The 288358-nt window shown below is 46.7% G+C and overlaps 5 protein-coding genes across 9 annotated transcripts; 3 read left to right on the top strand and 2 right to left on the bottom strand.

Annotated features, from left to right (window-relative positions):
* The first annotated feature begins 46881 nt into the window (after positions 1–46881).
* Positions 46882–64348, top strand: LOC114223057 (pancreatic triacylglycerol lipase). 3 transcript variants are annotated; one of them, XM_088019778.1, is made up of 13 exons: positions 46897–46942; positions 48114–48268; positions 53159–53281; positions 55247–55381; positions 56145–56256; positions 57467–57586; positions 57703–57822; positions 58317–58435; positions 60558–60687; positions 62219–62327; positions 62909–63073; positions 64181–64183; positions 64285–64348. In XM_088019778.1, the coding sequence occupies exons 1-13, from the start codon at positions 46897–46899 to the stop codon at positions 64346–64348; spliced, it is 1401 nt and encodes a 466-aa protein (XP_087875904.1). The 3 variants fall into 3 exon arrangements, with proteins under 3 accessions (XP_027977572.1, XP_087875904.1, XP_027977571.1); XM_028121771.2 differs by lacking the exon at positions 64181–64183 and having other exon boundaries at positions 46882–46942; XM_028121770.2 differs by lacking the exon at positions 64181–64183 and having other exon boundaries at positions 48114–48283.
* Positions 64349–75576: 11228 nt separating this feature from the next.
* LOC114223038 (inactive pancreatic lipase-related protein 1) lies at positions 75577–90781 on the top strand. The gene is made up of 12 exons (XM_028121741.2): positions 75577–75625; positions 76229–76383; positions 76903–77028; positions 78869–79003; positions 80317–80425; positions 82061–82180; positions 82280–82399; positions 83681–83799; positions 84574–84703; positions 86588–86696; positions 87273–87440; positions 90718–90781. Exons 1-12 carry the CDS (start codon positions 75577–75579, stop codon positions 90779–90781), a joined length of 1404 nt encoding a protein of 467 aa, XP_027977542.1.
* A 7994-nt stretch (positions 90782–98775) lies between these two features.
* LOC114223089 (pancreatic lipase-related protein 2) lies at positions 98776–116908 on the top strand. 2 transcript variants are annotated; one of them, XM_088019771.1, is made up of 13 exons: positions 98788–98860; positions 101449–101603; positions 102393–102518; positions 103501–103635; positions 104383–104494; positions 105947–106066; positions 107228–107347; positions 109501–109623; positions 110702–110703; positions 111578–111707; positions 113259–113370; positions 114294–114461; positions 116845–116908. In XM_088019771.1, the coding sequence occupies exons 1-13, from the start codon at positions 98812–98814 to the stop codon at positions 116906–116908; spliced, it is 1416 nt and encodes a 471-aa protein (XP_087875897.1). In that variant the 5' UTR covers positions 98788–98811. The 2 variants fall into 2 exon arrangements, with proteins under 2 accessions (XP_027977615.2, XP_087875897.1); XM_028121814.2 differs by lacking the exon at positions 110702–110703 and having other exon boundaries at positions 98776–98860; positions 109501–109619.
* Positions 116909–127894: 10986 nt separating this feature from the next.
* Positions 127895–132691, bottom strand: SPMIP5 (sperm microtubule inner protein 5). Its single transcript, XM_028121721.2, has 5 exons — positions 132637–132691; positions 130376–130594; positions 128782–128968; positions 128162–128262; positions 127895–128040 (listed from the first exon to the last, which is right to left on the bottom strand). Exons 1-5 carry the CDS (start codon positions 132689–132691, stop codon positions 127895–127897), a joined length of 708 nt encoding a protein of 235 aa, XP_027977522.1.
* Positions 132692–139035: 6344 nt separating this feature from the next.
* On the bottom strand, positions 139036–277285 carry HSPA12A (heat shock protein family A (Hsp70) member 12A). Of its 2 annotated transcripts, XM_088019824.1 has the most exons (14): positions 277198–277285; positions 225834–225842; positions 198624–198644; positions 169650–169735; positions 168080–168207; positions 164346–164532; positions 162189–162293; positions 157341–157457; positions 149403–149574; positions 145599–145685; positions 144914–145018; positions 143552–143810; positions 140574–140677; positions 139036–139673 (listed from the first exon to the last, which is right to left on the bottom strand). In XM_088019824.1, exons 1-14 carry the CDS (start codon positions 277283–277285, stop codon positions 139036–139038), a joined length of 2106 nt encoding a protein of 701 aa, XP_087875950.1. The 2 variants fall into 2 exon arrangements, with proteins under 2 accessions (XP_087875950.1, XP_027977573.2); XM_028121772.2 differs by lacking the exons at positions 198624–198644; positions 225834–225842.
* Positions 277286–288358: the final 11073 nt, after the last annotated feature.

Genomic DNA, 288358 nt, shown 5'->3' with positions numbered 1-288358 from the left:
AGTAAGGACCTGGGGATTCATTCCAAGGACGTTGAGAAAACAGTGGAAGATTCTGAGCATCTCCCATAAGTTAGTTCCCTAATAGAACAACTTTACCCTTCACGTTTGCAGAGCTGTTGGCTAAAGATGTCCCAAGTTTGGTGAATAGGCTTGCCATTAACTGACGTGAGCTTTGTAATCTTGTGTGGGTTTTTTTTTTCTTTTGCCTTAAAATTCCTATTGGGTGTTTTATTTCTTCTTCTTCTGAAGAGTGACTTCATGTAACTCCTTTCCTTTCCTAAATGCTTTGTTTCTGAGTCATGTTTTCCCCACGTAACCCACAGGCCTTAGCAGGATCCCTGCGCTCAGAAAGGGGAACTGCCTGCCCCCTGTTGGCAGCTGCGACTGGTGGGGACCTGAGCCGGGCAAGGATGACACGGTCGGGCTAGCCAGAGATGTGATATGCTGCCAGAGGACAGGTTTTGGTGCAAGTCCAAGCAGCCCACCCGTGGCGTTCGAGGGCCTCTCTGTGCTGGCAGAGAGGCAGCTTCAGTTTCACAGAAATGGTCTCCAGGGATGCAGGCAGCCAGGGTAAATCTGCACTGGGATTTAGGGTTTCGCCTGACCCCAGGCTGCGGGGGAATCACACTTTCCTTAGACATGATAAATAACAACAGTCATATTTGAGTGCTGTACCAAATCATGAACTTCAGGTAAGTTAGGGACAGCAAATGGAAAGGAATTTTTTTTCTAATATAGAATAGCTCCTTGCAAGATACGAGGGTTATGTACAAATATTATTTCTTCAGAAATATTTGTAACTATTGCCCAGAACATTAAGGATGTTTGTAGCCCAGTAGGAGATTTTTTTTTTTACTTGAACTTTTAATGGACTTTAAGGGGAAATCAGTGAATAATGAAATACTGAAATACTCTAAAGTACTTTTCTACTGGGAAATGAATGGCACTCTAGAGGCCTGAATAAATCATTACAGCTAATAAAATTTCCTGATATTGCCTCTAGTGGATTTGCGCCAGGAATATTGAATTTGTACAGATTTATACTGTCAAATAAGGTCAGTCTATATAAAAGAATGCTGTTTAGCCAGCATTTGGGCACCATAAATTTAGACTATTCATTATGTAACCACATCTGCGGTGAGTGCCCTTTGTAGCTTTCCGATGAGATTGGAGAGTAGAAAGCTTATATTGCTAGTAATGCTTGTCACTGCCAGTAAGGGAAGGCACTACAGGATTCCTTCCCAGGCGGTGGGACTCAAGACTCTGTCTTCAGTCACTGAGGGCTTTCGTATTTTTTCTTGTCAAAATGATATCTCATTTGAATTTGCATTTTTTATTACCATATTTTATTATTGTATTTTATATGTTTTGCATTTTATAGATAATTTTCATTATATTTTATATATGTTTTTAACTTCTGAATATCCTGTTTGTGTGCTTTGCCTATGTTATCTGTATGGTTTGTCTTTTCCTTATTGATTTGTAAAAACTCTTTGCATAACATATCAGGGGTATTAATGTTTTTGTCTGACACACGTAGTGCAGATTTTTTTCCCCAAGTTGTGTTTTGTATTTTGCCTGTTTTACATACTGTGGGGATATTTTTAATTTTTATGCATTCTCAGATTTGGTACAAGAGATGAGGTTAGAATTAGCTTTCCCTTTTTTTCTCAAATCACTCACTAATTATCTAAAATTCATCATTTTCTATTGATTTAATGACACCTTTATATTTGATTATATTTCAGTAGATACCTAGATCTAATGCTACATTCTCTACTCTGTTCTATTTGTTTGTTTATTTTAGTTTCTCAGACTTGGCATTTTGACACTTTGGGGCCAGATTATTCTTTATTTGGGGCCAGATTATTGTTGGAGGTGGGAGAAAGAGGGTGTCCTGTGCACTGTGTGCATTGTCCCCGCCCTCTACAGATGACAGTAACATATTGTCCCTCCATTGTAACAATCAAAAATGTCCCCAGACATTTGAGGGGCAAAATTGCCCCAGATAGAGAACACTGTTCTATTTCTAACCCAGTGCTTCATTATTTTATTGACTGGAGCTTTAGAGTGTATTTTAGTCTCAGCTAGGGCAAGCTCACCCCTCCACCTTCTTTTTAGAATTTCTGTTTAAACTCCAGAACTTGGAATCACTTAGAGAATTAACAGAAAAATCCTGCTATGAAAATTAAATTGTATATCAGTAAGTTTGTTGTGGAAAAAAAAAAATCTGTCAGGACTTTATTGGATGTGATTTTAACTCAGATGTGATATGATGAGAATGGATGTCCTTCATGACATGCTGCCGTCCTCTTCAAAACTTATCTCCACCGAATTGGGTGTTTTATGAACCCTTAGTAGAGTCCTTACGGTTTTCTTTGTAAAGGTAGAGCCTTGCCTAATGGTTAATATCCTGATTCTGCTGTGTCCTCTGAATGACCTTGGGAAGCTCCTGAACCTTCCTGAAGCTCAGTTTTTTCCACCACAAGATGGTTATAACAACACCTACTCATATTTTGCTTTGAGGATTAAGTGATAATGTAAAAAGCCCCCCACCCTCAGCTGGTATTTGTTCATAGATGTATTAGGGTTCCTAGATATGTTGTGTCTTATTGATTTTGAGTGGAATCTCTTCTTTCATGATATTGTTTCCATTAAAAAGAATCCGTTGTTTTTGCATGTAAATTCCGACTGACCACCTTACAGAACCGTCTTACTGTTTTCAATGATTTTTTTTCATAAATATAGTGATAACATCTAGAAATAAGGGAATACTGCCTCTCTCCTTCCCAGCTGGTATACTGCTTGTTATTAGATTTTTGCATTATTTAGCACTTTCAGAACAATACAAATTATAATAAATAATGAGCATACTTGTCTTATCTAGTATAATTGAGAATATTCGTAGCCCTTCATCATTAAGCATTGGCTCCTGAGACGTATCACTGGTGCGTTAAGGAAGTAGCTTTCTATTCTTACTTTCTAAAGTGTTATTAATTGGATGCTATTAATCAAAAGGTATAAAATTTCAGTTATGCAAAATGAATGATCTGCTGTACAACTTTGTGCCTGTAGATAAGCATCTGTATTGTACACTTAGATCTCATGTAAAGTGTTCTTGCCACAATAAAATAAAAATAAAATTAATAGACCAAATATTGGGGGGGATGCCTGGGTGGCTCAGTCAGTGAGGCGTCTGCCCTGGGCTTAGGTCATGATCCCAGGGTCCTGGGATCAAGCCCCACATGGGGCTCCCTGCACAGCGGGGAGTCTGAAATAAATAAAATCTTTTTTTAAAAAAGAGAGAACAAATACTGAATGAAAGGATAGACAAAGAAACCAATGAAACAAAAGACACAGACCCATTCAAATATGAAAACTGCAGATGCAGACCAGTGGGAACAGATTGGATCTTTCAACGAACAGGACATTGATGATACACTCGAAGTGAGCATCATACTATACTTTTAAAAAAAATCAATTCTAGGTGGATTAAATACTTAAATTTAAAAGGAAGAACCATAAAACAATTAGAAGACAGTGTTAAATATCTTTATAACTTCTGAATTTAAAAGGATTTCTTTGAAAAAATATAAAAATAACTATGTCATAAAGGGAAAAATATATATATTCAATTACACTAAAATAGAAAGAATTTCCTGTTCATGAAAAGAAAACATAAAGAAAATAAAAAGCCCACAATCTCATGCCTGGGAGAGTATATTGCAACATGTATAACTGACAAGCTGTTTATATCCAGAGTATGTAAGGGAAGCTTGCAAATAAAAAAGAGAAAAATAACCCAATAAAAAACAATCAAGAGACACTTTTCAGAGGAAGAAACTCAAATACAAAAAAAAAAAAAAAAAGAAGCTCAATATCACTGATAATTGAGAAAATGCTCATTGAAACCACTAGGCTGTTTTATTGCCAACAGATTGGCGAAAATGTAAAAATCTGATAACCTCGAATTATAGGAGGCTGTGGAACAACGAGAACAGTTACATAGTTGCTGAAGGAAATGTACATTGGAACAATCTCTTTGGAAGTAATTGACACTATCCAATAAAGACAAAGAACAAAGGACTTGGGGTGCCTGGGTGGCTCAGTTGGTTAAGCATCTGCCTTTGGCTCAGGTTATGATCCCAGGGTCCTGTGTTCAAGTCCCACATCAGGCTCCCTGCTCAGCAGGGAGTCTGCTTCTCTCGCTCTCAAATAAATAAATAAATAAAACATTTACAAAAAAATAAAGAACAAAAGACCTTACAACCTATCGAGTCCACTCCTAGATGGGTAATCTAAAAAAAACCTTACATAATTGCACAGGATTGCATATGTTCATAGCAACAATTTTCATAATACCAAAACTCGATATAATCCAGATATCAATAAAGAGCAAGATGGATAAATTAATTGTGGTGAAATCATGTAATAGAATATCATACAGGGCACCTGGGTGGCTCAGTCCTTAACCGTCTGCCTTCGCCTCAGGTCATGATCCCACGGTCCTGGGACTAAATCCCGGGTCTGGATCCCTGCTCAGCGGGGAGTCTGCTTCTCCCTTTGCCTCTTCCCACCCCACCCTCCGCTTATGCTCTCTCCCTCCCTCTCTCTTGCAAAAATGGAAGGATGAAATCTTAAAAAAAAAAAAAGAGTATCATATGATGGTGAAAACTGAATAAAAGGGACACAAAACATGGATGAATTTTTGAAACATGATGTTGGGTGAACAAAACCACATCACTGAAGAATGCATACAGTATGATTGCCCTTATAGAAAGTCAAAACTATGCAACACGAAACAGTATATCTTTGGGAGACAAACACATACTGTGTTTCAAACACACAAAGCTTAAAGCAAAGCAGAGGAAGGATAAGTTTAGATGTGTGGCCACCTCTGATGGGGGAGGGAAGAGGGGAATAGGGGAGGGTCATGCAGGGGATTTGTCCTATGCCTTCAATTGCATGGTAGATACAAGGGTGTTTACTCATACACACATTCAACAAATATTTCTTTGGCATCACAGAGATGGCAGTGAACAAAATAGACATTTTGTCCTTTGGAGCTGACTTCTGGTGCTTGGAGATAGGCAACAAATACAATTAATAAATAATATATGTTATATAGTGATAAATGCTAAGGGATTTTTAAAATGAAGCACAGAAGAAGTGTCGACTGGGGTAAGTGTTGAAATTGTGTGCAGCTGGCCAGGGATGGGCTCCCTGTGGAGGTGGCATTTGGGTGAAACCCAGCCCTGGGGCCGTGTGGGAAAGGGGAGGGGCAGGCGGAGGAGGGACAGAGTCTGAGAGGGAGCAGTCAGCAGGAAGTCGGGGGCAGGGGAGGGGGGGCGCTGGAGCCCAGCCATCAGGGAATAGGAGGCAAGGTCAGAGGGGAGGATCGTGGTGAACACTGGTTTTCCTGTGATGTGAGGGAGATGTGACACTAAAGGGAGTTTTTGAGCAAAGGATGAACAGACATTTGATCATGACTCTTTATACCATATACACATCCTGTAACTATTCTGTGACAATTCAGTATTAATTTTTCAAAAAGCAATTTAAGGCCTAAAGTGAGTCTCTCTCTCGCTCGCTCGCTCGCTCGCTCTCTCCGTTTTATAGGGAAATAGGTGAATATATCATTTAAATGTTCCAATTAGTAAATATGCTTGGAACACAATTATAAGTAGGAAAGGCTGCTGTGGGGATTCGATGCTGTGTTTTCTAAACGGCAGTCGAGAGATGCTGCACAGACTCACCTTCACGACAAGCCCAGACTTCGTCTCTGGCTGTGGCTGAGAGGTTGGCTGGAGGCTCGCTGACTCAATGCCTTGAAGAATTAGGACATTGATTCTTAGAAGTTTCTGTTCTCTGAGGTTCTAACCCAGTTTTGAGATAACAAGAGCTCATTAAAATCCCAGTGTACGATTTTATAGGCAGCTGGTGGGACGAGTCCCACTGTACCAGGTAACTGATTCCCTCTATCCATAAAATCAGTTGTTACCAGAACTAGTCCTTTCCTCCACCTTGTCAGTACCAGCAGTCACTCACCAAGCCTCTTGATCACTCATTATACACAAAGTTCTCTGCCCTTCTATTCATCTTGCTTTCTCATTCACATACCTCATGCCTCATCTGGGCACTGAATCATCTTTCCTAGTGACATGTAATCCGGACTCAGTGGCACCGACTTTCTAATGTACAGTGAGTCCCCACACCTATCTGCAGGGAGCTTAGGAGCCGTTAGACACCTAACACAGAATCTCAGATTCTCCTCCAGAGATCTTTCCTGACTCTTTCTTCCTCTAGATCGAATTTTCCAAATTGATTCTCAGCTTTCTCTCACCTGATCTCATCGGGTAACCCTGTAATTTACTCTTCCCTTAGGCTTTAACCACAACTCCTTTGGTTAGCTCACTTTTTCTTCTTCGTTATTGTTGAGAGGTCCATTGGCTAGGCATGCTTATTCTAACACCACTTTTTCTAAAATAACTGAATTATCTTGCTGGGTGCAGAGGTGTCTTTATTTTCTGTTTCTGAGTTTGCTGTGGGTTAGACAAGCTGTTCACAGAAAAAATATGTGGGCAGGTAATTTTTAGTGTTTGGCAGACTCTCCTAACAGGCTCTATGGTAACAAAGCTTGTTCAACCATAAGCACATATATACTCAGAATTGTGGAATGAAAAAAAGCACACACACACATTAAAAGAGTGACTTATTTAAACATCAATTACCCAGATTTCAAGATAAATTTTATATGTATGTTTATGAACTTCCCTCAGGTGTTATTCATATAAGCTTTTAAAATGGTTAAAATTGGGGGCACCTGGGTGGCTCAGATGGTTAAGCACCTGCCTTTGGCTTAGGTCATGATCTCAGGCTCCTGGGATCGAGTCCCACATCTGGCTCCTTGCTTAGCAAGGAGGCTTCTTCTCCCTCTGCCTGCCACTCCCCCTGCTTGTACTCTCCCTCTCTCTCTCTCTGGCGAATAAATAAATAAAATCTTTAAAAAAATAAATTAAATAAAATGGTTAAAATTGGAAACATATCCTTCGACCCTTCTCTCTTTTCTTACTCTTTTTCTGTGGAACTCTAGGCAAAAGGAAACATTTACCTATTAAATGTCATTTATACTCTAGCATGACATGTAGAATTTCCTAGAACTGTCTGGTGAGTTTGAAAAATGTGTTGTGTTCAATGAGATATTACAAATGGTCTTTTAAGCATATAAAATTGATTTCCTACCTATCTATCTATATTTAAATCAAATTTAAATATATCATGCCTCTGAGTTTTCTGAGTCATATTTACTTAAAAATACACTGTTAAACATCTTTGAGGATTTTTAGGTATAATTTACATATAGTAAAATGTACATATTTTAAATGTTTGATGCATTTTTATGTATACTGTGTAACCTTTACTCAGATCAAGATGTAAAATGTTTCCATCACCCCAGAGAGCTCCCTCGTGGCCCTTACCCTCAGCCTGCCCCCACATAAAGGTAATCACCTCTCTGACTTTATCACCGTAACGTAGTTTTCCCTGTTCTTGACCTTCCTGTAATAGGAATCATACAATAGTTTTACAAGTGTTTTTAAATTTTTAAAACTTAAATTATTAAGTAGAATTACCATATGATCCAGCAATTCCACTTCTATATACCCAAAGAAATCGAAAGAAGAAGCTTAAATGGAGATTTTTCAACCCACGTTCATAGCAGCACTATTCACGATAGTTAAAATGTAGAACCCAAGTGCCCACTGATGGATAAAGGGATAAGCAAAACATGGCATATACACAGAATAGACTATTACTCAGCCTTAAAAGTGGAGGAAATTCTAGCACATGCCACGACGTAGATAAAACTTGAGGACCTTATACTAAGTAAAATAAGCCAGTTACCAGAGGACAAATATTGTATGATTCCATTTATACAAGGTACCTAGAGTAGTCAAACTCCTAGAGATGGAAAGTAGAGTGGTTGTTGCCAGAGACTGTGGGAGGGGAAAGTGTGGTTATTATTAAACGGACACAGAGTTTCAGGTTAGCGACATGAAAAAAGTTCTGTGGGTGGATGGGAGTGATGGCTGCACAACAATGTGAATGTCACTTCATGTCACTCCATGTCACTGAACCGTATATTTAAGAATGGTTAAGATGGTAAATTTTATGTCATGTGTGTATTACCACGATTTTTAAGTTGAATTCTTTCAGTTATTTTTCCATTTTTTTAAAGCTAGATTCAACTTTTTTTTAGTCTTTTTGTAGATGCTGCTTTTGGCTGTAATGACAGATAAATACAAATCCTGTGTTAAAAGAGATGTCATACAAAAGTTTTTGTAAAGTGATAAAATCATATGCTTTGAAATTACACAATAGGTAAAATTTTGGGTATGCCAAATATTTTTCCTTTGATACCTATATCATAAAATAGTTTTAGAATCTTAAAATTCACACATTGTCTTGTTCAAGAGTGCACTCACATCCAGGATACCTCCAGCTCAAGCCATCAGGGAAAAGCTCAGCTTTTCATTTTACGTATAAAATGAAAGACTCCTGGGAAGCTTAAGTTCTCCGTCTAGGGTCTAAACCAAAAGAAACTGAAAACCAATATGACTCCTCCCTCTGAATTAATGGTCATGGCCACCAGCCTTGAGTAGGAAAAAAAGTCTGAAAGTATGACTAACCTGAGAAATGGCAGGGATAAGATACATTTTTACTTAGAAAAGAGCATTGTTGCCATTGATATTGAAGTGAATTGTTGACACATTTCTTTGGATATTTGGTTGTGAATTGTCGCTGAGGGAAACGAAATGCCTGCTACAGACTTTTTAAAAATTGTTTATTTCATTGTAGTAAGAACATTTAACATGAGATCTTTTTATTTATTTTTTTTTTTTGACACAGCGAGAGAGGGAGCACAAGCAGGGGGGAGCGGCAGGCAGAGGGAGAAGCAGACTCCCCACTGAGCAGGGAGCCTGATGTGGGACTCGATCCCAGGACGCTGGGATCATGGCCTGAGCCGAAGGCAGATGCTTAACCGACTGAGCCACCCAGGCGCCCTTAACATGAGATCTTAACATGAGATCTCTCTTAACAAAATTTTAACTCCACACAACAGTTGACTCTGGGTACAACATTGTACAGCACATCTCTAGAGTCCATTCATCTTACTTAACTGAAACTGTATGCTCCTTGATTAGTAACTCCCCATTTCCCTCCCCTGGGTGCTGGCAACCAACCACCATTCTACTCTCTGTTTCTACAAATTTGACTATTTCAGATACCTCAAATAAGTGGATTCCTGCATTATTTGTCCTTCTGCAACTGGCTTATTTCACTTAGCTGAATGTCCTCAAGGTTCATCCACATTGCCACATATTACAGAATGTCCTTCTTTTTAAAGGCTGAATAATATTCCATTGTAGGTATACGTCACACTTTCTTTATTCATTCATCTGACAATGGACAGTCAACTCAATAGCATAAAAACAAATAACCAGATTTTAAAATGGGCTAAGGACTTGAATAGATAATTCCCCAAAGAAGACATACAAATGACTAACAGGTACATTAAACAGGCACATTAAGAATCTAGATAGTTTCAGATAGTGAAATTTGCATGTTTGGTGACCTTTAGAATCAGTAAGCCCAAATATAATTTATAAATTTAATTTTAATTGGTATATTACATTGGTGTTATTCTTATTTCCCTGTGTAATAAATATATTCTATTATTAATGGCTTTTTTCTATGAAATGGGGATTTTAGTAGCATTTGCCTCATAGGGCTATTTTAAAAATCAACTTTGTTATAAGACTTACTATTTAAAATACTGCACCTATTTAAAGTGTACAGTTTGATGAGTTCTGATAATTATATAAGCTGACGAAACCACCACCATAATTAAGGTATACCCCAAAATTTCCTCTTGCCCCCACTCTGGCTCCAGGCAACCCTTAATTTTCTTTTTGTGCAAAAAGATTAATTTATATTTTCTAGAATTTTAGATAAATAAGACAGTATATATCCTTTTGCATCTGGCTTCTTTCACTCAGCATGATGATTTTGAGATCCATCCATATAGCGTTGCATGCATCAGTTGGCCACTCCTCTACATTGTCGGATATTATTTCATTGAATGGATATGCCCCATTTTGTTTATCTATTTATCTTTTGGACATTTAGGTTTTTCCAAGTTTGGCTATTGGGAAGAAAGACGCTATGAACACTCATGTACAAGTTTTTATATGAACACATGTTTTCATTTTTCTTGAGTAAATACCTTGGAATAGAATGACTGTGTCAGGGAGGTATATGTTTAACTTTAAGAAACTGATTCTGTATTTTCCCTAAGTGGTGATATCTTATTACGTTCCTACCAGCAGTGTATTTTCCAGTTTCTCCATATTCTTGTCAACACTTCGTATTGTCAGTCTTTTCAATTTTAGCCAATCTGAAGGATGTAGTGGTATCTTATTATCTTAATTTGCATTATGCTAATATGTTTAAGAGTATAAAGAAAATTATGTCATAATGAATGAACATAGAAGAAATCACAACATGGAAATAAAAACTATAAAAAGGAATTAATTAGAAATTCCAGCATGAAAACATAAAATATGTGAGATTAAAAATTCCACAGATGAGCTTAATAGAAGATTGATGATAACAGAAGAATGCAAAGATAGATTAACAGAAATTATCCAATCTTAAGAACAGAGAAAAATATTGAAAAAAATAATAAAGAACAAAGCTTGAGGGACCCGTGGAACAATAACAGAAGGCTAACATACTTATTATAATTGGAGTTTTAAAGGAAGAGACGAAACAGATGACACAGAACAAATATTTTAAGACATAATGACTGCAAAATTCCCAAATTTGGTAAAAGACATACATTTACAGAATCAACATGCTCAGCAAACTCCAGGAAGGATAAATACAAAAAAAAAAAAAAAAAAAAACAACCCACACCTGGGCACCAAACACTCAAACTGCTAAAAACCAAAGATAAAGAGAACTCTTGAAAGCAGCCAGAGAAAGACAATATATTACATATGATTTAAACGGCTACTCACTTCTTGGCAGAAACCATAAGAGCCAGAAAAAAAAAATAAAATGTCTTTAAAGTGGTAAAGGAAAAAGGCATCCAACCAATATCTATCTCCAGCAAAATATCCTTCAAGAACAAAGTGAAATAAAGTCATTTTCAGATCAAAAACAAACAAAGGGAATGTGTGCCCACTCCCAGTACTACAGGATATGCCAAAGAAAGTTTATCAGGCTGTGGGAAAAGGATCCCAAAAGGAACTGGGAATGAAGCACGCTGGAAACGGTAAATATGTGGGCAAATAAAAAAGATGACCTTTACTCTTCATTTTTTAAAACTTTGTGACTTGATTTTAATAGTCTTGTGAGATATGAAATGTTACAGAGATGTAATAGGACGACTCTGGTGTAAAGGATATATATATGTCATCTAGATATAGTATACATATATATATAAGCATATAGTGCATGTATGTATGTGTATACATACACTGGGATATATAGGTCCCTAGAACAACCACTAAAAATATAACATGCAGAAGTATAGTTAAAAAACAGTAGGGGCTCCTGGGTGGCTCAGTCATTGAGCATCTGCCCTCAGCTCAGGTCATGATCCCAGGGTCCTGGGATCGAGCCCCACATCGGGCTCCTTGATCAGTGGGAAGTGGGCTCCCTCTCCCTCTGCCTCTATCCCTGCTCATGCTCTCTCTCTGTATCTCTCTGTATCAAATGAATAAATTTTTAAATTTTTTTTAAAAAAGAAGAGATTTCAAGGAATAAAGAGGCATTTGACAGGAGAGAAGTGACGAAAACCATAGTATTTACCTAATGATCAGCCCAAAAGTCATGGGATGTGGGGCCTTTTTCCAGGACTTGAGAATCAGAAGGACAGTTATTTATTCTAGGCAGATACAGATACAGGTAGATTGAATAGAGAATATCATTTACTGGAGAAGAATGGGGAAAAGCCTGGGACTGGGGCCAGGAGGCTGGCATCTCATCCAGACAGCACTCTGGCCCTTGATTTCTACAATTTCAGTAAAATGAAGAATGTTAGAGATTATTTCTAAGATTGTTTCCTTAAAAAAAATTTGTAATGAAATTAGAGTATTTCTAAAATAATTATTTTGTTAGGTTTTTAAAATTTGCCATCCAGCACTAACATTGTAAGATTCTGTTTTTTATTATGCTTTATGACATTCTCCTCTGACCGTAGACTTCCAGCTTACAAAGCTTTCATTGAATATCTGTATGGTTTCATGTAAAATAACTTTCCATTAATATACAGTAATGGTAGAGATTCAAAAGCTTTTTGATTTTTTGTAATGGACTTTTCATCATGAAAAAAATCCTTTTTCACGTCTCTTCAATATATTTAGTTGAGGGGCCCTCTAGTGGAAGAATCTGCATACAGCGCTATAAGAGTTACTGCTTAGAAGTTTTATAACCTATCATGCTGCATTTTGTATATTAAAAAATAAAATATCTATGCCTATATTACAATAAAATGCTCAAGATTCAAGTCACTAGATTAAACTTCTAGTTTGGATTCAAATTTAAAATATAATGAGAGAGTACATATATTGGATTGTAACACTTACATTTTCTTCTATCCCAGTTAGTTTTTATTGCCTTTAGATTAACAATGTATGTGAGAAGGGGGGGCGGAGCAAGATGGCAGAGAAGTAGGAGACCTGGATTTCCTCCGGTCCCAGGAATTCAGCTGAATAGGGACCATTCTGAACACCTACGAACTCAACAGGAGATCAAAGAAAAGAATAGCAACAACTCTCTGAACATAAAAGTGACCACTTACTGGAAGGTAGGACGTGCGGAGAAGTGAATCCGAGGCGATATTCGGGAGGATAGATGGCGGAGGAGGGGGCCTCTGTTGGCTGCTTCTGAGGCAAGTACTAGAGCCTCAGAGCCCAAAATCGGAAATTGTAGAAGTCGGCTCCGCTGAGGGACGTCGCTGCAGTGGCTAAGCAGGGGCTGGAACCCTCGCGGGACAGTGTGGTCTCAGGACCCTCGGGGTCACAGAAAGACCAGGGGTGTCTGAGTGCAGCAGAGCTCCCAGGCATCAGAGCGGGGAAGCCGGCTGCAGAGACGGAGCCAAGACGCGGGCTCTCAGCTCGGGGTTGCCATAAACTGTGATCCGCGGCCCAGTCGGGCCACGGCTCCTCCAGCAGGGACCCAACAAGCGGCAGATCCGGGGAGACTCCCCTTCCTCCCCCGGGAGGAGCGGCGCGGGAGCGCACCGCAGGGATCTGCTGGGTTTGGAGACTCCACACGGGGTCGGGTGCCAGAGATAGAAACGCTCGGTCACAGGCCGGGGGAGCACGGAGTGCGCCCGGAGACCAGGGAGATGGGAGTGACTGCTTTTCTCTGGGGGCGCACTGAGGAGCGGGGCCCCGAGTTCTCGGCTCCTCCAGGCGGAGATTGGGAGGCCACCATTTTCACCCTGGTCCTCCAAAGCTGTACCGAGAGCTTGCAGGGAACAAAAGCTCCCGAGACCAAACCCGAGCAGCTTGCTTAGCCCGGACCGACAAGGGCAGGACACTTCCGCCTCCGGCAAAGACATTTGGGAACCACGGCAACAGGCTCCTCCCCCAGAAGATCAGCACGAACAGCCAGCAAGCCAAGACCAAGTTTACCGATCAAGGAGAACGGGAGAACTCCAGCGCTAGGGGAATACTGCACATAGAATTCATGGCTCTTTAGTCGTTCAAAGTTAATTTTTTTTAATTGTTTTTTTTTCTTTTTCCCTTTTTCAACCAACATCTTACCAATCCCTTTTTTAAAAAAAACTATTTTTCATTTTTAGAGTCATATTCTATCCCTTCATAGTAGTTACCCTTATTTTTGGCATATATATGTAAGTTGTTCTCTCTTTAAAATTTTGAGATACAGTTTCTTCTAATATATCAAGATATACCCTAAATCTCTAGTGTATAGCTTTGTTCTGTCTCCTGCCTGATCACATTCTCTCCCTTTTTTTTTTTCTTTCTTTCTTTTATCCTCTTCTTTCTTTTTTCAAGCACCTTATCAATTTCTTTTTTAAAATGTTTTATAATTTTCATCTTTAAGGTCATATTCCATCCCTTCATTGTATCAACCCTTATTTTGTACACATATAAGTCTTTCTTTCTTTAAAATTTTAGGAGGCACTTTCTTCTAACAGACCAAAATACACCCAAAATATACTGTGTGGCAGTGATCTATGCACCAGCCTGATCATATTTGATCATATTCTGTTTTTTTGTTGTTGTTGTTCTGTTCTTGTTTGTTTTTATCTTTTTCTTTTTTTTCCTTCTTTTTCTTTCTTTCCCTTTCTTTTCCCCTGGTTTCAGGTCTTTTCTGATTTGTTTAGAGTATATTTTCTGGGGACGTTGTTACCCTGTTAGCATTTTGTTCTCTCATTCATCTATTCTTCTCTGGACAAAATGACAAGATGAAAAAAATCACCTCAACAAAAAGAACAAGAGGTAGTACCATCTGCCAGGGACCTACTCAATACGGACATTAGTGCGATGTTGGACCTAGAGTTCAGAATCATGATGTGAAAGATACTAGCTGGGCTTGAAAAAAGCATGGAAGTTATTAGAGAAAGCCTTCCTGGAGAAATAAAAGAACTAAAATCTAACCAAGTCGAAATCAAAAAGGCTATTAATGAGGTGCAATAAACAATGGGGGCACTAACTGCTAGGATAAATGAGGCAGAAGAGAGAATCAGTGATATAGAAGACCAAATGATGGAAAATAAAGGAGCTGAGAAAAAGAGAGACAAACAACTACAGGATCACGAGGGCAGAATTCGAGAGATAAGTGACACCATAAGACGAAACAACATTAGAATAATTGGGATCCCAGAAGAAGAAGAAAGAGAGAGAGGGGCAGAAGATATATTGGAGCAAATTATAGCAGAGAACTTCCCTAATGTGGGGAAGGAAACAGGCATCAAAATCCAGGAGGCACAGAGAACCCCTCTCAAAATCAATAAAAATAGGTCAACACCCCGACATCTAAGAGTAAAACTTACGAGTCTCAGAGACAAAGAGGAAATCTTGAAAGCAGCTCGGGAGAAGAGATATGTAACCTACAATGGTAGAAATATTAGATTGGCAACAGATCTATCCACAGAGACCTGGCAGGCCAGAAAGCACTGGCAAGATATCTTCAGAGCACTAAATGAGAAAAATATGCAGCCAAGAAGACTATATCCAGCTAGGCTGGCATTGAAAATAGAAGGAGAGATAAAAAGCTTCCGGGACAAACAAAAACTAAAGGGATTTGCAAACACGAAACCAGCCCTCCAAGAAATATTGAAAGGGGTCCTCTAAGCAAAGAGAGAGCCTAAAAGCAGCATAGACCAGAAAGGAACACAGACAATATACGGTAACAGTCACCTTACAGGCAATACAATGGCACTAAATTCATACCTTTCAATAGTTACCCTGAATGTAAATGGGCTAAATACCCCAATCAAAAGACACAGGCTATCAGATTGGATTAAAAAACAAGACCCATCCATATGCTGTCTGCAAGAGACTCATTTTAGACCCAAAGACACCCCCACATTGAAAGTGAGGGTGTGGAAAACCATTTACCATGCTAATGGACACCAAAAGAAAGCTGGGGTGGCAATCCTTATTTCAGACAAATTAGATTTTAAAACAAGGACTGTAATAAGAGATGAGGAAGGACACTATATCCTACTTAAAGGGTCTATCCAACAAGAAGATCTAACAATTGTAAATATCTATGCCCCTAACATGGGAGCAGCCAATTATATAAGGCAATTAATAACAAAAGCAAAGAAACACATTGACAACAATACAGTAATAGTGGGGGACTTTAACGCCCCCCTCACTGAATGGACAGATCATCTAAGCAAAAGATCAACAAGGAAATAAAGACTTTAAATGACACACTGGACCAAATGGACTTCACAGAGATATTCAGAACATTCCATCCCAGAGCACCAGAATACACATTCTTCTCTAGTGCCCATGGAACATTCTCCAGAATCGATCACATCCTAGGTCACAAATCAGGTCTCAACTGGTACCAAAAGATTGGGCTTATTCCTGGCATATTTTCAGACCACACTGCTTTGAAACTAGAACTCAATCACAAGAGGAAAGTCGGAAAGCACTCCAATACATCGAGGCTAAAGAGCATCCTACTAAAGAATGAATGGGTCAACCAGGAAATCAAAGAAGAATTTAAAAAATTCATGGAAACCAATGAAAATGAAAACACAACTGTTCAAAATCTTTGGGATGCAGCAAAGGCAGTCCTGAGAGGAAAGTATATAGCAATACAAGCCTTTCTCAAGAAACAAGAAAGGTCTCAAATACACAACCTAACCCTACACCTAAAGGAGCTGGAGAAAGAACAGCAAATAAAGCCTAAACCCAGCAGGAGAAGAGAAATAATAAAGATCAGAGCAGAAATCAATGAACTAGAAACCAAAAGAACAGTAGAACAGATCAACAAAACTAGGAGCTGGTTCTTGGAAAGAATTAACAAGATTGATGAACCCCTGGCCAGACTTATCAAAAAGAAAAGAGAAATGACCCAAATCAACAAAATCATGAATGAAAGAGGAGAGATCACCACCAACACCAAAGAAATACAAACAATTATAAGAACATAGTATGAGCAACTCTATGCCAGCAAATTAGATAACCTGGATGAAATAGATGCATTCCTAGAGATGTATCAACTACCAAAATTGAACCCGGAAGAAATAGAAAACCTGAACACACCTATAACCACTAAGGAAAATCAAAAATGTCCCAACAAACAAAAGTCCAGGGCCAGATGGCTTCCCAGGGGAATTCTACCAAACACTTCAAGAAGAATTAATCCCTATTCTCCTGAAACTGTTCCAAAAAATAGAAATGGAAGGAAAACTTCCAAACTCATTTTATGAGGCCAGCATTACCTTGATCCCAAAACCAGACAAAGACCCCATCAAAAAGGAGAATTACAGACCAATATCCTTGATGAACATGGATGCAAAAATTCTCACCCAAATACTAGCCAATAGGATCCAACAGTATATTAAAAGGATTATTCACCATGACCATGTGGGATTTATCCCTGGGCTGCAAGGTTGGTTCAACATCCACAAATCAATCAATGTGATACAATATATTAAGAAAAGAAAGAACAAGAATCATATGATCCTCTCAATAGATGCAGAAAAAGCATTTGACAAAGAACAGCATCCTTTCTTGATCAAAACTCTTCATAGTATAGGGATAGAGGGTACATACCTCAATATCATAAAAGCCATTTTGAAAAACCTACAGCAAATATCATTCTCAATGGGGAAAAGCTGAGAGCTTTCCCCCTAAGATCAGGAACGCGGCATGGATGTCCACTATCACCACTGCTATTCAACATAGTATTGGAAGTCCTAGCCACAGCAATCAGACAACAAAAAGAAATCAGAGGGATCCAAATCTCCAAGGAGGAAGTCAAACTTTCACTGTTTGCAGATGATATGATATTTTATGTGGAAAACCCAAAAGACTCCACCCCAAAACTGCTAGAACTCATACAGGAATTCAGTAAAGTAGCAGGATATAAAATCAATGCACAGAAATCAGTGGCATTCCTATACACCAACAACAAGACAGAAGAGAGACAAATTAAGGGGTCGATCCCATTTACAATTGCACCCAAAACCATAAGATACCTAGGAAAAAATCTAACTAAAGAGGCAAAGGATTTGTACTCAGAAAACTATAAAATATGAAAGACACAAAGAAATGGAAAAACGTTCCATGCTCATGGATGGGAAGAACAAACATTGTGAAGATGTCAGTGCTACCTAGAGCAATGTACACATTCAATGCAATCCCCATCAAAATACCATCCACTTTTTTCAAAGAAATGGAACAAATAATCCTAAAATTTGTATGGAACCAGAAGAGACCCCGAATGGCCAGAGGAATGTTGAAAAAGAAAAGCAAAGCTGGTGGCATCACAATTCCGGACTTCCAGCTCTATTACAAAGCTGTCATCATCAAGACAGTATGGTACTGGCACAAAAACAGACACATCGATCAATGGAACAGAATAGAGAGCCCAGAAATGGACCCTGAACTCTATGGTCAACTAATTTTTGACAAAGCAGGATAGAATATCTGACGGAAAAAAGACAGTCTCTTCAACAAATGGTGCTGGGAAAATTGGACAGGCACATGCAGAAGAATGAAACTGGACCATTTCCTTACACCACACACAAAAATAGACTCCAAATGGTTGAAAGACCTAAACGTGAGACAGGAGTCCATCAAAATCCTAAAGGAGAACACAGGCAGCAACCTCTTCAACCTCAGCTGTAGCAACTTCTTCCTAGAAACATCACCAAAGGCAAGGGAAGCAAGGGCAAAAATGAACTATTGGGATTTCATCAAGATCAAAAGCTTTTGCATAGCAAAGGAAACAGTCCACAAAACCAAAAGACAACCGACAGAATGGGAGAAAATATTTGCAAATGACACATCAGATAAAGGACTAGTATCCAAAATCTATAAAGAACTTATCAAACTCAACACCCAAAGAACAAATAATCCAATCAAGAAATGGGCAGAAGACATGAACAGACATTTTTACAAAGAAGACATCCAAATGGCCAACAGACACACGAAATAGTGCTCAACATCGCTCAGCATCAGGGAAATCCAAATCAAAACCTCAATGAGATACCACCTCACACCAGTCAGAATGGCTAAAATTAACTAGTCAGGAAATGACAGATGTTGGCGGGGATGCGGAGAAAGGGGAACCCTCCTACACTGTTGGTGGGAATGCAAGCTGGTGCAACCACTCTGAAAAACTGTTTGGAGGTTCCTCAAACAGTTGAAAATAGAGCTGCCATACGATCCAGCAATTGCACTACTGGGTATTTACCCCAAAGATACAAATGTAGGGATCCGAAGGGGTACATGCACCCCAATGTTTGTAGCAGCAATGTCCACAATAGCCAAACTGTGGAAAGAGCCAAGATGTCCATCGACAGATGAATGGAGAAAGAAAATATGGTATATATACGCAATGGAATATTATGCAGCCATCAAAAGGAATGAGATCTTGCCATTTGCAACAATGTGGTTGGAACTGGAGGGTGTTATGCTGAGTGAAATAAGTCAATCAGAGAAAGACATGTATCATATGACCTCACTGATATGAGGAATTCTTAATCTCAGGAAGCAAACTGAGTTGCTGGAGTGGTGGGGGGGTGGGAGGGATGGGGTGGCTGGGTGCTAGACCCTGGGGAGGGTATGTGCTATGGTGAGCACTGTGAATTGTGCAAGACTGTTCAATCACAGATCTGTACCTCTGAAACACATAATGCAACATATGTTAAGAAAAAAGAAAAAGAAGAAGATAGCAGGAGGGGAAGAATGAAGGGGAGTAAGTCAGAGGGGGAGACGAACCATGAGAGACGATGGACTCTGAAAAACAAACTGAGGGTTCTAGAGGGGAGGGGGGTGGGGGGATGGGTTAGCTTGGCAATGGGTATTAAAGAGGGCACATTCTGCGTGGAGCACTGGGTGTTATGCACAAACAATGAATCATGGAACACTACATCAAAAACTAATGATGTAATGTATGGCGATTAACATAACAATAAATATAAAGAAAAAAAAACAATGTATGTGAGAATGTATAAAATAGAGAAAACATTATTTTATGCCAGAATACGTATTAAAAGAGGAGGCACTTGGGTCCTGAATGATTTCCCTCTTTCCTAGAGCTCCTGCATTTTCAGGTGAAGTTGAACACATCTGCATGGACCACAGAGAAAGCCCAGGAAGGAAATAAACTCAGGTCCCACAGAGTGGCCATGGAAGCTGATATGAACTTTTTGCTGGTGTTGATCAGGTAAATGTCTCCAGATTCGAAAGACCCCACATGCTCTGTTCTCCAGAATTTGTTCTAAAACAATTACATCAGTGGGATAATGGATATAGATGCTCTACCCTTAACTAAGCAGAAGAGTACTGTGAATGACAAATAATTTAAACTTCAGTCAGGGGCGCCTGGGGTGGCTCAGTCAGTTAAGTGTCTGCCTTTGGCTCAGGTCATGATCCCAGGATCCTGGGATCGAGCCCCACATCGGCCTCCTTGCTCAGCAGGGAGCCTGCTTCTCCCTCTCCCTCTGCCTGCTACTCCCCCTGCTTGTGCTCTCTCTCTGTCAAATAAATAAAATCTTAAAAAAAAATTTCATTCAGAAGCCAGTTTGACTTCATTTGCTAGTCAATTCTGCTTTTAAAAAGAAAATTTATGTGAAACAATTTAATCAAGCAATTACTCTGGTCTTTAACCTGAATTTCATCCACTATTAGTTTTAATTTTAAGAACTTGATATAATTCATCCAAAATATCAAATTGGTTGTGCTATAGATAACCTCATGGGGTGAATGAACAGCTAAACTTACTTAGACATGAAAAGCATCTTGGGCTTACCTTTCATGGGGTTAAGTAATTACCTTCATTATTAATTTTTAATGCATTTTTTTCTAGTTGCAAGTTCCTAAAATGACTCATTATTAAATTAACTCCTTTTCATAGAGGGGCAAGATCATGACTCCTGACAATTAATTACCTGAAGGGTTCGATGTACTCTTATTTTCTTACATAACTATAAAGTCGTGGCTAATGAAAATTTAGAATGCTTTCTTATCTTCCCTAAGTGGGCCCAAATCCCACTGTTTCTCTTTAGATGTTATTGTCATGTTGTCTTGACAAATCAAGATGCCAGGGTTCCATTATATACACATTTTATTGCTGACTCATTCTGGAACATTCTGGAGCAGTTTACTCTCCCAGAGTGGGCACTCCTCTCCTGAGATTCACATCACTGGAGACTCTTGGGATCCCACTTCCCTGGGGAGGCTGTAAAGATGGAGCCATAAGGCAAATTGCAGCTTGACTATCCTGCAACCCTTGGTAGGACAGGCAACACATTTAAGAGAGAACTTCAGATAGTTACACATTAGCCTGGAAGAGCAGTTCCCACTGGCTTGGGGTCCTAAACCGCATGATTAGAAATTCCGTGTTGAGAGGTTAGGAATAAGCACGATTTTCCTTTTTTATTGATACAACCTTGGAGTTGGCAGATCATGTTCCACATACATTTTACCTGAGACTCAAAAGTCAGTCATCAGGTGATTCTGTGACCTCATTCAGGAGGTTCTGGTTCAAGAAGGTGACATAGGAAACCCTGAACTCACTCACCTCCCCTCATGGACACACCAAATCTACAGGTGCATATGGAGCAGTTCCCTCTGAAAGATATCCAGAAACTAGCTGAACAACTCCTACACACTGGGGGAATGAGAAAAAACCCACATGGAGACAAATCTTGGCATACGCTCAACAACTGTGAGCCACTTAGAACAAAGAAGCAATTTGGATTAGCACGAAGGTTTGAGGAACAACCAAATGCTAAGGCCCAGCTGAACGAGAAAGCTCATCTCCACTCTGGTCAAGACTGGGAGAGGTTAACTGTTTTGTCTAATGCACAGAAACCAACAGAGAGTCAAGGAAATTTAAAAAACAACAACAACAGCAAACAAACAAACAAAAAAAATTAAAATGAGTATGTTTCAAACAAAAGAACAAGATAAAACCCCAGAAATAGACCTTCATGAAACAGAGATAAGTGATTTACCTGATAGAGAGACCTCATTCACATCCATGTTCATTCAGTTGGCCTTTCCCAATCTCCCAGTTTCATGCTGCAAAGTAAGTGGAGTTAACCTTGGGTAGCTCAAAATTGTATAACTAAGGACAGCCATGTTCAATTGCAAGCACTCATTGAGGCAGACCCGCCATGAGGTAGTGTCCATTTTTCAACCGTAGTCACGGAAGGATGTCAGACTCTCCAGGTCATATTTGCTGGATAATCAGTTGAACCTCAGGTGGGCTGCATCTCAAGGCCTGGGATGGTCCTATTGCCTTGATGATGCACAATGTCTACTTTGTATTCAAACCCTGTAGATTCACATGGGTGCTAGCTGGTTCCACATTCCCAAATAGATGAGGGGCATCTCAGGAAACACCAACCATCTCCCTGTAACTTCCTCTCTGTGTGACTTTCATCAATACTTAAGGAAATCTGGTTGTATTCAAATGTCCTAGAAGAGATATTTGGTATTTGGAATTTCCAGCAGGTTTATTTGCTGGAGAGTTCTCCATCACAGTTGAGCTGTTTTTACAGTGCCAGAATCTCCCACCATTTGGCAGGATCTTAGCAATTCCCCAGGAAGCAGCTGGTCCTTAGAGCCAGGCATCCCGAAGTATTTGCAACAATTGCCATTTGTTGAGCTTATTCTGTGCCAGAAACTGTGCATTATTTTGTATACTCCCCACAATAACTCTGCAATGAAGTTACCATCATTGTTTCCATTTTACAGAGGATACAAAACAAGTGTGAAGACGTTGAACCATATTCTGAGGATTTCTTCTGACCACAAACGGCAACCTGGGAAATTTCACCTCAGTAAAAGGCAGGGGAGGTGGAGTTTCTCTTGTCCCATATTTAGACCCACTGTAAAGCTGGTGCTTATGTGAACTTTCATTTTCTCAAAGGCAATGAGTCTACGCATTTAACACCTTGGTATTAACATGATGTGTCAATATTTGTTTAAGGATTGGATCTGAGTATGAGACTGAGAGAGTATGAAGATGCCATTGATGCGGTATTTGTCCATGCAGTTTCCATCATCTCCAAATGGATGAAACTTGGCCCCAGTTTCCAAAAGTGATCAGCTATTATTTGTTTTTGGTTGGCAGTTTATGAACTTCATCTTCTCCCTTTTAAAGTATATCAGGTAGGGGGACGAGCTAAATTAGGGCCATCCAGATGAGCATTTCTCAAACTTGAACATGCACACAAAATCTCCTGCAGATCCTGTTACATTGCAGATTCTCCTTCAGCAGGTACAGGTGGCTTTTGCATTCCTAACTCATTAGCTCCCAGGTGATGCTCTTGCTGCTCCATGGACCACACTTTGAAGAGCAGGAATCTAGATTTCTTCCAAATGGAGGAAAACAAATATCATGTGCAAAAAGAATTCTCTCTTGCCCCTGCAGACAGAGTCTGGGACCATAAAACCATCACGTGTATAGACCAATTTCCCTGGGAACAGTTATGTTTTGTCAAGCTTGTTAAATATTTGATATTATCTAGTTCTTATTTTTTGAATGCAATAGAACTTCAAATATTATTCCAAAGACTGCCAGTGCTCTGTGAGGATTCTACTAGGGCGAGCGAGGAAAGATAAAACTGTTGGAGAACTCATGTCTGGAATTAATCCAGATTATCCATTGAGTTAGATTCATCTAAAGGAATCTTTTTCTAAATTTTTTTATGCCTTCTCCTATGATCTAACTACTCAAAACAGCTTCTGGGAACTAAAAAGTGAACCACAAGGCACAGATTATCCTTCACAACTATAATATGTCTCTCAATATGATTCAGATCTAACCAACAGTAATCTATCCCATTGCTAATTCCTGATCAGGATACTAACTAGAAAAAAAAAGTCATTAATATGCAATCAAATCTGATTTCATAAGTGAAGTAATGGTGTGCAAGCACTTAAAAGTGGTTTTTCTAGTGGCATTCTCAACCCAGATAGTTTTGCAGGATATTTTTGCCCTTCCTGCAATATTTAATCAAGAAATGTATTTGTCATAACATGGAAGTGACTAAGGAATGATATCACCCATAAAAAATTGGATATTATTTCCAGTAATTCTTATGACTCATGCAATTTTCTCATACATTTAAGAAATACTTTACATAACTGCTTATCCAGGAAAGGATATTTTAGAGAAAGTGTAATTTAATTTAACTTTAAACTCTATTTAATTTAACTTCAATTATCCAAATGACTGCCTCACCTGAAATGTTTTCATCTATGTGTTTAGTACTTTCTAGACAAAGTTATAGTCATCATATAAATGAAGAAAAGTAATTGGCTTAATTATCTGGTAGTGTGTTAACTGTGATTTTCCTTATGTACTATTAATTATTTGTCAATTATTTCTTATAATCAAGTTTTAAAATACGTATATATTTAATCAATCTCAGACTTGACGATATGTGTCATTCACAATTAAAATATCAAATTATGTGTTAAGTATGTGGTATTAATCAGAGGTGAGATCTGGCTTAGAGGAAGAAAAGGTATTGAGTTAATGAGAAGAAATAAAATAGTAAATTCTGTAAAGCATTAGAGAAATACAAATAAAACAGGAAAAGTTCATCAGGATAACAATAATAATAATAATATCTATTAAGGGCCTACTATGTGCCAGACCCCATTCTACATGTTTACCTGTCTTGTCTCATTTATTCTTCACAGGAACCCAATGAGGTAGGTTCTAGAACATTCCTATTTTACAGATGAAGAAGCTAAGATACAAAGACATAGGCACCAAGTCTAAGATCACATCAGCACACAGTAGTGTTGGGATCCACACCTATGAAATCTGCTTTCTGAGCCCATATATTCACCACAGAAGTGTAGACTGTTTTGCGTTTAGACCAGGTTTGTGTTTAGACCTGCAAATTGTGGCCCACAGGCCAAATCTGTCCTGCCACCTTCAGCCTGTAAACTGGGAACGGTTTTTACAATTAAAAAAAAAAAATCTGAAGAAAAGTGATATTTTTGTGACACATGAAAGTTGTATGAAATTAAAATTTTAGTGCCCATAAAGTTTTATTGGAACGCAAACGCATTCATTTGTTTCCATATTGCCTATGGTGGTTGTCATTTTTTTTAACAGCCAAGTTGAGTAGTAGCAATGGACACTATCTGACCCACAAAGCCGAAGGTATTTACCACCTCACCTGGCCCTTTATAGAGAAAACATTTACCAACCCTTGCTGTGGACTGCAAGAGTGAAGAAAACTAAGAACACAGAATTTGAGCAAATGCCACAGAGGATCCATCCAAATTGAGTAAGTATGAGCCACTCAAGATTACCAAGCAATGGGAGCCTCACCTCATGAACATGAGAGTGAATGAGAAAAACCACATGCAGTTAAGTAAATAGCAATCATAAGCAGAGAAATGGGTATCTAGCCTGCTCTTTCTAGGGTGGAACTGTGGGAAGGAGTTTGGGAGAGGTCTGGGCAACAGGAAGGGATAAGATCAGGAAGGGCAGAACTGTGCCCCCAATTTTCTGGTTATAGCACAAATCTGCTATTTTCTCCCACTGATTTGGTCAAAACCAGAGCCAATAAATCAAGGAAGGACAAAAATCTCATCTTCCTATTGCCATGATTACCTAGAAGGGATTTGCAACTGGAGGCCTGCAGAGATCTTCCCCAGGGTCTGGGTTAGGGGTAGGGGGGTTATAAATGGCCTTGGTGGAGCAGGGGTGCAGCCAGCCCAGGCTGGGTGGGAGGAGGGCAGAGAGGCCCCCTTGTGTGTTAAAGAAACCATAAACCCGTGTGCTCTTGCTATAAAGCGGCAGTGTTGCTGAAAAACTGTGTCTTGAGTGGGTAATTGTCTTTCAAGAGATTGTGTTTTCTAGCATTATTACAATCACTCCCAAATAGAGATTACTTGATGATATTGCAATTCCTGGAGAAGGTGAGTTACCAAAGATTTATTTATTTTCATTAGCCATGCTGGTATATTTGTGCTGTGACCTGTGAAGAGGGTCAGGCCAATTATCAAAATACCAGAGATGCCAGTCATGTTGTTCATGATTTCCAAAATACTGTCTCAAATGATTAAGTTCTGTATAATTATGAAAGATATCCTCTATAGTGTCATGTACATACACAAAATCATGTCTGTCAAGAGTGGGAAAATGATCAGTGTATGTATCATCAGTTTGGAAAACGTAGCAGGATTAGGGGTCTAAACTACTAGAATGATCCAAAAGTGAATGTCTTTATATTAAAGTTAGTTTTGATTAGTTTATAAGCCTTTCTTTTCAGAATAGATTGTGAAATACCTGGAAGTTGTGCTGAGAAAATCCAGATGTCTGTGCCCGCAGGTGGTGGGGACAGCTAAGGAAATACAGTTTAGCATAATCTGGGCATCCCTCTGGAAGGTAGTCAACTCCACCAATCCAGGACATTACACCAGTATTTCCCAAACTTGTGTGTGTATCACAGTTACCAGGAGAAGTTCTTAAAAGTACAGATTCTTTAATACCATCCCTGAAAAGTCTAATTCTGTAGGTTTAGGGTACATCCCAGAAACCCAAACTTTTGTAATGTTCCTCAGGACTTGAAGCTACTGGTTTATGCCTCTGTTATTTTCCCAAGTACCTTACTGCATAATCTACAGAAAACCACGTGTGGGCCAGATTTTTCCCTAACTCTTTGGAGAAATCAGTCATAATAGCCTCAAAAAGTAATCATCACCAATAAAGTACCAATAGCATCAAAGAGAAACTCCCCAACTCCTAGTCAGAGAGGACGGAGATTCCACCTTCAGTATATGAAGCCTATAAGAATAATGTGTCCCCCATTCACCAAAGATGCCCCCATCCTCATCCTCAGAACCTGTGAATAGGTCATGTTAAATGGCAAAGGAGAATCAAGGTTGCAGATGGGATTAACATTGCTAATCAGATGACTTTAAAATAGGGACATTATTCTGGATTATACAGGTTGGCCCAATGTAATCACCAGAGTCCTTAAAAGTGGAAAAGGGAGATAGAAGAGGAAGAACCAGAGAGATGATGTCATGAGAGGGACTTGGCTCCACATGGCTAACTTTGAAGATGGAAGGAGGCCGCACACCAAGGAACGTGGGTGCCCTAGAAGCTAGAAAAGATAAGGAAATAGATTCTTCCCTAGAATCCCCAGAAGGAACACAGCCCTGCCAGCATCTTGATCTTTTGAATTTCAGAAGTGTAAGATAGTAAATTTGTACTGTGTTAAGCACCTGAATTTGTGGCAACAACAACAGTAAACTAAGACAAACCCTTTAGCCTTTAGAGCTGCAGTAAATAACCAGCTTAATGTGGGATGGGCAAGCACAAAGCAGATTGCTGCCTCTCTGTGCACCCAACCCAGAACCCACATTGTTCATTCATTTTAATTCTCTTTCCATTGACCTTAAATGTGACTCCAGAATCTTCCTCACCCCAGGGCTCCAGATAGTCACTACCAGCTGATTATAGCAGACACACAAATTAAAATCTATTGCTATCCTTGGCTTAATACCTGTTGTAACTATGATCTCTAAAGCAGTTTACGTTGTCAGAGAAATGGATGTAAGTTGTATGTATCTCTCCCAATTTCCAAAAAAGTCTACGGTAGATGCTGATAATGTTCACGAATACACAAACGCACAATGTTCTTGGAGTTAATGGCAGGAAGTTGATTAATTCGTTAATTCAGTGAGGACGTATGAAGTGTTAACCATGTACCAGGCCCTAGTGTAGATATTGGGGAGCTAAAGTTGAAAATATAGATACAACCCCTCTCTAATTCAGTGTTTCTCAAAGTGTGGTCCATCAGATAGAACACAGATGGTGAATCAGTCAGCTAGTAGTGCATAAAAACCATTCCCAAATTCAGTGACTTAAAAGGCAGTTATGATTGCTTCATGGATCAACTGGACAGTTCTGGTGATCTGGACTAGGTTTGGCAGCTCTTGCTTGGTCTCACACATGTGTCTGCAGTCAGTCGGCAGGTCAGCAGAGTGCTGGCTAGTTTAGGATGGCCTCATCTGCTTTGGCTGTCTTCCACATGATCTCTCATCCCCCTGCAAGCTAGCCTGGCCTTATTGATCTGAGACTCTGATGGGTTCAAGGAAATGAATGAAAGCAAGGCCTCTTCAGGCCTAAACTCAGGGCTAAAAAACTGTTGTTTTTACCACTTCTATTGGCCGAAGCAAATCACAAGACCAGCCTAAATTCAAAGGTGGATAGACTCTACCTCTTAATGGAAGGAACTAAAAAGTCATGTTTCAAAAGTCTTGGATGGAATTAAGTATAGGACATCGGGACCATTTTTGTAATCGATCTAGTTGGTTTGTCAGTTTCAGTACAGAATGTAATAAAACAATTTGTTCACCTATCTTTGACAAATCTGAGGTGTAAAATCTGTTAGAATTCTGCAGAAATTCCTTTTTCCTTTTTCTTTAAAAGATTTTATTTATTTAAGGGGTGCCTGGGTGGCTCAGTCAGTTAAGCAGCTGCCTTCGGCTCAGATCATGATCTCGGGGTCCTGGGATCAAGCCCCACGTCCAGCTCCCTGCTAATCAAGGAATCTGCTTCTCCTCCCTCTGCCTGCCACTCCCCCTGCTTGTGCTCTCTCTCTTTCTGTCAAATAAATAAAATATTTTTAAAAAATATTTTATTTATTTGAGAGATTGAGTGTGAGTGAGCATGGGCAGGGAAGGGGCAGAGGAGAGAGAGAGAATCTCAAGCAGATTCCACACTGACTGCAGAGCCTGATGCAGGGCTTGATCCCATGACCCTGAGATCATGACCTGAGCAGATATCAAGAGTCAGACACTTAACCAACTGAGCCACCCAGGTGCCCCTCCTTTCCCTTATTAATAACTGTGGCCAAATGTGGTGCAGGTGGCACCTGCATTTTGCCTCAGCACCGTTTCCTTGCCAGAGAATAATTCTTCTAAGTTAATGTGTTTTCACATCATTTGTGTTAAATTCTCTTTTTATTTCATTCCTATTCTGTTCAATTATATTCTCATTTTCACACACACACACACACACACACACACACATACACACACCAAAAAAAGGATCAATAGCTCAAAAGTGGTTCATTGAACTGAAAAGGCAGTGATGAGTATAGTGACACAAGTACCATAGTTCTGAATAAACTCATAAAGCTAAATAGTAGACAAGACTCCAGTAAGAATCTCATACATGAATCTCAAGCTCTTGGAACAAAGGTGTGACAATGTGATGGTGCCATTAGGGTTACAATGATGATCAAAAAACTTGGATTGTACTAGATCAGCATTCATTTGTCCTGTACACCCTGACCTTCAGTCTGCAGCGGGATTAGCATGAATATTTTGCCCAAAGCAGAATTGATATTGTTGCTGTTTTCATATTTTCAAATAATACATTGGTATGTTCAAATAAATAAACTGTTTTTTCTCCCCAGAACAAGTAAAAATTAATGCCTTCCAGGATGAAATCAGTTAACTTTGCCACAAAAGGCAGAAACCAACTCCAGACTCTTCAGGCATTATTTAAAATTGCATTTCTTGGTAGCAAAAGCTGTTTCAAATCACACAATTACAGAGGAGGCTGTAAAACCAACAAGCAGCCACAATAATAACAATACATGTAATTTTTGGAGAGAAAACAAAGAATGAGCTATCAGCCAGATCCCCTTATCAGAAGACATTGTTAGATGTTACATAGTATCAGCAGCAAACTATGTGAAATTATTATTCTGAGCATGCTGGAGACATGTTTCACGTTACAGTTGGACGGCCTCCCTTGTGTGCAGAGCAAGAATTGGTTCCGGGCATGCGTGGCACAAGGAAGAATGCTTTACACATTTTTTTGCCTAGTTTATCATTGAGTTTCCACATAGTGGTTATTTTGTAAATTGTAACACAGACCAAAAAAATTCGCTGGAGTAAGGGAGGACAGAATACCGCAGCGTTGATAGCAGGGGAGGGTGTGGTTCTCAAGCTGTCAAAGGTAGCACCTCCACTCCCAGCCCCACTTGGCTCACATGCAGTCTTCACCATCTTAGTTAATCCAACTCCAGCTTAGTTAATCCAACTCCAGCTGCTCAAGTCAAAATTTTGGAGTCATTCTTAATTCATTTCCATTTCCCATACTCCCATCCAAATCCTATCAGTTCTACCTTCTAAATATATCTTGAATCTGGGCAAGTCTCACTATTTCAATTGCTGATATGAGATGGTTCTGAGACCCAGACTTATGGGTCCTATTCATCACCAGATCTATGGGACCCAGACCTACTCCTCCCCAGGACCTATGCCAGTAACTAGGAAGCATGCACCTGTATAGGAGACATGCAGACAGTAACTGCCTAACTACTGAAAGATGCACGAATGAATTACCAGAATCAAAATATGGAGAGTATGTTAACTGACAGAATCATCTGGTTCACAGCCACATTTCATAAGATTTAAATCAACAAATAGTTTCTGAGCACTTGTTATGGGCCAGGCATGTAAATTTTTTTTGATGTTATTGAAGTATAATTTACATACAAGAAAATGCACCCATTTTGAGTACAGTTCAATTAGCTGTTTCAGTACCATTTGCTGAAAAGACTGTCTTTGCTCCATTGTATTTCCTTTTTCCTTTATCAAAGATCAGTTGACTGTATTTTCGTGGGTCTATTTCTGGGCTCTCTATTGTTTCATTGATCTATGTGTATATTCTTTTGCCAAGATAACACTATCTTGATTATTATACCTTTGTAGTAAGTCTTGAAGTAGAGTAGTGTCAGTACTGCATCTTTGTTCTCCTTCAATATTGTGTTGGCTATTCTGCATCTTTTGCCTCTCTCTATATACTTTAGAATTGGTTTGTCAATATCCACAAGTTTCTGGAATTTTGACTGGGATTGAGTTGAATTAATAGATCACATTAGGAAGAGCCAACAATACTGGGTCACCCTATCCATGAGCATAGACTATCTCCCTATTTATTTATTTAGTTCTTTTTCGCTTTTGTCCATCAGAGCTTTGTAGTTTTCCTCATATAGATGTCTTTTGAAGAGCAGTGTTTTTCATTTTCATGAGGTCCAGTTTATCTATTTTTTTCTTTTTTTTATTATGTTATGTTAGACACCATACATTACATCATTAGTTTTTGATGTAGTGTTCCATGATTCATTGTTTGCGTATAACACCCAGTGCTCCACGCAGAACGTGCCCTCCTTAATACCCATCACCAGGCTAACCCATCCCCCCACCCCCCTCCCCTCTAGAACCCTCTGTCTGTTTTTCAGAGTCCATCGTCTCTCATGGTTCATCTCCCCCTCCGATTCCCCCCCTTCATTCTTCCCCTCCTGCTATCTTCTTTTTTTTTTTAAACATATAATGTATTATTTGTTTCAGAGGTACAGGTCTGTGATTCAACAGTCTTACACAATTCACAGCGCTCACCATAACACATACCCTCCCCAATGTCTATCACCCAGCCACCCCATCCCTCCCACCCCCCACCACTCCAGAAACCCTCAGTTTGTTTCCTGAGATTAAGAATTCCTCATATCAGTGAGGTCATATGATACATGTCTTTCTCTGATTGATTTATTTCACTCAGCATAATACCCTCCAGTTCCATCCACGTTGTTGCAAATGGCAAGATTTCATTCCTTTTGATGGCCGCATAATATTCCATTGTATATATATACCACATCTTCTTTATCCATTCATCCGTCGATGGACATCTTGACTCTTTCCACAGTTTGGCTATTGTGGACATTGCTGCTATAAACATCGGAGTGCACGTATCCCTTTGGATCCCTACATTTGTATCTTTGGGGTAAATACCCAGTAGTGCAATTGCTGGATCATATGGTAGCCCTATTTTCAACTTTTTGAGGAACCTCCATACTGTTTATCTATTTTTTTAATAGATATTTCCTGGCTAAGACATCTTTACCGACCCCATGGTAGTAACAATTTTTTTCTTATGTTTTCTATCAAAGGGTTTTAATTTTAGCTTTTGCATTTAGGTCTAGCTCTCAGCACTTAATTTTGTTGTTGTTGTTGCTTTTTATTTTTTTTTAAGTAATCTCTACAACTGACACGAGGCTCGAATGCATGACCCCAAGATCAAGAGTTGCATGCTCTATTGACTGAGCCAGTCAGGCGCCCCTCTCAGCACTTTAAATAAGCCATTTCACTGCAGGGCTCGCTTGTTTCAGAGATAAGTCTGTAGTCATTCTTATCTTTGTTTTCTCTATATATGATGTGTGTTTTTTCCCCCTCTGCCTTTAAGATTTTTTTTTTATCATTGGGTTTCAGCAATTTTACTACAATGTGCCTTTGTGTGTTTTTCACTGATTTGCAGTTTGGGATTATAGCTTCTTAGATATGTGGGCTCTTTTTTTAAAACCAATATTGGAGGGGGCGGAGCAAGATGGCAGAGGAGTAGGAGACCTGGATTTCGTCTGGTCTCAGGAATTCAGCTGAATAGGGATCAAACCATTCTGAACACCTATGAACTCAACAGGAGATCGAAGAGGAGAGTAGCAACAACTCTCTGAACAGAGAAGCGACCACTTACTGGAAAGTAGGACGGGTGGAGAAGTGAATCCCAGGCAATATTCAGGAGGATAGACGGCGGGGGAGGGGGCCTCCGTCGGCCGTTCTGGCAAGTGCTAGAGCTGCGGAGCACAAAATCGGACCTTTTAGAACCCGGCCCCGCGGAGGGACGTCGCTGCAGTGGCTAAGCGGGGAGTGGAAACCTCGCGGTACAGTGTGGTCTTAGGACCCTCAGGGTCACAGAAAGACCGGGGGTGCCTGAGTGCGGCAGAGCTCCCAGGTGTCAGAGCGGGGAAGCCGGCTGCAGAGACGGAGCCGAGGCGCGGGCTCTCAGCTCGGGGTTGCCATAAACTGTGATCCGCGGCCCAGTCGGGCCACTGCTCCTCCAGCAGGGACCCAACAAGCGGCAGAGCCGGGGAGACTCCCCTTCCTCCCCCGGGAGGAGTGGCGCAGGAGCGCACTGCAGGGATCTGCTGGGTTTGGAGACTCCACCTGGGGTCGGTTGCCAGAGATACAAATGCTGGGGCACAGGCCGGGTGAGCACGGAGTGCGGCCAGAGACCGGGGACACGGGAGTGACTGCTTTTCTCTGGGGTCTCACTGAGGAGCGGGGCCCCGAGTTCTCAGCTCCTCCGGGTGGAGATTGGGAGGCCACCATTTTCCCCCTGGTCCTCCAAAGCTGTACCGAGAGTTTGCACGGAACAAAAGCTCTTGAGAGCAAACCCGAGCAGCTTGCTTAGCCCGGACCAACAAGGGCGGGGCAATTCAGCCTCCGGCAAAGACATTTGGAAACCATGGCAATGGGCCCCTCCCCCAGAAGATCAGCACCAACAGCCAGCAAAACAAGACCAACTTTACCGATCAAAGAGAACGGGAGAACTCCAGTGCTAGGGGAATACGGCACATAGAATTCATGGCTTTTTTTTACCATGATTCATTAGTTCACCAAAGTTAATTTTTTTAACTGTTTTTTTTTAATTTTTCTTTTTCCCTTTTTCAACCAATATCTTATCAATCCCTTTTAAAAAAAAATTTTTTTTTTTCATTTTTAGAGTCATATTTTATCCCTTCATAGTAGTTACCCTTATTTTGGGCATATATATATAAGTTGTTCTCTCTTTAAAATTTTGAGATACAGTTTCTTCTAACAGATCAAAATATACCCTAAATCTCTAGTGTATGGCTTTGTTCTAGTCTCCTGCCTGATCACATTCTCTCCCTTTTTTCTTTTTTTTTTTAATCTCCTTCTTTCTTTTTTCAAACAACTTATCTTATCAATTCCTTTTATAAAATGTTTTATAATTTTCATCTTTGCAGTCATCTTCCATCCCTTCATTGTATCAACCCTTATTTTGTACATATATGTCTTTCTTCCTTTAAAATTTTAGGAGGCACGTTTTTCTAACAGACCAAAATACGCCCAAAATCTAGTGTGTGGCACTGATCTATGCACTAGCCTGATCATATTTGATCATATTCTGCTTTTTTTGTATTGTTCTGTTTTTGTTTTTATTTTTTTTTCTTTTTTTTTTCCTCTTTCTTTTTTCTTTCTTTCCCTTTCTTTTCCCTTGGTTTCAGGTCTTTTCTGATTTGTATACAGTATATTTGCTGGAGACATTGTTAACCTGTTAGCATTTTGTTCTCTCATTCATCTATTCTCCTCTGGACAAAATGACAAGACGAAAAAAATCACCTCAGCAAAAAGAACAAGAGGTAGTACCGTCAGCCAGGGACCTACTCATACGGACATTAGTACAAGGTCGGACCTAGAATTCAGAATCATGATTTTAGAGATACTAGCTGGGCTTGAAAAAAGCGTGGAAGTTATTAGAGAAACCCTTCCTGGAGAAATAAAAGAACTAAAATCTAACCAAGCTGAAATCAAAAAGGCTATTGATGAGGTGCAATAAACAATGGGGGCACTAACCGCTAGGATAAATGAGGCAGAAAAGAGAATCAGTGATATAGAAGACCAAATGATGGAAAATAAAGAGGCTGAGGAAAAGAGAGATAAACAACTACAGGATCACGAGGGCAGAATTCGAGAGATAAGTGATACGATAAGACGAAACAACATTAGAATAATTGGGATCCCAGAAGAAGAAGAAAGAGAGAGAGGGACAGAAGGTATATTGGAGCAAATAATAGCAGAGAACTTCCCTAATGTGAGGAAGGAAACAGGCATCAAAATCCAGGAGGCACAGAGAACCCCTCTCAAAATCAATAATAATAGGTCAACACCCCGACATCTAAGAGTAAAACTTACGAGTCTCAGAGACAAAGAGAAAATCCTGAAAGCAGGTCGGGAGAAGAGATATGTAACCTACAATGGTAGAAATATTAGATTGGCAACAGATCTATCCACAGAGACCTGGCAGGCCAGAGAGGACTAGCAAGATATCTTCAGAGCACTAAACGAGAAAAATATGCAGCCAAGAATACTATATCCAGCTAGGCTGTCATTGAAAATAGAAAGAGAGATAAAAAGCTTCCAGAAAAAACAAAAACTAAAGGAATTTGCAAACACCAAACCAGCCCTCCAAGAAACATTGAAAGGGGTCCTCTAAGCAAAGAGAGAGCCTAAAAGCAGCATAGATCAGAAAGGAACACAGACAATATACAGTAACGGTCACCTTATAGGCAATACAATAGCACTAAATTCATACCGTTCAATAGTTACCCTAAATGTAAATGGGCTAAATACCCCAATCAAAAGACACAGGCTATCAGATTGGATTAAAAAACAAGACCCATCCATATGCTGTCTGCAAGAGACTCATTTTAGACCCAAAGACACCCTCACATTGAAAGTGAGGGGGTGGAAAACCATTTACCATGCTAATGGACACCAAAAGAAAGCTGGGGTGGCAATCCTTATATCAGACAAATTAGATTTTAAAACAAAGACTATAATAAGAGATGAAGAAGGACACTATATCCTACTTAAAGGGTCTATCCAACAAGAAGATCTAACAATTGTAAATATCTATGCCCCGAACATGGGAGCAGCCAATCATATAAGGCAATTAATAACAAAAGCAAAGAAACACATTGACAACAATACAGTAATAGTGGGGGACTTTAACGCCCCCCGTCACTGAAATGGACAGATCATCTAAGCAAAAGATCAAAAAGGAAATAAAGACTTTAAATGACACACTGGACCAAATGGACTTCACAGACATATTCAGAACATTCCATCCCAAAGCAACGGAATACACATTCTTCTCTAGTGCCCATGGAACATTCTCCAGAATAGATCACATCCTAGGTCACAAATCAGGTCTCAACCAGTACCAAAACATTGGGATTATTCCTGGCATATTTTCAGACCACAATGCTTTGAAACTAGAACTCAATCACAAGAGGAAAGTCGGAAAGCACTCCAGTACATCGAGGCTAAAGAGCATCCTACTAAAGAATGAATGGGTCAACCAGGAAATTAAAGAAGAATTAAAAAAATTCATGGAAACCAATGAAAATGAAAACACAACTGTTCAAAATCTTTGGGATGCAGCAAAGGCAGTCCTGAGAGGAAAGTATATAGCAATACAAGCCTTTCTCAAGAAACAAGAAAGGTCTCAAATACACAACCTAACCCTACACCTAAAGGAGCTGGAGAAAGAACAGCAAATAAAGCCTAAACCCAGCAGGAGAAGAGAAATAATAAAGATCAGAGCAGAAATCAATGAACTAGAAACCAAAAGAACAGTAGAACAGATCAACGAAACTAGGAGCTGGTTCTTTGAAAGAATTAACAAGATTGATGAACCCCTGGCCAGACTTATCAAAAAGAAAAGAGAAATGGCCCAAATCAACAAAATCATGAATGAAAGAGGAGAGATCACCACCAACACCAAAGAAATACAAACAATTATAAGAACATATTATGAGCAACTCTATGCCAGCAAATTAGATAACCTGGAAGAAACGGGTGCATTCCTAGAGATGTATCAACTACCAAAATTGAACCAGGAAGAAATAGAAAACCTGAACAGACCTATAGCCACTAAGGAAATTGAAGCAGTCATCAAAAATCTCCCAACAAACAAAAGCCCGGGGCCAGATGGCTTCCCAGGGGAATTCTATCAGACATTTAAAGAAGAGTGAATACCTATTCTCCTGAAACTGTTCCAAAAAATAAAATGGAAGGAAAACTTCCAAACTCATTTTATGAGGCCAGCATTACGTTGATCCCAAAACCAGACAAAGACCCCATCAAAAAGGAGAATTACAGACCAATATCCTTGATGAACATGGATGCAAAAATTCTCACCCAAATACTAGCCAATAGAATCCAACAGTACATTAAAAGGATTATTCACCCTGACCAAGTGGGATTTATCCCTGGGCTGCAAGGATGGTTCAACATCCGCAAATCAATCAACGTGATACAATACATAACAAAAGAAAGAACAAGAATCATATGATCCCCTCAATAGATGCAGAAAAAGCATTTGACAAAGTACAGCATCCTTTCTTGATCAAAACTCTTCAGAGTATAGGGATAGAGGGTACATACCTCAATATCATAAAAGCCATTTTGAAAAACCTACAGCGAATATCATTCTCAATGGGGAAAAGCTGAGAGCTTTTCCCCTAAGGTCAGGAACGTGGCAGGGATGTCCACTCTCACCACTGCTATTCAACATAGTATTAGAAGTCCTAGCCACAGCAATCAGACAACAAAAATCAAAGGCATCCAAATCGGCAAAGAGGAAGTCAAACTCTCACTCTTTGCAGATGATATGATACTGTATGTGGAAAACCCAAAAGACTCCACCCCAAAACTGCTAGAACTCATACAGGAATTCAGTAAAGTGGCAGGATAGAAAATCAATGCACAGAAATCAGTGGCATTCCTATACACCAACAACAAGACAGAAGAGAGACAAATCAAGGAGTCGATCCCATTTACAATTGCACCCAAAACCATAAGATACCTAGGAATAAATTTAACCAAAGAGGCAAAGGATCTGTACTCAGAAAAGTATAAAATACTCATGAAAGAAATTGAAGAAGACACAAAGAAATGGAAAAATGTTCCATGCTCATGGATTGGGAGAACAAACATTGTGAAGATGTCAATGCTACCTAGAGCAATCTACACATTCAATGCAATCCCCATCAAAATACCATCCACTTTTTTCAAAGAAATGGAACAAATAATCCTAAAATTTGTATGGAACCAGAAGAGACCCCGAATAGCCAGGAATCTTGAAAAAGAAAAGCAAAGCTGGCGGCATCACAATTCCGGACTTCCAGCTCTATTACAAAGCTGTCATCATCAAGACAGTATGGTACTGGCACAAAAACAGACATATCGATCAATGGAACAGAATCGAGAGCCCAGAAATGGACCCTCAACTCTATGGTCAACTTATCTTTGACAAAGCAGGAAAGAATGTCCAATGGAATAAAGACAGTCTCTTCAACAAATGGGGTTGGGAAAATTGGACAGCCACATGCAGAAGAATGAAACTGGACCATTTCCTTACACCACACACAAAAATAGACTCCAGATGGTTGAAAGACCTAAATGTGAGACAGGAGTCCATCAAAATCCTAAAGGAGAACACAGGCAGCAACCTCTTCAACCTCAGCCACAGCAACTTCTTCCTAGAAACATCACCAAAGGCAAGGGAAGCAAGGGCAAAAATGAACTATTGGGATTTCATCAAGATCAAAAGCTTTCGCACAGCAAAGGAAACAGTCCACAAAACCAAAAGACAACCGACAGAATGGGAGAAAATATTTGCAAATGACATATCAGATAAAGGGCTAGTATCCAAAATCTATAAAGAACTTATCAAACTCAACACCCAAAGAACAAATAATCCAATCAAGAAATGGGCAGAAGACATGAACAGACATTTTTCCAAAGAAGACATCCAAATGGCCAACAGACACATGAAAAAGTGCTCAACATCGCTCGGCATCAGGGAAATCCAAATCAAAACCTCAATGAGATACCACCTCACACCAGTCAGAATGGCTAAAATTAACAAGTCAGGAAATGACAGATGTTGGCGGGGATGTGGAGAAAGGGGAACCCTCCTACAGTGTTGGTGGGAATGCAAGCTGGTGCAACCCCTCCGGAAAACAGTACGGAGGTTCCTCAAACAGTTGAAAATAGAGCTACCATACGGTCCAGCAATTGCACTACTGGGTATTTACCCCAAAGATACAAATGTAGGGATCCAAAGGGGTACATGCACCCCAATGTTTGTAGCAGCAATGTCCACAATAGCCAAACTGTGGAAAGAGCCAAGATGTCCATCGACAGATGAATGGATAAAGAAGAGGTGGTATATATACACAATGGAATATTATGCAGCCATCCAAAGGAATGAGATCTTGCCATTTGCAACGACGTGGATGGAACTGGAGGGTGTTATGCTGAGTGAAATAAGTCAATCAGAGAAAGACATGTATCATATGACCTCACTGATATGAGGAATTCTTAATCTCAGGAAGCAAACTGAGTGTTGCTGGAGTGGTGGGGGTTGGGAGGGATGGGGTGGCTGGGTGATAGACATTGGGGAGGGCATGTGCTATGGTGAGCGCTGTGAATTGTGCAAGACTGTCGAATCACAGATCTGTACTTCTGAAACAAATAATGCAACATATGTTAAGAAGAAAGAAAAAGAAGATAGCAGGAGGGGAAGAATGAAGGGGAGTAAGTCAGCGGGGGAGACGAACCATGAGAGACGATGGACTCTGAAAAACAAACTGAGGGTTCTAGAGGGGAGGAGGGTAGGGGGATGGGTTAGCCTGGTGATGGGTATTAAAGAGTGCACATTCTGCATGGAGCACTGGGTGTTATGCACAAACAATGAATCATGGAACACTACATCAAAAACTAATGATGTAATATATGGTGATTAACATAACAATAAAAAATTTAAAAAATAAAATAAAAAAATAAAAAAACCAATATTGGAAATTTTCAGCCATTATTTCTTCAAATATTTTACTTAACACCTGCTCCAGGAATCCAGTTATTTGTACATTCTACTGCTTATTATTTTACCGCAGATCACTGAGGCTCTTCCTCTCTCTGTACTTCAATTCGGATAGTTTCTATTGCCATGTCTTCAGTTTACTGATCTTTCCTTGGCAGTGTATAATCGGATATTAAATTCATGCTTTAACTCATTGTGTCCATGCTTTCCTTTGAATCTTAAATATATTAACTATACTAGCTATTTTAAAGTTCTTATCTGCTAATTTTATCATCTCTATCAGTCCTGGAGCTCTTTTTATTAACTGATGAGTCATATTTTTCTGCTTCTTTGCATGTTAATAATTTGAGATTAGATGCCAGGCATTTGCAATTTTTACATTATCGAGTTCATTGCTGTCTTCTATTAAAGAGAATTGTAGGAGTTTATATTTATTTATTTATTTACTTTTAGTTAAGGGGGCAGGCAGTTAACTCACTTGCAGATCAGCTTGATCTTTTTCAAGTTTGTTCTTATGTTTTGTTAAACTAGGTTGGGATTAGCTTTTATTCTTGGGCTAGGTTAGCCCTCCTCCTAAAGCATGGCCTTTGGGGGTTATCTGTGAATGCCTGGATTGTTCAATGAAATCTCTTACTCCACTGGGCTGAGTGTCTCTCAGTTGTGTGGGAACTCCAGGAGTTGTTCGGTTGATAAATTTTCTCACTTGTTGGTTGTTCCCCATTAATGGTTACTTGATCAGCCCCGTGGAATTGGACTCTTTACATTCACAGCTCAGCATTCATCCTAAGACTCAGGTGGACCCTATGCCCATTTCTGAAACTCTTCCTCTTCATAGTTTCCTCCTCTCCAGTACTCTGCTCTGTAAATCCTAACCACTTTAACCTCCCTGAACACTGATCTCTATTTCCTCAGCTCGGTGAGTCCTCCTTGCTCTGCTTGGAATCTCCCTCCTTGTGCTGGGGCCCAGGAAATGCCTCTGGAAAATATATCTGGAGTGACTAGAGGTCTCACCTCATTTATTTCCCTTTTTTTTCATTTATTGCTATCTTTTACTACTTATGGCCCAATCTATGAAAATCATTGCTTTATATGTTTGTCTAGTCTTTCAATTATTTATGATAAATGGGCAGATCTGATTCCAGTTGCTCCATTATGACTAGAAGTTAGAAGTCCCTCAGCTTACAATTTTTGAAATGGACCCTGCTACTTGTCTTACAAGATTGGTTATGAAATACACATGTGTATTTGTCTCTGGTTTTGCCTGCCTCTCTATGAGGATCCTCAGATCATTTCCAGTAGTTAGTTTCATCTCCAAAATATGTTAGGTATAGAACAAAAAGGTTTTGTTTTTGTTGTTGTTTTGGGGGTTTTTTGTTTGCTTGCTCTCTTTTTCCCCCTTTCATCACAGGTCCCAGTATCCAAGCTATGATCTCTGGGTCTCCTGAATTTTGCATTTCTATTTGCTCTCTTCCTGTTCGATGACATCTGGAATATCATGCTATTCTATTCTAAGTACCCTATAATTAGATACCATTCAAAAGTTCTTGAGAGTTTATATCATGAAAGGAGTTTAGAGTAGCCGGAAAATGGGCCAAATGTATATGCAATAAGGTTATAAACCTCAGAGAAGCTAACCAGATCTTTAAAGGCTTATTTGTGATGTTAGGAGTAAATATGATCTAGAATTGTGTTATCCAGTATAATAGGTACTAGCCGCATGCCACATGTTGAAATGATAATATTTTAAGTATTTTAGATTAAACAAATTATGAAAATATATTTCATCCATTTTTTTTAAGATTTTATTTATTCATGTGAGAGAAAGGGAGCACAAGCAGTGGGAGAGGCAGAGGGAGAGGAAGAAGCCGACTCCCCACTGAGCTCTGAGCCCAACATGGGGCTTGATCCCGGACCTGGAGATCATGACCTGAGCCGAAAACTTGATGAAGTTTTAGAATATAAGTGAGGTCCAGAGCCGAAGACCAAGAAAGAATTCTTGAGACGTCCCTGGTGCAAAAAAAGGTGATTTTATCAAAGCACAGGGACAGGCCCCGGGGGCAGAAAGAGCTGCTGCTCTGGAGTTGTGGGGGGTGGCTGATTATATACTCAGGAGCTGGGGAGGTGAGAACAAAGGGGGTGTTCAGAGGGCTGTCATATGCTACAGACTCTCAGGATACTAGAGGCCTGGTTACTGTCAAGCCAAGGCTGTTTTCCCCTCTAATGAGGCACTAACATGAAGACAGCTGGGAGCTTCCTGGAGGGATGTTACATTCCTCCTATCACACGTCCTTGTCAATGGGCTTTAGGTTTAGAAGAAATTCAGTTTTATCTACATTTCCTTCCGGAAGCTATTGCTAAGGCTTTTGTAAGTAAACTGAGGGAGACTCCTGTCCTGCAAGACTGTGATCTCTATCAGTTAACCATTTGTTTTTCCTTTAGGGCAGCCTGGAGTGCCTGAGCAATGTTACACATACCACAATGGGGGGACGGGGTGTAGGGTACCAGCTTCTGCTTTGTCCTCAGCGAGCTTTCTGCTCTCTCATCAATCTGAGCCACCCAGGCACCCCCCCTTTTTTTTCACTTTTTAAAATGTGGCTTACAATATATTCCTACTGGGCAGTGCTGACCTAGAAAGCACAAAGTAGGGGAAAGGGAGTGGGGTTTTAAGAAGGACAATAGTTTGGCTAGTCTGCATCTGAAACATGACTGTCAAGCAGTGTGTAGAAGAGAGACAAAAGATGGGACAGTCTGAGGGCAAAGAAAACAATTAGAAGACTGCTGTGATGACCCATGAAAGAACTGATTATCATATTCAATGTTACAAAAGTTGTATTTCTATTTGATAAAGTTGCCATTTGCTGCATTAGTCGCATGGAAGCAAAGTACAAATAAAATACGTTATCCAAAATATATGTGAGTGACTTTGTTTTGGAAAGCAGATACCCAGTCTTACACATGTGTATATACACACACATATTAACACCTCCTGCTGTGTCCATTCCTGACCATTTTTTGGATCAACTCTAGGCTAACACAGCCTGGGAGAATTTGAACTTCTATGGATTCACACAAACAAGTAATCTGGAGCTGGTAGAAATAGAAAGAATGTGGGTCTGCTTATTTAGGTCTGCTTACTTTGGTCTGCTAATTACCAATCTTGTGACCCTTTGCTTAAACTCTCTTGAGTCTCCCTACTTTCATAAGAAAAATAGCTAAAGCTTCCACAGGTTCTATGGGAGATTAAAGGAAAAAACTTTAAAAGGATGTAAAACTAAACAATTAAAACTGTAGGTACGCTATAAAACTGTAGGTACGCTTGCTATTCTATGCCACAAAGTAAACCATCTTCATGCATATTGGAGGAGGGTTGACTATAATTTCACTCCCTTGGGTCTGCATGAACGAAGCCTCCTTGCACTTGGCAAGATGGTTGTTCTGGATGGCGTGAGACATTCTTCTTCTGCTCAGAGCAGTTTGGCATCCTCAGGTGAGCATGTTCTCCTTTCCATTGACGGCTCTGGCAGTAGGCTGAACCGGATAAGGAAGGATAGGACGGGCTGTCTGAAGGTTAAGTAAACGAGACCCCGCTCAGCTAAGGTGCTGGCTATCTGGCCACACAGATGTCTTGGGGCTTTTCTTTCCCTCAGTTGAGTTGGGTATCACAAAGTTTTCAGACTCGGAGCCTAAGCATATGGCAATATTTAACTCCTCTGCAAATATTGCTACTGGATTAGAAACTTCCAAGTTTGATATTTTTATTTTTAAATGTCCAAGGTTTTAGAGTCAAAGTTGAGTCAATGTTAGGTAATGCCCTGCTGAATTCAAGAGACATGAGATTATTTTTCTGTGAGAGTCCACTTTCAATGCCATGGGATACCTGGGGGAGGAATGCCAAATCTCTATCATCCTTTACAGGGCCCACCTCCTAGCCCACAATCCTGAGACATAAGGGTAACAAAAGCTGATGGAAAGCAGAGTTTGGGTGATACCTCCAACCCACCCATCTGCAGCACTTGAGAATTTCCTATGTATTCAGCACACTGAACTGCTCCAACTACACTTAAGTCGTGTCTGGGAGCCCAGGCAATACTGAGTGAATTTTCATTAAACCTTGGGGTATTATGTGGCTTCAGATTGCTTGTAAAACAATGGTCACCATCAAGGACTAAACTGAAAAAAGCCCATTAGAATTAAAATTCTACAAAAACAGAGTGAAGAATTTAGCAATTACTTTTTATAATTCAAGAACTAGCTGGAAAGGGGATTTTTTTTTAATATGCTAGAAGCTTTATTGGGCTTTGATCTAGTTGTCCTGGGGAACCCTGATTTTGTTTTATTTTATTTTATTATTTTTTTATTATGTCATGTTAGTCACCATACAGTACTGCATTAGTTTTTGATGTAGTTGTTCCATGATTCACTGTTTGTGCGTAACACCCAGTGCTCATTGCAGTACATGCCCTCCTTACTACCCATCACTGGACTAACCCATCCCCCCACCCCCCTCCCCTCTAAAACCCTCAGTTTGTTTCCCGGAGTCCATAGTCTCTCATGGTTCATATCCCCCTCTGATACCGCCCCCCTCCATTTTCCCCTTCCTTCTCCTAATGTCCTCCATGCTCTTCCTTAGGTTCTACAAATAAGTGAAACCATATGATAATTGACTTTCTCTGCTTAACTTATTTCACTTAGCATAATCTCCTCCAGTTCCATCCATGTCGATGCAAATGGTGGGTATTCATCCCTTCTGATGGCTGAGTAATATTCCATTGTATATATGGACCACATCTTCCTTATCCACTCATCTGTTGAAGGGCATCTCGGCTCCTTCCACAGTTTGGCTACGGTGGAGCTTGCTGCAGAAAGGGGATTTTTAAAACCAAAAATTAGAAAAAAATCTGTCAAAGTATTAATTTTATGCATGTATACCAATCAAATCTCATGGTAAAAGGTACAGTCAAGGATTCAATGCTTGGTACGGAACTGTTCTTAAAAGCAGGAGAAATCATTGTACAACAAAATAATCTCCCTTGGTTAAGTTAATGCTAGTTGTTATAACTCTGAAACATCAGTGGCTTAAAACAATAGGAACTTATTTCTTGCTCATGTAAATTTCCAAAGGGATGTTTGTGGTTCATGGGTGGCTTTCCTCTAAACAGAGAAACCAGATTCCTCCCATCCTGTGGCTCGCCAGCTTCCATGCATGGCCTTCAAGGTCACTCTATTTGTCTACTTCAAGCCATGGAAGGTAAGGTACATGGAGGATCATGTGTGGGTTTATGTGAACAGGACTGGAACTGGTGCACATCTGTGCACTTGCGTCTCATTGCCCAGAAGTTGCTTAGGAGGCCCATCTTCCGGCAAAGATCGGGTAATAGAGCCTAGTGCTATTCCCTGTAGGAAGAGGCCAGCAATCTCTGTCACATAGTCTAGAAGTTCCTAGATCATGTGTTAGTGATCTCAAGGAAGCAATATGGTTCATAAAATTTTACAAACCAGCTCAAGAGTTTAGCCAGATTGAATTTAAGTGAAGAGCTGGTATGATCGACTGCTGATTATATATAATGCCTTCACGGTTTGGGAAATTGAAACTTCCCCAAACACTCTAAAATTTCAACCTATTTCAGTTTGTAAAATAATTCCCCCATGAACTCTATCTAGTCTCACTTTCAGAATTGGTGACTGTTCGTCCTAACTCTATAATCTATATTGAATAAAGGTGACCCAAATTATGGATTAAATTTTATACTATCTAAAATGCCAATCTGGAAATTTGGTGTGAATTATTTAGTAATTCACCAAGAATATAGTTTACTTCATAGTAAAACCCAGAGTTTGGCGCACTCTTTTTTTTTTTTTTAAGTTTATTTGCTTGCTTGTTTCGAGTAAAAACAGGTTCAAAAAATTGTAATTTTCTGTGTAGACAATTGTTCTGGAACAATTATTCAAACTAAATTGCTTTTCATATTCATTTCCTCAGTTTTTCATTCATCACACAGACATGTGTTAAGGACCGGCTTTGTACCAGGTGGGCTCCACACTGAGGAGGCACAACAAGGCCCAGAGAATTCCACCCTTCTCAAAGTTTGTGGCCCACAACTGAGTGTGATGAGTGTCAAATGAAAGAAGTTCAAAAGAGAGGTGTTCTCAGGGGGGAGAAGGAAACCAACTTAATCAGGGCTGGAGAAGAGTCCCTAAGGAAGGGATCAAATGCTGAGACAAGAAGGATTTGGCGGGGGTTTGGCTTGACTCCCATCCGTGGACTCCCTTCCTGGTGTCTTCTGTCCTGATTTTAACATCTCCTTGCCCAACTTTTTTGAACTTCCCTCATACACAAATAATTTCATTGCTTTTTTTCTGTACCTATAAACTTTGTCAGGGAACTAAATTATTCTTTGACCATTTTTGACCTGCAAACGTGGCAATTTCATGGGATTCAACTTATATCTGTGATGGTATCAGGCTGAATGGCTCCAATCTCTTAAAATTATGGTATCCCATTACAGTGGTTTTAAAATTTATCTTAAGCAATCTGTCACCAACTGAAAACATTTCAGTTCTTTTCTATCAGATGCCTCTCTTCCAGGTTATTTTTCCCAGACCATTTTTTTTCCAAGTTGAATTTTATTTTTCTCTCTTATTCCTAATTTTATTTGATGGTGAGGTCACCAATTCTACCTTTTTGCTCTTGGAAGTACCCCCAACTCCTTTTATCAGTTCATTTATTCTTTTCTCCCTGTTATTGTTAATAAACTAGTTCCATAGACTATCAAAATAAAATATCAACAACTTTCCTAAAAGGAATGAACCCTTTTGAAGAATGGTTTCTAAGTTTATGCTTTGAGGGTAAGGCAAGGTTATACGAAAACTGCTCAAGCTGGTAAGGTTTTAATATTTGTTTTCAAGACTGCTGTTATCAAATCTGTGAAAACAATTTAGTTTCACACATATCCACACAGCAGCACGGAGAATTGTAAACTAAAAAAAAGGGGGGCAGACTAGAATCCTTCACTACAATGAAATTATGGTGATTCTGAGCATGATGTAATCTCATCAGAAGAGAATAGTCTGTATGAACACTTTTTTCTTTAAAGATTTTATTTACTTATTTGACAGAGAGAGACAGCGAGAGAGGGAACACAAGCGGGGGAGTGGGAGAGGGAGAAGCAGGCTTCCCACAGAGCAGGGAGCCCGATGCGGGGCTCGATCCCAGGACCCCGGGATCATGACCTGAGCTGAAGGCAGACGCTTAACGACTGAGCCACCCAGGTGCCCCTGTATGAACCCTTTTCTCATCTTCCCCCAAGTACTGTGGGAAACTTGACCTACTCTATCAATCTTAGTTTATTTATGATTAAAATTAGAAATGCGCACTTGGAACGTCCTCTCTTTTCATGCCACTTTTCCATGGAACTTCTCAAAGAGATAAGGTTTACTTATAAAAGGACCTGTAAGGCACTATCTGGTTGTGTGTGGAACCTGATGGAACTGCCACAGTGAGTCAGGAACATGTTTTCCAAGCCTAATTTACTAGAATTTATCAATTTTCCCCCAGAGGTTTAACTGAACTTGAATTATGCCAATTTTTTAAAAACATATTTAGTCAGACTCAATAATATTTTTTGCTTTATTTAGATGCTGCTAATCTGGACACTATCACTGCTGCTGGGAACAGTAGTAGGTAAGAAAAGATATTTATGTAGTGCTAGAAGAGATTTCCTGTTCAGAAAGTTTATGATGGCTGAATTCAAGCCACTATGGCATAAGGAGTAGAGCAAAAAAGATGCATGATGGAGAGCACAGGCACTTGGAGTAAGGTTGCTAGATAAAATCTAAGATACTCAGTTAAATTTGAACTTCAGATAAACAAATATTTCAGATAATCAATGAATACGTGACAAAGTTATACTAAAAAGTATTCATTGTGTATCAGAAACTCACATTTGACTTTTATTTTCATTTGCTAATCTAGCAACCCTGGCTTGGAATCACATGTGGAAGTTGAACCTTGTTTCCACCAGCCACAGGTGTATTACCCTGAGCAAAATTCTTAACCTCTCTGTGCTTCACTATCTTCATCTGTGAAATGGGCATATAATACCACCCTTAATACAGGATAATTGTGAGACTTACATAGGACAAGTCCTGTAAATCGTCTTGTGTGGCCCCTGGCACATGATAACTTTTGAGAATGCCGCCCCCACAACAGCTACTACTCCCACTCCTTCTATTAATCTAGACTTTATCGTCCTGGACATCCCTTGCTTTGTGTTGTTCTTTTATAGGTTAACATTCAAGCATAGAGTTGTGTCAAACCATGGATTTTCTGTTTGATTATTCATGAGCAGCTTCTTCATCACGGGAATCCAGAATGCTCCTCAAACATAGGTCAGAGACCTAAATACTCAGCGGGGTAGAGTTATAAAGTTTTGGCATTTGCATGAAACTTAAGCTCTCTACCCAAAGCCCAACACCAGAAGATGGCTGCAAAGAATTGAAAACCTCACCCCTCTCTATTGAGGCCTGGGGACACAAGGCTGCTCTTTTCTTGGGTGCCAGTGGCCCAAGGAAGACATCTGCATTGAGAAGCCAAACTGGGTCCCGGCATGGGACTGGACAGAGACACGAAGGGAGTCAGGTGGTCGTACTTTTAGAAATGAGGAGCAGAAGCCTGTCTTTAGCTGGGACACTGAAGCTGTTTTGTGAGTACATCTATAGGAAGATGTCTGGGTATGCAGAGGAAGTAAATATCCCATAAAATGTAATTTAACTCATATTTTGGCAGAGAGACCATTAAAAAAAGAGCATTCTGACTAAACTAACATCCTTGAAACACTTCTGGGTGATTACAGGAAAAGAAGTCTGCTTCCCAAGACTTGGCTGCTTTAGTGATGACACCCCATGGGCAGGAATTGCGCAAAGACCCCTCAAAATACTGCCCTGGGTTCCAGAAGATGTCAATACCCACTTCTTCCTATACACTAATGAGAACCCGGATAACTATCAAGTAAGAGAACTCATTGTTTTCGGAACTAAGTCCTATCCGTTTTATGTAATAAGAATACTAAATTTTTAAGTTTTCTGAAGAGAACAAATTAGTGGAATTTTCATCTTTGTAGACTTTTGGGGCAGTGAGGTTAAGTATTATTTTATGTAACTTGTTTATAGAATGTCCATTAACTTGATATTATTCTCTTTTTGTTTTAATTTAGATTCACTTTATTTTCTATTGAAGAATGATTGACATAAAATATGGTACTAGTTTCAGGTGTACAACATAGTGATTAAATATATAAAACCATTGTGAAATGGTCACCACAATAAGTCTAGTTACCATGTCACTATACAAAGTTGTTACAATATTATTGGCTATATTCCTTATGCTATACATTACATCTTCCTGTCTTATTTATCTTATAACTGGAAGATTGTACCTCTTAATCCCCTTCACTTATTTCATCCCTACCCCCACCTCCATCCTCTCTGGCTACCATTTCAGTTTGCTCCCTGTATCTTTAAGTCTTGTTTTGTTTTGTTTATTCGTTTGTCTTTTTTTTTTTAGATTCACATATAAGTAAAATCATATGGTATTTGTCCTATCTGACTTATTTCACTTAGCATAATACTCTCTAAGTCCACCCATGTTGTCATGAATGGCAAACTTTCATTCTTTTTTATGGCTGAGTTATATATATATATATATATATATATGTATGTATTTTACACATCTTTATTCATTTCATTTATCAGTGGACATTTAGGTTGCTTCCATATCTTGGCTATTGTAAATAATACTGCAATGAACATAGGGGTGCAAATTTCTATTCAAATTAGCATTTTCATTTTTTTCAGATAAAAACCTAGAAGTGGAATTGCTGGATCATATGGTAGTTCTATTTTTAATTTTTTGAGGAATATCCATTCCATTTTTTATTGGTGATTTCACCAATTTACATTCCCACCAACAGTGCACGAGGGTTCCCCTTTTTCCGTATGCTCAACAACACTTGTTAATTCTTATTTTTGATAATAGCCATTCTGACAGGTGTGAGGTGGTATCTCACTATGGTTTTGATTTGCATTTCCTGATGAGAGATGTTGAGCATCTTTTCATGTGCCTTTTGGCATTTGTATATCATTTTGGAAAAACATCTAACCAGATCCTCCTCCCATTATTTTATCTGACTGTTTTTTTGATATTGAGTTTTATGTGTTCTTTATGTATTTTGGATGTTAACCCTTTATTAAATATATCATTCGCAAATATCTTCTGCCGTTCAGTAGATTGCCTTTCATTTTTGTCGATGGTTTCCTTTGCTGTACAAAAGATTTTAGTTTTATGTAGTCCCATTTGTTTATGTTTGCTTTCGTTGTTCTTGTCTGAAAAACATTGCTAAGCAAAAAATATTGCTAAGACCAATGTCAAAAAACTTACAGCCTACGTTTTCTTCTAGAAGTTCTATGGTTTCAGGCCTTACGTTTTGTCTTTACTGTTTTATTTTTGTATATGGTGTAAGAGTGTTCCAGTTTCATTCTTTTACTTGTGGCTGTCCAACACCATTTATTGAAGAGCCTGTCTTTGCCCACTGTATATTCTTGCCTCCTTTGTTTTAGATTAGTTAACCATATAAGTGTGGGTTTATTTCTGGGCTTTCTATTTTGTTCCATTGATCAATGTTTCTGTATTTGTGCCAGTGCCGTATTGTTTTGATTACTATAGCTTTGTAGTATAGTTCAAAATTGAGAGCATGCTACGTACAGCTTTGTTCTTTTTTTTTCTTCAATCTTCAATATTGTTTTGGCTACTCAGGATCTTTGGTGGTTCCATACAAATTTTAGGATTATTGTTCTAGTTCTATGAAAAGTGTCATTGATGTTTTTATAAGGATTACATTGAATTTGTGTAGCATTGAATTGCTTTGGGTAGCATGAACATTTTAATAATATTAATTCCTCTAATCAATGAGCAAGGTAATCTTTTCATTTATTTATGTTGCCTTCAATTTCTTTCATCAGTGTCATAGTTTTCAGAAGATAGGTCTTTCACTTCCTTGGTTAAATTTATTCCTAGGTATTTTATTCTTTTTGATGCAATTACAAATGAGATTATTTTCTTAATGTCTCTTTCTGCTAGTTCATTATTACTATATAGGAATGCAACAGATTTCTGTATATTGATTTTGTATCCTGCCACTTACTGAATTAATTTTTTAGTTCTAGTAGATTTTTAGTGGAGGCTTTAGGGTTTTTGATATATAGTATCCTGTCAGCTGCAAATAGTGACAGTTGTATTTCTTCTTTTCCAATTTGGATGACTTTTATTTCGTTTTTCTTGCCTAACTGCTGTGGCTAGGATTTCCAATACTATGTTGAATAAAAGTGGAAAGAGCGGGCATCCTTGTTTTGTTCCAGATCTTAGAAAAATAAAAGCCTTCAGCTTTCACTGTTGAGTATGCTTTGAACTGTGGATTTGTCATATACATCTTTTATTATGTTGAGGTACAACTCCTCTATGTCCAATTTATTGAGGTTTTATCATAAATGGATATTGAATTTTGTCAAATGCTTTTTCTGCATCCATTGAGATGATCATATGATTTTTATTCTTCGTTTTGTTAATGGGGTATATCACACTGATTGATATGTGGATATTGAGCCATCCTTGGATCCCTGGAAAAAAGCCCACCTGACCATAATACATGATCCTTTTAATGTATTGTTGAGTTCAGTTTGTTGGTATTTTGTTGAAGATTTTTACATCTATGTTTATCAGGAATATTGGCCTGTAATATTTTTGTAGTGTTTGTCTAGTTTTAGTATTAGAATAATGCTAACCTCATAGAAGGAGTTTAGAAGCATTCTTTCCTCTTCAGGTTTTTGGAATAGTTTGAGAAAGATTTCTTTAAACGTTTGGTAGAATTCACCTGTGAATCTGTCTGGTCCTGGACTTTTGTTTGCTGGGAGTATAATTACTGATTCAATCTCCTTACTAGCAATCAATCTGTTCAGATTTCATATTTCTTTCTGATTTAGTCTTGAAAGATCAGTCTCCTGGGATCCTTTGTATTTCTGTGGTATCAGCTGTAACTTCTTTTTCATTTTTCATTTTACTTATTGGCCCTCTCTGTTTTTTTCTTAATGAGTCTGGCTAAAGGTTTATCAATTTTATTTACCTTTCAGAGAAATAGTTCTTAGTTTTATTGATATTTTCTATTGCTTTTTTAAGTCTCTATTGCATTTATTTCCACTCTGATCTTTATTATTTCCTTCCTTCTACTAACTTTGGGCTCTATTTATTCTTCTTTTTCTAGCTCCTTTAGGTATGAGGTTAGATTGTTTATTTGAGTTTTTTCTTATTTCTTGATATGGGCCTGTATCACTGTAAACTTCCCTCTTAGAACTACTTTTGCTGTGTCCCATAGATTTTTGAACATTGCATTTACATTTTTATTTATCTCAAGATATTGATTTAACTACATCTTTGATTTCTTCCTTGACCCATTGGTTGTTTAATAGCATATAGTTTAGTCTCCACGTGTTTGTGTTTTTTCCACTTTTCTTCGTGTAGTTGATTTTTGGTTTCATACCAGTGTGGTCAGAAAATATGTTTGATATGATTTCAATCTGTTTAACTCTATCGAGGATTGTTTTGTGGCCTAACATTTGACTTATTCTGGAGAATGTCCATGTGCACTTGAAAAGAATGTGTATTCTGCTGTTTAGGGATAGAATATTCTGTAAATATATGTTAGTCCATCTGTTCTAATGTGTTATTTAAAACCACTCTTTCCTTATTGATTTTCTATTGGGAGATCTATCCATTGACGTAAACACGGTGTTAAAGCTCCCTGCTATTATTGTATTACTGTCAATTTCTCCCTTAGCATCTATTAATATTTGTTTTATATAACTAGGTGTTTCTATGTTGAGTGCATAAATATTTACAAGTGTTATATCTTTTTATTGGATAGATCCTTTATCTTTATGTAAAGTCCTTCTTTGTTTCTTATTATAGCCTTTGTTTTAAAGTCTATTTTGTCTGATATAAGTATTGCTACTCCAGCTTTCTTTTTGTTTCTATTTACTTAAAATATTTTTTTCCAGGGGCACCTGGGTGGCTTATTTGTTAAGCATCTGCCTTTGGCTCAGGTCATGATCCTAGGGTCCTGGGATCGAGCCCTGCATTAGGATCCCTGCTCCATGGGAAGCCTGTTTTTCCCTCTCTCACTCCCCCTGATTGTGTTCCCTCTCTTGCTGTGTCTCTCTCTGTCAAAAAATAAATTAAAAATCTTAAATAAATAAATAAGTAAAATAAAGTATCTTTTTCCATCCCTTCATTTTTACTCTACATGTGTCTTTAGACCTGAAATGATCTAAAATGATCCAGTAGACAGCATATAGATTGGTCTTGTTTTTTTTATCCATTTAGCTACCCTTTGTCTTGATTGGAACTTAATATCATTTTTATCCTACCTCTATGTTGCCATTTGATAAACATTCTGAATATAGTTATATATATGTATACATATATATAAACTCTCCCAATATTATATATAATCTCCCAACATTTTATATGTGTGTATGTGTGTGTATACAATTTACACACACACACACACACACACACACACACACACACACAAAACCTTCCATTGTTTGGAGACAAGACCCCCTACATCAATATTATAGCAGACATTTATCCTGAGTAGAGCAACTGCAGAAATGTTATGATGTCTGAAACTTGATGATCGCAAATAGCTTGCCTGTAATAGGAGAATCCTTAGTCACAAGGATCTCAAGTCTTGATGGTGTTCTCCTACCTGCCATAACCCTCCATGTACAAATGGTTCTATTGGACATATGAGAAACTTGACATTGAACACTTTTCTTCCCCAAATAGGAACTTATTGCAGACCCATCAACTATCGCAAACTCCAATTTCAGAACAGATAGAAAAACCCGCTTTATTATTCATGGATTCATAGACAAGGGAGAAGAAAAGTGGTTGGCCAATATATGCAAGGTGAGACATGGTAATCAATTAAGGGAAGGTTGTTTCCAGAGTGATGATTAACAATGGGGAAGGCACAGGCTGCAACCAATCAGGACAAATGCCAGCCACCATGACACCGGAGGATCACCTGACTCTCCTGGGATTTCACAGGGAGGTCCAAGAGGTGGTAGGGTGTGGAGGGGAACTGGGACAGTCAGGGCAGCAAGATTGGCAAGCATTTGGTGGCTCTGGGTAGTGGTTATTTAATAACTAATGCAGAGGTATTTCAAAATTTTAACAACAGATGTTGCCATACTGATGCAACATTAGTTGTGTTTTCAATAACATTTGATTTTTTCAATAGGTTTTAATTTCTATGTGAAGAACTAAGATAACTTACTTTGCCCAAATTGTTTTGCTCTGATTTTCACTTGCTACTCTTTGATTTCCTATGGTAGCAATATCTAGGAAAACCGTGTAGGTTTTCATTTTTGACTTGTCTTGTTTCAACTATAGTGATCCAATTTTCTTTAATTTGCCTTCGGCTATGTGCCCCATGATAATGAAGAATTAAAAGACAGAAAATCAAATAGAACATGTTTTCCTAGCAACTGCTAGTGCTTGAGAACATTATCCTTGATTCATCTATTCACCAAGCGTTAGTGGCCTGCATGGCACACAGATGCAGTCATTCCTTCAGAGTTGGAAAAACAACACACAAAGGTCCTCCTAAACACTTTTAATTTCAGGCCTGTCTATGACTCATGCCGAAGGCTGTATTGAATCAACTCTAGAAACTATCCACTGATTCTGAAGACAGCCAAAATAAATAGGTTTAACTTCACAAGTTTAAAAATAATCAGCAAAACCCTAACTTATCTTCTAAAATATTCTAAGCTGATGATTATTAGGGGGAGGGTAGGAATAGATTTTTATAGAACAATGAAAGAAAAAGACAAAGTGGTTCTTAGGTCAAAGGGAATGTAAATTTTTAGATATGTGTACACAATTTATTTCTGAAATCCCCAAAGTAGATTTGTTTTTCTTGCATGATTTGGCTTTGACAACATGGTTACTTTATGACAGAGAAACAAATGGATTAACCTAGAAGGTTAAAGGTCCTAGACTCTAGTACTGACTCTATCCTTAGCTAACCATGACATTAGCAAATCATTTTCCCTTTTCGGAGATTTCTATTTGTAAAGTAAAAGAATTGGAGATGATTCCTAAGATTGCTTCATTCTTCTAAAAGTTTTCTTGGAAAAAAGGTGAGGATGTATAAACATACACCCAAACAAACAAAATTCCTGCCAGATCTAACATTCATGAATCTATCACTGACCCGCATCAGACAAAGCTTCCAGTACATATCTGGTAGGTTATGCTTTTATGTGAAGTAACTCATCAGTAATGTACAATAAAATATGTTCATCTAAAAGCTTTGATTAGTCTTAGTCTTTCCATCATGGAAAAGCTTACCCATTTACCTCCAGTATATTTATTTAAGGAAGTCCTAACATAGCCTTTCATTTATTCATTCATCCAATAAATATTTATTGAATACCTACTATGTGCCAGGACCACTTTGAGGCACTGCGGATACAGCAGTGAACAAAACAGACAAGGTCCTGGGGTGCATTCTAGTATGAGACAATGTAGGACATTGACATTAATGATGCTTTAATGAGACAATCCACTGTACCCCATTTTATACATCTCTCCCTGCAACAAATGTGTATGCCTCTGTTACAGTAGATATCCCAAGAATCCAGTTCCCATTATGGCCAAACCCTCAATTTGGAGCCAATGTTAAACTTTAAAAGGAATTTCATATCCATAACAGACTAGAAGTTTTGTTCATTGTTGTAGGGTTAAAAATAAGCTTGATATTATTGTATAGGTCGTGAAGGAAATTTATCCCCATTCTCAAATGTCTAATTATTAATTAATAAATATCCTGAATTCTTTACCTGTTTATTGTGTCTGTTCCATCAGAACCTATTCACAGTGGAAAGTGTGAACTGCATCTGTGTGGACTGGAAAAGTGGCTCCCGAACCGGTTACACGCAGGCCTCACAGAACATCCGGATTGTCGGGGCAGAAGTGGCATATTTTGTTCAGGTTCTTCAGGTAACTACCTCTAGGTTGTATAAAAGTCCATGTCCATTGCTCTCTAGATTCTCTTTAAGAAAAAAAATTGCTGTAGGAATGATAATTGCTAAAGACATTCCTCTACTGGGATTTGGCTTTCCCTGTGGTTGAAAAGAAAAACGCAAAATCAATCAATCAATCAATCAATCTAGATTTGGGCTTCATCAATATGCCTCTTTAAGTCAAAACACTAGTTTTTTTAAGTGATGTTACTCAAGCAACCAAGTAGGTTGTTTCTACTGAATTCCATCAGTATCCCTTTAATTTTACCATCTATTAAAACAAGTCGGTGTGATAATGTCAACCTCAAGATGAAAACTACCTTGTTTTTGTTTTTGTTTTTAATTTTTTTAACAGAAGCACGACGACACCAAGCTAACCTGCTTTGGTAACTAAAACCTTAAAAAAATGTTAACCAAGAATGTGCTTACATAATTGCTTTCATTATTATCTGCTAACCCATATATTTGCTTCACCACCTCTGGGTAACAATTCCTCATACGCAGCAAGGGTTCCTCTACATAGTAAAACAACAAAAGAGAGCCCAACTTCCACCAGCTTAAACATTAGACCATTGCCATTTTCTATGATAACTGAAAAAAAAAAAAAAGTCATGAAAATCAGTTGCTTTGAAGGGACAGCATATCTTCTTAAGACTCACATTTTGCGAGGATCTCCTTCTATGGCCATCTTGAAGTTCGCAATATTAGGAAACATTCTGAAGAAATTTTCTTTCCAACAGTCAGCCTTTGAGTACTCGCCTTCCGATGTCCACATCATTGGCCACAGCCTGGGCTCGCACGCAGCTGGGGAGGCAGGAAGGAGGACCAATGGGACTGTTGGACGAATCACAGGTTGGTCAAAACAGTGAACACAGAAAAGCTGGACTCAGTGTAGCCCAAACGGGGTCTACGAGGCTGGAAACTTGGCATTTGCTGAATTGGGCCACATGACCAGAAATCAGTATGTTCTGAGACCTTATGAATTTTTTGCTGATATTGATCTTTGGCCTACAGAGCCCTGTTTAACATATATATATGTTAACATATATGTAAATATTGCATATGACTAAAATTTTAATTAAGAACATCAGGAGATCTATTTTCCTGTTGTCAGGCATTCACAAAGGACAAGTTTCATGAATAGAATAAATGGCATAAATAACAGAATAAATAATAAATAGAATTAAACCCAAGGAACTCAAAAATGCATAATTAATTATATTCTGCTTCAATAGCAATTGATAATTAGCCCAATCCTCATTGACCACAAGCCAAGAGTTGCAGGGGACAGGTGGTCAGTCCAGGCTAACCAATTCTGCATGCTTTGGTTAGATAAAAAAATAGCATTTCGCAAATCTTAGACTGGTTGCATTTGGCCAGTGGGGTCACGTGTTGTATACTCAGGCCCTAAAACAACATTGCAACTTTATAGGAAACCCTTCGCTATCCTGGATCTGAGAGGTGACTATTTCAGGGAGCAACCACACTCCTCTTCCATCATCCTACTCTGTCTCTGAACTTTTGATTTTCTTTTTGATACTTTGGATAAACTGGTCACATTTGGGTTGGTGGGAGCATCTGGATGTCTAGCCTTAATTTGCTGGCGAGAACATTCTTTCTCATAATCCGTGCATGTTTACAAGGGCCTGCTCAGCCAGGCACTCTGCAGAGCTGAGGTCCTGGTGACCATGAAAACCAAAGTCCTTGCCCTTACAGGATTTTACCTTAGAATGGGGACTCTTTTTTTATCCCAACCAGCTCTTAGGAGTCTCCCAGAATCTGTCTCTTTCCTTAGAACTGCTGTTAGTGACCAGGATTGTCCCAGGGGCTAAACATCCATAAGTAGAGCCAAATTCCATGGTTTGAGGAAAATTCACTACAATGCAAATAGAAAATTAGACACAGAAAATGTAAGAAAATGATAAGGTTGGGAAGAACTAGCTTATCTCTTTCTAGGCATAAGTCATGGTTCCCGCCAATGCTTGCACTTGGGTAGGTAATTAATAAAGAAAGGTCAGTGTGGATGTACACTGATATTAACATGACATTCTATTTACTTTAGGGTTGGATCCAGCTGAACCTTGCTTTGAGGGCACGCCCGAATTAGTCCGATTGGACCCCAGTGATGCCCAGTTTGTGGATGTAATTCACACAGACGCTTCCCCTATAATCCCCAACTTGGGTGAGTTCTTCAATTCATCTTCTGCGAGTATTTTTTGAGTCCATATATCAGAGTGTTTTAGAGTGTTTTGAGTCTATACATCAACATCAACTTTCTCATATTTTAATATTCCTCAGGGTTTGGAATGAGTCAAACTGTAGGCCACCTAGATTTCTTTCCAAATGGAGGAAAAGAAATGCCCGGATGTCAGAAGAACATTCTCTCTCAGATTGTTGACATAGATGGGATCTGGGAAGGTAAAACCATTATGTGCATGAAGAGATTTTCTTAGGGAAAAATCCGTGTTTCATTTTTTGCTAAACTCGCTAAATATTTTGGTACAGATCTCACATTTTCTACAACAAAGGACTTTTAACCCAAAATATAGACTTTTCACTGGGGACAGTAGGCCTGAGGAGACTGTAGAAAGAAAATGTAGTTGTAAGTCAACTTTCCAAGGATCTAATTTGGGGAATGGATTACTAAATTGTACTTATATCTATATGGACCAATATCTTCCTTCTAAAGTTATTTTTCCATTTAATTTAGCTATGGCATTACTATTAAAATCTAATAGTATTTCACTTGTAACTGCATCACAAATCATAAATACACTTCAGAGATGATTTTGTTCTGTGACCACCATGAGTTCACACTAATTAGAAAAATCTATTCAACAACCATGTTCTAATTATGATATTAACTTGGAAAAATAAAACCGGTTGCTGATGTGTACTGTCTGATTTCAAAGGGACTCGTGACTTTGTGGCCTGTAATCACTTAAGAAGCTACAAATATTACTCTGATAGCATCCTCAACCCTGATGGCTTTGCTGGATTCCCTTGTGCCTCTTACAATGTTTTCACTGCAGTAAGTAGACTCCACTTTGTACCTAAAGAATTTTGTGACCATCACTTCTCATGATGGGTGTAGTTCCCTGTATATGACATGCATTCAGCGAAAGTCACCGTATGACTGCCACATTATTTATACTTTTAATTATACATATTTTTATTTTTTAATTGAAGTATAGTTGACATACATATTTATCGTAATAGTGATGAGGCATTGGAGAACTTTAGAGAAATGGTCTTGTATACTAAGATGTCCCATGTCTACCTTGTTCTCTATCACTTCAGTATGTATCGCAAATGTTCAAACTTGTTTTAGAAATAATTATAACTAAAAAAAAAAGTCTGTGAAATCTGAGCTATGGCTACAGGATGCTGATAAATATAGAAAACTTGTCTTAAATACTGAACCTATAAAACTATATCATTATGTGCATGTGGATATTTCTGTGCAATCTTATAATTGCCAAGTTTTGTTTGTTTGCTTGCTTGGTTTTGAGTTTTCATCTTGTTTGGTATTCACTAGGTATCTGGGTTAGGACCCTTAAAGGTGATCTTGAAAATGATATATCTATTGCCTATTAATTTTTATTGCTCTTCCTTTCACTATAATTTTTTTCAAATAAAAGTATGCAACCTATGTCATTTAATAAATAAAATTTTAAGTAACATACCAGGTGAAGTCATAATTATCAAGATGTATAACTTAGTGCTAAAGAGAGAGAATCTGAAACCTGATTTCACCTGATTAAATAGTTGAATGATTTGGACAAAATATTTAACCTCATTCGAAGGCAGTTTTTTTCATTTCTAAATGTAAATAATAATGGTAGACTCCACTGGTTTGGCAGGAGGATTTAATGAGATGATATGTTTTAGTTCCTTAGCTCAGAATCTAAAATATAATAATTAGCATTCAACAACTGTTGGCTATATGTGGGGGGGGATGCATAGTTTATTCACAGTACAGCTTGTGTACAAACAAGATCACCATCCCCTTTCTTTGGTTTAACTTTATTTTTATTGTGCTTCCAAATCCCCAATCTCTAGGTAATGGGGAAAATAAGCGAAGAAACTTTAGGTTTCGTTCAGTTAAAATTTAGTCTGATTCAGTAATATAAACAGTCCTTTTAGGTGATGCTCAGACACTTTTATAAGAAAAAGTTCTCAGTTTTGCATATTTCTCGGCCTTTGGACCCCTTCATCCTCTTCTCTCCAAGCTGGTATTGGGCACAGTGATCATGGGGTGGTGGTCAGTGTGTGTGTAGGGCAGAGGGGAGGACTTGAGGGCCTGCATTATTGATGGATGTGCTGCTCGTGTCTGCAGATAATCTCTAGGCACATCTGCTCTTCTGGCTTGGCCAACCTCCCCATATAGCTCTGGCCATTTCTCTCTGACTGGCTCAGTCTCTCCTTAGCTTTTGCTGGATGCAGACCCTGAGACTTGGCCCAGTCCCCATCTGGTTCATTGATCCAAAAGTCTGCCCCTTGCCTCTAATATGGAGCAGGATTGCCCCACTCTGTTTTTCCCTCTTCCTCTCTTCTTCCCATAATTCCTGGCCCAGAAAGAGGACATTTTCCTAAGTGATATATATATATATTCTCCACACCAACCACACAGCTAAGACTTAAGGACCACTTGGGGCATTATCTGTTCACATTGGGAGAATTCTGAGATCTGATTCCTTCAGACCTTAATATGCTAAAGCAGGAGCTAAAAATTTTGAGAAAAACCTGACTCTTAATGGATCCTATTTTGCATATCAGAGCTGATTATCACCCCTTGCTCTTTCTTTTGCAATCTTTCTAAAAAAAAAATTCTAACCACCTGTAGGCAAATGGATGTCTTGAGTAACTTACAGAGGCAAAAGAGAGAAGATTAAAATATATGTATAAATATATATTTAAATTCCCTTTTCGTGTGATTTTTATATTTTTGTTCATATTGTGTTTTTTCACAGTCAAATTTGTCTTCGTAACTAATGAAATGCATTTTTCCCCTTTGCTGAAACACTATGAAAGTCGTCTTTTGCCATCACGACAGAATTGGCTTTAGAATATTTGAGCTGCCGCAACAGGTGGAAAAAGATGATATGCTATTAAAAGAGTGTCCTCATTCATCATTTGTTAATTTCCCCTAGAACAAGTGCTTCCCCTGCCCAAGTGAAGGCTGCCCACAGATGGGTCATTATGCTGACAGATTTCCTGGAAAAACAAACGGAGTGAACCAGATATTTTATTTAAATACTGGTGATGCCAGCAATTTTGCCCGTAAGTCTCTATTATATTTGCCTTAAATTCATAATGCTATGTATTTTATCATGTTCCATGAAAATGCGTGAAATTGCTCTGTCTGTACAAAAGTTGTAAACACTCCTTCCCAACATGGAAAATTTTTCAAAAGCCATCGTGCTCAATGTAACTCTGGCTAATTGGAGTAACAGAGCAGAATTGGGGGGCCTGAACTGACAATGATAGAAAAATTAATTTCTTCATATTTGATTCTGGTGCTGAATTCAGGAGGTTTCTTCTGCTCCAGACTCTTCCAATTCAGTCAGAAGTTTCACTAAAGCAAAATTCTGAGGTTTTTGTACAAGCAGAAAAGTAATCCAGGAGAGAGATGGCAGAGGCTATGGGAATGGTAGGGAGTTGACAGATTTAAGAGCTGTTTACGGCTGTAGACTCCATGGGTGATAAGAATTAGAGGGTGCAGGGATGATGAGGCATATTCCTTCCTGGGTCAGAGGAAGAAAACTATTTAGACTGGAGTCAGTGGGTTTGGTTGCATTGTAAAAACTAAAGCCAGGTTTTATTCCCTCCTCAGTTTGGCCCAGGTTAGCTCTAAATGGCATCAACTGCTAGTTAACTATTGACTAGTACCACAAAGTGGTTACCATAACTTAATACATTTCCAAAGGCAAGGTAAAGCTGAATTACAGAATTTTTTTAAATAAATGTAGACAATTTAGACAAAAAGACAACAGGACTCTAAAATGTGATGACCTATGAAAATAGTAAATTGAGGGTACGCCTGGGTGGCTCAGTCAGTTAAGCATTTGATTTCGGTCATGATCTCGGGGTCCTGGGATCAAGCCCCACTTTAGGCTCCCTGCTCAGCGGGGGTCTTCTTGTCCTTCTGTCCTTTCCCCCACTTGTGCTCTTTCTCTCTCTAAATTAAATAAATAAAATCTTAAAAAAAAGAAGAAAATAGTAAATTGGTGAAAATGTCATACTCTACCCTTTTCTTTTTTCCTTTTTTTTAGATTTTATTTATTTATTTCATTTTAGAGAGCGAGAGAGAGAGAGAGAGAGAGAGAGAGAGTGCGCAAGCTGGGGAGGGGCAGAGGCAGAGGGAGAGAGAGAATCCCTAAGCAGACTCCACGCTGAGCACAGAGCCAGACACAGGGCTTGATCTCATGACCGTGAGATCATGACCTGAGCCAAAACCAAGAGTTGGAGGCTTAACCAACCAGGCCACCCTGGTGCCCCTTTCCTACTTTCTTTTAAGATAAAATTCTTATAATATTCAAAAATAAATTGTTGGGTTAAAGAAATTAGAAGCAAAATATATGACTTATATATATTACTCGACATCTATTGACTTTGGAAAGATTCTCTGCTCCTCCCCTGGCCCCACGCCTATCTTCTGAACATTTAGATAAAGTAGACTATTTGATTAGAAGAACAACCAATCCTATATATAAATTACTCAAAATTCAGCAGCAGTGGCATCCAATTTAGCCTGTTTTTAGCAAGTCTTCTCTACAAGCTGACAGTTTGCAACTCTCTTCCCCCTGTGCAGGTTGGAGGTATAAGGTAACTGTCACACTGTCTGGGAAGAAGGTTAGAGGACATGTGCTAATTTCTTTGTATGGAAATAAAGGAAATTCTAAACAGTATGAAATTTTCAAGTGAGTAAAATATTACCCTACACTTCTTAAATGTTGGAATCCTTTGCATATATAATGCATGTTATGGACATAAGCGTTTATTCGTAACTATATGGGAGTACAGTACCATCACACGTCATTCCAAGGAAGAGATCGTTTCATCTTGCACCTTAGTACATTTCAGAATTCTGTTCCTGAATTTTTTCTCTGCTATTTCCTGAGAAAACCACTGATGTTTGTTTTGATGCATGGCATCTGATTTATAATCAGTAAATAATTATTCTGCCCAGAAAACAACAGGGAAAAGATGATATGATGATGTCATCATTTATTAAGTTGTGGGAGGCTTATGACTAAAACATATTTGAAGTTTTATTAAAGTAAGGATGACTTTAAAGTCATATGAGTTATTGTTGGCAAATGACCTGCAACTGAGTTGGCATCCATGTCTGCATTTATTTAATACCCTAGAATGGCAAAGGTACTGTCAGTCGTCTTACTAGAGGTGCATCATAAGCTCATTTTAGAAACATATATGTATATATTTATATGTATATTTTTGTATGTTCACGTATATTTTCATTAACTTCTTAACTCCCAAGGGGCACTCTCCAACCACACAGCACTCGTTCCAATGAATTTGACTCTGATGTGGATGTTGGAGATTTGCAGAAGGTTAAATTTATTTGGTACAACAAAGTGATCAACCCAACTCTACCCAGAGTGGGAGCATCCCAGATCATGGTGGAAAGAAACGATGGAAAAGTGTAAGTAATAAAAATCCAAAGAGACTTGCAATACTGAGTCACCCATGCTATTCCCACTGGAAGTCTACTTCAGGTTCACTCTCTGACAGTGGTTCTCCTAAGCCATGGTCACAATGGCTTCCTAGTACCTTCTGTTTCTTTAAAAAAGAGCAGAACTTTCAGGGAATAACTTTGAGAGATCTGTAGATGAGTATGTCATTTCATGAAAGTAAAGTGTTAATTGAGAATCTGGCTTCGTGACCCTATGGTGAAAAGAGTGATTTCATTCAGCAGCTATGCCTTGTGTTGTGTGTCTGACAGCAGGTCACTGGTTGCCTGGGGGGAGGGGAGATGGGCGAGGTCAAGAAGGAGAGATGGAAGGAATAGGAGAGTAATTTGGGGTAACGGGTATGTTTACTCTCTTGATGGTGGTGGGATGGAGGTACTATTCTTGTCTCTTAATTAGAGATAATTAAATGAAAACTCAGTGCCATAATTCGTAGGTAAGAAATTTGACTCCAGCAAGTTCTTAACTCCCACAAAACAAATTTAGTTCACCTTTATTCATATATAGATCATGTGTGCCCTTCATTTCTTGTGTCCTTTATCAGTAGTAGTGTTTAACCTTTAATGTTCTATTTGCGAGTCTGCCAGCCATCAGACCACAGGGAGGGAAATGAAGATGAAAAGAAGAGAGCACCTTCTGAGCACCTTTTATGTGCCAGGCCCTTTGCATATGCTTATATATGTTATTAAAGAAAATTAGCTCCCAAGCAAACTAAGTTTTGTTCAATCTTAATGAGTAATGTTAGTCATTTCAATTCCATTATTGAATTGAGTAACAGTGCTTAGTGAATGTAACACCAGGACCTCAGAAATTTCCCTCAGGCTGATTTTTTATCATGCTGCTGACCCTATTCTTCCTCAATTGCATTGATTGACAATGCACCAAGTTCTTAGTAGGTGCTTTAGGATATGACAAATGAACACTCCCTGTCCTTAGGGGCGTCCAGTGACCCTTCCTCACTCGGCTATACACAGGTATGAAAGAACATTGGGAAGGAGAATGCAGTCCTTTATACAGAAGAGGTTTGTGTTCCTTTGGCCAATGTCTGGTCTCCGGCACAGGGAGTGGTTCTCGCTCAGACTGGGGAGAGGAGAGGCTGTTTTTATGCTCAAAGCACCAGCAGTGCACTAGGAAAGGCTGACTTTCTGTTGTTTTTTCTCTGCAGGTTCAACTTCTGTAGTCAAGAAACCGTGAGGGAAGATACTTTGCTCACTCTTACCCCATGTTAGGAGTCACTGACATGTGACCACTGCATATCGTACTGCTAATAAAATCTAGTAGTGAAGCAATCCATTCCTTGGTTATCATGTCTTTTTTCTCCATGGCTCTTTTGGATAAGGTGATTAAAATCCAAAATTTGGAGTTGGTCTGAAGAAACACAAATGACTGATGAAGTTTGCTACATATTACATGGCATTGGAGCTTGAGAAAATTCTTTACTTGGCACTGACATCATGCCCTTTGCTAATCTTACTGGTGTCATCCAGATCAGTTAAGGCAGACTTCCGGATGCAAGATGACCTGCTCCTGGGATGCGCACATGGCAAGTGCCAGCCTTTGCCACTTTCCCGTACTCTTTATGGTCTGTGTCTGCTCCTAAATAGACATCTCAGGAAAGCCGACAAATAAGGAGACAAGGACAGAGCAGATCCAATGCTTTCTGACCAGTCTCCTTGCTCCCAGTAGGGTCCCCTCAAGCCTCTCTCCTCTCTGCAGCCTTTTTAATCTTTCTAAAGCCCAAATCCAAGATCCTCCCCCACGGTCCCCAGGAAAGAATCCACATCCTTCACTGAGCCTTGCGAGGCCCTCTTACCTAATTTTGAACCGAGGACTCTAGCATCATCTTTCACCACATTCTAGAAATCTACATGCTAGCACCGCCCCCAAAAGGGCCCTGATCTCAGATGTTGCTAGAACTTTGCACAAACTCTTCCACTCCCTAGGATGTTCTTTCTCTTGTCTTCCTGCCTGCTGAACTCCTCCTGATTCTTAAATCTGTGTGTAGACATCATTTCTTGCAGGAAACCTTTCTTCACCTCCATTTCCACACCCCCTAAGACTGGATGAGAGGCTCCTCCACTGCATTAGCGTTGCATCCAGAACTTCCTCCATCTCAGAACTTCTTTCTGTAGGTTGGAATTGCTTGTTTACTTGTCTGCATATCTCTCCTTAAGGGGTTTACGAGTTGTATGTGGCTGGCAAATGCCTGGCATGGAGTAGGAGACCAAATAAATATCTTTTCAATGACCATCCCACTAATGGAAAGAATGCATGACTTCACTAGAGTCAAGTATTTAAAATTAGGTCATGTCCCATTCCTAATATCCTAAAAGAGAAAAAGCCATCCGTGCTAGGTCTTGAAAGGTGGGTGGAGATTTGCCAAGAGGACATGGCAGGAAGGGCACTCCAGAAAGAGGGAACAGCGCAGGCAAAGCCACAGAGCCGTGAAAATGCTTTTCATTTTGTGTTTCACCGAAGTATATACAAGTTGATCAATGCATGAAGATGCTCTGGGCACCATTAATCTGTATTAATCAGGATGCTTCCACATGAACCGAAAGCTCTAATTCAAAGTGGCTTAAACAACAAGGAATGTTATGGTTCACATGATTGGAAGGCCCAGAAGTGGGGAAGCTTCAGGTTTTGTTGATTCAACAACTTGAGGACCTCTTCAAGAGCCACTCTTTTCCTGCTCCCATGCTCTCTTGTCTATGGTGTCTAATGGTTTTATACCAAGGCTGGCTCCTCTCCCAATTAAAGAAGGGCTGTCTACCACAATTAAGACTATTCAGACCTTCTCTTTCACATTCAGTAAGAGACAAAACGTGTATTTCCCTCCCCGTCTTCCCAAACAAAACCCCTGAGACTCATTCTGATTGGCCTGTGGCCTGAGAAAGGGAACGTGCCCATTGGCTTACCCCAGTCAGGGTACACTCCTGGACAAGGTATGAAGCATCTGCAACACACATGGACCCTGTGTGTGGAGGAAGAATGAATATTTGAATGAAAGGAAGGACTCCTGGGGCTTTGGCTGGAGCAACTAGAAGGATGGAGATACCAATGAAATGGGGACTGGGTTGGGAGGAACAGATTTGAGGAGGGAGGCCAGGTTTAGTCATGCCAAATTTGAGATGCTCATCGGACATACAACTGCCATGTCAAGTGAGAAGTTAAATATACGAGCACAGAGCTGAGGGTAGAGGTCTGGGTTACACGTGTCAACTTTGGTGTCTTCAGGGTGTACATGAAATTTTTTGAAGCCCCGAATTTCCCTGTAAAGAGATTAGCACAATGCTTAATACATATTGAGTGCTTAATAAATGTTTTTAATTATAATTATTATGAATTCCTCTTGGAACTTTTCTATAACACACTAATAATGATGAATAGCGAATAGTGAAACAAATGAATAAAAAGATTGTCTGCAAATTTACTCAAGTAACAAGGTGGAACAAAGGGTCTTAAAAGAATTTAATCTTTAAAGATACATCTGTGACAAACCCTTTTGTTAGGAAGGATACCATTTTCATCATAATGGAGCCATTTTTAAGTTGCTCTAATTGTTTTAAATGAATTGTTTACTCAGATCATTTACCTATTTCTGATCTCAGAAAATTTTTAGGAAATATTCTTATTTCTAGAGGCCCAACTCAGATTTTTTCTTCCCTTTAGGCAGGAGTTCTAGATCCATTTGGAAGGATGAGCCAGTCCATGTATAAATGATTCACTTTGAGCATGTGATTTTTGACCTGTTTCTTGCTGGACTTTATTTCTTTTTTTTTTTTCAAGGTTGGATGTTAAGAGCTGATTGCATCAACTCTGCAGTTCAGCCTGCTACTCTGACAGCGTCCTTCAGAAGGCAACTGACTGCCCCTCTATATTGTTTTTGTTTTTCCTAACATATGCATTACGCTTACAGTGCACCAGGCATGATTCTAAGTGTTTTATGCATATTACTCTTTTAATTCTGACAACACACTATAAAGTAGGTGTTCTTATTATCCCCATTTTCAGGGGAAGTCGCTGAAGCACAAAGAGGTTATTATACAACTTTCCCCAGGTCATGGGCTATTTCCTAGTGGACCTAGGTTTTCCCAAGGGCATCGTGATGGAAAATTTTTCATGTGCCCCTCTCGGTCTGCTGGATGACTCCGTGGCCTTTGCCCAACCTCACCATTCCTGCTCCAGGATGCTAGGATTCATCACTGTGTTGTGTAACAGCTGCTGAGGTCCAAGACTCTGCAAAGGTATTTCTTCTTCTCTCAAATCCCCCTAGGACTTTTGTGCACATATGCATGTGTGTGCACATGCATGCATGTGCACGCATGCACAGGCACACACACACATACACACACATGTTATAATCATGTGTGGGAAAGGTGAGAGAAATATCAAAAGTGGACCCCTCACATGCTAGCAAGTAAAAAATTAAGTGTTTTTGCCTACTACCTAAGCATCTACTGCCTTGAACTTCCAAGGGTTTATACGAACATTCAGTGCAGATAATAGGGTGAATGCTTGCCTAAATGGAGACAGACTAGGGGAGGGTGTTGCATGGTGATAAATTACCTGGTACTTCCGGAACAGGTGAATTCACCCAAATAAAAATCTATTTCCTAACCCTTGGGAGACCCAACTTGTACCACTGGACACAGCAGTGCTACCTCAAGAGCTCTGAGAATTTCAGAGTCTCTGACCTCACGGCAACTGCAGGTTTGACCTACTGCTCCTCCAGGACCCTCACTGTGGCTCATCTCCTAGGGCTGTCACATTGTCTCTGCTCTCACCTTGATTCTCCTCTCCCCTAATTTATATAAGCCACTTATGTGGTGGTAAGTTCTGGAAGGTTTGGGGAGCTGGAGGGGTGTTACTTTTGAAGCAACACGAGCAACCTGCCCCTGGAAACCCCTCATGGGTCACTTTTCTGCAGGCTCCACATCCGCCATGCTGCCTAAAAATGGCCTCTCAACTTCCCTAATCCCCTCTCTGATTTTTACCCCACTCCCAAACTCCTGATCCTGCCTTGTGCAGAGAGACTTAGCGATGCCTTGGTTTTCTAGTATTGGAGACCATATCTTTGGTGTCTCATCTCCTCCAGCCAAAGTGGATCTCGGTGGAATGTTTTCCTAAATAAAGGCAGTCCTGCCCTAAAAGGAACTCTGACTCCAACTGTTACGATAATGATTTCCTGCCTCTACTATTTAGATATCATTTAAATCCAAACTGATTCATGTTCCCTCCTCAAAAGACTCAAAATGATTCTTTTTAGCTTGAGACACCAAGATAACAGTCACAAAAATTAGCAGAGAAGAAGGGAATCCACTCTGTGGTATGAATTACATAAATTTACACCCAACAAACAGTTCACTTCAGCGCACATGCACGCGTGCACACACACACACACACACACACACACACACACACCCACATACACACCCTCTAAGTAATAAATCATATTCAGGTCTAGTGTAGGTTGCATGTAAGGTTGACTAAAGTACACTTGAGACTTTAACCAGGGGCGGCTGAACAGTCTCTAGTTCTAGCCTGAACTTTTCTCTCTCAACTGCTTGTCCTTGTCTGTTTCTATGCCTGTGTCTTCTGAGAAGCAGACCCCACGTTGGGATCAGGCACACAAAGAATTTATTCAGGGAAATGTCTGTGAAGAATAAAAGAGGAGAAAGCAAGAGTAGATAGGGAGAACCATCAGACTGCAATGCAGGTCTAACACCGTGAGAGGAGAAAGGGAAGGAAAGATTGGGTTGAAAGAGTCTCAGACCTCAGCAAAGTTCTGAGGAAGTCTTGACCACGTTCATGGAGAGTCCCCAAGTGAAGGTGGCCCTTTGCAGGAATCCTACTTCGGGCAGGAGTGGATGGGCTCTGGTCCCTTTGCCGTGCTCAGTCACTGGCTGGGGGCAGCTGGTGGAAGTGTGGCCTCTGCATGAGTGCCGTGGTGGGTCCAACGGGTGGCGTCTGGGTGGTCCGTCACCTCTGCTCCAACAGTGGGTTCTCTTAAAAGGATCTGAGTGGCACATCTCTGTGGCCACCACAGGGTCCTACCTCGTTCCTCTCCAGTTTTCTCTGGAAGTGATGCCAGTTTGGTCCCTTCCTCGTTAGAACTGAAATTAAGTATATTACTTAATTTAACAAACATTCATGGAATCTCCATGACCATATTCCAGACATTGCTCTTGGCACTAAGGATGTGAAATAAATAATACATTCCTCACTCTCCCAAGAGCTTAGGGTCTGGTGAAGGAACTGGACAGGGAAACGGTTATGAAGCAGTCTCAGAAGTATCAGGTACTTTGAGAAGACTGAGGAGTTGGCCTTTACTTTGGGGAGAGAGGTTGAGGGAAGGGGTAGGACAGAGAAAGGCTTCATAAAGTAGGTAACACAGGGGGTCCGGACTTTGGGGCCTAATGTTCCCCAGGTGGCACCAGGGTCTGTGTGGCCTCAGACTTTTCCTTGTTAACCAGCCCACATGAATGGACAGGCTCTACCAATGGCTTTGGGAAGGACTCAGGAAGTCTGAGCTACACTCAACAGCTGAGTTCACATCCCACGGATAGGTCATCTCTGATAGAAAAAAAAGAAAAAGTCCAGAGTTGACTGATGGTAAGGCAAAGTCATACACCCACACCCACTTCCATTACAACGCCACACAGGGACAAATCCTTCCAGTACAAGGCATATTTAGAAACGTGGTTCCGTTGAATGTGTGTGAGTGTCCAGCCTATGGGAAAGACTTAGAAAACAGCTTTCACAGGACAACAACCTCTTTGGACTTAAAGGGCTCTGAAAACCAAGTTTGCACCAACCCCACTCTTACCCCCAAATTCAGAAGATTGTTCTCTTACAAGATGACAGGTGTCTGTATATTCTGAACTTGACATTGGAGGAGAAAACAAGGACTGAGCTGACTGGCTGGAGGAAAGCAGCTACTTGGCTCCATCTGGACAACTGGACATGGCAGGTGACGGCTCGCAGCTTCAGTCTCTACTTTGTGAGCTTCCAGGAGCCATGCACAATGGAGACAGGATAGCTGTCTAGTAGAAATGAAGTCATAGTTTCCAAAGAAATCCATCCATCCGTGTACATATGAATCCTGCCCAATTCCCTGAAGCTAACTGAGATAGAAGTTCACTCAGTATATTTCCGTTGTCACTATGATTTAAAGAAATCTTTCTATCTGCTGCAGAATGAATTAATTAGCTTAAAATACTTTAAAGACTTACCTCCATCTCGCAAGGGGATTAGTCCAGTTTAATCCCCCAGGACATTTACTGAGAGCCAGTGCCTTAGAGCAGTGTCTATTGACGGATGGGGGAGTTTCCTCGCTGTCTTAAAAGAATACACCCTCATCCGATGCTGTGTGCCCAAGAATGGCACCAGTGAGCTCAACGAGAACTGTTCTCTCCGAATCCCTGGTCTGGCCGAGCTGGGTTCTTGAACTGCTTACCTACTGCTGCATAAGACACCATCACCAAACTCGATGGCTTTAAACAGTAAGCATATATTGGTGCTCACAAATCTCCAGGTTAGCTGGGTGCTTCTTCTCTTCTTGGCTGCATTCGCTGGCGTGCCTTTGATCAGAGTGGGTTGAATCATCAGTGCTGCTAATCTTGTCTGGGTCTCTGGGTTGAATGGCTTTGAGCTGATCCAAGATGTTGCTGCCATCACATTGAATGACAAATCAAGTCACACATCTGGCCCAGTTACAAGTATGGGGAAATAGACTCCAGTTGTTGATGGGCAGAGCTGCAAGATCACCTGCGAAGGGCATGGATGTGGGAGGGGGAGGGGGTGAAGAGCTGGGGTCGTTTTCACCATCCATCTCACCATCCCCAACTTCTTTGTCTGCCCCACAGAAGTCTGGCGGCAGGTCAGGGGTCAGAAGGGTTTTCTTAGCAATGGGTCAGGCTGACCTTGTCTCTGAACTTCTCATACTGCCTTGACCTCACTGCTGTTGTCAGAAGTCCTTTTTGGTTCACTCGCTTTTGACTTTTGCAGAAAGCAGAGTGGTCCAGTACCGTTCGCTTTGTTTTGAACAAACCAATGCTGATGAACACAGGGCTGCCTCTTCTTATCTTAAAACAACACAATGGTCCTGATCAGGTTTTCTGATCAGGGAATCCAGGCTCCACAGTCATCATTCACTCTTGATAATTCATAAGAATCATGACTGTAAGGCGTGACAAGCACAAACAATACTTTTAAAGAAATCTCCCATCGACCGTCACTGAGCCACCAACTGCGCTTTTGTACAAAATGAGAGTCAGATGATTTAAGATTGTTATTTTATTTTAGGATTGTTATTTTATTACTGTTATTTTATTACTGTAGATTGTTATTTTATTTTATTACTTACAGTGGTTGCCCATCTCACAACTTCACCTCCGTGTCTGGGTGCACAGGGATGAGTCCCCTTGGGCAGGCACACCCAACAGGATCCATATCCCATTGCTCATTAATCAAGGGACAGACAGCTTCTGACCTAACCAAGCCAATTGTCTGGTAAATAAAAATTCTGGGCTGAGATGCACATAGCCTGCAGCAGTATCAGGTCCAAGGCAGAGGGGATCTGAGCACAACCTGCTGAGGTCTCTAGGGTGGTCCCATTTGGGAGGTTTCCCTACATCTCATGGTTTAACAACTTCATGGATTCCATGAGATGCCGCAATATTCTTCCAGTAAATATCTCCTTTAAAAAAAATTTAGCTAGTCAGAATTGATTTCTGTTGCTTAAAGCCAAAAGAACCATCACTAGCATACTTCTAAAAGTTGACTGTTGAAATAGCTCATGGTCTCTACTTCACTATTATTTCAACAATCGGGTGGGGAGAGTTGCCAACATACACAGGGATTTCGGGTAATGAAACCTGGGGCAGCAACCTCTATCAACATGTTAAATGTACATATCTTTTAACCCCTAAATTCCACTTATAGGAATTTATCCCACAGATACACCGTCCTTCCAGCTGACAAATGTGTAAGAATATTCACTAAGGTATTGTTTTTAATAGTAAAAGATTGAAAACAATCAAATGTTCATCAGAAGAGGATTGACAATTATCCAAATATCAGAATACTGTGCAGCTGGAAAAAATACTGGCGCAGATCTATAGGCACTGATAAGGAATGATTTTCAGGACCATAGTTAATTTTTCAGCATCAGGTTGCAAAATAAGTGTGTAATATATACTAACCATTTATATTTTTATTTATTTATCTTTATCTTTATTTTTTATTTTTTTAAGGATTTTTATTTATTTATTCATGAGAGACAGAGAGAGAGAGAGAGAGAGGCAGAGGGAGAAGCAGGCTCCCAAGGAGCAGGGAGACTGATGTGGGACTCGATCCCAGGACTCTGGGATCATGACCTGAGCTGAAGGCAGATGCTTAACCATCTGAGCCACCCAGGTGCCCTATCTTTATTTTCAAAGATTTAGTTATTTATTTGAGAGAGAGAGAGAGAACATGTGCACATGGGTGGGGGCGGAGGGGGGATGGTGTGTGCTGGGGCACAGGGAGAGGGAGAGAATCCTAAACAGACTCCCTGCTGAGCGTGGAGCCCACTGCGGCCCATGATCTCAAGACCCTGAGATCATGACTGAGCTGAAACCGAGAGTTGGATGCTTAACCGACTGAGCTCCCCCCAGGCCCCCCAACCATTTATATTTTTAAGTAAAATATAGTATGTATATACATATCTCTGGAAGGACACACAAAGAGCTGGTAAAAGAACCATTTTAACTTTGTACCATATCAGATGTATAGGAGCATGCATTCATTACCCATTTACAAACATGAGTGAAATACAGTTTTTTAAGAAAGAAAACTACTCTCTGAATGCCCATGTCCCTATCTTCCAGGGTCGGGAGCCCACACGCACTGTCACCACCAGAACCCCATGGCTGCTGCAGATTAAACCCTCCTGTCCTGCTTGGAGGATTTCGCCATCAACTCTGATCACCCTGAGGCAGTGCCTTCCCTTGGGGTAAGCATGGAACCCATAGATGAACTGGCAGTGAGGTGAGCTGAGGGTGAACAGGCTTGCGGGCCTGACCCCCCAGGAAAATCATGGCAGATCATGTGATGACTGTTATCCCTAAATCTAATCAGATACTTCCATTCTGCCTGCTCTTCAGAAGGTCAACATCTCTTTCTTTCCCCTCCTTTAAACAGTGTCCTATCTCCCTTCCCCAGCCCTGAAATGCACTCTCAGAATAAGGGTAAAATTCCAAAGAATTCCATTCATGTGTACATTCATCCTTTCATTAATTCAGAACCACTTCAGTGTCAGGCATGGTTTTAGAGGCTGGAGGTATAGCAGCGACCCAAACAGATGGGGTCTCTGTCCCTCTGTCCTTAGGGAATTGCATTCCATGGTGAGAAAAGTGTGATTGTAAAAAAAAATAAATAAACAGATAAACAAGATAGATAATTATAACCCTTGACAAGTGATCCGAAGGAAACACATAAGGTGTTAGGGAACTGGGGTCTGAGGTCTGGGGTCTGGTAGGGGGCTGGCAGTGAATGGGTTTCAGGGGTGCTCAGCAGTGGCCTCACTAAAAAGAGGTGACATTTAAACTCACTGTTGAATGACAAGAAGGAGCCAGCCCAGTGAAAGTCTAGGAAGGAGAGTTTTAGGATGTGGGGACAGTAAGTGCAAAGTCCCTGAGGCAGGAAAGGATTTGGCATTTTTGATGGTGGCCAATGAGGCCAATGTGGAGGGTAAAGAAAAGAGGTCCAAGAGGCAGACAAGGTCATCTGACATCACCTACCAACAAATTTACCTACTCATCCACCATTAGATTACCATGAATCTCTTCACCGCAATGTCAAAAAAAAGCGTAAATGCCTTTGACTTCACCACAGTCTATAAATTGCTCCAGCACCTTCCTAGACCACATGAACAGACTTCCAAAGTTTAAATATCTCATCACTTAGGTCACCCATACAGCTCAAGTCTGCCCCTGCAGGGGAAAATTTATTTTCTCTTTCAACTGTTCTCTGTCAGTGTCTCCCCTCCTCTCTGTGTTGACCCTCAACAACTCTGATAGACAACTTGCTCAGATTAACTGAATGTTCGGCAAGTCCGCATTTCACTCTGTTTGGTCTGAATGCAAATCCCATCTTGTCACTGATTTCCTGGGTGACTTTATCAGCATGAAGCAATTTACTTGTCTCTCTGTGCCTCAGTTTCCACACCCATAAAGGGGGGCAAATAATGGTACTCACTTCATGGGGTTGTTGAAGATGTAAATTAGGTAATATGTGCCCAGTGCTCTGACTGCACCCAGGAAGCCTCAGTGACTATTGGTTGCTATTCTTTATGACCCCAGGGGAAGTCTTTTGCATTTCAACAGGAAGGCTGTCTTCCAGAATTTTGGTTATTCGGGAAGAGCGTGAACTTTGATGTTCAGGCTATCTAACTTGGGGGGGTGCAATGGGGCACCGGTGGTGTTTGCCATGTGAAGGCTTATCTGTCTGTGGTGTGAACTGGCCAGGCTACTCACAGATGCATGGGTCAGTGGGTCATTCATGAGGGCCTCGCAGGGGCCTGATCTCATAGGACAGGTGTGCAACCTTCAGAGAGTCTGGGAAAATTCCACAGACGTGACGTGACCTGATGACATGGACTTTTAGAGGCTCCTGAGCTTAGCTCTTCAAAATTTTAGTAGGATAATAGAATAACTGCTCTTGTTTTAAACCATTATGTTTTACGCTGATTCATTACCTGCCAATTGATCACTGGAACAGGTAGTTAATGGAGGATTATGTTTTAGGCTATTGTGGGGTTTGCTGAGTCTCCTCCAAAGCTCATGTGCTCAGGTATTAGACTACTAGAGAGACAGAGAGCATTAGAGAGACAGACAGACAGACTGAGAGAGGAGATTTTCTTGATTAGAACTTTCAGCTACTTGGGGGACATTTCCGTCTATTCTAGGTGAAAAATACTACCCTCCATTATTAGAATTTGCTGCTGTGTCCTTACTGGGTTGTGTGAACTACTCGGTGATAAAATAGAAAATGAGAAAGTGGGGCCCACTTGGCTCCTAATTACATGCACAGGTACATAGGTACAAAGGTAGGGAACTTTCACCCCCTTTGAATGAAGCATTCTTTCATCTTCCCAGACTTGTGGGAAGATTTGACTGCTATAATTAGCCTTGTTTTGTGTGTTTGTGCAGATTACAACATTAAGTGCACACAGCATATTCCATCATCAGCTGCTATTCCCTTGAAGCGGGCTCCAAATGATAAGGCTCCAGTATAAAAAGAAGGCTTGGGCCCTTGACCAAGAGACAGGGAAGGCCTGGAACATCCCACAGGGTAAGTCCCCTTTACCGTCCTCCCAGCAGGGGTCGAAACACATATCCTGGAATTCCCGAGAGTCTGTGCTCATTGCTCTGGTAGCGTTTGGTGAGGCTGAGAATGTCCGAATTTATTGCAGATGGTGAGCATCTGGACAATCGCGATTTTTCTTCTGGGAGCAGTCGAAGGTAGGAAGAAACATCACACCTGCCCCAGGGAAGGGCTTAAATGCAGCATCTCAGCACTGGCCAGAGAAAGCCCAACCCGTGGCAGGGCAGGGCTTTCAGTGGTTCCAGACAACCCTGAGGGCCCCTCGCCAGAGGAGGGCGAGGCAGCGGGGGAGGGGGGGGCGGTGGGAGGCTGACCTGCTGCCTGAGAGAGCAGGCACTTCGAGCGGGACCCACTTCAGAGCATCACCGCACTGGCCGGTCTTCATGACCAGGTGCTCTAGGCTAGACTTCTCTAGGTAAAGCATTAAACACCCACCTGGGCTAACATACTGACTTATCAGTGTGCATTATCCCCTTAGTCAAATAAATAGATCTGGAGAGCTGGGGATGGGAGCTTCTAAGTTCTGATGGTGGTTCTGAGCAGCTGCACAGCTGGGGTCTCTGTGGGTTCAGTGGCACCGGTCCCAGATCAGAAGGTGGCACTGGGGAGAGGCAGGGTGTCTCCATTGTCTTCAGACCATTGTCTTCAGACCTCTAGGCAGGAGAGTGAGGACCGGAGCAGCTGTGACCTCCCAGAGCCTGGGAAGCTGAGCCGTGAGCAGATTCATCCTTTCTCTACAGCAAAGGAAGTTTGCTATGAACAAATCGGATGCTTTACTGACTCGGAGCCCTGGGCGGGGACTGCAATCAGGCCCCTGAAAGTTCTCCCCTGGAGCCCAGAGAAAATCGGCACCCGCTTCCTGCTCTACACCAACAAGAACCCAAACAACTTTCAAGTGAGACCTCTGTCATTTTAGTGTCCTTGTGACTGGGGGAGGGGTTGCGCCCACCCCGCAGACTAGAAGTTCCTTGTCTCCCTGTACCCTCCTCCCCTACCACGCTCTGTTGCGCCTTATCCCTCCAGCTGCTCCCCGGGCCTAGCCAGACCTGGATAGAGTAGGTCCTCTGTAAAATGTTGGCTCGAGTGAATAAATTGTTCACATTTGCCAGAACCTCTAACTGGTTATGGGATTCTGGTCTGGGGCCAAGAGCTTGCCATCTACCAAGAACCCTATGAAAGGTAAGACTGTGAGCTGTAATCCAGCCCCAGTGGAGGTAGTAATTCCTGACTGGATGTGGGTGAGTTGGGGGCAAGGGCAGGCAGGAAAAGGAGAGTCGGGGCGGGCTTCCTAGAAGAGGTGGCTTTTGTGCTAAGCTTGGAAAGATCATGGCATTGAGACAGGAGAGATGGGGAAGGAGAAGCTGGCCCGAATGACTGGGCTGCAAAATAATGCAAAATTCTGCTTTTGTCACAGACTCTCCTTCCCTCTGATCCATCAACGATTGAGGCGTCAAATTTTCAAACAGACAAGAAGACCCGGGTCATCATCCACGGCTTCATAGACAAGGGAGAAGAGGCCTGGCTGCTGGGCATGTGCCAGGTAGGGGCCGGCTCCCAGTCCTGTGGTCTGCCTCCCCCTGCCCGCTGACACCCCCGCCCTTTCAGCGAGCGCAGCAGATCAGCTTGAAAACACGAAATCCCTACATATCCCTACATAAGAGATTATCTTTACGCAATTAAAATGCCCCTCTTTGCAAAAATAAGAATTGACTTTCACAGGACCACATCCATGGCCTGAAGCGGTGGCATTTGCTGTGCAGGCACACATGTCCACGATCTTCTGGCAAAATCAAGGCCAAAGATCTGCTTTCGTTTTGAGTGAGGGCATCTGGTTTGCCTGTAACTGAAGGAATTATGTTCTTTTCGTTCATCCCTGAGATGATGTGTTGCTACAACCATTTATTTGACAAATGGAGAACTTACGGTGGACCAGGAGACCAAATGGCAGAAGAGAAAGTGCCAAAACTATATGTAAGACAGCGTCTACTGGTTAGAAGGACAGACAACAGAAGAACACACACACACACACACACGCACACACACGTGCGCACACTCTGCACAGGCACCCACACACAAGTACGTAACATGCCATCATCCTTTCCTTTGATGTGTACACTGATGCAACCTATTTTTCTGACACCTAAGAATGTACCCTAGCAACCTGCCTTCCCCACACACATTATTAATTCCCACCTATAATGCTAACAGGGAAAGTTACAAACCTAGAAAATGAAAGTCATTCTGCAGTTGGCCTTGATTTACCAGGCATTTAGCTCTTGCCATCTCGCCTTTCCCATCATTAATAAGTATCTTTTTTTTTAAAGATTTTATTTATTTACTGGGGGGGAAGGGGCAGAAGGAGAGAATCCCAGGCCGACTCTGCACTGAGCACGGAGCCCCACGTGGGGCTCGATCTCACGACCCTGAGATCATGGCCTGAGCCGAAACCAAGAGTCGGTTGCTCAACTGACTGAGCCATGACCACCCAGGGGCCCCTCATGAATACGTATCTTAGTGGATAAATCGTAAGTGGGTATTGTTTACACCCCAAATTCCTCCGGTTGGTAAGAGAATCCTCAGGGTTGCTTTAAAAATAAAGGTCCTGAGAAACAGCTCTTGGTCTCTCTGTGTGTGTGATCACACTTATTAGGATCACATATGTGAAAAAATCTATTTTTCTGATTTAACTAAAATGTGAATTTTAAGTTCATAGTACCATTTTAAACTCAAGCTGGTCGCATGCACTGCCTGGCAAGACGGTCTAAGGATATACCAGTTTCTTTGACATCCTGGAAGAAGTTTTCCATTCAGAATTCTTCAATCTCTTTTAAGTCAGTGCAGTTTTGTTTTTCCAATATCTGCTGTATGTGTTTCCTCCATGAAATACTGTGCCATCTTGACCGTAAAAACTTTAGTAAATGCCCAGCAGCCTGGGGTGAAGGCAAGGCCAGTTATTGGCAGCATTGCCACTAGGCCAAGAAGATGGCTAGAGGTCAAATCCACAAGGTCATTTAGACCTTTGCCACCAGAGTGCACTTGACACCTTTTACCTCTTCAAAATGGGGTTCTTCTAATGATGCCACTGTTTCCCCACGACCTAATCAGCTTCGCTGAATTTGGTCAAAGAAAATCAGGGAATGGCCAGCTTTTAATTAATCGATAAGCTAGAGAGGGAATGGATTTGCCTTTCCTGTAGCGAGCACTCCAAGGGCTAATTCCCAACTGACAGCAGGATTCCTAACACAGCCTAGTGTGTCTCAGTGGCCAACAAGGAAAAGACCCAACGACCAATAATAACTCTTAGCAACCACTTCAGAGCCCTGGTTGGATGTGGTTTCACGTGCCCCTATGATAACATTCTGGCGTCTCTCCAACACCAGAACATGTTCAAGGTCGAGGAGGTGAACTGCATCTGCGTGGACTGGAAGAAAGGTTCCCAAACCACGTACACACAGGCCGCCAACAACGTGCAAGTGGTGGGCGCGCAGGTGGCCCAGTTGCTCGGCATACTCTCGGTGAGTCCGCCGGCTGGGCTGCTGCTGAGGCAGGCAGCGCCCACTGGTCTCTGTTGGCTAAAGATGCAGCTGGGAGTTAGATATTTAAAAAAGAAATAGAAAGAGTTGGTATTGGTCTCAGAATCTTACTTCTAACACTGAAATGTGCCTTAATAATGACACGGCAGTGGAAGAAAAGTCCGTAATGGCTAACACTTAGCAGGTGGGGACTTTTATTATCATCTTCCATTGACAGATATGAAAACTAAGCCCCCAAAAGATCAAAGGATTTGCCCCCCCAAGCATAGCATGGGCGAATACAAGAGCTGCCTAGCGCCCGGGGGCCCCCCACTACACCAGGCCCTCTCTCCGTGGGACAAACACGACATTGCCAGGGAGAGTCACATGGAACCAAAGGGGAAGCATTTCCCTGTTGATGGTCCTATTGGTGTCCGAGAATTTCGTTTGTCACAATCAATTCCGTTGTTTTTATCTACCCTGCTCTTCCATTTTGGCTACTTCTTTAAGTCTTTAATCCTTTCAGTGAAGTCACTAACTCTTCATGACTCTGTTCTATACCAAATAAAGGCCCCAGCCATTTCTGTCTTAGAGTTAAGGGGTCTACAGAAGATCCGGTTGTTTCTAACTACTTCTGCCCCCCTACAAAAATTAAAACCAGTGGTGTTTGTTCTGGAGGCACTGAAGATCAACGAATGAGTACAAATGGGTGAACACCTCTGAGCTCCACGTGTGCAGACCCTCATAGCTTTATGTCGTTTGTTTGTTCTCCAGTATTGGGGGGGGGCGGAGGGCACAGTGTCAGGAGCTCTGCTAAGAGGTCAGGAGGATGCACCCCAGCCGTGAAGAAGCTCACGGTGAAGACTTACAGTGACGACAGAGTATGGTCAGGGTTCTAATGGGGGGACTACAGGGCTTAATGGGAGCGCATGGCGGGGGGGCAGCTAACCCAGGCGGGGGGAGGGGGCTGGGGGAGTGATTAAGGATGTCCACCAGGGAGAGACATTTACGTAGAGAGCTGATGTCTAGGCTATTTTGACGTGAGCTGGGCAAGCGGTTGCGGAGTGGGCGGCAAGACCCAAAGATGAGAGAATATGACGTATCTGGGGCCTGAAAGTTCCGCCTAGGGTTTGGCTAGAATCTAGAAAAATGAATGTTGAGTCAGGAAAGTTCTGAGGGCCTTGTAATGACTTTGGGCTTGATCCCGAGGATGGTGGGAGCCATAGAAGGTTTTCAGTAGAGGAGTCCCATTAGGTTTGCATGGTACAAAAACCACAGCACAAAAATGTTCTGAAAATACAATCTTCCCTCTCCAGGCAAACTACAGCTACTCATCTTCCCAAGTCCACCTCATCGGCCACAGCCTGGGAGCCCACGTGGCTGGAGAGGCAGGGAAGAGGACTCCAGGCCTGGGCAGGATTACAGGTAAGGCCTGAGGGGCAGGGCCCCAGGTTTCATCCCCAGTACCCCCAGAACGTGGTGCAAGCCTACAATCCAGCTAGAAGCTGGCCCGAAGTAGTCTGTCCCCTCGGCTGTGGTAGAGCTGGTGAGAGCCTGCACAGGACATTTCAGGAAGCCCCCAAGAGGCCCATCTTTGTGGAAGGAGAAGTAGTGCTTTTGTTTCCCCTTGTTTCCCCTTGCTTCTTCCACTTCTGTCCCCACCCTTCCTCTCTAGATCCATGTTTCCTGGCAGTGTGGGTCATTCAGCAGAACTGAGCACCCAGGAAAATGGAGAGGAAAGCTAGTGTGAACCTGAGCAAACACAATTAAGAGTCCACACTGTTAGTCCCTTCCCCCGTCTCTTTCAAGTCAAGGGCAGAATGGCACCTGAAAGTCATACACTTCCTGGTAGAGGAAACCCAGCCACCAGATCATTCTTTTAACCCAAGCAAAGCCTCTAATGTATAATAACAGCAACAAAATATATCTATATAATACCATCATAATAATATAATGCTATTATCATTATTATAGGAGGCATAGATGAAGTGACTACTTATCCCAAATGCTATGCCAAGTGCTTTACATTTCCTCATTTAATTCTCAGAACTGAAGAAACAAGCTCAGGAAATTGGATAACCGGCCCCAAGTCATGCAATGATTCAGGAGTGGAGCTGAGATTCAAACCCAGTTCTGCTGTCATGTGGCTCAAGCAAGCCTCTACTTTATAGGAGCTCTCCCTTTTATTTTCAGTAGACAATTACATTCATGCCTCTTCAGCTGCTCTGGCCAGACTGCCAAAGAGCTATTGACAAATTCAGGAGCCCAGCCAAGAAGGAGGATATAACAATAATCAGTATTTTACTTATACGCCCATGATGATATGCCAGGCACTGTGCTAAAACCTGTATATCTTATCTCATTTAATCTTAGTATAACCATGTTATTACCTGGATTTTATAAATGGGGAAACTGAGGCACACAAAAAAAGGTTGCATGATTGGCCCGAGGTCATGCCACTTGCCCGAGAAATAGCTGAGTAGGGATTTAGAGCCAGGTTGCCTAGTTCCAGAATCTGTGTTCTTGATTATGATACCATATTACTTTGTCCCTTTTTTTCTTTAAACTTGTGAAGAGGAAAAGAATGGTAAAGAAGAAAGATCTGCAAGTAAACGGGAGAAAATAATGTGGGGGAAAAAATCCTTGGTCAGACAAATTTAAATCTCTTGGCTCACCTGCCCTTCTTTTTTTTTTTTATTAACATATAAAGTATTATTTGTTTCAGGGGTACATGTCTGTGATTCATCAGTTTTATACAATTCACAGCGCTCAAATAGCACATACCTGCCCCAATGTCCATCACCCAGCCACCTCATCCTTCCCACCCCCCTCCACTCCAGCAACCTGCCCTTCTTTATCCATGCACTGGAGCCCTCTTCTGAGGAGCAACATTGAAACTCTCTGTCCCTATATGCAATACACAGGGCCATGGCACTGCATGACTTCAGAGTATGGCATCCCTTGGGTTGAGCAATGCGTAGCCTGAGCAACTGTACACCGTGGTCCTGCTGGTACCTACGGCCAGGTCTTTTGGTCTGCAGCACTGGTCATCTCTTTTAGGGTTGGATCCTGTAGAAGCAAGTTTCCAGGGTACTCCTGAAGAGGTTCGGCTCGATCCCACCGATGCTGACTTTGTCGATGTGATTCATACAGATGCAGCTCCCCTGATCCCATTCCTGGGTGAGCCCAATGATGCTTTAGCTGCAAGCCTGTGCCATTGTGTTTTAACCAAGGGAGCCCGCTATGGTGAAAAGCTCATTGCTGTCCCAAACATTTCAGGTTTTGGAACAAGCCAACTGTTGGGTCACCTTGACTTCTTCCCCAATGGAGGAGAGGAAATGCCAGGATGTGCGAAGAACCCCCTGTCCCAGATCGTGGACCTAGATGGCATTTGGGAAGGTAAAGCCAGAGCAGGGCATCACGTCCCGGCTGTACAAGTGACAACGAATGACAAAACTGTTGCTTAAAGCGTTAACTCCAGCAAACAATTGGTAGCTACTTAATGAAGGAAAGAAATACCATGAAAGCAAACATCCTGGCTCTAAGAGAATTTTTCTGCCAATTCTCCCTTGGGAGTCAGTGATACCGTTCAAGCGCATGTAACTGGCTTCAATTCTGTAGCCAAAATGAGAATATTCCCCAGTCGTTTCCACGGCAAAGTCATTTGCACAATGGGAGTCACTACTCCTTTATGTTGGGTCAGGATGAGAAACGATCACCGGTAGGGAAGGCTACACTGAGACTGTGCTGTTCCAGGCACGGAGTCTATATCTGATGAGGTCAAAAGGACAATGGGTAAGTGAACTTTTCAGCCCAAGTCATCACTTGGCACCACACAGGTTTAAACTTTTAGTGGTCTGACCGTATCTAAGGAGTATAGATTTTTATTGAATTTGATCAAAATAGCTCAGCACGTATGGATGCCATCAAAGCAGATATTAAGAATGCAGATTTATGTGTTTGTCTCTTACAGCCTTCTGAGGGTGTACATGAATAGGGTTGCTTAAGCTCTCCATCAGTAATGGTCAAGCAAGTTCGGGTCACGTCTAGCAGGTGTGCTGTGACCTCTGTCCCTTGACAGGAGATATGGGGGCCAAGGAAGGTTATCAGGAAAGGCAAGAAGCTATGCAAGAGAGAAAAGAGCCACCTAAAGCTACTCGACTCTCCTTTTTATTCACCTAAACACAGCTTGGAACTATCCTAAATGTCTTTGCCCTAGCTTTGTCATGTCCGAGAGGTCACGTCACATCTGGCTGTGTCTTCAAGGACCTCCAGCCAGCCTGGTGCCTGGGACACAGGATGGCACAATAGTTAGAGGCAAGGGCCCAAGCACCAGATGGGCTCGGGTTTAATCCCCAGTCCTGCCCCTTCCTCGCTATAATCTGTACATCTGAGGCTGTAATTTGTATATCATTCTGTACTTAGGAATGGTATGGTACCCACGCCCTAGAAAGGCGAGGATTATAGGAACAATGCACGTGGAGTACTCAGAACATTGCATGGCACACAGAAATCTGCCTCTTTATGTTAACTGTCATTTCTTTTGGACTTACCTTAAATTTATCTCACCTTAAATTTCTGAAAATGTGGTCCCACTTTGGAACCTCTCCACTTGGAGAGAGAGAAGTTGTTGGTCCCCAACCTGACCACCTATGCAGACTTCCTCCTTTCTTTCTCCAGGAACTCGGGACTTTGTGGCTTGCAATCACCTGAGAAGTTACAAGTATTACTCAGAGAGCATCCTCAACCCTGTTGGGTTTGCTTCGTACCCCTGCGCTAACTACAGGGCCTTTGAGTCTGTAAGCGATCATCCCTCCTTGAGTCGCTCTGGGGGATGGTGGTTGTCCTGCTGTGTTGGAAATTTGCAGTTTCTGACCATCCCTTACTTCCTTTGGACTGCCCCTCGGAGTTTATGGTCCTGGGAAGCAGAGGGGAAAAAAATTTTAGGCAGGCGGTGGCTAAAATTCTAGATAAGTCATGTGGGTGAGGAAGACGCTGGGAAATCAGAAGACCCATCATTTCAATGATCTAGAAAGGTTTCCTGCAAAAGGCAGTGTTTGAATCTGGCTTGGAAAATCATAGATTTTAGGAGGAAGAGAAGGGGTGCACATTTCTGCCAAGGGCAGAGCAAGGACAGAAGAACGTATGAGAGAAGAATTCATACACCAGAGAGAAGGAAAGGTGGATGCTCGGGTTCTAGATGCCAGGCTGGGGGGTTGGGCTTCTGAAATTGACTGCAGCGTATTTACACCACGGAAATTGGCAAATGCTGCACTCTCGCTCTCGGGGCTTTTTGTCCCAGAGTTGGCTGTTGATCATTCACCAGCACATCACGTGATAGGAGGTGTCATTGATCTAACCTGAGGCCCAGGCATCAGTATATCCTGATGGCATGTACATCAGTCTTGGGAGATCCTGTCCTGGGTGAAAGTCAGCTAGAAATCATCTGTCCCAGTCTCCCTCCTGTTACAGGTGAGGGAAGTCAGGCTGTAGGAGAATTGCCCCCCGAGATGTGTGGGTCAGAAAGAGACCAGTTCACACCTTACAGCTAGATCTCTCTCTCTTCTCCTTAGAACAAGTGCTTCCCCTGCCCAGATCAAGGGTGCCCCCAGATGGGCCACTACGCTGATAAATTTGCCAGCAAGACAAGTGGCGAGCCGCAGAAATTCTTCCTGAACACAGGAGACTCCAGCAATTTTGCTCGTAAGTTGTATTTTGCCCCTGCTCACCCACGTCAAGGAAGTTGAGCTTCTGTTAGACAAGAGGGGCTTGGCCCTAACCTGAACTACTTGGGAGCACATTCTATCGTAGTGAAAGGACACATCTGCCCAAACAATCCCATTTAAGACTCAGCTAAGGACTTGGAAAGAGTCTGCTTTTCTTCCATTTTGTGACAATAACATGAAATGAATAGAAGCATAAATGATGGGATAGTAGCCACTTGCACGTCTCTGCGGCAATTTTTATACCCCTGAATTTTTACCATTCCACAGTCCATTGTTCTTTTTATTTTGAAGACCCTGTCATGCACATCCGTTCTTCTATTCATTCATCAAACATTTATTTGGGACCAGCTCTTTGCTGGGCTGGGCCCCTTAAGAGGCCCAGTTCCTATTTCTCTGTCCCTCTGTCCCTGATGCCCCTGGCAAGGGTCCCTCTCTGGTGAAGGGTGGGTGGGAATCAGGAAGGGGTGATTTCTCCCAAAAATCTGCTGAATCACCTAGGTCATAGGGTAGAGATCAGGACACGGTTGGGCCACTTTGTGCCAACCTGTCTTGTGACAGTTCCCTAAGAAGTTGCCCTGTAAAAAAGACACTGTTTTTCTATAAAGACATAAATATAACATCTGCCTTATCTAGGTTTTGAAGTCAGGTTTATTGAGGTACAATTTATATACAGCAAAATTCACTACCCTCTGTGGTACAGAGTTCTTTGAGTTTTGATAGATGAAGAACCATGTAACCATCTCTGCAATCAAGATGTAGAACACTATCACTCTACATATTTTTAAAAAGGACACTGGTTAATCAGTCCTTCTACTGTTGTAGGGACGCATGAAATGCTGGCCCATATTTCAAAACAAGAAATTAAGCATGCAAAAACCACATATTCATTCCTCAACCAACACTTACTTATGAGCCACAGACTATGCTAGACACTGGGGATGCAGGGATGAGAGAGACAGTCTATGCATGAAATGTATAGACCCCAGCAGAGAAGGCGGGACTGAGCGAGCAGCTACACTCGGCCTGGGTGCGGCAGGTCACTGCTGTGGCACCGTGGGACCGAGGACCTGACTCTGAAAGGGACAAGGGCAATCTCTCTGAGGATGTGAAAGCCGAGTAGGAGTGAGGCAAGCGGTGTGTGTTGTTTATGTACATATGTGTGTACGTGTGTGGGTGTGTGCATGTGTGTGTACGCTTGTGTGCATGTGTTTATGAGTGTGTGCGTGTGCGCTCAGTGTGGTTATATGTGTGTAGGTTGTGTGCATGCGTGCTCACGGGCACTGAGACAGCACTGCAGGTATAGGTCTGGGTAACAACTGAGCCCTGCTCTCTGCTGGCCCCCACTTGGACCACTGGGGCTGCATAGATGTGACACAGACCTGTTGTCACAGGACGGCACTCTTGAGCCACCTTTCCAAAGATGGGAACAAGCCCTTGTCCCTTCTCTTTTCATCTCGTCTCCTAGTGTGGTCCCTCTAGAGCAGAGCTGTCCAACAGAAATTTCTGCCATGATGGAAATGTTCTCTGTTGTCCAATACAGTAGGGGGTAGCCACATGTGGCAATTTAGCACTTGCAATGTGGCTAATAAGACTGAGGAATTAATTTTTGATCTTATTTAATTTGCATTTAAATTTAAGCAGCCACGTGTAGGTAGTGGCCCCTTTCTTGGGCAGCGCGGGTCGAGAGGGTACCCTGCTAGAGACGTCCTTCTCCTTACAGGCTGGTTTGAGTTGTACCTTAACAGGTAGGATTTCTTATACTTTGATGTCTTAGTGTAAGGGGGGTGGGGACAGGATTCTGAAATTTGGTTTAGCTGTTTTGTGCATGAATAAATTGAACTCTTTTCTATCCCCTGTGCAGGCTGGAGATACGGGGTTTCTCTAACACTGTCTGGAAGAACAGCCACCGGTCAGGTCAAAGTTGCTTTGTTTGGAAGTAAGGGAAATACTCATCAATTTGATGTCTTCAGGTGAGTTTCCTTTTTTAGCATCATATCTCACTGGCTGATATACACAGCCTTCAAATCCATGTACCTAAATGCTTATCATCTTTTTATCAATTGATTTTAAATTATTTACTTTATGGGGTAAAGTCAATTTCAGACTTCTGCTGACAATTTTCTTTTCTCAATTATAAATCCAGGCATTTAGTTTTTTCTCTTTCAGTAGATCCATTTTTACAAGGATATATCTAATATTACCCCCCCACCGATGTCATGTTTCCTGATTAGCATAGAAACACAAGCTTGTTGGGTTAAACGAAGTGGATAACTTATTACTATACAAATAATTCTTCCAGAAAAAAATAATAATAGGAAGGAATTATATAGTTTTCTATAAGAAAATTTTGAGTAGAAATTAACTTGAGTTTGAGAAAACAATATTCAAATAATAGTGTGAGGCTGCTGGTGTATAACTGGCTTCTCCATTTCTTCATCCATTATTTGAGAATTAATTTTTGAGAACTGATCACATCAATCTCGAGTAGAAAAAAGTGGTTTGGCCTTATCTGTCATTAGAGCTTGTTTCTATCTCTTTATTTCAAGGGGGATTCTCAAACCAGGCTCTACCCATTCCAATGAGTTTGATGCAAAGCTTGATGTTGGAACAATTGAAAAAGTCAAGTTCCTCTGGAATAACAACGTGGTAAACCCAACCTTCCCCAGAGTGGGTGCAGCCAAGATCACCGTGCAAAAGGGAGATGAGAAAACAGTGTATGTATATCTTTGCTGCCTTGTGCCTAAGGATGTTGGTAAAGATGGGTGCTTGTAATGGAAACTTGCCCCAGAAAGTTAGTCGTGGTTCAGCCAGGAAAGCCAAGACAATCTACTCGTCTGGTGCCCTTTCTTTGCGGGCAAGCAATTGACAGACTGCATAAAGCTTTTCTATTGGGTGTTCTCAGCCCTATCCCAGAAGGATATAGATGGTATCACCGTGCCTTCAAGGAAAGATAAGGAGGAAAAATGAGAAAGAGAAGAAGGAAATAATGTCTGATGGCACAAGCTTATAAATATGAGCTAGAAAGTAGCTACGTCTTAAAGAGGGGAAGATCATGAAATTTCAGGATAATTTAAAAAAGCAATTTTAGCAAAAGATATAAAATCTGAGATAGGACAAGGGAGGGCTGAGGTAACAATCCTTGCAGAATCTTTATCCCGACTTTCAGTGTCCTTTACTGTAGCAGCTGGAGGGATGTGGGCATAGTGACCTGAGGGGGTCAGAGTGATAGTCCCCCAAGGCTGGGACCACAACTGTGGTCAGTAGAGCCCTCCTGGGGTGGCTTTGCAGAAGGGGATCCTGGGAACGTGATCACTGATGGTCTTGAGGTTTGGGAAGTTCGGTGAGGTTACTCGACTCGGACCCCAGAGAATGTGACTCCCCCAGGCAGGGAGGGTGGGTTGGCAGACTTCACAGTCCGATCTCAGGCTGAATGACCCCTGTAGGGTCCTCCCTATCCCTGTGAGTCAGGGAGGACAGAGGGACTGGTCCAGCCAGGTGGTCAGCTGCAAAAGGATCTCTCAGCTAGAGCAGAGCACTAAGGAAGCTGGTGGAGAGCCCTCTGAAGGCTCCAAGTGCACCCAGGACCTCCCTGCCCACCCTCATCGGAAGACAATGCGCCTCTAAAGTGAGTTCCCAGGGCCCCATTAGGAAGTGGACCGTAGCCTGGATCCTGGGACTGTGTGGCTAAAAAGGTGTCAGAAGAGGATGGTATCATTAGAACCTTAAAAACACCCAGTGTTTCCAGGAGATGACTTGCTCACAGGCAGATTTGAAGAAGGAAACAGATACAAGACCAAATCAGTCAGGGTATTGTACTTTCCAGGTTTTCTGAGGAAAGGCCATGACTTTCTGCACTTTCTAGAAATGGAACAGAATGTACTCAAGGCCAGCCCTAAAGCCCTGAGTCCATCAGTTCCCACCTGAACCCTCCAGTGGCCTGAATCCCTGAGTCCCTTCCTTCCCCTGCCTGTGTCAAGCGCAGAGGAAATCTACCTTAAGAGAAGCTAATGTTGGACATCAGATTTTTATTTTTTTATTTTTTATTTTTTTCAAAAATTTTATTTCTTTATTTCTTTATTATTTATTTGAGAGAGAGAGAGAATGAGAGATAGAGAGCACGAGAGGGAAGAGGGTCAGAGGGAGAAGCAGACTCCCTGCCGAGCAGGGAGCCCGATGCGGGACTAGATCCAGGGACTCCAGGATCATGACCTGAGCTGAAGGCAGTAGCCCAACCAACTGAGCCACCCAGGCGCCCAGACGTGAGATTTTTAGAATATAGTTAGATCAAAACAGCATCAAACATCACAAACTAGTTTAGGGGTAAAAAAAAAGCTGAATTTGTCAAATTACTCAAATTTTTTGATGTTAGGAAAACAGCCAGTAAGTAACATTTTTAAAAAATCAACATCATCATGGGGAGGCTATGGAAAAATCAAGATTTCAGTCCAAGCACTTCTTGGACACCCTTCAAATTCTTCTCGTTGCTCCATTAGGATTGCAAATCCCATTAAGGAGCCTGCTGACTAGAATTCCTCCCGAATGACGTGGCTTCAAAGGAAAAATGTGGTTCTCCCTCTCTTGGTTTCTCCCCCACCCCCAGCATCTTCTTCCCACCTTCCTCTCTGACTTTATTAAGTACCTACTGTATGCCTGGCAAATGGTGGGGGATGCAAAGGCAGTGCCTGCTCTTGAAGGGTTTGCGTGTTAGCTGTTGAGCACCATTGGACCTAAGGTTCACATGAAAGGTCAAATGACAGAAGAAAGAACTCACCAGAGGGGCCCAAAGAGCGTGGCTAGAGAAGACGGCAGAGAGCCAGGGGGCCAGGGCAGGCCATGATGGAGGGGGAAGGGGGCCACGAGGATCTCCCAGGCTGAGGGATTTCCACTGGGAAGGACGTGAGCGGGGGCAATGGGCTTGGGGTGTGAGGGGCAGGGAGCCCCGAACACAGGTGGCAGGGCTCAAGGTGCTGGGAGAACTGGAAGTGAGTTTGGAGATAGAGTCAGGGCAGTAAGGAAAGACAAGTGGAATACAAAGGGACCATGGTGAAGATGAGGGAGCAAACCCAGCAAAGCCTCAGAGATCAAAGGCAGGGAGGCCCAAGAAGCTCGTGGTTCTTGGAATAACAGGCATGACAGCCACTTATATCCGCATTGGGTTGTTTGGTGTTTTTTTTTTTTTTTTTTTAATCTTTCATACATTTTTACATTGACTGTCATGACATGTTGCATTAGTAACATGGGATTCTCATCAATCATGGGAGGGAACAGTGCCTTCTTCTACAAATGGAGACACTGATGCTCAGAGTAACTAGCCCCGTGTCACCCCTGGAAGGCAGGGAGTGGGGAGCCCAAAGGGAAAGAACCACTGATTCCAGGTGTGGAAGGCAAGGTCAAGGGAGGCTTGAAGCATCAGACCTGCCTTTGCACCTTGGTTCCTCCACTTACTGAGAGCCCTCTGCGCCTCAGCTTCCTCTCCTGTTACGTGCGACTCGCAGTAACACCTCCTCACACATGGCTTGTGAGGATGAAGTCTGCCCAGGTGAGTCAGCCCCATCGCCCACAGTGAGTAGGAGCTCAATCTACTGTCGCTTTTAGAAGGTTGAATCCCGTCTCCAGAAGGGCTTGGTCCAGAGAGAGCCCATCTGCAAACCAGGCTGCTGTGTTCAAGAAGGGCGCACGGGTACTTGTGGAGAAGGAGGCCAGCGAGAGGTCCAGGTGCTGCCTCAAGGCCTGACGGTCCTGTCAGACTGAGGTTGCAGAGACCAGGGCCACTGTGAGCAACACCCACAGGGCACCTTGTCACAGACACCAGCCACCTGTCTCACGGAAGTTCAAGCTCCCATCGGTTTTCCAGGGACTGGTTGAAGCTACAACCCCTCATTGAGTTGTGTTCCCCTCATTCCTTGTGAATTGGAAATCAGCCATGACCATTTCTTAACAGCCCAAAACCCCACTGCCCAACACTTACAAGACTCTCACTGCTGTCTGCAGGTACAACTTCTGCAGCGAAAGCACTGTGAAGGAGGACGTTCTGCTCACCCTCATGCCCTGTTAATGTCCAGGCACCATCCGGCCACGGTGTTAACAGCAATAAAAACTTCTGATGCATCGACCCACTCACAACCTCTGTCACTGATGTCAGCTGCCCCTGTGGGGACATTTGGGGGTAGCTCATTTAAATAAGTCTTGAGTGTTTCCAGATGTTTGGGTTTCTTACCACTGACTTCTGACCATGCACCCCCTTCTTTCCAACTTCCGTGGGCCTCGCGTTCACTGTCTGCTCCTCACCTCAGGGGTATGGCATAGAACAACTAGAGGATGGGCGTTTGGGGGCCTCAGCAGAGGCTTTAGCCCTGTCCCTCATCTTATAGGTGAGGAGGACACGGAGACCCAGAGAGGGGGAGGTAGCTGTCCAGGCACAGAGTGAATCGGGATCCCTTGGGGGCTGCAGGTCCATGCCCCTGACTCTGATCAGTCACCCTGAGGGATTATGGAAAGGCCATGCTGCGACGTGGCCTCCTTGTGGTGATGGAGCTACTCGGCAGCCCCGCCTCTTGGTGAGGTCTAAGATGCCCCAGCATCCAGAGATGGCATATTTGCTGAACACTGACAGACTTCCAGACCCCACTCTTCCTGGGCCCCAGCAGGTGCCATCTCAGGGCAGGGCTCAGCACGGAGGAGGGATGGCTTCTGAGAGGAGTGCCTGGGCACGCCCCCGCTGAGGAGGGATTTCTCGGTCATCCAATCAGCTGGGCCACTGGGGAGCGCTCAGCCAATCAGACCTTGCCATGAGCCCCACCCACACCGGAGAAGGTATCCTTCAAAGTGGCCCAACCTATCCCATAATCATTCCCTGGAGCTTTTGCAGGACCAGGAAGGTCACACCACCTCCCCTGAGTGACTCCCTTTTTGGTCACCAGACCTCACAACCCATCACGACAGTTTCGGTGCCTTGGCCTCTGTTCCTCACCATTGGTGATACATCAAGCTCTGATTGAGCTTCAAACTTGAATGTGACTGGACTCGAGATTGTTCCTTGAAAGCAGATGTTGGGGTAAGGATAAAAGGAGCGACTGCAGTCAGGGTCCCACGGTGAAGGGCACAAGGTGAGCGCTCAATCACAGTGGTAATGAGGAGGGTTTTGAAGATGACAGCAGTGGTAGGGGGATGTGCAGGACCTTGGGTAGGGGCACCGAGCAGGAGAACACGAAGCCTGGGGCTGAGGCCCCTTTGTCACAATTTTGCCCAGCACTGGGCCTTGAACCCACACCCTGAACAAGGCAACACCATGTTGGCAGAGAGCTCAATTAGTGGAATGTAGACTCTGCAAACACCACCAAAGGCCAACTCTGTGCCAGCTTCTAGAAGCTGAGGAAGCAGAAGACTTGGATTCAGTCCTGGAGGTATGCACAGTAGTGGGGAGCCCAGCACCTAGATAAACACCACCATGCCACCTGATAGTGCAAAAAGCAAGCAGGTCCCAGGACAGGGTGGTCCAGGAGCAGGAGGAGCAAGATGAGGAAGGCTCCGGGGAGCTGTTGGTTCTACGCCCAGGTTTGCAGGAAGATGGCCTATTGAGACTGCAGGCTGGGAGGTCAGCTAAGAGGGGGAGGCCTTGCAGCTATGCAGAGAAGAGGTGATGAGGATCATACAAGGGTGGCAAGTGGAACCTCACACCCACGGAGTGGGTGGGCCTTTTGGTTGGCCATGAGAGAGCCCTTCTTCTTGGTCAAGGACAGCTTGCTTCTCCTGCTCCCCAGACTGACAGAAATGGCCAAAGACTTGGGGGAAAAGTATTTTAAAACAAAGAGGAAACCGAGAAAAAGTATGCAGTACAGAGGGAGGAAGCCAGTTGGGGAGAATCCTCAAGGCTGTGGACCACATCATGAGCACTCAGCCCAGGCGCTGCCCGGAGCCACAGGAGACCTGGGGTGACCTGGGTCCCACCTGCAGCTACAGTGGTGGCCATATGCTCCAGGGGCAGGGGAGCAGGTGATGAAGACCCCAGCTGGAGTGGGGCAAGGCCCCAGCTCTCTCCTCCCAAGTCCTTTTCCTCAAATATGTGTCCTATTATCAGATACACAGCTGGGAAAAAAAACTCCCCGGAAGGCAGAGAGCAGCAGGTTCCAAGATCCCTGCTGTGCATTTTGGCTACTTATGAGTACAGTTGTGGGGCATCTGCTTCCTGACACCATGGGGGAGACCAAGCTCAGCCCCATAGATCTGTAACCCAAACATACCATCCCGGGAAGATAGGGAGTTTGGGGCTCTCTGTAGTTACCTGGGGGTCCACCCACAGTGTCCATGTGGCCCAGGCCATATCTGGCCCACTTTCCAGATTTCAGGGACTTCTTGGGGCCAGTTTGATTGGGCTTCTTTTGTTGTTGTTGTTGTTTTATTGTTTATATAACAAAAGTGGTGCAGTGGGGTGATGAAAATCGGTCATATTCACATTCAGTTTATTGGCATAAAGCTCAGAGGACATTCAGTCTGGTTGGGAGCAAGGGAAAAGGCACTGAGCTAACAGTCAGGAGTCCAGTCAAGCCACCTTCCAGTCAAGGAGGCCTTGAACAAGGGGTTTCTGTAGAGGCTGTTTTAGGACCACAGGCTTCAGCAATGGAAACTTGATCAAGACACAAGGGCTCACAGCGCCCCCTGAGCTGAACGCACACAGGCTCATTAAGCGACCCGCTTCGTGATAGCTGTAGGCCCTAACTGACCAATTACAACCGGGCACAGTTCCTAAGATTATCCCAAAAAAGGGACCATTCCATTGCTCCCCACCCCCTCTCGCTCTGCCCTATAACCACGGCCCCTCGCCGCCGCCTCGCGGTGTCGGTCTCTCCTTTGCTGTCCTATCCTTCATTCCCTTGCAGTGTATTCAGTAAACTTTTTGTCCTGCCTTGCGTGAGTTCTTTCATGCCTGCCCCGCTGTCCCCAACCAACGGGGACGCCCCACATTTGGCGGTCTCCCCAACCGATCGGAGAGGCGCACCATTTCCACCCGTAAGATGGAGGCCACAGCCCAGAGCCCTGCCTTCCTGGTACTGTTGTCTTAGGGGTCTAACCAGAGAATCAACAGCACCACAGGAATGCAGGCTCTGTCCTGAAGTCAGGGCGCTGCGAAGTGAGCGAGGCAACCTAAGGAATGTGGCCGCCGTCGGCCCCAGACTCAAGAGCTACCAGAAGGCTGCAAGCACGTCCCCAGGCCCTGCATGCACACGCTCTGTCCCTGGAGCCTCCATGGACTCCAGCGGGGGCCAAGGCCCGGCCATCCTAGCTGCAAACCAGATTCACCTGCGCTCACTTGGGACCTGGGAAAAGGGAGGTGGGGGTCATCCCAGGCCCCACCCTAACTGGGAATGATCGCAGGCCCAAGCATTTGGTGTTTTTTTTTATAAAGCTCTCAGGTGATTCTCACATGCAGCCTGTAAAACTCCACCCTGACACAGTAGTTTCATGATACATATGAGTCTCTGGTCGGCTCCCAGGGCTCCGGGCATATACTCTTCTCTGAGAATTTATTAATTTTGTGTTTTTATTTTTTAAAGATTATTTACTTATTTATTTATCTGAGAGAGAGTGCACAAGCAGCGGGGAGGGGCAGAGACAGAGGGAGAAGCAAGCTCCCTGCTGAGCAGGGAGCCCGGTGTGGGGCTCGATCCCAGGACCCTGAGATCATGACCTGAGCCGAAGGCAGCCGCTTAACCGACTGAGCCACCCAGGTGCCCCTTGTGTTTTTATTTTGATGAGAGTCTAGTTTTTTAACCAGTTATAGAGACCAAGTTTTCTTTGTTGTAGTCATTTGCAGCAAGACCTTGGCTGCCTGAGTTGATGTGCAATGAAATGAGGTTGAGGGAATGTTCCAGGGATTTGTGAGAACCTTTAGCGAGGGTGACATCCCTGCATTTATTTACTCAGGTCTGAGTATGATTTGGGTCTGAAAATATGGGAGAGACATCCAGCTTCCCGGCTTTGAGAGCAGCGTTTGTCCCCAGACCTGGAGTGGGGGAGCATCTGCGCCCTGAGAGCGGTGGAGGACGGCCTGGGGGGGACCTGGGGGTCCCTGGGAGCGGGGGATACAGAGCCATCCCTGACAGGGGAGCCACGGGTGCAGGAGCTCAGAAGAGGACACAAGCAGGTCCGTTCCAGAACCGTGAGCCCTTCCATCTAAGCAAGTGCAGGGTGGGAAGGCAGTGTGGGGAGCCGCGGGAACCGCGCTGGGCAGAGGCCCCTTGGTGGCCATGCTAGTCTGCTCCGGCTGCCCTCACGAAGTACCACAGTACCGCGCCCTGCAACCACAGAAACTCCTCTCCTGGTTCTGGAGGCTACAGGTGCAACCAAGGTGTTGCAGCGTTGCTTCCTCGCAGGAGCCGTGAGGGGAGAATCTGTTCATGCCTCCTTCCTTAGGGCGGTTGCCGGCACTCTTCGTGTTTCTTGGCTTGCAGAAACTGCACCCCAATCTTCTGCATGTTCACACAGCGTTCTTCCTGTGTGTCTGCATCTTTCTGTCCAAATTTCCCCTTTTGGCAAGGACAGCAGTCCTATTGGATTAGGACTCACCCTAACTCCCTCATTTATCTCTGTCAAGATCCTATTTCCAAATAAGGTCATATTCTGAGGTTCTGGGGGTTAGGACTCCAACAAATCTTGTAGTGAGGGACATAGTTCAACCCACAACCTCGTATAGCCGGCTTTGGAGTTTGGACTCTGCTAAATTCTGACCCCTGTCCACCAGATACCCCCAAGTTATTCTCTTTACATACAGCCCAAATAACATAACCAGCATACAAGTTCCTCGGTGTGCTTTTTCTTCTTCCTAGTGCCTTGGATCATTTGAAATTTTATGTATTTACCTGTGGGCTATCAGTGCCTGTGCCCCATGGGGCCATCAGTCCCGGTCCCATGAGGGCAGGGAAGGAGCATGTTCTGTTCACTGTTGTACCCTCAAGGCTGGAAGGGCATCCAGCATGTCGTAGCCACACACAAATGAGCATGAGTGAGTGAGAGAACACATCAAACATGCCGCTGAAGGCAACAAGGAGCCACCCACGGGATCAAAGCCCGGAGGAAGCTGGGGGAGGCCACAGGGAGGGGAGATGCTTTGGCCTAGAGAGAAGGGAGAGCAGCTGCTGAAGGGCAGGGGGAATGTAGGGGAGGGGACAGATAAAAGTGGTGCTGAAGGAGAGGAGAGCAGTGTCAACAGACCTCAGGCTGTACAAGGAGGAGCCAAGCTTTCCCCTTCCCTGGGCAGCTGCTCTACCAGCTGGACGGTTCTCCCAGGCCCTGACCCTGGTGCCTGCCAACACGTGGACAAGAAATGTCTTTTCCCACAGGTGCTGGCCTTCCCTTCCTTCCCAGGGCAGACAGCTGGCAGAATGTTAGAACCTCAGAACCTCAGGGCCCCAGAGAGGAGAGGGGGGCTGCGCTGACCTGTTTTGGGCCACCCTCCCAAAGAGACCGATCAGGCTCAAGGATGCTTGGGAGCACCCAGTAGGGTCGGCCCTCAGCCACTGGTGACTGTGGAAGGGGTGCCCAGCCCCCCTGGGGCGGCAGCTTGGTGCAGGGAATATGTCCCTAAATTGAGAAATAAGTGCAGATATTGCCCAACCACGGCACAGAAGAGAGGGAGCCTGGGAAGAAATACTCCAACCTCTCTCTCCTCCTACCCTCTGATCTCCCTATGGTGCCTCCAACTGGCTCAACCCAACCAGAAGGCCAAAGGCATATAGCCTAGAGGGAGACGACCCATAGAGCAGGGCACAGAGCAGGGAAGAGATGGCAGGAGAGATCTGGAAGTTATCCAGCCCAACAACCCAGTGAGTCATTAGCTTCCAATGTCCCATTCTTTCATCCAGCAAATGTTTATTGATTATCCCATAACTACCAGATACTGTGCTAGGCTCTAGAGGCAGAAATGCCTATACAGAACTTGACCCTGCCATCAAGGCAAGATCCAAACAAATAATCATGGAAATATAATTACCAACTGGGATACATGCTATGAAAAAAAAAAAAAAAGGACAGTGATAGATGTAAAGAAAGGTCTGGTTCTGCTTTGGACATTGAAGAAGGCATCTTTGAGGATGTGACACTGAAGGGGAGCCCTGAGGGACAACTGATTGGGAAAGAGTGAGGGTCACGTGTTTCAGGAAGAAACAGAATATGCAAAGACCCCGAGATGGACGATTTCAGGAGAGACAGCACATGACCAGCACGCGTGGAGCTGAGCAAGACTCAAGGTGAGGAAGGGAAGGGGAGCAAGGTCCAGGTGGCCTTAGGGCCATGGTAAGGCGTTTGGGTTTTCTCAAGAGTAATGGGCAGCCACGCTGGTGCCATATCAGGGGTCTCAGGCTTCCATTCAGTCTAATGTCATTCCAGGCTCCTCAGTGGGGTCTTTTATGAGCCTTGGATCTGACCTCCTCTCTAAGCTGCTGGACACCTCCAGAGGCAACATCAAGCTCTGGGGGTCACTGAGGCACAGGCATCCCTGTGATGCTTCATCATCACCTTACTTTTTCCAAAAACTTCTCTGAAGCCGACTCAAGATACGGAAGTTCAGTCCTCAGATTCCCTCAGCTCTGCACTGCTTACCTCAGAGTTCTCAGAAGGCAGTGTCACCAAAAAAGAGCCATTTTTCTACATTCTTTCTAAACCTTCAGGAAATTGCTAGCAACCTCAGTGGTTCTGGGATTGGTCCAAGGGTAGGAGTGGAACGTGGAATAATTAGACCTCTCATCCAACTGCCAGTGGGACTCTATGGGCTCAGTCACTTTGGGAGAGTGTTTGGCAGCATCTCCTAGAGCTAAGTACACACACACCACAGAAACGGGCAGTTCTACCCCCGGGTATAAGCCTGAGAGAAATGACTGTGTGTGTCTACCTAAAAACTGGATCCAGACTAGAACGTTTCTAGCAGCATCGTTCATCATAGTCCCGAACTAGAAGGAACTCACATGTCCACCAGTGTAAGAATGGATAACCCCACTGTGATATATTCACACAGAAATAAATCAGTTTAACACAGTAATAAAAAGCTGATAAAAAGTAATTAAAAGTAATAAGGTAACCAATTAAAGTAAGTAACCAATTACTTAAACATGTAGCAACATGGATGAATCTCAAAATCGGGTCGTGGGAAAGAAGCAAGACCTTAAGGCGCACACACTGTATAATTCCATTTATAAGCAATTCTAGAACAGATCAAACTAATCCACGGTGATAGAAATCAAAGCACTGGTGTGGGCATGATGCTAAAAGATCATGAGAGAAACTTCTGCCTGCTGGAAACGTCTTATATGTTGATCTGGGCCACTAACATGGGAGGACACATCTGTCAAAGCTCATTACACTGTACTTTAAACTTAAGATTGATGCACTGGGGTATATCTAAATTATGTGTCAATTAAAAAAAAAAAATGGCAGGGCGGCACCTGGCTGTTCATTCAGGTCCTCCTCTCAGCAGTGAAGGAATGACCTTCTTATCTCCAGGTCAAAGTACAGACGATTCAGCTCAGAAACCGTCTTAATATAAAGACTATGTTTCTAAACAAAGCCAGAGCCGAGCCGTGTTCCTTTTCTTCTTTTGAGCGTCTCGGTCATACGGCCAAGCTGGTGGGACGTGTGGATGTGTTTATGTGATACGTGTTCGTGAGAACCGAAGTTCGAAGCACGCAAGGGCACAGCCCTAGCTAGCCTCCCCTTCCTCTCCTCTCGGGAGGCCAAAGGGGAGGGCCGGGTATAAGAGCCACAGCCAACCCGCCAGGCTGTTAGAGAACTTTCTCGTGATGCACAGTAAGTCTCGGCCCCCGTGGGGCAGCTTGGTGGCACTGGGGCTGCCAGAGGGATGTGGCCCCGGGGAGGGGGGAGGGGGGGAGCGCCCTGCGGCGGGGAGATCCAGACACTGGGGTTCTCAGAACAGTGTTTGGGGGGGCGGGGGGAGGCCTCAGCCTCAGGGGGAGCCCCAGAGGGCCCAGGTGCTGGGCTTTGGGTTCCACACACTGTGTGCTCTGTCTGGGCTCGGCTACCGCCAGCCTCGTACCTGTGCCCAGGGGTGTCTGTGTGTCTGTGTTTTCATCCACGTAGATGCTGCCTTCCTGGACCATCGGCCTTCTCCTGCTGGCCACTGTCAGAGGTGAGGACGCTGTTACCCTCCCTTTGGGGAGAGAGTGACAGTGCCTGGGTGGGCCTTTGGGTGAGGCCGCTAGAGACATTATCGCCATGATTACGGCCGTCATGAATAACAGCATTACCATTATTTCAAGGAAAGCAACTGCCATCCTTCAGGGAGGGGTGACTCTGTGGCAATGGGCTTGACACGGATGATCCCGGGTAATCCTCCTGCTCTGTCCTGTTCCTCCTGCAAAGGCTTCTAGGGGCGGTGAGGCGGCTGGCAGAGGTGACAGCAGCTGGGGCAGGGGGAGGCGACTTCGGCAGGCCCCCCACACCCTCGGTCCCTCGAGTGGCCAAGCCCATGTCCGCAGACTAATGTCACAGAGATGACACTGTGTGACAGGCCGGCCAAATGAACCCACCCTCCTGCCCATGGCCCCCACTGTCTCTCCTCACATGGTCTTTGTCTCCCCAGCCCCGATCAGTCCCTCTCCTCTGGCCTCTGTTCAGATTCAGATACAGATACCAAGGTCTACTCGCCCTCAAACAGAAATAACCTCCCTGACCGCCGCAGTCCCCTGGAGCCTCCGGCCTGCTTACTTCCCATCACCCCCACCCCCGCAGAGGCGTGACGCACACCCTTGCTGCCTCACTTCCTCCCATCAGGCAGAACCCCTCACTGCCTGGCTTGGCCCCCCCAAACCCTGCTGGAGCATGCTTCCCGCAACAACAGACATGGTCTCCTCGGGTCCCCACTGCGGCTTACTTCCGCACCCAGACTCACCCGCCTCGTCTCCTTGGCTTGTCCCCAGGCCCCCTCTGGGCCTCCCATTCCAGCCATGGAGCGAGACCTGGCTCCCGACAGCAGTCCGGGGTGGACATGGCTGCATCTCAGGCCTCTCTGGCCCCTCTGGTCTCCTTTGCTGGTCTGCTGCCTCCTCCTGCCCCAGACTTGGGCAGCCCCCAGAAGTCACTCCCAGGCAACCCCACCTTTCTTTCTCTACTTTGGGGCTTCCTCCTTGCCTAGCCTCTGGCCCCCCACCCTTCTGAATTCCAGGACCTCCCACCATGCCTCAAACTCACTTGTCCCAAACCAGGCTCAGACATCACCTCCTACCCCCCTCTCCCACCTCTGCCTTAATTTCCACTGTCATCGGGGGTTAGGACACCTGTGACCTCCCCAGGCTCCCTGCCCCTGCACTGCCCCACCCCACACCCCCGCCTCTCCCAGGCTTCCCTCCTCTGAGTCACCTACACTAGGCTCTGCAGAACACCTTCATGAAGCAGGGTCCCCACACCACTCACCGGCTCAACGCCCTCCAGCACTTCCCCACTCTCCCCCAACAGCCCAGGTGTCTTAACCTGGTCCCCAAGTCCCTGCATTTGCCACCGAGGCAAGCGTTACTTTAGTCCCCCCGCTTCCAGAGTGAATTCCCCTCCCTCGTTACTCCTTCCCTGTTAGATTTCCTCTCTCTCTCAAGACGGGGTTTGACCCCGATCTGTCCCAGCCTCTCCTCAGCACCTGGCTGTATTCCCAATTAAACTCCACAGGTTCAAATCCTGGCTCCACTGCTGGCCGTCCCCTGGGCAGCTTACTCTGTCTCTCTGTGCCTCAGTTTCCTCATCTGTAAAATGGGTGTAATAATACAACCTCCTTCCTCGCGGGGCTGTTCTGAGTCTTCAGTGGGACAATACTGGTAAAGTGGTATCTGGCGCACAGTAAACAAGTATTAACTATCACCAGTTTTTGAATGAACGGCCAGCATTTAGCACCAGCACTTTAGGAGCTGAGAAAGCCTAAGACAGAGACCCACTGCAATCCTCCAGATATGATTATGTCACCCTCAGTGACAATTTCTTACAGAAATGTGCATGTTGTAGGCAGAGAAAGGAGTGACATTTATGGTTATGTGCATCATCAGGGGCATGGGTTGAGCCCCTACTACATATAGTATGATGCAACAATAAATCATCCCTGTTCTTTAAAAAATTCACCTTTTAAGAACAACAGGGAAAATCTGAAATAGCAGAGAATAATTTGGCGTAAAAATGTGTGTAAAAGGATGACATGAAGTTATGTGCATTGGACGAATACCCACAAATGCCTACTTCGTGCACGGCCGGTGGTGGATGTTATGGAGAGGTCAAGGGGAATCAAGAGGCACCATGCCACAGGTTTTCACATTTGGATAATTACCTGATGCTTGATGAATATACGTCCAAGGCCGTCTGGGAGTTTCCTGGGAGAAGTAGTTTTAAGGCAGAAGGGTCCCAGGAATTCTCAGTGATTCCCCGACTTGGCCAGATGATAAGGGTTAAACAGCATTAAATGTGCGATTCCCAGCACCCCATCCTAGGGAGTGAGGTGAATCAGAATCTCTGAGGGAGGGGCCTGGGATTGTGTAGACTCCACACACATAGTCACTCCCAGCCCCCAGGTGATTCCTATCACCACAGAAGTTTGGGGAACAATGGCTGGCAAAGGTAAAGACCAGTGTTGGCCATAGCCAGGCCTGGGCTCCCCCCGAAGAATCCTCTTGTGTAGCCGAGAATACAATGCTCCTTTCCAGAACCTCACAAGTGCCCTGCTCATTGCTCTTCCTGCCCCAGGAAAGGAAATCTGTTATGGACATCTTGGCTGCTTTTCCAATGAAAAGCCATGGTGCGGGACCCTTCAGCGGCCTTTAAAGTTATTTCCCTGGGATCCCAAAGACGTTGACACCCGCTTTCTCCTGTACACAAATGAAAATCCGAACAACTTCCAAGTAAGAGTGGGTGTGGAAACACTGCACGGTGGGTGGATTTGGGTGCCCACGCTGGAGCCTTCACATGGTTGTCTAAAGAAAAAATGCACTGCCTTGGAACTTTGCAGATGATGCTTCCTCACCAGTGTTAGACCTGGAGCCAACTTAGCTCTCCGGATCACAGACCACTATGCATAGCTTAATGAAATCTCTGGATGCCCAACCCAGAAACTATCACATCCACACACACACCCATGCACAGACCTTCAGAAGCTTCCCAGCTGCAGTAGCCTGTTCCTGGGAAAGTATGAGCAGCATTTATGGAGAAGCCCAGGCCTGGCATTCCCTGGAAGGGTCTGTCTTCTTCCTGCGCCAGGCAGGGTTGGGAGAGAAGCCCCTCAACGGGATGGAAATGGGGAAACTATGAATCCTTCCTGAGGAGCTAGAAGACAGATAGGAAGAAGGGAAACTTAGCCTCCAGAGACAAAAGGTGGGGACCCTCGGGGCACCCTTCAGTTCCCAGAAGGCCTACCAGGTGGAAGCAGGACAGGCTTCCTGCTGGTGGTCAGAAGTGACCAAGAAGGACATGCTCAGAATCCAAGCAGCTCCCAGCTCCAGTCCCTGAGAGGTTTCAGAAAGCTGGTGTCTATCTATAGGTCCCTGAGGTCACCCACTGTGAGGTTCTAGGGGACAAATGCCCTGCTCCCAGCTCCCAGCTGGGAGTTTGCTTGGACGCGGCTATGGTGCTGTTTTTACTTTGTGATCCTTCTTCAGGCATTTTGCCTAGCACTTTTTTTGTAATTAAACCAGCTGATCACTGCCACTGATCTAGCCACGGTCGAGGCTTCCAACTTCCAACTAGACCGCAAGACACGCTTCATCATCCACGGCTTCATAGACAAGGGGGAAGAGAACTGGCTGATAGACATGTGCAAGGTAAGGGCCCCCCCCACCCCCCACACCTAGCCACTCCAGATGGAGATCAGCACCCAGCACCCAGATTCAAACCCCGCAGCCCCAGTGTCCCTGAGGCTGGGAAAGGTAATACTCAGGGAAAGAACTGTCCTTTGCGAAACCACCAAGGAAAGCATGGGTTCCCAGGGCGTCCATTGTCAAGTTCTCCCAACCCAACAACTTCTGGCCAGCCAGCTCCTCTTGAGGCCGAAAAGAACCAGAGTCCAGTCAGAAAATTCCAGAGGTAGAGACTAGAGCAAATTTCCTGACATTTTTCTTTGATGCTTTATGTAAAACCCTTGGGTGACAGGAAAGCACTTAAATTTACCTTCTAGAGCTTTGCTATCCAATAGACCATTCTGTGCTGATGGGAATGTTTTGTATCTGCACTATCCAAATCAGGAGCTAGGGTCAGACTAGAACACCCAGAGTATTGTTGGGAACATAAAAGCAGCACTACCCAGGGCTTCAACTATCTAGTGTAGAGGTCCACAAACTTTTCCTGTAGAGAACCAGGTAGCAGATACTTTAGCATCTGTGTTCAATTTGGGTCATATGGTTTCAACTCAACTCTGTTTTAGCTCAGAAGCAGAGAGAAACAGTAAGTAGACAAATGGGTGTGGCTTGTTCCAAGAAAACTTTATCTATAAAAGCAGGTGGATTTGGCCCTACCTTGATAGTCTGATAACCCCTGATCTAGTAAGTGATCTTTTTGATCTGGGTGTGTCACTAAGTATCCTTGAGACCTTACACAAATCATTTAATCCATTCTGGGCCTCAGTTTCCACATCTGTTAAGTGAGGATAAGCATACCCAGTCAATAGTGATGTGGCAGAAGTGTGGACAAGTGCAAGGAATCAGGCTCTGGCACAACTAGCACTGACGGGTGTGAATGCCTATCTCTGGAGTGTACAATCTGTGGCTGTTGATAAATTGGTTTCTCCCTCTTGCTTGTCTTCCCCAGAAAATGTTTAAGGTGGAGAAGGTGAATTGCATCTGCGTGGACTGGAAACGCGGGGCCAAGACAAAATATACCCAAGCCGTCCACAACATTCGCGTTGTGGGAGCAGAGATAGCTTTCTTCATACAAAATCTGTCGGTAAAACCCTGCCTGGGCCACATCCTGTGGGTGGCAGGCAGGGAGGAGAGAGGGGGGCACCCAAGCACCACCTTCCTCATACCTAAGATGCAGCCTAAGGACCCCCCGGGGCTGGGACAGGGCCTGGAAGCCCAAGGAGGGCCTTTTCTAAGGTGAAGTTGCCCCTTTCCTTCCTCCTGAATTGTCCCGAAGACTCCTACTTATGGGACGCGAGGCAAATTAACCTCTCTGAGGCTCAGTTTCCCCTTCTGAAAGAAAGCCTTCCCTGTAGGCTCTTCTGGGAATTCCAGAGCACGCTGGGCTGCCAGCTAGTCTCAGGCCAGATGAGTCTTCATTCTCACACAGCCCAGGACGGAAGGCCCCTTACAGCCTTCTAGAAGGTCTATTCTGGAGAATCCCAGAGCCAGGCCCACTACCCACGCTCTCCCAGGGATCGGGGACGTGGCCCTGCGGCGGGGTGCGGGTGGCAGCAGGCAGCGCACGTCGGTCCCCTCCCGGGGAAGCCTGCAGTTGACTCGGTGGCCGCTGGTCAGCACTGTTGCCCCGCTCACGAGCCGGCCCGCGGGCCACGCAGAGGGCCGTGCCGGGTCGCATGGTCCCAGGCGGCGTCCTGGAATGGGGGGGGGGGGGCGGGGCTCCTCGCGAGTTTCCAGCCCGAGTCCCGTCCGCATCCCCGAGCCCCGCGCCCGCGCGCATCCCCTCCCCCCGACCCCCGCCGGCGGGACCTGACGCGCCATCCGTCCGCAGACCGTGCTGGGCTACAGCCCGGAGGACGTGCACCTCATCGGCCACAGCCTGGGCGCGCACGCGGCGGCCGAGGCGGGCAGGAGGCTGGGCGGCCACGCGGGCAGGATCACAGGTGCGCAGCGCGCGGCCCCGACTGGGTGCGGGCGGCCGGGGTGAGACGGGAGCGCGGCCCACGCAGGAGCCCCGGCCGCGCGCACCCCCCACCGCCAGCGGGAGGGGGGTGTAGGTGGTGCTCCCACTGGAATCAGAAAGTCAACTGTCCGTGTTTTCATGTGTATTAGAAAATACCTGATTGTAAATAAAAATACATTTATTTTTTAAAAAGAAAACTATAACTAGAATATTAAGTGCCTGACTTCAGGGTTATTATTGCAGGCGTAATATAATAATAATATAACTGATTTTTTAAAATTAATTCATCCGTTCCACAAATACGAGTGCTGTGCCATGCGCAGGCAGAGAATGAGAAGTGGCCACCTGAAACCTGCCACATCGGAGGTGCTCAGTAAATACTGAATAAATGAATGAGTCACTTGGCAAAAATGAACGAATACAAGACAGACACAGACAACTATTTATTTTGTGCCGGCAAATCAGCATGTGGCTTTGGCAAACAGTTCAATTCACCATGTAATGAATTGTCTCCTTTGCTCCCGGCGCTGTGCCGGTGTTGGGGGACGGATAAGGGGATCATAGTTCATGTTTCTGTAGAGGTTTTCAGTTTGCAAAGTCCTTTCTCTTCCACCTTTTCATGGGGGTTTCACAATAACCCTGTAAGAGAGTGGTTGTTATTCCCACCATTCGGACAAGGAAACTGAAGCTCAGAGGGGCAGGTGTTTGACCTTGAGCAGAAAACCAGGGCTAAATATAGGTGCCTGAGTCCCAGGTGCCCGGTGAGTTCCACCCTCTGCCTCTCTTCAAAGGTGAAGTGGCCACAGCACATTTCAGGAGATCCACAGTCTAGTCCAGGAGGCAGACGATTAAGTAGGCAAGTCAATTCAGAGCCAAATTAATTAAGCACAAAATAATCCTATACAATGTGGGTTGTGTGCGATGAGAAAGGAGAGGCTAAGTTTTCCCTGAGGAGGTGGTGTTTGAGCCCGGTGTTGGAGAGAAGAGATTTATTAGGGGAGGATGTGGGGAAGTGAGCAGTGGGTGGGGGTAGCGTAAGCAGCCAGAGGAGACAGACGGCGTAGGGACAGGGGACTGGGTGGAGCTGGGCAAGGCCAGGGACCTTGCAGTCTTGGAGAGAGCTGTGGCCAAATAATAACAGGTGAAGGTAAAAAGATCAAAGGAGATGAGGGGGCAAGAGGGTGCCCTAGATCCTGCTCAGAGTCAGGCACTGGGGACTTCTGGATGTTTGTTGACAGTGACCCCACTTCTAGCCTTTCTGTCTCAACTTCTCTCTCCTGAGCAGACCGGGAGCTACGGGCCAATTCCCCAAATCACGGCTGCTGAGGTCTGGGACTCTTGGCCCAGAAATCCCCATGGATTTTGTGGGTAGAGGGTTTAGAGCCTGGTTTGTCTTAGAGTGTGGTGTAACTACCCACCTCCCCCATTTCAGGACTGGACCCCGCACAGCCGTGCTTCCAGGGCACATCTGAGGAGGTTCGGCTGGACCCATCTGATGCCATGTTTGTGGATGTGATTCACACGGATTCGGCTCCCATCATCCCCTTCCTAGGTGGGTTCCCCACTGCACCTCCCAGTGACCAGCTGTGACTGATGGCAGTGGGTCCAGGTGCACGCCACACGCATACCGTGAGGCTAACCACAGGAATACCTCCGGCACCAGCCACAGACAAACAGGCAGTACAGTGCCAGTGGGATCGGCCTGCCTGCTGGCCCAGGTAGAACCAAAAACACTTCTACATCCTGGAAGGCTGTCATCAGTCTTCAAATCTTTAGTCCTTTCAATCTGCCAATATCCAGAGGGACAGTTAAAGTTCTTATTGATGTTTGACCTGTACCGGCAAAATGCAAAAGTTAACTTTTGAATTTTTTTTTTTTTTACTTCTTTTGTCAAAGCTATGGTTACAGTTTGTTTTGTTGGAGATGAAATACATCCTTTTATCTATTTCTTCTAAAGTCAGTGTTCTTTTTTCATTATATTCTTATGCAACCACTCATGAAACGTGCCAGTGAAAGCATGTTTTTAATGAAAATTATATCACTTATTGAGTGTTTACCATGCGCTGCTTTGAACATTTTGTACACATCAGCTCATTAATCGTAACAACCCTAAAAAGTGGGTATTATTATTACGATTTCACTGCCAGAGGGAAGTGAGGCTCCACAAGGTCAAGGCCAAGTAATTGCCCAACATGACAGAGTCTATAGGTAGAAGCAGGTTGTGATCACAGGTCTATATGCTTCAAAAACCAAAACTCCTACCATTGTGCCGGCCTCTCAATATAGCAACATAACGGAATGTGGTCTCAGCATAACAATATAAGATAGAAGTAAAAATTTTTAAATGAATACGGTAAAAAAAATTTCACAGTCCTGATACGTATCTGCTGGTACAGAGTGGTGTCAGGGCATGATGGTACTGCTCAGGGTCTCCCCAAGACAGACATATACATACAATACGCCTGTGTGCATGCTCACCCAGAGCCCACCTTCCCTCTTATCCCTCTTCCTGTGTGCTCTCTTCCCTTCTTGTCTTGCCAAGTGCCCATTTCTGAGCACTTTCTGCAGAGCCACAGACAGGGTGGCTAGGCCGAGGAGAGAATTTGCCAAGAAGGTTCTTGCTGTGGTTGGAAGGAGCTGAACGCTGTCTGTGACCACAACCTAACATTGGGACCACTCACCTCCCTGCTCCCCTCTGCTTACAATATTTCAGGTTTTGGAATGAGCCAAAAGGTGGGCCATCTAGATTTCTATCCAAACGGAGGAAAGCAAATGCCTGGATGTCAGAAAAATATCCTTTCAACCATCATTGACATAGATGGCCTATGGGAAGGTACGTAAGTTAGAGAAGCAAGACAGCTGCTGTTCCACTTGGGGAGAAATGGTGCGTACTCTGTGCCAGGCATTTCCACAACAATGACATGAGGTCTTTACTCTCATCAGCCCCATTTTACAGACAAGGAAACTGGGTCAGTACAGTTATAAAACTTGCCCAAGGCTACCCTAGATTTAAGCCCAACTTCTGGCTGCAGAGCCCCGACCTCGTGCCCCTTCCTGCACCATCGTCCGCTTGGCAGGATGCTGAGGCAGGAGGGGACCAGCCCACTGGCAAAGACCCACCTTGGGCTTTGGCCCTCCGTCCTCCGTGCCTGTTCTTTGAAGGACTGCTCGCTGGGTATAAACAAAGATCTGAGTGGCTTAGACTTTCTTGCCATTTGCTGTGGTCAGGTTCTAGGCACAGAAAGGAGTTGAGCTGGTAGGAAGACAAAGAGGGGGACATGTTCTGCGGATTTGGAGAGAGTGGGCTGGAAGCAGGAGGCCTGGGCCCTGGGGGATGAGCCTTGTGTGGACTTCCGTTCATCTGAGGGGGCAGGCTCAGTGCCTCTAATAGGAAGTGACCTAAAGCATCATCTGGGCTCGCTGCCCTTGTTCTGACCTTCGGCTACTTTGGTCGCCCAGCCCTGAAACCAGGCTTCACTGCCCTCCCTGAGAGTCTGTGATCATTTCATTTTAGGATTTATTTGTCCGAGCTGGGAGTTCCCCGAAGCCAAGAACTGTGTTGGGGATCTCCCAGACGCACTGGGGTCTAGCCCAAAGCAAGCACCCGTGCAAGTCCGTTACACAGGGCTCAGTGACCTTCGGTGGCATTTTTATATTCCATATGTTGATGTTAAAGAGCAGGGTTGCTGAAGCCACAGGCGATATCCACTGACAGTATGTGGTGCTTTAACCTCCTCTGGGCTCAGCGCCAAGTTACTCCGGGGAAGACGCAACTGTTCAGCTCCCTGGGAGACCACCAGAGTCACAGGGAGGGCTGTCCCCTCCCAGAAGTGCCGAGCAGGCCACACAAAATGGGAGCCCGGGTTTAATTAAAAAGACCGTTTAGACTGAAGAAGCCCATGAACACTGCGGTGTGTGGGGACCGTGTGGAGCTCTGAGTTACCCAGGCTGAGCAGAGGACAGTGAAAGCTTCGTGCTCCTGTAGGGTGGGAATCCCAGGGCAGCAGTTTTGGACGAAAGAAACAATTCAATTTGAAACAAGTTCTGTTGTCTGGAGATGAGCGTTGGTGTGGGGCACACGGAACCAGCTTCTGCAGGAAGTTTCTGGGCTGGGGGGCAGGTAGAGCCCAGAGCTGTGGGGAGCTAATCCCACCGCTGCTTCCCAGTGTGCGTTTCTCCCTGGGCGGGGAATGAAGCCACCAGACCCCCACCCCCGAAGGGACCCCCAGCTACGTCTGATGTTGCCGGGGATCACTTCGTAGGAAGTTTTGTACCCAGTAGCTGGAGAAGTGAGAAAACAATTTTCCAAACGAGGACTTCGGGTTAAAGAAAAAGATGGTGAGTAAAATGCAGTGACAGAGTGGCCAGAGGCCACAGTAATTGTACTGGCCATTGCTTTTACCTTGTGCCTGGAATGGTAGGAAAGAAAGAGTTCTCAGCCTGGGGCCAAAGGCACAGGCGAGCCTGCTTCACTCAAAAGGCCTGTCCGGCGTGTCCAGCTCGCAAACTGAGGCCCAGCCTGCAGGCAGAACGCAACCCACAGCAGTATGTGATTGGCCTTCACAGTGACTATTTAAAAGTGGGAATGTACTGCTATCATTTGAGCATGGAAAGATTTTCATGGAAAAGTCAAGATGCTAGCTACTCGTGAAAAATCAGAGCAAGTAATCTGGGCCTTTACCATGCAACGACTGGCTGGACCGTGTAGGGTCCCCTTAAAGGCTGTTGCTGTCCCCACCCCATCCCTCCCCTCTCCGCATATACATTTCTTACTGCCCCCTGCATGGCCCCCAGCCCCCATCATTCCTTCACATTACATGCCCGGCCCCAGATTTCCCCCTCGTGCCTACGTATGTCCAAGTCAGTCAGATATTTCAGATTGTGCCCTGACACCCATCTTGGAGGGGACTCCTCGATCGGTCAGAGTGGTTCAGCCTTCAAAAGTGAAATGCGTCCTGTGAGCTCCCGTGGCCTTTGCTTCCTCAGGAACCCGAGATTTTGTGGCTTGCAATCACCTAAGGAGCTACAAGTATTACTCAAGCAGCATCCTCAGCCCCGACGGCTTCCTGGGCTACCCGTGTGCCTCCTACAATGAGTTTCAGGAGGTAGGTCACACCAGGGCCGGGGGAAGATGCTGGTGGCCCTGTGGGCAGTGGGGGTTTTGTCCCTGTCGCTTGGCACAGAGCAGAGCTGTAAACTCATGAGGAACGGGAGGAGGGACCAGACATGCTGAGCCTCAGCGAGACCTTCTCCCAGAAGCAGGGTGGGACCTCACCGCTGGGCCTTCCCTAGATCCCAACTTTTTATTCTAGAAGATTCCCAATCTGCACAGGAGCCACAAGAAGGACGCATCGATTGTTAACATGTAAATGTGTGCATATGTATAGTTTTCTTCTACATTATATGAAAGCAAACTCAAGACTTTACTCATAAATACATTCATCTCCTGAGAACAAGATCATTTTCCTATAGAACAATGTTCAAGAAAGTTAACATTGATACACTAATATTTTCTAAAATATAGTTCATATTCAAACTTCTCCAAATATCCAATGTCCTCTAGAGCTGTCTTTTTCTTTCTTTCATTCACCCTCTCTCTCTTCCTCCCTCCCTTTCTTCTCTTTTCTGCCTCTCTCCCTCCCTTCCTTTCTTCCCTTCTTTTTCCTGCGTTGCATTATTTTTATCTCCTTTAATTTCTCTCTCTCTCTCTCTCTCTTTTTTATTTTTGAGAGAGAGAGAGAGTGCACATGCGCAGGCAGGGAGGGGAGAGAGGGAGAGAGAATTTTAAGCAGGCTCCACACCCAGCATGGAGTCCAACATGGGGCTCGATCTCATGACCCTGAGATCATGCCCTGAGCTAAAACCAAGAGTCAGACACTCAACTGACTAAGCCACCCAGGACCTCCCTTTCTAGGCGCCTTTAATCCAGAACAGCTCTACATCTTTCACTGGTCTTCCAAGACATTGACGGTTATAAGGATTCCAGACCAAATGTTTCATAGAAGAGCCCACAATCTGAATTTGTCTGGTTATTTCTTCATGATTCACTGGGTGTTATCGAGTCCTCAGTGTATCACAACCAGAGACATTGGCATTCATTTAGTGACACTTTGTCTTATTATTTGATGACTTACAGTTTGATTACTTGTTTAAGATTAAAAAAATCTGCCAGATTTCTCCACTATAGAAGTCCCATTTCCCCTAAGTGATCTCTGAGGTGATATCGTTCCGAAACAACAAACCAGTGTGAAGGGTTGGGCTTCTTACCTGAATCAATTAGCACTTTGGAGTTGCAAACGTTTGAAGCTTCAAAATATTTTTTTCTCAAAAGTAAAAATAAAAGTATATTTATACTCCTGCGTTTTCCTTTCAAAATTGATTTCGACCTTAATGTTCTCGGGTTGAGAGACACTCCAGCACTTGTCTTGTGCTTTCCAAATTGCAAAATAGCTCTGCATATCATGGAAGATGGATTTGGTGAGAGCAAAGAACAGAAGACCAGTGACACCATAGTATAAAAAGTTATTCTGATCTGAACAGAGCAAACCACCTCCCCCATCCCCAACTAATGAGCTGCCATTTGGGAAGCATCACACAGGGATCAATTATATAATTCACATGAAAGTGAAGATGGTCATAGACCTTCTCTTCCTCTGCTCTTTTGAATTAACTTATTTGTCCCATTTATTCCTCCTGGAAGATGTCTTGCATTTCCCTTCCATATTTTAAAATCATTGCTTCCTGGATATGACTTGTCTACCCAACTATACTCCAAGTTTTCTGGGTACTTCTTTGGGTACGTAGCAGGGCTTCATACAGTTTTGTGCATGATTCTGAGGATGAATGCATGGATGCATGGGTAGATGAATGCATGCGTGTCAGTGAAGGGGTGGGAGGATGGATGGACAGTTCAGTGGGCAGGTAGATGAGCGGACGGATGGGGATAGATGGGTGCATGGGTAGATAAACAGGAATATGGATGGGAAGGTGAGTGATTCCGTGAGTGACTGAGTGAGTCAGTCAAAGCCCACCACTAACAAGCAAATTATGTCTTTTTCACTAGAATAGCTGTTTCCCTTGTCCAGCTGAAGGATGCCCCCAAATGGGGCACTACGCTGACCAATTTGTGGGGAAAACCAGTGCTGTGGGACAAACCTTTTTCCTGAACACAGGAGACAGTGGTAACTTTACTCGTAAGTTTCCATTTTACTCATTTAAAAACTCTTGCAAATAATTTGGAAGGTGTATCAGCCTAATTAGTCAGGACCCCTGCTAGCAACTGACAGAAACTCAACTCCAGCCAGTTTAGCTGTAATAGAAGGTCACTATTTAACCAATAATCCTGATCAATGGAGTGAAGTACAGTGATTGGCACAGGCTGGTCACATTTTCATGCACCCCGGTACCGGAAAGGGTGAATCCATTAACAGAAGAAGAGGGTCATGTGGGGCAAAGCCACTGTAAGTCAAGAGGTCATGCCCATGATTATCTGTCATACAGATAATATAGTCTCCCTACACAATCAACGCATGCATACGCGTGCGCACGCACACACACACACACAGTGTTTGTGTTGTTGTTTTGCCCAGCTTCTCACCAAAAAAGTACAAGATAGTAAAATCATCAAGATTCATTTGTCATAAGTAATAATACATGGTGGCTAAGTAGAAGAGTGTTATTTTCCAAGGGAGTGATAAATTAAAATATACATATGTATAGCACTTTACAAAACACTTGTCACATGTAGTATCTCATGTAATCCTTACAATAGTTATGATGGAAGATAGCAGTTTGGCAGTATCTATAATGTCTCATGTGCTTATTTCTTCAACCCAGTCATTCCACTTCTCAGACGTACCTCAGGACAATGCTTGCATAAGAAGGTGTGCTCAAGGATGTGCACTGCAGCATTGTTTTTAATACCAAAAGTTTAGTGAGGAGAAACCTAGATGCCCACCAACTGGTAAACAACCCATACTGTATTAACCATTAAAAGCAAGGAGATAGTTCTGTGTACTGAAGAGAGAAATCCTCTATAGTAAGTGAAAAGGCAAATGACCAAAAAACCACGTATTGATACAACAAATGCAACACAACATGTATCAGTCAGGGTCCCAACAGGAAAGAAAACTCAATTGAAGTGGTTCAAATGAAGAGACTTTATTGAAAGGTCTACTTTGAGAGGTGTGGGCAAGGTTAAAGGAACAAACAAGGGACGCTGAGGCACCCAGAATCTGGTGGCTGTGGGCTCCTGGAGTGACACGTTATCATAGAGGGGGGAGTTACTGCCAGACGTCTGGTACTGGAGCCAGGAGGCAGCAGGGGAGCATGAGAGATGGGTCCCCCTCTTTCCTCCTGTCTTCCGATCTCCTGCACACATCTCTTACCAGCTGAACTCAACTGAACGCCAGTGGCAAGATCCCTGGTGGGGGTGGCCTTCCAGAACACAGGGTAGGAGAGAGAAGGGTGGTAAATCAGTCTGGAGTGAGGATGGGTGGAGACAATAGAGAATAATAGTGCATCCTATCTGTGGAAGGGGAAAAAAGCCTGGATATTCTTTTATAAACTTATATAAGTGTATGTACGAATGCTCAGAGAAAGCTCTAGATTAGGGTTTCTCTACCTTGGCACCATTGACATTTCAGGCTGGGGATTCCAAGCTAGGAGCAAGAATCCTTCCATGGGATGATTTTTTTTTTTTCAACGAGATGAGTTCATTGAACTGATTATATGTCTTTGGACAGGTTGGAGATACAGGGTGTCGGTCACACTGGCTGGAAAAAAGAAAACGAGAGGGTACTTCAGGATTGCTTTGTATGGACGTAACGGAAACTCAAAACAATATGAAATTTTCAAGTAAGTTTGACAGTAAAGTGAAATGGTCAGACTTTTCATCATAGAGTATTCATAAGAGATTGGGTATAAAATGATCTATAAATCTGGCCATCTACTCTATAGAGAGCCATTGAATCCTAAAATGTCAGAGCTGGAGGAAAATCTTAGCATCTGATCCAGTCATCCCATTTTACAGATGAGAAGAGTGAGGCCCAGAGGGGGAATTCACTATTTAAAATCAAATATGCACTAACTTCTTTTGGAATGTCCAATTCTGACTTCGGTTTTATGGATATCAAATTCTCCTTCAGTGACGCACGTTTATGTGGCAATTCCCCCAACACGTGGCCTCTCTACCCCCCAAAACAGGCATCCCTAGCTTCTTGTTGCTGTGGTGGTAGCCTCAGCACCTAGCTTTTGCTGGGCAGAGGAGGTACTTGGTAAATGTGTGTTGGATGAACTGTAACTGTGCTGTAAAATTATATTCTGTTTTTTGTCCTTTTACATAAACGTGTTATGTTTATGTAAACATGTTTATGTAAGCATGTTAACATGCTTTTCATGTTAAGTTAAAGCTCTTTGACGACTTTCCATACCCCATATGAAATCCTAACAGAAGACCTCTGCTGAGCCACATGCATCTTTAAACATAAGACATTACATTAGTTAGTCTTGTAGTGTAATTATAGGGTTAATATGCCTCCCCAAATATTTGATTTCCCCTAAGGACAAATTAAAACAGTAGAAATCTAGAGTCCTATATTTTTTTGCAGATGTGTGCTTCACAAATACATTTGTGTTTTAGCAGCCCCTGGACGAACATGAAGTCGTTCAAGGTATTTGCAGAAAACCTACAACGGCATTGTTTAGGGAAACAATCGATTGCTATCATCCTTTGTATTCATATATCCAGCTGATGTAACATTCTATGTCTGTGTTTTCAGAGGATCCCTCCAACCACGTGCAAGTCATATGCGTGACATTGACGTGGACCTCAATGTTGGAAAAATCCAGAAGGTTAAGTTCCTCTGGAACAACCATGTGATAAATCTTTTCCGGCCCAAGCTGGGGGCTTCGCAAATCACAGTGCAAAGCGGTGAAAATGGGACCGAGTGCGTATCTCTTGTTCCACCTATATCTTAGTATCTGTACTTACCTATCAAGCTGTCTATCCATCCATCCATCCATCCATCCATCCAGTCACCCACTTACCCATCTATGTAACTATTTACCCGTGCATTCATCCAACCCTTTCTGTCCATCCACTTAACCACTCACCTATCCATTTATCCATCAGCCATCTATCCAGTCTTCTGGCCATCCAGCCATTATCTGCTCAACTATTCATCTCAACTCCCCATCTGTCCATCTGATTTACTTTGAAAAATCAAATATCATTTTCCTTCCACCAAATTCAACTTGGCAGGAGCAAGGCATCAGTTACTTGAGAAACAGGTAAACATGAGACTGTTTTACCTCACACACTAAGGACAATACCTAGGCAGAACTTGTAGGAAATCGCTAAGTTAATTCCAGTTGGGGTGCAGTTATTAATGTAAACTGGTTTGTTTGGAGACTATGGCATGAAAAGGATAGAAACTGGGTTGGGATCTCGCTCATAGGGGCATTCTCTTCTCATTCAAGGGAACAGAATCTTACTTGGTTGGGGCTGGGAGAGGATAGAACTGTATTTAAAATACTGAAAGAAGAAGTCCACCCTCAAAGAAGATCATCATAAATAACAGGCTGTTAGGGTCTGAAGGAAACCTAGATATCCCCCCTCAACTGCTCTCATTTTAAGATGAGGAAAGTGAGACATGGAGAGTCGTGCAACTTGTCTAAGATTACAGAGGGAAGCTAGAGAGAAGAATCCTAAACCTCAAAATGTGTTCAAAAACACACATCAAGACCTTGCTCAGCCGCACCATTTAACTGTGCTGGCCGTCAAACCATACTATTCCCAATTCCTCCGCATGTTGTTGGAAGGACCAGATGTCACTCTGGCTGTGCCCTTCCTTTGTATACTCAAGAGCAGAGCACAAGCATAAAGTGCAACCCAGACTTGGGCCCAGGTCCTCTGACAGCCAATCTGGTCCTCCTGCCATGGGGCCTGTCCCGCTCACACAGCCAGACGTGGAGCTGAGGATCTGGCAGGCCTGGTGGTGGGACGCATTGTGGAAGTGTCTGGATTTCAGAGTCATGAGGTGGGGGTTGGGTGGAGTCATTGTTTTCAAGTACAGTAGGGCCGACACACGATATTTTGCAAGTACCAAAGTCATCCCCTCACATAAGGGATCCCTCATCAAGGAGCTACATTCTGAAGCTGAGCCCTGAGGGAGGGCTGGGTGGTCAACCATCCTCCTCTAGCCAGAGATACCACCAGGGGTGCCCTGCATCTCATGTCTGGGTATCTGCCCCAACCCAACCAGGCTTTACCCCTCAGGAGTGACAACCCTTCCCAGTCTTTTTTTTTTTTTAACATCTTTATTGAGATGCTAAAAAAATGGTATTCCCATACCATACAATTCACCCATGTAAAGTATGTAATTCAGTGACTTCTAGTATATTCACTGAGTTTACAATCATCTATGCAATTTTAGAACATTTCCTTACCCCAAAAGGAAACCCCACACTCATTAGCCATCACCCGCTCATCTCCCTATCCCTTTGCCCAGCCCTAGGCAACCACGAGTCTATTTTCTGTCTCTAGATTTTCCTGCTCTGGACATTCCGTACACATGGAACCAGATAATATCTAGTCCTCTGTGCCTGGCTTTTTTCATAGCACAATGTCTGCAAGGCTCCTCCATGTGGTAGCCTGTATCATTCCTTCTTATTCATTCCTTTTTATTGCCAAATAAGATCATATAGATAGACCACATTTTAGTTATCCATTCGTCAGTTGGCAGACATTTGGGTTGTTTCCACTTTGGGGCTTTTATGAATACTGTTGCTTGTATTCAAGTTTTCATGTGGACATACGTTTTCATTTCTCTTGGGTATGTAGGAGCAGAAGGGCTGGATCGTAGGAGAACTTTAGGTTTCACTTTTAGAAGAACTGCCAGACTGTTTTTCCAGGGTGGCTGCCACATTTTATGTTCCTAGAAGTGGTGTATGAAGAACATTCATGATCTTGACTCTATAGGGAAAGTCCCCTCTGGGCAGGCTAGGGTGCCCCTGGGAAGGCATTGCCAGGCCCGCAGCTGCAGGCCCATCAGAGACTCTCTTGGTTTTGGGAAAAAAAGAAAAAAGAAAAAAAAAAAAAATCCTTGGCCTAACACAGCTGATTCACTCTCAGCTCATTAAGAAGTTACAGGAGAGGAGGATGTTCTTTGGTTTTGCTTAGTAAGAATCACCTGGGCTCTGCTTGGTGTAGCAGAGCCTTTCAGTCAAAGAGATCTGAATTCCAGGGGCCTGGCTAACTGCTGTTTGCTCATCTGAGGTCCCATTTCCATAAGCAAATGAGTCTCATGCTGAAAATGCTTTCTTCCACAGGTCTAATTTTTGTAGCAGTGACACGGTCCAAGAAGATGTGTTACAGTCTCTTTACCCTTGTTAAAAATGTGGTCATCTCTCTTGTATCTTTGCCATAATAAATTTTTTAATGCCCTTGGTTTGACGTTGAGGTGTTAAGTTTGGCATTCTCTGTGTTCTGAAGTCACATTTCAGAAATGATTTGTGGGACTGGAGCCAAGTTTGATCAGAGGTAATGCCTGAAAGCTCCTACCGGTCCTCCCCTGCCACCATCTCTCTCTTTCAGGGCACGTTGTGGGGCCTGTTCGAACGTATTTTATTTCCTTAGGCAATGAATTTCTCTCATATTTGATAAAGTCATCATTGCTCCCATGTGTTGCCCACCCAGCTTTTAACATGCTAGGGGAAGAAGCAGACCCCACGCAAGAACAGCCTCTCACAGGACTCAGAGCAGTCATTACTTAGATTAAAGCCTGTCCGTGGCGTGAAGGAAGAGGGGCTTAAAAAAATTAATACATGCGCGTGGTGCAAAATGCAAAAGATCCAGGAGAGTATTCTTACACAAGGTATGTCTCTGTCCGCCCTCACCCTCCAAGTCTCTGGTTCCTCTTCCCAGAGACAACCAGAGTTTTGTTTTTTTTTTTTGTCCCCAGAAATATTCAACTTGTACACTCAGGTGTGGCCATCTCATAGAGCCAGCCCCAGCCCCACCATTTTTATTTCAGAGAAATGGTAGCAATAGGTACCATTCTCACTTTGCTTTTTGCACTATCGATAAATTGGATATTATTCTCTAATGGTACAGAAAGAGCCTCTTCATCCTTCCTACAGCTTCATAGATTCCACTGAGGAGGGCTTGTGGTGTGGTTGTCTCTGCTACTGGACATAGACGTGTTTTCCAAAATTTCCCCATCATGAATATTCATGCAACTACTATCCTTTATGATTGTTTTACATTGTAAAAATTTGCCCAATAAATGTTTAAGATAGATTTCCTTTGGTCAGGATTGCCAAATTGCCTTCTGTAGCCAATATACCAACTTACACTCCAACCGACTTCATGACATGGCGGACCCATGCCAAATTGCCAGCCTTATAGGCCAAGAAGCCAAATACTGGTAATTTCATACGGTTCCTTCTAACAGGAGGGCGCGTCGTACCTTTTCCAGCACAGTGAATTGTCTAATCATTTTTTAATTTGGTAGGTTAAAGTGTTGTTCCCTAAATTGTAATTTGTGTTTGTTTTACTATGAATGAGGGTGAACATCATTGCTTAATGGCCCTTTGTCTTTCTCTGTAAATCGTCCAAATTGTTTGCCAAGTCTAGGCATTTTTTTCATCTCATTTTTACTTTAAAGGGCACTTTAAAATTAAGAAATTGGAATATTCTGTCAAATGCAAATATTTTCCCCAAGTTATCCTTCTCCCTGGGAGGCAATGGTAAGTGAGTTGAAGGGCCTGGGGATCTCCTCACAGGGCCTGGACCCGGCTCCTACCTGGAAAGTTCTGCGGGTGCCGTAATCCAAGGGGCTGCCCGGAAGGATCGAGCCACCTGAACTCACACTAGGTTAAGGCCAGGTGGTTCAGCCAGGCCCAGGTTTCCCTCCCAAGCCAGATACGGGCCTGTATGGTCTTCTTCCCGAGGCCACTGAGCAGGCAGAGTCTGTGCCCAGGTCCTGGGGTTTTCGGTGCCACCCAGGCAGAGCAGTGGGGGCCTGTGTGGAACTCAGCTGGCCTGGCCTTCTGGCCACATGTGGCCTCCCACGCCCCCTGGCCAGCCTGCCCACTTGTTCCTGGGACCCCAGTGAGTGGAAGGCTGGTGACAGGTAGCAGGTGTTACTTTTGGGGCCTGAGGCATGGTGGCATGGGGTACAGGAGTCGGGCAGGAGTTGGGGTATTTACTGTTCAATTCTTAGAATCCAGAAACAGCTCTAGTTAGCAATTCTGGGACCGGCGTCGTGACAGAGCACTGCAGGTGATTCATCCCGAGATTCCAAGAATGAGAGCAGAAGGAGCTCTCCCTCCCCTCTCCAGGGATGCCTCGAATTTATAGCAGAACAGCAGTGCTCGGGCTCAGCACCCGGGGGGGCGTTTCTTTACTAGCCTTTTCTCTTTGTATTTTCGACATTCTTTTCTTGAAACCCTATCCAGCATTTAAAATCTTGCCCTAATGTGATGAAATAGGTCCATATCTGAGACCTATGAGGCTCCCTAGATCTTAATAAAGCTACAAATTCTAGAACAGAGGTTCTCAGCCCTGGCTGTATATCAGAATTGACCGGGTAGCTTTAAAAGAAACCCCACGTCCAGGCCACACCCTAGGGGAGCTAGAGGGTGGAGCCCAACACCAGTACCCTTAAAGCTCCCCTGGAGATGAACAGTCAGGGTTGAGAACTACTATGTATGTTCCCTTCTAAGGGTGCGCAAGGACACTTGCTAATCTTTTACCACTTCTCACCCTGTGATATTGGGCTGTTCAGGAGGGCAGAGGTGGCTTCGAATCCTGGTGTCCTGCCTTTCTACCCGAACTACCTGGGCTGGTTACTTCCTACCTCCAACCTCAGCGCTTCCCCGGGAATAACAGTAGCCCTCGGGTACAGGGTGGCTGGGACGATGAAACAAGATAAACCATGCAAAACCCTCAGTGCAGTGCCTGATGCGTGACAGACAGCCAATAAATGAAGCGGGGCAGACAGGCGGGCCTGAGTTATTCACAGAGACACCACGACCAAGATTAAAGACAAGTGCAGCCTCGGAAAAGGTATTTGAAGTGGACACAACAGAGAATTAGTATCCAGCATACCTAATAAAAAGGACAGCCTAATAGAAAAATGGACAAAGGGACGCGAGCAGGCAACGCACAAAGGAAGATCCGAATAATAAATATTTGAGTTACCAGGGCGCCTAGGTTGTTCAGTAGGTTGAGCGGTTGAGCGTTGGACTTAGTTTCGGCTTAGGTCATGATCTCAGGCTCCTGAGATTGAGCTCCACATGGCGTTCCATGCTCAGGGCAGAGTCTGCTTGTCCCTCTCCCTCCCCCTGCGCTCTCTCTCTTGAATAAATAAAATAAAATCTTTAAAAAATAAAAAAAAATTAAAAAAAATAAATGTTTGAGTTACCTTTGCCAGTAACGAGCAGAATATAAATGAAATTAACAACATGACATTTGTACCCATCAGACGTTTTTAGCAATAAAAAAGAAATGAAGGGTCCATATATAGCAATATGGGTAGATCCCCCAAATGTCCTGTTGGGGAGAAAAGCAAATGTTGGGAAGATACCATTTAGATAGAGAAATTACCATTTATGTACATTATTATTCCCCAAATACTGCTACCCACTGCATATGCACTACAAAATATCAAAACATGGGCATTCAGAATCCTTCCTTTTTTTTTTTTTAATTTATGAGAGAGAGCGGGAAAGCACGGGCAGGGGAAGAGGAAGAAGCAGGCTCCCCACTGAGCAGGGAGCTCGATGAGGGGCTCAATCCCAGGACACTGGGATCATGACCTGAGCCGAAGGCAGATGCTTAACCGACCGAGCCACCCAGGCGCCCCCCAGAATCCTTCCTTATCAGTAATGTCATTTATTTTTTGTTACAATAGGATGCAAAGCAACTATGACAAAAAGTTCGTCTTTGCTAATTCCACATGGTGGTCACAGAGGTGTTTGTCAATGCTATTTTTTATAGTTTTAATTTTGTATCCAATTTTAAAAGAAAAAGGAGAGAGAGGTTTACAATATTTTGGAGTTCAGAACCTGTGGCTGGTTCGGAGGGGTTGCTCCGGTGAGAGGTGACTGAGTGGTTTCTGGGACCCCAAGACGGTTCCATGTCTGTATTTGCATTCAAATCCTGATTTATCAGCCACTGTTCCCCGAGACACACAGCAAGAGCCTCCCTCCCTCCCTCCTGCATCTGTCACATCAAAACCCTCCATCTTCAGCCTCTGACAGTCTTGCCACTCGTCCCCAGTGTCATGCCCGTCATGCCTGGACCAAATGGCACTACCGAAGAGGACAAAACCCAGGACCTGGGCAACAGCCTGCCAGAGCCAGCAGAGACCACAGTTGGAAAGACAGCTTTATTTCTTAGCATTTACCTGCCCCCGGCACAAACCACGTAATTACTACAAAGATCTCACTGAATCAAGATTTAATGGTAAGAAAAATGCGATACAAAGCCCTCCATTAAGAACCAGGCGCCTTCATCTTGTCTTCTCAGCCTCCGTGGGGGAAAAATAATGAATACTTTACAAAGCTATTTTGTAACATGTTATGTTAAATGAACAACAAATTACTTTTTCTTTTACCAGCTTTTAATGCTAATAGTCCCATTTATTCCTGACCTTCAGATATATGAGCTATTTTAAATGACAACGTAAAGAGTTCTTGTTTGAAAACGCAAGCTACTTTAGACTGCATATTATTACTTCTAAGTATAGCGTACGGCAGCATCACGCACTGATATCTAACTGGTATATATTTCAGTTGACATTTATTGTTCTCCTGCATATGTGTCAAATTTCTTAATGATGACTCTGACAAAGGCATAGAGCTTCGTATATATAAATTACATTTGCTACCATATAATCAATGTTATCTATTTGTGACAAATCATGTTCAAAATAAAAATTGAATTGATCTGTCTGTTATTTTAATATTGTACCGCTCACAGCAAGCCTTTGATTGAATCTTAAACACTTTAATGTTCTATTTTTGTTTCAGGCAGATCAGAAATGGGGTTTGCACTATTCTCAAAGCTAAAACAATCTGTAAAACAACAAAATCAAATTTCAAAAAGCATCTTTGTTTTCCAGCCACAGGAGTAAATTTGGTGAAGCTATCATTACAGGGTACACAACTTAGCGACCAAAGCCTCACACGCACGTTTAATTTCTGTGCATCTATTTCATCTAAATTAGATTTTAACTGTAATGCAGGGTACGAAAAGCCTCTGCCAGGCCTTTGTCTCTACCTTTTCTGTTGACCCATTGCAGGCTTCCTCCCAGCTAATCTGAGCTCCACATTACCTCGCCCTGCTCCATTTTGGCAGTGGGTTTGGATGATGGTCTGTGTCCTGGGAGCACGGCGGTTCTGTTTCCCGGAGCCCCCAAAGGGGTCTCTCTTAAAAGGGCACCTGCTTGACCCAAATTACTTATGAGATGCATCACTTATGACTAGCTCCTGGCTAGCAACATCCCCTTGGGTTAACTCGTTGTTTAGGGCAGGGGGTGGCAAATGGGGGCCGGTGGGCCACCTGTGTTTTTAAGGCCCTCCAGCAAAGAAGAATTTCTTCTGTGAATTCTTACACATTTTAAAATGTTTTTTTACGAAAATCAAAAGGAGAATACTATTCTGTGACGTGTGAAAATTATATGAACTTAACATTTCAATGCCTATAAATAAAGTTTGATGGGAACTCAGCCACACTTGCTCATTTACATATTGTCTGAAGCTGCTTTCCTGCTAAGATGGCAGAACTGAGTATTTGCGACAGAGACCAGATGGCCCAGAAGCCTAAAAAATTGACTATCTGGCCCTTTAGAGAGAAAGTCTTCAAACCTTGTTTTAGAAGGAAGGGCCTTAGTAATTTACGTCTTTATTAAAAGGGTTGTCACCTTCAGGGCGGGAGGCTGAGGGAGCGTTCAAATAAAAAGCTGCGTTCGCAACAATCAATTTCATAGAAAGCTTTATAGACGCATTGGCTGAAAGGTCCTCAAAATGTTAGATAAAAGAAGTTAGATAAAATGAGGGGAAAAAGGACAACCAAGGAAATAAAACAACCCCAACCTTCACCAAACCACAGATGTGATCAATGTGTACACAAATTATAAAATAAGTCCAAAATGCCCTTAGACAAATGGGTTGAAAAATAAGCAATCACCAAAATTGTGTTGAGTTTAAGCAAATGGGAGTGGCTTTGGGTCAAATGGTATTAAGCCAGAGGTCTGTTAGCACCTGCCAGTCACCCAGACCCGGGAGCCGGGGTCTGAGATGATGGAAGAAGGCAGGGAGTGCCTCAGCCAGATCGAGAGGCCTGGGGAGAGTTGCCCTTGGTGTGACCTTCAGGAGAACACATACCAGAAACAAGGCCTAAAGGACCTTAGGGTTGGGTGTTCGGCCCCTTCAGGTCATGGGATGCCTGGTGCCCCTTCCTGATGGTACCCCTGGCTGGTCGGGGAAGGTGGGGTATATGCTCCCTCTCAGCCTTCAGAGAATCCAAATAAATCTGGTTTGAATCCAGGTATGAACACCGGCTTTTGTGGGGGACACATGAGCCTCCTTTGGGGGAGCCTATTGTTGGAAGACTGATGGTGGCTGGTGTACCCCATTCTCTCCCCGCCCCCCAAGGCCACCTCCATCAGCAGAGAAAGAGGCTTTCAGGGAGAAGGCAGGTGGGGACTCTGCCTGCTGGGTCTTCCCATCTAATGCTGGCTCACATTGTAGAGTGCTGATTCTGGGCTGGGCACCAGGGGAAACTCTGGGTATTTGTTGGGGGAGAAGTAATCTGCTTGAGGAACTCAGAGGGCCTTTGGGAAAAGAGCCAAGACCCTAGCTCTTGAAACTCTCGGGGTGGGAGAGAGAGTCTGATGAGCAAGGCCTAGAACAGGGCAGGGGATGAGGGCCTCCAGTCTCTGGCCTTAATCCAACCTCTCAACTTCTGCTTTTGGTGGTGGTGGTCCTTTCTAGAGCCTTCAGTTCAGGTAAGGGCAGCCTCTGAGTCTTGTGCCAGCAAAATGCCAGGCCATGCCCTTTGTGAGCATGATTTATTTAATCCTCTCAAATAACCTCACGACAAGGCATCATCATTGTATAACAGGAAACTGGGGCTCAGAGTGGGTGAGATTCTCACGCCAGATCACACAGCAGTCCCATGGCACAAACCAGTGTGAATTCCCCTGCAGCACCCAGCTCTCAACATCCTGAACTTCATCATACCAACTCTGTCGCATTTAGTGTACTTTTGGGTTTCTCATTAATCCTCTCATCTCTGACCTCAGACTGCCTGGGTTCAAGTTCTGGGTCTGCCATTTACTGGCTGTGTGACCCTGAGCAAAGTGCCTCAGTTGGTTCATCCATAAGACGAAAATGTTCGTAATAAAGAATACTAATTAAATAAGCTATTCCAGGTAAAGGACTTAGACCAGAGCCTGACATAAGCAAGCACATTAGCAACTGCTGCGGGTTTTATTATTGGTCAGTGATGCCTGATCTGCGTCGCTTCTGAGGTAGAATCCCCGGGAGAAACATACGTTGGTAAAGAGTACTTCATTAGTGGCCAGGGGCCCTGGGTGCTGGACCATTTTGTGTTAATGATTCACCGTGTGGGCTCAGAGACATAACGCCCCCATCCCCAACCCATGTCGGCAACATTCCTGGGTCCCTTTGCCCCAGTTAATTGACAATAACAATATTTCCTGAGCACGTGGGGGCCAGATTTACCTGCCTAATCTCTGTATTCTCATAACCAACTGGGCTCCCGAGTGAGCTGTTTTGTTATCTTCATTTTACAAAGTAGGAACTTGAGGCTCAGAGAGGTTAAGGAAAGCATCCAGAGTCACACAGCCAGAAAAAACACAGAGTTGAGATCTGAATTCAAGGAGTCTGCCTCCTGGCCACAGGCTTCACAGTTGTGCTGGAGCAAAGTTAAAGCTGTGACTGAGATCAGGTTTAGAGGCAGCCCGTCATGACTCTGTGGGCTGGGGAGTCTGGACAAGAAACCAGACAGCCCCTCCCAACAGCCTGCCCTCGGGGGATTCTCACACAGGAAGATAAAGAATTGACCACAAAAGAGCCCTTCAGTGCTAGGGAAGCCAAAGTATCCCTGACAAAAGGCCCCGTTGTCATAAGCAAATGCACAAACCCTCACCCTCAATTTGTTTCTTCACGTCTCCAGACCCAGGGACATTTGTCTTATCAGGTAATGGAATTGTTTTTAGTGGCAAGAATGAGCTCATTACGGATGCAGCTTGTGCTAATAATGATAATGTGCTCGGCAGCGAAACCACCTCTCTGCTTCCCCCGACAGACGGACGACGCTCCAGAAATTACAGGCTAGGGAGAAACAGAGAGGGTAAAGATTAAGGAAAAGAAATACAGTGGGGGACCGCTTCCACAAAAGGAGTTGCAGATTTGTACATTGAACTTTGTGATCTTAATCATGAAGTTGTAGAATTAGATACTATGAAACCATTTTTAATGGCGTTATTCAATTTTGTTACCTGTCACTGGGTTGTTGTTTTTTGCTTTTGTTTTAGAGTTCAAGCCAATTTTCAAAGGCGGTACCAACTGATTTAGTCGGTGACTTAAACACTGATGCGCAATAGGATCTCATGAACAAGATCGAGATGAGAGCACCTTGCAAGGAAGCATTTCCATCCTGGCCACCCCTTAATTTCACGGGCAAAGAGCTCAACAACCTTGAGTCCAGAGCAGTCATCTACAAATTCTGTGGGTTTGGGAAAGGCGGCCAGGCAGAAACGGCTTCCACCTCTCTCACTAACGAGGGGTCAGCAGAGCCGTGGCAGGCTGGACCACCTGTCCCCGGCGGCGGGGGACCCATCGATCTCCTGCTTTCCTTAAGGATGGAGGCGGGTGTGGGGCAGGGTGGGGGGAGTCATTCTCCCAGGGTCTTAACAAAGTTGGAAAAAATCTTAACTATATTCACTGAGGTTTGTCCCAGTCCTTTGAACAAGATGCCAGCTACCTTCTATTAAGACATGGCTTTTTTCCTGTAAACATATGATCTCAAGAAGATTAAAATACCTAAAATAAAGATTTTTTTAAGGTAACTTTTTTTTCGTGATTATGAAAACAATACCTGTGGGCTGTGGAAAATTGGAAAGCACTCAAGCAAGAAAATAAAAATAACTAATGATATACCATCATCCAAATAACCACGGGTAGCATTATGGGCTAGTGTCCTCTCCCCTCCCCGCTCTGTTTTAAAAAATGAAAAACAGAATCATAGTGTGTGTGTGTGGGTGGGTACACATGGGTTTGCTGTTATTGCACAGTTTTATGGCCTGTTTTTCATGTCCTATATTATAAATATTTGTCCATAACAGTTATTCTTCTATCACATTACTGTTTGGTAATAGGGATAGATTGTAATCCCAAGTCCTGTGGGGTTTGGGTTGCTGCTTTGTTTTGTATGACAATTCCCCTGTACACACATCCTTGGTTGTTTCCCTGGACAAGGAAACCTATCTGGGCCAGGGCCCCTCTGGCTGTCTGGTGAAATATGCAGGCCTCTTCTCACAATAACCGTTTTTATTTTATTTTTTTTAAAGATTTTTTTATTTATTTATTCGAGAGAGAATGAGAGAGAGCATGAGAGGGAAGAGGGTCAGAAGGGAAGCAGACTCCCCGCTGACCAGGGAGCCCGATGTGGGACTCGATCCCGGGACTCCAGGATCATGACCTGAGCTGAAGGCAGTCGCCTAACCAACAGAGCCACCCAGGCGCCCACAATAAACGTTTTTAAATGCAGAAAGCAAAATACACGACATTACAAGGGAAACTAATTATATTGAACTATGATCAAAGTATTAAATAGGACAATTTTATGAACTAATCATGTGTTTATACATAGATTGAAGAGCAATATGTTAGGGTGTAGATATGGTCGCGCTAATAACTACATAATTATAAAGTAGTGATCAACACTAACATTACGTTAAGCTGTATGTAACAAAAGTCATGGTCCGAACGGACCCGTGGCTTCTATTAGGCCAAGGTGACAGGTACGGACGGCTGTGGTCTGTTGCGTAAATGAAGGGAATACTAAATCACACTTGGAGGTTTGTAAAAACAAAGAGGTAACTCCTTTCTCATCAAAGTTCTTTATACTCATCGGAGTTAAAGATTTGACACCTGATTTTTCTGCCCAGGGAACCCCAGTGAAAATTCCCGCCCTGTGCAAGACTCCCAGGAGTCGAGGGCATTGTATCGTTTCGGCTCTGCCCGTTATTGAGCCTTTGGATGCCTGCACCGGTCTCTCAGCTCCGGGAGCTGCATTCGATGTCTTCTGAGGGCCAGTGGATGCAGAGCGAGGGCAGAGAGAGTGCCTGTTAGTGGCGACAAGTATTAGCCAGCGCTATGGGCCGAATTGTGTCCCCACAAAACGCCATGTTGAAGTCCTAAGCCCCAGTACCTCAGACTAGGACTTCTTTGGAAAGGGGCTCATTGCAGGTATAATGAGCTAAGTTTAGACACGCTCATCCTGGAAAAGGGTGGACCCTAATCCAGGGTGACTGGCATCCTTATAAGAAGACAGCCATGTGAAGACACAGAGACACAGAGGGGACGTCATGTGACCATAAAGACAGGGATTGTAGTTATGCACCAAGGAAGGCGGAGGATTGCCAGCAAGCCACCAGGAGCTGGAAAGAGGCAAGGACGGATTCTCCCTCAAGGAAGGATTACGTTTCTGAGGAAGCCTGGCCCTATTAACACCTTGAATTTGGATTTCTAGCTTCCAGAACACTCCTGTGTTCTAGCAATATACTTCTGTTGTCTTATGGCGTCCAGTTTGAGGTCCCGTTACAGCATTTGTACAGTGGAACAAATACGTCTCATGTGTGCCAGTTGGGGTCTCCTGAGGAGGGGGACTCTGAAACACCAGGGTGGGGTAGGCATGGCATCGTGCCAGTGTTGGGAACTGCCACGTCAGGACCCAAGATGGCCGACAGGGACCGCTGCTTAGAGGGCTGGGCTAGGGCTACCTAAGAGCCTGATCCAGGTGCACAACACTACCTCAAGGTAAGGAAGAGAGTGGCCTCACCCTGGCTCTTCTCAAGGTCAGCGCAACCTAGAAACCCGTCGCCTATAGAAACCTTCAGCATGCTGAGAAGTAGCCTCCTTATTCCCACACAGTGAAAGGTCTTTATCATTAATGACATGCTATTGCCAAACAGACAGGGTGCGGGTGGCCATCGAAAGGATTCTTAGGTTTTGAAATTTCCCTAGTGCCTGTTGGATGTCGGTGAGGGGCTGGTTCTCATGCAAGAAGGGTGAGCTTCTGAGTCCCCCTTTAAGTTCACCTCTCCCTGGGAGGCTGTCTGCATCAGCTTTCTGCATACTTTGCTGAGGACAGTGGCTCAAGATAAATCTTCCCGTTGCACGACATATTTGTCCTTTGGGCACAGCCACACGTCACTGGAGGTCTGGGGTCCTCTGTCAGGGGTCTTCCGTGGCCAAGACAGCTCCCACCTGGAAGAGAAACCATCCTGACCAGTTGCAGGCTGATGGCCCAGCTAAGCAGGGAGGCTACTGCAAACATTTCATCCCCTTTTTGAAAGTAGTGGGAAAGAAAGAAAGAGCACTCCCTTACCTGGGAGAGAAAAATCCGGATATCTGGGCAGCTGCCCTCCATACTGCAAAACTTCTGGAGAAGGGGCAGAAGGAGGTTGTGTGGACCCAACTCCATATATTCTAAAGGACAAAAGTCATAGGCTTACTCCTCTTTTTAATAATAAAGAGAAGAAATTTAATCTATGTAGGTCCTGTGTGAGCACAGCAGGTTACTTTCCAATCCTGACGATTTATCCTAAACTTAAAGGATTATCGTATCTCCATTTTGCAGAAGGGAAAACTGAGGCCAAAGAGCTGCCCTCTGCAGGGCCATACCATGCCCCTCCCTCAGTGCCCTCGGGCCTTAGGTTGCCGCCAGGACAGGTGGCCCTGTGGGTTTTTACTCCCGGCTTCTCCCTGCAAACCAGCAAAGACCACAAGCAGGGCTTCTGGAGAATGCTGGGTGAGGTGGGATGGGGAGTGGAGGGTGCCTGCTTACCGTGAAGGCCCTGCTATTACCAACAAGGCCCCTTCTGTACAACAAACCAGACAAAAAAAGCAGCCCTAGAGCTGGGATGGGGCATCTGCGAAGGCCCTGGCCCAGCATCTGCTCTGGCCCTGGTTCTTGTCACCTGCGGCTGCGCCCCACACCGGACTCACTCCTCAAATGGCTTCAGGTGTGCCCTCTTGGCCTGCTCCATGATGCCCAGGAAGTCCCTGTAGCAGTTTCTGGCCATGACAGCATACCGCGTGGCGCAGCCCAATTCGGTGACCCTGGCTCTCGGGAGGTAGCCAGCCCAGCCAGGGATCGGGGGCTCCTGGAAAGGTTTCTTTCTGTTTTTGCATTCTGTAAAAAGATACCATGCTCCCTGAGGGCTTTGAGAGGCCACACAGTGGGTGGTGCTCCCCAGGTAGCTGGCACCCCAACAGTTACCCCGGTGAACCCCTACGCCTCTAGAGGCCCTAAGAGCAGCTACCCCTGGTTGGTTGATTCTGTGTGCCAGGCACCTTGGTAGGGGCTTTACAAACACCCTCTGAGTTCCTGCTCTCATTCACTGTGAGGGGCTGACACCATTCTTGCCTCTGCCTTATGGAACAGGACACGGAGACCTTAAAGAGGTTAAGAGAGAGTCTTGGCCAAGGTCACATGACAAGGAAGTGGTAGGGCCAGGCTTCAAACCTGCGTCTGAGTCTCAAGTTTTTTCTCTTCAACAGATCCTGCTCCTCTCTCAGATTAATAAAAAAGCTTCACACATTGCTCTTTTACAGTCTACAGAAAAGAAGCAGGAGAAGCATCCAGGTCAGAAGAAAATACATCAGACTCAGCCCCAGGAATCTGCTTTCAGGTCATGAAATTGACCTGGCCCAATTTCCCACTGGTGAGATGAAAGATCCTGCCCGCCTGTCTCCTCCCGGTGCTGTCAGAACAGAATCGGGCCACTGAGTCCCAGAATCTCAGAGCTGGAAGGCACCGTGGGGAGCACCTAGTCCATCCTTCCCTGCATTGGATGAAGGAACTATAGCCCAGAGAGGAGAAGCAATGTGCCCTAGGTCACACAGCAAATAGTCACAGAGCTGGGCCAAATCTCAAACTCTTGGGCAGATGTTCTCTGTTATGGCTCGGAAAACTTTAAAGCCCAATAAACATGTGAGTCAGCCGCCCCAGACAACTATAGTAATAGTAATAAAGACAGTTCTGGAGTCCATTACTTTTCCTATAAGCCTTTAGACCTTAAAAAACAGTCCAGGGCAAACCATCATGGTGATTAGTCTTATAGAATCACATTGTCAGTTGTTTTTGTCATTGTTATTGTGGTGTTATTCAGTGCCTGCCAGAGCTGGGTTCCAGCTGAGGTCTGACCTCAGACAAGGACCCTGCCTCTGCAGACTCACTTCCCCCATCTCTAAAATGGGAATAGTATCGACCTCGTGAAATAATGGTGCCCAGCACAGAGAAAGCAACCCCAAAGTGTACATACTGAGACAGCAGGTGCGGTCTGAATGTTCGTGGCCACCTGCAGCGGGGAAGGGGGTCCCCGTTTGCAGCCCCCTCTGGCCTGACCAGGACCGTGTCCCTCTCCCCCAGGAGATGTTTCTTTCTCATCGTATGAAACCAAGCCTTTCCGCCTTGCACCACACCACCTGGGGATGTGGAAGTGGGTTGGAGTCCGTGCTCCCTGGGGCGGCTCAGGGGCTTGCCGGGCCCTGCACTTGGGCCCCAGGAGAAGGGGACTGGTTTCCGGGGTGCCGGTACCCAGACTCAGGGGGTGGTATTGCCGATAGTACTGGTAGAGCGCCCGCAGGACGGTCTCCTCGGAGCAGACGGGCTTCAGCCTCCGGGCAGTGGCCACCGAGCAGCGAAATTCCTCCATCTGGTTTTTATAGTGCTGTGTGCTCTTCTGGAAGATCTTCAGACAGTGGGCCATGTTGTCCTTGCTGGAGGCTTGCTGGCAGCTAAGGTAGGGCACGAAACCTGCAAGAGCCAACAAATTGCAGTCTTCAGAGAGGCCGTCGGAACCTACAGAAGCTCCCGAGAATCTCAGCCCACTCCTTGGCATTTCTTCCTTGGCCGACAACACTGCATTTTCCCAAAGGCCATTAATACAAGCAGGGCTGTTGTTTGCACTGCACTGGGCCCTCCCAAGGCCACAAAAAAAAAATGACCTTGGAGCTGGAGAGGGAAGGCCCATTTCAACAAAGACGATGACAGTAATATTCTTTGATAGCAAAGCCCCTGATGTCAGTCTGAACAGCAAATGGGGAAAGCATTTAATGGGCCAAAATGATAGTCTGAGGAGTAATTGAAATTATTCATCTTTTTAGAGAGAAAGCTTATTTTCCTTGACACTTCCCAAATGCAATTTGGGATCTTTTTTTGTCGGACCATCAGGAAATTGCGGGCTTATTAAAAGCTGAGACCTATTACACAAAAAAAGGTAAATTCATTATCTCTGGGGCCGACCCCCTAGAACAATTTTTTTACCACTTCCCACAAAATAACATATAATCATTACAATTAGTATGGGTAAAACACAAGTATTTATTTAAACTGGAAGCTGAATCCCAGGGCCTACACTATCGTCACAATAAAACTATTTTTTGAAAGAACAAAATGAAGAAAAACTGGTTAAGAACTTGGTTTTCAAGGGCTAAATAAATAAATAAATACCTCTCGCACATTACTGAAGCCCATCATTGTGCCTGTGTCCCTGTGACCTTACCCGGAAATGGGGTCTTTGCACACGTCATTAAGGATCTGGGAATGAGATTATCCTTGACTGGGGATGGGACCTAAATCCAACCGTCTCTGCCTTGGCCCACTGTCTACATCTGGCTGGCTGGCTGGGCCAGGACAGGCACTTTTGATTTTTAGGACACTTGTTGAAAGCACTCCATTATAAGAGAAGGGAGAGGGCGATCTGAGAAAGAGACACAGAGGTGCAGGGCAGAAGGCCACGTGAAGAGCCATACGAAGACGGGCAGAGATTGGAGCCATGCGGCCACAAGCCACGAAACAGCTGGGGCCACGAGAAACTGGAAGAGGCAAGGAAGGACCCTCCTCTAGAGCCTTTGGAGAGAGCATGGCCCTAGCAACACCTGGGTTTCCGACGGCTTGCCTCCAGAACTGTGAGAGAATAAACATCTGTTGTTTTAAAGAGCAGCCCTAAGAAACTAATACACCCATTTAATAGACATTTTTACTTAGCACAGAAAGTAAGTAGCTCTTACTATCACATACATCGAGGCCGAGTGGGGACTGAAACCTCGGTTTGGTAAGAACTCAAAGCCTGTTCTCTTAACCAGCCGGTAGGACCAGGGGTGAGGCTGGGCAACCTTGGAATATTCCCCGTGCATCTCCTCTCCTAAGGACACCTTATGTGAGAGCTGGGGGCCCATGAGGACCACCTGGTTTCTCACAGAGATGTGACTCAGTAAGTTCTCAGTAGCCCAAAAGCCCGAGAAGGAGAACCTTTAGGTAGGGTGACCAACTGTCCCTGTTTGCCAAGAACTTAGGGGTTTCCTGGGACTGAGGACTTTCCAGACAAACCGGGGCACTTGAGCACTCTTCCTCTAGGGGACCCAGGAAGGAATGGGACCCTAAGAACAGCCCTCGTGCAAGACTTGAGAAAGCTCAACTTGGGAAAAAGGACAGGGCCTCGGCTTATTCATTGTGTCTATCCCTTATCTTGGCCCCGAAACACTGAATACATATTAAGTGCTTCCTGCATACCAGGCCATGTCCTGCAAGATCTGGCCTAAGTTATATCTCTCTCCACTTGTCAGAACTCAGTTATATCTCTCCATTCATCAGAACTCAATTATATCTCTCCATTCATCAGAACTCAGTTATCAGCCATCTTCAGCAAGGGAGGCTTTAACAAGTGTATTAAAAAGCTAAAGTGCCCATACTGGCCCAGGCAGTCAGAAAGACAGGGACAGTGGACCAAGGTAGGGACAGTGACCAGGACCATGGTTCTCCTGCCAAGCACATCCGCAGGGCAACACACCACTTACCACTGTAGCCTGGTGCGATTGGCAGATGTCTCATGAAGGTCTCGGAAGACTCCATGATTCCGCTGGCTGTTAACGAAGGGAAGAGGGAATGAAATGATCTCATCCAACGTCCCTGTCTCAAAACTCACTGTGTGTGTTAGAGCTCTTGGGAGTAGAATGACCCTGTCCAGGGGGTTGGGACAGAGAGGCAGCACCACCATCCTCACACAGAACCAGAAGACACTGTTGGCGTCAGTTATAAAAACAAGAGGTGTTCACCTTTTCGATGAACTTAGATACAGGTGTGCAGACAGATGCCCATCCACAAGCGTCTCCCCTCCTGGGACCTCCTCCGTCCACCCAACCTTCCAGCCAGCGAGCCAGCCCGCCCGCCATCGTGAACTGTACACACACCGTGGCCAACAACTGTGATGAGGTTAGGAATATAAAGATGAGTGGGACCCAGAAGAGAAGCCCCCCTGTGAAGCCCCTAACCCTCAGAAGAAGGAAGAGATGAAGCACTCCCACCCCCAGAGCCTTTCTTTCTCCCGGGCAAAAGGTTGCCCTGGGGATGTCTGCTGCCCCCACCCCCACCCCCACCACCGTCAGGACAACGGGCAGTGTCTGGAGACATTTTTGGGTGTCACAACGGGGGGATAGGGTGCTATCTAATGAATTAGAGGCCAAGGATGCTGCTAAACATCCTACAAGACACAGGGCAGCCCCACAAGGAAGAATTAGAATAGTTCTGGCTGGAAGGGCTCAGAAGTCCCCAAAGGTGGGCATGGAGTCCAAGATGGGTGAGCAGGGGTGGTGGTGGGGGGTGGATCACCTGACATCGGGTTTATGCGGCTGCTGCATCCCCAGCCAGACCCCTTCCCCCTTCCAGGATGGCTTCTGGTCCCCCCTCAAAGAGCCAGGTCCCGCATTGGGGCATCTGTTGATGCTGCTGCCAAGCCAGTTCATCTCTCAAAGTGAGGCCTTGGGGGCCACGACGGGTGGTCTCAGGGGTGGCGGGGAGGGCCATGGTCCGCTTTCAGTCAGCAGTGCTGGGAACTGTAAACACGGCTCACACACAGCACTCACTCCGATGCAGCTGTCGCGGGACGCACTCCTGTTCAATCCTCCCCTCCCTAAGGGTTAGTTCCCGTTTGAGTCCCCCATTTATAGATGAGAAAAAGAAGGCACGGAGAGGCTAACTTGTTTAAGGGTTCTCCCATCCAAGGAGGTAATGGACGGACGACATCTAATTCTGAGGGCAGCATTATGTTATCCAAAGGCGTGGCCCTGGGGAGGGGCTCAGTCCGGTGAGGGTGGGTGGCAGCCTGGGCAGCGGCCTGGACGAGGTGAAATCCGAGGGGAGGAGCGTGGAGAGGATTTGTGCTGGAGATGGGGGCCCGGAGGGGTCGGTAAGCTCTGCCACAGCCCCCGCCCCACCCCCCCACCCCCGCCTGCTGTCCTGGGGCAGCCGCACTCCCGCGTCCTCACCTGGGCCCGCCTGCCGGGATCTCTGCTACCCGACCTCCAGCCCTCCAGATCTGCCTGCCTCCGCCCGGGTTCCTGGCCTTTGTGCGCTCACCCCGCCGCGGGAGGGAAGGGGAGGGGGCGGGGGGTTGGGAGGAGGGAGGGGAGGGGAGGGGGCCCGGACCCGCCCCGTTGCCCCTCCGCCTCGCTCCCCCTCCCTCACTGGACGGGAGCCCGCCCCGCGGGCCAGGGGGTTTGGGGCAACCCGAGTCCATGTGGGGGCCCTTCCCCCTGCTGCCCGCTCAGCATCAGCCGCAGGCGTGAAGTTCAGGGGTTTGCCCAACCAATACTAGGCATCTGAAGCTGTTCTCCGTACATGGTCTCCCCCGACTTGGCCCCTCTGGGTTTTGGAACTGGGGGGAGCGCTACGAGAGAGGATCTAGGTCAAAGCCGCCTTTTCTGCTGTCGACCCTGGGGCGGGGGAGGGGAGGTAAGAGGGTTGGCAGCCGGCCTTCCTCCCGGATTCAGGGTGGTGTGAGGGGCTGGCAGGGGGATGGCAAGCAGCCTGGGAGGGAAGGAGAGGCCTGTGTGGGTGGTGACTTCCCTTCACACCCCTGCCCCCCCCCCCAGCCCTCTGTCTTCAGATGGCGGAGACAGGGAGGGGGACGGAAAGGGGGCAATGAGCCAAAATGAAGAGGGAGGTGCCAGGGAGGTGGAGCCAGACTATTTTCTAACCATCCTCATTTTATGGGAGCTACAGGGGGCCTGAGGCTTCATCTCCCTGGACTGAAACCAGGATGCCCACTGAGTGACCCCGACAGCAGGAATGAGGGCTTTTCCAGACCGCTAGTCCCAGTGGGGCCCTGTACTCCAAACAGCTGAAACCTGATCACCCCAGGGCACTACTTTCCAACAGATTTGTTTGTGTCACTGCCTCTCCCAGCCTTACCTGCCTCTACTTCCTGGGAGCTGAAATTCAGATGAAGGCTGGTGAAGCTACCCACTTAGGAAGAACCCCTTTGAGCCAGCCCCCTTCAGTGTCCTTAGGACTCCACTATAGACTCTCCGGAAGCTTCTAAAGCCAGCTCTGGAGGGTGACCCAGGCATAGAGCCTGGAATAAACTCAAGATGAAGCAGCCAGCCGGCCATGCCTGCTAGGATGGGAGGGCTAGGCACCAGGCCTCGGCCCTTCTGCTTTGTCTTCAACCACCTGCATTTGGGTGCGGTGCAGCAGCCACCCCGGCTCCTCTGCCTTCTGTCTGCCTAGACCACTTTCTGTAGCTTGGAGGGAAAAGGGGCTCAGGAACATGGATGGAGCCGTGGGTCCCAGCAAACAAAGGAGCCAGTCTTGTTGGAATGAAAGTGACTTTAAAAAAGCTTGCAACATTTGAGAAAAGACCTGAAACTCAATCTCCATCTGAGTGAGATGGGGCAGAGGGGGAAGTCAGCAATGATGCATCTATAATTCCATTCACAAAATCATAGTGCAAAAAAAAAAGTTTGGGCCACACGAGATCCAGTTTTTGCTTTATTAGACGTCTGTGAAGACAGAGTTTGCAGGTACAATCTCGTCAAGTTGTGAACAGCTGTGAAGTTCTGTGGAGTGTGACTTTATCTTGTAGTGAACAAGACCCCAATGGCTGATATTTTAGAATAAAGTTCCATGTTCCAAGCAGATGAGAAGTGTGACGTAATGGACAACACCTTTTACACGAGTCATCCACTTAGTCATTTCCCAGCATAAATATGCAGCTTACTCACAGCTACTTCAACTCTACAATGTGAAATTTGATCTTCGACTAATAATGCATTTGGACTCCTGTTTATATTGGCGCATGCGATTCTTTGCCACCCTGGCAATTAACCAGACCTAGACTCTAAAAGCTAAACTTGATCTAAATAACATCCGAGGGGGCGGGCAGGCTCTGCAACCTGGACTTACTCAATCTTCCACTCTGCGTGAGTGCCTGTACGCGTTCCTTCTCTCCTGTCTGTCCGTGACTTGTCTGTCATTCAGCACTTACTAATGTCTGCTGTGTACAGAGAGGGCAGTTAGAAGGCCGATCCTTTGACAGGTCTGCTTCCAAAACATGAACATCAGATAATACTCCAGGGACAGCTGAGTAATGGTCAAGACAACAGGCCTTTTAGAAACTTTCTAAGATTAGAAAATGTGTCCACGTGTATTTATCCAGTGTTCTCATTCTAGAGTATTTCCGGGGACAGGAGGGAGAGGAGGGATGGATTGGGGGCTTCCCTTTAAGAAGCTCGACTACTGGGGCTGCATTTCTGGGGCCAGAAGAAAGTCCGGTAAAGTTATCACCCCTCTCCATCACCTGCTTGCCAACAGCACAGAGTTCAACCAACTCGCTAAAGAGAAATCAGACAAGGAGACAGCCTCAGTGCAAGGTGGGAAAGGTCTTACATAAGCCAAAAAAAAAAAAAAAAAATAGACTTCACTAAATTACTCGCACTTAGACTTAATCAAGTGGAACAGCTGGATTTGTGCCCCTACTTGATTCCTTCCTGGAACCCTGTTGTGCAGACAACACGGCACATGGGGACCACGTCTGGCTGTCAGAGTGACCCAGCTCTGCCCCACAAGAAGCTGACAACCCTGCAGGGACGCAGAGGGTTTTCGTAGGTCATCCTGCACAGTCACGTGGCGTACAGAACCAGAATGTTCAGCTCTCAAAGACTGGGCAGGAGAATCGATACATGATTATGCTCCTTTCAATATAAACTGTGAGCCTCTGGCAGGGATGTGAGTGAAGCAAGGTCTGACAAAGCTGTTGATCCGGCTGTTGTCCCTTTTTTTTTTTTTCCAGAGTATTCAGAGCCTCTGCACCTCTGACTCTTGCTCAGTCTCGCATACACAGTCCATAAGCTTAGTATCGGGTACAAATCGATAAGTAAGCGCAATTAAAAAACGAAGCCATGGGAAATTAAAGGCAGCAATGTCATCAACAAAATTCAAAGAGCATTTTCCTTTTTTTTTTAACAAAGCACATTGTAGAAATAAAGATTCTGTACAATATTCTAATATCGTATGTACATAAAATTATATTACTTATAACTAAATTGAGAAGTCTTATTTGCAGAGTATGGCTGGCAACACCAAAGAAAGACCCAGAACATTTAGCTTTTGAAGCAGAGCAGGCAGCAAGAGAACCCTAGCAAACACACCTCTGTGCCTGGACGCGCAATCCGGCTACAAAGTTAAGTCGCGTGACTAGCGTTCTCTTGGTCAGCGGTTTGTTCGTGTTTCACATTCTAGCAGGGAATTCTGCAGTAGGCGGTGTGGAAAGACATGTTCAAATGAAACTGGAAATGCTATTTCGAATCTGCATATTGGCTACGGTAATGGGTTTGTGAATCCAGCTTGCCTTCGAAGTGAGTCCCTTAGCTCATCCTCCCTTCGTTTGTTATGCATGCCTCCAGGGATTTCAGATAGGCATGAGTTCCAGCAGAGGCACCAGTTGGTTCCTCCTCTGTTCTTAGGGTCCCTTTCTTCTGACCTTCCTTCTTGGCAGGCCATTCCTGTGAGGGCTAAAAGCGCCACCCCCAAGCCAGGTGGAGCCCCAGCCCCCTTCACAAAGGGCAGGGTGTGGGACCCCAGTTCTTCGCTTGAAAATCCCTCTGCCCAAGGGGGAGACTACAGGCGCTGGTGTGTGCTTCAGCTTCCAACAAAACCTCAAGTTAGGAGTTCTCAGATTCCCGTGGACCCGCAGTCCCCTGTGGTGTCTACTGAAAACGCAAATGCCGGTCCCCTCCTCCCCCACCAAGACCCAAATTCAATTTGTAAAAGGAAGAGGATCCAGAAACCTGCTTTTAAGAGGCACCCAGGCAGTTCTCACCAGGGGATCCACAGATCAGCTTTGAACCGACCTGGCTGAATTCATTAAGTACAAATCTATGAATCCCTTTTAGCTACGCCTAAAAAACTGAAGATTTTAGTGAAACATTTCATAGTACAGATTCTCTACCCATGTATCACCAGTGTATTCTTCTTGAAATGTGGGAATGCGGGGCCAAAACCCTTTGGGAGACGAGGGGGAGGAGGGAGTTAATTTATAACAATGGACGCTTGTCGAGGTGAGGGGCTGTTCCAGACTCCCGGGCTTGGTGATGTGAACAAGGCAAACTGCAAGCCCATTTCCTCACACAGAAGCCTACTAAGGTTTAACTTGAGTTATTTTATGAATTCAGAAATCAGGATCCGGCACCCGGGGAATGATGTCCCAGCATATGATTTGGGATAAGTCAGCAGCGCCTAAATACCCACTTCGCTCGAAGCCAGCTTTCACCTGCTTAAAAGGGAGGGCATCAGCTCTCCCACTCACTCGAATCCTAGTAGATTAGCTCAGGCGATAGTTACTCCTCACTGAACCTAATCAGAATTGAAATTATGAGAACCTAAAATAGTGCCCAGCGTGGGCAGGCCTCTCCCACCAGCTGCACATGCTCCCAGCTCCCACTGAATCACCGCTTTTAATCACATGATGATGAAAAGAAATTAACTGCAGATGGACAGCATTTTATATTGACTGCCATCCAAAAAAACATAAAAAGAGAAGTCTCAAACAGATTAGGGCATCCTAACAGAGATCCGTTCAAAGCAAGCTGAATCGCCGCTGCAGGAACGGACTGACTCCCTTGTCGGGTGGCTGTCTCACCACTGGGCACCTATGAAAACTAGCTGCTCTTCCAGGATCCTCAGATTTCTTATTCCCAAACCTCAATCTCCATTTCCGACAGTTTTTTTCTGATTCCAGTGTGCCCTCAAAAATCCCTAATTATTTCTAGCCCTAGTCGTTCCCATCTTCCCTGCTGAAATTCAGGTGGGCAATGCTGAGGGTCAAGGACAGAGAAAGAACAGTCAGGGTTGAGGTCAGCAGATGCAGGGGAACAGAGTCCAGGGGTGGGGCGGGGGTCGCAGGCAGCGGGGCGGGCCTGTTAGTAATTTAAGAAGTCAATCCCAACCTTGACGCTCTTCGAGGTGGCTATGTCGACAGCCGTGGCCTTGATCTCTGTGTCCCCGAACTGCATGAGGGTCTGGATCTCCCTCCGGGCGGGCACGGCTGTGCTGCTGGTCCCTGTAAGATCCAGGCGGAGCGTGCCGCACTTCTTCACCCCCGGGTCGGTGATGAAGCTCACCTCGTCATGCTCACAGCTGTAGATGTTGATGACGATGACCAGCTGGGAAGGCTTGGCCGGGGTGTAGCTACGCTTGACCAGCTCCCCCAGGGCCACCGACTGGTCGGCGGAGATGAACTTATCGAAGACGTCGGTGCACCAGCGAGTTCCGTCCTTCACCAGCAGCTTCTCGGGTGGGTGCTTGCCCTCCACGTAGCGGTTCAGCACGCCCACCCCGTATGTGAGCGGCGACCGGCGCACCTTGATGACCGCGGGGTCCAGGCCGAAGAGGACGGCGCCCTTGAGGATGGTGAGGCCCACGTCCTGGGGGATGATGATGCGGCACGTGTCGCCGAAGGCAGCCTGTACCGCTTGCTGCAGGAGGGGCGCCTCTGCAAAGCCTCCCACCAGGAAGAGGAACTTGACAGTGGACACCTCGGGCTTCTGAAACAGGTCCCCTGAAAACGAAGAGGAAGGGACAGCGTTCTGTCACCAAAAGCCAGCCGCCAAGGGGGACTGGTGGCCTTGAGAACGTGGGGAACAGACATGGCTGAGTTGGTTGGGCAGAATTTTTGTAGAGCTGGTCTTTAAAAGAAAGGGGTTTGCACGCCAGTATGCTCAGGAATAAAAACCAAAGCGGCTGGTAAGTAGACACTCATTTTTACAGCTAGATGGTGTTGGTTTTAAGTAGTAATTTGTTAGGCGTAAATGAAGACTGCTAACGTTCTCCAAGCCTGTGGTCCTGTTAAGTCAGTCAAGGCAGGCTGTTCTAAAAACTGTCCTTTGGTTTTCAAAGGGGTTCTGATTTGGTAGGTGTGGGGGTGGGAAGTGGATGGGGGGCCGGGATCCTGAGAAAGGTCCCCAGTGAGTCTACCACGTGTCCCCAGTGAGGGCCACGGAGGTAGCACAGTAACTGCATGGCCGGATTCTGTTTGCCCCCTCACAGGAGACCTTTCTTTGGTCCACATAACTCTCCCTCCTCCCCAGCAGAGATTATGGCTCCTACTGCATCCTGATAAAGCAAAGACGATACATTCCCTAGGCCCTGTCACTCCAGGAGAATATTGCTGCAGAGCTCCCAGCATCCTGACTTTTGGAGTCAAACTCAAGGCCCAGGTGAAGACAGGCTCTGGGCTGCTTTATAGTACCTGAGGGCAAGGATCTGGAGAGCCTATGCCCAGAAAGCTCCCCCATACATGCCCAGGCCCGTCTGCTCCTGCCCAGGCCCCAACCTGTGGCTCCCAGCCCCAGACCCCCTGCCAACCTGACTTCACACACACTAGCTAGTGATGCTAGAAAAGTCAGTCCCCATTCCTGGCTCTGCCCTACTGAGTGGCCGAGCCCTGGCTGATACTTACGGAGATGTTCAATGATGCTGTCAATGGTTGGCTTAAAAAGAGCATTCATGGCATCTGGACTCATCCTCAGCATCCCTTGTGAGGACCACTTCACAAAATCCACGCTGTGGGGGTGTGGCACAGAGAGAAATAAGCAGTGACTGTGTGAACGGTACCCAGTCTATGTGCACAGAGATGGGCCCTGTCGGAAGAGCTGTCACACGGGAGGGAGCAGAAGGGTTCGAAAGTCCTTGGAAATATCCTCAACTGCCAGAACCTGGACCCTTAGGGGCTCAAAAGCTAAGACACAGCCTCTTCTGTTTCTCTTTGCTTTGGGGTGTGGCCCTTGGGATGGTGGAAGCCGAAGTCTAGTGCAAAATATAGGGCAAGAATTAAAGGGATCTTTCTCGTTTGAATGACATTTTTTAATGGCACAATAGTCCAATTCGAGTCCATTAAAGGCTCGTGTGACGTGACCACTGTGCTGCTGCATAAGGCTACAAGCCTGGGTGCTCAGGTGCACTTCCTTCAGCCCTCCAGGCACCTGTCCCACGACCTTGTCGAGCCTAAGCCTACCAGGATGCCCCCTTCTCTGTCAAAGGCGCAGAACGTCCAAAGCAATGGCATGGAACAGAAAGAGCACTGGACAGGGAGTCAGGATCACGAGGCTCCAGGATGGCCTCCACCACTGAGAGGCTGCGGGACTTTGGGGCAAGTTGGGCTGCATTTTCTCTGAGCCCCAGTCTCTTGTCTGGAAATCAAGGATAGTACAACTTGTCTTACCCTCCCTCGCAGGGGTTGTTGTGAAGATGAAGTTACATACCACGTCTGTGAAAACACTTTGGAAACTTTCTGGCACTAAAGGAGCGCCAGGGACTGTTTACTGCAGCACGTACCCCACCCATTCTCAAGTTCAAAGAGGCCAAGCGAATGGTGTCTCTGTCCCTGAAGCAAAGCACACACCAGCTGCTTCCTAGCATCACATTCTAGATGCTGCCAGGGCTCCCCGGCCAGGCAGTCTTTCTGTGGCCTTGGCCAAAGGACAATGTGGGATGGTGTGGAATGACCCGGTGGCTGGCTGTGGCCAGTCTCTCCAGAAGGAGAGCGGACCGGCCCCAGAACTGTGTGAGCAGGACTTGGGGTTCAACTCGGAGCAAGCACCTCTGGAGGGGGGCTGGTGGACAGACAGAACATGAGCCTGGTAAGAATCTGGCCACGACCCTGCTCCAAGGGCAAGAAGAGCTAAAATCATATCTATTTTGTTTCCCTTAAACAGAACCCACGCTTTTTAGAGAAATGGTTGATTGCAGGTCTGGGATGGGGAATATACAAAACGAGCCAGGAGCATCTTCTTTAACCAGAAGTCAGACCAAAACGTCGTATCAATGGGACTCAGGAGCCAATCTGAAGAGGCTCCTACTGGCCAAGATGGGGCATTTTGACTCTAAATCAGGATACAGCCGCCATGGTTTAAAATACATTGAATATGCCTATATCCATGAAGTCTTAATGATACTCCCCTTGAGTCCCCACAAAAGAAAAAAAAATGCATTTGTCACTTAGGAGAATGCCAGGAAATCAACAATATTTTTTTACAAAAAATTTATAAATGAAAGAACCAAGCATTTGTCATGTCTTTCCTATATGAACTGTACTTCAGGGCAACCAAACCACTGAGGAGAAGAGTTTCTCTCTCCAGAAGCATGCTAGCTAACAAATGCAGAAGGAGTGAGAGACTGAGGGGCCACTCCTTAGCATAACGGACCTAGGCAACAACCCTCCAAGGCTGCTAGCATCTCAAAAGAAGCAACCAGCAAACAGCACGTGCTCCCTGACATGAAGCAAGGGGGAAATACTACCCGCCCCCCGCCCATGTAGTAGGCTTGCCAAAAACTTAAACTTGACTCTGACCAAATCTCCAGCTCAATCTGCCAATTTGTAAGAAAATACCAGGGGGCCGAACATGTTACGTGGGCGTGCAATGAGCAAAAACGCCAGACTGGAAGAAACACTATGGGGCAATCAGCTTTATCATCTCATAAACCATAAGGAAAAACACAAGAGGGGGGACCTATATATTAAGTGGGACGTAGGGGCAGAGGCAGATCAGAAAATTGCTGTGTATAGCCATCTTTTGGATATTAATGCAAACTGAAAAAAATTACAAGACAATGGGAGAAATTTTAATGTTAACTGGGTATTGAGGACATTGAAGAATGACTCATTTTAAGTGTGATCGTGATAACAGTGTCAGGGTTATGATTTTAAATTTATCCCCCTTAAAGATACATACTGACATATTTATGGATTAGATGATGATCAGATTTGCTTTAAAATGCTTGGGGGAGGTTACGCGAGGATTTAGGTTGGCCAGGAACTGACAGTTGTTGAAGCTGAATAATGAAGTTCATTTTGCCCAGGAAATGTTTGAAATTTTCCACTCTAAAAAGACTTTGAGAAACCTATGATTTTTGTCTATTAATTTTGTAATTCAGCTTTAAAACAGCTTCCAAATGTTCATTTTGCAACAAGCTGAACTACAAACACTTGCCTGCAGCCAAGAGACTCAGACTAGCAGGAAACCCAGAATCCCACGGGATTCATTCAACAAATATCTACTGAGCACCTGCTATGTCTGTACCAGAATCTGTTGTAGATACTGGTACAAAACACACAAAATTCCCTGCTCTCACAAAGCTTATAATTATTAGTACATAATAAAAGCTAACACAAAAATAGTACTTTCCAGGTCCTGGGCATTGTGCTAAGTGCCTAACATAAGGAATTCACTTCATCCTCACGACAACACTTTGGGGTAAGTGGAAACATCATCTCCATTTTCCAGATGCAAAACTGAGGAACGGAGAAGATGAGTCACTCGCCCCGGGTCACACAGCTTCTCTGTAGGACTGGAAGTCAGAGTCCACACACCCTTCTTCCCTCCCATCAACATGACCCACCCTCTAGAATGACCTAAGCCATAGGTGAGTCCGACTCACTTGCTCTTCCTCAAGGCATGCTCCACGCTGTGCCCGCGGAACTTCTTGTAGTAGTCAATGAAGGAGAAGGGCAGGGTGATGTTCAGTGGGTTTGTTCGGTCCGGGGCTGCTGCCCTTTTACGAGACTCAAATGCAATCATTAAGTCAACCCAGGCCGCGGGACGCTTGATTTTGAATTGTTCGATAAAATCCTCTCCGAATATTTTACACAGAAGTTTTTCAAATTCATAATCTACTCCTAAGGATCCATAGGGTCCACCTGGGTCAAGAACAAAAGGAGAGCCCCCCCGCCGTGTTAGAAACTGCCAGAAACTGAATCCAAACTCTGAGAAACAGCCTACCCTGTGTTCTTCTCCGAAACACCAAGTAGCGTGACTTAGACCCGGTTGGCAAAGAGATTTCAGCTCTAAATTTTTACTTAGTCTTTAAAACCCTTAGGTTCTTCTTCTGGGTGGAGAAACTTTTTCCTACAGAATCACCTGTCAACAAGCTATTTAAATTCAATTACATTTTGGGGCACCTGGGTGGCTCAGTTGTTAAGCGTCTGCCTTCGGCTCAGGTCACGATCCCAGGGTCCTGGGATGGAGCCCCGCCTCGGGCTCCCTGCTCCGCGGGAAGCCTGCTTCTCCCTCTCCCACTCCCCCTGCTTGTGTTCCCTCTCTCGCTGTGTCTCTCTCTGTGAAATAGATAAAATCTTTAAAAAATAAAATAAAATGTAATGTAATTTATTTTATTTTTTTAAAGATTTTATTTTTAAGGCATCACTATACCCAACATGGGGCTCAAACTCACAACCCTGAGATGGAGAGTCGCATGCTCTACCAACTGAGCCAGCCAGACACCCCACAAAATCACTTTCATTTTAAATAAAATGGATACATATAAATAAGTAGGAGCAACACAGTACTCCCACCCAAGAAATCTAAGGACAGGGTCTGAAAATCAACAGGCCCACCTAGACCCCATGATCTGTTAATGACTCATCATCCCACCCCCACCGAGGGAGAGAGCCTGTCGCTTGCTTTGGCAACTTTGATCCAAGACCGGGTGTCCCGAGACCTCCCTAGAAAGCTTAACCAGAGCACGAGATCACAGGTGACAATCAGATCCTTCCAGAACTTTCAGAAAAAGATTCCCCTGTCCAGGATCTAAAACAGGCTCATTTTATGCCAAAACCCAAGTTACGGTGGTTTGTGTTTTAAAGAACATTTAACTGCATTCTGCTCCTCAGTTCCACACAGGAACGCTCTCGGGCCTAGAATCCCACATGCTGGTAGCAACCGAAGAGAAGGAAGTACCAAGAGAAACCTGACATGAGAGAAAAGGCTCAGGAATGAGAAAATCAGCCATGCAGGGGCTCACCTGTTGCTTTATACAGTTCTTTCAGATGTCCCTCCGGTAACCGTATCTGATGGACAGTCAGGTCTACGGTGCCCCCGCCACTGTCCACGACCACATACTTGTCACCTGGGACAAAGACAGTCATCTTTTACACAGACCGCTTGTCGGCCCCATCGTGAGACAAGCTGGGCGGGGGGGTGACGACTTGGTATACCCAACAACACCCGTCAACCCTTCTCATTAGCATGATGGTTTTGCAAATTAGCTTCACAGCCAAGTTCTTCGTGACTGAAGAGAATGCAGTAATGTCTGCCCAGGACTGCCAGTTAGCATGGATGGTAAAGAACCCGGATGAGTGGATCTGTAAGACGGAAGCTTTCCTGTGACACGCGGCTGCATCCCTGGCACGTACAAGCGGACAACTTCCTGCCAAGGTTTATAGCGCAGCAAAATGACCTGCCATTTAACACAAGACTTACCCCGGGACTGGGGTAACTTCCAATTCCCACTTTTCTTCTAAAGAGTCTGTATGGTTTTATAACATGCAAAGTTATAGCTCCGAAAGAGCTCTCCTTGGGTGGGTGGTCTTTAAAAACCACCTGATTCTGAACATTTTCCGCACGTGCCAAAGGAACCAACAGGAATGCATTTTTGCCAGCAATACAGAAGAAATCCAGCAAGGGCAAAGGACATTCAAGGACGCTACCTTCCTCCAGCTCGGACCAGATTTCTCCTATGACATTCTCCACCAAAAAGGTCCGACTCTGCCGATTACGCCGTATGTGCTCCTTAGCTAGTGGCCGACAGAAAGAAAATGACGGGTAAGAAAGCATGAAAAAGCGGGCAGTCATCTGCAGTCCGTGGAGGCAACAGCATGAGGAGGTTTAGGGACAGAACATTTAGCGACACTTGACCAAAAGGATTACATAAATACAACATTGGGAAACACAAAGCCAGACCGGTTGCACCAGCCTCCATCTCTTCATTGCATGGCAGCCTGCCCTGCGCCCTGCTGGAAAACTCGCCTTGGAGAAGAAGCAGCCCTTCCTCTGGTGACACTTTTTAGGGGTTATTAAATCGACCAGATTCCTGGCTTTGCTGTCCCGGGGAGGAACTTGTCTGCCAAGAAGCTTGCAGCGCACTTGGTTAAACAATTTCACCTCAAGGAACCTGATCTGTCTGATGCCAGGAATGTAGGGGACGTTTTCCTAATCTGGATCCCGGATAAACGGGACTGGAGCCATTTCCCGACTCCGGGGAAGCCAGTATGCTCTTCAGCCACAAGGTGGCGCTTCAGCCACAGGGCGGGCCCCCGGAACCTCGCAAAGCCCTGGCCGCCTTTCTCCTTAAGGCTGGGGAGCAACACGGCTGTGGCTCGGGCCACTTAGTGGCTGTGAGGCTTTGTGTGGGGCGACTGCATCCCTCACAGGCCGCCCGGCAGCCCTGGGAGGCAGACAGGGCACAGATCATCGTCCTTGTGCTCAGAGGAGGGAGGAAACCAGGCCGGACGAGGTTAAGGGGCTTGCAGTTCCCACGACTCTGTCTTGCAGCTCCACATCCACACTTGGACCGTGGGCCCTCATGCCTTTGAGATTTAACAACTGACAGTGAGAGCAGAACACGAACATTAAGAGTTGAGAAAGGTGCTGTGAGAGGGTATCTGGGGATCAGCAGGGCACAGCCAAGGTGCCCAATTGGGGCAAATCATGTAACCCCTCTGGGCCTCATGTGATGCCCAGAACACAGGAGGTGATAATGAAGGCAAAGCACCATGAGAGCCGGTACCCAACAAATGATCACTACAATGAACAATTTAGAGCAATACCCAGTTTTACAGATAAAGGTTCTGTCCACTGCTCTCCTGTCCCATCCCACAACCCTGACCCCCCCTCCACCACCAATTTTTCTAGTCCCTAAAAACTGGTGCTGCTGACTTTGAATTGCCCTACAAATCCATCTGTTGCTGGTCATCCAATTAAGGACGCTTGGCCCTCTACCCTCTTCTAGCAAGGAGCACAGTGTTTGCAAAACAGTGTCTCCTCTCGGGATTAGAACGGCAAGAGCCGTCAGCTCTTAAATTCTTCGGGCCTTGGTGTTCAGTGATGAGGCCGTCTTGATTAAAGAGTTTCTGCAGGCCTGGGAGGGGTCCTCAAACTCAGGGCCTCTCTCCTGTTCCCAGCACTGGCTCCAGATGAACTTCTATTGCAGACCTTATAGTGGGCATTTGGTTTGCTAAAACAATCTAGATATCATTCATAAAAAAAAATGATCAAGCCAGACTAATAGAACATGTTCTGAGCTCTCAAAAAAAAAAAAAAAAATTACCATGTTTTTAGGCAAATTAAGCCCAAGATTATAAAAACGGGCATCCTTTACTGATCTCATGAAATCCTTCTGGTGCAAAAAAATATGGACAGCAACCCTGTGATGCTGGAGGCAAAGGCCAGCCCCGTTCCCCTCAGTAGTGTCCACTGTGCGTCCGTCATGGAGGAGCATCAGAGGGCAGAGAACAGCCCGGGGGGCTCAGGGCCCTAATTCCAACCAGGGAGCTCCTGGTTAAGGGCCCTGCCAGGCCTCCCCAGGCAGCACCCCCTCCTTCTGGGAGACAGGCCGTAACTGTAAAACAAGGCTGAGCTAGAACCCCTGCTTCGCTGCCCCCTCTGAGGGGTGATGGCCAACAGCAGGAGGATTTCAAAACCAAAAAAACCTTCGGAGCACAAGACGAGAGCAAATTCCACAAGGCACGGGACACAGACACGGAGCAGTGTGGAGGCAGACAGGGTAAGTTAAAGGAAAGGAACCCCAAAACTGAGCTCTCGGGGAAGGCAAGCATTCGAAAACAGTTTCCCCTTTAAATGTGAGTGTTACACTTAGGACGTATTAAGAAAGGCTGTGCTAGGATTAGCTAGTTCTGACCTGAGTGTGTGTGTGTGAACCAGTAAGAGCGCGCACGTAAGGCAGGAAGCCCAGTCGGTCGTGCGTCTCTTTTCCCATGGAAACGATGAAGATAATTTAAATAAATATGTCATTCTGAGTATTTGAAACGTTAATACATTTGATTTAGTTAGCAGGAACCTTGCCATACTCCGGTGGAGGCCAAGCATTGCCCAAAAAAAGGCAAATCAAGTTGAAGGGCAACGGCTTCCATTCGCCCCAGGTGAGTCAGGTGTGAGGCGCTAGCCCTTAGCCCCAGCAGCCTGGGGCAGCAGCCTGGGGACCAGACCGGCGAACTCTCTGCCACTGTCTTATGGCTGAGGTTCACCGAGTCCTCCATCTCGGGGTGAAAATGCAGAGTGGCGACCTCTGGGGCAGCGTGACCGGGTGGAGAGGAAGAGGAGAATTCTGGAGGAGAGGACGCAGGGCCGCGTGAAGGCGGAGCCAGGGCCCCCTCGCCGTGGGGGAGTGCAGACACAGGCCTCGGGTGTGGGGACCAAGGAAAAGCTGGACCCAGGCTGTTGGGGGAACAGGGGGCGGTAGTTCCCGCTAAGGTTCTCCCCCCCACCCTCCTCCTCCTCCTGCGCCGTCCAGGATGGGGTGGGCATGGGGACGGGCGGCTTTCTGCCCTGAGGTCTCCTCTGGGAACAGCACCCACAGCACTCCCATCAGGGCCTGTGCTCGCTCACGGTGGGAGCTCTGACCCTGACCTAGGGTGTCTGCACTCACTCATAGAGCCCCAGATAGAAGGGAAAACAGATCTGAGGACCAAGACTGTGACCAACTTGCATACAGGTAAATGTTAAAGAGGAAAAGTTCCTGCGGTGCCTGGGTGGCTCAGTCGTTAAGCATCTGCCTTCAGCTCAGGTCATGATCCCAGGGTCCTGGGATTGAGCCCCACATCGGGCTCCCTGCTCCGCGGGGAGCCTGCTTCTCCCTCTCCCACTCCCCCTGCTTGTGGTCCCTCTCTCGCTGTGTCTCTCTGTCAGATAAATAAAATCTAAAAAAAAAAAAGAGGAAAAGTTCCTTAACGCCCATCCTGGCTCCCCCTAGGTGGGACTCCGTCCCACAGCTAAATGAGCATCAGCCGGGTCAGGAAGACTCAGCCCCGTTCATCTGTATTTTCAACTCTGCCAGGTTCACGGCTAAGACACATAATGAGCTAACCACACACGAAGCAGCCCCAGTGAGTGAGTCAGCAGTAAATCAACAGTCTTAATGGAGGAATTAATAACAGGCAAGTGGGATTAGATTAAGAATCAGTTAATGAACAAGAAAAATTAAGAGCCTAGTAAAATATAAGGCCAAGAGCTGCTCTCGGGCCACCGTCAGCCTCCCCCAGCCCAAGGCACACGGGCGGGCAGGTGATGACCCCGGGGTAACTACTGCGGAGTCTCCCAGGGGCCCCGGGGAGGCCAGGTCGAGGGGCCGAGGACAGAGGTGCTTACAGCTGACCTCTCTGGGGGCATCTTAATTCTTCATTACGGTGCTAAGGGCCTTTCAGTAATCAGGGCCAAGAACCATGCAGGGGTGGGAGGGGAGAGAGCAGGGAGGGGAGAGAGAGAGCAGGAGGTACCCTGTGCAAACCCAGCTCCCACTGTGTCACCGGAGCTGTACCCGTTGACCGCGGCCTTGCTGCTTAGCTCGATCATCTGGTGCAGCCGCAGCTTCCGGCAGTAGATGGAGGCTGCCTCGGGCTCCAAGGCGATGATGAGCTGCTCGGCAGTCTCGGGGGAGGCCAGGCCTGCCTGGAAGACAGAGGCAGGACCACTCTGAGGACACACATGCCTTGCGCTGACGCCCTCCAGGAAGGGACACTTGGGCTCTGCCTGTCTGGGAAATTCCCTCCACAGACCCCATAGGGCTTACACTCAGCAGTGATGGGGTGATGAGCCCCAGGCCAAGTCCCCAAACACTGTAGAGGAGCCAAAGAAAATGTGTGGGTGCCTTTGGGAAATGCAGGGCTCTCTGGGCCCTGGGGCCTCTTTCATTTGGGATTTGCTTGGCCCAGAACTGAGCAGCACGAAGGGGGAAATGACCCCAAACTCTGAAAACTGTCAGAAGATGGAAGGCAGGTGGTCTGTTTCCGGTTATGATAGGCCAAATGGTCTAAAGGCAGACCCCAATCTTTGGTGGCCCAGGAAACAAATGGGCCATCGCTGGACCTCAGCTACGCAAGCATCGGATTTGGCTGTCTGGGAATCTGACGTGCCTCCAGCACACCAAGGAGGGCTCTGGGGCTCTGGGAGAAAGCCCTCCTGGAATCCGACAGAGTCTCACGCTTTCTAGAATATGGGTCCAAAGGCAACTGACAGTTAACTTTATTCAAAGCTGTTACCCCTTTAATAGCAGACATGCTTCTGCTCTGTGACATCTGGCTTGTTCCAGTCACAGCCCCTTACAAGAGCTGGCCAGGGGGCTCCGGGACCACCCTTCAGAGGGCACGTGGAGACCTGAGCCTGGCATGGCCTCTACCAGGTCCCTGCCCACCTCCCGTGGCCTAGGAACTGAAGCGTGAGGCCTCGCTGAAGCCGTTCAAGCCCTGAGGGTTTCCTGGTCGCCAGCACAATGGGACAGAGACACGCTGTGTCCTTCACCACTGTGTTTGCTGTCTCTGTTGCTGTTCCCTAGGGAACTTCGGGGTGCTGCCCTCATGCCACACCCACTTTGGAGGAGACTCTGATTCAACACCAAGCCCATAAGGTGTAGTGGACTCATCTTGTAGATCAGGAGTGAACAGTCTGCCTAATGTCACACATGCACAGTGACCTCTCTAGAGTCACAGCCTAGAGTCACAGATGGAAGGGGCTTAGAAGATTCAGTTATCGGACAAGGAAGGGAGGGGGTTCCGGTTAGAATATTAAAAATGCAAAGGCCCTTCTTGGCCTTTTGTACAGCTCCTTCACTTTATGCAGAAAGAAACAAAGCTCAGAGAGGTAGGGTGACCAGTGGTCCTGTGTTTCCTGGGACATGGACTCTCAGTGCTGAAACCCAGACAGTCTTAGGCTCAAATGTATCCACCTTGTACGTGGACGAGCAAGCCCAGACCCAGTCTCAAGTCTCGAAGACCAGCTCTTTAATTGGTTCTTGGTTCTCCTGCTCTCGTTGACTCCAGGTACCAGGGTGGGACCCAGGCCTTTCGACTGGGACAAAACTCCCAGGGTGTCTCTAATGCTCCTCCTTCTGCTGGTTTCACGGTATGATCTCTTTACCCAGTAAATCCGGGACAGCACTAGATGGTATACCACCTCTAATTGCATGTAGACAATTCTCCGTAATAACCATACCCCAAATGAACCAATTAACTGTGACTTAATGAGAAACCATTGGCAGGCAGGTGACTTAAATCTCCCCCCTGCCAATACCAGATGCCTCACAAGTGGTAGAACCCCTTCTAGAAGACCGACTTTACAAAACCTACACCGTCCACAGAAAAACTGCCTCCTTAATTGCTTTGTGTCCTCAGCTGTTAGCCAACTACATGGGCAGCATCTATGCTCACCAGTTTGGTCCCTGGGTGCAGAAGGCCTGCATGCCCATCAACAGGCCACTGATCCAGATGCATAACAAGATTTCCCACTACTCTCAACCCAAGGGACTAAAAGTCCCTCTCCCCCAGCCTCGCACAGGGTCACATCCTTAGCAACAAGACAGCTGACACTGCAGTGCCCAGTGACAGGGAGCAAGGTTTACAGACCTAAGTGTCACCAGGAAAGTCGAAACCTCTGAACCTTAAGCCCCAGGATCCCAGAATAAATCCAACATAAAACCAAGAGGAGCCCCCTTCTAAAGGACTGCTCTCGAAGACTGACTTTCCCTCCTTTGTGGGTTTGTAAAGTCAAGGGCCTCCTAGAATAGAAGCTAGCAGGTCCAGCTTTCCAGAAAACAGCGTGAGGGAGAAGGAAAAACTAGCAGCAAAGAAACAACCAGGCCAAAATGTTTAAGATGCTTTTCCAAAGTTCAGAAGGGAAAATAGCCCGGGAGGAGGGGCGAGGAGAGCAGAGTGCCAGGGCCGTGCCGGGGCCAGTGGGAAGGAGGAAAGGCTCACTACCGCCCTGTGTCCCACTAGGATGTCCACCGGCCAGGCAGTCTCCCTCCACGTGGCCGGGAAGAGCACCGGCCGGCCTGGACCCAGCAGTGGGGGATGGGAGGGAAAAAGAAGAAAAACTAAATGCCTTCATCCCTCTTCACACCTCCCCTGAGACCGTGAGCAGCCACTCTAAGGCAGACATGAAGTATTGGGGTGTCGCGGTGGCTCAGCCAGTTGTGTCTGACTCTTGGTTTCGGCTCAGGTCATGGTCTCAAGGTCCTGAGATGGAGCCCCAAGTCAGGCTCTGTGCTCAGCAGGGAGTCTGCTGGAGATACTCTCTCTCCCCCTCCCTCTGGCCCTCCCCCTGAGCTCCCGTTCTCTCTCAAATAAATAAATAAACAAATAAATAAATAAATCTTAAAAAAAAAAAAACAACAGACATGAAGTATTTAAACAGAAAGCCAAATCAAGAGTTCCAGAGTAGCGAAGAGCATTGAGTACAGTTACACAACTTGAGGTATGTGATTTACACAATCCAGCTTCCCCCTGGGATGCTCCCGAATCCTGAAGACATGAAAGACACACAGGCTGCCCCAAAATGCCCCAAACAGCATGGCTACACCCCTCAGGCGAGGCCTTTCATCTGTCCCTCCCCAGCTGGGTTGGCCTCAGCCCTGCAGCAAAAACTTCGACCCATTTCCACAGAGGGTTCCCCATGGTACCCAGGAGAGGACACACATGGGGAGCAGAGGGGCAGAGGACCTCCAACCAGCAAGGGGGGGAGGGGAGTGGGGAAGGCAAGCTCAGTGAGAGGCCCAGGACAAGCTAACCACACTCCTTGGATCGAACCAGCCCCCATCCTGCTCGCCAGAGAGAGTGAGGGGCCATGCCCCAATAGCAACTCCCATGGGGGCCGTAGTGGAGAGCTGAAGAATCGAGGCAGGAAGAGGCAGCGGGCTCTGCCAGGGCCCCTCTCCCCAGGAGGGGTCCCAGAGCTGCTTGTGGACCTCAAGAAAAAGAGGAAATGCAAAAGAATCTGCCAGACGCTCAAAAACTCAGATGTCTTTCTCTCTGGGCAGGAGGACCCAATGCCTGGAAGGGTCGGCCTTCTGCATAAACACTTGCAGTTCTCAGCAGAAGCCCGCAGCCTGGCAACTGTCAGGAGCCCTGGGATCGGGCCTGGGCCCACCAGAGCAGGGGAGCACTCGCTGCTTTGGCTAGTTCTGCCTCTGAGGCTGGTACCTCGCAGCCGCTGTTCCACATGAGCTCTCCCGCCCTTGCACCCCGGCTCGTCGAGCACTTAGCCTATTCCGTCTCCAACTACAGATCATGCAGATGCGCCGAGCCTCTCCTGCCAAGAGGCTACTTTCCAAGGGCAGCACATAGCAGGTGCTCGGGGGGTAGCTGCTGAGTGAATGAACCCACCATCCCTCCAGCCAGCCTTCATTCTGTGATTTCCTGGCCCTTGTCTCCAGAACACTGAATGAGAGCCTTCTGCTGACATGACCTGGGGAGGCTACCAACAGAAAGGGTCTGCACCGAGAACGCACTATCCCATTTGAGTCCTCTAGGAACCTGGGGCAGCGGGAGAACCGCCACAGCCCCTCTGAGAGCCCTGCTTCCTGGTCCTGAGCCCCACTTGGGAGGGGCCGAAAACCGCACTCGAGGAGGCTGGGGATGTGGGCCCTGATACCGACTCGTCTGCCCCTCAGCCCTGCTGTCAGCCAGGGAAGCCGGCCAGGGACGCATGCACAGCCGTGAAGGTGGACATGCGGGCCACACGTCCAGCCGCCCGGGGCTACAGCTGCACCGCGTCTGGGCGTCAGCCACTGTGGCTGCTCTGTCCCCCCCAGCCCCCGATGTGATTATTTTTCACTGCAGTACCAGCTGTTAACTCCACATCAGGGGAGATCATCCTCCGTGAGGGATCGTCTTTTATTTGGCAGGTTTCCAGAACCCACTAGGGTTACACGTTTCCGGCAAAACGCCTCTAGAAATCAACTGGACTATTTCCTACCCACAATGACTACCCCTCAAGACTCAGTGGAACTGTCTCCCATTCTAGGTCTTTCCTGGAGGCCTCAGAAGAGGGATCAGCTCTTCTTCCTGCTACGGGCTGTTCAGCAAATGCTCTGAGAGGGTCTAACGGGGCCCTGCGGCCGTGAATTATAAAACATAGAGACTGAACCCACTTTTTCAACAAGCATTTGACACGAGAGGAGTTTTTGGAGTTTCACAGATAAAACTGTATCCATAAAGTGCCCCGCAACCCCCGCCAACCTCAGCACTGAATCCCAGACTTCTGAATGGAGGCCCCAGAACCAGCCCCTCCAGGCTTGCCTCTTCCATGACAGATGCTGCCCAGAGCCTCGTCTCTTGCTCTGCATCCAGGCCTCTTCCCCCTCCACCAGGCCAGCGGAGGAATGAAGCTCAGCCCCTATCTGACTGTGCCGTGAACTTGCGCTCACGGGGCCGCCAACGGGCCTGAAGGAGGGACTCCATTTCCTGTGTGCAAGCAGGGGAGATGTGACCAGTTTCCCAGCTGCCCTGATGGAGTACCATCCTACCTCATCCTTCCAGCTCTTCCTTCTGAAGCCAGGCTGATGGGCAGCACTTTGGGTGCAAGGGATGGTGGGCATCCTCAGATCTCAGAAGCTGGCTGACCCAAGAACTGTGTTTTGTGCTCAGGTTCTGTATTAGCATTCTCCAGAGAGACAGAACCAGTAGGATGTATGTAAACACAGAAAGAGATTTACTGTAAAGGATTGGCTCACACCATTATGGAGACTGACAAGTCCCAAGATCTACAGTCAGCAAGCTGAGGAACCATGAGAGCTTACGGGATAGTTCCCTTGCTGGCAGCCTCAAGACCCGGGAAGAGCTGTTTCAGTCTGAGTCCAAAGGGAGGAGAAAAACAATGCTCCAGTTTGAAGGCAGGTGGGCAGTAGGAATCCCCTCTTATTCTAGGGAGTTTTGGTCTAGTCTGGCCTTCAACTGATTGGATGAGGCCCACCCGCCTTAGGGAGAGCAATCTCTTTATTTAGTCAGTCAATTTAAATGTTAATCTCATTCAAAAATACCCTCACAGCAAACACTCAGGATGATGTTTGACCAAATATCTCAATACCCCTTGGCCCAGTCAAGTTTACACATAAAATTAACTATCAGAGGTACACATTTTTCTTATTCTGTACAATTAATGGAGGATGAGAAGAGAGAATTGAAGAGATGCTAATTCTGGCCATGCTTCATTTCCATATTGTTATGGGGACTCTTCCAGAAGACGAGCTAAAAGATACCATAGACTAGTCGGCAAAGCCGTTGTGCCCCATAACTCCCTTTGCCCCTCTCCCTGAAGTACAAAAGGCTGCAATGAACCACTCAGCTATGAGCAACCTGAGAGTGGGGCCTCATCGTGGTACACAGGATATGAATCCAGCACCAACCATGTCCCAGCACACAGAAGACCCCAGTATGGGTTTGTTTAATGAACAAATGAATGAGTAAATCAAGAATGATGGAATGGCCCCTGCCATCTTGAAGGCCATTCAGTGACTAAACTCGACACAAGTATCAAATCAGAATTACAAAGAGCCAAAAATTAAGCTGCACGAACGCCACACCCATCAGAAGTTACCCAACAACCAAAGGATGGGGCAGGCTGCAGAGTAACTCTGGGCTTCAGAAAGAAAAGTCCCCATGTCCATAAATGCTGGTTACATTCACCCCTCTGAGGTGCCATTTTGATTCCGCCAAACCCTGGAGGGCACCACACCTCCATCTGCCTGGTTTCCTCCTCGCCCCAAGAATGAGGGGCCTCCCTGCCAGGCCCCACTGCTCAGAGAGGCAGTCCTTAGGCAGAGCCAGCCCAAGGCTCCAACAGCCCTGATAAATCTCCCCGTCCCTGCACCTCTTTCTGTTTCAGGCTAAAAATAAGAACTGACCCTTTTCCAGGTCACATGTTTGTTGCTGCAGTTTTCCTGTGGGAAAATGAAAGTCAAAGCCCTGAATCCTGAGTCTCCTTCCTGTGCAAAGTCAGAATGCTGGCTGTGTCTTCGTAGACAGCCATGTCCCGGCGTCCCATCTTTGGACGCTGCCTGAAGGCTGGCACTGTGGACAAGCTCCAGGATGCCCAGGGCTCTGTGGACAGCAAAACTGCATTTGGGTTTCTTCCTTTTTAAAGAAGTTGCCTCTTTCTGGAACTTCCACCCTCTTCCTTCATCCCTATAAAAACAAATCTATTTTGGGCAGCTACGTAGACTGAGCCAGATTCTCACGCTGAAGGGGAGAGCAGAGGAGAACCTGCCACGGAGGGAAGAAGGGGAAGCCGGGAGAGTGGGGGTGGGGGTGGGGCAGGGATACTGCTCGCCCTGGATCTCTACCTGTCACCTGGGGTAAAGCTCCAAGCGGTGAGTACAATTCATGACACCAAGGTACCCATGGCCATTTTGCTGCCTTTGGTATCCAGGTAGGTATTTTGAAAGGAAAGTTCATACCTATGGCTACAAACTCAACATCAGAGACATGTCCCCCGGGAGCGGTGGCTGTCCCCTGGGAGGTGTGGCTTCGGGCAAGGGAACATCTATTACGTTGGTGACTTTCCCCAGCCCAGCTCAGGTTGAAGGCTCTGGAAACTGACTCTCATTGCACAGAGTGGGCCCAGGCCCCAGGGTAGCCTTTCATTAACCCAGGGGATTAAGTACAGTGGGAGCCAGCTCTGACCTGGGGGTCAGAATGGTAGGTCAGCACGGCCAGCCATTCTTGCCATGAAGTCAGACCCTTGTGGAAGCCCCATCATGGCACACGTGGCCTGCGGACAGTGTGAGGCTTGGCGGCCATGAGGGTCCATGGTACCAGGGATGCCCCAACGCCCAGGAGGAACGGGCTGGCCATTGGCACTAGAACGTTCTGTCCATGGCGCCATGCTGACTGGCACACTCCTCAGCCATGCCACTGCCCTCATCCAGGTGTCTGCCACCACGCAGGTCTGGCGGCCTCACCACCCCCTGACCCTATGTGCTCCCATGTTACTCACAAGGTGACACGTGTAGAAGATCATTCTATTTCCCTTATGTCCCAGCTGTACAGGTGCAGATTTCAACCTCTATACCAAGCTGCTGTGCTTGGTGCACAGCCATCGGCTTTCTCTTTTATTCCTTTCTTCTTCAAACATTCGTATTCCCTAAGCTTTTTCCTGAGGTTCCATTCACCCACGGAGAAATGTCTCTGTACCCCAGTTTGAAATCCTAGCCCTGGGGAACCTACAGTGTAGAAGGTATAATGCCAGAAAGAAAATTGAGCCCAGCCCAACCCTTATGGACCTGACCCCCATTCCTCCCCCAGGAGGAAGGCTTCATGTCCCCTGGGCTGTGGGAGACCCCTCACTACCTGCCAGGGAGGCCTGAGTGCTGGAGACACCTGAGTGGGGTGACAGTCACCCCCGTGGGCATCCTGGGCCGCCACCCGCCCCACCCCTACACTCACCTGATAGGCAGCTTGTCTCATGAACTGCTTGGCGGGCTGTTTCCAAATGGCAGGCACTGTGATGACCCATCTGACATCAGAGTTCTCAAACTCCGACCCCGCCTGGTCACTCAGCTCCTAAAGCCAAGGGAAATGCAGCAGGTCAAGAGGACACAGCTGGTCCTCCTAGAGCTTCACGGAGAATTCCAGGCTTCCTGGCCATGAACTCTTGGGGCATCTACTCTACAGCCTCCTGAACTTACCAGTGTCAGGGAGCAAGGGTCTGTTTCCTGATTATTCCACAAGCAGGGAGCTCTGCTCCTTTCACTCACTGAACGTGACTGCAAGCAGGAGGCAGGCAGGTCAGAGGCCTCTGGCCACTTCTGAGTCATATGACAGGGCAAGTAACAGCCTCCCAGACCTCAGTTTCCTCATCTGCACAATGGGGATAATAATACCTAGCTCATCCTGTTGTTGGGAGGAGTGATAATTTTCTGAGAGCTACATTTACTGGGAGCTTACTCTGTGGTAAGCGCTTTGCATACCTCCTCTCCATTAGTTCCAGGATCCCACCAGGAAGAGATGATAACTGTGTGTCTTTTCTACAGATGGGAACCTGAGTCCTAGATACATGCAGTACCTTCTGATGACTGCACAGCTGGAAAGTAACAGAGCCAAAATTTGGACCCAGACCCAGTTATATCTTAATTCTAAAGGCCAAGGTCTTAACTAAGTTGTTACATGTGGTTCGTATCTAGAACAGGGCCTGCCCCATAGCACTGCTGCTTAACACCTGGTGGCAGTTGTTGTCAGAAATGTCACTGTCCTCTGCCAGCACGGCAAGGCCAGCACCTCAGGGCAGTTCTCCTGGCAGGACGGAAGGGATATGAACGACATGACCCAAGCAAGAACTATGCCGCCCTTAGCTTTTGGTTAAGATTAAACCACATCAGCAGGAACCACACGGTTAAAAGGGATGGGCAGAAGCATCAGAGGTTCACACCAAGTCCATGCAGACAAAATACGTCTCTACAATAGTTCTCAGACTCAGTATTCCCATCTATAAAATGGGGAGAATAAAAGTAACGCTCTGTGTTTCTGGGGAGATGGAAAACACCTGGAAGAAGCTCGCCCAGAGAAGACCTCTGATAAAGCTTGCTCCTTCCTACCCTTCCCCTCCGGATGCCACATAAAGCAGACAAATCTGCAATCAAACCTAAACATGCACCAATGCACATCTGCGTCTGAGTCAGTTCTGGGGACAGGTTTCAGAAGATTAACAGGCTGGCGATTTGTTTCTTCTGAGAGGTATCTCATTTCCTCTCTTGTTTCAGTAGATACCTTGGGACAGAGCTACCGTGTCACGGAATTAACTTTCTCTGTGATCAGTCAGTAAACTTTTTTTTTGCCCTTTACATTTTTTTTTTAATTGTGACAATAACCCATAACGTAAAATCTACCACATGAACCTTTTTTTAAGCACACAGCTCAGCAGTGTTAAGTACATCTAGTATACTTTAAAAAAAAAAAAACAAAAAACATGTTTTTAAAAACATCTCTGTGTGAAACAGCAGGTTTTGTTTTATTTTGTTTTGTTTTGTTTTTATCATGTTTTATTTCCTTGCAGGTCTGCACGGGGCTTTAAAGGCAGGTGAGTAGCGATGTGTGTTGGGAAGGGTTCTAAGCAGGCTGCGGAGCACCATCCAGGCTATTTTAAACTCTTTAAACAGGAAAAGGCTCAAAAGGTGAATGATGGGCTTCCCTGGCCATAGGGAAGGTTGTTTAAAGCTGTTTGTTTACCAGTGGATGGAGTACAGCTTAAAAGGGAAAGGACCCTGCCATTAATTAAACATCTCATTATGTCAGGCCCTTCTCACTTGCTTTCCTTCATGAATGATGAGCCTGCTTCATGCCTGTGATTCCTGAGATATGCTGCTTTAGTACATACTGTATTTTGCTTATCCTGGTCTGACGTGCAACAGTCCCTTCCTCTGAACCCATCTGTCCTTCCGATACCAGCCAGCTCTCTCGTGTAGAGCCCCGGTGCTTATAAATCTCCTCAAAAAGCTTTTCTTCATGGAATTTCTTTATAGCATGATCCCTGCTGGGAGAATGTGCGACCAGGTTCCCGAAGCTTTTGGCTGAGCTGACATGTTCGAAACCACACACCCTCCTACACATCCCTGCTGGCCCTCTGCCCCCTCCATCTCTCCCCTCCCCTTCTGAGATGGGCTGTTCACTCTTTTCCCCTTGACCAACCTGAAACACAAGCCAATGTCATGGACTTTCTCAGGTCCTAAATTTTCCCCAGATCCCCAGGCTTCTTCCTCCTAATCCAAAGGCCCTGGAGTCACGGGCCTCCCTCTGCTGCCTCAACTTTCTCCAGATGTCTACAGGCACGACAGGCAGACAGTCCCTCATTGGCTGTCTGGGCTACCGGGTGCTGAGCCCATGTCTCTGAGATCCCTGCTCTTCGGGCTGACAGAGGTCCACATCTCTGCACCTCCTAGTCTGCTCTGTTGCCGCCTAGAATCATGTGCTCTCCTTCACACTCAGTCTCCCTCCTCCTCCTTCCTTCTGTCCTCGTCCCTCTCCGCCCCGCCCCCAATGGAAGAATTATTTCCCAGAATCTACTTCTTCCCTCCGCCCTGGCCCCCTCTTTCTTCTTGGTTTTCACATTCCCCAAGTGACCCCCCCACTCTCCGAGTCTTGGAGCCCTCAGATGCACCTCCTTCGGGATCTGAGTCTGCTCTTTCCGTAGGGCTTTCCTCCACCCTGCAGGCCCTGGGGATGCTGTGGTCTCCCTCCCTCGAATGCTATCTCTGTGGCCATGGCATTCCCCTATTAGAAATCCTTGGATGGCTCCCCATGACCCAAGGAGTTCATTAGCTTGGCATTTGAGGCTTTGCAATTTCTCGACCCAAGCTTACTGTTCCCACTCGATCCCACAGCCCTGCCCTTCTCTCAGTCCAAACTGCCCGCTTTCCAGAGCTGTCTGCTGTGTTTCCTTTCCCCTGTGATCTTCTTGTGTCATTCCACCAGCTCAAAACACCCACCCTGCCAGCTGCTGCCAGGGAGAGGCCCCTGATGCACCTCCTCCAGGGAGCCTTCCCTACTGCAACCCATTGGGCAGAACCTCTGTCTTCACCAAACACCAAACACCCACAATGACCCCCTCACAACACCAATCTGTTGACTACACACTCCTTCACACTCTGTTTATTTCAATGCTGCCAGAACTATCTGGCACACAAAAAATACTCCAAAAAGAAGGAGAAGGAGAAGCAGAAGAAGAAGAAGCAGAAGAAAAAGCAGAAGAAGTAGAAGCAGAAGCAGAAGAAGAAGCAGCAGCAGAAGAAAAAAAGAAGAAGAAGCCGAAGAAGCAGAAGCAGAAGCAGAAGAAGAAGCCGAAGAAGAAGAAGAAGAAGAAGAAGAAGAAGAAGAAGAAGAAGAAGAAGAAGAAGCAGCAGCAGCAGCAGCAGCAGCAGCAGAAGAAGAAGAAGAAGCAGAAGCAGAAGCAGAAGCAGAAGCAGAAGCAGAAGAAGAAGAAGAAGAAGAAGAAGAAGAAGAAGCAGCAGCAGAAGAAAAAGGTGCTTGAATGGATGAAAGCAGTATTACGTTCTCATGTCTTTGTTTCCCTCAGGCCCTATTTCTAGAACTCTATCCTATTTTTAGAGTTCACTAAATTTCTTATAGTGATCACATAATACCAAATACTTCTAAAGTTCCCAATTCTTTTTGGATAAAGCTCAGTACACGAGGTTCTTTAGGCATCTGACTTACACCCACTCATCACCATGCCCATGGACGGAGACACCGAGTGGACATCTGTATTCCACTTAGAAATCAGCCAGTTCTTCCCCATCCAGGGCCATCTCTGCACAAACTTTTCAACAGTCATCCAAGGGGCTCACTCAGGCACCAGCTTCTCCCCTGGGATCTGGGGGGACAGGGAGGAGGGATGACAGCAACCATTTGCCAGGAGTTTACTGTGCCCAGCTCTGAGGGAGGTGCCTCGTGTCTGGTTAAACAACCCACGAGGTACACAACCTGCCCCACTCTTCCGGTTAGGAATGTGGGTGTCGGAGAAATTAAGCACCTCGCCTGAGACCCCACAGCTGCCGCCCATGTCTTCTGCCTGTCTTTTTTACTGAGATGTAATTCACATCTCATAAAATTCTCCTTTTTCAAGCATACAGTTCAGTGGGTTTTACTGTATTCACAAGGCTGTGCAACCAGCACACTCTCTAATTCCGTCACCCCAAAGAGAAGCCCCATTCCTATCAGCAGTCACTCCTGTGCCCTCCCCCAGCCCCCGACACCTGCCAATCCACCTCCTCTCTCTGGGGATTCACCTACTCTGGACATTTCTTACAATGGAATCACACAGGATTGGCTGGCTCCTTTCACTCAGAGTAATGTTTTCAAGCTTTCTCCATGTGGTTGCGGGCGTCCGTGAGTCATTCCTTTCTATGGCTGACTAATAGCTCCTTGCAGGGATAGACCCACTTAGTAACCCATCCATCCACTGATGGACGTTCGTGTTGTTTCCCCTTTTTAGTTATTACAAATACTACTGCTGTAAACATTCACAGATGGGTTTTCGTGTGAATATGCGCTTTCATTTCTCTTGGTTATATGCTGAGGAGTGGAATCATTGGGTCATGTGGTAGCCCTGTGTTTAACCTTTGAGGAACTCTCAGACTTTTCCATGGCGGCTGCCCCACTTTCCATTCCTGCCAGCAGGGCACGAGGGTGCATCCTGCTTTCTGAATGTAAGTCCTATGCTTCGTCCCTTGAGGCCCTGCCTGTTCGCCTGGCTGGCAGGTGCGCCTCCCCCTGCCCCGGGGCCCTGGCGCATGGTCCTACCTTCAGCGCCTGTTCCTTGAAGTATTGCAGGGCATACGCGAAGATTTCAAGGGCTTTGATTTTCTTGCCGTTTGCTGCCGTTAGGTCTGTATCCATGGTGAGGTCCTGGTTGGGGAGAGGAAGGAACAGTAAGACGACGGAGGAGAGACGTGCCTTGTGGCTTCGGGAACTGCTACTTGGAGATCTGGGGAAGCCAGTGAGCCACATTTCTGTTTCCTGGTATTTGGTAGACTGGGACAGTGTGTCTTCCACTCTCTCCCACTAAGGGGCCTGGCAGCATCGTCCCCTTACTGTGTCAGGGGCCCTGGCTGTTTCCTTCAGCCCCTACCTCTCACTTTTCCCTCCCTCCCTCCCTCATTCTCTCTCTCCTGGATCCTCATGAAGCAGAGGTTTCAGGGAGGTGACAGAGCCCAGGAGGAGAGAGAGGAAGCAGGCACCACTGCGGATGCAGTTGACACACTATTTCCACACCTGGACACACACGGTCACCCTCGGGAGCCCCCCAGCAGAGGCCGAAAGCATCACGCCAACTCGCTGACGTGCATGATGCTAAACAGACGTGAAGCTTTCATTCCCCGATGAGCTGCCAACCGAGTCGCCGAAATAGAAGAGTTCCTATTTTAAGACCTGTGCTTAAGTCTCTTGGGAGTGCAGCATCACCACCCCCCTTCCTCTGCCAGTAGCTAAAGCAGTCTGGTCCTTGGGTAGAGGATGCCTGTGAGACACTGGCTGGACTGGGGTCATTCAAAAAGGACAAGAAAAGTGCTCACAGGGCGGCGATGGGCAGAGAGTGGGAGCGAACATCAGGAGGAAGCCCCCAAGGCAGCCCGAACCCAGAGGCTCATTACTACCAGGGGGAAAAAAAGAAATCAGCCTCCGGATTGATCCAGCTGGCTAATGAGCCTTGCCGTTAGAGTGTGAAGGGGCGCAAAGCTACTAAAGCGGCCTCGTGGAGCCTGTCAGCTGTCCTGACCCATCGGCACAAGCCGCCCCTTCCCAGCCAGCCACCCCACCCCCGGTGCTCAACAAAGACACCCCAGATTTGGGGGTGGGGGCAACTCCCGGGTTCAGAGAGGGGACCAATCACCAGGAAGCCAGAGGGTCAGAACTCAAAAAACTCAAAACGGAAGAAATTCCCGTGTTCCACCACACAAGACTGCTGTTGGGCGGTGACGGCCATCAGGGGAAACGGGGAGGATGCATTTCTAGCAGGAACCTGTCTGCTTCACATGGCTGCAGGGTCACCATTAACATGTGTTTTGTCATCTGCAAGCACGTTAACAGCAGACAAATGAAAGCAATAATCATAGGAGCAGGCAACTGACTAGAACTTAGTATCAACACAGCTCTAAGAGCTTTAGGTTTTTTGATTCCTTTAATCCTGACACCATGCCCGCGAAGAAGGCCCTGTCAGTGTCTCTACTCCACACAGGGCCCAGAAAGGTTAAGTCACTTGGATTAAGCATCTCGCAAGTTTCAGAGGCAGGATTTAAATCTAGGCCCTCTGGTCCCAGGGTCCATGGTCTTAAACACCCATCGCTGGCCTGACTCTCTAAGTACCAAGAATTAAGGAAAATCTGTGGGATGTAATGCTCACCCCGAAAAAAAAATCCCATCCTGTGATCCAAACTTTCCCATGAATCTTGAGAGAGGGCCTAGCTGACGTAGACAGCTTACAGAACACTGGCATGCTGGGAGTCGAGCCTCCAGGAAATTGAGCACCTGATTTCCTGAGCTGCTGCTTCCCCCAACAGAAGGTTTACTTCTAAACTTGTTAGCTAATCGCCACTGCCCTGGGTCCCCCAAATGCCCCCAGCCCCCAAGGCCTGCCTTCAGAATCCCCGGATGTCCCAACAACCCAGCAACTGCAGAGGGATCTTCTGGCATAGCAGGGAGCCCCCAGCCCCCTCGGCCGGGGTTCCAGCCCGTGTCCACGGCACACACGTTGTTAAATATTCTGAATATCTCCCTGCCCATGTGTGTATCAGAAAGTGCCGTGTGTTGTGTGCTCCAGGTTGCTTCTAAAATCAAGGTAAATGGATGTTACTTTCTGCTCGGGAGAAGCCTGAGGGTTTCCTGGGTTGGGAAGACCTCGGGGCTGGAGGGACCTTGGCTCTCCAATGTGGAGGACTTGGGGCCAGGGAGAGGCTAGCTTACCCCCGTGGTATGCAGCTTCATCTTGAACTTCTCCAGGTACAGCCACTGCTTGGCCTCATTGGGATCCAGGTCATGGTAGAAGTCCCTGGCGGCATACCCAAAGCTGTGGAACTTCCTCTCCGGAGTCAACAAGATGGTGGTCGGTGTCTTCTGGTTGGACACCCCAGGGTCACCCCCTTCCCATCGCCTGACATCAAGGAAAGGCAGAGATTATGAGAACCTTCTTTCACAATCCCAGTTCAGGCGGCACTGACTGGAGCACCTACTGTGTGCACGATTCTTAAAGATGTAGGTGCTCACAGGAGCCGCGACAGGCGCACTCTTGTTCTGTTGGTTGAGTGGTGATCAGAGACACAACTTCAGTCAGAGAGAAGAAGGAAAGGGGCAAGCACCAGGGTGTTGCTCAGGAACGAGGTCTCCTTCGACCATCCACTCCATGTTCACTAAGCACCTACTATGTGCCGGGTGCTGGTGACACAGACACGAAACCTTTATGTCTCTGCCTTCAAATAACTCACAACCTAGGAGGTTATGCCTTTTCGTGGGGGCGGGTTTTTTTTTTAATTTGCAAGCCCTCAAAACAAACGTATAGCTGGATTGTGTCCTCTCTAAAACAAGGTAGGGTCCAAACAAATACATAAATACCTGCCTTATCACATGGGAATGAGGGACCCAGGAAATGCCCTAGGGGCCAGAGAAGGCAGAGGTGCTGGATGGTAGGGCAAGGGAAGGAATGCAGGGCTAGGGAGAGACTCGAAGGACTGACAGGGAGCTGCCAGGATCTCGAAGGATGGAAGGGCACTGCAGGCTGCTCAGAGGTAGGAGAACATGGGGCTTGTGCGGGGATGCTAAGTGATTGGGCGGGGTGGAGACTGAGTGTGTAAATGGGAAATGTGAGAAACGAGATTGGGAAGGTGTTTGGAACCAGGCTGAAGAGAACCCTGGGAAGGGAGAGAATTAATGAGTGAGTAACTCGGAACCCCTAAAGGTTGGAGGGCAGGGGCATGGCAGAATCAGAGCTGGGGTTGACCAGAGCACACCGAACTAGACAGGAAGCCAGGAGGCTGAGGAGGAGCCTCAGGCCTCGTCTGGGAGCAGAGGCAAGGCGGTTCAAACAAGGGCAGAGGAAAGGGATGGAGGAAGATGAGCCGTCCCGAGGGAGAACCGAGCCAAACGGTCATGGCATGAGCAGGACCCAAGGCACCAGAGGCCCCCACTTGGGAGCCCAGAGGAGAAAGCCCCCTTCCCAGAAACCTGGAGCCCTGGTGAACCAAGGAGGCTGCAGGGAATGAGGGAACTCCAGGTGAACCTGCTGCCATTGAACTCTCAGGAGGGGGCTGGAGATGTAAGCCTGGGGTTCACAGGAGAGATCCAGGAGGAGAAACAGACTTGGGTGCCTCCATACCAGGGTGACAGCCACGGTGACAAGGAGGCAGAAGAGCCCTGACAGGAGCAGGGAGGTGGGAAGGGACTATTCCTGCAAGGCTGGGTGCTGAAGAGGCCCCAGAAGAGGAGAGAGGTGAGTGTAGACAGATAGGCGGAGACCATGGGAGTCCATCCTGGAGCTGATGGGGGGGGGGGCATAAGGGAGTGGGGCAGGGGGTAGGTGGAGCCCCAGAGAAGCTTCCTTCCTTCTCTTAGGTAGAAAGGAGACTAGGAAGGAGAATGGAGAAGGCAGGTGATTTGGTGCCTCCCCCTCCTCCGGAAGAGAGGAGAAGCCGCATCTGCCAAGGTGGCCAGGATGCTCTCTTCTCTCCCAGGTTCTGAGGCTCCCGTGCTGCCACTAGCCACAGGACCACTACGAGAAGCCTCTGGTGGCAACACAGTGTACCAGAGGAAGCACGTCTCTCTCCCTGGCCTGCTGGGAACGTGGCTGAGCTCACACCTGCTCCCGACATAGCATCATTAAGCTTCGGTGGGACCATCACAATCCAGGTGGAGAGCCAACCTGGATTTGCCACGCAGCTGGGTCTGGAATCGTCCCTGGCAGGTTCCCAGTCAAGCTCCATCAAGTTGCAGGCTTCTACTCAGGGAGCCAAAGTCCCCATGACGAGCGCACTGAGACCCAGGGATGCTCACCACCCCAGACGCCGGGCACCTGGATGCGTCCCACATGACCGCTCACAAATGGACTTTGTGTTCCCATTAACAACTGACATTTTCACTAGGCGATGAACCTCCTGAGTTATTTCCCTTCCAATTTTTATTCCTTCATTCCTATTAAAATACATACAAAGAACTGAATTTTCTCAACCATAATTGTGTCAGTCTGTATCAAGGTTAACATGTTCTGACTGAACTAAAATTCAGGTAGGGCCTCCCTCCAAACTCTCTACAAGAACGGAGATGATCTCTCCAGAGGCCTGAGCGCTGCTGATAATGTGTGGATCCCTCCCAAGCAATCTCAATGTTATTTCTGCTCTTCTTCTTTTTTTTTTTTTTTCAATTTCACTGCAAGACTATCCCTTCGAAATAACATTTCTCAAAACAACTACGGACAAGTCTAGCTTTTTACAGCAATGCTCTTCTCCCTTCGGGGTTTCCATCCCTGGGGACAGCAGAGCAGACCTCGCAGCAGGTGTCTAGCTACCCAGACGCAGAATCCTGATGGCGACTAGACAAGAGGGCTCTGCTGTCATCGGGGCTCTCTACTAGAACCAGCTTTTCATTATTTCCTGAAGATACGACACCCACAGGGCTCTGGAGCCTCTTAGGACATCCAAACCAAGATTGGGGTGGGGGGTCATTTTTAGTATGACTTATGTTTTAAGCAGCACCCTGCAAAAATGCATAAGATCTTACTCTGGGAGCCATAACTAAATTCCACAATTGCCAGGTAAAGGAGTTGCAAAACCCATCACAATCTATCTTCAGAGCCGTCCTTGGATTTGGAAAATCAGAGTGATAAACTCCTGGCCCCCAAAGCTTTGAGGGGCCACAGACTCTGCAGGAGAGCCCCGCACCAGAGCCGGAGGCCCCGTGGGGGCAGGGCAGACCAGAGTCCTCACAGACAGCCCGTCATGCATGGATGGGGAGGGCAAGAGGGCGTTCTAGGCTGCTGTGTGCATGGCGGGGTGAGGCGGAGGAGGGCAGCAGTGTCCTGAGCACAGAGTGTGTCCCAAGAGACCCCGGGCAACTTCAGGGTGACCCTGAAATTCACCCCGCTCTGCTTTCTGGTTACTATCATTTAAGGACTAGCACCTTCCCTGCTTACATTTTACTATGTACTAAGCTTGGCAGGAAATCTCATTTCATATGCACACACACTCTGTGAGACAGACATTGCCATTACCTCCATTTCACAGATGAGGAAACTGAGGTTTAGAAGGTCCAGCAGTTGCGTAAGGTCACACAGTATGTGGCCAAGCTGACGCCTGGACCTCGTTCATCACAAATACCCTACAAGTCAGTACCTCTTCCTCGGGATGCATGCTAGAATAACCCAGGACAGGTTTCAAACACACTGTCCAGGCCCTTCCCCAGACCCACCGAGTCAGAATTAAACCAATGCTTTTACAGACCAGGAACCTGGAGCCCAGAGATGAGAGTGGTTTACCCAAAAGGGGCACAGGGGGTTTGGGCTGAGCTGGGCCAGAATCTAGGACCCGCCTACTAAATGCCATTCACCCACTTCTTAAACGAAGCCCCTCCCCTCCCCCCAGGGCCCTCCTCCAAGTCCCCACAGGTATAGTGACTGGTGCCCGCACATGGCCCTCCGCACCCACAGCACTCACCTCATCACGTGGATACATTCTGGCTCCTTGGTGAAGCTGTAGGCATAGCCACTGGACGTGGTTCCAAAGTCAATGGCCACCACCACCAGAAACATCTGCTGCTCCGAGACGTTCGGGTCAGCATCATTCTGCAGATGTTCGAAGTAAGGTATGAGGGGTGGGTGGGGGTGGCCAAGCCAGGCCTTCCTGCCTGCTCAGCTGCGCACCCCCTACAGACAGAACTCTGGCTCACGTGTGCCGCACGGTGAGCCCTACGGAGAGGGCAGGCCAGCCTCAGCCCCCACATGGTAGCTCAAGGAGAAATGGAGGGCCAGGCTGCCAGCGAGAAGGCACCTGCCCACAGCCTGCCCCCCACCCCCTTTATCAACTGCTTATGAACATGACTAATTGTGGAAAGTCCATCCAGTCTGGAAGCCCAGTGGTTCCTCGAGTGATGCAATCTTTCCCTCACTGCCCTCCCCGAACTCCTGTGCAGACCATGCCCAGAATGCCTTACCAGCTGCGGCCTTGCCACAGCGCCAGTGACCACTCCATCTGCTCAGGCGCGTTGTGAGTGGGAGGAGGGCTCTGCGTGCCAGGGGCCCTGGCCATGCGACCCTGCCAAGTCCCTGTCCCTTCAGGGGCCAGAGCCTTTCCTCAACATCAAGCAAGTGAGTCAGGCCATTCCAGGTCTCCAAACCTTTTTTGGTTTTTTGTTTGTTTGTTTGTTTTTTAAGCAGTGTACTTTTTTTTATATCCACAGAACTTCACATTATAAACCAGTAAATGTCGGGCTTGAAGTGTACTGCTTAGAGCAGGGGGTGAGAGCCCCATCCATCTGGCCTCTCCTCACACTGCCCCCTCTCCCCCCACACCCCAAGGTGACTCTGAAGCTCCTACGGGGACCCCTCAGGGTGCCGTCTGGAAACCCACAGTGTGAGGACCGGGCCAGAGGAGGCCAGCCTCCCAGTCTCCCAGGACTGACGGAGTGCCAGGACACTGAGTGAGGCGAAACCCAGACAGTTCCAGGAAAACCAGGACAAGCTGGTGCCCCCTCCTACAAAGCCACTCCTCCCCGGGGACTTTTCTCTGGTCGGCTACGTGTAAGTCCCTTGAACAGCTGCCCCACAAAAAAATCCATCTTCTCAGTGAGGGGTAGGGTGGGAGCAAATGCCCAGTCTGCAGCCCCCTCCCCATCCAGGCCTTCTCTCCCGGGCTGGCTGATGCAGAAGCCAGCCCAGCCACAGGCTTGCGGACCGGACAGTTAACTGCAGTCAAAAAGCCGCTGCATTTCACCGATGCCGGGCCCAGAGGTGGCTGCTCCATTCCGAAGGGACGCCTCGCCGGCTCTAGGCCCTCAGCCTCCAAATGCACCTGCTAACGCACCAAGGCCAACAGCTCCGGAAGCACCAGCCACACCACAGAAAGCCTTCTCAGGCCGAGGGTGGGGAAGGGGCTTGGTGGGCTCACAGGACTAGTCCCGGGACCATGTACTCCCCACCCACGAAGGTGAGGGGCTGCCCAGCAGCCTGGCTCGTGACAGCAGATCCAGAAAGCAAAGATCGTCAGCACATGGATACACATTTCTTACCACGATATGGGAAGGGGATAGCGGCGTGATTCCTGTGTCCCCCAGACTCCGGGCTGGAGATGAATATGCAGACGTGGGGGCTGTTTCTGAAAGGAAAGACAGAGGCCCTCCTTAGAAGCAGTGTGGGCCGAGCCAGGGGGCAGGAACGAGCTGTGGGGCTTCCTGCTATGGGTAGGTGCTGTTGTCGCCTGGAAGCCTGTACCCCACCACACACGTAGTCTGTCTGTTCTGGCACTCCCTTGTGTTTGGTATTTAGAACGACCAAATGAAACATTCTTTCTCTCCACATAACCACCAGGCCTCTCACTATGTCCCACCCAACTTCTACCTCACAGAGACACCGCCCGATCCCCACATGGCCTCACCTCCAGGCTTGTGCTCTCTAAAGGGCCGGATCCTCACCTGGGCACCACAATGGACCAGAGGAACCTATAGCCACCTGAGCAAATGTTTGTGTGCATTTTTTTGGAAGAGATTCCAGGTTCCTTGCCCTACCCTATAGATCAACAAGCCCTATTATAGAAATAAAGGACAAGAATGCAGCTTCCGGAAAGAACTTCCTTGCTTAGTGGACACATCACCTCCTGCCTCCCTCTGGCAGGAGGCCGCATCACAACGTGGGAAAACTCCTCTCTCTTCAGTGATCCTGATGGCTCTTGACAGCCAGTAAGAAAAACCGTGGCAGAAAGTCAGGTAGCTCAGCATCCCCGGACCCCGTGCCTGGGGCCCCACAACAGACATGAGGTCAAACCAGAGAAGAGCCAACAGCAAAGCCGCCTGAACATCACTGCGTCGATTGCCTTGCTAGTCTCACAGTTACGCAGGCGCTGACATTTGTCCTGACACCTTGCCAGGGGCCGGTGGCCCTCCCCCAGGAATGAACACCCAGGGAGAAGTCACACTGTCCTGCTGGAAGCTCCATGCAGACCTCCCTGCCCACCGCCCAGGACTAGCAGGGCCGGCAAGCAGTGGAGCACCGATGGTGAGCGACCCTGGGCACCCACAAATCCCAGGCACTGGCTGGGGTGCTCTGCATCTAGCTCCATCTAGCACACAGCCTACTACCTGGTAGGAAGGAACGGGTAATTTGCTAAAACACACTGGTGGTCAAGGAAACCCAGAGGGTGCAAGGTGTCTGAGAAAGGCCTGTCTGCTTCTAAGGGAGTATCACAGTGGCCCCAACTGCCCCTGCTGCCATATCTCTTTGGTTAATCCCACACACTTACTGGTTTTTGTGTTTTCCTGCTCAGTGAGAACTCAAATAGCATCATTACCCTGGGTGCCAAATGGGCTGAGGGAGTGAAATGAATCACAAAAGGGTGAATGTGAGCCTTCGAATCTGCAGAGCCAACCCCACTCTCTGCAGGCATCTGGTCTCCCTCCTCCTGGGGAGGCTCTAGGGAGGTTCCAACCCCTGGAAGAAACGCGGAGAGGCGAGTACGTACAGAGGCCCAAACCAACTGCTGGGCGAAGGACTTCACCAGACATTCCTCCAAAGAAGACACACAAATGGCCAATAAGCACGTGGAAGGATGTTTAACATCGTTAGTTATCAAAGAAATGCAAATCAAAACCACAATGAGTTACGGCTTCACATCCACTAAGATGGTGGCTATAAAAAAAAGGAAAGAAAGAAGTAACAGATGTTGGCAAGAAGATGGAGACACCGGAACCCTTGTAGATATCCAGTGGGAGTGCAAAATGGTACAGCTGCTATAGAAAACAGTTTAGTGCTTCCTCAAAAAGTCAAATATAGAATTACCATATGACCCAGCAATTCCATGCCTAGGTGTCTACCCAAAAGAACTGAGAAGAGGGATTCAGACACTTGTATGTGCACGTTCACTGTGACATTATTCATAATAACCAAAAAGTGGACACAAGCCAAGTCTCCATCAACAGATGAGTAAACAAAATGTGGCGTGTCCAGGGCGCCTGGGTGGCTCAGTTGGTTAAGCGACTGCCTTCGGCTCAGGTCATGATCCTGGAGTCCCGGGATCGAGTCCCGCATCGGGCTCCCTGCTCGGCAGGGAGTCTGCTTCTCCCTCTGACCCTCTTCCCTCTCGTGCTCTCTATCTCTCATTCTCTCTCTCTCAAATAAATAAATAAAATCTTTAAAAAAAAAAATGTGGCGTGTCCATACAATGGAATATTACTCAGCTGTAAAAAGGAAAGAAGTTCTTTTACACGCTACCACATGGATGAACCTAGAGAACAATATGCCAAGGAAAATAAGCTGGACACAAAAGGACAAGTATTGTATAATTCCACGTACATGAAATATCTAGAATAGGCAAGTTCATAGAGACAGAAAGTAGATTAGAGGTTACCACGGGCTGGGAGGGAGGAGGAAGGAATAGGAAGTGCTGAGTTTCTATTCTGAGTAAGGTCACGGGTCTGGAAATAGTAGTGATGGTGGTTGCATAACACTGTGAATACAATTAATGCCCCTGATCTGTACATTCAAAAATGATCAAAAGGGCAAATTTTATGTTATATATATTTTATCAAAATAAGAAATTTTTCCTTAAAAAAACTCAACTTGCTCATCTTAGAGGGAAAGCAATTTCTGATTCCTAGGAGCACCCATGGCTTGGTGCTCTTGAAAAGAGAACAGAGACGTAAGCCCAGCTCCTGGCCCAGCCTGCTGAAGTCCACCCTCTTTGCGAATCTCCCAGCTAAGGGCACCCCCCTTCCATAAAGTAGGGAGAATCCAGCCTCTCTGCTAGGGAGCCCAGCCAGATGGTCCTTCCCACCTGTTGGGAAGAAGTCTGCCCTGCCCACAGCCCCTTGGGCAGCCTGCAGAGAGATGCCATCCAGCAGTGGGAGCCACCTTCCCTCCACCTGCTACCTGCAAGGCCCACGGCCATGTGTCCACATTTGCACAGAAGGTCTTGGAAGACACCAAATGTCTAATTGCCCAGTAAATCTGGTGTTGGCAATTAGCAAACAAGCTATTATCTGCAGACAAACCATCCACCCTGCTGTCTGCTTGGTTCTAATTATCCCATCACTCAGCTCTTCTCAGAGCACGTCCCACTGACTTGCAAAAGAGCATGTGTTGGGCCACACGTTGAACACAGGCCTTGGGCCCCCAGAGGACTGACTCCAGGATACGTGAGGACAAGAACCAAGGATTTTCTTGGTTTTCTCTGTCCCTCCCTCACCCAATCCCTTGCTGATCACTTAGCTAGGCCTAGAGGCAATTAACCCTCATGGACTTCCTCCATCAGAAGTAAAAATGCAACTGTACCATGTGATACTTTAAAACTGATTTGCATAGAGGCATGGAGGAGTAGCATTTTTATAAATGTATGCATACCACACACGCCCACATCTAGAGCTCTACATATCCCAAATCAAAGATAACTCACCAGTTAAGGTGTACCAATCCCGCAGAGGAACACACAGAGCCAGGACTGACAACTTTGTTCTATTAGCTAACTATTTAGGATGTCCAAGTGGTGCTCAAAAGCTCATAGGGAAAAGAATATGGAAAGGGCTATTTCAGGCCCTGAGGGGTATGGGCAATTTCTAGCATGCTAATCATCTCAACCGAGCTGGAGAGCTCTCATTCAATAGGTAAGTAATTAGGAATAAACACAACGGGGTCAATGGAATATTATCTATTGATCTATGGATATTTGACAGATCTGAGATAATAGACAACAGAAAAAAGTTGATATATGGAATGTCTATATGCACAAGGTACCTACTGCGTGTCCTGGCTACCGACCACTTCCACATCGGCCATAATCCACAGTAAGAAACACCAACTGTAACTAACTGTGGACAATGAAAGCCAATACAATAACATCTGCTCCGTGAATAGACCCACCTACATGATATTCCAGTTCGAGGACAGAGGGCCTGAGCACATGGGGGATGGACAAACAAGGCAAAACGAAAAGCCCCACAAGGATAGAGATTTTTAGAGTGCAGGCTTGGGGGCCAGAAAGGAAGCTGACGGAAAGAGAATTGAGACCCATGAGTGGTAAATCAGAGGTTAAAGAAAAATACTCCACCGGAAAGTGTCGTCAAGGGCAGAGCTGAGGGACCTGGGAGTTCTAAGAAATACCTACTCCACTGTTCCAGCTACATTAAATAGACGCTCACAGCATCTTCCATGTCCAGCCCTATGTACCCCTGAAATGTGGTAACACAGAGGGATCTCATGATTTCACATCACAGAATCAGAAAAACACCGACGTTTCAAGAATGCAAACAATCAGCCACAGAACAATGGTCAAGCTGAGGAGAAAGAGACCCTGAAGCGTTCTAGTAAACCAATAGAAAACAACTGTCTGGTCTCCTTCGTTATTCGTTTCAGATCATTTTACATCACTTCTGTCTTGTGTATTTACGATGCAGTTGTTTTTTTTCTTTTAGTTTGTGGGAATATAAAAATAATTTGATAAGGATTTTTCTAGGTTCACTCAACCCAGGACCCACCTCCCAACACATTCTTCAACCAAGTCACTTTTAAAATAATTTTTGCAGCAAAGAGGGGTACGAAAATGGCTTTGAAGCGAAGTAGAGGATATAAATAAGTAAAAGTTTGACTCAACCAACAAGTCTCCTGCCACAGGATTTTTTTTAGAACCCCAAACCAGATAATGGAGGAGAAATTAGTTGAACCTACTAGGTTAATACTCATCACTTGCCTTAGGGGTGTGAGAATTAAGACAGGTTTCGTCAGGGTTCCTGTTATAAAATGCCAGACATGTGAAAATCAGACACATTTTTATTTGCTCCTGGCTCTAATGGCTTTAATAAAAGCAGAGGTTCTTAAAATAAAAAACAGTCTTGATAAGAAACGTCTAAGCCAGCCATAATTCATGAACTTGCTTGTCGTTCTCTGCTGGAGACATTAGTCAGCAAATGGCCGTGAGCACAGAATTGTAGACTTTCTGAGATACATAAAAGTGATCCTGCTCCATAAATACAACAGTTAAAAAAAATGAAGACAGAACCCTTGGGCTGACTTTCTCCCACAAGGCTCTAGCCTCATGTGAAATGACAGGTGGTCTCAACAATGGTGTCTCCCCAGCTTTTCCGAATAGGCCTTCTTTCCAGCTGCCAGATTTATGTATCTATCAAATAAATGCCTGATTTCAAAAGGATTTTTAAGGTCTGGTCCTTGTGATTTAAAAAATGCAATATATATTTTCATTTCTTTCCCCTCCTAGCTGTGAGATAACAGGTATTTGCTGACAATTGCCTAAAATCAGGCTATTTGAGAGAAGCTCTCCCTTTCTCTCTCTCTCCTTATATGCCTTTCCTGCACTGTCATCTTTGAAAATTGATCAGCTCAAGGTCATGTGTATGTTACGGGCAAAAATCTTTTAAGAAGGAAAATAAAAAAATTTTATTACCCTATAACAGGCTTCATGGCTAGCTGAACTAATGCATTATTACTGTAAGCTGAACTTCCATTTCAGTAAATAATTTATGGGTTTTTTTTTTTAATCACCATGGTTGATGTCCAGAGTAAATGGAAATTTGATTGGTATGAACTGGAAGACCCTTCTGACTACAAAGAACACCGAGTGTAAAATAGCTGCTCTCCAGATGCTAAATAGTAACTATGGAAATGAGTATTTATAGTGGCAGAAACCACAGCACCAAGTATAGCTGAGAGTGGGGGGCTGCACCAGGCCCATCCTGACACTGGGCAGCATCTTCCAGTTATCTGCCCCCTGGGATGGTTCAGGAGATGAGGTGCCCCAGTGAGGGAGAACTGGAACAGCTGGATTTCCTGAGAGACAGTGAGCCCCACAAGTCCCTGCAACCCCAGACCATGGTTGGGGCGAGGCGTTCACATGCACATGTGTGTCCGGACCACTGCTAGGGGAGGTGAGGAAATGGTTTCTAGACCAACAGTTCTTCCTACTAACCTTCATGAATTACATCCAGCAACCTCACGGCACTGACCCCTGGAACCCAGCATTTGGAGGGGCTCCACCAGATCACCCCACACACAGTACTAAGATACTTCTGTCCACCTGGCTTCTGTTCCATGGACCTTGGGCTCATCTGAGCAGGGCTATGTTTGACTTCCTCTCTGATTCCTCAGCTCCTGACATGTCACAGGCATTCAATAAATGTTGAGTAGGCAGATGGATGGGTAGATTAAAAAAATGGATGGACAGATGGATGGGTAGATAAAAGAAGGGATGGATGGGTAGACAGATGGGTGGGTGGATAGGTAGGTGGACGGACAGTTGGGTGGATGGATGGGTAGACAGACAGATGGATGTTTCTATGTACACCCAAAAGTGGATTCAGTGACTATCCACAGATTTGGAGGGTTACAGAGGTCTTTCCCAACAGAGGCATTGACCCCTCTGAGTCAGAATATTAGTAATACATGTGCTAAGTTACCTACCTCTAACAACGTGTGATCAGCTCTCAAAGCATCCAGACCTGCCTCTCTCCTCAGACGTCCCCTTTGGTCAGTGCAACCAGCATGGCTCCCAGCTAGAGCTCCCAGCCTCCCCTCTCCCGTCTTAGCACATTCTCAAGCCAAGTCATTCCTGTGAGCGATTCTGTTTCTACTCTGACAGGTCTGGGACCACTGAAAATTTGCATTTCTAGTGAGTTCCTGTGTCATCCTGATCAGCCCCAGAGACTGACTCCTACAGCTGAAGACACTTGAGAGACATCGCGACTCCAGTCATTGCAATGCATGGACCTATATTGGATCGTGATTCAGATGAAGAAAACAAGAGCAAATAGAGGGGGCAGACAGGGCCACCAGCTCGGGCCGCAGAGCCAAAGGGCAGGTCTCCTCAGAACCAGGACAGCTTAGGAAAGGGAAGGGCAAAGCCAGAGTTGGCTCTTTGGCTGCTGTTCATAGAGGGATGTAAGGAAAACAAACGGCTCCCAATGATGATGCAGACTTTGGGTGGGCCAGGCAGCTGGAGAACACACAGGTGTGAACGCTCACCTCTCTGGACACACCTTCTCCCTCTGTGAAGTGGGAATCCATATTCTCAGGGCCTCTATCACTATGTTTCAATAAACAAGGAACATAATTCATGAGAAACCCTCTGAAATAAATAACTGCCCACCCACCATCTGCTGCATTCCTTCCTGGGGTCAGCTATTTATGTACAGTTTTGACTCCAGGCTCTTGTACAAGTTTATTCAGACTCACATTATTAATTTGAAATTATTAGAAATGTACAAACCCAGAAATCTATCAGGAAAACTATCCTAGTCAACAATCACCGAATGTGAATTTCATGCTTCTGAGCTTTAGAGGTATAACTCACGAAATCCTGCTGTGTAAGGGGGCTGTGAGGTGTGGTCATTCTTCCCATTCCATGGATGAGAAAAGTAAGGCCTAGAAGGTACAGAAAGAAGCCCATGCTGTCAGGATGCCACCCAGCTGCGCAGAGTTCTCCAACTCTGAGCCTGCATGCCTGCACTATGCCCAATGTCATGTCTCCAGCAGGTCCCACTGCTCGTGACAGATGAAGCTCAAGAGAGATGTGAACATAAATCCCCATTTCACAGGTGAGTAAACAGCGTGAGGAAAATCAGGAGGGCACAATCACAGGGCATTCCCATGCCCCAGCTGGCTAGCTCCGCCTCTGGGCTCAGAAGACTGTGGAGCTCCTCCTTCTTTAGGTTCTGAAGCCCATTAGGGCTCTGCATCTTGAAAGCCTTAATTCTTCAAATCCAAAGATCAGGGCATGGGAGGGGCTGCTGATAACATGGAAGTTAAAGGTACACGTTCAGGGTCAGGAAAGCTTGAGTTCGAAGCCCAGGATGGCCACTTCCCAGATGCATGACTTTGGGTGAGCTATTTTATTTCTCAGAGCCTTGATTTCTCTCCTGGAAACTGGGGGGCGGGGGGATCATGATGATGGTGATATATTTTATAGGGTCACTCTAAGGACAGAATGAAATGATACCTATAAACCCTGGTGCATGGCAAGCACTCAGTAAATTGTAGATGTTATTTATTATCATTACCATCATCATCAAATAGGTCCAACTGCTGTTGCAAAATAGGCCATGTGTCTACACCAGGGGACAGGCCGAGTGCCCACAGATGCACAGTCAGCTAATGCATTTCCTTTCAATGGTGCTTCCAGGCTTGTTAATCAAGGACAAAAAGACCCACTGGACAGAAACTTGGCACATGGAACCCTCAGGGAGACTCTTAGCGATGGGAACGGGGCTGGGGCTGCCACGGGTGAGACTGCCTGGTCCCGACTTCACTGCTCAGCCCATCTGCTCACCCCAGCGGCACGTTCAGAAGGACGGAGGAGAATCTGGGAGGCCACCTGCCCCACTCCCACCAGGGAATGAAATGCAGGCTTTCCTGTTCTCTACAGTGAAGCACACTTCAAAACTGAACAAGTCAGTGAAAAAGCTCTGTCCCTCTCCAAGGAAAAGAAGACCCTGGCCTTCCCCAGTTTCCATCATGAACAGCCCTGGGGCAGCTCAGTCCACAGCAGTGCCGACTGTCCTGAAGTTACAGACAGAGCCATTCTGGCCCGCTGGTCTCACACACAGTGGAATCCTTCACCTCCCGTACATCCGCCATCTGACCCTGGGGAGAGGCGAGGGAGAGGCAGAACAGGAAGTGAGGGTGGGGGAAGACAGACAGCTGAGCCTTCCTGATAAGGGAGAGCTGTACCATCTCCAGGCAGCAAGGGGTACCCTTAGCCCAGGTGTACACCCAGCGGGGGAACCCGAGCACGAACTTCCCATTACAAACCCCCCTGGAGAGTGTCTTAACAGAAGAGACACTGTGCACGGCACAAAGGCACCTACCTTAGGGGAAGGGATGTCTCCCAAGCAGGGCTGCATCCACCCATAGGCAGGGGTGCCATTTTCATACCACAAAGGTACCACCCCGAGCCAAGAAATGAAGGGCTCTATCACCTAGAGTAGGCACCATTTTCCAGTTTTTGCACCCAGAGCAGATCTTTTTCTAATTCATCCGAGAGCACTCTAAAAGGTAGCCGTGGCACTTAATAGTCAAATGAGAAAAGTAAAATGGCTGGTAAGGCACTGAGTTCCCCATCACTAGAGGGGTTCAACCACTCGATTGTAGAAGAGTAACAGAGAGTCAGAAAGACTGGGGATAGGTGGGAACTAGACTGTACAGACTCATGCATTCCGCCCAGATTCACTGCGCACTCACTGCGCATCAGGAGCTGCGTGGAGGCTGTGCTGCAACGTGGTGAAGCCCAGGGGAGGGCTGGTCCAAATCCCAGCTCAGCTGCTTACTGGCCTTGGTGGATCCCGCTGTGTCTACCCACAATCCACTTTGTTCTTCTTAACTAAACCTCCATTTTACATGACTATCATGGAGGCAGTGGAGGGGAACCTTTCCCCAGACCCAGGGCTGATCCCGGATGATTGAAACCGATCATGGCAAACCCCTTCCCCTTACCAATGACAGAAGTGGGAATGGGTGTGTGACCCAGTTTGGGCCCATGGAGCGCGAAGGAAAGTCACCTGGGGGCTCCTGGGAAAGAAGTATTCTTATTCTAAAGCCAGTGTCCTGAGGAAGAGCCCATGGGCACCAGCTCGCCACCAACCTGAGATGCAGATACCACCGAAACAACCTCCATCTGTTCCTGATGGGGTCGGTGAGCTGCCAAATCAAACTGCTTTGGGGCTTGCTGGACTTCTAGACTTTCTATTCTGAGTTATAATTAATTTCCTTTTTCTGGAAACAAGACAAAGTCAGGTTTTCCATGCTTTGCCCCTAAAAACTGATTCATAGCTGTGCAACCTTAAACAAGTGACTAAACTTCTCTGTGGCTCGGTTTTCTGTCTGTATTAAAGAGGATAATAATAACTCTTACCTCTCAGGGTTAATGAGGATTAAATAAGAATGCCGCAGGCAAAGGTCTTAACAAGTGTAGCTATTATTATTTATACGGTGGTTCATTTTATCCTTACAAACAACCCGATGAGGTACAAAGTAAGTCGTTATTAGCTCCATTTAACAGCGGAGGAAACGTGGCACAGAGAGGTTAAGCATCTTCCTGAAATCACCCAGTAGTGAGTGCCTGCCCCAATGCCTGAGCTCCTTCCCTCCATCACACTCCAGCCGCGAGGTTTCAGGACTCCGTGACCAGCCAAAGTCCGCACCCGGGGCAGCTGGTGACACCGCACAGCGAGAAATGAGAGCTGCGGGGGGGGGGGGGGGGGGGGGGGGGGAATCGGGGAGGGCCTGCAAATGGGTACGAGCTTCTTTTCAGAGTGATGAAAATATTCTGGAATTTGACAGTGGCGATGGTTGCACAACCTTGCAGATGTCCTAAGAGCCATCAAATTGTATACTTTAAAATGGTGGATTTTATGGTAAGTTAATTTTTTTACGGTATGTGAATCTCAATTAAAAAAAAAAAAATCAAAGAGCTGCTGGAAACCACCCTGTAAGGAAAACTGTCCCCCGTCCCGCCTGCACTCAGGAGCACAGCCTTCCTCCCAGGAAGTAGACGTTAGTCACCCCCCCCGCCACACACACACCCTGGCCACCACTCCCTCCACCTCCTCCCTCCATCCCTGGGCAGCCGCCAACCTCTCCCCAGACACCCTGCTCTTTGGCAGTGTGTGAACCCGGGCCCAGGGCAGGGCTGGCGCCCCAACCACCAGCTGTGTTTTCACTTTCCCCCCAGATGCTCCGAAGCTGCAGGCTGGACCGAACCGAAGGCCATGCTCCATCCTGATGGGGAGCTGCTCTCAGATGACTTGTCGGGGCTCCCCCCGCAGACAGGCAGGCTCAAGGTGTTCTGGAATCCATGCTAGAAGGTGCCCCATAACCTGTGGCTGGAACTAGCCCTCAGCTGAAGTCACTGCCCCATCTTGTCAGGAGGGCAAACTGCATCAGCCTTGGATCATTCTTTTGTGTAACTACTTATATGTGCCGTTGCCACTGAGCCAGGGTCCTGGGGCTGGTAGGTGTTCAGGAACCTGCCTGAGAAATTGTTGATTCCAGAAGATAGACAAAAAGAGAAGGCAAGTGTGTGAACCATCCACTGCAGCCCGGACAGGGGGGCTTCCGAGGGGGTGACCCATAGGAGGAGCTCCACAGGATGCTGGACACCCCCAGGAACCAAATGCCGTCTCGGCACCAGTGGCCCGGCTCTGTACCCAGAACATTGCTCACGTGGTGGCCAAATATTTCCATGTTAGCAGGAAAGACAGAAAGTCCTTTCCAAGACTTTTAAAGATTTTTTTAAGTTTAAAATCCCTCATTCTGGGCACCTGGGTGGCTCAGTTGGTTAAGCGACTGCCTTTGGCTCAGGTCATGATCCTGGAGTCCCGGGATCAAGTCCCGCGTCGGGCTCCCTGCTCGGCAGGGAGTCTGCTTCTCCCTCTGACCCTCTTCCCTCTCGTGCTCTCTATCTCTCATTCTCTCTCTCTCTCAAATAAATAAATAAAATCTTTAAAAAAAATAAGTAAAATGAAATCCCTCATTCTTACTTTTTTTATACAAAACCTTCAATGAGGGATTGGCATTCATACAAAGAATTAGTAAACTGGGTTAAGATATTGATTAACTTTAGATTTTGCTAAGTTAAGCACGCAGGGCAAAATTTCAAGAGAAACTCCTCTTGAAAGGATTTAAAATAGAATATCTACATCCAGAGCTGGAGAGAGAGATCAAAACAAAGAAAGAAAACCAATGAACAATACCCCCAGGACCAAATTTGCTCTAAGTCTTTTCCCAGGGAGTAGAAAGGCCATGCAAACGTACTTTCTGGGGAATGAGGCCTGACTTCCTCAGGCTACTCCACAGAGCAAGGGCGAGACTCCAAGCCACAGGACCCAGAGTGTCTCCCAAAGCATCTCAAGGCCCACCTGAGACCAAGCAGCTTTGATGAGGTGGGTAGAGCCTTAATACATTATATGAATATACTCCATGAATCCCCAGGAAATGCTGCACACTCTGTGTTTAGGAGCCACAGGGAGGCCACGCAGATGGTCCCAGCTTCCCACACACCCCAGAGCGTGTGTGTCGTATGTGCACAAGTGGGCACACAGCCTCCAGGACCCCTGTTCGAGCCACTGCAGTGCCTGAGTGGGTAAGAACCGAGGCCCAGGGAATGGGACTTTGCACCCCCACACACACCATCCGTAGAGGGCCAACTGCCCAAGCTGGGGACTAGGAAGGACCACTGCAGCGTCTTTAAGCCCAGGTGGTCTGTCTGTGGCTTTTTATTACCGTTGTCCCACAGGCCTGTCTCTCCCAGGATGCAGGCCTGCTTGCTTCATTAAGCCCAGCCATGTGCACGGGCAGCTTCTCTGACTTCATTGTTATCTTTAACAGCTCCTTCTGGAACTCAATTAATCAACAGCCATCTCCTCTGCAGAGCAGAATGCTCCAGACACAGAGTGACCGGCCTGACTCGCGGCAGGCACACCCCCACTGAGACGGAACGTCTCAGCGCAGAGCAGTGACCTCCCCCTCTGGGCGGTGACCTCCCCCTCTGGGCAGTGACCCACAGGAAGTGGCCACAGGAATGCTCCCGACAGGAAAAGTGGGAGCTGGTGACAGGGACACCTGCACAGGTGTCGCCTCCCTGCCTCTCTCTCCCCACAGACCCAGTCTAGAAGGTCTTGATGATATAGACACAACGTTGAGGACATTCTGGGTTAGTGAACAAGAAGATTCTAGAAGCTAAATATGCAGTGGGGAATTTCTACCCAAGCTGAACACATCCCTGCCCTAGGACCCAGCAACCCCGTGACTAAGATTCTACTCAAAAGAAGGGAGTATATACAGGCGTCCACAAAAAAGATCTGTTCCAGAATATTCACAGCAGCTTTTTTTTCATAATCTCCAAAAACTGGAAGCAATCCAAACATCCATCAATAAAAGAATGAATGAACCAGGTGTGGTATCCCCGTACGATGAAGCAGGACTCTGCAGGGCACTCACTTCAGCATTACCTGGGAAGTTCATCCACTAAGGTGCACGTAAAACAGCCCCCCGTCCCCCTCAAGCCCTGCGTGTCTGTCCGTGCTCTCCTTTGCCCCATCCCCATCAGGCTGCCATGCGTCTTGTCCAGAGGACATGTCTCACATGCATATTTAATTCATGAGAATTCAACTCTGAATTATAAAGCCAGAACAGGGTGAATGATTTCAATTCAAACATTGTAATTAAGAAAACTGTAAAATTCTATCTACACTCTTCATTAGACACTGGGGTAAGTGCCACAGGGGGATTGGGGTACAGGAGGCAGTCCCAGGTGGTGATGCTTGACTGGCATCTTCAAGGGCAAGTTTTCTGAGTGAACAAGATGGGGAGAGAACACCAGGCAAAGGGAACAGCATGGGCAAAGGCAGAGAGCTGTGGAGGACCTTCCCAGAGGGCCCCACACTCTGCCTCCAGGCTGCTCCCCTGGAATCATGTCACAACCACCAATTTTATCAGGTTACTCCAAGCCTCAAGCACCTACTGTGGCTCTCTATTGCCCTGCCTATCAGATCTAGCTTGTTAACCAATCAGATGCCTCCCTTAGCCCCTCACTGCTACCCCACCATCATTACTGTCCGCACAAACCCCTGCACCAGCTGGACTGTTCTCTGCCATCTGGGAAGCCATCTGCCACCCCCAGGCCTGGCTCACGCACCCGTCTGCAGGGAGAAAAGGCCCCGCTGTCCTTCCCCCACCCACCTCGCCACCGCTGTCCTTCCCATGGGAGGAGCTGACCCTCATAGCCGCTCTCCAACCAGCCACAGCCCCGGGCTACTCTTCCAGGGTTGGGGATGGGATTGAAAACCTGAAGTTGGCTGGGCCTGGGAAGACACCCGTTCCACCCTCACCAGCTCTGCCACAGACAGAACTGGGTCCTGGGCCTCAGTTTCCACAGCTGCAGAGTAGGTAACAACTATTCCCCCTCACAGGGCTGTGTGAAGATACAAGGGAAGACCTATAAGAAAATTCCAGCTCTGAGCTGGGTCCAGAGCAGGTGCTCAAGAAGCACAAGCTCTTCTGCTGTTCCAAGACCCAGAGCGCCCATGTGCTGGCTGAGGATTTCTACCTGAATCTCCACCCAAGGGCCATGAAGCCCCTGCCTGGACCAGAGGAGGCCCGCACCATCACATATGCACCCCCAGAAACCACTGAGGGCCAACGGGGTGACCACCAACCCCCAGTCCCGAGGCTGGTCAGGCTAACTCATGCTGTACTTCACAGCCGCACAATTTCCACCCAAGCTGAACACATCCCTGCCCTGGGACCCGGCAACGCCACAACCCGGATTCTACTCCGTGAGAAGAGAGTGTATGTATGCGTCCACAAAAAGATCTGTTCCAGAATGTTTACAGCAGTTTTTTTTTCGTCAGCCCCAAAAACTAGGAATGATCCAAACATCATCCATCAGTAGGAGAATGGAGGAACCAAGTGTGGTATAGCCTGACCAAGGAAACAGTACTCAGCAATAAAAAGGGAACAAAGTATCAATACACTCAACAATATGAATGAACCTCAAAAGCACTGCGTTGAGTGAGAGACCCCGGACCTGAAGGAAGATTCCATCCACGTGAAGTTAAAGAACAGGTAGGTACATCTGAAGTGAAAGATGTCAGAACAGTGGTTCCTCACAGGGTGGGCAGACACAGCCTGGGACAAGGCCCAAAGGAATGTCCTGGAATGATAAAAATATCCTGTATCTTGCTTGGCGCAGTGGTGACACAGTGTATCAGCTTCCTATTGCTGCTAAAATAATGTATTATAAACACAGTGACTTAAAACCAGAGAGTTCTGGAGTTCTCATGGTTCGGGAGGTCTCAAGTCTGAAATGGGTCTCACTGGGCTAAATTCAAGGGGCTGGTCGGGCTGTGTTCCTTCTGGAGACTCCAGGAGAAAAGCCATTTCCTTGCCTTTTCCAGCTTCTTGAGGACATCCGCAGTCCTTGGCTCGGGTCCCCTTCCTCTGTCTTCAAAGCCAGCAACAGAGCATCTTCCAATTCCCCTCTGTCTCTGACCCTCCTTCACTTAGAAGGATCCTTGGGATGACCCTGGGCCCACCCAGATAATTCAGGATAATCTCCTCTTCCCAGGACCTGCGATTTCATCACATCTGCAAAGTCCCTTTGCCATGCAAGGTAACGTACCGTGAATGTTCCAGGGGAGCAGGACATGGACATCTTCGGAGGGCAGTCTTCAGCCCCCCGCACATGGTACGCACGCATGTGAACAGTCACCGCTTCAGGTGCACGCTTCACAGCCCGAGGCTTCACTGTACGTCGGTTATACTCATCACCACAACTCTAAAGAGCACACGGGGCAGGCTGCGGGTGTCACTTCCCGAGAACGGCTTTGCGGGGACCCCCTCACTTGATCCCCACCCCTCCCTGTGCCATCGCCCTGTTCTACAGAAACCGAGGTGTAGGCGAGTGAAAACCTCTCCTGCAGCTGGAAGGACATAAGGGTCTTCTGAGTCCACGTCTGAGGACTCCCAAGCCCAGCTCCTCAAGGTCACCGAAGACCCCTGCTACGGGGGTCAGGAAGGTGGCACCAAGGAGAAGGGGTTTCCTTTAATGCCCCCCTTTTAGTGCGATGTGGGTACAAGAGTTTCCCCCTAACTCTGCTCTAAGAAAAACGACAGGACCAGGGGGATGAGAAAAGAAAAGTCAAGGGACACTAAACCAGAGCCTGGTCCCCCCCCAAGCCGCTTGCCACCTGGCACAGCCCACACTGCCCCTCCCGCCTGCCCCTCCAGGCCCACCAGTGAGCACCAGCCTCGCCCCTGCAGGGCATGGGGCACTCGCGCGGAGCCTGCTGGAAAGAAATAAGACTGCTCCTGTGAGAAGGAACCTGACAGCTCCCGGGGCAAGACCATGGAAGCAGCTATAATGAGGCCTCCTGCCTGCAGCCAGTGCCCCTTCCAGATGGGACCAAAGGCGCTGCTCTAGCAGGGAGCTGCTCCCACCACCGAGGCCCCTGCAAGGAGAAGGGGTGGGGCTTCCAGGCCCATTCGCCATTTTGCCAGATGTCCACTTGGGGGCCCCTGACCACACCCCAGTATCTGGGGCCTAGATCACCTTTATCCAGGTTCTAGCAGAGCTCTGGGGATCCAGCCATGGCCAGGAGCACCCCAGCCAAGCACCTCAGGAGCTCTGGGAAGAGATGGTGAGGACTACTCTCCAGCACCCCCAACACACGCCTGCACAGAGCCCTGCCTTGGTGAGTGCCTGGCCCATCTTGCTCCCAGGGTGTTTGGTATAAGGGAAGCAAGGCTTCTTGGGGGTGGCTTTCTTGCAGCTGGGGACAAAGGATGTGAGCGAGCATGACAGAAGGGCTCCAGGACAAAAATTTTTGAAGAACCCACACTTCGGCCTCAGAAACCAGCAGGCCCACCACCCACTCTCTCCCTGTGGGACCTTAAGCAAGGATCGTAAACTTTCGAACCTCTGTGTTCTCATTCATAAAAGGAGGACAGCATCCACTACCTCGTGGTGCTAGGTTTCACGAAAGCCCATCTATTAGCTTTGTCTCGCTATGCCTGGCAAGTCTGGAAGTTCTGAACACCAAGGGTTTAACAGGCGTGGTGACATTGACTCTGGGCTTGGGGTCCCGGCTGTCCCTTCTTTTCTTCCTTTGGATGCTATTTTCCTTGATGGACATGTAATGATTTTGTCATGAGAAGCAGAGTTATCTTTTTTTCACCCAGTACCTACCCAGAGCAACAGCAGGGGGACAGAGGAGGTGGTTGGGTGGGGTGAGGTGCTCAGAGGTTGGCTTCCACACATCACTTCCTGCAGCCTTCCTGGGGGTCCTGCTGTCCAGCCACAGCACTGGTCCTGCCCGAGGCCCCTGCCTGCTCCTCTGTTTCCTGCACCAGGACCCCAGTGATCACCCAGTGATCAGATCCCAGGGATCACCCAGCTCCCACCTCCTGGGGGCCAGCTCTCTGCCAGGCCAATCTCCCCAGCAGCCCCGTGGGGTGGGCTTTATTCCTTAGCTCCATCCTACAGATAAGGAAACAGAAGCTCAGGGAAATTTCCAAGTCTGTCCATGGCCCCACAGCAAGTACAACACACAGCTGAAACTGGAACTCAGGACCTGAGCTCCTCCTGCAGTCCCCTACAGCCTCCCAACAGGGAGCAGAGCTCAGGAACCCCGCCTGGAAGGGGGTCTGGAACTGCCTTGGCCTCAGCCTCCTCCAAGACCAGGAGGGGAGCTCTACTTTATGGGTGTCGCTTCTGGCTTCAATACTCAACCCTCCCCGCCCGCCCCCCCACAATGTCCCCAAATGTTCTCTGCCTGAAGTGGGCCATCCTGGTGCTGAGACAGAAAACTTGCCACCCTGCAGGGTCGGGAGGGAAGGGGGAGGTGCTCTGCATGGGTTCCAGGCCACACTCTGGGCTCCTAGGACCTAGCTCTACCCGCTGGGCTCCAACCTTTCCAACTAACACTGTCCGAGGCTTTAATCATTCACATCTGGTCAGAGCCCGGGTGTTCAGTTGCCAAATCTGAGCACGAGCCTGGAGCTGGCCATGTCCAGGAGATGACCATATGGCCCCCTATGGGTCCTGGGCCCTGGGCTTAGGGGAAGCGGGCAGGGAGGGTCACCTTGAGTTGTAAGCATATTCACAGATGGAAACCAATTTGCAAATTCTCTGTGAGGGTGGCACTTGCTGTGAGCTGGGGCTGGGGAATGGCATGAGAGAGGAGCTCCAAGGACAGAAGCAGGTGAGAGGCTGCATCCTGGGAGGGGAAATCCTGACTGCTCTTCAGCGAGTCACTGGATGATCAGGGCCATCCTTCTGCCACGATCACTGTATTTTGGGCTTCTCTGTTTGTTCTGGGGCTTATTTCAATCTCATTGCTAATACTTCATTAGAAAGGGGCCCTGCCACCCTCCCCCACACTAAGATTTTTGAGGGGCAATCCTAACAGGACGCCCACTGCCTTCTGCAGCCTCTTTGTATTCTCCTCAGGCCTTACTCTACAGGAAGACATGCTCCTTCCGTAACATAACTCGGTGAGGAAAGCTGTTTTCCCATATGAATATGCATTCAACACACAAGGTATAGATACAAATAATAAGCAGGACAAAGAACATTCCTACTGCTCCTTGATAAATCCCATCCTGCTGGTTCGTCGTCTTCCTTCCAGAGGACCTCAGGCTCTGTCCCCCAGAATGTGACACTTTAGGATTCCACTACCAAATGTTCGGGAAGACCCAAGGAGTGCACTGTTAGGGCAGATTCAATGTCTATGACCTGCTGAGTTCTTTGGGGTTCATTTCTGAATGGACCATACAAACCCCAAGGGAAGACCTACCAGAAGCTTCTAACATCTCTTAGTCTTTCCCTTCTTTTGTCTGTCTCTGTCTCTCTCCCTCCCTGTCCTCCATCTCTGCTACTGCCTCTCTCCCCATGAATACATACATGTGAACACATGTGTACACACACACACACACACACACACACACACACCAGCCTCTCCTGGGACAGCTCTGATGGGACCCAGCAGCATCAAGTCTTTGCTGGGTCTCTGGCACCTCTGCTCACCACTCTCCTTCTGACTGGCCCTCAGGAGCTTGGTGCCCTAGGTCAGACAATCCCCGGCTCCCCAAATCCTTCCAGGGTGCCCCTGACACCACCAGGCATCAGAGGGGTACTGCCCCCCCAATGTCCCTATCCTCAGCCCACCCCCACCCCCAGCGTCCCAAACCAGATGGGCAGTGTGAGTTTGCTCTAAGGGACAGCATGACCTTATCCTATCACTAGGTCACCGTGGGCTCTTAAGGTCACTGTCACTTTCTAGGATTCTGTTTCTTCATCTGGAAAATGAAGAGGCTGGCTCACAGAATGCTGAAGGCCCCCATCTGCAGCCTCCAGCTGTACCCACTTCTCACTCTGATCCCCAAGCCACACTAATGGCTGATAAAGACCCAAAGCTATGAGCCCTTCCCTCACATCTCCACCAATTCCACGTTCCACGACGCCTCAACTTACCAAGAAGTAAACCTCTGCCCCAGATTGCTGACAGAGTATTAGGAGGTTTTCATTTTGCCAAGGACAGACACACACTGAAACTTTTTATTTATTTATTAAGCCTATCATCTGCTATTATATCTGATTCATAGAAGAAAGGAAAATGGGACTGCATGGGGTCTCCGGGGACTGCATGGGGGTCTCCGGGGACTGCATGGGGTCTCCGGGGACTGCATCGGGGTCTCCGGGGACTGCATCGGGGTCTCCGGGGACTGCATCGGGTCTCCGTTGCCATTAGAAACAAGAGCAATATTTCTCACAGGCTTATAGGTCTACTCTCTGTCTACACAGCCCTCACCTAGGAACCGTCTGCTGTGAATGACTTACTCGAGGACTCGCATGTAACTGCAAGAAGCAGCCGCTCCCTGACCACCGGCCGGAGCTCCCCCGCCCCGGGGCCCCCCACCCAGCAAGCGACCCCCGCCCCGGGCCAGGGCCAACGGTTCCAGGGGCAGGTAATCATCATGCCTGGACCCAGGGGCCTCCCCTGGCAATCTGGATTGCAGTGACTAAGACAGATTGGGGAGCCCATAAAGTGGGTGTGCCGGGAGGGAAGGAGAGGGTACAAGGAGGGTAAAGCAGAAGTCCGACACTGGGCTGGAGAGGGCTCTAAGGCTCCCAGCGCGTTCCCTCCTACACCCGGCACGGAGGGAGTTCTAGAAGCCATCCTGGGATCCTCTCTCCAAAATCTCCTTCTTGACTCCTTCTAGCTAGAAAACGTTTAGTTACCCGCCACTAAAAGCCCTTCTTAATGCTGCACAAAAGATGGGTCACCACCCACGTCAAGAACGGAGGGACAATGCAAGGAAAGAGAAGAGGCTGCTCCTGGGGCAACGCCACCCACGGCTCTGTTTCCTCAACAGCTTCTGTGTCCGCTTTGGGAACAGGACTCCTGACACTGGTGCTGTAAACGCTTTCTTATCCCAACCGGCAGAGACGGCCCCTCAAGGACAATGAGGAAAGGAAAAGAAAGGAAGGAAGTGACCAGAGGAATTTAGCCTTTAGTCCACGGAAACCTGAGGCGAACGAGGCCAGCTTGTGGCCTCCGAGGCGGCAGGCCCGAGCACTGGCCACTCATGCGCCGGCAAGCAGAAATGCCATAACGCGGTGTGTTTCCCTGCAAGTCCTCACATTCTGCAAAACCGCACACTAAAAATAAAAGGATTCATGGGAAAGACAGGGTTGGTGCCTATCGCTCGACACTTGTAGGACCTTGTCACTTGAGCCCTTCCCAAAACAGTCACAGCTCTAGTAACATCCGTGCGCGGTGAGCCGCACCGGCCCCTGGACCCCAAGCCGCAGGGAGGCAATCCTTGGCTGGTGCTCCTCCTTTGAGCTGACAGGCCTCGGGGGGCGCTCACTTCTTACAAAGACCATGCTCACCAAAGTCAAAAAACCCTACCCCGGGTGTCACCTGCACTCGCTGTGTTCTTACAGGGTAACGCTGATCATCGGCCCCCCTCGGCTTCCCCATTCAGCGTGAGGGGGGCGGAAAGACACTAAAACGGCCACAACTTGCACGAGAAGGTGCACCTGTAGACTTTCAGCATTTTTTTAGTTCTTCTGTTTCTCTTTAATCACGAGAAAGCATGTTCTGATCTATCAAACCACAAACACACTGGGAAAAATTGTGAGCCAACACAACGTCTACACATATACCGACATCACGCCCCCGTTTATCAATCATGGAAACACATGCTGTTGACCAACAACCAACTAATCTCGTCTTTTTTTTTTTTTAAGATTTTATTTATTCACTTAGAGAGAGCACACACGCATGGGAGCAGGGGGAGGGGCAGAGGGAGAGAATCTCCAGCAGATTCCACACTGAGCGTGGAGCCCAACTTGGGGCTCAATTTCACAACCCTGAGATCATGACCTGAGCCAAAACCAAGAGTTGGATGCTGAACCGACTGAGCCACGCAGACGCTCCCCACCCTTTTTTTTTTTTAAAGGTTTTATTTGACCAACAACCAAGTAATTTCAAGTGTTAAGGTACCAGAAGTTGCTTTTCAGAGAATTTGACTATGAGGAATATCTGATTGACAACGGGTGGCCTTCCTGACATCACACAGTCACAGAAAGTTCTAAGAAGTGAGTGACTCTGACCCGCAAGCTGTGTTTAAACTTAAGGCAATTTTTTAAAGTTTGTTCTTTTATCACTTTCGTCAAACTGACTCGGATTCAAAGCCGCCACAAATTCTCTGCAGCACCTCCCATGAAGAGGAGGATCTGCCTCTCTACCCCTTGAACCTGGTGGGCCCGTGACTTGGCTTTGACCTCTAGAATGCAGAAGTGACAGCATGCAACTTCTCAAGGGGCCTTCCTTGCGACCTCCTGCTCTGCTCCTCCTCTTGCCACCCCGAGACCACTATGGAAAGGAGCCCAGCTGACAGCCAGCACCGACCCCATCTTGGACTCGCCAGCCCAGGGGAGCCATCAGAGGCAATCACATGAGTGAGCCCGGGCAAGACCAGCAGAAGAAGCACGTGGCACAGAATCGGCACAGAATCGTGAGCAAATAAAATGGTTACCGTGTTAACCCTTAAACTTCTGGGATGGTTCGTTACATAGCAAACACAAACATAATGTGACATTTTGTCGACATTTCACCAATTCTTTCATATTTTAATAGTTTTCTCCACCTGGGAGCCAATCAACCTTTTACTTAGGTCTCAGGGATTTCAAAGACCCCTGAGAAGGGGCTAAACCAATCCCGAAAGTGGCTGTGTCTCCAAGGGACCTACCAGGATTGATGAAAAGCCAAGGGCTTACCAACAGCCCCAGTCCCGGGAAGGTATCACGGAGCCGGCCAGAGGAATCCAACCGATGTAAAACACCAAGGAGGAACAGCTCCTAACATTCTAAACCACTCCTGAGGGAGGCTGAAGACTCTCTAACTAACGCTGATTCTAGGCAAGACCCCAATCTTTCTGGCTGTAGTACACTGAATAATAGCACCCCACCAAACACACCCCTGGCCCAATCCCCAGAACCTACGAATATGTCACCTTACATGACCAAGGGGAATCTGCAGATGCAATGACACTAAGGATCTTGAGATGGGGAGACTGTTCTGGTTATCCAGGCGGGCCTCAATCGAGGTCCTTACACGAGAGCCCTTATAAGAGGAGGCAGGAGGGGCAGAGTCGGACAGAAAGTGTGATGGTGGAGGCAGAGGTTGGAGTGATGTGTTCTGAAGGTGGAAAAAGGGGCCACAAGCCAAGGAATGCAGGCGGCCTCTGGAAGCTGGAAAAGGGAGCAGAGTCTCCCCCAGAGCCTCCAGAAGGAAGGTTCTGCCACCACCTTGACTTAAGCTCAGTTAGACCCACTCTGGACTTCCTTCCAACCTGCAGACAATAAGATAATACGTTTGTGTTGTTTTGTGCCACTGAGTTTGTGGTAATTTTTATGATGGCAATAGGAAACTAATACAGCGGATAATTCCTCCCTGCCTACAAGAAGGCAGCTTAAAATTCTTACTCATAATAACAATAACAGTTAATAATAATTACTAACATTAACTTAGTGTCTACTTCATGGCTGACCTTGTTCTAAGTGCTCTTCCTATATAAACTCATTTAATCCTCACAAAAACCACATGAAGAAGACTATTACAATCCACATTTCACAGATGAAAAAAACTGCGCTTTCCGGAGGTTTAGTAACTTGCCAGGGCCACAGAGCAGGTCAGTGATACAGCCCAGGCTTGAACCCAGGCAGTCTAGCTCCAGGTCCCACGTTTCAGCCCTACAACTCCCAAATCAAACCAGCGGTGGTAACCGTCAATTCCAGCCACTTAGCAAGCACCTTCTACTGACCAGGCTCATGCTTAGCACTTGACTTATATTCTCTCATTTGATTCTCATGGCACCCCGTTGGGGCAGGATTACCACTCCTCCTTGTTTACAGAAGAAGAAATGGAGACGTGTCAATGTTACACGCAGGAGTTATACACAGCTGAACCCAGGAGTGTTTGAGCCCGAAGCCCGGGTTTAACCACACATTCTCCTGCCTCGCTTGTCCCACTTGAGGCCCACGTGGCTGAGGAAAGGACAGAGATAAGTAGCACGACCACAGAATTTATCTTTCAAACTGGGGTACCCAGAAAGTGAAAGGAGTCACTATTAGGGATTTCACCAGGATAAGAGGTATAAACCAGAACTGTCCCAGCAAACCTGGACACATGGCCACCCTCGAGATACGGGGACTGAAACCCAGGCCCATATACTGCAGTTCACAGTTCCCTGGTAGGGACACTGTGGAGCCCCAGCTGACATCCCTAGCTGCCAGGTCAGGGTCAAGGCTAGAAGAGGAGGGGTGGTCCAAGCAGAGCTCAGAGCAGTATCTGCAAATCTCCAGGTCTGGGGTCTCAGCACAGACACAGGGCCCATCCAAATGCAGACCAGAAGTCCACCTGAGGGCAGATATCCACAGCTCTGGATAGAGTCCAGGGATACAAAAAGACCTTGAACCCCACTAGTGCTCTAATCAGGAAGCCCAGCAGGGAGCTCAGAGCCTTGGCAAAGAGCCACATGGGCATTAAATGTGGCCAACAGCCTGAGACACCCAGTCCTCCAAAGTTCTGGGTCTGCTGGCCAACAAGTCATGTGGACTGAGGCTCAGGCTGGAGTCTCCGGCTTCCTAGCAGTGGGATTCCAGGCCAGCCCTTTTCCCCTCTGAGCCTCCTGGACAAAATGTAGCCACTGATAAATGCCCTACCTAGGTCTACAGGATTCATAATAATAAATAAAAACAGACAAAAGCAAATGAGCCACAACTTTACTGGAGGTTGAGGGATTAAATAAAATCTGCTCAGAAATGGGTACTATTGATTATTCCCACTCTACAGATGAGAAAACTGAGGTGGGGCGGGGGCAGGGGCTAAGTGACTTGCCCAGAATCCCATGCCTGGTAAGTGGTAAAGCCAGAATTGGAATCCAGGCTGATTGTCCCCATAAAATCGCATGGAACTGTTCTCTCCTCCCCACATGGCCAACGTAAAGCAGCACATCCTAGTTCAGAGACCCTGAGGGAGGGCTCCGTTCCCCTGGTGGGCAGAGATGCCTGTGGTGGCCCGTGGACTGGGCACTAGTTCTTGCCTGATTATAAGACTTACTGGCAGGCTTTGCAAATCCATTCCCAGGTCCCCTTCTCCAGGGCGGTCCAATTCCAGAAGGTCTAGGAGTGAGAATCGTTAAGTACCTCCCCTCAGGTGATTCCTAAAGCGTTTTCTCTTCCTGTTCAAGCCCCTCTGGAGAATGACTTCCAGAAAAGAGAATGTCTTAGTCTGGTGCTCCTATATCCTTGACCTCCTCTAAAACTCTCTGGTCTCCCTCTGACCCGGAGTGCAGCCTCAGCACAAAACCTTCCAAGGGCAATAGCATCTGCCTAAAGCATTTTGACTGTGTTTGGGTTGCCATACATTTTCGCTGTGGTCCCCTTCTGTTTATGGCAAGTGACACAGGTTTCCCATTTATGGAACTGACATAAGTAAGACTCTTAAAATAAATGCATTTTTCAAAAAACAGAATATCAATTTTAAAAGTAATCAAGAAATCACGGTTTAGGTGGTCAGTACGTATGGCGGAATCAGGAAGGTGAATCTCGAGTGGCTGAAGACTGAGAAAAAGTTCCCTAAGGATAAGATGTGCCCATGAAGGTTCTGCTGACAGCCCTGAGCTCTCTTCTAACATTCTCCCTCCTCCTTCCAGCTATCTCATCCTGGGGCATGTATTCAATTCCTCTGAGCCTCAGTTTCCCCTTGTGTAAAATCTCCCACTTTGTGGAGTATTTATGAAGATTAAATGACACAATACAAGCTAAGCATTTAACACAGAACTGGTGCTTACAAACTGCTGACTCAGTCTAGCACCAGGGAATGAACCATGTCGGATGCTCCTGCCCTCTACCCCTCTCATGTTGAGGTCCCAAGTCTGAAGTCCAGATATGTAGGTAACTCACAGATTCCCAAACTTGGCTGTTCACATAAAGAAGTCCTGACAGAATAGTTCTGGGAGGAGGCCTAGGCATCAAGACATTTAAAAAGCTCCCCAGGTGATTCTAATAGGCAGCCAGGATTGAGAACCAACCCCAGGGGATGTCCAGTGACCAAAAAGTGTAGCTTCTCACACTCCATGCTCCAGGACCAGCCCTCAGCAACCTTCATTCTTGCTTCCCACCAGTGGGCTCTGCAGAGATGGGGGAAAGGTGCTCAAGAAGGGCTGACTTCGTGTTTGCCAGGAAAGAGGTGTTCATCACTTCCAGGGTCTTGCTTCAGGGCCTGAACATACTCCCCACATAGACCAGGTCGAAAAAACCCGAGCAGAATCTGCCCTCCTTCTAATGCCTACAAAGAAAGCAGACAAGCTGGACCAGCCATCATGCCACACAAGGCAATGGCCATCCCAGGGAGCATCTGGGAGATAGAGACAGGAAGACCAACTCTCCCTTCCTCCAATGGGGAAAGAATTTGATCAATTCCAGCCCCTCTGATACCTGCACTGTTCCCACAACAGACCGAAGCAGGCATCATGTGTGCCTTGCCAGACCAGGAAGGGAAAGCTTAGCTGGAGTCGACATGCACTTTGGGCTCCAAAGCCACATCGCCCCTTTACCACCCCCATCCCCGGCACCTGTTACTGCCCATCTCGGGATGGATTAGGAGTCATTTCCAATAAAGGGGGGCAGCAAAGATTTGCAGAATCCACCGCGGTGGGGTCAATGTCAGTTCTAGGCAATGCCTGCACTTCCTGGTCCCCTCCTCGACGCCCCCCCAACCCCCCCCCCCGCTCCCCTGGCGATGCCCAGACATGCTGCAGGTGGAAGGCGCCCGCTCCCAGCCACATGCCGCTCATTCATTAAAGTGCCTGGTTCCTCCCCGCTATTCTAATTATGCGCAACAATAATAAAGAAGCTTTCTCCCTTACCAGAGGCCTACTTATGCAATGAGAGAGCATTCTGCCCCCACAATACTGAGTCATCACTCAAACCCTTGTTGGAATCAAAGCCACATCTCTTCAAGGATTGACTGAGCCCTGCCTACCTCCCTTCAGCTTCCACCCACTCCTGAGCAGCCACGTTTCTAGAAGCACCACTTCGCTGCAGAGTGGGCAGGGTGAAGATGCCATTCCCCACTGCTGTGTTCCCTTGTGGATTACTGACTGATATTCATTTGACACACAGGAATGTGTTTATTGAACACCTACTATGTGCCCTCACTAAGAGTATAGCAATGAAAGACACAGTCCCTGCCCACATTGGGAGAAAAGGCAAGAGAAAAGTCTAAGATTTTAGGGTCAACAACTGATTCATATCCCAACTCAAGCATTCATTGGCTCGGTGATTTGATCCCTTGGCTGGGCAAACTACCAAATTTCTCAAAAGCCTCGTTGCCTCATCAGCAAAATGGGGTAATAATAACCCAACCTCATAGGGCTGTCAGAGGAGTCGATGGAATATACACATACAAAGTTGAAACATTGCAAGCACTCAATGAACACTAGTTGAGATTACCAACGATCAGTACCAAAGGCTTTGGGACCACAAAGGCAAGACAGATCTCACCAAGATGGATGAGTCTATGAAGGCTTCCTGAGAAGTGATAACCTGCACTGAGTTTTGAAGGCTAAGTTGGAGTTTGCTAGAGAAAGGGAGGACGTTCCTGGTGGGGGGAAACAGCACGAGGGCTAAAGGAGATCACAGGGAAACGGGACACTGCGTGGGGAGCACGCACAGGGAGTACACAGCGGCAGGGGACACAGCTGCAGACGCATGCATGGATGTGAAAGTGGGTCCATGGCCAGAGCCCTGGCCAGGCACGTGCTCAGAGAGGCGGGACAGCTTGACCAACCTCCCACCCACCCTTCACTCAAGCCCACTTCTGGCTGTGCCGTGTGGGCCTGGCAGGTCCCTCCCTGGTGAAGTCGGGGTAACAGGACCCCCTGTTAGCCATCCATTCAATCACAATTGTGGGCAGGGCCAACTGAAATAATTCAGTATTTTCCGATTTCCGCATAAATGGAGTCCTCAGAATCTCACCTCCAAAGCCCAACGCAATGCCTCCAGAGGCACCCCCAACGCGGGCAAAGCCCCCCCCCCCCGGCCTGCTGTTCCTCTCCCTAACGCCATCCCCTCTCTGGAACTAATTACTAGGTGTCCGCCGCCCACGTCTACTCCTGACTCGGTCACCATAAGAGCTAGCCCGGCCTGAACCATCCCATGTCCCCCCCCATTCATCTCATCCTTGTAGGGCTCCCTGTGCCAACCAAGGCAGGTCTTGGTGGGGGCAGGACTGAAGGTCATCTCAGCTTTTGCTGTCCAATACTCTAAAGATTAAAAAGTGGCCCTTTGTAAATTAACAGAAATGTTCTATTAAGGAAACTCGAACACACAAAAGGAATAGTAATGAAGCGCCGTGTACCCATCAGCCAGCTTCCACAACTACCAACTTTCTGCCATTCTTGTTTCATGAGTAACTCTACCCACACTCCACCCCCACTTGCTCTGTTGGGAAACATGCTATGGCCAGCCTTTCTGGCCCACACCACCATCCAGGGCTCTCACTGCCCACAAGTCCCAACACAGTTTGATCTCTCCGCGCTCATCCTTTGGCACCAGAAGCATCCTTGAAATAATCCCCTGAAGAACACCATTTTTATGTTCCTCATAGAATGGTCATCACTGGCCACACCCACAGGGGCTACATAGGATGGCGGCAAAGGGCCAGAGCCCTGGAATCAGATGGCCTGAGTCCAGATCAATACTTCCTGGATGTGTGACCTTGGAGAGGTCGTTCAACCTACGTTTGGATTTCCTACCTGGGGGAAAGGGCAATGCTGGTAACAGATCTGTTGTTGAGGCTTTAACAAATAAAATAAGGTAATGCTCCTTGCCCAGCACAGAATATTCAGTGAGAAAATCTTAGAAATAGATGTGTTAGATGATGGGTGAGCAGGCTCTGCTCCTGTGAGATACTATTAATATCTCTCATTTTAGAGATGAAGGAATGGGAACCAAGAGAACCAGCAAGTTGCCAGGGACAGCCTGCTCTGTGTCCCAAGTCCATGTGTTGGATATTCTCACAGGCTGCCTTGAACTGCAGATCACTGGAAGTGAAGAAACACTCTAGAATAGATAGAGGCGAACAGTGGCAAGTGGCCCAGCACCACCCAGCATGTGTTTCCCCATCCTGGATGGGGAGCTCTCCCAGCCTGAGGACAGACAACCACCCAGTGCCTCTGTGTGTCTGTGTGTGTGTGTGTGTGTGTGTGTGTGTGTGTGTGTGTGTCTAGGGTAGGGGTGCTGCATTCGATTTTACAAGACAAATGGTGTGGGGGGGAAGCACATTCCTGCTCACTCTTCTGATTTCACACATCCTATGGCCAACCTTGCATTTGATACAGCCATCCGCTATTTATCCCAGCATGAGAGGCAAGAAACTTAAGCTTTAGCAATTCTTAGCAAATCTGATGTCCCTCCCTATCATCCTACATTTTTTTTCCAATTTAAAGAAAAAGGGGGGGGGGAATGAATCGATCCAGTTGCTGAGTGATATCCAGACAAAGCCACCAGCCCACTGCCCGCGTTTGCCAGCTGGGGAAGGGCAGAGGCGGGGGCAGATTTGGATGCGCGTTTGGGCCGGGCCTGGGCTCTGGCCTGGGCTCTCCAAGGCCCCTCCCAAGAGTGAACCCTGTCAGGATGCCCCCTCCCCCTCCCGCACTCCCCCACTACTGCAGTGCCGTGTGGGGAGGCACCTCCCAGATCTGCAGGAACAATGGGCTGGGGAGGGGGCAGGTGCCGCTCAGAGCGCAGCAGAGGGCGGGGGCCGCGGCCACAGACTGCAAGACTGCAAGCACCCCGCCCATGGTGGCTGCGCAGCCGGCTGACTCAGTTTCCCCAGCTTTGAGGTGCCCGCAGAGCTTTTCCTGGATGAATTTCCCTTACGTCCCAGACATTTTAATTTCATCCTCCCCAGGCTCACCCTGCGGCTCGCCGGAAGCCACTGGGCTACGCTCCCCTCCCGCGGCTGCTACTGCTAAAGCCCCTCAGGTCAGGGACGCGCTGCATCTCCGTGCGCCCAACTTTCCCCACTTGGGACCCACGATCCTGGTCAGGCCGTCCCCTCCGCTGGCGAAACCATGATTTATAGCCCTGGGCTCCAAAAGCTGCTCCTCCTCTTCCCCTGGCTCCCGGGTCCTCCTCTCGGTCCTTACCCGGCACCCTCGCCCCATCTGGCCCTAACCACGCTCCCCAAAGATTGGCCATGGCACATTTGCAGAATGCGAGCGTCGGTCCTCCGCACAGGGCGCCACCTTCCTCTCCCCCGCCCGGGCAAGAAGGGGACAGCCGAGCCCCCGTCGCTTCGCCCCTCTACGGCCCGCAGAATCCTTGGGGATGGGCGGGGCGGGCAGTGCGCGCTGCAGTTCCGCCCCGAGCTGCAGCCCCCACTGCCCGCACGTACGTCCGACCTCGGCGGGGCGAGGGGACAGCTCCAAACCCTCGATTTGCCCCCAGGCTCCCACCCGCGCCTCGCTGAGTCACGGAAATGAGCCGCTGGGGATACGGGGCCACCCGGCGGGCGGCCCTTTACTCGGCCAGCGCGGGCGTCCCCGCACAGTGCGCCGGGCATGGACACGGGGGGGTTGGTTCTCACCCGGACTCGCCAGGGGCCCCGCAGGAGGCGCCACCCCGGGACCGACCGGACGGCCAGGGCGTCCGGGCGGGGGCTGCGGTCCCCGCCGCAGTGTCCGCACCCCGGCCGGGAGCGCAGCACGTGACCGGCGGGCCGAATAGGGCCCCCCGGACCCCTGCTCCGCCGCGGCGCTGACCCTGGCCCTCCCGGCTAGGGCAAGATGTTGAGGGGTGCGCGCCCACTTTCCCGCGGCCGGAGAAGGAGCTGCGGGACGCCGGGCCGAGCGCGCCTCATCCCTCCCCGGCCCGCCCCGCCGCAGCCACAGGACCCGCGCCCCGCGCTCACCTCGGGGCCCCGCGTCGCCGCCGCCGGCCTCCTTGTCCGCCATGGTCGCGCAGCCCCCGCCCGCGAGAGGAAGCTCCGGCGCAGCCCCTGTGCCCGTGCGGGTCCCCGTCCGCGTCCTCGGCGGCGCTCGGGCCGGGTTTGAGGCGCCGGGCAGCGGGAGCACTGCTGTGACGCGGCCGCCTCCGCAGCCCGGACTCCTCCCCGCGCTCCTCCCGGGCCCGCCCCGCGCCCCGCCCCGCGGAGCTCGGCCGGCTGGGGGAGGCCGGCGAAGGCCCCTGCGGGACCCCGCTCGGCGTCTGCCCGCCACCACCTCCCCCCGGAACCGTCGCTCCGGGTCCGGCCCCTCCTCTCCGGGGCTCGCCCCCGAGCCGGCCGCCGCCGAGGAAGGGGTGCGGCAGGGGCTCGGCGGCTCGCCAGCCGGCCGGACGCCGGCGCACTGAAGGCGCAGTGCTCGGCGAGCGGCGGCGACTGGATTTCAGGTCCCCTCCGCCCCGCCGCGCGTCCGCTCCGCGGAATTGCCCGGGGCGGAAGCCCTGCAGCAGGCACCGCACAGAAACCGCACTCTCCCGCGGAAGCCCGCCCCAGTCTCCACCCATCCATTTCGCTCCCCCAGGGTCCCAGGGGAGCGGGCAAGGGCCACGCAAAGGAGGAACCCGGCTTGGCCAGGACTGAGGCCGCAGACCGAGGACCTGCGCGGGGGCCTCATTCTGGGCACTGCCGCGGGCGGCTGCCTCCAGGTTGCCTGCGGGACTCCATGGCAACTCGGGACCCCGGGGCGGGGGGGGGGGGCGCCTGTCGCGGAGTCTGCGATGCGCCTTCCATATATGGGCTCCCAACGCGGCCCTCATTAAAAGTCTGAGAATAACGGCATTAATAATTCAGAGCTTCGGTCAATGATTCATCCTCCCTGTCCTCTGGCTCTGCCACACACGCGCGCGCACCACTGGCACCTGTTCGCCACTGGCCAGGTGGCTTCTGGGTCCTCTGTGTAAGAAGGCAACGTGGGTGGTGATAGGACTCTAATGACCACCGTTACTGGGCCCTTCCCTCTTGCCTGGCCCTATGCTAAATGCTTAAGAGCCTTATCTCATTTGCTCTGCATAACTCTAAGAGGTGGGGACTAGTGGTCCCCATTTTGCAGAGAAGGAAGCTGAGGTGTGAGGGATTTCAGTGATGATCCCTAAACACACACATCAAGTAAGTGACCAAGCTAGGATAACCACCAGCTATCCCTCATGCCCTGCGATGGGCTACAGCTCTCAAATGGCACCTAATGGAGGCTTCATCGTGGGGCCAGGTTATGGAGGAGGGAGTGTGCAGGGGTGCTGAGAGAGACCAGTCTCTGCTCAGAAAGTGATTTTAGGGTGATGAGTTAAAAGGATGAACTTGCCCTCTGCCTGCCTGCATTAAAAATCCCGAGCCTGCAGTCTCTATGTATGAGACCGTAAGTTAATTATTTAACCTTTTTGAGCCTCAATATTCTCATCTGTGGAATGGGTACAGAGAACCCACTTCCTAAGAATGAAGATGAGCTGATGCATGTAGCATGCATTGCTTGGGGTCTGGCACATGGTAAGCAGTCCAAAAGGTATTACATGTCATTAAGTCACAGGCACCTTTTCACCATGGGCAATGGCCCGTTGTGCAGGACAGTGGGGAATGGGGGGCACATGGTGGGGGGCACTCCCAGAGTGGAGAACACTGGTTTCCTACAGAATGCCCCCTCCCTCCCAGGACTCCTGCTGAGACAATACCCCACTATCTCAGAGGCAGACTCAAGACATGGCCTGGAGGCCAAGAGCACCCAAGGCAGGCACCCAAAGGCAGGCACCCAAATACAGGCCAGAGGAAGGGTGAAGGCAGTTGTGCAGGTGATGATCCCTTCAAGCTGCCTTCCCAGTTCTGCCCCTGTACCCCTACTGAATGAAGCCGGCCAGGCTGAGGCCACATGGACTGAAGCTCAGAGGGCAGGAACGGCCACCAGCATGCTGTGCACTGAGCACCAGTGTCACACGGACACATGCCTAAGCACTGAGGCCAGAAAGAGTGGTTCTGATTAAGTCTCTCTTGTGTTCAAAACCATGCTGGGCCTCCCTCATCTACAAGAAAAAGCCCTAACTCTTCAGCTTAATGTTCAACACCTTTGACAACATGCCTCATCTGGCATATCTCTCCCAAGAAGCCTTCCTTCCACCAGCCTTCCTCGGATATGGGCACAGTCTACGTCTCTCTCCCTGTTGGACACCCCCATCGCTTCCCTCCTCTACCCGCCCACATCCAGGCATCCTTCAGGGCCTCAGTCCCAGGCCAGCAGCCCAGGGAAACCTAGGACACCACCCGACCCCCGGGGGGCTCCCAGAGTATTCTACACACTCACACATTTTGTTTTATTTTTCTCCTCCTTCTCCATCCATAGCTGCCCGGGCAGCTCAGCACTCAGAAGCCTCCTCTGTCTATCTGCAGAGATGCTCACCTCCACACCCAGGGCTCGAGGCTCCAGATCTCCTGAAAGTCTCCCCAGGGCACCTCCCAGGCCCTTCCCACTCTCCCAAAGCCCAGCTCATCCTCTGCCGCCCTCCCTCCTGGCTGCAGGATCTCTGGAAAGGCAGCATCACCCACAAGCCACCCAGCCACACACCTGGGCATCGGCTCTCACTCCTTTCTCTGTGTCCGTCTGAGTTTGGTCCATCTCCGAGTCAAGTGTTGCCCTGCTGACCGTGGACATTTCCGCTCCATCCTCACTGCCACCATCCTCGTCTACATCCCCACCATGTCTCACTGCCTCCATGTCTGCAGGGCCAGCTCACTGTCTCGGGCTCCTGTCCTCCCCCTCAGGCCATTATTTGTGACTCTGGTCTGCCCTGCCCACCCACCTCTCAGCTCCGTCTGCACCCCCCGCCCCTCATGACTTCTTTCAATCCCTTGCACCCACCCCTGCCTCCCATTTCAAACGCCTTAAAATGTATTTGATGTTTGGACCACTTGGCCCCTCACCCCTCATCACCAGCAACCTGGAGAACTCAGCAGGGACTCCCCAACTCCAGGGAGCCTACCCTGCACCCCCATCTTGGCCCTGGTGCCCCTCCTCAGTGTCCTTATGGCACCCTGTCCCTCTCCATCAGGCGCCTGACCCCCAGCATCAAGACATTGGTGTGGGCAGCCTGTCGGAACCAGCAGGAACCCCGCAGCCCCCACCTTCCTGCCACCTATGGAGGAAAGGCCTGAGGGCCATCTGCTCTCTCTCCTGACATGCAGCCACAGTGACATGAGGGCACGTGAGGACGATGGGGGATGGCATGCGGGCCCCGTGCTGTGGGCAGAGAGCAGAAGACAGTCTTGATTTTCAGGGAGCATGAAAGGCAGTGCATGCTCTGCCTGGGGTTTATCCTCAGGGCTTTAATCATCACAGTAATTAGAACCCGCCCAGCGAGCGCACACTCGGCCAGCCAGGCGCCTCACATACTCACGGTTTTCTAGCACAGCAGACAGAAGCACACAAAGGTGGCGGCACCTGCACAGGCTTCCTCAGGCCACAAACAGCGTGGCCTGTCTCCTGTCACTCGACAGAGGGAAGGGCTCCCCCTGTCCTTCCCTGATGCCTACAGTCTCGTCACCAGTAGCAGCAGCCTGAGATCTCGTCACTCCTCTGCTACCAGGTCCTACGTGAATTGGCCTCCTGATGCCTCTTGACTCTAGCTCCTTCCACTCTCCCTTCCCTCACGCCAAAATGTGCATGCCATCCATGTGAACGTGCCCAATCTCATCCCACCTCAGGGTCTCTGCTCCAGGTGGTGGCCCTGCTTGGGACACAGTCCCCAAGACATGCACACGGCTTGCACCTCACTTACTTCGAGAAATGCCACCCTCCCAGGTGGTTCTACGGCTGCGGTCTCATCCCCACTGGGAAGTGAGCTCCGTGAGAGTAGGATCCTGGACTGTGCTGCTCACCTCTGTATCCCCAGGTCTAGAACAGTGCCCGGTACGTGGCAGGTGCCCAATGAATGCTTGATGGTGGAGGGGCTGGCTCCATCAGCAAAACAGGAACATGACAGGTTCGTCCAGCTGGGCGGACCAAGCCCGCCACGGGGACATCACATGGACTCCTGGGGGCTCTCACAGCCATTGCAGAACACATCTGTACTTGTGGGAGGTCGCTCTGCAGCAAGTCCCCTTCAGCCTCCCTCCAAACTCCTCCGCACAGGGCTCCCTGTGGACTCCTTCGGCACCCTCCATATGATCTCCTCTCCACCTTCTGGGCCAGAGGGGCCCAGGCTGTGGTCTGTGGTGGTGGGCAGTGGGAATGCTCCCACCTCCGCTCATACCAATTACAGGTCTCTGCTGGCCACTTGAGTCCCAAAAAGGGGCCCAGCCCAGAGCCAAGTCACCCCCTTCTGGTAACCTCATGCCGGTCACTCCAGCCACATGGGCCTGTCCTCAGGTCCCCAAAGAATTGAGTAAATCTCTCTCCTCTTCCAGGTCTCAGCTTAAATGTCACTTCTTCCAGAAAGCCACCTGGCCCTCCAAGACAGCCTGAGGCCCCCACTCCATCCTCTGTTCCTGATTCCCCATGCCCTCCTTGCACATAGCAGTATCACAGCTCTGGGTCACTATTACTATTAACCCATTATATAGATGACAAAATCGAGGCCCAGAAAGGTGCAGCTGAGAAGCTGCAGAGCTGAGACTAGAACCCAGGTCTTTCCAATGTCAGGTAGCCTATTTCCCCCTCCAGCTGCCAGCTTCCCAGGGTCAGCCATATGCCTGGAACAGATAGTTAAATACTAAAAGCAGAATAGCCCCTCAGCCTCAGGCCCTCACCTGACTCATCCTCTCTGGGGTCCTCTTCCCCCTCCAGCCCACAGACACCTCCCTGCCACAGTCCCCTTCCTTGTTCTTCAGCCCCCACACAAAGATATACCTCCCTCCCTTCCTGATGGATCTACCACTGAGGTTGCTGATCCTCGGTGTGCATCGAGACAGGGACAGAGCAAGTAGAGTGAAGAGTGTGGGTCACGTGGAGTCAGCCAGACCAAGGTTCAAATCTGGGCTAAGTCATTCCCTGCCCCCATCAAGTGACCTGAGGACACACCGTTCTGGGTCTGTTTCTTCATCTGTAAAAGGGGTTGATAATCGTAGGCAGGATAATTGTGGGAGATAATATATGTAAAACACTCAGCGTAGGGCCAGGCTACATATGCCGCCGTAAATAGGACTTATTATTTAATTTGCAAATTGGAACCACAAAAATGCCTATTCCTTGTATATTATAAATTACAGAATGGATCTAGACAAAAAATAATTTGGGATGGTAAAAGACACATGGAAGATATGGGGGTGGCTTTTTAAAAAACATTTACCCAAAAATTTTTTAATCTTGAGAAACACTGATACTAGTCCAAATCTGAGCTTTTATGTAGGAAGCTTCCAGCAAAAGCTGCTTTGGACTTTCTGATATGCCACCAGAATTTTGTCTATAAACTGAATATCATAAAAGTGACTCCTTTATAACAGGACCGAGATTCAGATGAGCCAAGGCAACATGAAAACTTAAGGGAGGGGCACCCGGGTGGTTCAGTCGGCTGGGAGACTGACTCTTAGTTTCAACTCAGGTCATGATCCTGGGATCGAGCCCTGAGTCAGGCTCTGCGCTGAATAGGGAGTCTGCTTGAGGATTTCTCTCCCTCTTTCTCTGCAACCCCAACTCATGTGTGCACACTCACCTGCACGTGCGTGCTGTCTGTCTCTCAAATAAATAAATCTTAAAAAAAATAAAAGAAAACTTAAGGGAAAGCCTGGACAATAGGTCAAGGTCCTTGACCTCTGACCTTTAGTATATCTTAAAAATCCAAACTCAGAACTGAATCGTCGTGTTCGGTTTGTACATCCCTTTCCCTTGGATTTCCACCCCATCTGGTGTGAATCAGCCTCTCTGTTAACATTCCAAAGCACACTTCACATATACAACATGGGTTGCCACATGAGTCTTCCAGGAGAAACATTCAAGTTCCACAGGAAATTATTTCTCAAAAATATCACAATCACTCAGGCCTGCAATGTAAACTTGAGAAATGCCTACTCAGGTAATGAAGGGTCATCCAAATATTTTTTTGTAAGTATTTCAAACAGCAGAGCAAACGTCTGTGGCCACTCTCTCAGCAGTATCCTCAGAACTGCTCATACTCTGGCTCTGCAAGCTCCTGGTTCATAATAAGATGGGACATTCTGGAAGCCACCTAAGAAGGACAGTGCAAAGTGAGACAAGAGACGAGGCTCAGAGAAGGAAAACAGGAATGATCGCGTGGCCAGGACAGCTATCACAAGGGCTGCAACAAATTAGGTTGTTAGAGCCAAAAGGTTTCGAATTACAGAAAAAAATTACTTGTTGCATCTTCTCCAGCTCCTAGCCCAGGGCCTGGCTCACAGTAGGTGCTCCAGATGTTTGTTGAAGAAATGAATGAGTGGTCACGTAAATAAATAATGGAGTGGCAGCTGGGGCTCAGAGAGGCTAAATCTCTTGTTCAAAGTCATACAATCAGTGACAGCCCCCTGCTTCTCAGCTCCGTTGGGCTTTCAGTGTCCCCCCTGCAAAAGACCCAGCAGGAGGCTAACTGTAATTGATTCCTGATGACTGCGGGGACACCAGAGGCACTAAGGCCCTTTCTAGCTCTATGGACAGGAATGCGGTGGACAGGAATGCGGTGATGGGTAGCAATGTCTGCCCCCTGCAGAGAGTGTGGCATGGTGCTGACCTCCAGGATCCCTCCTCTCCAACTTTCTAGAATTCTATACCAGGCAAAGAGTGCATTCCGCACTGTGCAAAGATAAATCTAAGCAGATCCAGCCACATGCAGCCTCAGGAAAAGCCCTTGAAAAATCAAATCTCCACTATCTTGGTGCTGCCTGGTCCCCTGCCCGTCTGGATGGTTCTACCTCATCAGGCACCTACAGCTGCCCGTCTGGATGGTTCTGCCCCATCATGGGAACATCTGCACATCCCGCGTAGATGTGAGAGGCTGCTGTGCCCTCCTGGCCTGCACAATTGTGTGTCTTCTTCGTGGTGGCAGGTCTATGGTCACAGTATTTCCATGGAGAAGAGAGGAAGGCAGCACTGGGCTGAGGGAAAGGAGATCTGCCTTAAGATCACCAGGTTCCTGGCCTTGTGAGAACTTGTCTCTGGGCCTCACCCATAAAGTGGAGAGGGACCATTAAGTCTTCGCTAAGAGCCCATGGAAAGATGTCCTTGAGTTCTGGAAGCAAACTAAGGAAGAACAACTGGATACGGACCTTAATCATGAGACTCATTCGCTCCTTCCCCAGATATGTATGAGGTTTTACTACGTACCAGGCACTATGTTCTAAGCTTGGAGGAAGCCAAACAGCCAAAATATGTGTTCTTGGCCAGCAAGACTCTGCCTTTATTCTGGGGAAAGGGTGACCCCCACCATACAGTTCCAGGCTCTCAGCACCCTAAAGCCCAGCCAAGGGCCTTTAGAACTCAGACGAAGACTCAAACTCAAAACTCTCCATTGGTTAGCAACTAAACGAAATGGTAGCTTCCCTGAAGGTGCACTGGGCAGAGGAAGCCAGGCCATGTCAGGAAGTAGGCTGTGAATGGTGGGGCAAGGGAGGGCTCCAGCGCCAGGCAGGGTGCCCTGGGCAAGTTAACCAACCTCCTCAGAAGCCCTGCCTCTCCCTATAGAGAGGACAGTGATGTCACCCTCCTCACAGGGTAGTACAATCAATGGAGACAGTCCATAGTGCTCAGGCCCATAGTGCTCAGAGCTACCCAGACGGCAGCTGGGGCTGACGCAAGCCCAGCCATTGCACCCAGGCTGGCCCACCTGTACCCTCTTAGTCCCAGCCTCAGAGGTCTGCCTGTCCTCACTCCCTTTCCCACAAAATCCCAGATCCATTTGCTTGCGGCGGATTTCCATTCTGGACAGTGCTCCAGGCCGCCTGGGAACAAAGCACAGGCATATTGACCAAAGTGAGAAGTGGGGAAAAGCGGGTTTTCAAGGACTTTGGGATTCAGGAAAAAGAAACAGCCTGTGGCTATAAAATATCTTCAAAATCTTGTCTTCTCCCCATCTCCCTTTGACTTTGACTTTGCTTTTACTTTATTTTTTCCTCATTAAAAAATGCGTGATGAGCATCACTTCTCTCCAGGGCCACCACCATCACGCTAGCACAGACCATCCCCTTCGTCTCTCATCAGCTTCCCAGGGCTTAGAGCTGCTACTCTTGCGCCCCCTTCAGTTCAGCCTGAGAGATGCCCAGGAAGTTGGTCAAGACCCACTTTTCCTCTGTTCATAACCCCTCCAAAGATTTCCCACTGGAATTAGGATCAACCCAAACTTGTTTCCCAGGTCTACAAGGCCCTGCAGGATGTGGCCCCATTCACCCTGCTAGCTTCACAGGTCACACTCCTCTCTCATCCCCCTACTCCTGGGCCTCCACTAACCCATAGGACACATTCACAATTAGAACAAAGAGTCCCTTCCTCAAAACTCTTTACTTCCAACCGCTGGGAAACCAGCATAATATCCTGACTTAGTCAAAATAACACACTCATTTTATCTTCCAAAAAATGGAGGTAAAAAAACATTCAGGTCCACCATGTCTAAGATAGCTCCGAGGATTGAACAGTTCACAACCTGACCAACTGTACCCAGTAACTTGACACTACTCTGTCCTCTCGGATTCTTGAGCAGGTCCAGTACTTCCTGCCTCACTCTCTGCTGACCTCTGTCCACAACTCTGTCCCTGCTTAATATCATCCAACCGACTCACCTTAAAGGTCAGCGCCCTGGCAAGGCCCTCTCTGGCCCCACGTGTTATTCCATGTCACATCATGCCACCCCATTTCTCCATGACACAAAAATACTTTAAAGCCACTTCTCTGATTTGTTTATTCTGAGCCTTTCCCACTAGGCTGTCCCCTCCCTGTGGGCAGTAGCAATAAAGAGTACATATTAAGTACTTGCTGTGTGCTAGACATTGCTCTAGGCACTTTACTTCTATTGTCCCATTTGATCTTCACAGCAATGCAGAGGAAGGATTGCTGTCCCCATTTTACAGATAAGAAAACTGAGGCCTGCCATAATTACCCAAGGAGTAAGCGGCAGGGTCAGAATTTGCACCTGGGTAGTGTGGTCTCAGGAGAATGTCCCGGTCTATCCTACATGCCGTGGAGAGCTGTGTAGGACTGTCCTGGTGCTCAGCCAGGCACCCAGCACGTAGCAGGGCCTCAAGAAATGTGTCAAATGAATGAACAAATCATCCAACTGGAAGGCAGAATTACAGTTTACAAAGCACACTCACATCTCTTCTCTTGCTTGACTCATAAAGTACTTGGAGGGAAGTGTCACTATCCCCGACTTTTTTAAGACGAGAATATTGAAGGCCCAGTGAGATCACATGCAGCCTTGGCCTGAGGTCGTAATTCTAAGCAGCTCCTTTAAGCCATTCGTTTCTTTCAAATCGGCTGTTTAATTTAAAATTCTCATGTGCATTCTGCATTCTATCCCATGATATATCTGCATTTGTATTTTGTTTTTTTGTTTTTTTTTTACTATGTTCCCTACGCTGTACATTTCACCCTCGTGACTTATTCATTCCATAACTGGAAGCTGGACCTCCCACCCGCCTTCCCCCATTTTGCCCAACCCCCCATCCCTATTTGTGTTTGTTTTCTAAGCAGAACTAACATCTTAGATATCTAGTACTTGTTTTTAAAACAGTCATCTTCTTGTGGCAAGTTTCAAGCATCCACAAAAGTAGAAAAGAATGATATAATGAATCCCCCGGTACCCAACATCCAAGTTACCAAATTTTAAAAATCCAACCCATTAAGGGACATGGGCTCCCCCAGGAAGCCTTCACAGTAGCTGTCATTCATAGTTCATGCGTCAATATGCTCATTTAATTTCCACAGCCTTCCCTCTGAAGCACAAACTAATATTGGCCTAGATTTCAGATGTGGACATTGAAGATAGTAAGGTCAAGTCATTGCCGGAAGTCTTGGAGCTGGAAGGAGCAGAGCCAGGAGTCACCCAGAGCTGGGCAGCTTTACCACCTGGAGGTGAAGTGCTGCTCTAAAGGAAGTGGGTCCATCCCTCCTCCCTTTTTATGACCAAAGTTTGCATTAAAATCACACCCTTTCTGAAAACATCTCACTCCAAATCAGCCAGGACAGGTGGTCATCCCCCCAGCCTCTCCATCATTCTTTCTTATTCACTCTCCTGTTCCAGCAGACACCTGCAAGCCCCTCCTTGTGCCGGTGTGCTGAGATACAAAGTCTAGCCAGACGTGGACCCGGCCTTCAGGAGCTCCCAGCCTCAGTGGAAAGGAGAGAAGCAGACAGACATAACCAAAACTCGAGGCAGACCTTGACCAGTACCTGGGCATGGAAAATTTATTAGGAAAATGTTCTGGGCCTCACCTACCCTCTATCTCCTCCATCAGAAAGCAAGGCCCTGGAGGGCAGGGGGCAAGGAGGAAAAGGGCTAAGCGGTATGAGTTTGGGAACTGGGTTATCCTTGGGTTTGAATCCTAGCTTCACCCCTTCTAGCTCTTTAGTCTTGGTTAAGTTACCTACCTTCTCGGATTCACTTGTAAAAGAGGGTTAATAAAACCCCATATCCTAGAGCCACTGGAGCATTACATTAGATAATGCTTCACCCAGTTTCTTAAACAACGGGAACTTTCCATCAATGTTGGTTAGTACAATCGGTTATTACTCATAACCAGTTCTCAGTAATGAGTCTGGCTTGCTTGAATGAGGCACGAGCTTTGGAAAAGAGGGTACACATTTCCCAGTAGACTATTTTTCTTAATCAGCCTCTCCTCAGAAAGTCTGTAAATTTGGAAAATAAACAAATTAAAAGTAAAACTTATCAGCCTTCCCTACCCAGCCAGCCGAGGGATGCGGGCCACATGTGAGAAGGACGATCTGGTGGTCAGGGGAGTGGGGACAAAGGCGCCCTGTTGTCTCCCAGCCCACACTGACACACTGGCACACATTCCATGATCCTTCAGGGCAAACCCACGTGCAGCAGGGCTGGGGTGGCTAGAACAAAAGCTCCAGGCGCGGGCCCCCTCCGGCCTCCCTCCAGGACCTTCTCCTAGGTTGCTAAGAACCAAGAAGGCCCCGGGCCACCCGGCACACGGTGTGCACTTTGCTAATAGTGGTGATCGCCATGTCAGTAGTGGGACAAGCACCAGACCTGGTCTCAGGACTCCTGCCTCCAAGACCAGGCTCTGCCGGGCTTTCGCTGTGTGGCCTCAGGCAGGTCACCAAGCCTCTCTGATGCCCAGTCTCCTCTAATGCAGATACAACTCACACTTGGTTCCTCCTGCCTCACTCTGCCTGTCGCGGACCCGGAGTGGAATCACAGCTTTACCACTTCTGAGTCTGCGGTGTTAATTACCCTCAGCCTTGTTTTCCTCATCTGCCCAATGGGACTATGCCCGCACCAGCCTCCCGGTGCCACGGCAAAGAGGAAATGAGGCAGTGTGTGCAGCACGCCGGCCGAGGCGCTGGCTTGTAAGTGCTCAGTGACAGAGGATGGGTGCCTCCCCCATCCCCCAGCTAAACATGAAGGCGACACCGACTTCAGTCACCAGCAGCAAGAGCCCCCTTCTGCGTTTGCTTATTTTATGCCAGACAATAGGCCAAGCGCCCGACTGAGCTACTCCATTTCCCCTTCCCAAGAGAGCAAGCCCGTGCGCAGGCCAGGGGCAGCCTGCTCCGGCAACACGGAGGGTCCACACACGCCAGCCTCTCCCTCCCCGGGGCTCTGCTACATGCAGTGTAATCACCATCCACACCACGGAACAGCCCTGACCGCCCCACCAGAGGCCTTCCCTAGCTGGCACGGAGGCGGGAGGGCAGACAAGGAAGAAGCCTCCTCCCATGACAAGCCCACACCTGGGCAGGCTGCACCGGGAAAATGGATGAAATATGTTGTCCTGAAACCTCTGGTTTGCTCTGAGGATAGAAGGTACTAAGGTCTGGGTCAAGGTAAGGGGGTGTTATTCATTTTACCCCTCCCCAAAGGCTGTGACTGTCTTGATTTCCTATTTTTTTCTAGTGTCCCAATAAAGTTCTAAGGCTGGAGCAAGAGAAGAATTTAAAAAAAATAAATAAATCAAAATACTGAACTTAAAAAAGTTAAGTTTCTGGTTTTTTTCAAAAACAAAAAAATTAAGGATAAGACGGAAAATAGAGGAGGGGCGCCTGGGTGGCTCAGTGGGTTAAACATCTGCCTTCGGCTCAGGTCATGATCCCAGGCTCCCTGCTCAGTGGGGAGTCTGCTTCTCCCTCTCCCTTTGCCCCTCCGCCCTGTTGTGGTCTCTCTCTCTCTCTCTTAAACAAATAAATAAAGTCTTTAATAAAAAAAGGGAAATAGATGAGGTAATAGGTTGCATTACGTGTGATCTAACAGGTGTGCATGTGTGTGCACACAGGTGTGTTTCTCAAAGTCCCAGAGCTAAATACACAACTGTCACAAAGAAATATCTCCACGAAGAAAACAATTAAACAAGCACAGGGAAAGTTATCATTCTCACCAGTAATTTATATGTGTGTGTATATAATTAAACACTGAGAAAACATGGCATCAATTATAAAACAAACAATAGTGTCTAATGAGAATGAGAATGTCCTTTCATGCAGACATAGATAATGCTGTCATAAACTAAGTTTCACACTTTGGAAAAGCATATGTAACATTAAAAGTACTTTGATTAATTAATCCTCTTAGAAATCTATTCTAGGTCAAAAGAAAACAATTATATTTATGCATGTATGTTTCGGTGTTATTTCATGCAAAGCATACAATTGAATAGAATTACAAATATAAATAGGAAGGTGGTATAGCAACATGGAAAAATGTCAAATATAATATTAAGTAAAAAAAAGGCAGAAAAAGTCTATAGACTAATGATTATAACCGCTAAAATTACACCTGCATGTGGATAGATAGTGGCACGCAGAGAAATCAAACAGTTGTGCTAAGACAGAGGGACAATGAGGGGGCCTTTGGTCCTTTCCAGATTCCCTTTAATGATTTATCATATTTTTCTTTCTCCCTCTTTCTCTAAACTCTCCCAAGAGACTGCCCCTCGCTTCCCAGGAAGAGGGGGGGAGCTGCATCCTGCCTCTGTCTCTACTCCCACTCTGGCCATTTGATTTGGTTTCTAAATCATGTTGCTGTTTCTTCAAACTGCAGCTCTCAAAACAAACCAGGGGTGTGCGTGTGAGATCAGAAGGCAAACAAGCTCCAGCAAGCACATTCAGCTCTGTGCGGGGGCCAAGGAATTTCACATTTGGACACGAAATGTCAGATCCCTCAAAAGTCCTTCTCAGGTCCCCGAATGAGCTCAGAATGTCTGCCCTTCTCCAAGCCTACTTGCCAGGGCAACCCCCGGACACCTGCCAATGCAGGGTGGGGCTTACCCCACCCCATCCCAAGGCCTGTGGCCACCCTTCAGCACCTCTTGGGTCACTTGTCCCTTTGGGAATCTGATAAGTGCTCAGACTTTGCACACCGTTTTGAGGGGTTCATAGATCTACCTAGTGGGAATTTATTCATTTATTTACTTATTTGTGCATGAAGACAAGCAGGTGTTAAGAGCCCGTTATGTACCAGGCCAGGAGGGTAAATACGAGGGTGGGAAAACATGGTTCCTAACCCTAGAGGAGAGAGAGCATAGTGTCTAGAGGCAGACAGAAAACAAGAAAATAGACTTTCTAATAAATTGTGGTTGGGCTGGTCCAGGCGTCAGTTGTGCCAATATCAAAAGCTACTTTGTACTGAGCACTTACTAGATGCCAGGCTTAGCTCAAGGCCCTCTCCATGGACTATACAGTTCATTACGGATTACTGTGCCTTATGTTTAATTCACTTAACTCTCCCAACAACCCTAGAAGAAGGTATTAGCTTTATTCTGCTTACAGATCGGGAAACTGAGGCACAGGAAAATTTCAGTAACTTTTTCAAGGCTGGTCAGCAAAGAAGTTTGAGACCTGTGACCCCCACCCCCCACCAGAGTCAGGCTGGTAGCCAGGCAGCCTCTGTCAAGGTGTGGCTTGCTTACCCTGGGGCAGAAGGGGCTTAACAGCAAATGGGACCAGCCCACAGCACTCCTCAGACTCTCCTTGTGAATGGGCCCCCGTGGTATTCTGAATTATGCCTGCACTCCCTGAGCTGGGCTAACTACAGGGGTCCCCCTGGGAAAAGCAGACCTTGTGTGGGCTGACACTCCAGGTTCTGAGTGACAGGGTGGAGGGTCAGGCCCCAGACGGGGAACTGCTGCTCACTTCGGGCCTGCTGAGTGCACCTGCATGGGCAACCAGGCTGCTCTCCCCCGGGGCACCTGACCTCCCTCTAAACACCCCTCCCCTTAAACAGCCAAGGACGCCAGGAAGGCTGTCCAGAGTTAGGCTCACCCAGTTCACACACACCGGATAGGCTTGGACAAATACAAAGTCCCATTCAGATACAGAGTGTGTTTTAGGCTGAAGCCAGGAAGGAAGAAAGGCAGTATCTAGAGCTCACAGTTAAAAGCACAGGCCCGGGTTCGATTTCTTGCTGCATGGCGGTGGGCACTTCCTGTTGCCTCAGTGTTTTCATCGGTAAAATGGGGATAATAACTGTACCTACTCTAGAGGAGCGTTACAAAAATTAAATGAGATAATACTTGCACGTAGAACGAGTGGCTGGCACATAGTAAGCGCCAATAAATGTCAGGTACTATTGATTATAGACTGAGTACTTATAGTAACATATCCACATATCGAGATAAAAGCAAATCACATCAATTTACTTCTCTATTCCTTTATAATAGTTATACATGCATTTAAAAGACTAGAAGGAAAGACATTAACACAGTGATAGTGGTAATCCTTGTATAAGCTTATGAGTGACTTTTATTTTTTTATTACCAACCCCCACACACATTTTCAACAGATAATATGTTTTTCTTTTACAACCAGAATAGAATCAATATATGAATCGTTAAAATTGAATCAAGAGAAGTGGGATTGGTCAGAAACAGAGGGGTTCAAACAGAGGGGTCAAGCCGGAAAGGCATGTCGTAATGTCAGGTGCCTGACACCATTCAAGGAAGGGGGTACCTTGACTTGTAGACTTTGGTCTTCTTGGAAACCTCTGAGCCATCCAAATCAGGACCCCAGGTCCCATCTTCTGAGAACATTGCTAACTGTGCCTCCCTGCACCCCACCGTTGGTCCAGGCCTCCTCGAGACCATGCCTCATGACTTCCGTTGCTAGTTATGGCCCACCCCTGTGCCAGCCCTGGGATTGCTACTTTACTCGGTGGTCTCTTAGTTCAGGCCTAGAGAAAGCAGGTGACTTGCTCAGGACCACCCAGCCAGGAGGCAGTCTGGCCGGAATTCAAACACACATCTTCTTGTTTCAAGTCCACAGCTGATCTTACTAGACAGCTCATAACCCAGAGAAAACATGGGGTTACAGGAATATGGTCAGGGGCCAGGGTAGGAGGTTTCTATTTTCTGGTTAGAATTCTTGCCTGTGGATAATGTGGGTGTTAACTGTGTGTAATTATATCTGTGTGTATGTGTGAGTGTGTGTGTGTTAGAGACAAAGAGAGAATGTATTTATAAAATGTTTTTCAAAGACTATAAGAATAGGTAGCAACACATGGAGCTTGCTCTGGTTTTTCAGAGTATCAAAAAAACTGAATTTAAAGTAAAAAAAAAAAAAAGGGTGCCTGGGTGGCTCAGTTGTTAAGTGTCTGCCTTTGGCTCAGGTCATGGTCCCAGGGTCCTGGGATCGAGCCCCATATCGGGCTCCCTGCTCCACGGGAAGCCTGCTTCTCCCTCTCCTGCTCCCCCTGCTTGTGTTCCCTCTCTCGCTGTGTCTCTCTCTGTCAAATAAATAAATAAAATCTTTAAAAAAAACAAAGTAAAAAAAACTAAGAGAATGTATTTAAATGCATAGAAATTAGAAAAATCTGACCTCAGGCTGATTCTAGGTCCTTGTTACTGACCACAGAATCCTGGAAGTTCAAGGTCAGAGGAACTTTAGAGGTGATCCTGTTGAATCTTCTGCTCCCTGCAGAAAACCCATCTGCTGCACCCCAGACAGCCATCTTGTTTGAATGCCTCCTGGGACAGGAGCTCACTACCTGAATATCCCACAACCACCACCCCCCATCTCAGAGTGGTGTCAGAAAGCTCTTCCACTCATAGTTGAAATGTCTTCCTCATTATGTCACTTTCTGGTCTTAGTTCTAATCTCTGGAGTAATGGGGAATAAATCTGCCCCTCTATCCTAGAGTTTCTGTATCAGGACACCTCCAGCTGCAAATAATAAAAAAACTTCAACTCAATAGCAAGCAGTTAGAAGGGGGCTCTGTCTCCATCTCTGTGACGCTGCCAGGTCACACTGTGGCTTGATGACCTCAGGAGGGCAGCAAGATGGCTGCTGCCTTCCATGCGTCCCACTTAGCCATTGGGTGGACAGAGGGAAAAAACAGTTAAGTCTTCTTACGGGTCTTTCTTCTTCCCCATCCAGCCTCTACTCACTTCTCACTGGACAGAACTAGACCACACGACCACTCTGAACCAATCCTGCGTAAGGACAACGGGATTCTCTTCGCTGCCTTAAACGGAGCTGGGTTTACTCCTGAGCTGGGGACAGAGTCCCCTTCCTTGAGTATCAGCAAAATCAGGGCTCTCCCCAAAAGAGATAAGGTGAAAATCGATTTTGAGTTAACAACAGTGGCTTCAACAGCATCCAGCGCTTAGTTTGCAGAGTAGTGGATGTTGCGTAAGGTGGACTCCGGTGATTTGTGCCTGCCCAGGATCCACTCCCCTTCTGCTGGGGCAGCACCTAATTTTGCTCCGAGGAATTACCCCTCCCTGACACCCTCAGTTCAACATCCTATGCTTTCCAAGTCCTGGTTGATCAGCTCCTTTGATTCTATGAGCTGCCCTATATCCTTCTACTCTTTTCTTTTTGTAGCTTCAATACCCAAACCCAGTCTCTGTTGCTTGCAGCCCCTAAGATTCAAATGCATTGAGAGCTCCAGGGTCCACTCTTCAGGGCTGGCAGCAGCCCAGGATCTGACTCTGGAATTCAGAACCTAGAATCTGGAGTAGAATCTGAGAATCTAACCAATCCTCCGACTAGCTGTGTGATTTTGTGCAAGTCACTCAACATCTGTGGTCGGTCAGACCCTGACATCTCTTTGATCCTAGCAAGAATTGGCAAAGAAACAAACAACAACAACAAAAACCAGAACAGCAACAACCAAACACACACACACACACACACACACACACCCCACACACGTGAATGAGCCCAACCTACTGAAGAAATAATGCAATCAGAAGTCCCAATAATAAGCCACAAATCACCATCTATTTGCTCAGTTAATTGCCAAATTTCAAATCACATGACCTCTCCACACCTCATTTCTCTCATCTGTAAAATGAGGATATTAATAGTATTGCATGGGGGCTTTTGGATGATAATGTAGAATAGTATTTGTAAAAATACTTTTCTACTCTGTTTATGCCACCAAATGCAAGGAATCAATATTCCCAGTATCTGCTGAAAAGATTTGCTTATTTATAAGTAATAACTAAAAAAAAAAAAAATAAGAAAGTGTAAGTGTGTGTAGTCTTCCTCTCCTCCCCCTGCTTCTAAAAGGATACTTCCTGGGGCGCCTGGGTGGCTCAGTCAGTTAAGTGACCAACTCTTGATTTCGGCTCAGGTCATGATCTCGAGGTGGTGGGACTGGGTCCCAGGGTCCCAGAGTCTGCCTGAGATTCTCTCCCCCTCTCCCTCCAGCTCTCTTTCTCTCTCAAATCAATCAACCAAATATTTTAAAAAAAAAAAAATAAAAGGATGTTTCTCTGTGCATCCTTGGCACTTGGGTTTCTATGACATTAATGGAGAGAAAGGATAAAACACACGTGCATACACAAGTGGAGAAGCCAGAGGCTAGCTGATGCACGTGGGAAAGAGAATTATAATTCTCACCGGAGTTTAAAAAAGAAGAAGAGAAGAAAAAAAGAAGACAGCTTTGACCTAAAAGTTGAAGGTGGAAAGGAAAAAAAGAACAGAGGCGAAGAAGAAAGTTTGCAAATCTGGAAAGAGAGGAGAGATGTTGGGGGCGGCTGCCATGAATACGGGAAGATGAGAATGTGGGGAGACAGGCAATGACAAGAAAAAAATGATGTTTAAAGTTGTGCTGGATGTCACGGATGTCCCCCTTTGCATTTCCTAGGAGACAGCAGGAAGATTTTAATCTGCTCTCAATTATTTGGGGATGTTGCACTGATGTTTCTCTGACCACTGTGGCAGCCCGGTTTTTTATGGTACATGGAAATATTCACTGAGCTCCTCGTATGAGCCAGGCACTGCGCTAAGCTCTGAATATACCTGGCCCTTGCCCTCGCAGACTGTGCAGAAAGCACCTGGTCTGCCCCCATCCTGGTGGTCGCTGGACCCCACAGACGTCCACAATCACTCCTCCCCAGCCCCTGGCACCGCCTCAGACGGGGCTCTGGCCATGTCTCTCCAGATTACCCTGTCAGGTGGTCTCCTTGCCCCTAGTCCCAGCCCCCAACATCCAATCCACTTTCTACACCGCTGCCAAAATGATTTTTTCCAAAATGCGAATCATGATCATGGCTTGCTCCAATTTGAAACCTTTCAACCTTGACTTCCTCCTCACCCTTTATTTTTTATACTTTTTTTTTAAGACTTTTTATTTATTTGAGAGAATCGAGAGCAAGAGAAATCACAGAGGGAGAAGCAGACTCGCCACTGAGCAGGGAGCCCAATGCGGGACTCCGATCCCAGGACCCCAGGATCACATCCTGAGCTGAAGGCAGACATTTAACCCACTGAGCCATTCAGGCGCCCCCCGCCCCCTCACCCTTTATAGGATGAAATCCTAATGCCCCAGCTCTCAGGAAAGACCCTTGGCATCTGGGTCTGGCCTAACTCCTGAGCTGTCCCCCACCCCCCGCCAGCCTCCACATGTCACATTCCCACATTTTCACACTGCCTGGAAAACTCACTGTGGACTCTTCCCACTTTTCCTCTTTCACACTCAGCTGGGCCTCCCTCCTCTTCCCTGGGAATCACTCACCTCGCCCCCATCTCACACAAAGCCAGCCCTTCACTCCCTAGGACATTGCTCTCTTTCCGCTCCGCAGTGATTTACGTCCACCGGCTCCTGGTTCCCAGCGGCCACCGTGTTGGGGACAATATTGCATCATGGCCAGCTGGAGCAGAGCACCAGGCACAGGGTGGGTGCACAAAGGAGGTTTCTTGCTGATGGGGACAGAGATGACAAGGGGCAGAAAAATATGTCCTGCTCTTGGGAGGGGCTTGCACTACCAACCTGGCCAATTCAACTTGAACTCGGGCGTGGTGGAAACTTGCTGCTTTTGAATGAATCTGTGTTTTCTACCTCCTGGCACATGTGGGCTGGGAGACGTCAGTGACTTTTTAGCTAATACCTTAAAATAAAAAATTTTCAGGGGCACCTGGGTGGCTCAGTCATTAAGCGTCTGCCTTCGGCTCAGGTCATGATCCCGGGACCCTGGGATCGAGTCCCCGCATCAGGGAGCCCGCTTCTCCCTCTGCCGCTCCCCCTGCTTGTGTTCCCTCTCTCGCTGTGTCTCTCTCTGGGTCAAATAAATAAATAAAATCTTTTTAAATAAATAAATAAAAATTTTCAAAAGACACCTGTGAAACATGATTGTTTCCAAACAACAGCAAAAGAACAATAAACATAAAGAAGAATATTGAACTTTGGCGGGGGCGGGGGAGGCTGCCCAGGGGTAACTACTGCGGGCATTCTGACGGTGGCCTCTGTGTCCCTGTGACTTGCTACATCTGTCTGTAGCATGTCATATGATCTGGTATCTCCATGCCCACAGGGCCCCAGCTTCCGAGAATCTGGGCAGAACTGGCCCCAGAAGGGTGGGGCCGGGGGACCCTCTCTTTGAGGCTTTGGTGTGGTCAAAGACATAGCTGGCCCCACTCCCAATTTGGGGCCATCTCCAGGCAGCTACAAAAGGGCCATTTTTCTTTCCCTCATGTACAAAGTGTGCTCCAGACTGGGAGTTTTTCTGGGTTATGAGATTCAATTCCATTGAAAAAGATCATCTGAGGTTGCCCAAGAAAGTCATATTTAAAGATGGCATAGACTGAAGCTTTATTTTTGTCCAAAATAGTCATGAATTATGAAAGCCATTGGCTGGAAGCTGGAGGAACAGCAGGCTTTTGTGGACAAAGAAAAAGCGTGGGTAAGATTTTGATGCTGATAGGACTGCCGAAGAGTCTGAAAGGACCATTGAGTTATGGGAGGGGCCCAGCAATGCGCCTGTCTTGCTTCCTTGTGTCCTCCAGTGGGGTCTTCGCACAAGGAAATCTGTAACTGCAGGATACGAGTAATTGACTGCTTGGATTTGCCCAATGCCAAGATTGAGTCTCACAGGACCCATCAGAGGTCCTCTATGATGGCTGCCAAACAAGTGGTGGGTTCCGTTATAACCCACTTGGGGGAAGTCCAACCACAGGTACCACCCTGTGGTAGCCATAACTATATATGACTTTACAGTTGGACCCAGCAATTTTATATCTAGGAATCTACCTACAAATGGGAAACAACAATGCAAAAGATGGGATTATCTGTAACTGCAAAATATTGGAAACAGCACGAATGGTCATTCATAAACTAGTTGGATATAAACTATAGTATATCCACTTGATAAAATTCTATGGAGTCATAGAAATGAATGAAGAAACTCCCTATGAATTAACAAGGGGTAAGTTCCAGGATATATATTATTAAGTAAAACAAGCAAATTACAAAAGACCATAAAGTGTATTCTACTTTTTCTGTAAGATAAGGGGAAATATACATATACATACATATACATATGTATATAAACATGCTTAGTTTTGCACAAGGAGGCACAGAAGCAATAAATCAGAAGCTAATAAAAATGGGCAGGCATGGTGAAGGGCAGGGGGTTAGCCATTTTGTACATAGTTTCAGTTTGGAGTGCTTCATACATCCAAAAATAAAATTAAGTCCAAGGGATTTTTTTTAAAAGCAAACCCTGAATTTGACATGAAGAGAAGCAAATAAACCTTACTCTGCATCATATGAGTGGTAGGTACAGTGTAACTTGACAGAGAAAATCACTAACTCAAGTAATTTTGGGCACAGTATTATGACCATATATCTTTATTTTTTTTAAAGATTTATTTATTTATTTGAGAGAAAGAGAGAGACCACACAGAAGGAGAGAGAGAAGCAGACCCCTCACTCAGCAGGGAACCTGATGCAAGGCTCAATCCCAGGACCCTGAGATCATGACCCAAGCAGAAGGCAGCCGCTCAACCGACTGAGCCACCCAGGTGACCCATGACCATATATCTTTAATATGACATTTCCTCAAAGTAAAAAGAACCGCAAAAGCATCTTAAACTTAATTTAGTAGGTTTGTTGCTGGTAGAGGTATACGTGGCATAATTCTGAAGCTATATTTATTGCATATTGAAGGATAGAACAAATGAGCAAATATTTGATGTTGTAGACCAGGGTCTGCTGTGGAGAGAAAGATACAAACTCAGAATGGGGGGGGGGGGAGGGGAGAAAAATCGTTCGTTACTGGTTTTTTGTTGTTGTTGTTTTTAAAGATTTTGTTTATTTATTTGACAGAGAGAGACACAGCGAGAGAGGGAACACAAGCAGGGGGAGTGGGAGAGGGAGAAGCAGGCTTCCCGCAGAGCAGGGAGCCCAATGCGGGGCTTGATCCCAGGACCCCAGGATCATGACCTGAGCCGAAGGCAGACGCTTAACGACTAAGCCACCCAGGCGCCCCTCGTTACTGGTTTTGAATGAGATAGATCAGTGCGTACTCATAGGTTTAAAAAACAGAGAGTTCCCAGTTTTGTTTACAGAAAAGGCCTAGAAGCAATGGTCTTCTGGTAGCAATGAGCCACCGCGAGCCCAGATCTTGGTTTCTAAATACCATTACCCACTAAAAGGAACCTGGGCTTCCAGTTTGCCTGGGACTGTCCTGGTTCAAAAATCTGAAAGTGTTGCACCCCAGGAACTCCTTCTGTCCTGGGTAAGCCAGGATGTTTGGTCACTCACCTGGGAACAAAGGGGCTGCTGGCTTGGAGAGGGGCCAGAATGTGCTCCCAGGTAGACATCACCCCCTTCCAGAAACTCCTCCAGGCACCTCTGCCCAGGCCCTAGCATCTGACAGCCTATGAGAAAAATGCTTTGTACCTGCCGACACCTTCAGACAAGGATGCCCCCACCCCAAGGGCCCCTCGCCATGACTGTCTGGTCCTCTCTCACAGGCATTCATGAGGAAGCTCAAAGTTCCCCCAGTGATCTTAAATGCCTAAAAATGGCATAACAAATTAACCCAGATTGTCATTTCCTCCCCGTGATTCAATCAGCCTGGCCTGGCTCAGGGGAATCCCCTTGTTTTAATCATGTTTCTCTTCAAAATCACTCTTGCTAGGAGCAAGGGATGCCATTCACGAATATTTGGTTCCAATTATCTCTCACCTCCTCCACCCTTATAATTTAATAAGCAATTTTGTTGAGAGACTTCCTTTAGAGAATATGCCAGAGACTTAAGAAAAGGCTCACTTTGGTGCATGTGGGCCCCCAGGGACATGCTGGCTTTGTAATCACAAGTCATCCCCAGAAAGTTCCAGCAGGCTGACAGCCAACCCTGTCCCAGTGTGGAATGGGGAGCTGCAGTGCCCCTCTTGGGGGGCTGGAGGGGACACCCACTCCAAGATCTGCCCCCCACTCATGACCCTGAGGTGGGCTAGAGTTGAGGAGAGGAGAGCCAAGGCCCCCGCCTGGGTCTAGCAGGTTCTGATCTGTCTGCTCCATACTGTTTTCTTCTCTCCTGATCAACCTGGGGGCAAAACTGGCCCGGGAGACACAGGCTCTGGAAGGAGGCAGGAGAGAGACCAGCAGAGGCTAGGGGCCTGGCACTGAGCGGCCCACACAGGCTGGAAAGGGCTACCTGGAGAAGGCAGATGCACTGGCTCTCCTCCTTTGGTCCAGACTTTGTGTTTGGCCACCACCCCCCCTCCTTTGTCTTCTTCCCCCGTCAGTGATGGCAAGCAATGGTGGGTCCCCCAAGGCAGGGCAGATGGGAGCAGGTGCTGCTCCCCCAGCACCCTTCACCCACTAGGGCTCTGGCTGAGCCTTAGGCTCAGGTGTATTAAGGAAGGAAGGAGCCCTTGTCCCTATCGGGGCTCATCCCCACGGCTCCTGTGCAGCTTCTCTTGGCTCTGTGTTTCCTAATTGCACGTGCATTCAATAGGGAGTCACCACTTCTTCTAATCCCTTGTAGTCCCAGTATCTCACGTGCGGGGCTACAAAAGCAGCCCGTGGAAATAGTTCGGCAGTTCCTCCAAAAGTCAAACCTAGAATTATCAACTGAACCAGCAATCCCGCTCCTCCGTAACAGATCCGAGAGAACTAAAAATCCCTCTTCGTACAGTAAGCAGTGCACAAGTGTTCACAAAAGCCCTGCTCACAACAGGCAAAGGCGGAAACGCCCCAAACCCCCTCAGTGATGAACGGGTAAGTAAGATCTAGTTTATCCATACAGTGGAAAGTAATTCAGCAATAAAAAGGAATAAAGTTCTGACACACACTGCAACATGGAGGAACCTTGAAAACATTATGCTAAGTGAAAGAAGCCAGACACCAAAGGACAATACTGTCTGATTCCATTGATAGGAAATGTCCAGAATAGGCAAATCCCTAGAGACAGGCGGCAGATTGGCAGGTGCCAGGGGCTGGGCGGGGGTGGGGGGGGGAGAGGAGTGACAGCTAATAGGGATGGGGTTTCTCTTGGGGTGATGGAAATCTGAAATCGGCAGTCATGGTTGCACAACATAGTGAATATACTAAAACCCCACTGAACTGTACATTTTTACCTTGGCGAATTTTATGTTCTATTAACTATATCTAAATTTTTTTAAAAAGCAGTCTGCTATGGTCACCCTGACTTTTACCCCAACACAACTCCATATTCCTGGCAAGCTTGCTCTTTGACCCACCCCAAATACCTCTGCTGCTGGGGGAGATTTTCTTTTTTTTTTTTTTAAGATTTTATTTATTTATTTGACAGAGAGAGACACAGCGAGAGAAGGAACACAAGCAGGGGGAGTGGGAGAGGGAGAAGCAAGCCTCCCGCTGAGCAGGGAGCCTGATGCGGGGCTCGATCCCAGGACTCTGGGATCACGACCTGAGCCGAAGGCAGACGCTCAACCACTGAGCCACCCAGGCGCCCCCTGGGGGAGATTTTCAGGACAGATTTGGGGACAATGTGGGGGTGACATCCAGCGCAGCACACCGAGACATATAAATCAGACATTCAATATCTCTGTCCTTGGAAGTCCCCCGGCCCAGCCACCAGCAGGTTCTCCTTTCGCCACGCCGGCTTCCCCTTCCTCCAGCCACCCGCCCTCCTGCTGGACCCAAAGGGCCTCCGATTCGCAATCACAGAAGCCCAAGGTATGGCCTTGGTGGTGGTCACTTCTTAAGAAGGCCTTTTCTTCCCTCCCTGCTACAGCACTATCAGAAAGGAGGAGGCTTAGAGAAAGTCAAATCACCCAGCTACTAAGGGGGGCAGTGGGTGGGGGCTCCAACATAGACCCTTGTGGTTTCCCATGGTGGTGGCCGAGTTCTGGGGAGAAAGGTCCTCACCGCTGGGGCTGGGGCCTGAGGCAGCCAAAGCACCAGCAACTGGCCCTCAGGAGCCATGTCTCCCTGGCTGTTCTTTTACCCGGAATGACACTGTCGGTAAGATCTGTCACTCCCGATGCGCTCGGCTCAGGGTGGCTGCATGATTGATTCCCCCCCACCCCCCACTGAAGTCCAGGACCGAGGAGCTCTTCACGGCTCTGAAACATGCTAATTAGGTTTAGGCAATCGAGGTCAATAAATTAGAGCAAAACAGCTACTGATTCTGTTATCAACTCTCCTGGAGATGCACAAAGCATCAGAAACGATAGGGAGAAAAATGAACAAAACAGCTCAGGAGAGCATTTACTCTTCAGAGGTTCTGTTTTCTCAGTAAATGTTTAATTTTTTTTTTTTTTTTTTTAAGGAGCATGATGCTGCAGGAAGACATCTTAACGAGCGCAGGCCTCAGCTCCCTGGCTCGGGATTGATTCTCCGCCAAGTACCCTCCCGACAGCACCAGCTCTCCAGGAGAGAGCTCCAGGGGCTGGGGGCTACAGAGACCCGAAGTCATGCAGGCCAGTCCCCAGCCGTGGAGAAGTGCAGAGCTCAGACCTCGGCTCAGATCTCCTCCTGGCCACATCCAGACAGAGAGGGGTGACCAAGCAGGGAGGGGCCCCTGCTTTATTAAGTGTAGCCTCAGTGTGAGGCACTCAATGTACTGGGTCTCAGTCTGTCCTCAAAAGAGCCCAAGGAAAGACATGTGGTGTGAGCCCATTTTGTGGATGAGGACACCAAGCCTCAGAGAGGTCGGTGACTTGTCGTGGTCACACAGCTGCCAAAAACAGAGCAAAGAACCCTGGGTCTCGCATAACTATCAAGAGTCTGGCTTGCATGGACCCCTGCACGCCCCTCCTGGAGAAGGCAGAAAGGCCCCAAACCCCCTCAATGATGAATGGGTAAGTAAGATCTAGTTTATCCATACAGTGAACTTCTCCTGGAGAAGTTCAAAGCCAGTCCGCAGATGAAAGGCTCCCTGCAGAACTGTCAAGAGAGGCAGAAGGGGCAGCCATGGGGAGGTCCCTGTCCTGTCCGGAGCCCCTCTCCTGTCTGGAACGGGCCAGGTCTCCTGGGGACAGCGCTTGGCTGGACCAATCAGATGCCTTCCTTGGGTCTGTAACTTTGTAAAGGATTCAGAATATCTCAAAGTAAGTGTGATGGCTCAAAGCCATGAGGCATAGGGGTGTGCTGGGGGTGGGGGGGACGCAGTGGGGAGGCTGAGAGGGCGACTGAAGCCACATAGGAGAAGGCAGGTGGCAGAGAGACACCAGACCTCAACATAGCCCACCCCAGGAGCCACAGCTAAAATGTCGGAGGGTCCCAGGTTCCTAAAGGCCCCCTGGCTGCCTGGTTGTCCCAAGGCTCTCTGCTCCTCCCTGCTCCCCAGGCTCCGCACCACCCCCACCCAGTGGCCCTGTGTCCTTGAGAACAAGGAGCACTTCTCAGGGCACCAAACTTCTCTGAATTTGCTTAAAACATAAAAGCCTCAACCACGTAAAAGCCTTCTCTAAGGATTGCTCATGTATCTCTCTGCGGGGGGAGTGGGGGCGGAGATTTTTATGTTTAAAGGGGAGAACCACCTCTCTCGACCGTGGACTCTGTGTGTGCTGGGACGGGGGCAGCAGAGAGCAGGCTTGGGCCTTCTCTAGTGTGTTCAAGGGGCCTCAGTGTGCAAACGCGGGGGCGGCCGCTCCTGGCAATGGGGGGTGCAGACAGAAGGTATGGAGATGCAGACGGGGGCTGTCCAGGCTGGGGACCACTTAGACCTCCCCCATTTCTATGGTATAAGGTCACAGATGTTGCCCCCACAGAGCGTCTGGTTGCCCCACTGACATACTCAACAGAACCACATTCACAGAGAGAATAAAACTAGGAGGCTCACCCAGAGCTCTTGCTCTCAGCTCCCATCAGCAGGAGGGAGGCCAAGCAGCGGGGAGGGGGGGACGGAAGCCTTGACAGCCATTTGGGACACAGGCCAAAACGGAAACCTAGGGGTGATCTCAGCAGTGACGTCAGTGTCAAGCCTCGGGGGGGGGGAGCAAGCCTCCTCCTCCGGGAGCTGAAATGGGAACCGAGAGAGGAAAAGGGTTTTAAGCTGGTCAAGAGTTCAGGGCAGCGCCCAGGTCTGAATCATTTCCTGGGCCTGGACAGAGGGGCCCCCGAGGATGTTTCTGGAATGAATAAATCCAAAGGGATGGGATCGTAATTGCACGATCCCATTAAGGGGAGCCCCAGGCTGCCTGCATGTTTGATAGGGCTCTCAGGAAGAAGCCGGAGAGGCCGGCAGGCAGGCCGGTGGTTTCTCCCCGCTGTGGCTGGAGGTTTCTCTCCAGGTCAAGGGGACTTGCCACAAGGGGTCCAGGCCCTGGATCAGGAGGGCTGCCTCTGGGAGCAGACGATGGGGAAGGGATGTGGCCTCTGAGGGGGCTTGGGGACCGAAACACAGAGATGGGGGGTCTGGAGGGTGGTGACTGTACCCTGGAGCTACACTGATGCCAAACTCTAGCCAGACAGCTGCTCCAGGGGTGGCGCGTTCCCAGCCTCGGCCACACCTAAACATCCCCTGAATCTCCCATCTCCCACATATGCCAGGCTAGCTATACTCCATGAACTCGGTGACGGGTCACGTGGGAGACAGTGGTGGCCGCATGGGGCAGGGGTCTGAGCTTGGCCAAACGGGGAGCACAGGATGGAGTCGGGAGGGGGGGCGACAATAGGGCTCCACCTTGGGACGGGCTGGCTCAGGGTGTCTCTGAGATGCCCAAAGGCAGGTGTCCAGACAAGTGTCTCTGGGGACCATGGGCATGAGGAGGGGCAGGGGAGGGACTGAGCAGCCTGTGAGTGGATGAGCTCATCCTGGAGCTGGTGTGCAGGAGGACAGGGGAGGAGGGTCCAGGACGGTCCCAGGGCCCCGACATTTACGTGGTGGCAGAAGAAGGGGCCCTCAGAATGCACCCCCCCTTGCTCCAGGGCCAGGGAATAGGACCACGGGACCCACAGGCGGACCAGCATGTAGGGAGAACCACCTGCACGTTCGGCCCAGACCCAGTGCTTTGTCACTTGCATGCATGTTCGGGGCGCAACCGTTCCAGCTCTTTTGCAGATGTTGGAACTGAGACGCACAGAAGTTAAATGACAGCTAGAAGGCAGACCAGCAGATGGGGCCTGCTAGGGACTGAATGCCCTTGTCTCCCTGGAGTCCATCTGGAAGCCCTCATCCCCACTGGGATGGCATGAGCCGGTGGGGACTTTGGGGGAGTGAGTAGGTCATGATGGTGGAGCCTTCCTGTGGGATCAGGGTCCTTACAGAAAGAGACAGGAGGGAGCCTGCTTCCTCTCCCTGCTCCCTGTATCCTCCACGTGAGGACATAATAAGAAGGAGTCGATCTGCAAGCCAGAAGGGGTTCTCACCCGAACCCCACTATGCTGGCACCCTGATATCAGACTTCCAGCTTCCAGAACAGTGAGCAATACATATCTGCGTTATAGCGGCCCCAGCTGACTGAAATGGGGCCGGAGGCTCTCGAGAGCCCTAGTGAGATGAGGAGAGTGGGTGGGTCAACACCCCCCCCCCAGATCCTCGCAGCCCCAGAAAGCTTCTGTCAGCTCCATGAGGAATGAGCCAGCCTCTGCTGGGCCCTCCTTCCTTCTGTTCTTTGTCCTCTAGAGAAGCAGCCAGAGGTGCCAGCAAGTCAATAGGTATCTCCCTGTTTCCCCTCAAGAGGCCCCTGGCTGAGGTCATTCGGCGGGAACAGCAGGGTTACAGAAGCAGGCCCCACACGCCAACCCCTAGAGATGGCAGCTCAGGCCGGGCCCACCAGGCAGCCCCGGCCCAGCAGGCAGGCAAAGTGTGGGAGGCCCAGGAGCCGTGCCTGGGTCAGAGCCCCCCTGGTCGGTGGGAGGATTCTTTCCTGCTCCCAGAGGGTCTCAAAAGAGAGCGGAGGGTGACATGCCTCTGTCACCTCTAAGCCTCACCCTCACCCATGACCTCCCTGCCCCTACTTATCATAAGTAAGTAAACAAACCAACCGACCACTTAGCCACCTCCTCGTGCCCTGGCCAACCTGCCAAGGCCTCAGGGGGTGTCTCCGCTAACAGTTGCCAAATCGCCATCTGAGAAAGTCCTTCTCACTGACCGGCTCCGGGAAGGGATTCCACTCAACTAACAATTATTAAGCTCTGGGCTGGGCCCAGGCTGTAGACAAGGGCAAGGCTGCAAGACAGGCCCCCCTGGAGAGTTCAAAGTACATGGATGATGATGATGAAGACAGCAATGATGATGGTCATCATCATGGTGAAGGAGCAGGACACTAGGTGCTGGCAGGACCTAATGCAAATTAAGCCCCTGCCACTGTTCAGTGGAGTGACATCACTTACCCTCTCCGACCTTGAGCATCATTAGCTCTGACATGTGCGGAGGAGGGTCATATTCACCACAGAGCAGGCGCTGAGGATCCCAGAAGATATTGGTCCGAGACCTAGGTCAGTGGTTCTCAAAATGTGGTCCCCAGACCAGCTGCATAAACATCATTTGGGAACTTACTAGAAATGTAACTTCCCAGGCTCCAGCACAGACCTACTGAACCGGAAACCCTGGGCAAGGCTCATCGGCTGTGCTTTCGCGGGCTCTTGCCACAGTCTGAGAGCCCCTGGGGGGGACAGGGACGTCAATGGTACTTTTCGGTCTCTCCAAAGACTGGCCCTGCTAGGAAGGATCTGCCTTCTCGGAAGCAGGAGTTGGTGGCTCGGCTCTACGTCTCTGCAGGCGAGCAGGCATGCCGAAGAGGTCTTCTGTGTGCCCTCAGTCCATGCCACCAGAACACCTGGGTCCGCCATCGCCTGAGCCCCTCTCCCAGGTCTCCAGCCTCATCCCACCCTGTAGGCCATTCGGGCCCTGAGCTCCTCCTCCCTGGCAGGCCCCACTGCTGCCGCTGCTGGGGCTCTGTGTTGGGGTGCCCAAGATGCGGGTCCCACCTCTGCCCTGTCATCCCGACCTCCTTCTGTCGGGGGTATCAGGTCACCATCACCCCTCCACCAGCTTTCCACCGCTGACCCCTCCACGGTCACCCCACTGCCTTGGGGGACCCCAGCATGTTCTTCTCCCCGCCTCCCATCCTGTGGCTTGACTTCATTAGTGTCGTCTGGAAAGCCTGGCACAGGCCCCCCCAAGGGGCGGGGCCGAAAGCCCATACCAGCGATTGTTGTCATCTGTGGCGCCTTCACTGTGACCCTGAACGTGTGAGTCCTTCACCCGCACACCTGCAAAGGGGCATTATGACCCCATTTTATAGATGAATGACTGAGGCTCAGGGGCGCACAGGGGCACAAAACCAGCAGAGGGGAGGCCTCGGATTTGAACTCCTCCTTGTCTGACTCTGAGAGGGAGTCGTTATGGCTGCAATCAGCCAATATATCTTCCAGAAATGGGAACTCTAATACTGAGTCTGAAGTTGTTTCCTGACTGTTCTGTACTAGCTCATCCCTTCCCCCAAACCTTCAGGACAAGTGTGCTCCTCCCAATAGCCTGGTGACACACTTTCAAGCGCCTGATGTGAGCTGACAGGAGAAGGATGTCCCCTCCCGCCAACCACCATTGTTCCGGGGATCCTCGGGGCTGCTGGGGTGAGGCCCGACTTCCCTCAGGGTTTGGGAGGGCGCTGGGCCATTTCATCCGTATGTGAAGGGAACAGCCGAGCCCAGAAGCCCGAGCACTTGGAGACGCCAGGGGTTCAGAAGAAACAGGGAGATTTCAAGATTCCATGACCCAACAGCCTGGCCTGACTCTGCAGCCCATGTGGCCCCTCTGTGGCATCCTGTGTCGGTACTTCTTGGGGTGGCTGAGCCCTCCCCTAGAGCACAGGGGCTCCTGCGGTCCCCTCACAAGGCCCAGAACGAAGCCAGGCCCTGGAATATGCCCTCTAATGTGCTGACTCCACCCAGGACTAGATGGGGGCGCGGATGCCCTACAGAAGGGGGGTTTCAGGGACAGGCTTCAGGTGCACCTGCTGTCCTCTGGGTCCTCTATGGCGTCCAGTTGAGTGTCCCATCCCGCTCATCTCTGCTCTGAGGAACTGAGTGTCCCACCCCGCAGCCTCTGCTGCTAAGCTCGACTGTACCTTTGCTCCTGGCGCCCCTGTCGGCAGCCCACTTCACCCCTGGTCTTTGCTCGTCCCCCCCCCGCCCCATGTCTCTCAGCACCTCTGTGCACCTCAGGAAACACCACCCACTCCTGCGGCTGCTGCAGGAGACCTGAGGCTCCCGTGCGGGCACACCTGGGAGCACCACCTCGGGTCCATCTACTCGGACTCCTCCCTCCCCGGGACCCCTCCCTCCTCCCCCCCCCCCCCCCGGGTTTCTCTCAGAGGTTCCCCAGCTCTTGGCCACGCCTTCCCATCTCTCCCAGGCAGGGCGGAGGGAGTGCTTTCTCTTTCCCCTTCCTGTCTGCTGGCAACTTGGCTTCCACGGATGCTGACTTCTATTTACGGCTTACAGGAAAGCTCTGTGATCAAAGTCCCTGGTAGTGACGCTTCCTACTTAGAGGGGAGCTTCGGAATTTAGAAAGACTTTTTTATCTTTCAACAAAGCCCGGCTTTTGAGACCATTCTTTTGCCAAGGAGGCAAAACAAAATAAAAAGTCGAATTCGATTGTCATAGCTGAGCAATGAATTTACTATTCTAGCAGAAACCCATCCATTCTCTGAAGCACTCAAACCCATGGATTCAATGGGTGTCACCGAGCATCAGGATTTAAAGGCAATTAAAAATACATCAGTTTTATTCTTTAGAATGTGATCTCCATTGGACGCTAAAAACTACAAACTGGTACAACATGGACTTAACGTAATCTCATTAGTTAGAATGATAAATGCTACTTAGGAATACATATATATTTTTAGAGAGACCTATAAAAGTGTGATGTGAGTCTGGGGGCCCACAATGCATCATATAAATTGCTTAATGCCTGCAGTAGGAACCTGGACAGGGTTCAAGAACGGGAGATATGGACAACTTGGACTCAGTTCAAGTTTGCTTTTAATTTGATTTACTCCCGAAGCACCCAAGAAGCAGCGTATAGTGTAAATCAGAGCCAAGAAAGCCTCTGGGCGGACCGTGGCTCAGTGTATCCCTCTGGGCTGCACTCAGACCCCCACGTGGTGGTGGGGACACCAGCCAGTCCGGAGCAGCAGGGGCAGAGCCTGTCAGCCTCAGCACCACCTGCTCGTTGCACAGTTGCCGGGCCGCCCTGGGCACTCTCCCCACATCTGGGCCCACACACGCTCTCTTCCATTTATGCCCTCCCGGGAACGCTCCACGGGCAGCTCGGGAGTGGCCCACCGTGCTGGTGAGTGGCCAAAAGAATCTAAATATAATAAAGGAAATCGTTGAAAAGAATGTATTTTAGAATAATTCTGTCTTTCTTTTCTAAGCCCTGCATTTCGCGAGCGGGACTCCTCAGGGGGACGGAACCTCAGTGCGGCCACCTGCCCCTTCCTTCCCCTTCCTTCCCCATCGCATCTCTCCACCCTCACACCCATTCCATTTGCAGCAGGAGGGCACACACTCGGAGGTGTGCTGGTAAAGGTTTAGCAACGGCTCTCATGGCTGATGCATGCAGCGTCTGTAGACTCCCGCAGTGTGAACACTCCTACCAAGGCCGATGGCAGGCTACCAACATGATGTCAGCGGAGGTGGAGTTGGAAAGAGACGTACACCGTTAGGTCCCATTTCCATCATAGAGATACAGTAAACGTAAATAACCTCCAGCACGGTGACAATAGTAAAACGATTAGAAAGGACTATTTTGTCATTACCTTTGTTTTTAAGGTAATTTATTCCATTGTAATATTCTATCTTTTCATTTTCAGTAGTGGCTGTGTCTAACAACTGGCTCACAGAAGGCCTGAAAATTTAACGTTCAGCTCTCAGCACCTGGTCCAGGCCAGCTCCAGCACATCACTGGGCATGTCCTCATGGGCCCCGGCAGGTTGGAAAGAGGAAGGGCATGCCCCGCCACTAGACACAAGATGGTTACTTGACATGTCCAAACAATATAGCCTTTAAATAGGCACCTGATTTTGCTGATTCATGGTTGGTTTTTTCTTCCACAAGCCCTTTCCATGTTGTGCAACGCAGTTAATTCACCAAAGGGCAACTGGGCACTGACTAGTCACAGTAAAACCTCAAGGTGGCGCTCTAACAGCAGGCCTTAACTGGTGCAGAGGCGTTAGCTCTTCAAAGGAGGCCCAAGGCCCTCAAGAAACCAGTCAAAAGGAGCTGCCCTCTGACGGAAGCTTTTTGTTGTCGTGTTCATCCAAGGACAAGAGAATTCTCCTTTCCTGCGCATAATGCCCTGGATTCATCCATGCAGGCTGGAAGGGTCCATCTGCCCTTGGGTCACGAAGGCGGTGAATGCTGCTGTAGGTCAGTTCACCCCTTTCAAGTTAAGCAACAAAACATCCTTCTTAAAATTCTCAAACCAACAACCCTCACTCCTGGTACATGGTTTCAGAACCATCCCAAGGCCTCAAGCAGCAGTGGCTTCTCTTTGCACCATCGCAAATCATCAAGTCATGGATGCACATCTGGGGAGCTCACACAGGTGCAGTAGTATCCTGCCAACGCTGAAGGTCCGGCGCAATTTAGATCGGAAGCACATCTGGGCACCCAAAGCAAATGTGAGAGTATGAGGGCGGAAGAGACAAACTCCTACAGAAGAGCCCAGGCAAGGCGGGGCCTTGGGTGAGTCTGGAGGAAAGGATAGAATTCCCTGACATGGCAGGGATGGGGAGGGTGGGTGCCTCTCCCTCAGAGAGGATGACATTCCTGCTCCACCGAACTCAGGCGGGGGCATGTGATGGACTCTCTGCCCAGTGAGTTGTGAGAGGAGGTGATACTCAGGGCCAAGATGCCATGTTCTTGTCTCCCTTGCAAGAGACCAGGAAGGTTCCAGGCAGAGACTGTTCTGTTAGCCTCTGGATAGTGTCAGGATATATGTGGGGAGGAGCACAGAGCCCAGTGTGGACGAGGAATAGGGTGGTGTGTGCATGGCCAGGGCAGAGGAGTCAGCGAGGAGAGATGGGGCTGGGGAGGTGGGGCAGGGACGGATTCAGAAGGGCTCTGAGCGTTGTGTTCTCCTAGCTCCCCTCCCTTGTCTACACGCACCCACTTAGGTGACTACAATGGCCAGAGGACGTGGACGGTGCCAGCCCGCCCTGGAGGAGCTTAGAGTCTTTTGAGAGGAGGCACGCCATTAACTAGAGAAGGCCAGTGCCCAGCACAAGCTGTTCTAGCACTAACTCATTCCCACCCAAAGGGTAGGGATCCACGTCATCTGCGTCATCTCCAGGGCCTGCCCAGCACGGGGCACCTGGGAAGAGCAGGATTTCTTTGTACGTCTGCACAGCGCCATCACCTACTCCGTGTCCTGCAGCCTCCGCGCACACAGCACTTGTCTGAGAACACAAGGCTTAGCAGCTTCCCTTGGGAAGAAGGGTCCAGGCTCCAGGGGCCCATTCTCGACCTCCCGTGTCTCAGGGACCCTCTGGTCGTCTGGAGAAACCTATGGATCCCTCCTCAGAATCATGTTTTTCAATTTATAAAATAAATCACACAGGATTACAAAGGAACCTAGTTATTCACCAGGATTATCAAAATCCTTCTAAAAAATGTGATAGAGGGACGCCTGGGTGGCTGAGTCAGTTAAGCGTCTGCCTTCGGCTCAGGTCATGATCCCAGAGTCCTGGGATCGCGTCCCGTCAGGATCCCTGCTCAGTGGGGAGCCTGCTTCTCCCTCTGCCTGCCGCCCCCCCCCCCCCGCTTGTGTGCTCTCGCTGACAAATAAAATCTTTTTTAAAAAATGTGCTAGAGTAATATACATGCTTCTTCGTTAACACATGAAAATTATCAAAGATCTGGTAGGGACTTATTACAACTGCAATCTTGAAGTAGATATCTTAAAATATCTACCAAAAAAGCGATGTGACGTGAGAGGATCTGTGATGTCTCTGAGGGACCAGCCGCAGGCTCTGCCAGCTCTGTTTGGTTTGCTGCCTCCCTTCCTAATGGAAGGAAATGCTAAATTTCATCTGGCAGTTACTGAAAATAAGAAACACGCATTTGTTTCCATCCCAAGTTCACTGACCGCTTGACTCCCTGCCCCATTAAGGACGCCTGCTCTGGGCCGCCCTGTGTGGCTCAGCCTCTCGCCACCTGCTCAGTGCCTCAGCGCCCCCTCAGTTGTCACTAGGAACGCAGCTAAGTCATCCCTGAGCCATTGCACACGCGCATGCGCACATGCTCTCCTGGCTCTCGACAGTTTAACAAAGATGCTGGTCGCCGTGAAATGTCTCAATAAAGGCTGACGGAAGTGGCGGCAGGAACCAGGTGGCTGTGGGTCCAAGGTGAGGCCAAGCGGACAGGCTTTCCTGCGGTTTGTGCCTTGTTCTCAGAAAGTCCCTTCCTCTGCCCATCCGAGGTGATCGGGTAATTGTTTCTAAAAGGATCAAATTCAAAGCACTCAGCCTCTCTTCTGTCTTTCCCTTTCACCTCCTCCAGTTTTAAATCAAACTCTCAGCTGTCAGCCACCCCGGGAGCCACAGGCTCTGCCTGCCCAGGAGACTCTTAGCCACTTGAGCTGGGCCTGCTCATGGGTTCTGAGGTCCTTGGGTCTAGCCATCAAATCCAACTCAAAACAGTAAAGATTTCAGGGCACCTGGCTGGCTTAGTAGGTTGAGCAACTGACTCTTGATTTCAGCTCAGGTCATGATCTCAGGGTCGGGGAATCAAGGCTGGCATGGGGCTCTGCGCTCAGTGCGGAGTCTGCTTGGGATTCTCTCCCCCTCTCCCTCTCTCTCCCCCTCTGCCTCTCCTCACTTGCACTCCCTCTTGCTTTCTCTCTCTCTCTAAAATAAATAAATAAATAACATCTTAAAAAAACAGTAAGGGGCGCCTGGGTGGCTCAGTTGGTTAAGCGACTGCCTTCGGCTCAGGTCATGATCCTGGAGTCCCGGGATGAGTCCCACTTCGGGCTTCCTGTTCAGCGGGGAGTCTGCTTCTCCCTCTGACCCTCCCCCCTCTCATGTGCGCGCTCTCTCTCTCTCTCTCTCTCTCAAATAAATAAAATCTTCAAAAAATAAAAATAAAAAAAGTAAGGATTTCTTAAAACAAGCCTCAAAACATGCAAAGCATAAAAGAATGTTAATATCCTACTATGTTAAAAGTAGAACATAAGAGTCATCAAAAGACATCATAAGAGGGAAGAGGAGAGCCTCAGATCAGGAAATGATGTTCATTATACCTGTAACCGACAAAGGACTGACCGGTATCCAGGATGAATAAAATGCCCACAAATCAATTTTAAAGAGACAATTCATCAAAAAAAATAAATAAATAAAGACAGCGATCAGGCACTTCATAGAAGAGGCCACACAAAGGGCAAAGAGAAGTTTCTAGATGCTCAGGCTCAGCTGTGACCAGGAAAAGGCGAAGTGAGGCCATGAAAAGACGCAGCTGTAGATTGGCAAACATTTAGAAACGTGACGCCCGCCAGGGCTGGTGAAGATGAGGGTGAGCACGAGGCACCTTTACGCATAACCAGCAAAGCGGGTCGTGATTGGCTCGACCACTTTGGAACGAAATTTGGCAAATCTCCAACAAGCTGGAGATATGAACAGCACTGTTCATATGGCTCAAATTCAGGAAAAAAACAAGATGTCCTTTGACTGGAGAATGGATACATGAATTGTGGCTTAGTCACGCAGTGGGACATCATCTAGCTATGCAAAGGAAGGAACTACAGAAAAGTAAAACCAAGCAAAGAAAAACCTAGCAAAACTCAACATATTCAGGTGAGACTCACATCTATGCAGTCAACTAGTAAAACAAAACAAAAACAAAACAAGGGACTGACTCACACAACATCCAGGCTGGTGGCTGTGCGGGGGGCCGGAGGGGGTAGGGTCACGGAGGCTTGCACGAGGAGCATGGCGGCCATCGATAATGCGGCACCGTCAAATGTGCCACCTGACCAGCCCCCTGCTCCCACTGGCCCCACTCCAATCCATCCTGTCCCACCAGCCAGCGTGCACCTTGTACAAAATAAATTGGAGCTCCTCATGCCCCAGATTAGAACCTCCAGTGGTGTCCACAATATAATCTTAAGGGGGGAAAAAAGCAAGGTGGTTTTTAAAGTTACTTGATATGTAGATATGTTTTTGCTTCTATGACCATAAGATCTCTCTGGGAAGACACATAAGGACCTGGTTACAGTGGCAGCCTCTCGGGGAAGCAGGTGGCTGAGCGGGGTGAAGACTGGCCAAGTGCTTCCCAATCCCACTTCCTCTTCCTGGGCACACAGGAAGTGGCCATTTCCCAGCTCCCCTCGGTACCTTGGGGGCCATGGGACTAGCTCTGGCTAGAAGTGATGCCCATCTCTGCTAAGCCAGGCCCCTCTGCAAGATCCTCTGCTCCTTCTTGCCCTCCCATAAAGCTGGAGATGAAGTGCTCTGGGACAGTGGAGCCACACAAGGAAAGGACACGGATCCCTGATCATTGCTTGGAGTGGGGCCCGGGACGGAGAGAGACAGAGGGTGCCAGCCAGGGGGGAGGCGCAGACTGTGTCATGAGCAAGACATGCCTGTAGTACATCATGTCATTGAGACTCGGGGGTGTTTATTATGGTAGCTAATAGGAGCCACCCTGACTGGGACGAGGGTTAGGGCTCAGTTCTTCACCGTCTACCCTTTTATGTGTTTTAAGTTTTCTAACATTTGCATGCGTTATATATTCAAAAATACAGTTGAAAGAAAATAACCCTCCAGTGAGTGGCTCCCTACCAGGCCCCAGGTCATCTTGCTGGTCTTAAACACTCCTGGCTTATCCCCCAACTCATTCAGGTCCCTGTCCCCTGCTCCCACAGCTTCTGGTGCTTGTCACCTGGTCGTCACCCGGCTGGCTCCATGTCATTCAGAGGCAATGTAGAGTCTCTGACCAGCTTCTATGGCTATTCACCTGATTTCCTTTGGTCTGCAAATCATCATGCCCTGATATCTTTCTTGTTTATTTATTGGTTTCTTGTCTTCTTCTTCCTGCTAGAGTGTAGGCTTAATTACAGCAATAACTTCATCTGCCTTGTTTACTTCTGTACACACAGAACCTAGAGAGGTACCTAGACACTGTAGCTGCTTAAGAAGGGTTTGTAAGATGAATGAATGAGTGAATGAATGAATGAATGAATGTCTAAGGTATATGTATGGGAAGTCAGGTTTCGCTGTGGTTGATACGTAGGAGATTGTCTGCCCAGCACCCCTTTAGCAAGAATTGCCCCTCCTCCTCCCTTGGAGTTACCATGTCCTGGAAATAAGGCTGGTGCCTAATGTCCCCACGGATAGGCTGAGGAGTGAGTCCCTGAGCGAGCTGGGCCAAGGCGCTCCTTCCTGGAGATCTTTGAGTTGAGGTGAGATGAGAAGACATCGACACAGGTGGACTCTCTCTGGGAGAGTGCCCAAGGCCTGGGGCCCAGTGGGGGAGGCTGGGAAGAACAATTTTCTGGGCCTGTCCTCAACTTGGGGCTCACAGTCCCAGGAGGCCTGAGGAGGCGCTCCAGTGGGTCTGTGATCACTTAAATTGAGACCAATGTGTGTGCACATTTTTCTGGATAGAAGATCCAGTGATTGTATTGGAATCTCAAAAGGTCCGTGATTCAAGAAAACTCTAAATCACTGTTCTCAAAGAAAAGTGTTCGTCTTCCCTTACAATAAAAAAAAATGTACATTGAAATCAATGAGCTATTTCCCATGTACCATAGCGGCTTTCATCCCTGCCTGCCCATTAGAATCTCCTGGGGAAATTTTTTAAGTGCCAGGGCCAGGCCCCTACCCCCGACAACCCCCCACACTACCCAGGCTTCAAACATACACACACACAGAACTGTCACACTGTGATTTAATCAGTCCGGGATATGGGATATGGCCCGGGCACTGGCATTTTTAGAATGCTCCCCAGGTAATCCTGACCCCCGCCAGGACTGAGACCCAGTGACCTGTCAAATTGACCAAGAGGACTTCCGCTGGGATTGTATCCATGCACTGCGGCGGCGGGGGGGGGGGGGGGGGGGGGGGGAGTGTAGACTGGTTCAAAATGTCTTTGGAGACCAATATGGCAACAATATGAAAGCGCCACATCCCTGCACCCTCGCCCCAACCATTCCCCTTCTGAGAACGTAGTCTGGACAGATTGAACACCTGTGCTTCAAGCTGTGCCTGCAGATTAGTCACTGGCCTCTGCTCGTACTAGCAAGAGACGGGAAGAGCTCAAACGGCCCTCAGTAGGGATGGTTACATCAGCCATGGTGCATCCGCACAATAGAATAGTCCGAAGCCAGTAAAGAAGGTCCCTGGGCAGGTGCACTATGAACTGATGTGGAATTCCCGTGGCTAGTAAATGCAAACCAGGAGCCAAGTGCAGGGTGTGGTTTTTGAACAAATCCATGCACATCTGTATTTGCAAATGCACCCGGAATCTCTGGGCGAAGACATACTGCTAAAACCTCTTAGGCCTGATTGCCTTAGGGGGGAAAACTGGGAAGCTAGGAGGGCAGACCTGCTTTTCATCTGCTTCTCCTTTTGTATTATGTGAATTTTTGTCATGAATATGCATCACTTCTTCAAAAAACATTAAGGAGGTGAAAGAGAGGAGGGGGGAAGAGAAGACCAGGCAGCTACTTGGCACAGGAACTAAGACCTGGTCAGAATGTGGCTGGGTAGGTGGGACGCCGCCAGAGCACCAAATCAGCACCGCGAGGTGGGAGTGGGGGTGGGGTAAGGAGTGGGGGGCGCCCTATATTCCATGCCCTCTGGCTCAGGTCACCCCTGGAGGCAGAAGCCGGCTGGGCCCAGAATGGATGGGTAAGTGCAGTGACCTGACCTGAGGTGGGGGTAGGAGGGCTGGGGGGTGGGGGGGGCGGCCTGGAAAGGGCGCGGCTGCAGAGCGATAGCTCCCTCGTGCCACCTCCACGCAAAACCGTTGAAGGAAAAATATGTGTCACGGCTCAAACTGGAAGCCCCAGGACACACATATCATCTCTGCTCTGGCCGCGCAGAGATGACATCCTGCAAAATTCTAGACCCTGGCGAGCAGCAAGAGGCGGCCATGCGCACAATGCCCTGCAAACACTGCCCTCTTGTGGTGCGGCCAGTGAACTGAGCTCGGGTCCGCAATCGTGCTGTCGGTGTGTTCGCAACTGGAGAAGGAAAAAGGTACAATTTAATTCTCAAGCGGGAAGAAGTACTCAATCAGAAAAGTACAGCTCCAAACGCAAAATATTTTAAGTGTAGCGCATGAACCAGTTCCCAATTAACCCTTCTCCAAATATAAAATAGCTTGCTTTTCCCCAAAAATATATATTCAAATTCTAAATAATAATAATAATCATGAAAAGCACTAAAGAAACACCTACAATCACGAGGTTGTGATCAATAACTCCTGTTAGCATTTTAGAGAGCATCCCTCCAGATTCTATAAATATATGTACACAGAGATATATACAAATTTACATTAATGGGACCACCCAACACATACTATTTTGTAGCCTGATGTTTTTCTCTCCATAATACATTGAGGAAATCTGTACAATAAATACATGCTACATCATCATTTTTAATGTTTTAAATTGTAAAATTAAACTTGTAAAAATATACCTCTGAGTAACAAATGGGATATATATATATATGAAAATATCCATTAATAGCCGACTGAGTCAGTTATGGTATAGCCATACTATGCAGCAATTAATCTAATGTACTGATGTGGCTAAATGTCAAAGATATATCATATAATGAAATAAAATTATATTGCACAATATTTCTAGAATTGCCCTATTTTTGCTTAAGAAAAATCTGTATACATTTATACCTGTAAAGAATATATATGGATATGCCTGTATCGGAGAAGAAAATGTTTCTTGAAGGACACCCAAGAAACCCTCTTGGGAAATACGACTGGGAAAACAAGTGAAATTTTTAACTTTCACTTTTTCTCTTCTGGATTGTAGGATTTGTAAAAACACTATCAGCTTGAAGATATGATTTCAAAGCCTGAATCTCCCATGGCTTAATTAAATGCTCCTCTGCTGATGGACATTCAGGTTGTTCACAGTTGCCCTACTAGGAACCACCTTGCACATGAATTACTTGTGTATTTGTCTGGTTATCTCTCTGGGTCACGTGCTGGGTGTGGAATTGCCAGGTTAGTTTCTAAATGTGTGCGCTCCACGAGACTATTAACACGTCACAGAGTGAATTTGATGTGACTGCTCTCCACCCGATTGGGTTCTTGAAGTGCCTAATACCTGTTTCTAGGTGGGCAGGGCATAGCCTCTGTCATGCTTTGTATATCGAGAGGCTCTATTTCACCAGACTATGGGTCAGGTTCACTGGGTCTTTTATGGACCTCTTTTATTAACATATAATGTATTATTTGTTTCAGGGGTACAGGTCTGTGATTCATCAGTCTTGCACAATTCACAGCGCTCACCATAGCACATACCCTCCCCAGTGTCCATCACCAGCCACCCCATCCCTCCCACCTCCCACCACTCCAGCAACCCTCACTTTGTTTCCTGAGATTAAGAGTCTCTTATGGTTTGTCTCCCTCTCTGATTTCATCTTGTTTCATTTTTCCCTCCCTTCCCCTATGATCCTCTGTCTTGTTTCTCAAATTCCTCATATCAGTGAGATCATATGATACTTGTCTTTCTCTGATTGACTTATTTCGCTTAGCATAATACCCTCTAGTTCCATCCACGTTGTTGCAAATGGCAAGATTTCATTTTTTGATGGCTGCATAATATTGCACTGTGTATATATACCACATCTTCTTTATCCATCATCTGTTGATGGACATCTGGGCTCTTTCCGTAGTTTGGCTATTGTGGACATTGCTGCTATAAACACTGGGGTGCACGTGCCCCTTTGGATCATTACATTTGTATCTTTGGGGTAAATACCCAGTAGTGCAATTGTTGGGTCGTAGGGTAGCCCAGATGGCCCTCTTGATGTCTTTTTTTTAAAGATTTTATTTATTTATTTGAGAGTGAGAGAGAGAGTGAGCACGAGTGGTGGGGGGGGCGGGCAGAGGGAGAGGGAGAAGCAGGATTCCCACTGAACAGGGAGCCCGACGTGGGGCCCCATCCCAGGACCCTGGGATCATGACCTGAGCCAAAGGCAGATGCTTGACCGACTAAGCCACCCAGGTGCTCTCCTGTTGATGTCTTGATTCCATTTGTCACTAAACCTCCATGCCTACTCCCACAGCAGCCAGGGTAAGTCTTTCCCCTCAGACCCTGCTCATACCCTGACAGTAGCTTCACTGCACCCTGGAAATCAACCAAGGTCCTCATCATGACCCCTGAGGCCCTGCACAATACGGCCCTCATGACCTTCCCAGCCTCATGTCTTCCGCCTCTTCCTGCCCTCACTCTGCTCAAGCCGTACTGGCAAGCTTGCTGGTCCTGACACCCCAACCACATGCCAGCCCCAGGGCCTTTGCACTTGCTGTCCCCTCTGCCTGGAATACTGATCCTCAAATAGTTGCAAGCCTCTTTACCTCCCTTCATTCCTGTCTCAGCTCAAATACTATTTTGTCAGAGAAGCCCTCCCGACCACCCTGCCTTAAAAGGCATCTCTCCCTTTCCTGACATTGTTTCTTTAAGCCAGTTTTCTTTTACTTCCTAGCCCCGAGGTTGTATTAGATTTCTACATGCTCATCTGCCTTTGGTGCTCACTAAGTTATAAGCTCTGGGAGAGCAGGAGAGTGTCTTGCCCATGCCGTGTCCCCAGCACCCAGGACAGGGCTTCATGTGTGTAGCTTTCAGTAAGGACATGGTGCTTGAAAGAATAAGAAACTGGTAAGTCGGTGATGTCCGAAGCTTGAATAGCCTCAACACGCCATTTGTCTCAGCTGCTCCAGAAGGAAGTAGGGTGTGTTTAAGCCATCTTTTTCCATCTCTAAGGAGGGTTATCAGGAAAATCTGACAGAACCTTTTTAATTCAACAATTTGGGAGAAGAAATTGCAAATGGGTTATTATTCAGGGAAAAAATACCTTTCCTCCAAACCAGAGCAGCACATCTACCCCACGTACTTGCTCCTTTAGAGAAAAACAGAAAGGTTAATATCGCCCCATCAGAGGAAAGGAGCCAATTAGCACAACCGCGATTCAGGAGAAGAATAGAGGTTAATTGCTTGGAGTCCACATGTCTCAAATGCCTAATGCTATATCATTATTTTTTAGCTACATATTATTCATTTCATACACTTAAGTATTCCACCTTATTACTAATTAGTAATTCCTTATCCTTAAATTTTACCCAATTCAGGCTGTCATCATAGGGACCTCCTCAGCCCCCGTTTTCCCCAAGATGTAACAAAATTGTGGAGAAAATGTTGGCACCTCCTATTCATCACCTCCCGCCCCAACCCCCACCAGCATCCCCTTGGCTCACCTTCCCTTCCCTGAGCGCGCACCTCTCCTCAACCCTGCCTGCCCATCTCCCGTCTCAGGAAACAGGCTTCACTCCTACCCCGGGGCTCCACCACATCTCCCATGTGCCAGGCATTGCTCTAAGCTTATTAGCTGGGCAAAAGATGCAAATTCTGCCTGCTCAGGTGACCTGGTTCTTTCGAAAAGACCCACAACTTGGCACGCTGGACATGTTGACTCAACAGATCAATATTTCCTGGGAATGTAGTAATAATAGCAACAACAATAATGATGATCGTTGTAAATACTTTTTGAACATTTTTATGTCCAGGCACCATGCTGATGGATTATAGAGGCAGGATTTTAATCCATATGAAGCTAAGTACATCCATGTCTATCAGGCATCTAAGCAAATGATTGGAGCAACCCAACCCATCTCCAGTTCTGCAATTCCTCAGTGTGGAAAGCCTACAGGTGTGTCATTCTCTCTTTGTTTTTTCTTCTGTCACCTGGATTGTTTGAATCTGCTGCTCTCCTCTCACTGTCCTATCTCAAAAGGCTCTCAGGTGTCTAGAAAATCTTCAGAGCACCCCTCTCCCTTTGACTGGTCTACTTGGGATTGAAACCATGCTCTTGCTATCTTCATGACATACAGACACAGTGGAGAATAGGGCAGATGCAAAACAAGCCAGAAGTCCAGTCCTAACTTGGACTTGCTGGGTGGCAGAAAGTCTGCTCTAGGAAATGACACTTTTCAGGGTTGTCTCTGGAAGCACAGCAATGTGATGAGGCATGTGATGTGGATTCCTGTGTTTCTCTTCCTCTTCATGGGGTAAAGATGCCTCTGATCAAATGAACTGAGGAGCAGTACTTCATTCTCTGGAATTAACAGTCATAGACTAGAAGTCATTATGTTCACTAAAAGACAACCTTGGGGATATGGGAAAGAAACAATGATAAAGAAAAACCAAACAGGGGCGCCTGGGTGGCTCAGTCGTTAAGCGTCTGCCTTCGGCTCAGGTCATGATCCCAGGGTCCTGGGATCGAGTCCCGCATCGGGCTCCCTCCTCCTTGGGAGCCTGCTTCTCTCTCTCTCTCTCTCTCTCTCTCTCTCTGTCTCTCATGAATAAATAAATAAAATCTTTAAAAAAAAAAAGAAAAACCAAACAGATTTGAAAAAGAACCAAATAGAACTGAAAAATTATAATAATTAAAGCTAATACCTCCTGGATAAGAGAATCAGTAATTAGATCAGAAGAAGTTATCCATCCAGAATACAGATCCTAAGAAATGATCCTTCAAGGGACAAGAATTGCAGAATATAAAAGGAAGCTGAAAGACCCAGAGTATAGAATGAGAAGTTTTATAAGGAAAAGGAAGGGAATATAAGAAGAGACAAGGGCTGAGAACTTTCCAGAACTGATGAAAGCTACCAGCCCCTGGATTCAAAAAGCCCAGTAAATCCAAAGCAAGAACAATGAAAAGAAATCCATGCCCTGACACATCCTGGTGAAACTGCTGAATATCAAAGACAAAGGGAAGATTTTAAATGAAGTCAGAAAGAAAAGACAGAGGCTTTCAACACAACAATAAACTGACAACTGACTTCTTATCAACAAGAATGGAAATTAGAGGAATGGAACGAAACATTCAATGTGCTGAGAGAAAAATAACTCTGCCCCTAGAATTCTGTGCCCACTGATATGTTTCAAGAACAAGGTGAAATACAGACATTTTCAAACCAGCAAAAAAACCCTAGAACTTGCCACCGGCAAAACTCAGTAAAGGAAACTCTAAAGGATGAATTTCAGACAGTAGGAAAGTAATTCCAGTTTGAAGATCTAAGATGTCATGAGGAATGAAGTGCACAGAAATTTAAACAAACATTGTCTGTATAAAACAATGATAATGTCTTGTGGAGTTAAAAACAAATAGAACTAAAAGACACCACAGGAATAGCATGCAAATCAGGAGAGGGAGAATGAAATTAGTGTTCTGAGATCACTGTATTATGTGGAAGGAAGGTAAAAGTATTTATTTATCTTTAGATTTTGATAAAATTAAGTGGGCATATTGTTAACTTCTAGGGTAACCACTAACCCGATGGAAACAAAGTAGGCAACTGCCAACCTGATAGAGGGCAAAAACGACATAAGAAAAAAAAAAAATCCAAAAGGTAACAAGAAAAAAAAAAATAGAAAGTATGAGATGAGATGGTAGGCACTAATTTTAATTTATCAGTGATTACAATAATTGTAAAGGGACTAAGGCTCCTGCTAAAAGATAAAGATTTTCAGATAAGATTTTTAAAAATCCAATTATTTGCTGTTTATAAAAATCACAACATAAACGTGAGGCCAAAGAAAGCTAGGAAGTAAAAGAGTGGGAAAAGATATACAAGGTGAGCAAACAGAACATTAACAAAAGTGACTACATATTAGACCAAAAAGCATGTCTTAATAAGTGTCAGAGGACTGAAAACATACAAGTCATGTTCTCTGATCATAATCTGTAAACTGGAAATCAATAGTAAAAAGATAATTATTTTTTAAATCCAGGTGTTTGGAATGAAGAAACATACTTTTAAATAACCCTTTGATCAAAGAAGAAATGATAATGAGAATTAAGAAAATATTTAGAAGTGAACAATAAATATTCCAATCAAAACACAGCTAGTGGAGTAGAGAGAAATTTATAGCCTTAATTGCTTATATTTTTATAAATAAAAAAGAAGAAAGGTTGAAGATTCATGAGCAAAGCATCTATCTTAGAAGCTAGATAAAGAAAAGCAATTAAATCCAAACATTCTGAAAGCAGGTCCCCACGGAGCACAGTTCTCTCAAATCCAAAAATGCAAAATGGCTTTCTTCCAACCTGGAGGGATCCCTTCCATTTCTAAGGTAAAATTTCCCCAAACATGCCTGGCTGTCTGCTGGTGGTACAGAAGATGATTTTTGAAAATACCTGGCCAAATAGTTATTTCAATAGATTTTAAAAATAGTTTCCGCATACTTAAGACAGGTAATGTAGTTTTCCACTTATAGTAGGAAAATCAGGTTTCTTTTAAAAACATACTTATTTAGTAAGAGGATGAAATTCTATTTTTACAATAATAACACAGTATTCTTTGGCCAAAAAAACCCTCAATCCTAAAATGGGAATAATAACAGTTCCTGCATGACAGCACTGTTCTGAGGATTAAATAAGTTTTACACAATATAAAATAATACTTCATGAATTAACATAACACTTATAAAGCAACTGAATAGTCCTTGGTATTTAATGAGAACTCAATAAATGTTAGTTACGATGACAGTAACTATTATTATTACTTGAGTGATTAAAATTTGAGAAATGGGGCACTTGGGTGGCTCAGTCGGTTAGGCATCCGACTCTTGATGTCAGCTCAAGTCTTGATCTCAGGGTCATGAGTTCAAGCCCCACGTTGGAGCCTACTTAAAAAACAATTTTTTTGGAGAAAGAGTAATCCAACTTAAATCTCCAAAAATAAACTTTAGACCAATGACAAACCCTACAGGGCAGAAGTACAAGTAGAGAAGATGGCAGTGCTCTCTGACCCCTTCTGTAACCCCCTCTCCCCCATAGGGCTTGCTGCTCTGGGACCCTGGGCCCCCTGCTGGTCCTGCCCCAGGATTTGGGCCTGCTCCTGCCTCAGCATTCCCATCAGAACCAAGCCGGCCCCAAATGATGACATTCGTACCACAGAGCCCCACATAGGGCCGATGGGACTTAGAATATTACCGCTTCTACAAAATCTTTGTTTAAAAAGGTGAGGGCCTTTAACACAGAAAGAGAAACCTCCAGGGCTTTGCGGCATCCTCACGGAGGCACAAGACAGAGATTTGGGGGTGAGCCACCCAATCTTGGGGCATCTCCTCCAGGGAACACCTTCAGCCCAGTGGAGCCTCTGCTTGGGGTAGACAGCACAGCCCCATAGCTGAGGGTAACTGGCTTTTATGACTTGACAGGAGTGATATATTTGGGTGTCCGAGGGCTTTTCACACCAGGAAAACTTTCCTCTGTCCTTTTCAAATTCTGACTGTATCATTTCCCTCCTCCTTCAAAGGTGAAGATTAGCAGAGCTACTTGGGGGCCTGGCTTGTCCCGTGCAATGATTTCACTTTCCCTGATTGTTCTTGCTCCTTGGGGCCTATTCCTGAGGTCCTGGAAGGAAACCCCACAGTAGTGGAACCCACCAGGGTGGCTGGCGGCTCTCGTTCCCCACACGCAGGGGCGGGTCGGCAGCACTAACTCGCTTGGGCCGCTAGAGGGAGCTCCAGCTTTCTCTTTGGAGCCCCAGCGCTCAGCCGCTCAGTGTTCCTTGTCCTTTGAAAAGCTGTGGCCTGGGGGACTAAGAACACACATGGGCTATGTCAGTGTAAATCCTATCTGCTTCTCCTTCTTGGTTGGAGAGCGTGAGTCACAGGCCTTGACCCCTGGGGGCTCAGTCTGTGTGGGGTGGTGGAAGGATCCACCGAGTCAGACGCTTGGGTTCCAGTGTGTGCTATGAACGAATCACCGGCGGTTTGTGTACGTGGTAAGTTTACCAGGGACATATACACCACACCGCGCCGTGGGGGGGCTATCTGTCAGCTCCCTCTAAGGACTGGATGCTGGGAGGCACTTTCCAGAGGCCCAGAGGGGACAGGTGGCTTTAGTCAGAGCCCCGAGAGAAGGACACTCCCAGCAGAGGCCACAGTCTGGGCAAAGACACAGAGGCGGCAGCTTTGAGTGGTTTCAATGTTTCTGGAGGGAGGGATGGCAGAGATAGGGGCCAGATCCTGCAGGGTCTTCTCAGCCAGGCTGAGGAGTGCTGCTCTTACACTGTGGTGGTGAATCTTCCCGGGCCTTCAGCAGGGAAATGACGTGAAAGGGCCACTCCTCTGCAGGATGGAGGGCTGAGGGCTGGAGCAGGGAGGCGAGGAAAGAGGCAGGAAGCCCGGGCAGGAGGCTACTGTAGTCCTCTGTAAGTTCAGCTAAGATCATATGGCCATGAGTGTGACCACCCTTCCCAGTTTTCCTGGGACTGAGGGGGTTCCAAGGACTCCAGACTTGCCATTTTAAAACCAGGGAAGACCCAGGCACACCGAGATAGCTCGGCCACCCACACGGCCACTAGCCACTGACCAGCTGTGTCTCTCCCTTAAACTCTCATAACCTTATTTTTCTCACCTGTGATCAGCGTCCAGGGCAGTGACTTTTAAATGAGTTTTAGTAACACAGCACCATCTTTAAACAAAAGCTTGTGCAGAACCGCAGTGTAGAAAACACAGAAAGGCAAAGCCACTGAGGCTGGAGTGGGGGAGAGGCATGGGGAGGTGGGTGGGGGACCGGCCTGCCGTTCCCTCCAGGCCCTGACTCACCTCTGCAGACCACAGCACCTGACAGCTACTGACCTCCATGTCAGAGGGTCCTGCTCGGCTTTATGACTACATTCATTTGTTGAACGGAAAACCCAACAGAACTGAAATCTGTGTTTTGCTTCCATTGCAGACTAAAGTTTAAAATTTAAGCCCTTTCTAAAATATGTCAACCTCTCTGAACTGGAATGAAATCCACATCATTTCCCCAGTTAGTGTCCTGCAATAAAATCCAGTCCACCTATGAACTGACCTTGACCCAAACGGTCATTTCCTTCTGCTTGAGTTCCTGACGCTATACTGCCCGGCCAGACCGACCACAGTTGTTCTCTCCAGCCTGGGCCACTGGCAGGGAATGTGGCAGACAGGGCCAGTGGGTGAAGGGTTTTTTTTGTTGTTGTTACTGTGGTTTTGTTTGGTTTGTTCCCCCCACCCCCCAGGGTATCCATTAGGAAACCTGCTTCCTCCTACACTAATTCCATCTTTCCTTCCTAATACCCACAATGGAAGAGATGAAATAGAAACCCACCTCTCCTGGAAAATGAAAGCAGGGAAGCTGATACCCGTGGGCGACCGGATTTGTGCTAATAGAAGGTTCCAGGGAAAAGCTGTGGATGGCACTGACTCAGTACCAGCCGAATTGGTTTTGAAGGGAACCAAAGCTTTGTGTGGAGGTTCCAGCCCTCCCATTCTCACTCCCAGCTCTGAGAGCTGACGACCCCCACCCCAGGCCTGCTCCTTCAAGGGGCAGCTCGCAGAAACTGGGGGGGGGGGGTGTCGCTCAGTGACAAAAGGAGTAGACGGTGAGTTCTACAGTCCCGCCCAGCCCCTAAGATTCTGCTGTGTCCCTAGAACAGGGGTCCTGGATCAGCAGGAAACCCTGGTGCTAAGTCATGGGAACCGAGACCAGCTTTTAGTGGAGAGGAATCTCCCAGCACTGCCCAGCTTTGCAACAACCCCTCCTGCACATCTGGGTGCCCCAGAGCATTTCTCACTCTGCCTTGTTCTCATGTGAATGCCGGCCAATACCAAGAAACTAAAAACTGGCTTGTACCTCACCTCCAGGATGGATTTCTTAGCCAGAAAGGATGCGGTAATTCACAGGGGTAATTTACACAGCACAGGTACCTCGCCTTGCGGTCCTGGCCATCCTGGGCTAAGTGATGCCCAGCACCTCACAGGTCACACATCTGCACCATCGCTTTCCCCATTCAAATAATCGCCCTCATGAAGCCCTCCCGGATGGATGCACAAAGCGAGAGTGCCATCAAAACACGCAGCTTGAAAAATTCTTGTTTCAACAGCGATGGTGGGGACAGCGGCGGGGGGCGGGGGGGGGGGGGCAGGCATGACAGAGCAGAGACACTTCAGAAAAATCACATTTCCTTGCCCCGGGACACTGCTCGCCTGCAATTTGCTCTCTCTGTCTTTTTGTCTGTTTCAGAGAAATATGAATCACAGTTAAATTCTACCAAATAAACAAGTCATGTTTTAAAGTTCTGTAAAACCTACAATTTTAGAAAGGCTTGATGTGGCTGACACTAAATTGATTTCAACACATCCTATTTCCGGTCTAATGCTGGGTTCCTTTCATCAAGAACAAACGCACTCATAATGGCTTGATTCTAAGTGAATGGACTCGGTATAAACACATAGGAGGCACCGGCACTCACATTAATTTTCTTCCTTTTTTAAGTAAAATGAGATGGCATGTTTTACTTCTCCGAGATTAATTTCCCCTAAAGTTTTCACGCACACTCATCGGAGGCTTGCAAGTCTGAATAATCAAGCTGCCAACTGAAAACCCAGTCTGGGGTTTTCACGTCAACAAGCAACAGAAAACTGATGCTTGCTGAGGTCAGGAGGTTGTCCTGGGTGTTAGAGCCCCTGTCCCAGGTGGGTGCTCGAGGGAAAGCCAGAAAAAAAAGGCAGATTCTTAATACCTGCTCGCTTCACACTGAAAATTGACAGCCTACTCGCACTGGATCTAGACTCCAATGTTTCCAACTGTCATAGGAACTCAGAAGGATGCAATGACCACAAAAATAAATTGCACAGAGAAAAACTGTTTATTTCTTATAAACAAAACTAGTATGTATTAAGTTTAAAAGGTCTGTGGCAAAACTCTGCATTTGATAACATTTCATGGGACTATTGGCAAAAGGAAAAAGAAGTGTGCATGCAAACACACAGGTGAAATCCAAATAGGACTTAGTTCTGTACCAATGTCAATTTCCTGTCTCTGACAGGTACACTGTGGTTACATAAGAGGCTATCTTTGGGGAAAGCTGCGTGAAGAATATACTGGTTGCACCAATGTTGTGTGCGGCCAATGCTTGTACTACATTTGCAATTTCTGTGTGCATCTAAAATTATTTCAAAATGAAAAGTTAAAAGAAAAGTGAGGGCCGGGTAGAATGGAAACAGGCATGTTAGCCACACTGGTGAGGGTATAAACTGGCAGAGCTCTTCAGGAGAATAGCCTGGCAGTATCCATCACGATGTAAAGAACACTAACCCACCAATTCCACTTCTAGGGATCCAGCTTACAAAACTACTTGCACACATACATCTAGAATGTTCTTCACATTTTTGTAATAGGAAAAAAAAAACAGAAACAAAGTAAATCCCCATGAGTAGGGAAACAGTAAGTCAATGCAAATGCCTGTTCCATGGAATGCTGTGCTATCATAAAAAGAATAAGGCAGCTCAACACAAAGATGTCTGAGATGCGATGCTAACGACAAAGTGTAGCCACAAAATAATCTGGATACTTACCTAAAATCTTATTTATGTGTACACACTTTATGTGGTTGTATAAGCGTGGGAACTCTCTGCAACAATAGCACCCCAAATGGTTCATGGTGATTGCTTTGGGGATGGGAAGTTCTTTAGTAGGCATGATAAAGGTGACTTTCACTTTGTATGAATACATTACAAGGAGGATGTATTGCTTTTAGAATTAGGACAACAATAATAGAAAAACAAAAGAAGGGGCGCCTGGGTGGCTCAGTAGACTGGTTGAGTGTCGGACCCTTGATTTTTGGCTCAGGTCATGATCTCAGGGTCATGAGATCAAGCCCCATGTGGGGCTCCACACTCAGTATGGAGTCTGCTTGGGATTCTCTCCCTCTCCCTCCCCCTCTGCCCCTCTTCCCTCCCGTGTGCTCCCACATTCTCTCACTCTAAAATAAGTAAAATCTTAAAAAAAGAAGAAAGAAAGAAAGAAAGAAAGAAAGAAAGAAAGAAAGAAAGAAAAAAAGAAAGCAAGAAAGCAAGAAAGCAAGAAAGAAAAGAAGAAAGAAAGAAAGAAAAAAGAAAAACACAAAAGAAACAAAATGGAGACACAAAAGAACAAGGAAGGCCAGTGGCAGAGTGTTAAGACCCGACTTGGGAACCCAAGACATACTGACGCATAAAGCCACAAGAAGGCAGTTTAGCCCACGTGGCCATGGGCACTGGAGGCAGGGTGCCTCCATCAAACATCACCGGCCCCTCCCTATGAGAGAATCAAACATCCCATCTGTAGCCGCGGGCTGTGCAGAGCCTTCCCCTAAAGGAGCATCCTTCCCTGATCCACTGTTAGACTTGAACACACGACTTGCTTCAGCAATGAAATGTGAGCAGATGAGCCATGCAAAGTTTGAGCAGTTTTAAGAGCCACCGTGTGGTTCCACCAGCTCTGTTGCTCTTTTCCCTTTGTGTGTTCCTGACAGCGGCTGCCCCCTCAGTCTGGGTCCCAGAATGAAGACACATGGTGCAGAGCCACAGCCAACCGGCAACCACCATGTGACAGGAGGGAGAAACCATAGTGCAGCAAGCCGCTGAGATGTGGGGATGTTTGCTGTGCAGCCTTACCTTATGAAAGCTAACACATGAGTAAAGAGCACCCCCCCAAAAAGTATTTATTGAGAGCATATTGTGTGAAGAACCTATACTCAAGTTAAGGGGCCGAAGGGTGAGCACAGGGAAGGTGAAAAGCAGGCACACTATAGGGGATCAGAATATGCCAGCCCCAAATACACCACTATGGCATGAGAATTATTTTGAACTAGAGGCAAATGAGAATCAACAGATGCAGAACAACACCTTCTCAGAGCTTCCCTTATCTGACAGCAGAAACTTCTGGAAAACAGGACTGCCATAAACCTCCACCATCAGTTTCCCCTTATATTTACCTTCCCACAGTTTGCTGCCCTTGGAAACCTTTTCCTTTGTCTTGTCACCTCTTTACTAATTTTTTTTATTCTTTGCTAAGATGCTATATAAGCCCAAGTCTCACCACAATAAACTGATTTTTTTTTTCTCTTGTTAACGTTTTGTTGGTCTAATTTAACAGAGCCCCAGTCTGAGAACCTAAAAGGGTAGAAGGAAGAAAAAAATGTTTTCCTCCCCTACAATGTCATGTACTTGGGGAGATGACACTCACACACACAAACACACGCGGACACTTGCTCGGAGCTCACAGAGCAGTGCAGTGTTCTGTGAAAAGCCTGGCACCAAGGACAGAGGTGATTAGGGAAGGAGGAAGACGGTACAGGCTGAGCCTCACGTCCGCCCTTCCGTGTCAGTATCTAAGCCCCATAAGCACTAAGCGAGCTGAATCAGGGCATTCTAATAAAATACAAAACCAATTACCACCAGTTTAGTCACCCTTCCCTTTAAACCAAAGGTTCCAAGAGCATACCCACCACCTGGAGATTCTGAACTTTTTGTTACGAGGATATGTACTCTCCACAGTGTGGAAGAGCCGTTCTCAGATGACACATTCTGTGTCTCTGGGAAATGATCAGAGCGTGAAAGGTAGTTCCAGAAACCAGCTCTTTCTCTTTTGAACAAGGCACGTCTTTGTGCAAAATGCACTGTCTTAAAGGAGACAAAGGGATGTGAACCAGACGAAGGGTATAAATACCAAGTTCCCTTTGCCTCTTCGTTCACTGGGTGACCGTGGTTCATTCATAATCTACTTCATACAAATAGGCCACTTGTAATTTTCTCCTCCAAATCTGGACACCTCTGTTTAAAATCTTCCCCCCACCCCTTTTAGAGAATGACAAAAGTGAGCCATTATTAGGTCCCTTGGTAAAAAATTCAAACCCGTAAGTACATAGAGCAAAACGTGAAAGTCGCCCTTCACCACACCCCTCCACCCTCTCCCCAGCAAGTCACATGTGCTCTTGCAACTGCCTTGCGGTGTGTTTGCCTCCACAGAGAGAGATATATGCATTCATATGGAGCCCTCGTTTCCCTCCCTCCCTCCTTCCTTCCTTCCTTCCTTTCCTCTTCCCTCCAGCAATGGGAAGCATGCATTTTTCTTTGAGACCACTCACTATTCTTATTTTCTCCTCCTAGTCATTTCTAGGACCAACTTCCTGAAATTTGAATTTATTTGCTTGTCTGTTGTTTTCAGCTCCTGTGGATGCTACCAGCAACGCCAAGGGTAAGGAGGACTGAGGTGGGTCTGCCAGGAAGTTATTCAAGTCAGCTGTGGGCAAAGGTGGCACCAGATTTCTCCATCGTGTGATGTGAGGAGTTGGGTCTCGGGGGAACAGGGCTCAGGGTATCCTGCAGGTCCTGCATTTCCAGAAGGGGCTGGAAGGCCTTCATCCTGCACTGAATCTGCCCTCTCAGAGTCCCTGGGATTCCCAGCCGACCTCTCTGTGGTCTCACTACCCTCACACCCACCCCCACACTTCCCAGTCCCCTCCCTACACCCCAGGCCCACCCACCTCCGCCCAGACCACAGCAAGATCCCTCACCTGAGGCATCAGGCAAATTTGTGGGAAAAAATGCTCCCGTGTGTTTCTATGCAACAAAATCAAGTGTATGTGTAGGTGTTCTGTGTTTTTACAAACTCTCCTCCTTGGTTGTTATAAGATTAAAACAATTTTCTCCCTCAGTAAATGCTTCCCTTCAAAACCACTGGAAGCACATAATTCACCAGCCCATTTGTGGCTTCTATTTTCTTGGAGCTGAGAGGAAATCATGATTGTGGGACCTGTTTCCTTCTAAGAAGCCAGGGTTGAGCAAGTGATAGACAAGAAGAAGTAATGTTTCGATGACATCTCTGATCAATGTTTCATTTATTTTGAAGTTCAAAAATGATAGGTGAGCATCGTAAGTCCTTCGGGAAGGCAGGGATAGCGGGTTTTGAGGTAAATTACTCTTTTATCCTCAGTAAATTTAATGGACACTTTCATTAAAACTACAGGGAATTTTAAGGTAGTTCTATTCCTATTTTAAAACTATAGCTGAGGATTTTTTTTTTTTTTAATGCCTGGATCATCTTTGCTGCTGAGAAATCTAAACATTTCAGAGATATGGCACATTTTATTTTCCCTACTCATTTATGGGAAATTCACGTGCCCTGCAGGACACAGAAACATTACTGAAAATCACAACAGATTTCGAGGAAACACGTATACCAGAGGAGAAAATTAAAAAGCTTGCCTGGCTGATGTCGGGGAGGGGGGATACCAACTTGCATTTGTCCTTAAAAAAATAAATTCATGGGGCGCCTGGATGGCTCAGTCGGTTGAGAGTCTGCCTTAGGCTCAGGTCATGATCCCGGGGTCCTGGGATTGAGCCCCACGTCAGGCTCCTTGCTCAGCAGGGAGCCTGCTTCTCCCCTGCCTGCCATTCCCCCTGCTTATCCTTGCTCTCTCTCTCTCTCTCTGGCTCTCTCTGTGTCAAATAAATAAATAAAATCTTTTTAAAAAAATGTAAAAAAATAAATAAAATAAACTCACCTGCCACCGATCAGCGATGCCAGTTTGCTACCATGCTATTGAACAAGCGTTCCTGCTGACTATAAACTGCTCCATTTGCGTGACTGTTTACATAATTACACAGTGAAACATTGCAATCTTTAGGATTTAATACATGTTTTAACAAGCCCTTCAACTACAGTGTAGGCTTCTATAATCAAATCAAGTCTTTTCAATTAAAACACAATTAGGAAAGGTGTCATGGTGTCACTGTTACACTTGGCTGCATGAAAAGATTCAAGAATTGCTTGGCTGGAAACCTGAGCTCACAACAGCCCTTGTCCTGGGATCTTTCCCAGCACAGCACTCTGGAGGGCCCTAAGACGTGTCAGAATTGGTGGGCAAGTGTGCCCTTCCTGCTACAGTCTAACAGGTATATCTCTGGCCTTGGGGGGGCTGGGAAGGAGGAGAACAGCCAGGAAATTAGAGAGGATTTTTAGGAAGTTTCAAAGCAAGCCAGGCCATGTAAACTCCCCCTCTGTTGATCACCCTTAGACACCTTCTGTAAAGACTCACATAACCGCGATCCTTTTGAGGTCTGATGTATGCGTTTTGGGATGTAACATGGTAGGCTGACTTCCACATTGAGCATGGTCATGACCCCATGAGCACACTAGAGGCACTAGCAAGTCCTCGGTCAAGAGACCTGGGGGGCTTCATCACAGCATTGCCCGAAAACTGCCTATTTCCAGAAGCTCTTTTTGCACCGTTCAACTGACCAATGTCCAGCAAACATCCTGTTCCACAGAATATGTACCAGTGCAATTATGACAAGATCCACAATTATCCTGCCCGCTTGCTTTATTTTAATCATGGTTTCCAAGTGCCTCCTTTGGAGGACAGATAGCCTTTCAAGTCCAGGTGGTCCTTGACTTTCATACACTCGAGCAGCTGACCCCCCTGTGCAACACTGACTTACAGATCCCCTCCCCCACCTTCCACTGTCCTGCTCAGACTTCCCTGCAGCAGCAAAGGTCTAGGGCGCGGTGGCGCCACCCACCAGGCAACAGTTGAGTGGGGTTCCCCCATCGGAGAGGTGAGGCAGATGAAGAGGGACAGTTAATTTGGGGGAGAAGAAACCAACACAAACCACCACTGGGGTTATTCCTAATTGTAACTCTCTGCCAACGGAGTTCCATTTCGCCCCTTCGCACAGAGGGAGGCACCTCCCCTCCTCATTAAGGGAAAGCTCTGGAGTCAGGCACCCCTGGATTCAAAGCCAGACCCACACCTTTCTAGTTTGAGTTTGGTCAACTTTCTAAATTTCCTAAGGCTCCGATTCCTCATTTATAAAAACTGAGACAAAATTAGCCTTTGTGCTCTCAGGGTGGAGAGGAGGATTAAATGGAAGAGTCCAGTGAAAGGAAGAGCCCACTGCCTGGCTCCCATAAGTGCCCACGACGGTGATGAGGAGGATGTTTCTAGCAGCACACTTCAGCCATACTGGGGCTGCCTGCAGAACTTCTGGGATTCCCGGAGTCCTGGTTCGCCTCCTTGCTGCGCCCAGGCTTGGAACCGCTCTTGGCTCTCTGGCGCCTCTCGAGGCTGCCCCTGCCACTGCGTCTGCTCTAGAGGGGGCCTCCAGGGTGAAAGGGGCGCAGTAAAGAGCTGTGTAGACACTCTCCCAGACCAATGCTTCTCTTGGGCACAAACAGAACTGGGAGACCACGGAAAGGGGAGACCTTCAGAGGAGACGGCGGGCAGCCCCCTAAACCCATCACAGCAGGACCCTTACAGTCTAACTGCAGAGGGTCCCTGGGTAGGGGGTTGGGGGAAGGCTGTGTGGATGAGAGAAAGAAGCAACCCCAAGACCAATGAATGTGAATTCCGAGCCATGCTTAACAAACCAACCCTCCTGCCAGGTGAAGGCAGATCTCCAGGCCACGAGGTGTGTCCGGAGCATCACAAGGGGTTTCTTCTTTTGTTTTGTTGCCCCCCCCCCCCGCCCCACTTTGGACTCTCACTTTCCTTATTAATTGTGATTCTCTAGCTTTACCCTCCGAGGTGGAGATTAAATGCTGAGCTGGCAGGAAGCGCTCTTGAAACCTGCAAGTGCTGCATTTGCAAGCCTTGTTCCCAGGGACTTGCTCGGCCCTTCGCCCAGGTCCGGGGCACTTCCATCCAACTGACCTTTTGCCATCACAGACATTATCAACTCTATCCATAGGTGCTAATCCCTCCTGATTGGAAGAGGGTTTTTTTTCCCTTTCCTTGCCTTCCACCACCTCCCTCCCCTTTTATGCTTGAAGGTAAAGTTATGTTTCAAAATATCTCTTGTATCTAAATACACTGTTTTTAGGGGCGCCTGGGTGGCTCCGTCAGTTAAGCGTCTGCCTTTGGCTCAGGCCACATCTCAGGGTCCTGGGATCAAGCCCCACACTGGGCTCCCTGCTCAGAGGGGGTCTGTTTCCTCCCTCTCCTGTCCCTCCCCACTGCTCATGCTCGCTCACTCTCTCAAATAAAGTCTTCTAAAAATAAATAAATATACTGTTTTTATAAGCATAGCATTTTCATATTCATTTATTCAATTTGGAAAAATTGAAAACGAGTGCCTCGGGGGACCTGCAGATAGTCAAATCCAATAGTTCCCAAAGTGTGGCTCCCGTAGCCCGCAACATCAACATTACCTGGGAACTCATGAGCGATGCAAAATTTCTGGCCCCACGCCAGACCTATGGAGGCTCTGAGGGTGAGGACAGCAATCCGTTTTTATAGGCCTTCCAGATGATTCTGATGCATGTTCAAGTTTGAGAACCATCAAATTTCCTGTACAGCTGTTCCCCATCTAACAGATTAGAAAAGTGAGACCCACAGTAATTTGGTCAAGGTCATTCGCTCGTTCATTCCACAAATACTCAACACTGTGCTAGGGGATTAGGGACATATTAATGGAAAAGACAAATACAGCCTTGCCTCCATGGAACTTACTTTCTACACAGAAAAACAGAGGATAATCGCAGACTGAAGTTAGTGCCATGAGGGAAACAAACATGAAGACAGGACTGAAATGAACTGGGGAAGAGCTGCCTGGGATGAGGTGGTCAGGGAAGGCTTCCTGGAGGAGGTAACGTGTCAGTTGGATCTAAAGGATGAACAGGAGTTGGCCATCTGAACAAGAGAAGGCAGAGGCCACAACTTATGCAAAAATGCTTTAGAGCGAGAAAGCACTTGGCCTCTTCCAGAAACAGAAACACTGGTATGGCTCCAGCTTGGTGAGTGAGGAGAGAGGCTGAAGCAGAGAGACAGATGGAAGAGTAAAAGAGAGAAAGAAGACAGAGAGGGAGGCTGAGGCAACGCAGGCCTCACAGGGTCTACACCCGGTTCCCCTAAGACTCAGGCTAGGGCTCCTGGCCCTCAGGTCACCTCTGAAGGGCTCCTTCCGCTACCTGCACCCCTACTCCAACTGCCAGAGGGGCCACACGCTGGAATCACTGCGCCCAGCCTCTGCGTGGATCCTCCAGGCCTAGGAAGCCCTTGCCCTCCCTCATACCTGAAGCAAGGTAGCTTGTCCAGCCCTGGAAAGTTCTAACAGGTCTTTCGTTATATTGAGTCCAATTCTGATTCCCCTTTCCTTCACGTACTGAAAGAAGTGGTCGGCCTGCCCTCCCGAGCCCTCCCCATCTCTTCGTCCAGACCGTACATCTTCACATCCATTACAAGGCGGTGTGGCAGCTCTGGGGTCAAATCGCCTGCATGCAGGTCTGGTTCTGCCACTGAAGCATGACCTCTGGGCCTCGGTTTCTTCCTATGTAGGCAGAGCAGTAACCACCCCTACTGAGGAGGTCTGTTGTGATGTTTAAGAGGCATAACGCTCATGAAAAGATTCTGTAGGCGTTCCGTGAGGGCTAGCCACTACTGGAGCTCCTCATGGGGCCTGCCTCCCATCCACTATACCACACTACTGTCCCTCTCTAGACGGCACCATCCATGAGTTGTCACCCCACATGGCCAGGCCAGGATGCAGTGGGCCTGTTCCTCCCAACCCGGCATGTGCCTTCCGGAATAAAAGCAGAATCTGGTGGGAGAGAGAGCAGACCGGTCACGATGGTGATGGTAAAAGTGGCCCTTTGCCCTTAGGTCCTGCACCTGTGATACAAGCACACCGTGTATTTGCCCCCAGCCTTAGGAAGAGAACATGGCACTCACACTGTCGGGAGAACGGATGCATCTAGAAGGGAGCAGCCTCCGCTTCTGTGTAGGAGGGGGTCTGTGTAGGAGGGGGTGGCTGGCGGCAGACCATCTCTCCCACGGACAGCAGCATGGAAGCCGAGGTCACAGCTGAACCCGCTGCATGAATGCACGATGGAGGTGCGGAGCCACCCAGGACTGGAAGGCAGTGGCTTATGCAGTCTGCTTTTGAACCTGAGTACATGGATTCCTACCCTATTTTTTTTTTTTTTAATTATGTTCAGTTAGCCAACATTATCCGATTTTTTTTATTGGCAGTTTCAACTCCTTTCAGACTTCGGAGATGGCTGTGAACCCGGCAGCCGGTGAATCAGCCACCCTCTCCCAACCTGGGTCACCTGTAAATCCAGCCAGGGGAGTGCACTTCCTCTGCTTCAGATCCAAAATGCAAAAATAAAACAAAAAAGCAAGCAAAAAATAACCCAGAGAAGGGCCTGGGAGATTGGCCTCATTTTACACGAATGGAGCAGACGGTCCAAGGTAACGCGGACAGGGGAGGACTCTGCCATTCCCCCTTGGACTCACCCCAGGCGATGCCCACAGTTGCCAGCTGCAAACCCTAACTTTCCAGTATGTTCTGCTTGCTGCCTGTCATCTCCTGTGGACGATGCTCAAACCCAGAAAGCTTGTTGCTAGTGCTGGAAGGACTGCATTCCTAAGCAGCACATCTATCGGACAAAATAGTTATCTCGAAGGATTCGCGTTTCTGTTCTGGCTCTCTGCTCCCACAGCCCCAAGATGAAGGAGTTGTGCCATTTCTGTTAACAAACATCTATTGAGCACTTACTGTGTACCAGACACTGAGCTCTTCACATGTATCAATCTCCTAAAGATCCTCTCTGGTATATATTTAGCATTTCTTCATCTTATGAAAGAGGAAAACGGAGCTTCGAGAAGAGGTCACTTGTGGAGTTCGCGAGGGGCATATCCAGAACCTGACTGCCATCTGACCGCATGGCCCTCATGCTTAACGCCATTGGTTTTCCCCTGTCTGAAGCCGCGGGCAGCTCCAAGCATCTATGCTCTCTGAAACATCTGCAGCATATGGCCCCTGACAGAGGAACGGGTGACTGACTTTACAAATCCCCCACATCAGTGGAAGAATGTTGGCCACATGCCAGGACAAAAGATGCTCCAAAATGACAGTCTGATCCATGCACTCTTGACCTTTCTCAGGACGGGGCCTGCCTTCACAGCGCCCAAGTCATTTCACCGAAGGAGCCAGAGGATGACGTGCTTCATGTTTTAGGCCCCTGACTTAGTAGCACACGGCTGATGTGACATGAAGCGACTGGAGGCGTAAGAGGCACCATCTTGCTGACATGTGACAGCTCTGAAGTCTAATTCAAATGGCCTGTGGGGCCGTGGGCTCCAGGAAAATCCACTGCTCACCATAGTCATGTTTTTTAAATGGAGTTTTTCCTTCTTTTCAGGGCGATAAAAGTCTTTCTAATGAGAAATGCCAAGTTTAAGGTCGCCTCAAATCCTCAGCAGAGTTTTTGGAACATGGCTTAAAAGATTCCTTTTGATGCTGAAAGTTATAAAATGCTTCCAACCACCCATCTGCTCAGCTATTTTACTGTGACTGAGTTTATTTTCCTAATAGGAAAGCAATCCTTGGGCTGTTTTAAAATAATTCCCAAATTGGTCAACGAGGGAGAAAAACCCGGTCACCCGAAGAAAACAGAACTGAAATATTATTTCGGCCATTCAAGTGATGACAGGGATGTTTCACATCTTTCCTCCCTTCCATCAACTATACCGTTGAATGCTGAAAAGGAGATCTATAGTTTGCCAGAATCATCTGGACTGCTAAATCTAAACTGGAGTCTGGAGTCTGGCAGGATTAAATAATTATTGGAGGCTATTCTTTCCCCCATTCCCCATTCAGATTTTTTTTTTTTTTAATTAACAAATGGAGAAACCCTATCTGCCATCTTTGCGTAGGGATCTGGAATCGGCACTTCCACTGTTGGTGGCTTGTGATTTTCCCCCGCTCTCTAGAAGGTTCTGAGATCTATTTTTTTCTAACAGAGGCTTTGTCTGTAGTGAACGAACCCTGACAACAAACCTGGCTTGCTTAAAACAATGGAGTTATAGAGACAATAGGAAAGAAGGTGCTGGCTTAGTGGGCTCAGCACTAACTCCCCAACACAGCCATCTGTGGTGATCTGAGCTGAGCCACTCCTGATGCTGTCAAGTTCAGGGACAGGCTGCTCTTCTATTCACTCCTTCCACGGCTCTGGCAGAGGAAATCCAGTGCAGGCTATGGCACCCTCCATCTAAATGTAATATTCTGTTTAAGGTCTCCCCGCACTCCATCACTCCTCACGGTATGTCAGGCTGCCGACAGAATGAAGAGAAGGGGAGAATCGAGGCCATTGTTTAAATATTTCAGGTTCGCTTTCCCTATGTCCCTCCCAGCTCCAAATACTTCTGCTTCAAAAATGTGGGTCATTCAAGATAATCTGCAGAATATGAAGAGGGTGTGAGATCATCTCGCTGCTCTCCGAGCGGGAATTGAAAGCGACAGAATGGCTTTGGTGGCCTGGGTCAGACACCTGGCAGCCCTTCCGGATGTCACCCAACAGCCAATCAGGCATGGGTTCCTGCTGACCTGACCTCCACAGTGACACTCGTCTCCAGCTCCCTCGTCCTCTGCAGTGGCTCTGCGGGGCCAGGCCCTCATGGGCTCCCACCTGGGCTGCTACATCAGCCCTATCGGGTCTCCATGCTCCCACCCCCCGTCTTACCCCTGCCACACGATGCCACTGGGTTTCTCCAAGTAGGAACAAACCTGATCACATCGGTCCTCTTCCTAAGAGCTTGGGGGGTTCTCCCTAAGCCACAGAATAAAGTCTGAATTCCTTGCCCTGGCATAAAAGCTCCATCCCGCGGAGAACCCACGAGCCTTCCTGTCCCTCTTGGCTCCTTGAAGGTTCTCCCTCAGCCCAAAGAGCCCCACCTCTCAGGGAAAGCCCCCGTCACCCACGCACTTTCTCCATTCTGCTCGGTGGTTTGACGCCGAGCGTAAAAGCAGTGACATTGGGAAGGAGGACACAGACGCATCTCCACACACTGCCCCCACCAAAGCCAGTGCCACAGCGTGTCCCCATAACCCACGGACAGAATGGCCTGATGTTCCCGAGGGAAAATGCACCTGTCAGAGATGAGAAGTGTTAGAACAAGAGACATGGCAGTACGTGATCCACAAACCCCGTGGGTCTATACAATCAGTGAGTGTGAAGAGCAAAATTTGTCTTGATGAGATAGAAATTTAAAACAAAGGAAAATAACAAATGCCTTATGGCAGACAGACATCCCCCCATCACACCCCAGTGTGCCCCGTGGAGCGGCCATCGGCAGTCGCACCTGCTGGCAGTTGCCGGGTCTGTTAACCCTGAACCAGCCCTCACTGCCCACTGGCCCTTGCTTCCTGTCTCTGGGCCTCTCTGGTACTCACAGCTGACTGGGTACTTTGGCTCATTGTCTCTGGGAAAGACCTCCAGAAAGGGCCCCCCTGACCTGGGGACCCCTGACTTTTTCTCTTCCTTACAGACAGCCCCACCTGGGGCAGCCTGGGCCCTGTGTCCTGGGAGTCTATATTCCACCCACAGGGATTATCTACTGGTTCCAAACTCACATTTTTCCAGCTCCCAAATTCTGCTTTTGCCATCCTTTCTGCCCCAAATGCCCATAAACCACCCTGCCACCCCCATGCCCCTCTTATCTATATGGTTCCACTTCTTAGATTTTCTGGATCCACCCACCCCTCACCCCAACAAACAGGAAAGAAGTGATCCCCACTGTGCATTACCTAGGATGGGTAGGAGCTGTCTAGAGAACAGTGACAAGAGGCGGATGTCATTATATTAAATAATATGTGAACTGGAAATGTACCTGTAACGATGAGATCTGTAGGTGATCCTATGTGTTTAGGAATAATTTATGTTTTTAATGGTAGAGCTAGGTTGTAATGAATCAGCTGCATTAGAATTAGACAAATATCTTAATCAGCAAAATACAGAAAAACCAAGGAAAAGCAATACATTTTCTGCATTTTGACAAACATCTTGGTCAGCAGGACACTGGTGGACACAGGAATATCAAAGAGGAGGAGACTCATTTTGCCTTTTTAGGGACCACGACAGAGATGGGAGGTGGACATGGGGATTTGTGCAGAGGACAGTCACTGTGATCACCTGAGGGGCACGCAGGTCGCATCCAGCCTGCGCGAGGACTCAGGAGTGGCGCCTGCCTGTTGTTTCTGCCATGGGTGTGGCCACAAAGATTGCAAATACATGTCAGCCCTCAGGCCTCATCAGACATGACCCATCCGCAACACTCAACAGAGCAGACCACCCCCTCTTCCTAGAAATATCTTCTTCACTTGACTTGCAGGACACCTGGTTTCCCTCCTCCACCGATGGAGCAGCACCTCAGACTTCTTCACTGGTCGGTTCTCCTCTCCGTGAGCTTTAAATGTGGGCATGGCCCAGGCTGGAGTCCACAGACATCTCTTTTCCATCAACACTCTGTCCTTGGGGGATCTCTTGTGGTAACGACTCCCACACTGACATTTCCAGCCTGAGCTCACCTACCTCCACCTGCATGTCTCATGGGTAACTCTAGTCAACAGGCCCCAAACCTTATCTCCTCCCTTCGCCAGCCGTCTGCGCCTCAGGAACTGGCGACTCCACCCTTCCATGTGCTCAGACCAAACGTGCCAGCATTGTCCTTGCCTTTCCTTTGCCACACCCCACATCCAGTCACCAGAAATCCTGGGGCCTCCCCTCCAGCCTCTGTCTGCGTCTCCCCACTGCCCCCGCTGTCACCCTAAGCTGAAAATTGGCACTGTCCCTGTTACCTTGCAATAGTTCCCTAACAGGCCTCCCTGCCTCTCCTCGGCCCACCCCAGTCCCCACCAAAGTGCCCTCAGAACATGGCCTCTGGGATCCTTCAAACATGTAAGTCAGATCATGCCACCCCTTCACTCAAGCCCCTGGCTTCCCATCTCGAAAGAAAAGCTGGCCATCCTGCAAGGCTCTACCTGGCCTCATCCGCCAGCTATGTGGCCTCCTTGCTGGACTTCCAACACACAGGCAACTCCTACCTCAGGACTTCTGCACTAGCTGTTCTTCTGCCCAGGATGCTGCTCCCTCAAATACCTACATGGCTTGATCCCACACCCTCTTCAGTGTCAAATGTCACCTTCTCAGTGAGGCCTCCCTGGACTTCTTACTTTAAATTCCAACCCCATGTCCACCCCAACCTTCCCATTCAGCTTTAGTCCCTCTCTAGATCTGACATAGCCGTTAAGGTCTGTATATACCCACACATACACACAAACACACTCTAGAGTGTAAGCTCCGTGAGGACAAGAATTTTTATGTTTCATTCATGGCTGTATCCTAATGTCTAGAACAGCGCTTGTCACAGAACAGATGACAGATAAACACTTGTTGACTGGTTTGTGGTCCCACATGGATTCAGTTGAGTCACTCGCCAACTCAAATGCATGGGAAGGAGCGCTGGGCCCCAGAGGTTGGGAAGGCAAATCAGTACCGCAGGACCCACTGTGGGCATCTGCAGAGCTGGCCTCACCTGTAAACCTTCACTGGGCCTCTCACACCTCGGGATCCTCAGAGCCTACCGTGGGGCCTAAAACAAGGTGAGTGGATAGATACTTGTTGAACTAATGAAATCCAGATAATTGAGGCCAAAGAGGAACCTGAATTAAATGAGATAATATGACACCACAGATGTGGTCAAAAGACTCCTTTTCATGCTCTGCTCATCCTCTGGTGGTTGCTGAGGCAACCACATCACTTCTGGGTTAAGAGCATTTCACTTCAGGCACAGGAAGTTGAACTCCTGAGTTTACCTGAGGACATGGAGTCTCTGAGTAACTTCCCACATTCACACTCGCTCCTGTTTTTGTACACACAGGAACTTTCTCCACTGTGTGTGGAGGGGGTACAGAATAGGTCATCATTAGCATGGGTTACAGACTTCCCTCCACACTTACCAGCCTTATGCATGACTTTAACCCATGTGATCCTGTTTCTTCATCTGATGTTACTTCTCTTATCATAAGAGGATAACTGGCGAGTGAGTTTGGAGCACCAGATTCAGAAGTGACTTGTTAAAGGAGATTTATGGTTTGCGAACATATAGAAAGCAGGAATTACCAGGACCCACTGCAAGTTCACAGAGAAAAAGCTCTGTCAGTTAAATCTTGTTTCTTTCTTTGACAGGAGTACCAGACTGGTAGAGATGAAGTAGATCAAGGATTTAGGAATTCGATAAATTCAGTGGGGTTACCATATGGACTGGATGCAAGGACTACTGAATTGGGTACAAGGACCACTGGGTGTCTTGGGGACTGTTTGGATACTGTTATCAGGGGGCTGAAATCCAGTGATCTCAGAGAGAGGTTCTGAACTCAGACCTCAAGCCTCTGTCCTTGGCAAAGTCCTGCTGGACATTTTTTATCATTGGCTTGAATGAAAACTTTACAAAGGATATGTTCACTACATTTGGGGATAAGCTAAAGGACAAAGATATCATGACCAGGGTCAGAATCAGTGTCCAAGTCAAACTCTTAGACTACAGACAATGGGTTGAATCTAAAAATATGAAATGGAAAAGCCAGTGTGCTACCTTTGGCTCCTTAGGGCTATCTGTCCAGGTATACAGTGAGGGAAACATGGCACAACAGCAGAAGACTTGAAAAAGTATGATGGGATTCTGTTGACATGAGTCAAAGGTGTGACGTTGTTATGCAGACCACCCCACGCCACCTCAGACCCTCCCACAAAAAGCTAACTTTGTCTTGGGTTATACTCAGGGAATTGTATCCACAAGTGTGAGGTGCATCCCACTGTGCACATTCCAGTGGTTGTAAGGACTACATTTTAAAAGGGATTCAAAATGAATAATCCAAAAATGAAATTAAGAAGACAATTACATCTACAATACCATAAAAAGCAACAAAATATTTAGGAATAAACTTAACAGAACAAGTAAAAACTTATACTCTGAAAACAAAAACACTGTTGAAAGAAATTAAAGAAGACCTAAGAAAATGGGAAGACATCCTATGTACATGGATCAGAAGACTTACTATTGTTGGCATGGCAAAACTCCCCAAATTGATCTACAGTTTGAGCACAATCTATAAAAATCCCAACTGGCTTCTTTATAGAAATTAACAAGCGGATCCTAAATTCATATGGAAATTCAAGGGATCCAGAATGGCCAAAACAATCTTGACAAATAAAAATAAGGTTGGAAGACTCATACTCTATAATTTCAAAATTTACTACAGAGCTTCAATAATTAAGACAGTGTGGTACTGGATAAGGACAGACAGATCGATCAAGGGAACAGACTTGAAAGACCAGAAATACACCCTCACATTTATAATCAGTTGATTTTTGACAAGGATGCTAAGACAATTTAGTGGGAGAAAGGAATCGTATTTTTAATAAATGGTGCTAGGACAACTAGATATCATACAAAACAGTGAGCTGACCTCTTCATCACACCATATTCAAAACTGGATTCAAAATAGAAGACCTAAACGTAAGAGCTAAAACTATGAGACTCTTATTAAAAGAAAAGAAGAAAAAATAGACATAAATCTCTGTGACCCTAGACTAGGTTTCTTAGATATGACACCAAAAGAATAAGCAAAAAAGAAAAAAACAGATTAATCAAAGTTGAAAACTTCTGTGCTTCAAAGGACACTATCAAAGAAGTGAAAAGACAACATACAGAATGGGAGAGAAATATTTGAAAATCATGTATCTGATGAGGGAGTATGTGTATCTAGAGTATGTATCTAGAATATATAAAGAACTCTTATAAGCAAATAATAAAAAGATACAACTCAATTTAAAAATTAGCAAAGGATCTGAGGAGACATTTCTCCAAAGACGATACAGAAATGGACAACAGGCCAACATCTACAGGCATCAGTGAAAAGCAAATTAAAACACAATGATATATCATTTCACACCCATGAGGATGACTCTAATCAAAAAGATAATACTCTAAGATGAAGCAATTGCACTACTAGGTATTTACCCAAAGGATACAAAAATACTAATTCAAAGGGGAACATGCACCCCAGTGTTTACTGCAACATTACCTATAATAGCCAAATTATGGAAACAGCCTAAGTATCCACCAACTGATGAATGGATAAAGCAGATGTGAGATTGAGATATATATATCTACATAGATGTAGATATAGATATTCAATGGAATATTACTTAGCCATAAAAAAGAGTGAGATCTTGCCATTTGCACTGACATGGATGGAGCTAGAGAGTATTACACTAACTGACATAAGTCAGTCTGAGAAAGACAGATACCATATGATTTCACTCATATGGGGAATTTAAGAAACAAAACAAATGAACAAAGGGGAAAAAAGAGAGAGGCAAACCAAGAAACAGACTCTTAGTTATAGAGAAAAAATTGGTGGTTACCAGAGGAGAGTTGGGTGGGTGGGGGATGAGTTAAATAGGTGATGGGTCAGGGGTGCCTGGGTGGCTCAGCTGGTTAAGCGTCAGACTCTTGATTTTGGCTCAGGTCATGATCTCAGGGTCGTGAGAGCGAGCCCTGTGTCAGGCTCCCCACTGGGCATAGGGCCTGCTTAAAAGTCTCTCTCTCTCCCTCTGCCCCTACCTGCCCCGCTCACACTCTCTCTCGCTCTCTTTCTCTCTCTCTCATCAATAAATAAATAGGTGATGGGGATTAAGGACACTTGTGATGGGCACTGGGTATTGTGTGAAAGTGTTAATCACTATATCATAAACCTGAAACTAATATGACATTGTAATTAACTAACTGGAATTTGAATAAAAACTTTTAAAAAACCCACAGATAATAATAAGTGTTGGTGAGGATGTGGAAAAAACCAAACCCTCACACGCTGCTGGATGGAATGTTAAATGGTGCAGCCACTTTGGAAAACAGTCTGGAAGTTCCTCAAAAAGTGAGGCACAGAGTTACCACACGACCCAGCAATTTCCCTCCTAGGTATGTACTGAAGAGAACTGAAAACTTGCATCCACACCACAACATGTACAGCATTATTCCTAAGAGCCAGTAAGTGGAAACAACCACAATGTCCATCGCCTGACTAATGACTAAACACATTGTGGTATCTCCACACACTGGAATATTATTCGGCAAAGAAGTGAAGTACTGATACAGGCTACAACAGGGACCAACCTTAAAACCACTGCACCAGAACGGAAGAAGCTATCACAAGAGACCACATGCCCTGTACAATGGCATTTACATGAAATGCCCATAACAGGCAACTCCATAGTAAGGAAAAGCAATGAGTAGTTTCTGAGGGCTGGGGTTTTGGGGGAAAATGCAGAGTGAGTGCTAATGGGTACAGGGTTTCCTTTTGGGGTGATGAAAGCATCCTAAAATTGATTTGTGATGGCTGTACAACTCTGTGATACACTAAGAGTCATTGGATTATACACTTTAAATGAGTGAAATGCATGGTATGTGAATTATAGCTCAAAAACATTGTAAGAAGAAGAGAGGGGCACCAACAAACTGGGTCTCAGAATGACAAAAGGCTATAAAATCACATCCTAGGAGGAAAAGCTAAAGAGACTGGAAGTAAAACAGAAAGACACTGGGGAAGAAGCCATCTTCAAATATTTGAAAGGCTCGCCCATGGAAAGGGAATTAGATGACTATGTGGCCTTGAAGCAGACTCCGCTCCTCCACCTGGACAGCTCACCCCTGCCCACACCCCGTAACTCCCACACACCTTTCACATCTCAGCTTAACCGTTACCCCCAGGGACGCTCTTTGGGACTCCTTCCCCCCATCTTTGCTGAGCACCCTCCTAGAATCAGAGCACGCCTATGTAATGACATATTTATTTCGTCTTTGGGTTATAGTCTGAGGACCTCCCTAAATTACTAGCTCCATGAAGGGACCCTGTTGGCTTCCATGCACTTTTGTCTCCCTGGAATGTGCCAAGGTTCCTGGTATATAGGAGGTGGTTAATAAGTATTGGTTGAATGAAAAGATGAATAAATCCTAACTATTAGAAATTACAAACAGATAGTGTAGGGAAGAACTTTCTGTAATCAGAGCTGCCAACAGGTGCAATGAGCTGTCCTGAGTACCCTTGCACCTCCCTCCATTTGGAACTGTTCAAGCATACGGGGGCAAAGGTGTCATTGCTCCATGACACCTTTGTGTCATGATTAAAGCACCAAAGAGATGGTCATATGGGATTTCTTTCCCTTCTGTTTTAAAATCTCAGAAATAGTTCACGTACTCCAGAAAAATCCTAAAAGACAGGTAAGAAAAGTAAGTAAATCAAATCACCCATAATCTCCCTACCAAGTGATGGCTGCAGTTAATACAGTATAGTTGACCCTTGTACAACACAGGAGTTAGGGGTGCTGACTCCCTGCACAGTGGAAAAATCCCCATACAACTCCTGACTCTCCCAAAACTTGACTACTAATAGCCTACTGCTGAACAGAAGCCTTAGCAATAACATAAACAGTCAATTAACACATATCTTATATGTTATAGGTATTATAGACTATATTCTTACCATAAGCTAGAAAAAAAAGTCACCAAGAAAATCATAAGGGAAAACACATTTACGGTACTGTATTACATGTCTCAAAAATAAATCTGCATGTAAGTAGACCTGCAGAGTTCAAACTCAGGTGGTTCAAGGGTCCACTGTATCCTTCTGGACTTTGGCTGTGGAGCATTTCATTGTACAAATACTACTTTAATTAGTACGGGATTATGTCAATCTTTGGACATTCCGCAATGTTTAATCAGAGTTCCTAGCTCATATTTATCGGATGTTTAATTACTGCCAGGCCCTGTGCTAAACATTTCATATGCATTAGATAACCCAACGAGGCGGATACTTAATATTCACATTTCATATTAGAGACGGGGAAACTGGGGTTTAGAGAAATCACCTAACTCTGTCATGATCATAGACTGGGAAATGGCTGGGCCAGATTCAGACGCCAATAATCTGACCTCAGACTCTACAGAAGGTCCCACTTGTGTTTGCTGAATGAATCACCGAGGGAACACACGAGCAAATGAATGTGAGCTCAACTCCCCACACCAGGAAGCATTAAGCTTTTCTTAACCAGCAGGTTGGTTCCTATCTTACAAATGCTCTAAATCTTGTATCCCTCAAGTCTTCTTGGGTTACTCTATCTTAAGGCTAGAAATGGGGTCCAGCTCCCCACCAGCTAGTGGAGACTCTTCCTCCGGAGGAACCTCCAACACCTTCTTGGATGAACCTCTCTCTGCACGGTCTCTGTGGTCCAGGCTTTAGTCACCTACAGAGCCCACGCTGGGCCACTTCCAGCCACCAGCCCCCCAATCCACGCCCAAGCTGATGGCCCCCGCGGCCACTCATCCACTTCGAAGATGCGGTGCCACATCCCGCTGGTACAGGCGCCGCCCGTGCTGGTGCCACCGCCACCGCCAGTGCTGGTGCCACCACCACGGTGCAAGTGCCACCAACTCTGCCAGCGCCGGGCTCACCGCCTCTGCTGCCACTGCCGCCGCGTCACCAGAGCTGGGGGGAGGAGGGGCAGGCATGGGGGCTGGGAGCTTTCTGTCACTGTGGGCAGATGAAGGACGGACTGAGAGACATCGGGAAGCCTGCGGAGTCACCCTCTCCTCCAAATGAAGCTTTGCTAGGGACTGTCTCTCGGGCTCTCCTGCCAGAGGACTTCTTGGCTCATGCAAACAGAGTTCTGGAAAGCCCAACCCACCTTCCCCAGACGCACCTCTAAATACGCGGGGCGGGGGGGGGGGGGGGGCGCAGCGCAGCCCCCGCTGGGACCCGCCTCCCAACAGCCAACGCCCACCTGCTGGCAGCCCACCCGCACTTCTGTCCCTGTCCCACCGCTGTGGAGACACGGGGGTGGCCTCCCTTTTACCGCGCCACGAGCCCTCACCGCGCGCACCCGTGGACTCACCTTCTGACTCGGCCCTATTTTCCCCTCAGTCTTGTTTCTCAAATACACCATCCTTATCATTTCACCACAGGAGTGTCTCCAAGGCCGTCTCGGAATAAGGCGGGAAGTTAGAAAAGTAGGAGGAGCTACCAGGAAACGCGTCGATGAGAACGTATAGACGCGCATTTTGAAGAGGGGAAGCCCGTTTCCAACGCTGGTGTGTTTCGTTGGGGATTTTTTTTTTTTTTTCCTGAAGACTTGAAACGAGCAGAAATTCTTGGCCAAGTGACTTGGGAGTTCCAGGTGAAAAGCAGGGCTCTCTTGGGAAGCTTTGTGAACATGAATTACAAAATTAGAGACGGTTCACTCCCAGCTTTTTTTAGACGGACATTAAAAACACCGTCTGGCACGGTTCATCCCGGGCAAGGTCGGCATTAGGGGCCTCCTCCCTTCCTGACCCTCCAGTCTTCAGCCCAGAACTCCTTCCTTAAAGAGCACCCAGACTCTCATGCCACCCCCGGGTCGGCCGTACCTGACCAATTCATGTTATGGTTTGAACGCCGTCTCTCCATGCTTCCCAGCCAGAAGAGTCACAGAACCCCAAAGGCAGGGCCATCTGCATAACGTATGGGACCCAGTACACACTGAAAATACAGGATCCCTCATTCAGATTATTAAGAATTTCCCGACGGCAATATCAGAGCATTAAAACAAGCACAGGGCCCCGGGCAACTACAGGGGTACGGCGTCCAAGCTGGCCCTGCCTGCCCAAAGGAACGTAATGACACACCAACGACACTCAGGCATAGTTCAGAAAAGTTATATTTACATATAACCGCAAAGCCCTATTTTTTAATGGAAAAACACTAAAGATTGACAGATGCTTTTAAAAATTTTTAAAAACTTCAGACACGCCATTCTTGCCAAAATGCCAGCTAATTCAGCTCTGCCATTTGGACTCCTTTGGTGAAAAAGCATGAGAGACTGTCTTAACTTTCACCCTACTTCCCTCCAAGTCTCTATACCCTGAAAGCATTTTGCATAACAAGAGAGAAGCCTGGAGTGAGTAACAGGACTGTCAATGCCACAGCAAAGCCGGAAAGGGTCAGATCCCATGGACCTACATGGTTCTCAAAGGATGGACAGGATCTGGCAAGGCCAAGAGGAAGGGAGCAAAGGAGCAGAGAGAGAAGCAAAGGGCATGACTGGTCAGTGGCAGGAAGAGGGTCAACAGGAGAGCAGGGAGGGCTCACCCAGGGCCACTGAACTACTTTAGAAAATCAGTAAGAACCTGACAGCTTGTAAAGTTTTAGAATCCGATTTTAAAACTGCGATTTCATGCTCACGTAGGGTAAAAATATCTGTGACAAATGGGAACCTGTCTATACATGACACATGAACTGTTTCCCCGCTGTAAGAAAGCAACAGCATGAGCACAGGATCCACAAGGGAGTTTTTTGCCCTTGAACTGGCTATGACTGAATCTTCACCCAACTTTCCAGATCTCATGGGTGCCTCTTAGCTCTAACAGAGCTTTTTGGTTTTGTGCTAAGGCTTCTCTCTGCTAGGTCTTAGTCTTGCCCTTTGCATAATGCATAGCACCTTATAGAACAGAATGAGACCCATGCTCACCATCACTAGCAAGCTCGGATTCAAGAAGACCAAATGATGAAGAAAAGTGTTTGGACAAAGTGGGACTCATCTCTATACCTGAGACAATGCATAGTGAAAAAAACTCAAAAACACCCTTCTACCCAGACATCTGCCTCCTCTGATAACCATTGGGCTTAACTGATTCTACACCCAGAGTAGAACTTGGGAGAGCTTCAAGGTCTAGCTTTAGGAGTCTCCAGGCCAAAGTACATGTTGTCTCACCCATGCTACAAGGTAACTAGGTTAACACAGACTACAAACTCATCATCTAAAGTCAAAGAGAAGGGAATGCATGTATATTTCTCCCGAGACTGATTGTCTCGCTCCCTGCCTCTTACTCTCTTTATATACATATATAGGGCTGTTAATTTATGCAAATATATATATACCTACATATACATATATGTATCTTGTGTATATAACTATATATGTACGTATAGTGTGCATATATGTTTGTATATAAAAGACACATATATAGAGAATAAGAGAGGCAGGGAGAGAGAATGTGTGTGTGTATACCCATACACACACCCACACACACATAAATATGTAGTACAATTCAACTCCATTCAATTTCATTAAATTCAACCCACATTTAGAGTCTCTGCCATGTGCTAGCCCTACACCAGGCCCTAGACACAGACTTAGAGGAGAGTGTCACCAAACCCCACGAGCTCACCATCTAGAGGGGAGACACACTGAACCCAAACACAAGCATGGAGGCCACTTAATAATGGGAGGCAGCGTGGCTTGGTGGTTCTAGATCAAGGGTGGTTATTATGTGTGCTTGAATCATGCTGGCTGGGCTCAGGTCCCACTCCACCACTTTCAAGCTGTTAGTTGAGCCACAGGCTCCTCATCAGTAAAATGAGCATCTACAACAGCACCTTCTTCATGGGGCAGTGAGGAATGAAGATATAACTAGCAAAAGCACCGACACTGGCACAGAGAAGGCATTCAATAAAAGGGAGCTTTTATTATTACAATGATTATTCTTATTGAGAAGACTGTGAGATTGTGGGGGGGCACAAAAGAAAGAAAGGTCAGTCGAACTTAGGGGTGTCAGGAGAAGCTTCAGGGAGGAGGTGGTCTAAGGAATAGGTGTTTGTCAGGAGAACAATAGGGAGAGAAGGCATTCCAAGGACAAAAAAAGAGTTGGTTCAAAGGCCCTGAGGCATGAAACATCCTGACAGGTCCTGAGAACTGCCAACAGATCAGCATAACAGAATAAGGGTTCAAGGTCAAAGAGAAGCCAGAATCAGATCTGAAAGGGCCACCAGAAAGCCTCAAACAACGGAATGACAAAATCAAATTTGCTTTCAGAAAGGTTTAGGTAATATCCAACTGGACATAATTTCCCCATTGTTATCACAAGCACTACCGGAGTATATTAAGGCCACAAAACAGAAGACTTACTGTCATGTGTGTGTTCTTTCCTCTCTTCGCAAGTCTTCAAGTTTTCTGTTGCTTTGTTTCAGTTGTAGGAAATGCCTGGCTTACTTTCCCATGCTGGTTTCATTGCTGCAGAACGTTTTTCTTTACCACTAGTATCTTACAGAATGATTTTTAAATACTCATCTTCCTAACCACAAGGAGGGTCTTCAGTGGCCACTTCTTAGCATTCGTTAAGAGCCACACACTAAATTGTCTGCCCTCAAAGTCCGCAGACGGCCATCACAGGTGGTCGGTCGGGCCTGGGAGACGGAGGTGGATGTGGGAGGCAGAGCCACGAGGGGTGTCTGTACTGGAACCAGAAGCAAAATCATATCCCAGGATAAAAGCGGGATGAGTGAACCAGGAAGTTCACTGCAGGAGAAGAAAATGAACATGTGCCAAGCACCAAAGGGATGGACCAGAATGCAAAGTGGACCTCTGAAGGGCATTCAGTGACCAAGGAGGTCCCTGGAGGGAAAAATTGGGAGACGGGCAACTGAACTGTCTGGAGGTGTCTGGATTCATTCGCTCACGTGGCATTCATGAGGTCGGCCTATGAGTCGATTCTATTAATTCTCTTTGTTCGCGTCTGTCCCGGGTCTGGAGAGAATAGTGTGATGCTGCAGACCCACACATGGTTTCCAGCCATGAAGGACTCAGTGCCACAGAGAGAGGTCTCACTGCGAGCGGGCCCCTGATACGGACCAGGTATCCCCCCAGCGTGCCTAGAGATGCTGTCTCTTTTCATCTTCATTCCACGCCATTGAGAAAATCACCAGATGGGAAGAGTCTCCTTTCTGGCCCCAATTTTCATTGTTCCCTATCTGAGATAACAGAGGCAGGAGGTGGGACAGAGAGCTGAAAACTGCCAGTTTCAGACGCCTATCACTGCAGTCTCCCTCCTCCTCCCCAGAACTGACCTCTTTGGGTCTGGTCTTCAGATTTTCATAAAACGAACACTGCTTTTTTTCCGATTCATTTTTTCCCCTTTGATTTAACAAGCATGGCCCCCAGATGCTCCTGCATTAATCCTGCCATTCCCTGTCAGACAGACCACTGTCTGTGTGCGTGTGCGTGTGCGTGTGCATGTGCTCCGGTGCGGGTGTGTCCAATTCAGGACAAACAGGGAGTGCTGTCACCCCCACAGGACCCGCCAGGGTGTCAAAGTCAAATTCTGCACTCCAATGTCCTCTCGGTGAGTGCCACGGGAGTGCCTCTTTGTGCAGTGGCTGCTGCAGCCTGGGGCTCCCGAGCACCAGTGATTATTTTGCTTAAGTTGTTAAAAAAAAAAAAATAGAAAACAAAAACAAAATTATCCTATCAACCTCTCATGTGGCACTCCAACTTAGCTTGTATTTTATGGTCAACTGAGAAACTCAAAGAGCATTGCAGGAACAATTAAAGCAAGTGTGAAAAATAGCAGGATCTCTTATCAATTGCTCTTTGTTTCCCAGACAAAAATTTCTCTCTTGAAAAATCAAATCAGCAATAACTCATTTGTTGAACACCTACTATGTGACAGGTACTCAACATCCAGTTGCACATTAGAGGATTTCTTTTTCATTCTTGTCTTCCCTTTAAAACATTCAAAGCATTGATCAGGATGGTTTAGCTGTTTTCTCTTCAGGCAGTTTTCTTATTATGCGTGTCTTCAGAAGCTTAACACTCTGATGGCTATGCAGAGTTTTCTGGGTCTTTTTTGGTCTGTTTTGTTTTCTTCCTACTATTATTTTGGGGGGGTTGTTTTTTTTGTTTTTTTGTTTTACCTGAAACTTTCCTTTTCTCTTCCTACTTTCTGATTTTAGAGAGGAAAAAAAAATCTAGCATCTGAGGTCTGAGACCACTTGAAATGTCTGGGCCAGGGATTGCTAATGACCTCCCAGAGATAACCCAAATTGCTGATTTAGCAAAGCCCATTCTTGACCTTGACACAAGACAAGACAGGCAAAGGGAGAGGACTTGCCAGGCAGCAGTGAAAGAAGAGGGATCATGGAAGCGCTCAGATCTCCCCAGTCCCCCTCCCCCATTCAGCAAACACCTGGCTGAGTTGGAAAACATGACCGGTACAACCTTCCTATTGGCACCAATTGAAGCTGTCAGCTCTCGGCTTGTCACCAGTTGCACTGGGAGGCCCCGGGCAGCCACAAGAGCCCTAATTAGGCAGAAATGACACTTCTACAACTGACCTGCCAGGACCTTTGGCAAACCATTTAACATCATTAGTTAACATTTTTAAAAAGTGTGAATGTAAATGAACAGCCAGTGGCTTTCAATGGAGTTTGTCGGTGGCATTCCCCCCCCGCCCCCCCCCCCGCCCCCCAGCTCACTCTTTCTCTTTTTACATGAATAGTCCACTTGTTTCCTCCAGAATTGGAGGGAGGCGCTGGGGAAGAAGAAGAGGACCAGTCCTCTGTGGGGAGAGACATGTTAAAGCATAAACAAGCTCGGAGGAGCAAGAGACCATCTCTTCCTGCCTCTGGATAGGCCTGAACTCCCACACAAGCCCCCAGAGGCAGCGGAGCCGGGCAGGGAGGGGACAGAAGCGCGCCCAGCCAGATCCCGCTCCGGGAGCTGTGCTTGTGAGTGTAGATGTCGGGCTGTCGCCCATTCCAGGCTTTGAGTAGGTGGGAAACAATTTCATTTCTTGACTCAAGGGTGCTTCTGAAATACTCTTTCTCTCGTACCTCTTACCGCTTGTTAGCACTTTGAACGAGCAGATGTTCCGCAGTGATTTAGCAAATATCTTGCGTGTGCTTCAGTCTAACTGTACCAGCAAGAAATGGACCTCGTCCCTCTCCAGAGGAATGAAATCTGGGGGATAACGACTTCCGACGCCAGTTTGGTACTTACACAAATTCATTCCTTTCCTACCTGAAGCTGGTATTTCCCACCTGGAATCACACTTCATTTTGCTCTTTGCTGCACACCCACAGAGTCCGTACATGCCAACACTCTCCATCTGTAGGAAGGGGGAAAAGAGTTTCACTGTGAAAACGTCACTTTGTCTGTCTGCTTCTGCGCTGCTCTCAAAGCGTGGGTTCGTGCTGGGTGACAGCTGAAAGAGGCCACACAGAGAAGAAGGGAAGCAAACAGGTAAAGGGGGTCAGCAGAGGGGCCAGGTTCCTGAAGGGCCTTTGCACTTACCATCCACTGGTTGTGTGGCTTGGGCAAGGTGCTTTGCCCTAAGTCTCAGATGTTTTCATCTGTAAGACAGAGATAATGCCTTACTACTTCCGGTGAGAAAAAGAATAGATGGACATATCATGAGAACCGGAAGGCCCCATGTAAAGGTAAGGATTTCCAGACCTTTTAGAGCTGCCAAAATTGAGGCGTGGTGCCAGGCTCTCAGCTTAGTGAGACTCTGTCCTCTTGCTTCTCAAGATAGGCTGGACAAAGCCACAACACCACCAGCACATCCCAGGTCCCTCCCTGTCCACCCCCCCCCCGCCCCACCTCCACTCCTGCTTATTCTCCAAAGGGCTGTAAGTACCACAAAGACAAGTGCAAGACAAATTCCCAAAACCCATGGTCCTATCAGCTCTTTAGCCTCTCTGCTGGATCCTAGGCAGTATGAGAGGGGAAGCCCATTTGTCTATCACTGGATTTCCAGAAGCCCCGAGGACAGCGGTGGGGACACAGTAGATGCCCAAAAGGTTTAATGCATCGAAATGCGATGCAGCTTCCAGACATGTGCTGACAGCAGTCGGAATGTGTGCTTTACGAAGGCAGCCCAGATCCGGAATTAGGAGAGCTTGACTTGTCCCTGAATTAAAAAGGAGTCAAATCAAGCCGGAGGCCTGTGATGGCGAATGCCTGCTAGGTAGCCATAAGAGAGAGAAGCAAAAGAAAACAATCTTAGTTTAGGGCAGAAAGAGGGAGAAAATACTGGAAAACGTCCTTAATAACAGCAAATGGGAAAGGGAGAGAAGAGCTCCTCCTGATGGGAGTATTTAGTGCTTTTAAGCTAAATACCTCAGCATATTAAGCAAATAGAGAAAAGGCAGCTAGAAGATGTCAGCAAATTGAACCGAACAGTGCTCAGAAAGCTCAGAAAGCCGATAGGAGGTGTCTGGGTTTGACCCCTTTTCCCATCACATGCCTGGTCTGCGCCCGCGTGTTTAGTGTTGCTTCTCCTCTCCAGCTGCGGAGCTTATTGAAAAGCTCTTGCTCCCCGCCTGGTTTTGGCACATTTTCTGCAGGTGCCTCCTACTGTGGCCACAATGGGCTGCTAGGGAGGTTTAGACCTGTCAACAGCTCCGGGGGAGGGGCGGCGGCGGCGGAGGGAGCGCAGCCATTGTCTTAAAGGGCCAGTGACATTGTGCGCCTCCCAGCCTGCAGCACCGGCACCTGCTAATGAGATGAATCCTTTCTCCCGCTCGCTCTTTCTCTCTTTAATGATTTAACTTGATCGCTTTGGCTCCTTTCTGGACAGGGAATTGCTCCGTTGATAATATAAAGTAATTGCCTGTAAAACATTGCTCCGCAACTACTCCCTTCCCTGGCTGAAAATGTCACAGCAATTGAAAAGCTCTTAGCCCAGTTCAAGAATGAGGTTGCTCAGGAGACCGGTCTTTGCATACATCTCCAAGCACTCACGGTTCTGAGCGTTGCAAGTTCTTGGTGTGTCTAATTTTTAAGACAGAGACTTCTCCCTCCTGCAGCCCAATAGGATGGTGTGTGCCATTGGACAACTAACCGGACTAAAAATTCTCCTCAACGCTAGAATTAAGGGTTCATTCAGGGAAAGACATTCTTTTCTCAGAAGCCCCGAATTTGGAGGGATGGCCACATGGGTCAAGTGGAATTTAGGAGAGTGTCCTCGTTCTCATCATATAAAAAGAAGGTATCTTTGTCTAGGAGGGAGTGGGGGCCTTGGTTTTGCAAAGTGGACTCGATGCTCTAATTGTTTAAGATTTGCTGATTTTTTTAGACCTGTCACTTGGCGGCAGCAGTGACACACTGTGGGAATGGGGACAACACGCTTGCGTTTTTATAAATACTTTATTAGTCATTGCCACGCCAACGTGGAGAGTAATTCACCTGGAGAAAAATCACTTTGTCGTAGGCATGAACCCGCCAGCAAAATAAACAGTGGTTAGTGACTGTTTCATTTTCCTCTGACAGATGAAAGCCTAAGTCTGTATCTGAATAAGAGAGAGAAACTTTTTTCAGTTTAATTGGTGAAAGCACCACTTGCTAAATGAGAGGCTGCCGTGTTACTGATTCAGGAACAAAGCCCCAGGTGAATCACCTTCCAACCGGATGAGCCATGAATATTTTTTGTAGCTGATGAAATAAGGGCAGTAGACATGATTATGGTACTTTATAAAAAGGCAAAAACATCTGCCTGCTTACCTGACAAACCAGGGGATAGAGAACATAGCCACCAAAAGGCCATTTAAAATTATAAATCTGAAGAAAGCCGCACAACTTTTCCCAGCTAACCCTCTGAGAGGCCACGGTACAAGAGCCACAACCATAAACAGGTACAGCACTTTTCTCTCAGAACTTAGGAATTTTGGACTTTAGATTTTTAAATCTTGTAATATTGTCAGACTATGCCAGATTTTCAGTTGGGACAATTACACATATTATACCAAAATAACTGTATATCATAAAAGGTATTTTTCCTTTACCCATAATGAAGAGAATTTAAAAAAATCTTTAATTTAAACCCATTAAATAAATTGATTCCTAAATAGAAGAATTATGTTGACAGCTTTTCGCCAGCAACTAGAGGTTTTTTTCTATTTGCTTATATGAAGATGTGTGTGTGTGTCTGAAATGAAGGTGTGGAACTAAATGACCCAAAAGTTCCGCCTGGCTCTATGATTTTCTTATCTATAAAGATGATTCCTATCATGGAAACAAATAAACAGTAAATATGACCACACAGTTATTTCTAACAGCTTTGCCTATTAGACAGGCGGTCAAGACAGAGGAAGAATGGGTTAAGTTCCTGCAGCCACAGCCAAGGAGAGCCTGGACAGTCAGGGCTAGAATCCCAAACCCCCTTGCAAAAGATGGCCCAGGAAGCAGGAATGTGGGGAAGGTCATCCTGGAGGGAGGGTGTTAGGGGAGTGGAAGGCCTGCTGCGGGTACCCAGGCTGGGGTCCTCGGGCATGAACTCCCAGAGCAAGCCTGGGTGGACAGTGTGAACACCGTTTCACTGTATTTTTGGAGGAGGGAAAAAAAGAACGTGTGAAGAGGACAAAAACAAGTCAAACAAACACAGGGTCAGTGGAATGAACATCAAACGCTAATAGTAGCCCCAGGACTGGTTTCACTTTTGCATCCTGCTTTTTCATATATCTGCACACGAGGTTAAGAGGCCTGAACAGAATTCCCAAGTTCAGAGACAACAAAATGGGGATTCACGTCTCATTGCTCATGTGGATCTTTGCAGCACATTCGAAACCATCTGACTGCACCAGGCAGAAATTAACCTTGGGTTACATGCGTTTGAACTTTGCACTAAATAGGGTTTGTCAAGATGTTGGGCATGTGTTTAAAAAGAAAAGAATATTTTAAAATGCTGCATCATTCCTGCGTCTGTGCATCCCTAACTGGTGCAAGGTTCACACCAGCGATGAGAGTTATACCCCGGGCTAAAATGTGATTGTTCTCTAGGGTAAAAGCTAACATTCTTCATAATCAGATCTGTACATTTACTTATGCCGTGAGAGCCACAGACATTTCAACCTGGGCCCCTTTATTTATTTATTGTTTACATTTGCTACTGCCATGTATCCCATAAAAGTTAACACACAGAAATGTTAAGATCCTTTATACTCAAATAAAAAGTTCACATCAAGCAGATGTACAATAGTACCTGTTGAAATGTTTGTAGTCCAGATATAAGGGGCACTTACTTTCCAGTCAGAAAATGATGTCAATTTAAAATCTGCTTTATAGCTCCTGAATTAACAGAACCACTGGATAAGGGAAGAAAAAGATTTTGCTATTTCCTCCCTCGGTGGAATGCACGGGCTCATTCTAAATCAACACTGCACCTGCAGGGTTTGTGAGGACGTCAGACAACACGGAAGCTATGTAAGCACAGACTTCAACCCCCTCCCCCTACGAAGAGCTCGGTTCTACTTTGTTTCTTGCAATTTTCTTAGAATTACATGCTGCCAAGTTTCCTTTTCTTCCAACAGTCAGAAAGCACTAAGTAGCCAAAGAAACGTTACCATACTGTCTCTCTCCAGTTTGTATGATACAGGATTACAGCCCCTTTCCTCCAATCCAAGTTTCCAGAGTTCGGCTTATTTTAAAACATCCAATTGAGATAGATGCACTTGAGTAATCAACACAAGTATGACTGACCCAAAGGACTAGCTGTAGACACCAACCATTGAAAACCTGACATTTTTTACCTACGTATCTTGTGAAAAGTAGATAGGATAGGCTAGCACGAGGTGTATATACTGAAGTCTAAATTTGCAGAGTGAGGGGAAGTTGCTCAGAAACACGGTAATCAGAGGGGCTGATCCTGATGTGACAGCTGAGCCTTCACCCCAGAGGGTACGGGAGCGTGTGTGTGACGTTTTCTGACCCACCAGCAAGGGTCCCATTTTGTGCCAAGTAGCATTGCATTTGTTTCTTAGCATTAGGGCTTGGAAAGAGTGTGAAAAGTTCAAGGCTTGCCCCTAGTGAGTTAGAGTCAAACCCAGGCAACATACGCAAGGGAAGGTAAAAAGGTTATTTTTAGTTAAACAAACAAACAAACAAACAAACACATGGTGATTCCTTCTGTTTTCACATAACAAATAATACTTGGGCATAAAGTCCATTGCAAATACAAATGAAAAGATCTTTGAATCTTCAATGCCTCATTTTGGTTGCATTTCCTGCTTTTGCAGATTTACCATTGTCTCAAGAAAAGACAACTATTTTCCAACCATAGATTTATAAGGAATGTACAAAAATTATTTACCGAACAGATATTTTTCTTGCAATGGTCTTAGTCAAGAATTCAAAATGCCTGGATTTTCAGTAAAGTAATAAATAATGATACTTAGGACGATATACATTCTAAAGCTTACAAATTGATAACCACACATTTTAGTTATTTCAAATATCATACTTGCAGAGTTGTTTTTGTTCTTATTCCACAAAACATAGTCCTTGATTCTTGCTCTATAAAATATAGTCTCTGAGGTTGTATTCTCAAAATCAGCACACAAGCCTTATTTTCCCTTGCATACTGTCAGCTTGGCTATCAAGAAAAAAGAAAGCATTTAATGATTAGACAGCCAAAGTTTAGGTCAGATCCACAAGTTAATAAAAATTCCAACAAGTGTTGGCATGGAATAATTTTATGGCCAGAGGAAATCTGTTACTAGTTCTCTCAAACAGGAACTCTACTTTTAATACTGTAGAAGTAGAAAAATTCTTTAGAAGGCCCAGATACCTCACGTTAACTGAGACGCTCTTTGCTATGAAATCCTGTCTCATGAATTTGTTACATGCTCTTCTCTACTTTCAAATTCCCATAAAGGTTCTTAAGGCTAGAGTGCAAATATTTGGCCATGAACTCTGGGAAAGAGGGTTACCTAGAATGGCTCAGGGATATTTTACATCACCCGGTTGTTCATAAATCAACTCAAATTTTTACAACAGTCTAACAGTAGCTGTTGGCCAAAGGCGGCTCCTTCTAGGAGTTGGCCAGTTCCGACCAACAAAGGCAGTGGCAGAGGGTGGATCCTGGGTGACCCATGTTGTTTCCTTTGGCCGTATCTCTGTGCACACAAAAAGAAGAGGAGACCAGGGCAGGCACCCAGATAACTTCTATTCCAACCTCACTTTGCCTCAATTTTTCATTTCAAGTGAAAGTGCCCTTACACAAAATCATCCTAATACCCATCACTCTTTATTCCTGTCTGAGCACGACTGTGTTAGATTCTCTCATACTTTCCTTTTCCTTCCTGTCTCCAAACTGTAGCATTTAAAGATGGTTATGCTGACTGTAGCCCAAGCAGAAGACAGTTATCATTAAAAACATATTAAAATTATTTCCACTTTAGAAATAACATTTTAGCCTTTCATCCTTACTATCTCTCTCCATAAGTATTAATGGAAACATTGTTTTTCTGAGAAACTAATTCTGATCATTACTGCTTTTATTTCTACAATATCCACCTAAAGTTCTGAATGCACAATCACAAAATATAAGTGGTGTTTAATTAAAAACAGGATCTACTGTCCCGTGTTAACATATAATTCTGTGTATTTTTTAATTATACAGAGATTTAATCTAACACATTAGATTGACATTAGAGATTCATTCACAAACGTCACCTTAAATAATTCTGGAAATATATAGGGGCCCCAATGATAGTACTTTATATATGATTGTCATATATAAAAGTGATGCCATTAAATCAAATCAATACTGAAAAATTTGCCTAAAATGATTTTGCTAAAACTTCCTGGAAATTTACTCCCCAAAATTACTCCCCCAAAAGAAATAATTCTCATCTGCATCTATGGCTACAATTTTTTTTTTTTAAATTTGAGAAACAAAAATTCTCAAACATCTTAAACAGGACCCCTGAAAAGGGGCAAATCAAGGAAGAAAAAGAAAACAAATATGACTCTACATTTTGCCAACAACAAATGTCAAAAGTCAAGTCCTAAATTTTTGACAACTGAATTCTAAATTCCCCAAATAATGTTTGACATTTTAACATTACCATCAGATTCATGACCAGGCCCGTAGAAATCATCAGTTACAAAGGCATAGAGTGTTTTGATTTCACTAATAAGAAATAGATAATTCCTCTTAAGCAGATTAAGTTAAAGTACATTTTCAGGGAAGCTAAAATCCCCTTCAGTCAAGTTCTTAAGTTTAATTACAAAAGTCAAACAATTTATTGGCTTTCATTCAAGCGCAACAACAAAATAGGTGGGCACACCACTCTCAGGGGCCAGGATACTAACTTTGTAGCAGTTACAGAGAAAGCATTTTCAGCCATAACTTGATAAAACATCAAACTGGTCCTCTTAACTGGGATTTCTCCTCTCTTCTTTGCTGCCTCCTATGTAGGAAAGATGTTTATTTAACATTTTCTTCATTCCCAATAAATGCAATTACTATATTTTGCTGCTTTTATATTAATAAGTACAAATTAGAAAACCTGGCCTTTGTAGGATATTTTATATGTATTCGTTTTGCTTTATTAGCCCCATAATTAGGCCACAGAAATACTCTTAAGTTGTATCCACTTCTGCAGAGTTAGAAAAGTATCTATTTAAAAATGGCAAAATAGCTTGCTTTAAAGAATTTTTGCCTGATTTTTTTCCCCTTTCTTTTTACTGTCTAAACTCACTGGGTAATTGCCCTACTCCCCATTTCATTCTGCATATATAGAAATTGTGTGTCTATATCCTGAAAAATACCAATTAAACTGCCAGCAATAGCATCTCCAACAGTATCTTTTGGTCTTCAGTGTCAAAGCCCTCTGAACAAATGACCGGAAGGCTAGATTTAAAACAGCCTTTGACAGGATGCCGGTTTTGAACACTCAAATTACAACCACTGCTTCAGCTTTTTGCTTTATTTGGGAAACAAGAGAGAAATAATGCATCAACTCTATAATTTTGAGCAAATGGTAAAGTTTAAAAAAAAGTGGTAGATTACCAGGAGGTCTGATTATCTCAAGAGGTCACTAATATTGTTTTAAAAGGGTGGGGCATTCCCCTTATCATTTAATTCAATTCCACCTGAATTCCTGTACAAAGCTAAATAAAGGTCTTCAGACAAACACAGCAAAACTCTAAAAGTGTTATTTTCCCTCTCCTTAATTTCTTTGGTAATAATGACATCATTTACTATGTGTTGGGCATAGTGGGAAGAAGTTTCATGAATTTTCAAATTTCATCTCATAGCAATCCTATGAAATTGAAAATATTAGGTGATGAGCAAATGGGCTCAGAGAAGTCAAGCAACGTGTACAAGGTCATACAGCTGGGAACTGGAAGAACCAGGTCTTGAACCCATGTGGTCTGGTTCCAAGGCCCAACACTTCTAGGCCTTCTTGGCTGTATCCACAATCAATTCATTCCTGGGTGAAGCCTTACCCATTCTCTTTCTGACATGATCCATGAAGAAATCTCTTAGAGCAGAGGTTCTCAATCTTGGCTGCACATTAATATCATATATATATAAAAAAAAAAAAACCTCTGTGTGGGCCCCACCCCTGGAGATTCCAATTTAATAGGTCTGGGGTAGGGCCCAGGTATCAGTATTTTTTAATACTACAGCATTGAACAGATAATCTGCCTCTTCCTGGTGCTTAGATTCTAACAGGGCTTAGATTCTGCCAGAATCTAGTAGAATCCCCAAGTGATTCTAATGTGCAGCCCAGACTGAGAACCAGTGACCCAGAGATTAACACCATTCACCCAGGCTCCTTTCTCCAAGCCCTCAATGTGAGCAACTCAACTGGCTTCTTCCAGAAAGGATAGCCAAGAGCCTAGCAATTGCTGACATGAGACAGCGGGATCTGACTACAAGACTTCTATATTTGAGAAGCAGAGGAGTCCAGCGGTGTGTATGGGGTGGGCGGGAATGCATGGGCACTGGAGTCCCCTAGGCCTGGGTTCAAATTCCATCTCCACCATTTGCTAACTCTCGCTTTGAGCCAACCGCTTACCTTTTGTGGTTGTTTTGCAGATTCAGTGGGATGATATAAGGAAAACCCCAGGTAGATAAAAGTTTTCCCTCAGTGGTAGTTGTTGCCCTGGTTTTTGTTGTTATTTCTAGCACAGGAGTAATGACTACTGTTGGGAGACATTGGTAATGAAAAAAATCAAATTACAAAAAACGTTTTATTATTAGTGAAATCATTCCTACTCTTATTACTTAGCATTTAATTTACAGCTCTTTATATTGCAATTAGCTTGGCAATCCTATTTCTCATTCATGACAACTGGGCGAGGAGGGGTAACATTATTAATCCCATTTTCTAGATGGGGAAAAGGCAACATTTCCATCTATTCTGTCTCCAGTTTCTATGATTCTATGATTAAAGGCACCTGCAATCATGTTCATTAGTTCCCTATGAAAAATGATATTCAACACAGATGGCAAATGCAGGCAAGAATTAACAAGCACTTGATAGCAACCCCAAAATAACATCTAAACAATCACTTCTGAACATTAAAGTCATGGCAAACAAGTTCCAATTTATATAAAGGTGTTGGAAAGAATTAAAGGAAAATGAACAAATATATTTTTCTTTTCCTCATTCATTTAGGAAATGTCTGAGTTTAGAAATCCTTTTTGAAATGCAGACTGAAGAATGATTAATTTCCTCCATGAAGGGTCTTCATTTAGCAGATAGGACTAGGCTAATATGTCCTGATGTTTTATCTTGAATCTGAGCTACAAAATAGTACAGGTCTAGGATGAGGAAACCTGGCTCCATGGCTCTCAGTCGAGCTCCCTGAGAAGCCCGTGCACTGTGCGCAAGGGGCTCGCCATTCCAAACGTCCACCAAACACACCCCCGACACTGGAGAGTGGCTTGCCTATAAACATATTCTTTGTTGTATGTATGGAGTTTACATGAATGAAATGCATACAATTGTTCCAGACATACTACTGAATTCATACTCACTGCATATAACCACTGTTATATGGGGGGGGTTCCCCTCGATTTTTTGTTGTTAAAAAGGAGTCTTCCTATTCAAAACGCTTAGGAAACTATTGCTCTAGTCCAGCCACTGATTTGATTGACGAGGTCTAGATCTCGGGGACAGGTGGGACTCCAGTCTGTCTTCTGCTCCCCAAATGGCCCTTGTCCCACACCATACCTCCCTTCTACTGCGGGCGCCCCCTCCATGGGAAGTCAACAGTAATGGCTGTGTCCTCTATCTAAAGGAGGAGACTATAGTCCTACCCTCCCTCCCTGGACATGTTCCAGAACTTTCCTTATCTCCTGAGCCTTTCCTTTGCCTTTCCTTCCCTTCTTTTTCTTCCCCTCAACTCCTCTGTCTATACCTTTAGGGTTAGCAACACTCAAACCCTTTCAAGCTCTGATGTTCTGTGAGTGCCTGGACATTCAGTCTCAATATGAAATGGAAATATAATCACCAAGGTACTAAAACAAGGAATGTGAGAAGTATGTATACAGTAGGCATGCACATGAATATATTTTACAGCTAAAACCCCAGTGCTTCTAATATCTACAGAAAATAAGAAAATTGAAATATTCATGAATAGTCATTTTATTTCATCTGGCTCTGTCAATACTAATAGGATGTTAATAAACCCTAGCATACCAACTTTTCAAAATGCTTTCACATCTCTTAATGCAGTTTATTGTCCTGATGGCTCACCAGGATGTAAGTGCTAGGATTGAGGGCCACGAGAACTAAGTGCCATGAAGAGAAGAAAATGTTACCTATTTTATTCACTGCTGTTTTCCCAGTGCCCCAAACAGCATCTGGCACATGGTAGACATTCAATAACTCTTTGTTGATTGAGTGAATGACAGAAGTAAACAGGGATGGTGGTTTTAGCTATTTATTTAGCCTACATATCGTTTTATTTTTAAGAAGATGGGATGATTCTATAAGGGAACCACTGTGTTCCTAATGATCTCTTTTTTCAGTCCTTAATTCTCCTTTAATTCAGTCTTTAATGTGATGTAATATTCTTCCTTCAAATATTTTAATGTAATTGTCCAAAGTTATACAAGCAGCACATTCATTTTAGGAAAATCAGATACTAATATATAAAAAGAAAATTGGGGCACCTGGGTGGCTCGGTCAGTTGGGCATCTGCCTTCAGCTCAGGTCGTGAGCCCAGGGTCCTGGGATCGAGCCCCGCATTGGGTTCCCTGCTTGGCTGGGGGCCTGCTTCTCCCTCTCCCGCTCCCCCTGCTTGTGTTCCCTCTCTCGCTGTCTCTCTCTCTCTCTCTCTCTCTCTATTAAATAAATAAAATCTTATAAAAAAGATTTAAAAAAAGAAAATTAAAATTCCCAATGATCTCATTACCCAAGGACAACAGAATTAATATGCT

Source organism: Eumetopias jubatus, unplaced genomic scaffold, assembly GCF_037043125.1.
Source record: "Eumetopias jubatus isolate StellerSeaLion01/CBP00866 unplaced genomic scaffold, mEumJub1_p1.0 scaffold_17, whole genome shotgun sequence".
Taxonomy (NCBI): Eukaryota; Metazoa; Chordata; class Mammalia; order Carnivora; family Otariidae; genus Eumetopias; species Eumetopias jubatus.
Note: the sequence above shows the minus strand (reverse complement) of the source record. Positions and strands in the feature narration are given on the sequence as shown.

Excerpts from the sequence above, each read along its gene's own strand:
- SPMIP5 (XM_028121721.2), bottom strand. The coding sequence starts at position 132,691 with ATGGAGTCTTCCGAGACCTTCATGAGACATCTGCCAATCGCACCAGGC. Across the intron at positions 130,595-132,636 it reads AATCGCACCAGGCTACAGTG|GTTTCGTGCCCTACCTTAGC; the intron begins GTAAGTGGTGTG and ends TGGCTCTTGCAG. Across the intron at positions 128,969-130,375 it reads ATACCACCCCCTGAGTCTGG|AATGCAAAAACAGAAAGAAA; the intron begins GTACCGGCACCC and ends ATCTTTTTACAG.
- HSPA12A (XM_088019824.1), bottom strand. The coding sequence starts at position 277,285 with ATGGAGAGTGTTGGCATGTACGGACTCTGTGGGTGTGCAGCAAAGAGC. Across the intron at positions 143,811-144,913 it reads AGAACTGTATAAAGCAACAG|GTGGACCCTATGGATCCTTA; the intron begins GTGAGCCCCTGC and ends TTCTTGACCCAG. Across the intron at positions 139,674-140,573 it reads CAGCATCATTGAACATCTCC|GGGACCTGTTTCAGAAGCCC; the intron begins GTAAGTATCAGC and ends CTTCGTTTTCAG.
- LOC114223057 (XM_028121770.2), top strand. The coding sequence starts at position 46,897 with ATGCTGCTAATCTGGACACTATCACTGCTGCTGGGAACAGTAGTAG. Across the intron at positions 53,282-55,246 it reads GGTTGGCCAATATATGCAAG|AACCTATTCACAGTGGAAAG; the intron begins GTGAGACATGGT and ends CTGTTCCATCAG. Across the intron at positions 56,257-57,466 it reads GACTGTTGGACGAATCACAG|GGTTGGATCCAGCTGAACCT; the intron begins GTTGGTCAAAAC and ends TATTTACTTTAG.
- LOC114223089 (XM_088019771.1), top strand. The coding sequence starts at position 98,812 with ATGCTGCCTTCCTGGACCATCGGCCTTCTCCTGCTGGCCACTGTCAGA. Across the intron at positions 102,519-103,500 it reads GGCTGATAGACATGTGCAAG|AAAATGTTTAAGGTGGAGAA; the intron begins GTAAGGGCCCCC and ends TGTCTTCCCCAG. Across the intron at positions 111,708-113,258 it reads AGACAGTGGTAACTTTACTC|GTTGGAGATACAGGGTGTCG; the intron begins GTAAGTTTCCAT and ends GTCTTTGGACAG.
- LOC114223038 (XM_028121741.2), top strand. The coding sequence starts at position 75,577 with ATGGTGAGCATCTGGACAATCGCGATTTTTCTTCTGGGAGCAGTCGAA. Across the intron at positions 79,004-80,316 it reads AGTTGCTCGGCATACTCTCG|GCAAACTACAGCTACTCATC; the intron begins GTGAGTCCGCCG and ends TTCCCTCTCCAG. Across the intron at positions 82,181-82,279 it reads TCCCCTGATCCCATTCCTGG|GTTTTGGAACAAGCCAACTG; the intron begins GTGAGCCCAATG and ends CAAACATTTCAG.